We start from the raw sequence: 288,358 nt of genomic DNA on the forward strand, positions 1-288,358 counted from the left end.
CATGCTGACCTCTGCAACTGTGGACCAAGCTACCCCTCCCTCCCCATCTAAGCTTTCTATTGGGTATTCATTGTTATTATGGCGCCATTTCTTTCTATCAATGAAAAAAGAAAAACAAAAAACAAACAAACGAAAACTTTTGGTACCTTTTCCTTGGCCAGAATGTCTAGTTCATTCAGTTCATGAGGACTCCCACCACGTATAAAACACCAGCAACAAGTAGTAGAACGGATCTTTTCTGGGGGTGCATGAGAAAAGAAAAGCTATAAATGAAACCGTGGGTGTAATACAGCAAGTGAAAAAGAAAAGCTAAGGTGCTGCGTAAATCTGGGGCCACTTCCTTGCCTAGGACTTTAGTACCCACTTAGGTGTTATTTATTACTACTACTGTGCTTTCCTTTGCACTGCTAGTGTGGCCACCAGTGCTCAGGGGAGCACGGTGGTGAGGGCAAGCATTCTCACATCAATCCTATAACGTGGTTCCCCTATGCTCACAGACCTGTGAGGCTGTCTCGGCAAGGCAGAGAACAGGTCTCTCACTGTGCAGTTTCCCCAAGCCCATGTTTCAAGGCATGGGTATGGAAGAGAGGGTTAGGAAGTTGAGCGGGATTAAGAGATGCCACTGTCCTTGTGTATGGCATGGTCACTCTTATTGAAGCTTCTGTGCACCGTGGCCAGACTACTTCCCAAACATTAGCAAGCGCAGTTTCCAATAATGAGAAAATACAAGTCAAGGCAGAGGCAGAAAGGAGAATAATGGAATAGCAAAGCTGTGGGTTTTGAAATATGTGCCATTTATTACACAGAACATTTGGCTATAGCTGTCTGTCTTGTTCTGTGGTGTTAGAGCTTAGACCTAACATTGTAGGATGCACTGTGCTACTGGGCGAGCCGCATCTGAGCACTGGAGGGGCATACAGTGAAAGCTTGCCCAGGCTGCTCCATCTCAAACTTCCCGGCTCAGGAAGTGCCTCCTCGGTAGCTGGAGTGTAGCACCACTCCTGCCTTTGAACCAGTGCCTGTGATTAAGAAACTAACTCACCAGCCTTAGAAACTGGCTTGTACTCAGAAAACCACTTATGATCAGTCAGTTTATTTATAAGATTGGTTCCCACTATTTTTACTTACAATTTTTGTAGTTTGTATGTGTGTGTATGAGTAAATATTTGTGTGCTCACATATGTGTGTGCATGAGGGAAGTCCTGCTAATTAAGACTGCAGTCTACCATAATCTGGTAGTTCCTCTGAGCTCTGCACAAAACGGTGGACTCCCTTTACCAGTTAGGGCTTCCCCTTCTCTGACCTTGTCTGGGGAGCCAGAAACCCCACACATTCTACCTGGTCCTGGAACATCTGCAAATTCGACTTTCTCCTTCGAGATAAGAACCCACCCAGCAAGTACCTGGGATTCCTGAAATGCTTCACCATAAAAATGAGACATTCCCAGTACTTTATAAACTCCAACCAATGAAACTTCACCCTAAGAAGAACCTTTCCCACTCTCCAAGGTTCATATATATAGCCCTGGCTCACCCCAATAAAGTCTGAGCTGTACTAAAGATTGGAGTTTTTCCTGAATGTCAGGACGTTCCTCGTTAACAAAAGCCATGTTCAGAGCTAATTTGTTTTCTCTAGCTTCAGGATCAAAGTGGCTATCGGTTCTGTAAACCTCTGTGAGTCTTTCTAGAAACGCTCTAGGGCTCTCGTCCTTTCCTTGGGTAACCTGGCTTACCTTGAATAAATTTGTAGGCCACCTGGTAGCCTTTCTGAGGCCCCCATTAAAATCTGGAAGTAGGCCCAGAGTCTCTCCTTACCTCCATAAGGGTTGTAATCCCAGACAGGTCTAATAAAGGGAAAGGCCGCATTAATATCGACCTGAACCTGAGAGGGCAACCCATTTGCCGCTAGAACCATCCCACTTCAGGGAGGCAACCACAATCTTCTCCTCTTCTGTGGTGAAGAGGCTCTGCGGGTGCTTTCTTTTTCTGCTTGTGCCTGCTGAGCAGGGGCTGCACAGCAACATAAGGAGGGGGGCAAAGACCCTCCTTGGGAGCTAAAGAAGGAAGTAAGGCTGGCCGCAGGGGCTTGCGCTCCTCCAGGAGAAGGAAAGTAGAGGGTGGTACAAAAAGGGTTTCATCGAAACGGGGTTTTTCCACTAAATACTGCCATTTGGCTATATAAGGCACCTGGTCCCGGTATATCTTTTACCCAGTAAATGATGAGGAGATGGAAAGTCCCCTCCTTGGGCCAGCCAACCTTAAAGGTGGGCAACTCACTCCTGCAAAAGGTGATGAGTTTCCTGGAATGGAACAACCAGCAACAAGTCTCCACAACCTGGAGGAAATTCCTAAAATGGCCCAGAACCAGACACAGAGGGTGCTGTTTTTTAAAAAATCAAGATGATATCGCTGGTACAGATTGATCACAAACAGAACACACAGAGACAAACACAGAAGGACGTTCCGAGAAAAGCAAAGCAAAACAGTCTTTCAGAAGGTCTTGCCCCCACGCCCCACCTCTACACACACACACACACACACACACACACACACACACACACACACGTGCACAAGAGTATCAGAGACATACCAGGTGAGAATACTCAGAATCTCCAGAAACCATGCGAGAGCTCCGGGGTCTCAAGACTCCAGGTGAGCCCTCTGCGGGCAGGGAGAGGGGACTCTCCAGATGGGATTTCAGGGGAATCCTCCTTACTCCCTGGCCATTGTGTGGCAAAATATACAACCACTTTGCCCCTCAGGGCCTCCAGGTTGGCAATAGGCAAAAAACAAATGCAAATATAGACACAAAATGATGCTCAGCTATTTGAGTAGAGGGGTCTTCAGTGCTTCCTAGTCAACACACCAAATGTTAGGGACCATGAATCACTAAAGAATAATACCCCAGACTCGAATAGTATGCAAAAAAGAGTTTATTGTACAAATTCCTGCATGCAGGAGCCCAATTACATCAGGTTAGAAGGACCCCGACTGAATTCTCAGATTCAGTTTTAAAGCCAAAAGGAGAAACAGTAGGGAGGGGTAGGTGACCTATATATTGATTGGTGGGTTCTGTCTCTGAATGTCTGGGTGATGCTATGATTCAGACTATTCTTGCTTATGCCAAGGAGGGGTAGCTCTTGACCTCTTGGCTGCAAGTTTGGCTAACTATCTTTTTACAAGCTGGGGAGAGGTACTTTTTACATAAGCCTGCAGTTGTTCAAGTAATTGACTTGCCTAGTTCTGGAAAACAGAAACTCAGGTCTGATCTCCTGAGCTGCTAATTTGCAGCCTGTCCTGGAGTCAGCTTGTCTCAGGCCAATTCACTCCTTTCAAGTCTTCTCCTTGCTACTTTTAGATCAAGATGTAGAACTCTTGGCTTTCTAGCACCAAGTCTGCCTGCACACTACCATTCTTCCCACCATGGTGATAATGGGCAGAACCTCTGATCCTGTAAGCCAGTCCCAATTAAATGTTGTCTTTTAGACAAGTTGCCTTGGTCAAGGTGTCTCTTCACAGCAATGGAAACCCTAAGACAGAAGTTGGTACCAGGGACTAGAGTATTGCTATGATAGGCATGACCATATTTTTGTTTGGAGGAATGTAGATTTTGGGACTTTGGATTTGGAAATAAATGGGATGCTTTGAATGTGGATTAATGGACCATCCTAGTAGGAATATGGAAGGCATTGATGCTAAGGGTGATTTGAATTGTTGAGACCTGGCTCAAGAGGTTTCAGAGAAGAAATAATTTTGGTATGTTGCCTGGTGATCCTTCTTGCCATACTTTGGTGAAGAATGTGATTGCTTTTTGCCCTTGTCTGAAGATTCTACCCGAGGCTAAGGTGAAGACATTCAGACTAATTGTATGACAAAGGAACTCTCAAAAAAGCATATACTTTTCCCTCTGATTTACTCTCATGAAGAATGTTTTGATCTAGCATAGCAAGCTTAGAAAGGAAAAATACAAAATGTATGGTTCTAGTATTAAAGAGGCACCAGGAAGTGCAATGGAGCTAAATCCTGTGTTCAAGGACATTAAATGGAATTAAGGGAGTAGTGACCTTGGGACAAGATTCCACCCAGCTAAGCTTATGTGTCTGTAGTTGGACAAGGAATAGTTATGTCATGTTGCATGTTATTACCTGGCTATTGTTTTCATTTGGATTTTTAATCTGGAATGAACTACAATAAAGAAATGGAGAATGTGCCAGGCGTGGTGGCACATGCCTTTAATTCCAGCACTCGGGAGGCAGAGGCAGGCAGATTTCTGAGTTCGAGGCCAGCCTGGTCTATAAAGTGAGTTCCAGGACAGCCAGGGCTATACAGAGAAACCCTGTCTTTTTTTTAATATTTATTTATTTTATTATATGTAAGTACACTGTAGCTGTCTTCAGACACTCCAGAAGAGGGCATCAGATTTTGTTATGGATGGTTGTGAGCCACCATGTGGTTGCTGGGATTTGAACTCAGGACCTTTGGAAGAGCACTCTTAACCGCTGATTCATCTCACCAGCCCCGAGAAACCCTGTCTTGAAAAACCAAAAAAGAAAAAGAAAGAAAGAAAGAAAGAAAGGAAGGAAGAAAGAAAGAAAGGAAGAAAGAAAGAAAGGGAGACACAGGCTTTTGATCTGGATGTTGAGGCATAGTGACAATGAAAAGCTTAGTTTCAGGCATGGTGGTACATAGCCAGGAGACAGACACAAGCAGATCTCTGAGTTCAAGTCCAACCTGTTACAGAACAAGTTCCAAGTGGAGAAAAGCTTAGGCCCAGGAGTGGTGCTACATGCCTTTAATCCCAGAACTCATGGTGTTGTAACCCCCAAATTTCTGATACTAGAGAGACTTCAGTGTTGTGTACAGACAGTTTGCCTCTGCATTCCCCGACCCCTGCCAGAAGCTCCCATCCTCCCTCCATCCCATGGCAAGCATGATACTCCAGCAGCCAGGGGCTCCCTCCCCCTCCTCTAGAGAATGGCACTACCCATAAGACTCCCCCTTAATGAGGACATTCTGAGGAGACATCCTTCCTACTTTTCTCTCTCCAAAACCCAACACTCCTGCTGATAAGAACTACTCCAGGTGCCTGTCCTTGAGACCTTAGAGAAATAACAAGCTCAAGGGAAATCATGGAAAAAAAGGTAAACTGAGGTCCAATTCTTGAGCTCATTTGGGTTTCCCGTGGACTCAGGGCACAACAAGTGGACAGAGGCCTGCAGACCTTTGAGTTCAAGGTCAGTATATAGAGCAAGTTCCAGGACAGACAAGCTTAGGCAGTGAAGGATATAATAGAACAAGAGATCATGTTCTAGCACTACTAGAAAGCAGCAGAACTCGGCAATTTCAGCCATGTGGCCCTGGCTTTACAGTCAAGAATAGAAGTGGTTACCAAAACAATTGATACTGGTTATCTAGAGCTGAGAAAATAGCAGTGATTGAGAAGAGACTAGCGTCACTGAGATGAAATCTGAGAAGTGTTTTCTGACAATACAAAGAAACTGTGTTCCAGAGATAGCCAAGATTGTACCTCGTGCTGCAGCTGTACTTTGTAATGTGTAACAATCAACCAGGTGGTACTGGTTTGAAGGCATGAAGGGGTCATGGACAGCAGCTGAGGCTTGGCACTGTGAGAGACAATTGGTGAAGGTGCAGCCTCAGTTGCAGTTGACAGCCCAGGACTGAAGGAGTCATGTGAGGGAGTTGAGGCTTGGAACCCTGAAGGGAGTCAATGAGAGGCTATTGGTAAAGCCTAGTTGCATCAGAAGACCCCAGTACCATAGGATGACCACCAAGAATAGCAACAACAGTTGAGTGGATCAATCAGAGCCTAGAGTGCTATAGAAAGCAGAGCTGGAGAAGTGACCCAAGCCCTTCAGAGAACCCAGAAGGTCATGTGTGGATCTATGATGGATTTTCTTTTTCTCAACTTGACTACATCTGGAACAAACTACAATCCAGAAATGGAAAGTACACCTGTGATCCAGATCTTGAGGCTGGAGGACACAGGCTTCTAACCCAGATCTTGACATAGAGATCTTGATGCATAGTGGCCATGAAAAGCTTAGACCCAGGCAAGTTAGAATACACCTTTAATTCCAAGAGACTGAGGCAGACAGATCTCTGTGTTCAAGGCCAGCCTGTTACCAAGCAAGTTCCAAATCCAGGTTTGGTGGTACACACCTTTAATCTGGACCATACCTTCTCCTGGAGGCCTACAAGGACATTGGAAGAAGACTCACCTTCTTTACCTGCTTGCACTTACTTGCCAGTACATCTGTTGGAACCTACTTTTTCAGGATTCCAACCTATACAGAAAACCAGCTGAAACAACTAGCCTTGTAGGACTGAGCAACTACTAGAGTATTGGACTTCCCATTCACAGCTGCCCATTGTTGTGTTAGTTGTACTACATACTGTAAGTCATTACAATAAATTTCCTTAATATATAGAGACATTCCCTAAGTTCTGTGTCTCTAGAGAACCCTGACTAATACAGAAGTTGGTACCTGAAATGGTTCTAGACCAGTAGTAGTACTAGCACCTTCTAATTCACCAGCACCATCAACTACTGAAATCTCTCTAGATACTCTCTCTCCTGGGAGCTTGGAAAATATGGAAGGCCCATGGTGGAAACTATATTTCAAACTTAAAGAAGCAAATGCCTTTGACTATTTTGATCTGTCAGTTGTGACTGGCAATGGATTAGGTAACCTGGTATATGAAATTTTCTACAGTTTTGGGGGAAATAAGGAAAATTATTTTGCTGCCTCATTGCTCTTCGAATCTCTGGATAAGTTGATAAACGAAAGGAATGAGCTCTATGATAAAATTGACTGGCTATAGCTGTGAATAAACAATCTAAAGGTTTGTAATTGTGTCCTCAAAGAGAATCTTCTCTCCAGCAGCCCGGCCATAGAGCTTGAGTTGCAGAAAATCAAACGGAAGTTTGGCCGTGAATTACAGTGAAAATTCAAGTCTCAGCCTCAGAGGTGTCAGCAGTTAAAGCAAGGGTATTAATTGACAAAGAATGGGATCCTATAGCTTGGGATGGGGATGTGTGGGAAGACCTGTTAACGCTGAGAACTTTGAATCCTCAGATTCTCAATGGTTTACTTCATCCAAGGAAGTAGTACCCTGAGCCCCAGCCTTTGAAATACCTTTTTCAGATGAGGAAAATAATCCTTCATTGTCTGATAAACAAGTAGTGACTTTCTCTGAAGAGAATGCTGGGCAAGACGATACTGATGTTCCTCAAGGCCCACCAATAGTTTCTTCTAGACTTATAACAAGACTCAAGGCAAATCAGGCCCCTAGAGGGGATATACAGGATCTCAGGCATTGGAACAAGAAGCTGTGAAATAGAAGTTGCCTTGGAGACCCAAAAATGTTAGAGATGTCGGAGCTGTGGGATACCTGCTGAGGAAAAGCTGCTAATGGAGAGAGTGGAGCCAGTCCAAGAGAAATAACTGTATTACAGTCAACAACACTGAAAGTAGTTGGGTATTAGACATGGAGATGCACAGTTTAGTTTGCCCAGCTGGTTTTTGGTCTTGCTTTGATCCAGCATTTCTTCACTATGATGTTTTAGAAAGGTAATGTACATCCTCTGGTGTTGGAAGGGTGTGATCTGCTTTTTGATTTTGATTTTATAGGGAATTACAGTAAAGAGATTGCAAGAATCTCAGAAGAGACTTTGAACTTTGGACTTTTAAACATTGCTGAAACTGATAGACTATAGGAGTTTTTGAAGATGGGTATTGTGCTGTGGCTAGGTATGGCTCCCATAGACTCATGTGCTTTAACAAACCAGGGAGTAGAATGTGGTTATTTGAGTATGCTTGACCAATGGGAAGTGGCACTATTAGGAGGTGTGGCCTTTGGATTAGGTGTGGCCTTGTTGGAGGAAGTGGGTCAGTGAGGGGGGTGGGGCGGCGGGGGCTGCTTTGAGGGCCTATGCTCAGGCTCTGCCCAGTGTTGAAGAGAGTCTTCTCCTGGCTACTTTTAGATCAAGATGTATTACTCTTGGCTCTTTAGCAGCAAGTTTGCCTGCATGCTACCATGCTTCCTGTCAGGCTAATGCTGGGCTAAACCTCTGAAAGTGTAAGCCAGCCCCAGTTACATGTTGTCTGTTATAAGAGTTGCCTTGGTCATGGTGTCTCTTCACAGCAATGAAATCCTAACTAAGACTAGACTGTCAAAGAGCAGACTGTAGGGTATAGGTGGGCTATGGGCTGAGTTTTTTTTTTTTTTCACTTATAACAATATTATGTGGGACGAGAGAGATGGGTCAGTGGTTAAGTGCACTGACTGCTCTTCCAGAGGTCCTAAGTTCAATTCCCAGCAACCACATGGTGGCTCACGACCATCTGTAATGAGATCTCATGCCCTCTTCTGGTGTGTCTGAAGACAGCTACAGTGTATTCATATAAATAAAATAAATTTAAAAAACATTATGTATTTAGGTTTGGGTGAGAATGTCCTATTTACAATACTTCAATATGAAAATGTCAAACATTTAAAAAAATTAAAGTAAGTATACCACCATACCCATATACTGTCATTTATTTACACCACTAATGCAGAGAATACTCAGGCTGGAGAGATGGCTCAGTAGGTAAGAGCACTGGCTGCTGTTGCAAAGGACCCAGGTTTGATTCCCAGCACCCACATAGTCACTCACAGCCAACTGTAACTCTAGTTCTTGTGGATCTGGCCTCCAAGTATCCTGCATGCACATGGTGCACAGACCTGCAAGTTAAACATCCATACACTCAAAACAATAGAAGAATAAAGATATTCTAAAACAATACTCATATCTAAGACAATGTATGGCCTTTGCTATATTAAAAGTAATTTACTTTTGTTTCTATTGTTGCGTAGTTTAATTGTTGAGTAGGTTAAATATTGTCAAGTATTTCTCTAAAGTCTTTGACAGAAGCACTTATGGAATCTCAGCTAACAAAAGGCCATCTACAGGTCAGTAACCATGTAACAGGAAGGTATAACCCACAACAAAGTTCTACCAGCTTTAGCCAACTCTCAAATTCTAGGGAATTACTAACTAAAGCCACTTGTCAGGATTGAACATAACTTTCCAGAAAACACTCAAAATGAGAAGCAGGAAAAACAATTACATTATCTCCTCAAAAGGGACACCAAAGGTCAGACACACATAAGTAAATTCATGGCCACCAACTGTTGAAATCATTCTCATGGGACAGGTTATGACAACATTCTTTTCTTTATTAAAAGCACTGTATTGTGTTCTGTGCTCTGCCTGTGTGAATGAATGTACAGGAGAGTGTGAACAACTGTGTTCACATATGCAAAAAAATAAGCATCCATTGCAGGCACTACTGAAAGCAGTTTGAATAGGTAAAAATAAGGAGTTTAATTTAGCAACTTCATAGGTTTCACATCAAAAATACATGAGGTTAAGAAAAGAAACAAGTCTCTAACTGGAAAAATACATAAACATGACAAAGTTTTAGACATTAGGACAAAGAGTTACACATAGGCATGGACATCTTGTCTTATGTGGGGATGCCTGTGTGAGAGCACAACAAAGAATGAAGACCTGTATTCACAGCCACAAACAAACCCTAACCCTATCCACTGCAGAGATTACTAAACACAGTTTGAACATGTTAAGGGGGTGGAGGGGTCTTTTTAAAAGAAATGTCCTTGATTCCTTCTTTAAAACACTGTATTGTGTTCTATGGAATGCTTGTGTGAGCATACAGGAAAGTATGAACAACTGTGTTCACATATGCAAAAAATATACATCCATTGTAGGGGTTACTACAAGCAGATTGATTGGTTTTAAAAAAGAAAGAAAGAAAAAAGGATTTCTTTTTTTAGCAGGGACCAAGATTAACTTTCAAAAACACATACTGTCAAGGAAGAAAATAAATATCTAACTTGAAACAAAACCATAAACAGGACACAATTCTAGACATTAGGACAAGGACTCATAGGAAAGCACACATTGTGTTATGTTGGATTGCTTGTGTAAATGCTTAGGAAAGTATGAAGAACTGTATTCATAGCCCCAAACCACGTTTACAGCATTCCTTCAGGTGCTAATTAGTGAACTGGACAGACAGCTTTGGGGCTTGAGTCCCAACACCCACACTGGTGGCTCACAGCCATCCAGTGCCAACGGATCCTCCACAGGCACAAGCTACACAGACATGGTGTGCAGACAAAACACCCACAGACATAAAATTAAATAAGTCAATTAGGTCATTAATTAGATTTGTTTCTTCCAGAATTTAACAAATTATTGCACAATGAGACATTGGCCCATCCTTCCAACTGTAAGGCATGACACCCTACACGTGGTTATACTGTTTTAATTTTGTTTTATATCTTTGGTCCTTATTCATAACTTCAAATGATGCTTACCCTAAGGGATACCAGTCCTTGACTTTCCTACTCAGGGCTTCTAGCTCACCTGAAGTTCTTGCTCTGGAAACTACATACCCCATCCCAGCATAATCCCCAATGAGGGACACTTCTGACATACACTTGTGTTCATCTAGAAATAGCCATATTGGTAACTGCCTCAGGACCCAATAAATTGGATCTGAAAAACTTTGAATATGTTATGATAAAAACAAATGTGAGTTTAAATGTTAGAATGCTAGGATTAAATCAGGTCAAATACACTAAAAAAGGTGGGGGTTGGAGGGAGTCTTGCAGCTGACACAAGATAGCTTAGCTAACCAGAAGGGAGAAATATTGGAACGATGGCAAAGCCTTTGCAGAAAACTTATGTTTGGTTTAATTAATCCACCTGTACTTCTGCTAAACTGACTGTACTATCCTGCCTGGAATGATGTTTGAAGCAGGCATATGTGGCTAGGTTCTAGAAAACTATCTTCAAGTGACCTGACAGCCTCCCAAACTTACAGTCTGATGCATTTGAATATGATTTAAAAACCAAATTTGGGTATCTTCCTGTTGCAGTAAATCTCCAACCCCAATATGCCCAAGCAATGAAAACAGAACACAGTTAATATGAATACATTCTGTGTGCCTAGCTTGGGCAGATCTACCGATACACTACCATCTTCCACAGTTTATGAGACCCCTTAGAACGTGTGGCTTCTCCAGGCCATGTGCTTCTGTTCTGCTTTTCTACTTCTTCCTCCTCCTCTGCGTCCTCTCCCTATTCCATTTTCTCCTCCTCTCTCTCCCCCTTCCGCGCCACCTTCCCTCTATCTACCCAATCATCAGCTCTCCCTTATTTTACAAATTAAGGTGGGAAGCAGGTTTACAGGAAATCATATGAGTGCTGAATCAGTCCTTGTTCAAAACCCCTCACGGGAGAATGGAATTAACATCAAATATAATTCGCCCACAGGTCTATCCACAACACCTCCCCCTCTTTGTCCAATTAAAAAACTATTTTATCTCAGATACAATTGAACATAACTATAACTATTTTGTAATTATAAAGTACAAGAGACCTAATACCCAGTCCATCATCTTTGTTAATTAAATAGAACCTCTGCCATCTATCCTTACTTAAAAGACTATAGTTCTGCACCTGGCTACGGCTTGGCTTTAGATTGAATGCCATCTGAAAACCACCCTCTCAAATCTGTTCCTCTCAAAGTAAAAAGCCTGGGTTGGCTAGGAGAGTATGTAGTTTTTCAATCCCATCAGAAATACAAGAACGACTGGTAGCAACTGAAAATACATAGGAAGCCTAACACAGCTTCCAAAACTTAGCCAATTTATAGAGACCGCTGATCACCTGGACAGTCCCTTACTTCAACACATTGGCGCATCAGTCTTCAGCCTACTGGCCAGGATCATCTGACAGACTTAGAGAAACAGGAATATTAAGGACTAGCCTACTCTGTCTTGGCAGAATCAAGCTGTCCTAACCTGTAATTGTGTCCTTTCTTTGGATAGTCTTATGTCTGTAGATGAAATGAGGCAATTCTTGCCTAGTGGCTGTTTTGCCACAACTGGAGTAACTCAAAGATGCTCAGTTTCTTCTCTGAATCCAAGACAGGGAAAGCTGTCAGGAGCAGACTGGTCTCAACAACAGGTGAATAAATAACATTAAATGCACATTCAATGAACTTCTGACATTTTTGCAAACCATCTATCTATGTGAAGTTATCTGGACTGTTCTGTTAACTACTCTCAGCCATTTCTAATTAAAATATCTGAAAACACCCTAACAATAAACTCAGAGCCATGAATTTCCTATTTGACCCTTAACTCACAGGCTTGAACACCTCAGATCTGTTTATAATAACAGCAATAGAAGGACTGGGTCTACGCCCTGTACTTCAAAATTTTTAGCATCAAAAACAACCTATAATAACCACCCCCAGTCATAGAGCCTAGGGAACTGGGACGACGACTCTTCATAACTTCTTCAAGATGAATATGGGCATTGAGATATCTTTGAAGGGAGGTGGGGGAGGGAAAATGGGGAAGTTGGTTGGCCTAAAAAAGGTCACACCAGTGATTGTATTAGTCTCTGATGTCTGAGTCCTGACTTGATCCGGATGAAAAACCAAGACATCAGGAGTTTAGGCAGGTCAGTTCAGCATGTCTGACGATGACATTCACCATGTGCTGTAATATATAAATCTCCAAACAAAATTTTAGTATCATCAAGATAACCTTTTTGTTGATTCTCTGGAATCTAGTTCTCAAGGGGTCACCCTCTATCAAATCTGATCCATAGAACTCTGGAAGGTGTAAATACATTAATCACCTTTTCCAAAAACACAAAGACAAAACCTTCTCCCCAAATCAGCTTATCCTTCAGCCGGTAACCAGGAAAACCTGTAGCTTGCCCTCTGTCCCAGAGGAACAATAAAACAACCACAATACTCAAAATCACATTTTAGCCTATATAGGCCTTTCTAATTTGTCATGTCAGGATATTAACACAAAATTCCCATGGAGTCCATGTTAGACAATATTAGTCTCCTGCACACTTTATTATACCATCTTTAAAACAATTGATTCACACTTCTATTTTCCTTTTCTCTTTCCCTTCCTTTCCTTTTCTCTTTCCCTTCCTTTCCTTTCCTCTTTCCCTTCCTTTCCTCTTTCCTTTCCCTTCCTCTTTCCCTTCCCTTCCCTTCCTCGTTCCCTTTCCTTCCCTTCCTCTTTCCCTTCCCTTCCTCTTTCCCTTCCCTTCCCTTCCTCTTTCCCTTCCCTTCCCTTCCTCTTTCCCCTCCCTTCCCTTCCCTTCCTCTTTCCCCTCCCTTCCCTTCCCTTCCTCTTTCCCCTCCCTTCCCTTCCCTTCCTCTTTCCCCTCCCTTCCCTTCCCTTCCTCTTTCCCCTCCCTTCCCTTCCTCTTTCCCCTCCCTTCCCTTCCCTTCCTCTTTCCCCTCCCTTCCCTTCCCTTCCTCTTTCCCCTCCCTTCCCTTCCCTTCCTCTTTCCCCTCCCTTCCCTTCCCTTCCTCTTTCCCCTCCCTTCCCTTCCCTTCCTCTTTCCCCTCCCTTCCCTTCCCTTCCTCTTTCTCCTCCCTTCCCTTCCCTTCCTCTTTCCCCTCCCTTCCCTTCCCTTCCTCTTTCCCCTCCCTTCCCTTCCCTTCCTCTTTCCCCTCCCTTCCCTTCCCTTCCTCTTTCCCCTCCCTTCCCTTCCCTTCCTCTTTCCCCTCCCTTCCCTTCCCTTCCCCTTTCCCCTCCCTTCCCTTCCCTTTCTCTTTCCCCTCCTCTTTCCCCTCCTCTTTCCCTTCCTCTTTCCCTTCCTCTTTCCCTTCCTCTTTCCCTTCCTCTTTCCCTTCCTCTTTCCCTTCCTCTTTCCCTTCCTCTTTCCCTTCCTCTTTCCCTTCCTCTTTCCCTTCCCTTCCTCTTTCCCTTCCCTTCCCTTCCTCTTTCCCCTCCCTTCCTCTTTCCCCTCCCTTCCCTTCCCTTCCTCTTTCCCCTCCCTTCCCTTCCCTTCCTCTTTCCCCTCCCTTCCCTTCCCTTCCTCTTTCCCCTCCCTTCCCTTCCCTTCCTCTTTCCCCTCCCTTCCCTTCCCTTCCTCTTTCCCCTCCCTTCCCTTCCCTTCCTCTTTCCCCTCCCTTCCCTTCCCTTCCCCTTTCCCCTCCCTTCCCTTCCCCTTTCCCCTCCCCTCCCTTCCCTTCCCCTTTCCCTTCCTCTTTCCCTTCCTCTTTCCCTTCCCCTTTCCCTTCCTCTTTCCCTTCCTCTTTCCCTTCCTCTTTCCCTTCCTCTTTCCCTTCCTCTTTCCCTTCCTCTTTCCCTTCCTCTTTCCCTTCCTCTTTCCCTTCCTCTTTCCCTTCCTCTTTCCCTTCCTCTTTCCCTTCCTCTTTCCCTTCCTCTTTCCCTTCCTCTTTCCCTTCCTCTTTCCCTTCCTCTTTCCCTTCCTCTTTCCCTTCCTCTTTCCCTTCCTCTTTCCCTTCCTCTTTCCCTTCCTCTTTCCCTTCCTCTTTCCCTTCCTCTTTCCCTTCCCTTCCTCTTTCCCTTCCCTTCCCTTCCCTTCCCTTCCCTTCCCTTCCCTTCCCTTCCCTTCCCTTCCCTTCCTCTTTCCCTTCCTCTTTCCCTTCCTCTTTCCCTTCCTCTTTCCCTTCCTCTTTCCCTTCCTCTTTCCCTTCCTCTTTCCCTTCCTCTTTCCCTTCCTCTTTCCCCTCCCTTCCCTTCCTCTTTCCTTTCTCTTCCTTTCTATACCTGCCTATAAGAGGCAGCTTGTCAAACCAGGGTTAAACCCAAAATTCCCGTGGAGCCCGCATGTACTGGCTGGTTTTGTGTGTCAACTTGATACGGGCTGGAATTATCACAGAGAAAGGAGCTGCAGTTGAGGAAATGCCTCCATGAGATCCAGCTGTAAGGCATTTTCTCAATTAGTTATCAAGTGGGGAGGGCCCCTTGTGGGTGGTACCATCTCTGGGCTGGTAGTCTTGGGTTCTATAAGAAAACAAGCTGAGCAAGCCAGGGGAGGCAAGCCAGTAAAGAACATCCCTCCATGGCCTCTGCATCAGCTCCTGCTTCCTGACCTGCTTGAGTTCCAGTCCTGACTTCCCTTAGTGATGAACAGCAACGAGGAAGTGTAAGCTAAATAAACCCTTTCCTCCCCAACTTGCTTCTTGGTCATGATGTTTTGTCCAGGAATAGAAACCCTCACTAAGACACCATGTTAGACAGAATATGAGTATCCTGTAAGATTTCTTAGAGCAGTATATCTTTATACCATCTTTAAAGCAACTAATTCAAACCTCCACTAATATCTGCCTGTAGGAAGCAGATAGTTTTTGTTAAGCTCTCTGCCTAGACCAGCCATCCTGTTATACCATCTATCTGTTGTTCTCTCTACCTGGAGCCATAGACATTTATTTAATACCTATTATAATATCTGTTATGATTTCTACCTGGAGCCACATATTTCTATTAATTAATACCTGTTCATAGCAATTATCACTGCTCTCTCTACTTGGAGTCAGTGACTAATATTCCCTATCTAGTTCCAAACCACAGGTGAAATTTCCCAACTTTAAGTATCAAAAGGTTATATTTCGCTCTTTGTATCAATGACTTATATGGTACAGAGCCCTTTGTACCTTTGTTTCCTGATTCTTTATTCACAGAGAGAAGCTGAGTGTAGAAAGACACTCGTTGTCTGTGTCCCTGTTTGGAGGTGGAGGAGGCAGTGTGGGGAGCGAAGGATACAGGGAAGCAAACACAGGAAGGCTCTCTCCAGTGTAGATGCCTCTCTGCCATTCTCTGTAAGCCCCTCAAACCCAGTCAGCTACAAATCCACCCTGCTGTAGCCCATATCTCTGCCCAAACCTCATTCAGAGGTTGGGGTCAGTGAATTTTTATCTCAGGTTATTTGAGTTCAAATGTACATTGGGCACCATTTTGTTGTGGTAAATCTCCAACCCAAATATGCTCAGGCAATGAAAACACAATTCAGTTAATATGATTACAATGCTGTGTGCCTAGATTGGGCAGATCTACTGCTATACTACCATCTTCCACATCTATGAGAGCCTTTAGAACTTGTGGTTTCTCCAGGCCATGTGCTTCTGCTCCACTTTTCTTCCTCCTCCTCCTCTGCATCCTCTCCCTATTCCATTTTCTCCTTCTTCCCTTCCCCACCTTCCTTTCCACCTTCCCTTTATTTGCCCAATCATCAGTTCTCCTTTATTTTACAAATTAGGGTAGGAAGAAGGCTTACAGGAAAACACCTGAGTGCTGATTCTTTCCTTGTTCACAACCCTTCTCAGGAGAATGGAATTATCATCAAATACAGTTAGCCCCAGGGCTATCCACAACCTCTTCCCAGTTCCCAGAATCATATTAACAATACATACAAACTTATGATATCCACTGTCACATTGCATTCTGTGAAAGCCCCCAGGTGTACCCTCCCCCAGCCTTGAGCAGGCTGACTCAGACCTGCTCTGCCACTACCAGCTAGCCCACCTAGGATGGAATCTTCTGACCTAAATAAGGTCTATAGTTCTGCCACATCTGTGGTTTTCTCCAAGACAACACTACCTGCTGAGAAGCTGAAACTGTCTTCCTGAGGCGATCTAGACAAAGCAACAGCCTGGCCACAGAGTGATGAGAGCCTGGCAACAAAGCAAGGAGAGCCTGGCATGGTGGGGGATGGGCTTTCCCCTTTTTAAGTTCAGACTCCAAAAGTAAACTTTAGGCCTTGATCAGTACTTGTCTTGGTCTCCTTCTTCTCTCGTCATCTCTCTTATGCAGCCCCAGCCTTCCTTTCAGGAACTCAGTTCATGTAGCTGCTGGCGGCTACACCCAGGGACAGGCTTACCCACTCTCAGGCTGTACCCTGTCTGTCTGTAGTGTTAATCTGGAAATAGGAGCAGCTCACAGAAGTCCACCCACCTCCAGCACTGCTATCTGCCTCATACTCACAGTAAGGCTTGAAAATGGCCCATTCCCCTTCATACTGAGATACAGTGTCCACACAGAGGACAGAGTATACTGGGTTTGCATATGTATCTACTTGGACAACCATTAGTAGATCCAAATAAATCATTTCTATCTTCTCAGAAGCAACCTTTATGTGTAGAAAGACAGGAACAGACTCGGGCCCACAGCCACAGGATCAGGGAGTGTGGGAAAAGCTGTGTACCTTCATCGAGGAGCCCACCAGGATTGTTACAACTCTGCTAGGTGCTAGGCACCAATGTCCTCAGTTCGACCTCCAGTCCCCCTTCCCATCCACAAAGATGGAGAGGGTGGAGCCCTTCTGGATGAGGCACTGTTGCTCTGGTCTGGCCAAAGACCTCTTCTGTGATATGAAAGTATCTCTCTAAAATTCACTTTTGAAACTGTCCCCAGAGCAGCAGGGTGGGGCCTTTGTGGATGGTCATAAACAAGGTCTGTATAGGAGAGTCTGTCCTCTGCCACAGGATGTGGAGCACACAGCATGGAGCACTCCTTCCTTAGGGAAGACGTTGCAAGGCAGTGACTGGCAGAAAGGGGCCCTTCCCTAGCCTGTAGACTCCTTGATCTCAAGCTTCTTCCTTCCAGAGGTGAGGAATAAATTTCTGCTCAGTACAAAGTATTCATCTATGGTCCTTGGAAGTAACAACACAGAGTGGCCCGAGTGCCCTGACCAGCCTCACCTTGGACTCTTTCGAGTTGGCAGAAGCTACCCTGTGTTTTGTTTTGAAGCAGGGTTTTGATAAGTGATATTTTAAGCATAATCCTCCTGCCTGAGCCTACATCACCCCAGTAGCAGGCCTGTGCCACCACGCCCGGTATTGTTACATCTTTTCTTAAACTGCTTTCATCTAGGAAAATGCAGCTCTGCCCTTTCTGCCATGGGTTTACACCCTACCTACCTGGCTAGGTCAGGCCTGCCTTTATCTTCTGACTTATCTTGTTCTACTCCTGCTTCCTTGAGCTGTGGACTTCACAGCACCTGGTTGTGACTCTAGGAAGCCAGCACGGTGACATGGAATAAAGAGCATAGGCCACTCCTCCTGGAGAGAAGTCCTTAGATACCCTGATCCAGGTGATCAAGGTGAGTTTCATAAAAAATCGGGTCAGGCCGGGCGTGGTGGCACACGCCTTTAATCCCAGCACTCGGGAGGCAGAGGCAGGCAGATTTCTGAGTTCGAGGCCAGCCTGGTCTACAAAGTGAGTTCCAGGACAGCCAGAGCTATACAGAGAAACCCTGTCTCGAAAAACCAAAAAATAAATAAATAAATAAATAAATAAATAAATTGGGTCAGTTAATCTCACCTGTGGAAAGGATGATCAGTGAGGTTTGAGTCAGGAGAAGAAAGCTACAATCTGGAAAATACTTGTCTAAAAACTGACTAAGACAGTGCCAAATGCCCTCTACCTACAAGAGAATGGCCATAGTCCACAGCCCCAGAGAAGTTGGTGGCCTTCCTGCCCTCAGGCCACAGTCTGGAGCTCAACAGTTCCATGGTTCTGTGAGGTCACTGAGAGAAGAATCAGAACCTGGGTCTGTCTCCGGCTGCTCCAAGTCCTCACTCCTTTGGGTTTTGGCAATTTTGGGATGAGGGGGGGGTCAGCCTGAGTGAGCAGTGGGTCCAAGTTCAGTCTCCCCTCCAGCCACCACAGCCTCTTACTGCCTTTATGAAGAGAAATTAGGCAGCATGAGTCACTTCCACCAAAGCAAGCTGAGACTCCTCTCTGAAGCTCCTCGGTGGGAGGACAACACTGAAAACAGCCTTTTGTTCTTCTGTTTCTAGAAAACATAAAGAACAAGAAATCTGCATTCAAACTAGGCTGAACAAAAATGTTTGCGCAAAGTGAGACTGGGAAAATAGAGGAGATTTTCACAACCAACACCATGGCCTTCGAGACCACAGCGATCACGTTCTTCTTCATCCTGCTCATCTGCTTCATTTGTATCCTCCTCTTACTGGCAATTTTTCTATATAAATGGTATAAGCCCATGTTAATTCTCAAAGTAGATCTCAAGGCACGTAGCAAGTATATATAGAAGTAATATATAATAATTTTAGATAGCTAGTGGCACAGATATAAACAGGTGGCACACACCTGTAATCCTAGAATTATGGAGGAAGAGGCAGGAGGATTAGTAATTCAAGGTTATTATTACACAGAGATTTCGAGGTCAATCTAGGCTATGGGAGACGCTGTCTCAAAACCGAAATTGAAATAGAATAAGTATTATAGTAAGTGTTCCACTTCGGAGTTTTTAAAAGTGCCAGGTTCCTGTTTAAAAGTGAAAGTCCCATACCATGGCTTAGAGTCTTCTTTTTTGAAGTTTTTCTTGTTATTTCAGTTACAGAGGTCACAACCATGAAGAGCCACTGAAGGCCCTCTGTACAGGCGAAGGCTGTGTAGGGGCTAATGCAGAGATGGACAAACCCGAAGATCAAGACAAGTAAGTCTAGGGACTGGGGAGAGGGCTTGCAGCTAAGGTATGACACCCCAAGTTTGGCTCCCAGCGCCTACATAAAATGGTAAGTATGATAGCAACATCTGTAACCCCAACTGGGGGCAAAGACAGACAGTCCCTAGCCCAGGGGAGCCGTGTACTTCAGGTTCACTAACTGATCCCATCCACCCCCCAAAAACAACAAAGTAAAGAAATGACATCCAGTTGGCAACAGTCTCTGAATTTTATACACAACCAGTCAGATAAGAGACTGTATAGTTATATACCACATACACACACACACACACACACACACAAGAGAGTTATATATACACACAGTCACACACATATACACACACACATTCATACACAGATACACAAAGTTACACACATAGTCACACATACAATACACACTTGGACATATACACATATACACACACAGACACACAGAGTTACACAGTCATACACACATATACAACACACACAGCATTATACACACAGTCAAACACACAGTCATACACACAGTCACACACACACACACACAAACACACATACCAACATAAAGTGATGAGGATGTCCTAGTCATTATTATTTGTGGTAATATCGACTAAGATGTATGGATTTAAAAAAAAAAACAAAAAACTCTTGATGATTTTCCAGGGTCCTACTGCACTTTTTAAACATGGGCTTGCCAATGAAGCCTAGCATTCTTGTGCAAAAGCAGAGTAAGGAAGAGATGGCCACATCCTTAGGAGACAACATCAAGACAGAAGACTACCAAAAGAAACAGACATATGAGCCTGTGAATGCTAGAGAAACCAACCATGAGGTGACATGTTCTCTCTCAGGGGTTGCTCAGGGTTTAGGTTTGATCGGAGAGGAGAGTCACCATGTGGGCGTAATTAGATCATAATGGTTCAATGAGGCACTGTCAGTCTGCAGGCTTCCACTGTTAGCTTTCATTCTTACATCCCTGTTCACCTTACTACTTCCCCTTTGTTGTTTTTCTTATACTCCTGGGATCTTAGAGCTATAAAAGTCCTTGCCACTTATCTAGGACCTAAACTTTTGTCCCATGGGAAACTGAAGTGGATTGTGACCTCCCTATGGATGCCAAGCAAGCACTGTGTCCTTACTGTAGGCCTGCGAGCCTTCCACATCCGCACACAAACACTTCTAGAACTTTCGTGAGCTCCTACCATTCCTCTGTAGCCTAAGATGGGATACTAGGCCATATTGCTCTCAGCTTTGATTACATGCCTCAAATAATGTCAGTCTGTGTCAATGTAGGGAGTCAAGTATGGTTGATTATCACTGCTGAAAACTCTTTTCTATTTCTTGTTCTCAATGTATATATTAATAATGCTTTAAAACACGGGACTCCTTGCTGTTCATAGGTTGGTCATTTGTTTGTCCCATTCTCTCTGCAGGGTGAGCTTGCTGAGAAAATACCCATACATGTCCACAGATCTTCAGATACAGGAAGCCAAAAAAGACCTTTAAAAGGAGTGACGTTTTCTAAGGAGGTGATCGTTGTGGACCTTGGAAACGAATACCCTACACCTCGAAGCTATGCTCGAGAACATAAGGAGAGGAAATGAAGTCTAGAAAAAACTGTGTGGAAAGTGTAACCTTTGACCAGCTTGGATCAACTGAGGGTCGTGTCAAGGCAGCAGGAGGATGGGAAGTGAGCAAATATAGACGGGATTCTACCTTCGTGGAAGAAGAGAACTGTGCAAAATTCTGTACGTAAAATACTGAGCTCGAATATAGTTTTTAACAAACAAATCTGAGTTTGGTAAGTTGACTATAATAAATATCCTTAAATGTCTGTCTAGCACAGCCGTAAGTATAATGTTTGTTCAGGTGTTTTAGAAAGGCCACACTTTGGATTCTTTGATCAGAGGCATTCATGATCATGCTGCAGCTACCATCATGGGAACCCTGAAGTCTATGTCTGGGGTCCTCTTTGCATTGCATATAATTCACAACCTTCCTTGTACTGATTATTACTGTATAAGGTTGGCTCAAAAAACAAACCACTACCAACAAAACATACTGCTAAATTTGGCAAGCTTTCTTGATTTCTGTCATTTAAAATTACTGTCAAAGGCGGAAACAGGGATACACACCTGTAGTATCAGCTACTCGGGAGGCCAACTTCAGGAGATTACTTGAATCTATGTGAGACCAGTCTGGGCAATTCACAAGACCTCATCAGTAATCAATGGTAAGAATATGATCGAATGTGGAATATTCATCATAGAGCATAATGGCCACCTTCAGAGGACTGCAGGAAACACGAGCAAATGTGGTGGGGTGGTGAGTCCTGTCTGTGTGGAAAGCTTGCTGATTACAGCTGTGGATTCCTGTCAGAGTCTTGACAGGTAACGGGTAACTCGGATATACTGAGCAGCCAGACAGCTCTCAGTGTCCCAAGTGAGATAGAAGCATGGTAGGAGAATATGTTAAATTGGTCTGAGCTGAGAGAGATGTGCAAAATACTCAGAGACTCTGTGTTCTCAAGGAGCATTTTAATATTTTACGTAAAACCTACTGTAGCCGCCTGCGGCCACACAAACTGGGTTCCTGAGTGGGAGGCCGGAGCTGTAAAGGAGGGAATGGCGAGAGAAGTAAAGAGATCAAGACCAATTTTCTGATCATGGCCCGATGTTTACTAGCAGTCTGTGCTTATATAGGGGGAGGCCCATCTCCTGCCATGCCAGGCTTCTTGATGCTTTGTTGCCAAACTGTTAGCTCTAGTCTGTCAGAGCTGTTAGCATTAGGTCATCAATTCCACAGGTTGTCAGCTCTCTGAGGAATATCTCAGGAAGACGGGCTCAGCCTCTCAGCAGGTATCGGGAGTCTGGGAGAAGAGCAGAGGCAGGTGACAGAACAATAAAGCCATCTAGATCAGAAGGCTCCACCCCAGGTGGTCTCATTCTCAGGGGTAGCAAGGCACTCAGGGCTGGGGGAGGCTACAACCTACATTACAACTTTGACTTACTATGGTAAAACACACATATACCTGATTGCTCAGTGATGGGAAATTCATTCACCTTGGTCTATAGTCATTATTTCCAGCCATTCACAGAAACCATCTGATAGAACTGGAACACTGAGCCCCAGTGTTAGCTCCCAGTCCCTCCTCCTGTCCTTGCTGCCAGTCCCTGTGAATCTGACTACTTCACGTGTGACTTCACGCGTGTTTCCTTTCGAGGTTGGCTTGTGTCATTTAGCAGTGTCCTCACAAGTGATGTGGGTGTCACCACCTTCATGCCTGGACAGCAGAGTGACATTGCATTTGTGTGTGCCCTGCTAAGCTTACCCTTCATCTGTTGATGGACAGTTCTTCTGTCTTTGGACAATTGTAGTGATTATGTTATAAATATTTACCATTTAAGGAAAAATCAGACTTACCCACATATCTCTATTGCTGTGTGTTCCAGTTTAAGTTTGTAATTTCAATGTCTGCTTCCACCTCTGCATTTATGGAACCAAGTTACTTCATCCTAAACTGATAAGAGTACATGTGAGATTGACATTTACATGCATGTCAGAGTCAGTATTTCTTGTACTAGTCAAGGCTTGGAGAAAGTTCCATCAGGAGCTGTCACGGTCCAGGCACTTGGGCTCCCAGAATCCACAAGCCTCAGCACCGTAACACACAGCAGTGCACTCAGGAGGAACACATGGCACTTTATTGTTGATTTGAATTTTATTGGTTCTGTGATGCTGTTTGCATATTGTTAATTTGAATTTTATTGGTTCTATGGAGCTGTTTGCATTTTATTTGGTTTTGTTTTAATTTTGGAGTCAAATGAAGACTCTTCCTAGTCTTTACCCAGGTTTACATTTCTTTTTTGTTTGTTTGTTTTCTGTTTTTTGTTTGTTTGTTTTTTCGAGACACAGTTTCTCTGTATAGCCCTGGCTGTCCTGGAACTCACTTTGTAGACCAGGCTGGCCTCGAACTCAGAAATCTGCCTGCCTCTGCCTCCCAAGTGCTGGGATTAAAGGTGTGTGCCACCACGGCATGACTGGTTTACATTTCTTTATGTTGAAGTAGAGCAGTAACAGTTAGTTGATGGCAGTGATGGTTGGGGGCAGAGACCCAGGAATGGTTAGGATATGGAGATTGCTCGGGTGCCATTTCAGGTGAGAAGGGTACAGATGTGGCATTGAGAGGTGATTGTGTAAGGAACCCCGGCTGTGGTGGCTCCTGAGTTTGGATATGTGAGAAACTCCCGAATGGGAATCCTAGAGAAAAGATCAGTGATTTTTTTTAAAGTGAATTTTAGCTCTGTTGAACTTATAATGTTGGCCAGAGGGTCAACTAGAGATGCCAAATGAGGGCATATGGTGGTATATGCCTGCCGTCAATGCTGGGGCAGAAGGAATGTGAATTTGAGGCCAGCCTGAACTACATAATGCGATACTATCTCAAACAAAATAAAAATGCAGATGGATATTGTCTTAGTCAGAGTTTTACTGCTGTGAACAGACACCATGACCAAGGCCAGTCTTAGATAAAACAACATTTAAGGGCTGGCAAGATGGCTCAGTGGGTAAGAGCACCCGACTGCTCTTCCGAAGGTCCAGAGTTCAGATCCCAGCAACCACATGGTAGCTTACAACCATCTGCAACAAGATCTGGCACCCTCTTCTGGAATGTCTGAAGACAGCTGCAGTGTACTTACATATAATAAATAAATAAATAAATCTTAAAAAAAAAAAAAAAGAAAAAAAAACCAACATTTAATTGGGGCTGACTTACAGGTTCAGAGGTTCAGTCCATTATCATCAAGGTGGGAGCATGGCAGCATCCAGGCAGGCATGGAGCAGGCAGAGCTGAGAGTTCTATGTCTTCAACCAAAGGCTGCTAGTGGAAGACTGACTTCCAGGCAACTAGGGTGAGGATCTTATGCCCACGCCCACAGTGACACACCCATTCCAGCCAGGTCACCCCTATTCCAACAAGCCACACCTCCAAATGGTGCTACTCCCTGGTCCAAGAATATACAAACCATCACAGATATCAAACAAACAAAACAGCAGCCCACTGGCTGCGGAACAGCATCAGGAGGAATGAGCAACACAGGTTTCCGAGTTTGAGGGCAGCCTGGTCTACATAGTGAGGCTGTGTTTCAGTCTAGTTGGAGTTATATAATGAAACCCTGTTGTCCTTGTTACTTTTCTGTTGCTGAGATAAAACACCATGACTGCAAGGTTGTTGGCCTGAATCCACTCCACCAACAAGGCATGGTGTGACACAGGCAGTATGACTGCTCTTACCCCCATGCCCAATGCTGGGGTAGTGCTAGGCTGTACAGAAACTGGAAACCGGAAACTGGAGACACTGTTCCACGGGTGGGAAGGCCAGAGCTGGTCCCTACCTACAGCCTGTGACAAAGCCAGGGGCGTGAGGTTCTCAGGCTCTTGGACATCCTGGCACCGCTAAGAGTTACAGAGCAGAGAACAAGTCTGGGGCCCTAGGGCAGGGGACAGCAGCTAGTCCAGGGCTGGGGGGAAAAGGGGAGCTCTGGCTTGTCTCAGCAGAGATTGTTCTTAGCTTGTTGGATGCAGGCTTGGTGTCAGTTGTGGTCAGGAGCACGGAGAGGCTGCGGCTCTGTAGGCAAAGACCTTCTTGGCTCCCCACAGTGGATCTTGATGAAAAGAGGCAGCCCGTGGTTCTGATCAGTTTATTGTCTGGCAGAAAATGGATACATAAAACCATACCCCCCCTTCTCAGGGTGGGCATGAGATTAAATACCTTTTGCAGGGAGGAGTGTCTGGGAAGGAAAGCTTATTGGCAATGCCCTCAGGCCTCTAGGTACCTCATTAGCATGGAGAACACTGTTTTGAGCCTACTTGACAGTGGTCATGTCTCTTTTTCCTATTGTCTTGATCTGAGATGTTAGGGGGGCCTCATCTATATGTGGAAGGGTTTGGGGTATTGCCCTTATGTGACTGAAGGCCACAAATCTATTAGGGGCCTGGGGGAGGGCACTACATGCATGGCAGGGGCCTGGTGCCAGGAGCAGGCAAAGCTCCTACCATCCCTTCAGGGCCTCTGGGGCTTCTAGCCTTTAGCTTGACTTCCTCTCATGGTCCACTGCCCCACACATGACCAAGGCAACTTATGGAAGAAACATTTATGTGTGGCTTAAGGTTCCATGACCATCACAGCAGGGAGCATGCCAGCAGGTGGCATGGGGCTGGAACAGTAGCTAAGAGCTTACCTCTTGAGCCATAACCAAGAGGTAGAGAGAATGGCATGGGCTTTTGGTATCTCAAACCTACCCACGGTGACACACGTTCTCCAGCAAGGACAACATATGTCCTAATCCTTCCCAAGCAGTTCTGCCAATTGAGATCTAGAATTCAAGTATTTGTACCTATGGGGGACATTCTCAAACCAAAATCTGTCTCAAAACAAACAAACAGAAAAAGCCAGGTACCCACTGAGGACAGAGAATCAGCAAATGCTGCATCCGCTGTGTGATGCTTGATGTCATCTTCAGTATATTCTCTTGAATGGCAGCAAGTCACCAAGACACATTTGTTTCAGTAGCTGTCTTTATGAGAGTCTGTGCTCTTGTCTATACTTCCAGCTCCAATGCAATAGCCCCCATAGTGTGACTGCCCTCTCCAAAAAGGAAACACATTTCCACTGGGTTCTACTCACCGGCTGTTTCCTGTATGTGAAGAAACCCCTTTTCAGAAACATTATGACAAAAGAGTTATTTTAGTTCCCAAGTGATTGAGAACTTTCAGGTAAGCTGGGCAGTAGTGGCACACACCTTTAATCCTAGCACTGCAGAGGCAGAGGCGCAGAGGCGAAGAGGCGAAGGGGCGCAGGGGCGCAGGGGCGCAGGGGCGCAGGGGCGCAGAGGGGCAGAGGGGCAGAGGCAGAGAGACAGAGGCAGAGGCGATCTCTGAGTTCAAGGCCAGCCAGAGCTACACAGTGAGACTCTATCTCAAAAAACAAAAAACAAACAAACAAAAAACAGTAATGATAACAACAAAAGCCCTACTTCAACCATAGGAGCAAGAAAAGGGTGAGTTGGTTATTTTAGAAGGTACAAAGGTATAGGAGGAGCAGAAAATGGCCAAGACCATCTGGGAACTGTGTGGCTCGAGAATAGACTGCTTGCCTACCATGCATACAGTCTTGGGGTTTATGCTCAGTGTCTTAGTTTAGGATTTAAGCTTTAGTTTTAGGGTTCCTATTGCTGTGAAGAAACACCATGACCAAAGAAACATGGGCAAAGGTTTATTCAGCATACACTGCCACTCTTCTTGGTGGTCATCCCATGACACTGGCATCACCAATACTGCTGGAGTCCTGTGCTGCAACTGGGTTGCACTTTCATTAACAGCCTCTCCTGGGCTCTATTCAGGGACTTTCCATGCCACACAATACCAAGCTTCAGCCTCCCTCCATGACTCGTTCATACCTTCAAAACCACCTGGGTGACTCTTACACTATCAAGTTTGGCTGCCAGCACAGGGTACATCCCTTAGCCATGTCTGGATCCCAGCTTTCATGTGCTGACCCCAAGGAAACACTTCCCAGGAGATGTCGTCTCAGTGATGCTCATCTTTATCACTGCTAATGTCTTAGTTCTGACTAACCAGCGTCAAATGTCCCCGCCGTGCAAAGGTTTCATTTCAGTAATGCTGAGTTCTTGTTAATCAAGCCTAACTCTTCAGCTTCAGCTCACCAGAACGATATCATCCCAATTCAAAATAGCAAATGGCCCTGATAGAGTCTTTAAACTTCCCTCTGAAATGCCACAAGCGAGGCCTCCATCCTCAGCACTGCTCTCAACAATCCTACCTCCCAAGCTCCCACAGAACAGCCTACTGAGCTCTCAACACTCAATGGCTTTTCTAGTCCAACGTTCCAAAGTCCTTCCACAGTCCACCCAAAAACTTAGGGTTACCATTTCCATGGGGGCCTTGATGGGCAGCCTATTTTGGTTGGATGAGGCTTGCTCTGGCGACCCAGTAGAAAACTCTACCAGGGATGGAAAAAGCAAGCCACGTTTCTAGAGTCAGGTGCCTGACACCGCAGAGCCCCAACTCCATAATTCTGTGACTGTAAGTTACACAGACAATGTCCCAAGCTCTTGGCATTCTGGCTAGACTCCACCCCCCAGGTACAGCCAGGTAGGCTCCTCCCCATAGTTACCTGGCAACCGCAAAACAGCCCAGCCCACTATAAAAGGAGATCCTTGGGCTCCTCCTCGCTCTCTTTAGGCTCTCACCTTTCATACTCTCCTCTCTAGCCCTCCTTCTCTCTCTCCCTTACCCCCTCTCTCCATGTGGTCATGGCCGGCCTCTCTCCCTCTTTCTACCTTCTCTCTTTTCCCCCTGCCTTTCTACAAGAAAGCTCTAAAACCATAGACTGTCTCTGCTCATCAAGGCCCGCAGTGCTTGAACGATGGGATAGTCTTTCCCCTAACAAGCCGCATCTAACCTCCCTCCAGAAGGCCTTCCTGTGCTCCAGCCACAGACTGGACCAAGGACTCTCACCTGCTCTCTCCTCCCTTTGGCCCTGGGGCTGACTGAACCCCACCCCCTGGAGCCCCCATTCTGTTCTCAGCTCTTCATCAGTGTCCAGAGGTGTCTGGGATGCCCAAGGCTGAGAACCTGGTACCTAGGACTGCCCCTTGTCCATCACCCACTGAGCTGGGGCCAGTGGCTTCATACAGCCAGACACCCACCCGGGGCCACGTGGAAAGTGTGTGGCAGTCCTTCCGCGTCCACCTGCCCAGAGCACCAGAACTCTGGTGGGACGCTGGTTTTCTCCCTCTCCCTCTTTCCCCCATGCCTTCTGCCCTGCACATTTCTATGTTGAAGCAGCATCAACAAAAATCAAGTTGGTGGGGAGAGGGTTTATTCAGTTTACACTTCCATGTGACAGTTCATTATCTATAGAAGTCAGGACAGGAACTCAATGTAGGGCAGGAACCTGGAGGCAGGAGCTGATGCAGAGACCATGAAGGAGAGTGCTGCTTACCGGCTTGCTCCCCACCGCTTGCTCAGCTTGCTCTTCTTACAGAACCCAGGATCACCAGCCCAAGGCTGGCTCTATCCACAATGGAATGGGCCCTCCCCTATAGATAGATCACTAATTGATTTAAGAAAGTGCCTTACATCTTATAGAGGCACTTTCTCATATGAAGTTCCTTCTTCTCAGATGACTCTAGCCTGTGTCAAGTTGACACATACAAGCCAGCACACCCACCATCACAAAGTAAACCCAAATGTGTTAGTTGATGTTCTACTGCTGTGAAGAGACTCCATGACCACAGCAACTCATAAAGGAAAGCATTTAACTGGGCTGCTTACAGCTTCAGAAGTTTTGTCCATTAGCAAGGCTGGAAGCATGGCAGCATGCATGGCTATGGAGCAGTAGCTGAGAGCTACAACCTTGATCCACGGGTGGGGGGCTGGGGGGGAGAGAGAGAGAGAGAGAGAGAGAGAGAGAGAGAGAGAGAGAGAGAGAGAGAGAGAGAGAGAAGAGAGAGAGAGAGAGAGAGAGAGAGAGAGAGAGAGAGAGAGAGAGAGAGAGAGAGACTGGGACTGGCTTGAGTTGGCTTGGGCTTTTGAAAACATCAGAGCCCACCTCCAGACTCACTTCCTCCAACAAGGCCACACCTAATCCTTCTATCAAAAAGTTCCACTCCCTGAAGCTAAGCATTCAGATATATGAGCCTATGGGCTATTCTCATTCTCACTACCCCACCAAACAACTCTATAAAGACACTATGGAGGCAGAATTCAATACTGCCTTGGCTGGTGAGACCCTGTTTCATATGAGCAAAGGAAGGGAGGGAGGTTTAAATGCTCATTGTGACATCCCTAAACCAATCTAAACCAAGATATGATTTTTTATCTGTGAAATTCTGGAAAATGGGTGATATTGATAACAGAATAAATGGGTAAGTTAAAGGCTCCTTCATGATATAGCAGGATTGATTGTCAACGTTTCTGGAGGATAATTAGGCAGTTTGTTTTTTTCTTTAGACAGTGTAGCCCTAGCTGTCCTGTAATTCACTATGTAGCCCAGGCTGGCCTTGGACTCAGAAAGATCCATGAGCCTTTGCTTCCTAACTGTTGTACCATGTCTGGCTCAGTTTTTAAAAAAGTGCATGTATCTTTTGAGTCAGTAATCCCTCTGCCTGGAATTTATCCTGCAAATATTAAGTGTTTTGTTTTTGTTTTTGTTTTTCGAGACAGGGTTTCTCTGTGTAGCCCTGGCTGTCCTGGAACTCACTTTGTAGACCAGGCTGGCCTCGAACTCAGAAATCCACCTGTCTCTGCCTCCCAAGTGCTGGGATTAAAGGTGTGCACCACCACGCCCGGCTTATAAAGCATTATTAATATGTAAACTGTTTGCTTCTTCCATAGCTGGGGTTAGAGGAGGGAGGAGAGTGGGCAGGAAGATGGGCAGTCTTCAGATGCTGCTCCTGGAAGTCAGCCCATTGCCGTTGACCTGTTCTGCTCATTGCAAGCAAGTCATGGATCACCCCACACCCAGGGGAGTGTTTATAGAGGGCACCAGTACCAAGAAGCAGAGAGAGGTAAGGCTGCCCACTATAGACCCAGTGACTGAGAGAAACACAAGTCTCTGGGGACATTTGGTTTGGAGCAGGCCAGCAGAGAGTATAAGACACTGTCCTTTTACTATTCCCTCTGATTCCAGAGGGTTTGGGTAGTGGTGGAGGTAGAGGCCAGGGGCCATTTCTCAGAGCTATTTCATCTGGTCTTTTGAAACAGGGACCTGGGGCTCACTGATTAGGACAAGCTAGCTGTTTCTAGAGCCCCCAAGAGCTCTGACTCTGTCCCATAGCACAGAGATTACAGGCATGGCTTTTTACATAGGTGCTAGGATCAGACTGAAGTCCTCGTTTTGGCAGAGCAAGCCATTTTCCCAGTCTCAGTTCCATAGTGTTGAAAGTACTTGTGCTATTGCCTGCTGCTGCTGGGGGTGGGTGGGGAGGCTTTGAGAGGCAAAAGGGAAATAGAGCAAGTTTTCCAGAAGAGAAGAAAATGTTTTAAATTGTATTTATTGTATGAGTGTGAGTGTTTTGCTTGAATATATGTCTATAACATATATGTTCCTGTTGTCTGTTGAGACAGAAGACAACTGGAGTTACAGATGGTTGTGAGTTGGTTGCCATGTGAATCCTGGGAATCAAAACTCAGTCCTCTGGAAGAGCAGCCAGTGCTCTTAACTCTCCAGCCCCAAGGAGGAAGAAGTGTTGGAGTAGAGCCTTGCTGGTGAAGCAGAGGCTTCTGTAAGTAGAAGAAATGGACACATTTGAGAGCACCAGAGCTGTGGACAAAATAATTGTGATACCAGTAATTCCCTTAGCCCCCGTACTCACTCTGATCCTTTAACTCTTCTTTGCCATTAAGAAAAGTAATGGGGGTGGGGCTGGAGAGATAGTGAAAGACCCACAACGAGAGGACTCCCCCATGTTCTGACTCAGGAGAGGTGACACCCCCAATCACTCACGAGAAATGGTCTTGATGCAAACTGCAAGAGGACTTTTATTTCAAGAGCGCTCTGGGGCCCACAGTCATACACCACGCAGAGGTAGAGGACCATGGCGTGCCAAGTAGCTGGGTAAGGGGGTATTTAAAGGAAGAAACCACAACTCAAGGGGGTGGGGAGGGCGTTGTTGGAAAATACCAAAAATACCAGTTAAGAGTCAAGAGGAAGTGCAAAGTCACAAGAGTCACAAGGAATACCTGGTAATCGTGGGAGTGATTTCTCAAGACAGTTTCTATGAACTCCTAATAATAGCACATTTGCATAGCAGGTTCCATGAATGGTCAGGGTGGTCCATTTTGAACAAACACTCCCTGAACCCAGGAAGCGGGTGGGTGGAGGAATGTTGCTATCTGTTTTATGATTAGCATGCCTTGGACCATTGAGTCACAAAGGTCACATTCTCAAGCCTGGGCCTAAAGGCCTAGTTTTTATGTTTTTATGTTTCACTTTTTCAATAGCTCTGTGGTTAAGAGCACTGACTACTCTTCCAGAGGTCCTGAGTTCAAATCTCAGCAACCATATGATGGTTCACAACAGTCTGCAATGGGATCCGATGCCCTCTTCTGGTGTGTCTGAAGACAGCTACAATGTATTCATATACATAAAATAAAGAATTCTTTAAAAAAAAAAAGTTATGGGGCTAGAGAGATGGCACAGTGGTTAAGAACACTGAATGTTCTTCCAGAGGTTCAATACCTATTGTGGATAGCCCTGGTGCTAATTATATTTGATGTTAATTCCCTTTTCCCGTGAGTAGATGTGATCAAGGAATGAGTCAGCAAACAGGTGATTTCCTGTAAACCTGCTTCCCACCTTAATTTGTAAAATAAAGGAGAGCTGATGATTGGGCAGATAAAATTGAAGGTGGAACAGAAGGTGGGGGAGGGAAGAAGGAGAAAATGGAAGAGGGAGAGGACCCAGAGGAGGAGGAGGAAGAAGAAAAGCAGAGCAGAAGTGTAAGATTCCAGGGAGCCTTAGCTTACTGGGGACCCTCTGAGTGAACCACATGGAGCCAGGATCAGTGCAAAAAGCAAGAGGAAATTATTGTTCTAGTGCACTGGTGTCATCCCAGACCCGAAGGAGAGGCGGCACCCCCCAGCACCTGTTCAGCGAGTTTTTATATGGTTTCCGGGGGCAGAATAGAGCATCAGCAACTAGGCACAATATGATTGGAGGAACAGTACACCCTTTAATTGGTCTTTAGGGAATGAGGTGACAAGGACTTCCCTTGTCTAAAGGTGGGCAACAGTCGGTCCTGCGGAATGTGCGGAATATGTCCCCACCCACAGGTTGGTTCCCTCCCTGTGGTCTGAGAAATGTTAATTAGCCTCTCCCTTCAGGAAGGGCAAGTGTTTCATGACCTTCCCAAAGTTCCTAAGCTGATCTTTTTAGAAGCACATGGCCTGGAGAAACCACAAGTTCTAAGGGGTCTCATAGATGTAGAAGATGGTAGTGTAGCAGTAGATCTGCCCAATCTAGGAACACAGTATGTATTAATTGTGTTGTGTTTTCATTGCCGGGGCATATTTGGGATGGAGAGTTTTACCTCAACAAATACCCAGAACCTGCATGGAAGCTCACAACCATCTGTAACTCCAGTTGCAGGCAGATCTGATGTCCCCTGAGGGCACTGTGCTTGCATGTACTGCCCCGACATGTAGAAAAGCAGAGAGACTTTACAGTTTATTAAAAAGTTAGGATGCATATTGAAGAATATTCATCTGATCACACTAACAGTTTTCCTGTTACTCATTGTGCAGTGGAACACTGCAAGCATGGAGAGAAGAAAGAACACATCCTCAAGTAAGCAAGCTCTGTGCAAATGCGTATCATCAGTCTGGGGTGAATGTGAATCATGTTGGATGCAGGCATGGGCATCAAAATTATAAAAAGCAATGCAGACAGTGACTTCCCAGGCTTACCCAATAGGTCTACTGTGACATAGAATTGTAGCCAGTTCCAAATTTCCAGTGAGAGTGTCTACTGGTCACCTGGAGCAATACATTCTTTTGTCTTTAAAAATATCTTTTTTTTTTTTTTTTAAAAAAAGATCTATTTATTGTTATATGTCAGCACACTGTAGCTGTCTTCAGACACACCAGAAGAGGGCATCAGATCTCATTACGGATAGTTGCGAGCCACGATGTGGTTGCTGGGATTTGAACTCGGGACCTTCAAAAGAGGAATCAGTGCCCTTAACGGCTGGGCCGTCTCTCTAGCCCCTAAAAATATCTTGTTTTGTTGTATGTGTGTGTTTTGCTTGTCTGTCTGTGCATCCCATGTGTGCCTGCTGCCTGCTGAGGCCAGAAGGGGGTGTTGGAGCCCCTGGGAAGAACAGTCAATGCTCTTTCTTATCACTGAGCCAGCTCTTCAGCCCAGAGAACCTTCCCTTTTACTTTGTGCAGAGGAGGTGAGACAGGGTTTCTCTGTGTAACAGCCCTGGCTATCCTGAACCCGGTCTATAGCTGTCAATAGACCAGGCTGGCCTTGAACTCACAGAGATCTGCCTGCCTCTTTCTCTGGAGTGCTGGGTTAAAGGCATGTATCACCACTGCCTGGTCTCCCTTTTAGTTTTAAAATTTAATTATTTTGAAGCAACCTGTCGTCCAGGCTGACCAAGACCTCATAGTTACCGTGCCTGAGCCTCCCTAGTGCTGGGATTACAGGCATGCACCTGTAATTTTTTAAAAGTATTTACATTCTAAGGAACAAAAAAGTATTTGTTAATCACCATTATTTACAGAAAAGGGGAATCAATATATAGTTGATGCCACAAGCAATTTTTCTGTCTGCTTCTTTAGCCCAAATACTTCAAAGACTGAACAAGCAATAAAGCAGGATGGCATGCAGGCTGATAACTTCTATTATTACATTTTGTAAGCTCAACTATGTCAGCAGGTACTAACCTGTCAACATCTCAAGCCACCTCAGATGTTCCAGGGATGGAAGTCTGCTAGTGTAGGAAGTGCAGGCTTCTGTATAGGAGTGTTTCACTAGAGGAGCCTTGGGCTGTAGGAATGGCTCAGTGGTTAAGAGCACTGGCTGCTTTTCCAGAGTTCACCTCCCAGCAACCACACGGAAGCTCACAACTGTCTGTAACTCCAATTCCAGGGGACCTAACGCCCTTGCACAAATATACATGCAGGCAGAACATCAATGCACAATACAAATAAATTAAAACAAAACAAAATCCGACTTGTCTGGTTTTCCAGGTTGTGGGGGTTGTAGAGACTGTAGTGAAGTGGCTCCATGGATGAAGGTGCTTGCCAGCTGGTACCCTGAGCCTGACCTCTGGAACCCACATGTTGGAAAGAAAGAATGGAGTCTAAGTCTGGTTTCTCACTCTACACTCATGACCCATAAATAATACATGGCTTTTAAAAAATTTTATGTATGTGGGTGTTTTGTCTGCATATATATCTATACAACCCATGCATGCCTGGTACTCAAGGAGGTTAGAAGTGAGTTTTGGATCCTCTTGAGACTGGAATTAGAGACATTGTGAATTGCTATGTGGATTCAGGAATCTAGGTCCTCCAGTTAACCACTGAACCATCTTTCCAGCCCCAATAGATACTATTTATAAAGGAAGAATAGAAGAGAGAGATGCCTGACATTCTACTCTGCTCTCTGCATTTATATGCACGGGCATTTCTTGGACCTGCACACTTAGTTGTACACACATATAACACACACTTACAAGCTACTTTCAAAACATATCTGTAGGCTTAAATTTTTCAAAACCTACTTTAATAGGGGTTCTCAAATGCTTCTACCCCTCTTCTAGCCCCCTGTCCAAAGGTAGAGGAGAAAAGATGAATAGGTTAAGGGGATGTGGACCTGTTTAGAAGTAGTTCTTTGAGGGCAATTCCAATCTTCACTGTCAGGATACCAGTAGTCCAGTTCAGTAGTGTCAGGATATCAAACACAAACCAGCAGAAACTACCAGGCCTCCACCAAAAATCAACCCAAAATCAACAGAAGCAACCAGGATCAGCCTGGAGAAGTTCTCTACCCTGCCTCTCTCAAGGAAGTGAAGATCAGCAAAGACCTGCAGGTGACAACATACCATGACAGGGACTGCCTGCAGTAGGCCAGGAGGGAGACACCTCAGCAGCCCAAGGCAGCTCCTTGTAGAAAAGGCTGTTCCCATTTCTCCTAACCTTAGCCCTGGACAATAGCTGCATAGATTTCATTTGTGGATGACTGCTTTTCAGTTGGCCTTGGTGTACATAATTATTCTATTATATCTGACTTTCTTACTTCTTTCTCCTTCTGCGCTGGTGAATTCTGTGAAACTAGATGTTCCCTGATGTAATGATTCTTAATTAAAAATTGAGGCATAGCCGGGCGTGGTGGTGCACGCCTTTAATCTCAGCACTCGGGAGGCAGAGGCAGCTGGATTTCTGAGTTCGAGGTCAGCCTGGTCTACAAAGTGAGTTCCAGGACAGCCAGAGCTATACAGAGAAACCCTGTCTCAAAAAAAAAAAAAAAAAAATTGAGGCATAGGGGCACAGCACAGCAGAATCCTAATGACCCAAGTGCACACTGTGAGCTCTCATCTTGGAAGCAATGTAATAACTGCACAATGGTAGTTCCAGATTAATGCTTGACTTGCAAAGAAAGTTTGAAGAAATTATTAGAAAATGAAATAGAGCCAACATGGGACTCCAAGAAAGAAAAAAATTATTAAAGTTATGAAATAAGTTTTGCACAACATTTGAGAGTGGTTCCTGGATAAGCAAGTATAGAATATGTAAAATCTTCTATTAGTAAAACTAAGTCCAAACACTGGGACTCTTAGGAGAGTCACTGTGTGCAATGTGTAGAAGCAGAAAGCTAGCGGAACTGTTAAGGGTTAATTTGATTATTTCTGGCCACTGCCTGACAGCTTTGTCCATGTCATTTATCATCAGAGCTTCACAAGAAAATACAAGTAGCTGGGCTCGGAGCTCTGAGGTATAATAAGTTAAAGTTTAAATAATAAGTTTGTAATTATTATTATTTTGTCTGTAGGCCTGGGAATAGGGAAGCTTGAAATTTTGGGGAACAATTGTAGTTTTTGATTCTTTGTGGGACATGGTTATTCTTTTGAATTTTATTTGGCAATGATTATACAATGTCTTTTTTTTTTTTTAACCTGCTTTTGGAGTATCAATAAAAGATGGGGCAAGAAAAAGGCAAGAGAGCGAGTGAGAGAGCAAGTGCAGTGAATGTGGAGAGAGAGTGAAGAGTGAGTGAGAGAATGTGAGGTGTGTATGGAGGGTGTGTGTGAGAGTGAAAGGGGAACACACCACAGAGGTGTGTGTGAGTGTGAGAGTTCAAGAAAAGAAAAGCACACAGAAGAAAAGCAGAGTGCACAAGAGAATGCAGAGTGTGTGCAGCCTCAAGCTGCGAGCAAGTGGGGGAGGGAGGGAGGGAGGGAGGGAGGGAGGGAGGGAGGGAGGGAGGGAGGGAGGGAGGTAGAGAGAGAGAGAGAGAGAGAGAGAGAGAGAGAGAGAGAGAGAAGGGAATCAGAGAGAAGAAAACCTTTAAGCCTTGAAAAGTTGCCTGCCAGCTTGTGCCCAGAGTGAATAGAGTAGTCTGTGTCTTCCAGTTATCCCTGCTTCCAGTAGAGAACTCCGATCCTGTGTTGAGGCTGGACCCTGACAAAGACGCAAGACCAATGAAGCACCCTGTCCATTGAGTCCTATTTATACTCTCTCCAAACATCACGTGTCCTCTCAGGTGTCTTGCCTCAGTCTGCATCATGTGACTGACTTCTTCACATATCATACTTGCTTTTTCACTAGAATGTAGTGATTTTTCACACATGATAAAGATTATATACATGATGCACGTAGAAGCCGTCTTATTCCTAGGGTCCACATGATGGAAGCAGAGAACTGACTCTGGGAAGCTGTCCTCTGACCTCCACACCTCAACTGTGGACTGTGGATGAGTGTGAACAAACTCACAATAATAGACGAAACATAAAAATCTAAAAGTGCCTGGCGTGGTGGCGCATGCCTTTAATCCCAGCACTCAGGAGGCAGAAGCCGACGGATTTCTGAGTTTGAGGATGGTCTACAGAGTGAGTTCTAGGACAGCCAGGGCTACATAGAGAAACCCTGTCTTGAAAAACAAAAACAAAAAGAATCTAAAAGCACAATTATCAAGCCCATGTTTTGGAGAAGGGCACAAATTCAGTCTGTTTACACAAAACAATTACAGTTTAAGGGTACACCCCTCTGCCTCCCACCAGTACCCTGTGAGCCTTGTGTGACTCCACTTTTCATGTCCTGAAAACATGGCTTCCTTCCCACTGCAGCCCACTGTCCAGGTCATCTCTCTCCCATCCTTGGCTGTACCTCTTCCCCTTTGACCAGCTGTCTTCAGGCTCACTGCCAGGCAAGGATTTTCTTTTTGCATTGCTTTATCATTTCTTGAAAATTAAAGCTTCAATTAACTTTGAACATCTGAAATTGCTTAAATGTCTCAATTATTATCATGGTCTATAAATGTCCCCCCAGGAGGTGTGGGAACTCCATGGTTTTGTTCACTAGTTATTGACCCAGTACTTTTTCTAGGACAGTTTCCTTCGGGGCCACCTCCCCACTCTTTTACTTTTTCCATTGTTTCTTTCCCATTTTTGCAATGTCTTATTGGAGGTCATTTTTTGTTGGTTTTTTTTGTTTGTTTGTTTTGTTTTTTTTGTTTTGTTTTTTGAGACAGGGTTTCTCTGTATAGCCCTGGCTGTCCTGGAGCTCACTTTGTAGACCAGGCTGGCCTCGAACTCAGAAATCCGCCTGCCTCTGCCTCCTGAGTGCTGGGATTAAAGGCGTGAGCCACCATGCCCGGCGGAGGTCATTTTTAAGTCGCAGATCTGAAGAGTGCTTCAGGGTCCATTGGTCTCCTAGACTCACAATAGAGTTACATTCCAGTAAATTTATTTCTACTGGGAGCAGTTCTTGTATAGCTTTGGTATTTATACATTTTAGTGATTGTAGCAGCTTCTACCCTCAGAAGTCTTATTTTCTGTCAGGTTCAAATGAAGATATCTAAATCTTATCATGAAATGTTTTATCAGGAGCAAACAGAAGAACTGGATGAAAAGTAGGCGCACAAAGTGCGCGCCAATCATCGCTAGAGTCTTGCCTTCTGTCAGCTGTGCTTTTGGTATGATCAGTTGAACTAACAATGCCGTTTGATTTGGGGGGGGGGGCACATCATTGCTTCAGCAGTTTGAATGATGTAACTTCTCGAAGAACACATCGAAATGCAATAGCTCCAATAAACACCATAGCCCTTTCAGCTTGTTTTGCTGATAAGCAGACCATTGAATGGCAAGTGCACAGAGCAGCCAGGTCCTTCCCCATCTCCCATTTAACTACCTATTTTATTTGTTAAATAAATCTAAGAAACACTTTCCAGATGGTGGTTTCAGTTTTTGCTAGAAGGTGAAAAACGATGGAAAGAATTAATAAACCCTTATTGTAACTGTATCCACAATCCCGGGAACTTGCAAGCACGATCTTTTGTCTCTAGAGGAGCACTGTATGGGGAAAAAAAGCATTCTTTCAGTAAACCCTCGCGGGGCTCTGCTTAGGGACCTGCGCAGCTCCCATCCCAAGGGCCTCAGAAAAGAGACAACCGGCTCTGGTACGAGCCCTGGGCGGAGTCTCGGTCGTTCGTAGAAAGCACTGGCCAGAAGCCCCGCTGGGCAGCAGGAGCCAGCGGCAAGAACAAGGCAGACCAGGGGTTACAAAGCGGAGGACTAAGGGCCAGGGCGGAGCCTTAGGACCGGGGGGCGGGGCGAAGTCGGGGAGGAGCCTAGCAGAAGACAGCGCCAGGAGGCATAGGGCGGGGTCTTAGGGCAGAGAGGCGGGGCGAAGTCGGGGGGTGGGGGAGAAGCCTGCAGAGGGCGGTGCCCAGAGGTGTGGCATATTGGGGGCGTAACCGGGCTTGGGGCAGAGTTGATGTGGGGTGGAGCTGGCTGCGGGGAGCGGGCAGCGGGGGCGGGGCAGGCTGTGGCCAGGGCGTCCCGGGGCGGGGACTTCTGGCACTTTCTGGGAGCTGCGGGCGATCGGCTCACAGACCTTCTGGCCGGAAACCCGCGCGCTCCCGCTACCAGGGCCGTCGTCGTCAGCGCCGCCATGGCCAAGTGGGGCCAGGGGGACCCGCGCTGGATCGTGGAGGAGCGGGAGGATGGGACCAACGTGAACAACTGGCACTGGTGCGGTGGGCCCCGGGCGCGAGCAGGCGGGCGGGCTCCTGGGAGGGCCGCGCGGCGCCGCAGCATGGCTGCCCGTGGTGGAAGACGGTTCCTAACTGCGCTGATCCTACGGCTTCTGGCTCCTCCCGAAAGTTGGGCGAGCCCCGGAAGGGACTTCTTCTGTCTTACCCCACCGGACAGCTGTGCCTCGGTCGCCCCACACCCAGCCCTCCTCGGTCTTGAGATGCGTAGTGCGCGTGCGTGCGCCGACGGTGCTGTGTCCATGTGCCGTAGGAAGGCAGGGACTTGGATCTCACTTTCTTTGCTTTGTCTCAGTTTGCACTAGTTATCTGTCCCCCTTTGTGTCTCAGGAATACCGGGAGATGTCTGCCTCTTTGGCGGGCGTTGGGGAAAGCTGAGGGAAGCAGAGCCCAGTCTGCACCATAAGATGACTTAGCTGTCCTGAAAGAATTATGTTCTAGGCTGGATTCTATGATTAGGACACTGACGTCTCAGGCTGCTCTTTGTCCCCTTAGATGAGAACATTAGAGAGAGTGCATAAGATAAATATGGAAATGCCAGATAACTGATATTGTGGTTAAGGCTATTTAAATGACTACCACCGTTACAGGTGGCCTCAGCTTAGCTAATCTATTTCCTGTGGTGGAGATTGCTGGACCCTTTTCCCCGGGGCCATTGTTTTTAAGATTACCCATTATTATATGGTGAATAATAGTGTCTTAAGAAACTGAGCAGCAGGCTTAGAAGATACATAGTTGAAACCTCATCAGAGAAGCACATTTGCGAGTTGGAAGCTGCTTGAATACCAGGACTCACCTGGTCTGGTTTTGGATGGCATCCTGGCTGCTCAGATGGAGACCAGCTGGGCCATTCACCTGTGCCTTTCTATTCTCTGGCAGGACAGAGCGGGATGCCACCATTTGGTCCAAGGGGAAGCTCCGAGAGCTCCTGGTTGGCATTGCAATGGAGAATGAGGCTGGCCGATGTGAGATCAGTGAGTTGAAACAGGTGGAAGGTGAGGCTTCATGTAACAGCCGCAAAGGGAAGCTTATTTTCTTCTATGAGTGGAACATCAAGCTGGCCTGGAAAGGTAATGGGGGTCCTGGCAAGAGGCAGGTTGGGGACACCCTGTGTACAGTCTTAACGTTTAGTAGCAGTAGCTGATGTCCGGATGTGCTTGGTGTTGCCATGTTCTGAAAGCTGCACTTCACTACTCTAGATGCCTGAGGGGCAGTTCTTTCTCAGCTAAGCCCTTTTACCAGCATCTGTGACCTAGGGCCTTATGCAGGTGCCACCTGCCACCCTTCCTCCACAGATGCCTGCTTCCCTTAAACATGTTTAATTATTTCAAAACTTAAAAAATTATTTGTGTGTGTGCGCACATACTTGGGTGTCGTAGCACGTGTAGAAGGCAGAGTTGGTTGATAGCAAGTGTTTTTGCATCTTGCTAGCTCATCTTTGTTGTCTTAATTCTATGTATGTGTGTGGGCATGTGTGCCATGGTGGGTATGTGAGGTGCAAGGACACAGGAATTTAATTCAAGTCACTAGGCTCCAGCAGTAAGTTCCTTATCCATTGAGCCATCTTGTCAGCCCTCCCTTGGGGACTTTATCCTAAGATTGGGTTCTGTGGACAATCCATATAGATAGAATCCTGTCATACATAAAACTCTCTGACTGCTTTCATTCCACCTTGTACCATGTTTTAGTACTTCATGCTTTTTTTTACATGCACTCTGTGAACAGAGCACATTTTATCTGTTTACCTGTTGATGGACCTTTTTGTTCATAGTTGTTTTGACTTTACCAAGACACGTGGTACTTAGCTTATGGTTCAATACTTGTTGACATGACCAAAGATCAATCATAGGGAAAGGGAGAGAACAAGGAGAGATGTGGGTATGGAAGACCGACCGTATTGTGTTAAGAACTCGGGTGTCTGCCTAGAGTTGGCTACTTTCTGTGTAGTTTGTTAAGATGAAGCCCACTGAGCCTTCCTTGGCCTCTGAGTCAGGGAGGTGTCAAACATCAAAGCAGTCCCACTAAGTTCCCTGCAAGTTAAGACTAGCTTGGGCCGCAATAAAAAGAACCCACTTCACAAGAAAGCTAAGAGCTTGGGATGTAGCTCAGCATCTGAATGCTTGCCTAGTGTGCTCTAGGTTAATGCACGTGCACTTAAGCAGCCTCACCCCTGACTCTTGCATTGCCCTCACTTTCTCTGTGGTTGCTGCTGGCTAGATTGTAGCAGGACTCTGGATAACTTTGAAGCCTGTATCTCTTCCCTTGACCTAAACAACCACTCTTTTTGCATGGCAAGAAGCATGCCCTTCCAGAAAATAGATCCTCAGACCCAGGAGGGGAAAGAAACATCTGTTGCTGCCATGGAAACAGCCTTTGGAGCAGCATCAAGCATATGGAAGGTCCCTCCGAAGTACCCATCATAGAGCTGAATCTGCGTACCTGTGGCACAAGACCTTGAAGCCCATTGTCCCTAGGCAGTTCCATAGGGCATGGGGTTGGGGAGGGGGTTGAAGAGACCAAAGTGGGCATAAAGCCATGGAACTGTGGCTGCTAAGGACAAGAAGTAGAGGCAAGTAGGCAAGACACTGTCCTAATGACCCCATCAGCTTGTTTCACTCCTTGACATCTCAAGTTGCAGAGGTGAATGAGGATCCAGAGCTGACCTTTGCATTTTAGCACACCTGTCTCCTACAACCATTCCCTTCATTGAATTTAGCCGGAGTCGCACTTCTGGAGCCTGGGCTCTCTGTCCAAGCCACTGGAGGGCTCCTCTGATATTAGGTTTTGCCAGTGTTTGTTTGCTAACACAATTTGAAGAGGATTGCCCAGAGTCTGTCTGTGCTCTGAGCTGGTCTACACTCTTCTGCAGTCGGATCCATGCCTCAGGGCTTTGTGCTATCAGCGGCTGTTAAGTGTGGTCTTTTGTGCTCTGAAAAATAAACAGGTTTTCCAGACCCTGGAAGGTACGGATTCTGGATTAAGTTATGTTTACCAACCAACAAAAAAAGAACAAAAACGAGGCATTTGAAGGTGTTCCATGTATGGTTTGGCCCTCAGAAAAGTCATTCCCAATGCCTGTGCACCATAAACTAGACTCATGAGGGGCTGGAGGTCAGACTGCTGTGGGTGGCAGAACCCTTCCTCACCTTGTTTTGTAGCAGTAAGCTGCTTTAGATGATGCCAGAGTATCTCAGTCTGGATGTGTCTGAATATTGTTCCAGTTGCATAGTCCTGCTGGTGTGCCCAGTACGCATTTTAATCAAAACTATTTTAAATACTCTCCCTGGCCCTAGATGAGTATACTGAAAGGGGATAGGTGTGTTGTGTACCATGTTGGCTGGTCCCTGTCCTGGTTGGTCTCTGATGTGGTCACAACCCTGAAAGGGGAGTGAGGCCACATATGGGCTATTCATTCAAGCAGTGGTCTTTTGCATAAACCAGTTATTAATTGGATCCATTTTGTTTATTTTAGGTACAGTTAAAGAATCTGGTGCAAAACACAAGGGACTGATTGAAATACCCAGCCTTTCTGAAGAAAACGAAGTCAGTGACACTGAGGTATCTGCTGGTGCTCTGCTGTTCTCTGGTTAAGCTTCAGCTATAGGTGTTGGACATTTGCAAACTGCTCATTAGATTGTTTGGTTCTGTGGTAGTTGTGAATTGTGGGGGTTGTCTGCCACTGTGTTATACACTGTGGGTGTCTGAGAGATGGAGCAGAGGTGTGGAAAAGGAGGAAGTCCTAGGAAGCTTCAGACTCCCAGGACCAAGTATGGTACCTGGGCAGGGGAGTGACAGCAGGCAGCCTAGCTCTCTTACCTGTGCAGTTAGTTCAGCGATGCTTTCAGGTTAAATGTGACAAGGCATGTGCTAGGAAGTGCTTGAGCCATGTGCATGGCTTACTGAATTAGACTGTTTCCCCTTAGTGGGGACAGTTCTCAGCCTTGAGGTGTCCTTTTTGGATTCATCTCATCACTTCTTTATGCCTGTCTTGCCTCTTCGAATTGCCTCTGGGATTCAGGACCATTGTACAACATCTGTAATTCCAAATCTATACAGCCTAGCCAAAGTCTTAACACAGAGCAAGCAGCATTTCTGAGGTCTTGCCTTTACTGAAGGTCACTGAGGTCATGTCTCATACCTTCAGACTTAGCTTGTTGTACTCTGGTGCTGCTGTTCCCCACAGTGCTCATGAGAAGTGCAGCTTTCTGGTGGCATATTAAACAGATCTAAAGTATGCTGCAGTAGAAGCTAGCAGAGCAGATGCCAGACTTAGGCGCACGCAGCTCAGCCCAGCATTACTGGGACCTGCAATAGTTTTGAGACTAGCACCAGCCGAGCGTGGTGGCGCACGCCTTTAATCCCAGCACTTGGGAGGCAGAGGCAGGCGGATTTCTGAGTTTGAGGCCAGCCTGGTCTACAGAGTGAGTTCCAGGACAGCCAGGGCTACACAGAGAAACCCTGTCTTGAAAAACCGGAAATAAAAAAAGAGACTAGCACCTTTTTCAGGATAGCAAACCACTTGACACATCCCTGTCTCTTCATTTCTGTTGCTCTCATCCATTTTTCCTCTCCCAAATAATTTACCTCTCTACCGAGAGTATATAATTCAAGTCCAGGTTATGTGGGAACTTCTTGGTTAGTAGCTTCAGGTTTGTAGACCAGCATTATTCAGTATAAATGCCACATACTGCAATTTAAATTTCTCTAGTGTCCACATTAAAAACCAGGTAAATAATTTTAAAAATTTTAATCCAGGGGAGAGTAAATATGAGTTTAGCATTCAGATAACAAATTATTGATGAGGTACTTTACTTTTTCTTGGTATTTAGTCTTTGGAGTCTTCTGTGTGTACAGTGTAGTTCAGATCATACACCTCATACATGCTTAGCCACAGGTAGATACCGACTGCCATACCAGACCATCTCTAGATAAAGCCATTTAACTCCTGTGCTTATACACACAAATTCAAAGGTAAATGAAATGGTTCATTTTATATTCCTCTGCAAATGTGAAGAAGCCTATGTCTCTGAACCACTCCCTCCCTCTGCCATCCACAGTTACCAATAGGATCCAGTGTTTTAAGAATACATTTAACCAGTTTTTTCTTAGGTTTTTATTTTTCTGATTTGTAGGTGAACGTGAGTAAAAAGAAAGGAGATGGGGAAATACTGAAGGATCTCATGAGAACGACAGGCACCGCCAAGGTCAGGGAGGCCCTTGGAGAGTACCTGAAGGCACTCAAGACGGGTAAAGGCGGCAGCCCTTGTGAACCACAGGGTCCCTTGCTATTTACCCAAGTTATGCTCTACACAAGGGCTGGATTTCCCAAGTCAGCCTCCTGAAACATCTTTAACTGCAGAATAAGTTGTAGTCCGGGTGTTAAAAGCTAGTTGTGGGTAAGACAATAATAAGTGATCAGATGGACCAGCTTGCCAACCGTCAGTAGTTTTGTAAGCTGGGCATGGAGGCACTCTTATAGTCCCAGCACTTGAGAAGCTGGAGTAGGAAGACCGTTGTTACTCTGGGTTACATAGTAAGACTTTGTTCAAAACAACAAACCCTATACAGCCCAATCCTTGGGATGGAACAGTTTTGTGTAATTACTTGTTTAATGTCTGTCTTCCCTGCTAGACTATAAGCTCCATGAGGGCATGGAAGGTGTCTGTCTTGTTCACTGCTGTATCTCCAGCATCTAGCACAATGCCTGACACATAGTAGGTGCTTAATAAATCTTTGCCGAGTGAATGAATGTATGGATGAAAGGTATTGATAACACCTAGACAGTCCCTATACTGTATGGAAGTGATTATGAAAAGCTATTGTCATTTTCCCAAATTAAGAGGTGACAGCTGGGTAGAGTGGCCAACAGCACTTTTCTGCAACTCATCCTTAAAGCTTGCTCAGTTGAGTGTCCAGGTATTGGCATACACAGGCTTTAGGGCAGCACTCTTTCTGTGAAGACTGAGAGTAAGCTTTGTGAGAGGGAAGCAGAGTTCTGACAAGAGGTAAGGACCATAAGCTATTAGTAGTAATCAAGTACAACCTAGCGATTTAGAAAGAACTGGTGGAAATTTTGCATTTTAGATGACTGTGGTAAAGAAAGGCCCTTGTTAATAAGTATCAGCAATATATGTAAAAACAGTTATTTTCAAGGCCTCAAAATGTTTTTATAAATGCCAGTTTAGATAAAAGAAAGTATTAATAAAGTTTTTGTTTCCTTATAGAATTTACAACAGGAATGATTTTACCAACAAAAGCTGTAGCAACCCAGGAACTGACTCTTCAGAGGAAACTGAATGAAAACATGTTGCAGGTATGAGCCTGTGTGGTTGCACTGAGGGAGGACATCCTTAATGAGCTTCCTCACAGCCTTTTGATGAACTTGGGTTGTAGGTGAAGAAAGGGTGTTGATGTGTTTTTGTAGAAATGACACAATGCACCTCTTTTGGCTTTGTGCCGAACATGCAGGCTAGTACATGCTAAGCATGATTCCAATTACCTCTAGCCTAAGGCTCCAGTTCTTGATGGGTGAGAAATACCAACACTTCATCAAAACTATTAAGTCATGGCTTAATAGACTAGCCTTAGATTCATGGTGATCTTCCTGCTTCAGATGTGTGAAGCCATCATAACCAGGAAAAGCGGTGACTTTGAAGGTCATATATTGTGATGAAAGAATGTTCTACTTTGACCTTGGCATTAGTAGAGTATCTTTTTAGAATTGGGGAATGGGAATGTGTGCATGCAGTTCTTAATCTTTCATCCTGAGGTCATGCTCTGGGTCCCTATGAATAGATTAGAGGTATTTAGCCATAGCCTAGGAATGAAATAGAGGTAGAGTGCTCATAGGAACAAGCATTGGTGAGGAGAGACCTTCCATGCTGTTCTCCTGTCATTCTTTTTGGGTTTGCTCACCGTCTTGAATGTCTTTCCAATCTGAGATGCAGGCTTCTCCAGTGGCACTGGGTGTGAGGATTCCCACAGTAGCTTTGCACTTGACAGAGCTGTTTGACACGACAGTAGAACAGCTGTACAGTATCTTCACTGTAAAAGAAGTAAGTAACACCTTAAACTACTCTACCAAACGTGGTTTGAGGAGACACCACAAAGAACAGAGGCAGTTTCTGATAGAAGCAAGGATACTGGTGATGAAAATCCAGGGATACCTTCTGAGTAACTTCAGGGGACAATGATGGTTGGCTTGTATTAGCAGTTGGATAGCTTTTGCTCCATAAAGAAGAAAGCTTAGCGTTTTACTTCTTGTTAGCAAAAGCTATTATGTCCAACAAAATTTAAACAGAGTTCAACTACATCATTGTTGGTGAAATCCTCATCTGCCACATAAGACCCTGATGTGGTCCTCACCACATGCAGAGAGTGACATATGTTGCAATAATGTGTCTGTTTTGTTTGGCTAGTTGGTGCAAAAATTCTCCAAATCTCCTGCTGTATTAGAAGCTGAAAGGGGAGGGAAATTCCAGATGTTTGACGGGAACATCAGTGGAGAATATGTGGAACTGGTAAGCAGCTACATGGTGAGCTGAGGTAATGTTCTTTTCACTCATGTTATTCTTAACATGAGCATGAACAATCTCAAATGCTTTAAAGTTCCTTGTAGAACAAAAGAAAAATGTTCGATACTGTGTGCTTTGTCTATGATATTAATGCTCCCAAGGATACTGGCATGTAAGCTGGAAGACAGGATTACAATGCTGTTTGTTGGTTCCAGTACTTAAGAATTTAGCTTGAAAACGGTTTTCTTCTTACATTGTACTGTGCACTTTCAACGTTTTCAGTGTAATGTCTCCTTTGTTCTCCAGGTAACAAATAGGAAAATCATCATGAAATGGAGATGTAGGAACTGGCCAGAAGGTATGTTCTATTCAGTTATATATGGAAGCCAACACACTGAAGCTGTGCCACAGTTTCTTCTTCCTGATGTCATAATAAAGCTCTTGTTTTTTTTCCCCAGAACACTATGCAACAGTTGAACTGAATTTTGTGCCTGCTCCAGGGCAAGTGGAATTACAATTGGACTGCAAGGGAGTTCCTGTCTGTAAAGAGGAAAATATGAAATTCTGTTGGCAGAAGCAGCACTTCGAAGAAATAAAAGGTTTACTTGAGCTTACCGCCCAGAATGCTTGAATTAGTTAGGTTTTTATAAGGACATCCTTTTTAAAATAGAAACCTGTCCTGTTTACTTACCTTTTTTCTTCCTTAAAAAGTCCTTTCCCTCAAGGCCCTTAATTTATTTTGTATTGGATGAAATTCATGAAACAACACAATCTAAAAGCATTGTTTGAAATATTCTAGATGCTGCATCAAGTGAAATCAGGTGTCATATCTCACCTTCCATGGGTGTTCCTCTGAGATAAGTAGGTTAGGCTGAGCTAAGGCTGGTCATAGGATGCTACTTGATTGCTACAATTGATTTAAGCTTAAGACAAATAAATGGCATGCTACACTATTCCTTTATTCTAAGCCAGTTTCCAAGGTGTGTAGTTCATCAGAGTGTTGCTGTGAGGGCTAGGTGGCTGCATTCTGTTACACTTCTCTGGCTCTCCTTGATGTCTTCCAAATAGCCAGACACTTCGGGATTAGAGGGATGAGACATCTGCATGGTAAATTAACTGTTTTGGATGCAAGAGGACTTCTCAAATAGCAGGATGGCCACATGGTTCCCTTTCAGTCTCCTTATTGCTGTCATTTGAAGAAACAAACAACTTATGTAACAAAGGAAAAGTTATCACAGTCAGTTTATAAGTACACAGAACAGCAGTCATGTCAATAAAAATAAAACCATTATTTTTACATCAAGTGTGCTTTATTTCCTCCACAGGTATTCTGTTAAATAAAGCACCATTTATATACTGCCAGGCCACAGCTAAAGAGGATTCTTTACAGAATCAAATTTCTTGTGGTTGTTCCGTATACAAGTAAACTTAATTTTGATAATAAGAACCACAGCGATCAGAGGCAATCTGCCTCTCTTATTTTAAGGTACAAAACTGGCACAGAGGACACCATATTATACACAGTAAAAATGCTGTAAGTTTAAATTACATCGTACAGGGTCAGAGCCCTGCTTCTTCTCCCAGAAAGCCATATTAAATGAAAGCCACTACAGTGAACTCTTAATTACATAAAACATATCCATTATCTGATTGCCCTTTAGAAAGTATACAGAAGATGCACATTTTTTTTCATCTGGAATTCTGCCTGACCAAGAATTGAAGCCTATAAATCTATCTTGCCATTCAAGCAGGGCGCACTGGACAAACTGAAGCACAAAACAAAGGAGCAAACTTGACAAACAGCATAGGGGAGGGCACGTGAGAATAGACATGCCACGTCTAATGTCAAGAAGCAGCTTGGTTTCCTTTGCCAGATATCCTTGTGACCACATGGATTGTTGATTCAATGGTCCTACACAGGGTATCTAAAATGTCGTGTTGCTGCATATGACTAATGAGGCCTCTGGAATGGCCACAACTGAGGGACACAGCAGCTTCGGGGTCCTGGGAGGACAAAGCTTGACCATCACAGCTTCTCAGATCAGCTAAGTCAGACAGAACTGCAGAGATGGACGTTGAAGGGAATTCGGATTCATCTTCAGCTAGTGTAGTATCCTTGGAACAGTGGTCTTTAAATTCTTTACAGTCGTCAAACCTGCCATTGTTAGACTGTTCCTCTGCATGCTGTGACCGGATATGTGACCCATCTTCTGAAAATGAAGATGGGCCTTCCATTCGATACTCTTTGACAGAGCTGTTTTCAGGGGACGGAAGATCTTGCTCTGTCCCTGGGTCAATAATCGATGAGTCTCTTGTCTCATTGTCTGAGGTGCTAGTGGGAGTCAGGACCTCCCTGGTCTCTGTTTTTATGTCACCAATGCAACTGTCTACAGTGTGCTCCTCATCACTGCTCACTCGCCTTCTTTTAACAGGAGTTGCCCCTTCGTCATCTGTGGGGGGAAAATACATTAGAATAACCTGAAACAGAGGGCACTGAAGTCCTATTGGGGGTGATTATGAGGGAAGACAATTTTGTTGTTAGAGGTCAACATTAAGGACTTGCACTACTAGGCAAGAGCAACACGCCACACCTCCAAGCTTGTCTTCATCCTCCCAGCCACCCCTCAGCCCAAATCCCAGGCAAGACTTAGTTGATACAGCTAACCTTTAGTTTTTCTTTCTTTGGCTTCTTGCTCTTGGAGTGAGTTTCTCTGCTGCAGACAAGTCCTACACTTGTTTAAAAGCTCTTGCAGAGTTGGGATCAGAGCTGGGTTTAACTGTTTGGGAGTGTGTACTGACAGGAGCAAAGCAAGTGCCCTCAGGTCCTACAAAAACCCAGACAGGAAGAGTTCAAATCCTGAAGGCAACATTTGGATAAAACTTCATTTATTTCCCAGGAATCTATTTTGGTTTCTCTGGTAATGTGGAGGAATGCTACAGCCAGCATTAAGACGTGGTATTCCATTAGCTGAGTGATTCAACTGGCTCATAAACATCTTGTTAGTTAGGGGGTGCTGCTGGACAACAGTAGATGTATTTCCAGCATTGTTGTGTGCCTATGTCGAGTAGGTCAGAGTAAAGACGTAAATCAGAAACCAAATAGTGCAGCTTAGACTTAAATAGTAATTTCAAAATTAAACCTCCCTTGGTGCATCAGAAATGTGGGTTTTATTTCATAGAAGTCAGTTATGGTCTCAGTAAGGAACTCCCTGCTTAGCTTGGTTTGGCTGCTGTTAGCCAATTTTGGCTTGTGTACCTTGTTAGTAAGGAAGCTGTGCTGAATGACAATCGGTATTTCCAGGGATGTTTCAGTCTATAGCCCAATGTATGGAAATCAACACTCTCTAGTTTTAACTGCCTTTATAATCATAGTGTGACTGCTTTGCTTGCTTATCAATAGAAAACAATACAACGATAATAAGTTTAAAATATATATTCTGTTTTTTATAGACTCAGACCTCTAGCCCTGGCAGGCTTAGAACTCGTGTACCAAGCCATTCTCAAATTGCCACTGATCTTCCTGCCTCTGCCTCTCAAGTGCTAGGATTACAAGTATATGCCACTGTCTCAGGTCTTAATGGTCTCAATACCCTTAACATAATGTATCTCACTCAGTCTTACGTTCTCAGTACCGGAAAATATGTGCTTTAAGTGTGACAACGCTTAATTAAAACAGTGCTTCTCATCATACATGATCCTTAAAATAGTAATTAAACTCATGACAACAAAGTTATACAAAGGCCAACTAAGAGTTGAATTAAGGTGAGTTTTGAGCTTTTTGGCACAGTTCTTACCCCATTTAAAGAAGCACTTGCTTTTGAAATTTCAACTCGGTTGGTGAAATCAGATTGTAGGTTTTGATACTGATTTATCAGGTTTGTGATAAGGGTACTGATCAAACTGGCACAGTTTGCTTCTGAGAACACTTGACTTTGAACCTGGAAAAGAACTCACATCCATGAGTGTGTACACGCACAAAACAAATCCTAAAACTCAAGACCAGCATCATAAGCACACACAATTAAGCAGAATTGACATTCCAGAAGAGCTATACATACCTTTAGAAGGAAATGTGTCATGAATGTGTAGACAATATTGTTATTTAGAAAAGTTCTTTCGTCCATTAGGATACATTTAATGTACTCTGCAAAAACAGGGTCTTCACACAGAAGCTTGATGCAGTTTTTCGACATAGCTGACTAAAGCAGGGGAGAAGAAGCACTGTAGTTAGCAGCTGGGGGTCTTTGGGTGATGTTCAGTTACAGGTGGATCTATAGCAGTTTGCTAGAGGAAGGCAATGGCAAAACCCAGTACATGTGTTGTGTGGGTAGGTGGGTGTTTGCCTGCATCTGTGTATACATATGTGTCTATCCCATGTCCACAGAGGTCAGAAGAGGGTGTTAGATACCCCATTAATTAGAGTTGCAGATAGTTGTTAGCAGCCACATGGGTTCTGGGAATCAAACTTGGGTCCTCTGGAAGAGCAGCCAGTGCCCTAAACATTGGCCATCCCTACAGCCCTTTCAACACACACTTTAAAAGAAATGTACCTTTATTACCCAGCATAGAGTTAACAAGGATAAAAACAAGCCTTACAGCATAGGATACGAATGTTTTAAGGGGACAATCAATGGATAAACTAATAGATGACCAAACTATATACATACCAAGAAAAGAAAAATTCTGAGAATTAAAATACATTTGCTAGAAAGTTAAGTAAGGTTTACCATTTGATCTCATTTTTCTATTTGTTTCACATAGAATTTGGGGATCCCAATGTTTGGAAGTTTTACTAAAACCTGGCTTTTCTGTTTTCATGTGGGTAACTCAAATACAAGTAGTATGTCTTTTAACAGACACTCCATCTACATTATTTATATGGGTACATATTATATAAGTAAACATGAATTTAGATATATGCATTTATCAACATATTTTAATGAGTAAGTCAGTTGTTCAAGGCCCCTCAAGAATTTAAGAATAGAATAGGGTAGGCTCTTTTTAGATCCTTAGTGCTGGAGGCTGTGGAGATGGCTTCACAGTTAAAAGTCTTCACTGGCTGCTTTGCCAGAGGACCTGGGTTCAATTCCAGGCATCCAGAGGACAGCCCACAATCATCTGTAACTCTCCAGTTTCAGAGACTTCTAGTCTCCAAGAGTACTGTATGCACACAGTAGGTAGGCAAAATGCCCAATTATATAAAATTTTAAATTTTAGACCACTACTGATAGATATCTATGAAAATATCAACAGTAGCAGCAGAAAGGGGAAAGCAGAAATCTGCTCCAATTTACTGAAGAGACAATTCAGTTCAAGTCAACTAGTGCATTGTGGCACACTCTTAATCCCAGAATTCCTGAGGCAAAGGCTAGAAGATCTGAGTTTGAGGCCAGCCGGGTCAATACAGTGAGTTCCAGGAGTGAGAGGTACAAATAGAGACTCTGACTCAAAAAATAAAGTAAACCAGTAAGTTATTTTCTGTGTGCCAATTACTTTAGCTAATTAGGCTCAATACCTTCTAAAGATTCGTCCCTGTAACTAACACAGTAGTAATAGTTCCAACGTTTGCTTAGTAGTTATAATAAACACTACTATAGAAAACAACACTCTCCCAGGCGGTGGTGGTGCACACCTTTAATCCCAGCACTTGGGAGGCAGAGGCAGGTAGATTTCTGAGTTCCGGGATAGCCAGGGCTACACAGAGAAACCCTGTCTCAAAAAACCAAAAAAAAGAAAAGAAAAGAAAAGAACATTCTCCAGGAACAGGTGATGCGATATACAATCTTGTAGTCTGAACATGTAAGAAATGTCTCCACCACTGCCCCATAGGAGAAAGGGGCAGTACTTCATCAAGTACAGGGCACTAGAGAGTTTTATATAGAAAAGGTTCACAGCCTTTCCTCTGGAAAGATGCAACTAGTAGAAATTGAAGTTTGTTTGTGGAGATCCCTTAGGCCAGATCCAAAGAATGAGACAAACTTTACTTTAGATTAATCTGCCTTCCAGATTCTTCACCTTTACAAACCTTACTTATTTATTTATTTATGGGCCAGCTTTAAGAACTTTACTTTTTTTCCCCCTGAGGTGGGGTCCTGTTATGTAGCCCAGGCTAACCTTGAATCTATGACTATCCTGCCCCAGCATGCCCTGGGCTGCAGTTACAGGGATGCATACCATACCTGGCTAGGAGTTGACTCTTTGAAGCTTAAAGTGGGTAAGGTAGCCTTTTCTGTTCTATTTGGTTTTAGCTAAAACGTTCCTGTTCTCAATAAGAAAATAAGGGTATGAGATCCCTGAAAACCTTGTTCCAGGCAGGCACACTGCTTCTGCTAGAGGTTTCAGTGGTGAGAGAGAGAGACACTTGGGGGTGTGGGCCATGAGCTTGCATTTTCCCATATCTCTGCATCTTATACTTGTTGCTTCCGAGCTATGGATGAGAAATCAGTCATTTAAAAAATCATTTGCTTTTACCTGAGTCTGGCATAGCTCAGTCCAAAGTTTGGGGAACAGTGCAAGATGAAGTGGCAAGCCTTCATAGGCAACCAGGACACCTAATATTTGAGAAATACAAAAAGATCATAATAGGTTATAAGTTATACTGCTGAGTTACTAAACTGCAGATATAATACTGTTAACCGTCTCTGTCTCTGGTTTGAATTGCATCTTGCTTGCATTCTTAGAATATACGTAACAATACAGGATAACTCATTTCAGTGTTTTAAGCAGTGCAATAATTTAAAATGTGGAATTTTTATTTTATTCATATACCCTTGAACCTCATTCCCAGAGGCATCTAAGACAACTTCAACCAGCTGCTTGTTTCTGAGTACTGGTATTTATCAGGGAAGATAACAGAGTGGTTTTCAAAGCCTCTTGGAAAGGAAACACTCTGTGCGTTAGAAAGTTTGCTTGTTGTTACATTCAGAAGGGCCAGAGAGAAGGCAAGGAGAACTACATTCCAGAGCATTCCATTTCCTCCTCTCTTGTTTCCTATGTGTACTGAAGTAAACCTTGCTCTGAATCTACTACTGTCTTCTTGCTTTGTCCTCAGGATGTTCTGGGTAGATCAGATTTAGGACTGTCAACGACTGCTCTTAGGACCCTCCTCCTTGTGTGTGCGTGCATGTGAGTGTGTGTGTATTTTCCTGGGGTTTGAAACCAGGAGCTCAGGCACACTCAAGTCAGCCCAAGTCCTGGAGCCTCCAATTCTTTAACTTCTGGATATTAAATAGATATTCAGCATGTTCCTTCTTTCCTCCATCCTCTTGCCTCTCTTACAAAAGCTGCAATGTCAGCTCCCTCCAGAAAAGTTTCTTCACCCTCAAGAAAACTATAACCACAAAGAAGAAGTAGAATATAAACTATCTTCTAGTTAAAAAGAATGGGCTGGATTGAGTAGGTTTTTGGTGGAGAGCAAACAGTAAGTCTAGGCTTTGTGGCCATAGGATGCCTACTGCAGATACTCAAGTCTATGAAGACAGTACCAATGGCAAAGAAGACAGCAAATTGACCAAAGATGGCCAGCTCCAATTAGAACTTAACCGAAACTAAAATTTGAATCACAATTTTCATGTGTTACAAAACATCCTACTCTGATTTTCCTAATATATAGATATGAATCCTACTCTTAGCAGATGGCTACTAGCTTTTTAAGAACTCCAAGTAGGTGGGACCAAGACTTTGAGATCTTTAAACAGCAGATCACAAACTTAGAGAGCTCTTTCAGAATTAAGTCTATTTATTAGTCCCCTGTAAAGGCATTTCTCATCTTTTATTCTAATTTGGATGAGGCTGGAAGCATTTATCCACAATAGCATGTGTAAATGAGTGTCTATTTACAACTATCACACTAGTGGCTACAGGGATTGGTTTTGATAGTCACATATTCTTTAGCTGTTACTGACCATGAAATAAGGGTTGGCAAAATATGACCCTAAGCCTCATGCTACCTGTTTTATGACTGGGTGAATTAAGAATAGCCTTTACTTTGTATTTAACTGTGACACCATGGTCTCTTGATACAAAGCCCAAGCTGGTCTTTGTATCACAGTCCTCTTGTCTCTGCCTCAAAGGTATGGGATTATAGGTGTTGAACTCCTAGACCTGGGAGCTTTTATATTTTAAAGGATCAGTAAAAATAAAAACATTAAAAAAAACAATAATGACGACAACAACAAGCCAAAGAACATGTGACCTTGACCATGTGGTTTACAGAGCCTGTTACTAGTATCTGGGTTTTCAGTCTGTCAGTCAGTGCTCAGACTGCTGCTCAGATATAAACTCTCGTGGAAAATCTGCACTATCACTGATGTTTTTATTAATTTTTTCTTTCCTCAATAATTCTTCCTCAAAGTAAAACAATCCTTATATTTTTCAACAGCTACAAAAAGTCAGCATTAATTACCATATCAAACAAACTCTGCAGATGTCTTTTATGATCTAAAACCACCTTTTTAAAACAAGGAGGTAAAGGAACATTTATTGGTACCTACTTTATTAAAACCTCACAGCTTTGGGGAGTACTATTGTAATCCTTATTTACTCCACTTATTTATATATTATATATATGTGTTTGTGGTAGGGTGAGAGAAGGGGATGATTTCTGCTCTTTCTCCTGAAACAAGTTCTAGTACAACCAAAGTTGGCCCTGACTGCCTGATGCTCTTGCCTCCAACTTCTAGGTGTTAGATTTACAGATACACAACACCCTGCTCAGCTTGTTTCCTTTTCTTGAATGAAGGAAGATCTTTTAGGCTCAGAGTGGGATTGTAATAGTCTCAAGATTCACCTCCACACCTACTAGTTACAGGTATCCCACAGTCATCTAATTCTAATACCCACACCTTTCCAATAATCTACATTTATACACTCACTCCCATCCTCTGGTACCACTGCATGATCTTCACATTTGTCTGCATCACTGTTTACTTAATACCTTCCCCACCATGCTATATACAGGGATCAACCCAGGGCTGAGGCATGCTCAGTGGATGCTCTCCCACTGAGCTTCACAGCACTGTGCCAGCCAGTGTTGGGACATAAAGTCACCTTCTAGTTTTTAATTCCCTCTCAAGCTGCTTCCTCTGAAAAGAAGGTTGCTCCTTCAAAGCAACACGATTTTTACAACTTCTCAAAATTTCACAAAGCCCTAGGGATGAGTGAGAAACCAATGTTCTCTTAACTCTACAACATACTCCTCCTGTCTCCTGTGTGCTGTACCCAGTCAATGAGTCAACTGGCTCACTGACTGGGTACAGCACACAGTCACCAAACCCTCAGGTACAGGTCTTTATCTTTTACCCTGTTTGTCTGTGTGCGTGTGCAGAGTTCTAAGTGGGCATCAGATCTCTTGGAGAAGGAGCTGCACAGGTGGTTGTGAGCTGCCTAACATGGTGGTTGGTGGGTATTAGGAATCAACACCAACCAGCCTTCTGCAACAACAGTATGTACTTCTAACTGCTGAGCCACTTCTTTAGCCTCAAGTGCACGTCTAGGCTTTCCCCCAGTAAATAGAACGGTAGGTATAAAATAAACTGTATTCTGTATAACGTATCTTTCTTTATTCTGTAGGCATTCTCAAGCAAGTTGCATACTGTGCCCCATTCCTCACCCCAAAACGACCATAAATACAGCCTTTCTTTGTCAGAACACCGCTGTGTGGTTTGTCAGTAAAACCTTTTCAAGTTGCTTTTGTAGGGAAAGTGGTATGACTGTTGCATAAAATATTTCACAGTTACAATTTCTTCTATAGCAGTGTCATTCCCACCCATTGTTATCTTAGGGAAGTAGTGGCATCAGCTAGTGGATAAAATCAAGACACCTTAGGCAAAAAATACTCATTATCTGATAGAATTCCTCTTCTAACTTCATACCCACTAAGTAACCTACTGCAGCTCTCCTTGTAGGCTACTGGCTGTGGAATAATCAGGCACCCACATCAGTTTCTCTGGAGTTGAACCAACTGGCAAGCAGTTAACTTTGTCTAACTATGTGTGGCATGTGTGGGTTTACTCCTGCTGGACTGGTAAAGCTAGCTTTATGTCCACATTAAATGTCAGGGGTCTGAAGCCTTTAGGAAAAGCAACCCCTTCCCAGTCAATAACTATCACCTAAAGAGAAGCATGGACCAAAGTGCGCTTTCTGTATCGTGGTTCTCTACATGCATACCACGAAATCTTGTACGTTCATTAAAGAGAGATGGCTTAGCAGTTCAAAACACTTGCTGCTCTTACAAAGGGCTTGGGTTTAATTCTCAGTACAAACATGGAGGCTTAGGAGCACCTGTAGCTCTAGTCCCAGGGTTGTCTTCTGGCTCCTCCAGACAGCAGAAAAACATGGTGTACAGAAATATATGCAGGCAAATTACTCATACACATCAGTGAAATAAATAAATCTTTAAAAAGTGTATAGCACTGCACCTAGCTTTTAAACAGACAAGTCTTAGCTGGGTGTGATGGCACACTCCTATAACTGCAGCAGCATTAAGTGCATCTCTGGGAAGCCAGCCAGGTCTACACTGTAAATTCCCGGATAGCCAGAGATATATAGAGAGACTCTGTCTTAAAAATATTTTTGTTTTATAAGTATATGTTACTTGCCAAAAACCTTTTCTTTTTTTCTTTTCTTTCTTTCTTTTTTTAAAGATCACTGTAGCTGTCTTCAGACACTCCAGAAGAGGGCACCAGATTTTGTTACGGATGGTTGTGAGCCACCATGTGGTTGCTGGGATTTGAACTCAGAACCTTTGGAAGAGCAGTCGGTGCTCTTAACCGCTGAGCCATTTCTCCAGCCCCCAAAAACCTTTTCTTTAACACATCCAGAACATTTTCACAAATGTTAAATGCTAAAGGCACAAGACTCTGGTTTTGTCACTGAAAATTAAAATGTAAATGATCTAAAAGAAATGCAGGACAAAGATGGAGCAGAGAGTGCTCACTTAGGCAGCACATATACTAAAATTGGAACGATACAGAGAAGATTAGCATGGCCCCTGCGCAAGGATGACACGCAAATTTGTAAAGTATTCCATATTTTTATCAGAAGATGGCCTAGTCGGCCATCATTGGGAAGAGAGGCCCACTGGTCTTGCAAACTTTATATGGCTCAGTACAGGGGAACGGCAGGGCCAAGAAGTGGGAGTGGGTGGGTAGGGGTGTCGGGGGGAGGGTATGGGGGACTTTTGGGATAGCATTGGAAATGTAAATGAAGAAAATACCCAAATAAATAAATAAATAAATAAATAAATAAATAAATAAATAAATAAATAAATAAATAAATGGAGCAGAGACTAAAAGAATGTCTGACCAGTAATGGGTCCAACTTGGGATCTGTTCCATGGGCAGGCCCCAAACCCTGACACTATTACTGACCTTATGCTGTCTTTGCAGACAGGAGCCTAGCATGGCTGTCCTCTGAGAGGCTCTACCAGAAGCTGACTGAGAGAGATGCAGATACCCACAGCCAAATATTGAGGCAACTTTTCATGGTTAATGAATACTTTTGTGTGGGGATGACATTAACTATCCATGTAGTAATTTTGCTTAGTTTTCATTTAATCAAAGCCTAAAAACTTTTTGTGTATTGGTAGCTATTTATTTGTTTAGTCTGACAACACTATCCCATAGCTACTTTTTGATTTTTGTTTTTGTTTTTCTTGTTTTTTGACAGGGTTTTACTATGTAGTTCTGGATTGCCTTCAACAGAGATCACAATAGACCTCACTAGTTTATACTTTATGATGTTTTCACAATTTAATAATTTCAATTTTTATGTAACCAAAATTTTCTTAAGTTTATTGCGTCTGTTTTTTTTTTTTTTAATTTATTTCATATATGTGAGTATACTGTTGATCTCTTCAGAAACATCAGAAGAGGGCATCAGATCCCATTACAGATGGTTGTGAGCCACCATGTGGATGCTGGGGACTGAACTCAGGACCTCTGGAAGAGCAGTCAGTGCTCTTAACCACTGAGCCATCTCTCCAGCCCTTGCTTCTGGTTTTTATAACCTGATAAATATGGTCTCATGTGTGGTACAAGTGCATGTGCTTGTGAGGAGGTTGCTAGGTGTCCTTTTCTATCGATTGCTATCTCTTGCCATCCCTAGAACAGGGGCAAGGTCTCAAGCAGCCCAGGCTGGCCTCAAACTCATTATGTAATCAACAACTATCTTGAATGAGTTCTTGATCTTTTTGCATAACCCCCAAGTATATGGTAGTAATACCACCTCTACTCTACCAACTGGATATTATCTTCAATATCTACTAAATATGTGTGTTTGGCCTTTTTTCCATGGTTTGAACCATCCTAGGTTACTTTTGTGAAAGGAAATATATTTAAAAACTGAAAGTAAAAAGATAAAGAGATGAAATTATGATGGTATTCAAGAATATGAGGGATAACTGGTTTTTGTTGGTGGGTTCCTTTGTAGCCCAAGAAGGCAGGGAATGCCCAATTCTCTTGCCTTAGCAGGAGTTCTAGCATGAGCACAGGCATGAGCATGCTTTGCCCAGTTGCCCATATAAAAACAAGAAAGACTTTTCTTCCTATTTGGCAACCCAATACAGTTTTTGAGACAATCTTTCCTATGGTAATCTATGCACTATCTAAATTCAAGGCTGAAATGAGTAAGATTATCAGTTTAAACTTACCCTCTCCACTTTTTCCTGAAAGTCATAGAAATCAACACTTGGTATTACCAATGCTCCTCAGCACTGCTGTCATTAGCCTAAGTTTTGTTTTCTTAAGCCCTTTCTCAGGTGCCTTTCTTTGGAAATAGTTGTGTCAGCTAGAAGAAGAATTAACGTCAAACTCTGGGGTATAATATTTTCACATAGGTAGGATACCGTTATTCTAAAGTCTGTATCTAAATTCCCAAGAGGATCTCCAGCTTTGCACATTAGCCAGGAATGGACAGAGAAACTTTCAGGCCTTTGCTCTATGGATTGGGTTTGGATCTAGTGCTTTCCTAACAGCCAGATTCTGGCTATTTAAATTTAGTTTCAAAGGAATTTGGTCACACTTCAAATTTTTAAGTGGGCATGGCTAGTAGCTAGCATCCTGTGGTAATATAGAACAACTGACAGGATGTGGGTGACTGTAGAACCCTGCAGAATACAGTGTAGCTACAAGGAACTAAACACTGCAGAATCAACACTGCTTCACAGTTACTTATCAGGAAGACTGACGGCGCGCAGCTGTCAAGCGGGGCCCTCTCTCTCCCTGAACTTAGCTCTGCTTGTCCTTATGGACAGTTTCTCTACGGAGCCCAGATAGGTCTTAACTCATGGCCATCTTCCTACCACAGGCCCCTGAGAGTTGAGATTGCAGGTGTGGGAATTCAGACATAAGGTATCATATCAAGCTACCCATATCCATTTTTAATTTCCATGAAAGTATATATTTGTGTTGATGAAAGAGACAGTGGAAAATGGTAGTACACCCATCACTGGGTCAACATCGTCAGCTCTTCACATACTCTGTTATAACTTAAGTAAACACAGTTACCTGGAAGTTGTCCAAAGGTCAGCATCTTTGGAAAAACCTCCTATCTGAGCACAAGGCTCCCGAGGATTCTCTTATACTTAATCATTGCTATTGCTAAAGTTTTACCAAGTGCCACAACCCAGATGCATAATTCTGAAACAGCTAACCTGCATATGTCTTTACCCGCCCCATATCTTGGCATCAGCCATAGATACGTAGGTATAATCAGCTAATGGAATAGGTAGAAGGATCAGCCTTCAAAATTGAAGAAGCTCTAATCACTTACCAATAAGATGACTTTTCTGAAGAGGGGTTATCCCTGACAGCTGTAACCATTTCCTTCTTCCTGGATAATGAAATCTATGACTGGATCACATCTTTTGCCCTACCTGGAATGCTCAAAATCTTTTCCATGGGAAAGGGAGCTGTGCTGAGATGGAGCACAAGAAGGACTTCTGGGGCATAGTAATAGCCTATTTCTTGATCTAAGTGGTTTCCTAGGTATCATTCCCCACACTCTGAAATGAAATTAGAGACCAGAGAATCCTGGCCCATCCTTGATAAAATTAGAAGGCAGGACATACAGAGGCTCAGAACTTCTAGGTGCTGACCTTGAAGAGAGATATTAGACATTCTCTGAGGATTTTTATCTCCCCTACATAATTCACTGAAGGATTTGTTTTCTAGTACTTATATGGTTCCTTTCAAATTTGTCTTCTCATTTTATAAAACTTACCTCCTAGTTACTCATAGGTGCACCAATGCTTCACGTTGCCAAGCCCACTCAGCTTTTTTGGCACCCCCAGCTCCAAAGGATAGCTGGCACTAAAGAGCTCAACTCACCCTGAGATAAGGGCCAGGGAAGTCTGTCCCTAGGCTTTCCCTCAAGCAAGGCAGGTTTTTTTTTTTTTTTTTTTTTTTAAATTCTGCTGTGAAGATGGTGGACATAGGCCATTGACTACAAAGTGCTGACCAGCCCTGCTCCACACTCCTTCATAAACCAGCAGAAACTTGGAGCAGAACTATTCAATGGAAACCAGTAAGTTGGTATTTTCTTAATAAAAGTTAAAATATTCCCAAGAATGCTAATTAATATTTTTAAAACATTCACTTAAAAAAAAAACCAAAACAAAAAAAGAAAACAAAAAAGGGCTTGTTATGTATTTTTTTTCCCCTTCCTGAATGGCTAGGGGCTTAAAATAATTCAGTGGCGTTTACTGCTCATCTTTTATACTTACTCAGCTTAACTAATGTCTCAGTAAATTTTTCACAGTTGATTGCAACTCGGCATAATAGATGGATGAACTGATGATAAGAAAAGAAGTAGTCTAGCAGCATACGATCATAAACGTCATCTTTGCCCTGAAGGTTAAAGATGATAAAATGGTTGCACTTAAATTGTATAATAAAGAGCATATTTTGTGCAAATGTAATAAGATTAAGTAAAAAGCTAATTAAATCTTTAACTTCTATAAGAATCTAGTTTTAAAGTCCAAATTCCTAGTGTTATTAAGATCATAACTGTCCTAGGTTTGTTTCAGTGTGCAGATGCTACCGGCTGTAATTACCCATCATTTCTATAGCCTCTACAGAGTGACAGCACTGAGACTTTAGCATGGCTATAAACATATCAAGAAGAATGAGTTATATTTGACTTTTTGAAAGCTTTGAAGGTAATTCTATAAGGGTAACTATGTTAATTATTTTTTTATATTTTATCATAGGAAAATTGCTCAAATATACTTAAGATCCAAAAATAGTAGGCAAGAGAGAGTGTGAATGAAGGTGTGGGTAAAGAAAGCTAAAGGGGAAAAAATATTTTAAAAAAAAATGTTAAAACTTAAGGTAAATTATCCTGTGTTAACATAACTTGTCTCTATGATTTAGGATTGGCACTATTTTAGAATAAGCAGTAGAAAACAGAAGCCAGATGGTAAATCTATCCCTCCGTGAGATTATGTGTAGGTTAATAAGAATGTGACTGTAGGGACAGTACGCAGGTCTTGATTATATGGCCAAACTGAAAACACTTCAAGCACCTAACTCAACCTTGTAGATGTAAATACAGGACATGGTTACAGTTCAGCTATTCACAAACTGAGGTTTACTGTTAAGCTACTTTTTTAGAAGAAGAAAAAAATCTTAACGACTAGTGCTTACTGTTGATTTTGCAAATATCAATCAACATTTGAGAGCACTTAAAGGAAAAAGTCCAAATGGATCTAATATTAGCCTTCATAAAACGTTCACATAAATCTAATGGACTCAACCGCCAGGGGGAAATCTCTGATTACCTTGTACTACAGAAATGCGATTTTCCTGGCATCCCAACATACCTTACTGGTTTCCACCATTGTGGGCAAGAGGCACATATTGAGTTCAGGGCGCGGAGGCCGAATATTGCTTTTCCCTCCTATTAGCTTGATATTTTCTCGACAAGGGAAATAAGGTCCAAGAGACACTAAGACATTAAAAGTGTACAATAAGAATAAACGGAAAAAATAAATCTCCAAGCTTCAGAGTGCAGAATGATACATGCCAACCATATTCAAGTATTATGCCAAATAAATACGTACTTGGTATATTACTGTGATGGTAAGTACAATGGTTGTGCTGTAGGAAGGGAACCAGAGTATGCAGAAAGTCATGGGGACTCAAAAGAACGAGTTCCTTGAGGACATCTGAAAATCAAAACAATTTGAGTATTAAAACACTGGGGTTAGATTGACCTACGGCTTTGAACTCAAATTCTAATGAGGTTCTAATGTTGTGAGTATTACACACTGGCAGAGCTCCTAACACCGGAAGAGAAGCTCTGATGCTCAACCCTGGATCACCAGCTGTAATAACCACAGTGGAGAGACAAACATTTACAACACTATCCCTGTTCCCCCATTCTCCTTGCTTCCATGTAGACATAGTCTAGTCAAACAGCAATGTTCCATGATTATTTATCATTATAAAGTCCATCACAACAGCTTGAGTCCGAGAGATAGCTGATAATCTGCAGTCTACTATTCAGAGCTTTGGATATTGGCTGGAATGATTCTCATCCAAGAACCACACAAGAGTAAATCTCATGATGGGCAGTAACTTGTTTTTGCTATTTTGAGAAATTACTATCACTTAACAGCCCAATGCTCACTACTTCAAGTGGTTCCTCAGGTAGTAAAAACTCTGTATTTAAACAGAAGATTCTTTAAACAGCTATACATTATATCACTCTATAAATAAGTGCTCACAAAGGCGTTATGAATTTAAGAGTCTATGGTTACTGAGAAAAAAATTTGTACAGGTGAAGTATTTAAAATTGTTAATTAAAAAATTCAGTAAGCAAGGCAGTGGTGGCGCACGCTTTTGATCCCAGCACTTGGGAAGCAAGAGGCAGGCGGATTTCTGAGTTTGAGGCCAGCCTAGTCTACAGAGTGAGTTCCAGGACAGCCAGGGATACATAGAAAAACCCTGTCTCGAAAAAAACAAAAACAAAACAAAACAAAAATCAGTAAGACAAACAAGCAACCCCTGCCTCCACCTTCCACCCCACTCTAGTTCCTGGTCCACAGAGTAAGTTACTGTCTGACCTTTATTTCTGCTTTCCTGGCCTCCTCCTGTAAGCAGCATACTCTCACTGCTATTTTTCATGTGCTGAGAAATATTTTTAAGGCCAACACCCCCACAGTGAAAGAACTAACCTTATCCTTTACAGGTGAGCTCCACTTTGTAAATATTGGCATGCTTCTACCTTTTTCATATGGGATCAGAAGATTAGAGTTACAAGAAGCCTACAGACAACTGAAAGAGACCCTAGATACTCAGCACACAAGCATGTCAACACTAGCATATGAAAAATTGACTTGTTTTTCTTGGGTCCTGCTAGACAGTGTGAGTTACACAGACAAGTATCACTGTCTTCCTAACATTATAAATCTAATAACACAACATATATAAAACAAAACAAAAAGCCAAACAAACAAACAAAAATCAGAAATATTGGTCTACAGTTTTTATTTTTCAAGTAACTTACCTATGCAAGCATTTCTTAATTCTGGAGGGCTATAAGAATTAAGAAGGGTTAGAAGTTTATGGGCAAATTCAATTCTCTCCTGCCACTGGATTAATGCCTGTTTCACATCTGCAAATATAAAGGCATATATAAATAGGCTTTCAAATAATCACAGTTCCTCCTAGTTTTTCTTCTATTGTTGTGATACTAACATCAAGAGTTTCAAATTAATTATATCAAACACCTGTTTTGGTGAAAGCTCATTAATTTCATGAGTTTATTAGATTACCACATTAAATTTGCTCTTCTTGGTAGGAGCAGGGTGAGAGTGGGGCAAGAAGAAGAGACTGGGTCTTGCTATAAACAGCCCAGGTTGGCCTGGAAATTTCAGTTTTCCTGGGGTGAGGATTGCAGGTGTGTGCTAAACTTGTTACATCTTTTCTATTGTACAAAATTACTATTATTTGTGTATGTGCATGGTGAGGGTGTAAGAGAATTGGACAGCACATGGCACGGTGCATGTGTAAAAGTCACAGAATAATCCGTGGAACTGGGTCTCTCCTCCCACCTTTCTGTGGGTTTCAGAAATCAGACTTAATTCACCAGGACTGGGTGGAAAGCACCTTTACCCACATTAATCCATGTCAATGACATGAAGCATATGACTTCCTAAAGAACATGGTTTTGTGAGCTTCTCCAGGTTTGTCTTAAACTCTGAAGCTCAAGGGATTTTCTGCCTCAGCTTTTCACATTACCAAGCCTGCAGGTGGTATATAGGGCAGTAATACACTGCATTTTCTAGAACCATGAAGTTCAGTGTTTATAGACTGGGATACTAACAAATATTTTTAAACTTACTTCTACTGACACTAAAAATGATGTATTTTGAGCCATGAAGATTAAAACAACAATAACAACAAAAATCCAACTTATTATTGTGTGTGGAAGTTTTCCAACCTCCTAAATCTTGATTCTTATCTATGCTTGCCTACTGTTTTTAAGTAGGTATAAGTAAAATATGTACAAACATTTCATTCCCTCTCCACATTATGAGATCATGATAAACATTGTACAGTACTAACTAGCTCAGGAACCACTGGCTCACAAACTAGAAAGTCAATTTTTCTGAGGCCTCTCATTTGAAAAACAAGGTCTTAAATGGTAGCAAAATGGTAAAAAAATAAAAAGTACATATGACCAAACCTTTTCTCTGAAGATATGGGCGTGTAGACTTCAAAACCGAAAGGAATATTGACAGCAGCTCTACTAAGTCTCCAGTAACATGGCAAGCTGTAGCTTCGTGATACATCATGTGCAATGTGTTGAAAGACTACAAGTGATTTAGGAAATAAAAATTTAAAAACCTTTAATTTCATTTTTACTTTAGACAAAGATAAAATTCTTATCTTCTAAAAGGCATTTTCAGACTCGGATATAAATTATGTGTGTATACGAAGCAAATGTTTCTTGTTTTCTGAGTTAAGTTTCTCCATTTAGCTACTCTGTATGTGTAGTATGTGTATGGAATATGTATGGTATGGGAAGTGCATGTATGTGTGTGCATGCCAAGCATTATCCTCGATCATTCTCTACCTTTATAAATAAATCTTCAAAGCGTGTGTGTGTGTGTGTGTGTGTGTGTGTGCCTGTGTGTGCAAACACACATGTGCATGCTTACCCAGTGTGCCTAGGAAGGGAACAGGACAATTTGCAGAGCAGGGTTCTTTGCCACCACTGTCCTTAGTGGCTTGTGGAAAGTACCGTTACCAACTGAGACACTCCATAGCCCTGAGCTTACCGACTTGCTTACTTTCATTCTTTCTTTCTATTTTGTTTTTGTGCTTGCTTGCTTATTTGGCTATTTTCCTCTGTTGTTTTGGATAGAGTCTCTCACAGACCCTGGAGCTTGCATGTTCAGCTAGACTGGCTAAACAGCAAACTCCAAGGCTCTTCTTTTCTCCAGCTTCCCCGTGCTGGGGTGAGGGGCATGCTGCCTGGTTTGATGTGGGTGCTGGGACCTTTATTTTAAAGGTCCTTTACCTTCAGAGCTGTACTTTATATAAACATTTTAGTGTAAAAAGATAATTTAATCATTTTTAAAAGTCCACTTATTTCATCATTTAACCTGTAACCTGGCAGAGCAGGAATCATATGTTTTATTAACTGCTACAATCTTTTGCCCTATGCAATACCAGGCAAAGAGTAGACATTTCAATCAGAGCCAAACGTTCCTTGCCTTTGGGCTCAGGAAGTAATCTATTTGAATGTTCCCCATGAACCATTGCAAATTGTAGTTTTTTTTTTTTTTTAAAATTCTGTTCCTCCTCTATAATACCATTAACTAAAAAAAAAAAAAAAAAAAAAAAAAAAAAAAAAAAAAAAAAAAAAATCAACAGTATATCTTAATTCATATAGTGCCGAGTGTTCAATTTTATCATTTCTAGCACAAGACTAAAGAATACAATGTACTCCTGGTAGCTTTAAGCCATCTCATTCTTTTTTTTTTTTTTTTTGGCTTTCGAGAGAGACAGGGTTTCTCTGTATAGCCATGGCTGTCCTGGAACTCACTTTGTAGACCAGGCTGGCCTTGAACTCAGAAATCTACCTGCCTCTGCCTCCCAAGTGCTGAGATTAAAGGTATGCACCACCACAGCCTGGCCTAAGCCATCTCATTCTTGTGAACTAAGAATCATGGGAAGAAGTAACTGCAGGCATCAATCTTGTGCAACCATCGCAATGCCTTCTGTTTTTATACCACCAAATAAACTCTTGGGAAATAACATGTATTCTTGATCACAAAACACAAGAATTTCATTTTTATTTACTATGTAAATAAAACTAGCCAAATAAACCTAAATATAAAGTAAAGACTAACTAAAATCCTGCAACCTATGAAACAGTTTAGCATAAATTCTTTATATACACGCAGTAGGAACTCTTGGAAATGAGATACATTCACAGTGAAAGGCAATTAGTATTTACCTCAGTCATCAGGATTAACCCTCGATTAAATACTACGAGAAGTCTGTCTTCATCAGATTCTAACAGTATTCTGAAGGCACTAGAAGAAGAGAGAAAGTCCAATTGAGTAGAACAGGACAGTCTGGTGTTGACAAAGACACACAAGTCTAACTGGCTTAAGCTTCTGGCTTTCCTACCCATATAAAATAAACTGGCTACATCTGTTGTTTTTTTAATTTTTGAGAGATTTTATTATGTAGCCTCTATTTTGTGGCAGTCCTCCTGCATTGACTTCCCAAAGTGGCATGTACACTATTTCTTGGTAATACAGGAGAGAATGAGCAACCCAAATCTGAAATCTAAAAGACTCTGAAATTTCAAGATTATTGACCCAGCAGTTGGCACTCAGTTATGGGACACTTTACATTTCCAGATTATGATGTGCAGCTAATAAAGTTGTGCAATTTTGCCACAGTTTAAAAAAATCCTCTGGTCGGGAGTGGTGGCGCACGCCTTTCATCCCAGCACTTGGGAGGCAGAGGCAGGTGGATTTATGAGTTCGAGGCCCGCCTGGTCTACAGAGTGAGTTCCAGGACAGCCAGGGCTACACAGAGAAACCCTGTCTTGAAAAGAACCAAAAAACAAAAAAACAAACAAACAAACAAAAATCCTCTGAAAACACAAACATTTCTACTTCTAAGTACTCTGGGTGAAGTTCTGTATAATAGTAAATTATACTATTTTCCAAAAGCATCAGTTTTGGGAAGAGAGAGTAACATGAAGGGGGTATGGGACAGAAACATGAACAAACCTGAAAACCTTAAAAATAAGTTATGACTACACTGAGTTACTGCTGTGCTCAGCTCATTCTGTTAGGTAGCAAAGTGTTACTACAGAGAGAAATGCAGACTCTTTCACTTCCACTTCCACTGGATGCTTCCTGTCTTTACTTAACAAGCAGCAAAACTCTAGAACTTCAAATAGAAAAAGCTGCAAACAATCAACTTTATTGAACTGAATGCCAAGCATTTACAAAAGTTCCTTTAAATGGATTTGGCAAAAGTGCTTATTTCATTTTGTAGACTACCGAAGATTCAAATACAAAAGCTTCCTGGAAGAGAGAATCTATTTTTCTTGGGTTCATTAGTTTAGTATCATAATGAAATCACACACTGAACTGTGCTCACTGAAGGACTCCCCTAGTCCTACATTCTTCTATATCTTCTCAGCACCACAACATGTTGGGTAAAGTTAATTTCCATAGGTAAAGAAAGGAAAAAGAAATTTGCAGCAGATACTGTCTAGGTTCTATAGCTAGGAATGATTTATTGCATAGATGGTTCTATTATTTTTGCTAATTCCTATAAAGCCAAATAGATCTGTGAAAAATGGAAGAGATGTTAATAATCAGACTCATCTTAAGATGCAAAAGCTATTTCCCAAGGTCTTTAGACCTAAATATGAGTCTGAATGAACTGCCAGACACGACTTTCAAACTTTAGCTTTGGTCCAACACTGCATAAATGTGGCACAGTGGCATGCCAGAACATAGGATGTGGAGGCACAAGGATCAAAGTTCATGGTCATCCTTAGCTACACAGTGCACAGTAAAAAGCCATAAAGGCTACATAAGACTATATTTAAAATAATAATAAAATATTTAAAAGAACAAACCTTTAGTTATAAATAATATAAATTATTTTTCCTTTAGTGTCAAAAGGGAAGGTTTCATGTTCTAACTTGGAAAACCAACCAAAAAAAGGTCAAAGAGTATCTTTTTCACCTTATTAAAGTAGTCCAACAAGAGCGGCCATCTAAGCAACGTAAGTAACAGCTTATGGTTGTTTTCTTAAACTGTTTAATATCTTCTAATTCTTCTTCTCGCATGTCTGGCCTTTGAGCTATAAACAGCTGCATCAAGTTAAACAGTTCTTCCACAGCCTAAAAGAGGAAATGTAAAATGGCGATCTTTTAACCTTTCGACATTTTAGAATGTCTGTTCCCCATCTCTAAGTGAATATTCATTAGTCAACTACTAAAATCATAAATTAATCTCACTACTACAGAAACCAATGATTAGGAAGTGAGTAATTAAATCTACTTAAATTTATTCTGAATATATACTACACCACATGTCTAACCTTTAGTAGTATTGCATGATACTGCCATTAATAAAGCTCTTCTGTCTCAGAGCCATGTAATCAAGTTAACCAAATAAAAACACTGTATTTTGAACTTGTTCATGATTTTATACTGGGCAGTACTCAAGACTATATCCTGGGGCGAATGCAAGCTGCAGGTGGCTGCATGCTGGACATGTCTGTATGATCATGAAAATTAATATTCACCAAGATTCTAAATAGATAAAAGTCTTAATGCTGCTTAAAATACTAGCATTTTAAATTCAAAGGTGCATCTAGTGACAGGCTATACTTACTCTCTGTTCCAATCCTTCAATAAATGAGAAACCATCAGTTTATTTTAAAATAGAAAATATGGAGGTCAAAGGACAGCTTTCAGAACTCGCTTGCTTGCTTCCTTCCTTCCTTCCACTATGTGGATCCTAGGTCATTCGTCAGTTTGGTAAATGGCTTTACCCTTGAAAGTATCTCACTCACTTTGTCTTAAGGATTTTGAACCCTTAAATGAAGCTTGAATTAATGCAGTTTCTGAGATACAACTTGTACCTACATTTAGAACGTTATTCTAAATTAATGGTTAGTGATAAAATATACGAAATAATAGTTAATCCTTAGTTGTTGCCGGGCGTGGTGGCGCACGCCTTTAATTCCAGCACTTGGGAGGCAGAGAGGCAGGTGGATTTCTGAGGCCAGCCTGGTCTACAAAGTGAGTTCCAGGACAGCCAGGGCTACACAGAGAATCCCTGTCTCGAAAAACCAAAAATAAATAAATAAATAAATAAATAAATAAATAAAAATAAATAAAATAAAAAAATCCTTAGTTGTGGTTTTACAAATTAATTTACATATGTAAGTATGAGGTAAGAGTTGAGCTTTTAACATAGTTATTAATGAGTTAAAATGTAAACTTTAAAATTTTAAAACACAATTTTCATGAAAATTCCTAATAGTTATGTTCTACCAGAAAGGAAAGAGGGGAGGGGAGGGGAGGGGAGGGGAGGGGAGGGGAGGGGAGGGGAGGGGAGGGGAGGGGAGGGGAGGGGAGGGGAGGGGAGGGGAGGGGAGAAAAAAAGAAGAAAAAGTTCCTCTACATCTGACTGATGTCAAGAACAAGAACCAGCTCATGGAGACAGGTAAGTCTTACCAGCTTAAGTAACTTTAGGTAACTAAGTTAAATGTCACTTGTGTGAACTGTGATGGAAACAAACTACTAAAAACAAATACTATCGTGACCCCTTCAGCCTGTGACAGACACTCTAATCCTGCTTCATTTTCCAGCCTTAGCCTGGAAATTTCTAGTACTGAAAGAATGAACATATTTTCTTTCTTCCATTACAAGCACTCTAATTTTCTCAATTGGAAATCAGGCTATTCTTTCTGGATAAGAAATTCTAAATGTAGCTGGGCGGTGGTGGTGCACGCCTTTAATCCCAGCACTCGGGAGGCAGAGGCAGGTGGATTTCTGAGTTTGAGGCCAGCCTGGTCTACACAGTGAGTTCCAGGACAGCCAGGGCTACACAGAGAAACCCTGTCTCGAAAAACCAAAAATAAGAAAAAGAAAATCTAAATGTACTATAAAGCCAACAAGAACAGTTTAAGCTAATAAAGGATAGTTTAACAGGAAGAAACAAAAGTGGGATGTAGCAAATGCAAACTAGGAATTATATTGCATACAGAGAAATGTAATGAAAAACTTACAAATATTCTGAAAAGGATCAGATTGGAACTGTATGTGTATGTAAGCTAATGCTTCAGGCATCTGACATAGGGAGGAGAAATAACACCATGGAATACTTCTATAAGACATTGTGCAGCTCACACCTTAGCAAATATGCAGACCTTGATAACAAATATCTAACATTTTTAAATTGTTTAATTATGTGTATCTTTATGCATGTGTGTGGGAGTTCCTGTGGAGGGCAATAGTATAATATTGATGACAGTATCATGCAATACTATTAAAGGTTAAACACGTGATAGTATATATTCAAATTTAAGAAGATTTTATTACTGACTTCCTGTCAGATACAACTCCCTGGAGCTGCGGTTACTGTGGAGCCATGTTTCTAGCCCCTCAATACCCAATTATAAAATAATACTCCATAAAGCTGTATTAATGTTTTCAGTAGGTATACATTAGAAATGCATTTACAGAACAGGAATCTGGGTTAGCAGTATTTGCTTAGCATGGCCAAGGCCCTGGGTCTGTTCCCCAGCATTGTGAAACAAAAGTTAAAACAAGAAAACAATATATTGTATGTACCACTGGTAACAAAATTTTAACATCAGCATAAGAAAATATAATCACTTATTTTGTAAATTACATAACGCATTATATGAGGGTATCTAAGAAAGCAAACATTTTAAACCCTTATAATAGACTGAGATGGGTCTGGGGAGATGGCAGAGGTTAAGGGCACTAGGTTTGACCCCCAGCATCCCCATGGCAGCTTGTGATCATCTACAACTCCTGTACCAGGAAATTCTGCCCCTCTTTGACCTCAGTGGATATCAGGATTACATGTGTTGCACAGACCAAACACCCACAACATATAAAATTTTAAAGAAAAATATTTAGAAATAAAAAAAGAAGAGGGGGGTGGGATGTAGCTCAGTTGCCAAGCGCATGCCTAGCATGGACATGAGCCTGGGTCCCACTCCCAGCACTGAAGACAAAATAGGTGAATGATTAAAGATAGACTATTCTACATTTTGTCATTTCTTAAGTGAAAGAAAATATATTGCTAACCAAATACAGGAAACAGATATTAAAAGTATAAACTGTACTTACTCCAGGGTACTGGCTGGCATGTGGTGTAAGATTCTTAAAGGCCCACTGGATGTTCTGATGAGAAGCTAGCTGTCGAGTAAATGCAGGTGATTGCTCACAGCAGAGCCTCAGAATGCCATAGTAGGCAGGCAGCATCCCGCGGTTAAAAAGCACCACATCCTGATCATCATGGTCAGCAAGGATGTAATTGAAGGCAATGTTCTTGGTTACCACTGGGTTCTGAACAATAAGGCGGATATTCTCTGGACAGTCAGCACACACATTGTACCAAAATGAAAGCAAAGCCTGTTTATTGTGATTTGTAGCTATTGCTGGCTCAGAAAGTTTAGGCTGGAAAAGGTTCCACAAATCCATGAAATATGTGGAAAACATCAGCTTCTCAGTTTTGGAAATTAAACAGTAAGTCATAAAGCTAAGATAGGGCACTAGCTTTGTAGTGCCATGAACAGCAGCATCAACATAGAGTTTGGCTCTTGAGAGCAAACCAAGGAGCACGTTGTAGACCTGATGTAGGACTACTGTTGTGTCTGGACTGAGTGGAAGGTCACGGGTTGGGATGTGCAAAGACCTTGTTGACCGGAACATCTGGCGGAATGAATTGCTTGGTATAAGGGACACCAGAAGATAAGCTGCAGCTATAAAATGTAAAACAAAACTGTCAGATCCTTGAACGATTTTAGTAGACTGAAGAGCAGTTATTAAACACAAAACCACTCTTCCCTTTATTAATAAAAATGAATAAAAATTAAGGGACATGACATATTTTACATATCCTTCTGATTTACCTTTCCAAAAGAAAGATTCCCAAAGGGTAATAGGGGGTAGAAGTTTCCATTCTACCATTGCTGTATTTAAGTGGCAACAATAATCACAATTACAGAAACTGCTACACTAGCTAGCCTTGAACTCTTTCTAATTCTCTCCTCCCAAGCACTGGCTATCACCACGAGTTTTCAAGCCTATGATGTTCAGTTTTCCACAATGTAGACTTTTCCCACCTCAGAATTTAATTTTTCTGAAGAAATAGTATGAGTCAATAAAGAGAAAAATAACATTCTGAATAAAAAGGCCTACCAAAAAGCACTTGATACCACTGAGTCATTTAATTGTTTAGGTCTTTTCAGTTAGGTATTATTACTTTAAAACATCATCTTAAAACAGTATATTATTTTGTAGTAATTTAAAGATAGGGCCATATAACATACACAAGTTATGAAGAAAAAAAATACAAATACGAATATGCAATTTTTGAGAGTCCCATTCCTTTTTGGAAAGAGATATGTTGTCATGTGTAGCCCAGGCTATTTATGATCTCCCCATGGGACATCAAGTTCTGGGATTAAAGGCACTACTAGCTAGAAGCCTTTTAAATGTCTAAGGCAACTCACTCAAGATTCTTATCTGCTTTGGGGAACTGCTTTGTTTGCCCTTCTTCCTTGCTCCCCACCCCCAAATCTTCTAAAGGCTATTCTAAGAGAGTCTGCCTTTGCATGCCATTAAGCTTGTTACTACTAGTCTGCTACTAGTAACTTATTAGATGAGTTCATTAGCTAAAAACTGGGCTTGATACCAGGTCTTGTTTTATACTATGAAACTTGGAAGGAATCTACTTCTACTGCTACACAATAAGCCTCTGAATTCTGGTGGGTGGGCATGAGGGGCTAGTTTTATGCTTTTTGAGAGGGTTTCTCCATGTAGCCCTGGCAGCTCTGGAATTCTTTGTGTAGACCAGACTGGCTTCAAACTCAGATTCACCTGCCTCTGCTTCTCAAGTGGTGGGATTAAAGGTGTGCACTACCATAGCTGGCTAAAATATATCTAAATTTTTAAAAATTATTTATTTATATATTTTATGTATGAGTGCCCTGTCTGCATGCCAGAAGAGGTCACCAGATACCATTTTTAGATGGTTGTGAGCAACACGTGGTGTTTTGTTTTGAGACAGGATCTCACTATGGAGTTCTGGCTGGCCTGAAATCACTATGTAACCAGGGTGTCCTTGAATTTAGACCTCTGCCTCCCCCTGATTCCCAAAGGTTGATACTGACAGTGTGTCCCTCCATGCCCTGCCCAAGTCCTTAACTATTTTAATATTTGGTAAGTCAATTTTTGTTTTATAACATTCAGCTGTTTGTTATTTTATAGTTTTCATAAGTCTTTTAGTTTTTCATTTCTGTTATATGAATTGTTACTTTAAAATATATTCAAACTTTTCAAATATTTAAACCCTAATATTAAAACACTTTAAATGATAAAACAATTTAAATGGTAACTAACTGCTTTCTAACCAAAGGATTTTTGTTTTTGTTATGAGCCATGATATTTGCTAAGCTGCTCAACTGGTATTTTAAGATTAATTCTTCTGCCCCTGTCACTGAGATTAAAGGACTACAGGTACATACATCCACCTGTGTCCGAATCCTCAATGAACAAGTTAAAGTAATGTCACTAGATGCTTTGGATAAAAGACTTACATGCAAGTACTGAAATGGCATACAAACATTAGAGGGAGGGAGCATATTTTTTAAAAAGGTCTTGGAACAAACGGCCATGCCCTTTTGTGAGAGTAACACTACAGTATTGCTATGTCATTTCCACAGTACTATCATGAACACCAGTGTAACATCTGGCTAAAAAAAACTCAAAGGGATTGTGGGGTTAATAAAATATGTATGGGGGAAGCAAGATCCTGGGCAGAGGAGTAATGCCAATGCATGAGAACCTCCATTGGAAGATCTTTCTCCCAAATGAGCCTGCAACTGCAGACAGGAAGAACAATTCCCATAAAACCCTCATCATATTTCTACCACAATTAACATCTAGTATTAGTATGATAAATTATTATGAGTAAGGAACTAGCAAAGGCAAATATAAAATAAATCTTTACTCAATACTTTTCACTAGTTTTGTTCCATGGGTGCTTTTGCTTGCTTCCAGGATCCTGCCTGGACACATGGTATTTATGACATTTCCATCAGCTCTTCTTGGGTCTGTTTCTCAGACTCCTTGTGGTCAAGACTTTGACAGTTGTGAGGAGTGCTGGTCAGGCAGTTCAAAGACTGTCTCAAACTGATTTTATTTGCTGTTTATGATGGTTTGGCTCAGAAAGGAGGAGTGTAGAAGAACAGAGACTGCCAAGGGTACACTCTTCAAGTGGACTTTTTGATGTTAATTTGAGCACTTGCCTGGTGGCCTCCTCACTGTACTCTTCCAGTGTCACTAAGCTCCTCTCAAGGAGGAGCTAGGGTCTACCTCTCGAGGAGTATGCACAAATAATATAGTAGTCTCCTTTATAAACCTGTTTATCCTTATTTGTTGAACTGTGTGCTGCTTGTATTTATGTCTGTGGACCAGTTGAGGCCTCATGCCAGCCAAGGCCACAAGAGTGCAGAAGTGGAGTCACAGGGTGTTGTGAGCACCACCTGAGTGCTCGGCATCAGTGTGAACTTGTAAATGTCTTACACTCTGGGGTAAGACACAGAGTATTATTTATATGTTACGGAAATTGCTTAGGCTTTCCCAACTGTGTACCTCTGACACGGCCACATCATTTAGTGTATTGAGTATTTCTTCACTTCAAGGCACTGCACTGATCCTTAAAGCACCAGTTTATTCTGATTATTGCCTGTCCTTAAAATCTGTCTTTTCTCACAGAACTATCAATCTGTATTTTACTGAGAAATGATGTTTAGAAAACAATATATGTACACTAGTTGTGTTTGTCACTGAGGTAAACCTCTCAGCAGAAAAACAGCATGTTGTTGACTGAAGACATTCTAAAAATTAATTTTGATTTTCATTTGTTTGAACTATGAAAAAATAAATACATTATGTTTACTAACAATTTCCTGTCTCATGTAATGTCTGTTTTTTATATGTGCAATTGTCTTCTAAGAGTGTTGGCTCATGCTGGGCAGTGGTGGTGCACACCTTTAATCCCAGCACTTGGGAGGCAGAAGCAGGCGGATTTCTGAGTTTGAGGCCAGCCTGGTCTACAGAGTGAGTTCCAGGACAGCTAGGGATACACAGAGAAACCCTGTCTCAAAAAACCAAAAACAAAAAAAAACAAACAAACAAAAAACAAAAACAAAAAACCTGTCAGTTCTTTCTCCAATGGATTAATCACAAAAGATGACTACTTAACTCTCATAATTATATCCATGATTTCTGTCTTAATTACTATTTTGATCTTAACATTCTCAAGAGTTAATTTTATTGTTTATTTTTCAAGACAAGATCTTACTCTGTAGTTCTGGCTGTCCTAGAATCAAGAGTTACTTTTAAGAAAAAAAAGTTTCTCATCTTTTACTTTCTTTAGTAACACTTAAAAACAAAACACAAAATACCATAGATACTCAGTGTCAAGATTTGCAAGTATTAAAACACACACACACACACACACACACACACACCTGGTCTTTTATGACACCACTTAGAGCTTTACATAATAACAGGCATTATCATTGGGTTACCCCCACTCTCCCAAAACCCTAAAAATCGAACCAACAAACAGTAAAACAAACCTAAAAATTTGAACAATAAATAATTAGCTAAATTTTAAACATTTGACTTACAAGTCCTGACTCTAGGATAATTGTGAGCCAAAAGAAACCGCTCCACCCAATTTTCCATATTCTGGAGGACCCAGCTGTGTGCCAGCTTATTTCGGGGTGTCTGCACTGCCAACCAGTCCAGACACTGAGAAGGATTGTATTCAATAACCTATAAATGAAATGACAAAAACAAGACATGCAGCAAACTGAATAAGAATTTAATTCTGCTTTCTTTTGGTATATGCCACTAAGTATTTATTTAGTTAACTTTTTCTTTATTGATTTTATTTGTGTATTTGCTACATTCATAAATGTGTTCCACATTTGTGCCTGTTCCAGAGGAAGTTAGAAGAGGGTGTCAGCTCCCCTGAAACTACAGTTATACGAGTGGCTGTAAGCTGCCATGTGGGTGCACAGGTGCTGGGATTTGAACCTGGGTCTTCTCCAAGAGTAACAAAATGTTCTTGGGCTATTTCTCCAGACCATATTTTTTCTTTTCCTTTAAACTAGAATCTTCACAAAAGTTTTACCCATGTTTTCCTACTATACTGAATATATTTACTTGTAAGTAGCAAGAAAAGTTCAGAAAAATCTGTTGCTAGTTTACAAAATTTAAAATAGTGCAGGATGAAAACAAGATTCCAGTGGACTTCTGAGACTATTGATTTACTTAAACATACCTTGGTTGGTGATATGGCTCTGTGAAAGAACACTTGAATAGCATAACTAAATTCTGAATTTTATTTTACAGAGAAAACCCTTTTAATTTTCTAGAGTTTCTCCATCTGTCTTTTCCTTATTCTATGTCCAAACTAATACTATTACGTGAGAATGTAAATGGATTGCTATGAAGATTCTTCTCATGGGAGGGTAGTGGTTGGTGATTTTTGGACTGTAGGCCAAACTCTGTCATTTGATCTGGACAAGCTTATTATTTATTGCCCATGAATGGTCATTAGGTTACAACAGCACAGGTGAACTGTTTCAGACAGAACGTGTGATGGCATTTGGCCCTTTGGCAAAAAGTTTCCTTAGCCCAGGCCTTGAGCTTTTCTAATCATCTAGCACAGAAATGGCTCTGGAACAAGTGGTTTTGGTGTTTCTTCTACTATCTTTGTCAACTGCTAAAAACACCTGGTTTTTATTTCTAGGGATTCTAGTTGCTTTATGGAATTTTCCTTGAGGAAAATAACTCTTTAGGACAGCTTCCTACTGTTTGAAGCCATTGATTCAAGTAAGAAGAGAAATCTAAGATGGTGGAAACAGTATAAAAAAACAAACTCCATGAGGATAGGGGTCAGTGGGAGGTATCTGAACCTTCCACTCAATGTTGCTATATTTTGTTTTGTTGTAAGTAAAATTATCCTTAATTTAAAAAAGGAAGAAAAACTGAGAGAGAGAGAGAGAGAGAGAGAGAGAGAGAGAGAGAAACAAAGGTAAATCCTGGCAAGATTGGAAACATGTACTTTAAGACTCACCTCCCATATCCTCTGGAGAATGTAAGATGCAAAGGGAGGCATTCCTGGAGGCCCACCAGCAAATTCCATTAACATGGTCAACAATTTAAAGAAAGGATTGGCTGCCTGTAAAACACAGGTATCTTTATTGAGACACACCTCTATTAGCCTCATTTAAACCTGCTCTGCTTTAAATCTGAGATGGCATAGCTTAGATAGCACTCCTACCTATAAACTTGAACTACCACAAAACTGTCAGATCAGTTAGAACATACAACCAATTACACAGAAGCAACACTGAATACTTTTTTTGGATGTCATTTTTACTTAGGAAAAAAGTAATTCAAGGCTTTTGTTTATAAATTGACAATTAAATGTTCTTTATATTTTGAATCTGTCTCTCTGCATTCTATGGCTAAATATAGCTAATTAACATGTGTTATCTCATTTATTTATCTTGTCTTGTACTAAAAATACTATCTATTCCCATAGCATTTCTCAAGTACACAGTATGTTATTCACTACAGTTGAATGCTATAAAAGCAATTATCTGGAATTCATTTTTCCTGTCTAATAGAAAAAATTCAATAAATTATGGCAATAAAACAAGTATGTTCTATTGAAAACTTTGTATTATTTCTTTTGCAATTTCTGAACCACCCAAATCACTTACTTTGATTTTTTTAAAATGTACTAAAGATGCTTCTATTTTATAACAAATGACCTTTTCTTTCTTTGGCATGGAGGATGAGATAGTGTCTCTCTACGTAGCCCCGGCTCTCCTGAAACTCACTATGAAGACCAGACTGGCCTTTGTCTGCCTCCTGAATCCTGGGATTGTGAAATGGTTTCTACGTAAATCAGACATGCATGACACTGTACTCCACCTTCCATTTGCCACTCCACATACACCAAGTTCTGGATAGTTTATGATATATGCTGTAAACACTGAAGCATGGTATATAAGTAGCACTCTGATATATAGAATTTATATGTATGTATTCATATTAAGTTGGAAAACTATATTTGCAATAAAAGGAGAATTAACTGTTAGTTAAAATTATATACCTATTAGCAAACCCTTACATACCTCAGGTGTCAACTTTGCTATTGAAGTGAAAAGCATAGATACAATCTGAAACAGAAAAAGTAGGATTTTAGAATACTATTTTTAAAATTTTTTAAAAAGTTGAAGGCTCCTTTCAGTACTTACATGTTCTGCAAGTCGATTGTTGTACCGACACAGGCTAAAAATTAGATTACAAGTTTGTCTTATATTGATGCCATCACGAATATGTTGAAATAAGAAGGGAAATCCCTGTTAAAAACACAAGTTGTTCCTTTGAGAACTACTATATCATTTTTAGAATGACTGAATTGTTTAATCTTAGTAAAGATATTACCTTTCCTCCTGTTAATGCAGCCATGTCAGTCTGTGACAATGTCAAATGCCTAAAAGAAAATATTAGTGGAAATAAATCTTTCCCATGTGGACTAGCTTTTAGCTATTAACAGCATGACATGCATGAAACCTGTCAAGTCTATTATAACCATACCAGCCTGCCACCATAGAATTTGGGGACAGGAGAAGTGTTTGATTGCTAGATTTCCTTACTAAGCATCTTAGGCAATCTTCCAAGACTGGACCATGAAACACTGAGTTTATCTTATTTCATTAAATCAATAAAATTAATATACTAAAATGCTCAAATGGGTATAATTTTATTTTGACAGCTATTTTTTCTGAAATTCTAAGAAATATTAGTTTTACTGTATAATTTAAAGGAAGTATGTTTAACCTATATAAAAATTCAGGTATATTTTTTAAAAATAGGGGAATGTCAAGTATCCTATCACTCAAGTTCAAATTCCCCTGAAGCATAGTAATCATGTTTCACTTTTACCACCAGTCATTCAATATACATTATGCTGAGGCAAATTCCAGGTGTTTGGTTGTTTTTACCATTTAATCCATAAATTTCAATACATCATCTCAGGTAAATTTCAAAAAAATGTAACCGCAGTACCGTTATTCACGCCTAAAGTAGCCATCTTTTCTACCTTGTATTATTAGTGTACACATTTCCTAAAGTGTCTAAAAAACTTTATAGTTAATTTGTTTCAGTCTGGACCTGAATCAAAGTCTGTTGTTACAACTGCTTTTAATGTCTTTAAAATGTTTAATCTACTGGGTTCCCTTGGAACTTTACTGCAATTTATCCTTTGAAGAAAGCAGCTTGTTTGTCCTGTAGCAATTCCAATATTTATGGTTTGCTAAATGAATCCTGATGGTGGTGTTTTAAGCACATTCCTCTGTTCCTGTAAAATAGTAGACAGATCTAAAGACTTGATCAGATTTAGGCTTCACTTTTTAATCAAGGATATTTTGTAGGTTGTGATGTGGACTTTCCTCAGGGAAACATATAAAGAAGGGGTTCCACCAGTGATGACCTTGGAAGCATTATCTCATTTAGGGTCACAAAATAGTGATTTTCTAATTCCAACACTCCTTGCTCATTTATTAGTTGAAACATCTGTTATCGATGTATCATTCGCCACTCAGTTGACATGAACGTTTATTTCTTGCAGTAAGATAAACATATCCTTTACACCATTTCCTTTTATCAGTTTTCAAAAGAATGATTTCATGTCTCAGTATATTTCAAACGTTGCCAACAAGTTTTTCAAGTTTTCTTTTCTGGTACCATTCTGGGATTATCAATGTAAGCATCTTGATGAGTTTTACATTCCAGCACAGTTATTCTTACTTTTGATGTGTACCTTGTCCAACACAAAAGCAACAGAAACTCCTACATTACACTGATGAGTCCTTTAAACATGAACCCCCGAATAGTCTGTTTAGTCTCCATGCTTCTCAAAAACAAAATAAATAAATAAATAAATAAAACCATTCCAAGAATCTTACTCACTTCTTTCCCAGTACCTGAACACATAATACTTCCAGAATAATTCTAATTATATTAATAACAACACGATTATTAAGACAGCTTAAAATAATTTTGCAATTACGTCTTCTCCTTTATGTACATCCTGTTGAAAACTGACAGTTAACATGTTCTTTAATTCCTCTGCAATACTATATCACCTCTACTTTGACTTTAAAATACTGCTTCTTATATAAATTATACAAAACATTTACAGGATTCAAAACTAAAGCTACAAAACAAAAACATTTGGTTTTATCAAGCCTCCATTTCTGTGCCTTTCACCTTGTTTTCTCTCAAGACCATATTAACTGATGATTTGATTTATAGCAAATTCTTGATATTTGAGTAGTCACGTTCTATAAAATGGTACAATGAATTACCAAAAACCAAATCATCATTGGTATGGAAATAAAACACAGAACTAGGTCCCTGTGGACATGACACACATTTATCAGCTGAGTTAATAATACATAACCATAGTTTACAGGTGACTCTGCTTAATGACACCTTAGTTAATATCTATGATTAATTAATTAAAATTGAATTTACAGCCAAACAGCATTGGAACTCATGCCTGAATGAAATTTATCTACTATATTAATTCCCACTCTGAGGGACATCACAGCCTTCCTTAAGCTCAGCAACACTAAATAGCACTTCAGTACTAGTCTTAGGAACCATTTAAACAGTGACATAACCAAAGGAAAAGCACAAATATTTTTTTTAAATGTGGCATACATCATAAAAAGTACATTTGTTTACAACATGAAAAGCAACACAAGACAGCAGATCACACTGCCTTGCTTGACCTCAGCTGGGAAAGCATGTGCCAGGAAACTCCAATTTTTCACCATTCTGAATACATAAGGGTCTGCAGATAGTAACTGTGGAAGCTCCTCAGGGATTGACTTTTTAGCATTACAGATAAATTGAGCAAGTGTGTGACTTTGTAAACAGGAAATGCATAATGAGGATTGGCTATATACACATACATTCTCTTTCTTAACTTCCCTTTGCCTAAAAGTTGCAAATATATGTAATCTTCTCTATCTTGTCTTTTGAAAGGAGAAGAGGAAAAGAGAGGATGTGTGTATAATAAAGATTTCTATATGGTAACACAAATGAATTCCACATTTCATAAAAAACCAACCAAACGAACAAAAATAACCCAAAAAACAAAAACCAAACTAACAAACAAAACAGGCAGACAGACAACTACTGGGGACTGAGTGGATTCCTTAATTTGTCAATGACTAGTCCCCTTCTGAAGAACATTTGGCTGTCTCCAACTTCTGGATACTAGAAATGGTATTTTAATAATTACCTCCCCATAAATATCTTTCTGTTTTGGGGGCAAATCCCTGGAAGTATAGTTGCTGGGGTAAAGAATGATTGTCCATTTAATTTTGCCAGATATTTCACTTAGATTTCTTTAATAATTGCTTCTAGCACGACTCAGACGAGTTATATAGAAAGGACTGAAATTCGTGAGCCACAAGAGTTGAAGTGAAATTATTATTTTAAAAGATTTATGTAATAAAAACCGAATAGTGATAGAACAATTATGTATAAAAAATAAAGCCAAACACGCTGTAAGCATTTTGAATGTTGAAACATTTCACCTTTCTGAGCGAGACTGTTCAACCAAAAGAGCAACTAAAGCTATCATCTTTTCAAGGGCAGCAGGTCTGTATTTTTCTTCTGCCAGAGAGAGGATGTCTTCTTCTTCCTCCTCTTCTTCCCCTTCTTCCTCTGACAATACTTCAACTTGAGGCTAATCAGAACAGAATTCAATTTTAATGTGTGATTAGTTCTAATAGCATATTGAAAAGAGCTGACTTGTTTTAGTATAACTATCAGAAAAACACAGCAGGAGTATGTACTAAGTAAAATCATTTAAAGGTTAGACATTAACCTGATACTGCCTGAATGACAATCAGGACAGTGTTAGGTAAGCAGAAGGACTATACAAAGCAATAGTTCTCAAAAGTATTTATGTTAGATAGACCCTGTGATGATTTGTATATGTTTGGCCTGGGGAGTGGCACTATAGGGAGATGTGGCCTTGTTGGAGTAGGTGTGTTACTGTGGGTGTGGGTTATAAGACCCTTGTTCTATAACTTCCTGGAAGCCAGTCTTCTCCTAGCAGCCTTCAGATGAAGAAGTAGAATTCTTAGCTACTCCAGCGCTACGACTGCCTGGATGCTGCCATGCTCCCACCTTGATGATAATGGACTGAATCTCTTAACCTGTAAGCCAGCCCCAATTAAATGTTGTTCTTGTAGAGTTGGTTTGGTCATGGTATCTATTCATAGCAGTAGAACCCTAACTAAGACAGACCCTTAAATAACTTTTGTTTTATTGGAATCAAGCTCTTTGGATAATTGAGATGAAAAAATTATGATAAAACTATTTCCTGTGAGTAAAAATGTCAGTTGCACATACAAAAGACATCTTTTTTAAGGTTTATTTATTTATTATATGTAAGTACACTGTAGCTGTCTTTAGATACTCCACAAGAGGGCGCCAGATCTCATTACAGATGGTTGTGAGCCACCATGTGGTTGGTAGGAATTGAACTCAGGACCTTCTGAAGAGCAGTCAGTGCTCTTAACCGCTGAGCCATTTCTCCAGCCCCACAAAAGACATATTAATTTGTAATCTAGATAATCTAAGTAGTAGTTATTTCCAAAGACACTCATATGGGCTTTGAACCTCAAGAGACTGTTAGGAATGGTGGTACTCAATTGGCTAAGGCAAGAGATTATTAAGTTTAAGTTTAGTCTAGGTACATAAGATTCTGTCTCAATGAAAGAAGGAAAGAACAGAGGCAGGGAGAGGAGAGAAACAGCATCAGCTATCACTGTTATTAACCCAACAGCTACATAGGATGGAATTAGATTAAAACCAACTCATATACTTTAAGAGACAGTTTTCAATCAGTAGTCCTGAATTTCAATGATCTAAAACAAGTGAACTTCTCTAAGTTTCAGCTGCTTCATATGTATTACAGACATAAAAACTATTTAGGTATATGAGCAGGGTTGAATGAGATGTTGCACACAGATCATGAAATTTAGTTGCACACTCAAAATCCATCTATATGTTAAAATATTATTAAATTTATCAGCTACAGAAACTTTCAGAGACTCTAAAAAAAGACTTTAAAATGTGACAATCCAAACCACAAATCGAAACAACACACTCCTTTGCAGACCCTGTAGTTAAGCTGTGGCTACTAGGATGAAAACAAAGTCTGCTTTGTTTCAGACTTACCAATGAAACAACTTAACACTTAATTTGATTTACTACTCCATATATACACTATAATGACAGACCAAAAAATCTAGGACCCTTAATGCTACCAAATACAAAAAGACAAACGGATTTTAAGTTTCTAGGACTTGTCAAGATTCTACATGATGTGAACCATTAGAAGAATGGTCCCTGCTACACTGATACAGAACACAACTGGACTTACATTTTCAGGTCCTTTGGTTCCCATATAGAAATGTACCATTGTAGATATGGCTTGCAATGAAAGCAGAAACTGGCTCTAAAAAACAAGCAATTTAAAATTTTAAATAGAAAACAAATTGGAAATCTTAAAAGGGTATATAATTCAAAACTAAAAACAATCAAACAAGAATTAGCCTTACCTCTTCTTCACCCATTTTGGCAAATTCATAAAGGAAAGCAAAATACTCAGTAAGATGTTTGCTGTGAGGTTTTACACCATGTTCCATAATTAACAACAGTGTTCTAACAAATCGTGTAACACATGAACGACCACCAATATCTTCTACTGAGGCATCCATATCATCTGACCTGAAAATAAAAACAAATACACCTCAGAGAACACAATAAATATGCAGACATATATTGTCTTGGATGAAAACTGCTTTTTTGGTTTTTGTTTCCTTTTTGACTTGTTTTGTTTTGTTTTTTTTTGTGATAGAGTCTGGCTGTGTAGCCCTGCATGGCTTGGGATTAAAGGTGTGTGCCAACATGCTAGAACAATTTTTAAAAATCCAATCCTTTAATTCTGTAAAGCAAATACCAATTTCAATAATGTAAGTAGTTATCCTCTCATTAACTCATGGAACTAAATCAACCCAACAAAAAGTTAGTTGGTTCAATATCTTAAAGATGCACTTAGTTAAAAATTTTAAAAGTCTTCCTTTCTTGAGACATATCTTATTAGAGACTAATTTTTATATTCTAAATATCTACTTATAGATACTTCAGAAAACTTGGCTGTAAAAGATCTTCTTACCCATCTTCCATTCCTGGTTGTAGATAGAGATGAGCATGCACAGGTCTCAGTCTCTGAATCACATGGATACATAAACGCTGAAACATCTTTAAAGGAGAAACTCACATTAAGTAACAGACATAACAGATTTAGAGGTGTATTGCACACACATACAGTACAGTACACAGGAAGCAGGAACATGCGGACCACATTTGAAGCAATTCTGGGATGTATTCAAATATAGCTAAGACCCTATTTAAAAAGCATCAGTCAGTCGCCGGGCGTAGTGGAGCACGCCTTTAATCCCAGCACTTGGGAGGCAGAGGCAGGCAGATTTCTGAGTTCCAGGCCAGCCTGGTCTACAAAGTGAGTTCAAGGACAGCCAGGGATATACAGAGAAACCCTGTCTCAGGGGAAAAAAAAAAAAAAAAAAATCAGTCAGGGACATAGCTCAACAAAGGCGTGAATATCAGCATGCACGAAGGTCCGGAGTATAATCCCCAGCCTTAGAAAATTATTTTTAAAAATTCAGCTTTATGCTAAGAGAGGAAAGTCAAACTACTGGTTTCAGTAACATAGATATCAAACTGTAAATCTTAGGAAACCTCCTCAGTTGGTACATATGTGCTGGAGAAGATATAATGAAACTGAAACCCACATATATCCATTAAGAGAAATGTGGTGCTGCAGACTCTGCTAGAATGAAAAATGTTAAATACAAAAATGACTATATAACCTGTTTTAAATATATACCAAATTCCCCTTTTAAATATATACCAAAACAAAATTAAAATAGAGATCAGAACAAAATCTTATGGGCAGCTGGCCATATCTGCATGCAAACAGTCAGAAAGTAGAAATAAAGCCAGATGGAGGGCCACACACTACAACACTGGTGTTCTGTAGTCTGAGACAGGAGGATTGCGCAAGTACCAAGCCAGCCTGGTTTATTTACCTAGTGAGTTCCAGGAAGGGTAGTTATACAGTCAGACTCTGCTTCAGTAAATGAAAACTAGAAACCTCAAATGTTCAACTAGTGAATCAATAAAATGTTTTAATCTAGTCAATGGAATATTAGCTGGGGGAGGGGGAGGGAGAAATAAAGTATGGACGGGTTATTTTATTTTTTCTGTTTGTTAAGAACAGGTCTCACTGTTTTAGCCCGAGCTGCCCTCAAACTGATGGTAATCTTTCTAAGTCTCCTGAATGTTGGGATTAGAGGCATAAGACACCATATCCAGTTCCAGACATACCTCTAACATGGACAGATCTTAAAGGATTAAGTCAAAGCAGCCATTCACAAAAGAGGTCACCATGACACAATACAAATGTTAAGAATACAACAATCCATAGAGATGAAGAGCAGAATAGCAGCTGAGAGGCTAACAGAGGGAAGACCACTGGAGACTCTGTAGGAGGTAATGGATGTTTCAAGATTACACAGTGGACATTGATTCTGTGACTACACTACAAAAAAATATGAAACTTTATGCTCAGTTTTGGGTGAATTTTAAAATATAAGACTTCTCTTAGGACTATACTTGCTAAAAGGCTCATTTAGAAAAGTTTCTCTATGTAGAATATTGATAATACCCCCAACAAGAGAACTGTCCTTCAATAACAACTTGTAAGTGGCATAACCCAGATTAAGGTGGTTGTTTTTTTAAAGATTTATTTATTTGCTTAATGCATATGAGTATGATGTCACTGTCTTTAGACACACAAAAGAGGGCATTGGGTGCCATTACAGATGGTTGTGAGCCACCATGTAGGTGCTGGGAATTGAAGTCAGGACCTCAGGAAAAGCAGTACTCCTAACCACTGAGCCATCTCTCCACCTCAGATTACGTTTTTGATATATGAAACATGACTTTTAAATAATGTTTAAACAGTCCCTGGATAACTTTTCTAATTTAAGGAAAACAAATGGATCCATTTGGCACAAGAAAGAATTTACCCTATACATGTAATGCTGTATTACAATTACAATACAATGCTGTATTCAAGGTAGACTCTATAAGGACAAGAGGCAATAACATCTGGTCTTATTTATTTTATAATGAAAAAAAGTTCCCGTCACTTCATACTGGCAGCTGTGTTAAAAGAGCTGACAAAAACAAAGGGGACAGACAGGAGACAGAGCTTTGCAAATTATTTTCAATGCCATTTATAGGCCAATTTAAAATAAAGTGAAAGTCCCTTCTCTTTGCAAAATCTTTTCTTACCTGTCTCACAATTTGATTGGGACACTTAATTAGTATCTGCATAGGCCACCAGTCATCATCAGCCATGCGGTCTAAAAACCACTGTAAGAAAATAGAACATAATTTAATATTCAAACAATACTTGTTAAGTTAAATGAGACGAGCCAGAGATAAGGATATTTACTTTTTATTTCCATTACTTTCGCTTCGTTTGACTAAAATGGCTTGTCTAATTGTTACAAAAATCTTAAATCTTCATTATAGGACATCACCCAGAGACATAACCCCACTACTGTACAAGAAGACAATCTGAGGTACTTAAAGGAACAGAAAGTGGCATGGAGACAGAAATAAACTATGACAATATAGAGAAACTTAAATGCAAAAAGCAGACCTTGTCCAAACAGACATTCAAACCAACTGAAAACAGCTTGTTGGCAACAGAGAACACTAACCACACTGCTTAATTTTATTTGTAGAAACTTAACTGTGGTTACAATTTTTTAAAGTTCTCATCTGTTAAACATATATACTGAATATTTATTATTAAAAATATGAAGCACTCATCTTTAATCCCTGCACTTGAGAGGCAAAAGCAGAAGCAGGCAGATCTCTGAGCTCAAGACCATGCTGATCTACTACTAATAATTCAAAGATAGCAAGGACTACACAGAGAGACCCTGTCTCAAAACACCAAAACCAAACCAAAGCAAACCAGATGGCATTTCTTAGTATCTTCTGAAAGCCAGAGCCAGAGAGAGAGCTTAGGAACTGAAAACTTCTCTTTGTGGAAGCTGTGTAGCAAGTAAAGCAACATTCCATTTTGGCTTTTTCCCATATGTTACTTAAAAATTTTATGCAACTTCTACTGATCAGATTTTCTTTTTACAACGCCAGAAGCTAAAATTACAGGATATAAGAGAGCAAAAACTCCTCAACTAATTTCATCTTTTAGCCACTGTGCCACCATGTTCCATGTCTTAAAAAAAATCCAAAATCTTGCATTACTAGGAAGAATTATACCTTTTTGTTTTTAATCAGTGATTATATTAAGATAGTATTTCAGTTGTCATTACCCATTAGTAAATTATCTATAGGGACAGTTTTCTTATAACAAGGAGGAAATAAAAGTGGGCATAAATCGATCTACTAGGATATATATGAGCCTTTTAAAAAGTCTGGTGTGTAAGACTGGGCAGTGGTGGCACACTCCTTTAATCCCAGCACTTGGGAGGCAGAGGCAGGCCAATTTCTGAGTTCGAGGCCAGCCTGGTCTACAGAGTGCGTTCCAGGACAGCCAGGGCTCCACAGAGAGAGACCCTGTCTCAAACACCCCCTCCCCCATTCAAAAAATAAAATTTGGTATGTGTGCTACCATTCTGTATATATGTGTGTATGGAATATATGTTCAGACATGTGGGACAGATGGGCTCAAAAGACAACTGACTTTTCCCATCATTAAATGATCTCTAGGGATTGAATTCAGGCCTTGAGGCTTGTGCACCAAGTGCCATTAGACATCTTGCTAGCTCCTAAGTGTATTTTTTTTATATGAAAATAAAAATTAGCTAAGAGCTGGGTATGGTGGTGCACACCTGTAATTCCAGCATTCACAAACTAGAGACAATCAAATCAAAATAATAAGAAAAAGGGTAAAGAAGTATCCGAGGATGGGAGTTTAGCCCTAGATTTAAAATACAAGCATTAGTTAGGCATGGTGCTGCACACCTGTAATCCCAGTACTGACTACTGAAAGGGCAGAGGAAGAGGAGGGAGGGAGGGAGGGGAGGGAAGGGAATCTATGAATGTATGTGAAGAACTATCACTGACCTCCATTGCAAGGCCAGGTCTCACTGCACAACTCAGGCTAACCTTGACCTCTACCTTACTCTCTCTAATACATTCATTCATTCATTCATTCATTCATATTCTCTCTCTCTCTCTCTCTCTGTGTGTGTGTGTGTGTGTCCGTATCCATCTCCATCCCAGAGTGGCCTTGACTCATGATTTTTCTGTTTCTCCCACCTGTGTGCATGGATTATAGTTCTACAGGATGACATTGAAACTGAAATTTGTTTTTATACTCGTGTAACACTAGAGGGCAGGTCAAAGATTGTGAAATGAATTAAGTATTAACCTAATCTTTCTAACAGGTTTGAAATATAAGTTGTAACTTTCTAAGTGACCAAATATTAGGAACAACTTACATGAGATTCATAACAGATAAAAACAAATTTTTTTTGCTTCATTTAATTTAAAAAACAAACAAACAGCTTTCCAATTAGAGAATTTTAAGCTGTGCAATGTTGGTTGTAACCTTACCTCACAGGCTGCTTGACTATTATTAAATTGTTTGGTCAGTAGTTCAATCCACTGAAGCATTGTTGGCTTAAAAAGGAAAATAAAAAATATTCAAGATACAGACTTTATGTCAATGATAACAAACACCAAAACGTAATTAAAATGATGTTGATGATGATGATGGGCATATAAATCTATAGGAAAAACACACATACCTTCTCTTTTGAATGAATGAATGTCTCTAAAACAAAGGAAGTACTTAACTGTTAAAGAAAAAAAAAGATACAATTAAGCATGAAAGAGTCAATTATTGTATAGCACTAAAGTTGACAAAGCTATCTGAGCTAATCATCACCTTCGCTGTCATTAGGGACACAGCTTTAGGGTCTGGTAATGTACTTGGAATACAACTGCACAGCTGCCACATAAACCTGGAATTTAAAAAGAGTTCATTAAATTCTTATACAAGACTTTAGAGAAAAGAAAAAAAATACTAAATTTACCCAGACTTACCCAAAATAAGTGTGTTCAAAAATGTTTTTGTCTTGTAAAAATTGCATGTTATCATGCCAAATCCACTGAAGGAAAAAAAAATGTTGGCATTTATCAGACAGCAGTTTAATATATTTTACCAATACTTTTTTTTTAATAAGAAAAGGTATAGCCTAAATACTTACAAATTCACCAAACCAAAAACTATGCATTAAAATTCACGTAGATTTTTTTCTTCCAAGTGTAATTAATATAGAAGTAGTTACTCGAGTTGAGACATGGCTCAGCCGTTAAGAGCATTTGTCATTCTTGTGAGGAACTGGTTCAGTTTTCAACTCCTACCTACTGGCTCATAAGCCACAAATAAAGTTCCAGGAAGCCAATATGGCCTTCTGACCTCCATGGCACCAGACACACATGCAGACAAAGCACACACGTGAAATTTAAAAATATATATTAATCTGAAAAGAAAGGTGGCTCCTAACTCCACCCCCTTTTTAAAAAAAAAGTTTTTATTTGATGAGTATGAGTGTACCTGTATACACATATGTGTAACAGTCATGTCCTTCCTGTCTCTGGAGGACAGAAGAGGGGTGGGAACTCTTACAAGCAGAGTTCCTGGGGGCTGTGAGCTGCCACAAGGGTGCAGGGAGCCAAACCCAGGTCTTCTGTAAGAGCAACACATGCTCCTAACCACTTAGCCATTGCTTCACCCCACAACCTGCCCTTTTAAAATTTGTTATTTATCTCAAATACCTCAGTAGTCACAGGCATTTAACATTATTCATAAAGATTTTGAAGTATAAGCTCTGAAATCATGTCTAAAGAGCATAAGAAAAGGCATGCTATATTTTGATGGAGACAGAATTTAAAATTTGGAAATAAAAATTTTGTGATGATTTCAATTAGACACTAAACAAACATTTTTTTGAACTCAAGTAAAACAATGCCGCTATTTTTCTGTCCCGTTATTCCTTAGAAAACGCAAACCATGCTTCCAGCCTTTGTCATATATTATCTTTTGGTAGTGGGTGCCTTGAGTATCATAAACATGTTCCCTAAACTCACTAAATTATAAAAAACAAACTTCTGTTTGAAATATTGCCATTGCTAATTTGATTAGCCAAACATTTTGAAATTTAAGATTTCAAAATGGAAAAATGTTTCCTTTCTTTTACTTTTAAAAGAAGAGCTGACACTGTAAGCAGCCTTAAAATCACAGCAGTCCTCTGCACACACTTAGTGTTCTAGGCAATAAGTATGTTCATTCGCAATTGATACTACCACTTCTATTCTCCATTAAAAGTATTCAACTACCTCTACTTGCCTTTCTAGTCTGCTGTATTAAGGCGTATTTCTGGGTAGCTGGGAAATTACAGGCTTAGTCCCTAAATGCCTAGTGCTTCACAATTTTTATTTCTAGACCATTGATGTCTACAATGCTAAAAAGGCATGAGAGTATTCAGCTTAGCCCTCTCCCAAACCTTACCTTCAGTCATGGTCTTATTTCTAGATTCACTTGTATTTCTGGTTATCTAGTGAGACCCAGGCTCTAGTCTTTGCTTTAGACCTAAGCATAGTATGTTTCATAGTAGAGTCAATGCTTGTAGTTCTATTTCTAGAGTAGGTCAGCTTGTTTCTCATACAGGTCTTTTGGTACTTTAAAATAAACTGGATGTATATTTAAATGTTAAACTACTATACTGTATTTTCAAATCTGCTCTGGTTGTTTAACCTCATGTTCGGCTTTTCTTCCTCTATTCACTCAACATCACAGCAATATATCTTCATTTAATTACTAAATATATCTATAAGCACTATTTTGCTTACAGAATTTGAGGGGCAGGTGTGTATGTGTTCACAGGTGCACATGCGCACGCATGTGCCTGAAAAAGTTAAGTATACATATAATAACAGATATTTTTGGGGTCCAGAAGAAAGTGTCAGAGTATGGAGCTGAAGCTCCCAGGCAAGGGTGCTGGGAACTGAACTTGGGTCCTCTGAAAAGCAGCAAGTAAGCACTCTTCCCTGCTAAAGCGCTTCCCAAGTACCTCATCTATATCTCACTCACTTACTGAGGGACAGTATTGTTACAATTTTCTTGTAAGTATGCGAAGATCTACTTGGGATTGCTTTTGTACTGAAGTATTTCTTGCACAAACAGCTAATGTAATTTAAACTACTGCTAAAATCAAAGTGATAGTTACCTCTAGTAACTCTGATGAAACGTCGAATTCGTATTCTCTGCCATTTTCTTCTTCTGGTTCCATGCGTTTGTAAAATAGCATGTATGCACTATGTGTCTTTATGAAGCAAGGAGAAACGTATTTTAATTTTTGACAAAGTATAATATAAAATTAAATAATATAGAAGATTGTTAAATTATTACATATGGAAAGAATTATCACCTTTTCAAAGGAAAAGTCCATGAATTTATCTGTAACCGAATCATAGGTTTTTGTCTGCAGGAAAAAAAAAGTACAAACATCAATTCATAAAACACCTATGTAAAACTTCAAAATACCAGTACATTCCTATATAGATGTATAGGGAATGTAGTTCAGTGGAAGAGCACTTCCCTCCTAATATGTATAAGGCCCATTTGATGCTCAGTAGTACGTGCGTGCATGTGTATACACACACACACACACACACACACACACACACACACACACACGCTCACGCACGCACGCACGCAGCAGTAACAAAACAGAGGACCCAAGTTCAGTACAGGTATATCACAGTATTAAAAAAAAAAGTGTTTACCCAGTAAGCTGGACAATGGTGGCACACGCCTTTAATCTCAGCACTTGGGAGGCAGAGGCAGGTGGATTTCTGAGTTCTGAGCCTTGTCTAGAGTGAGTTCCAGGACAGCCAGGGCTATACAGAGAAACCCTGTCTCAAAAAACAACAACAAAAAAAAAAACACAAAACAAAAAACAAAAAAAAAAGGGTGTTTACCCAGCATATACAAAAGTTATTGGGGCACAGCACCTGTTCTAACAAAGTCCTATATACTTCATAAATTTAGCTAATATACCAAAACTTTTAAGATGATGAACACTATAAAATTGTGAAGAAAAAAAAATTTTAACAAGAAAAACAAAACAAAACAAGTAAGAAAACGGCAAGAAGACAGTTGGTATGGGTCAAATTTTTCTGAATGTGGTTAAATAAAAATACAAGTATGTATATATTCAACAACAATATAGATAAGATAGCTAAAGTAATTCATAAATATATCTTTTGACTTAAAAGAAAGATACCATTTTCTCCATGGTATCTAGACTTTGGATATTAGCCAGAATGAAGAATGTTTGCCCTGTTTCCTCTAAACAGCATCTCCCTACTGCTGACCCTAATTCAAAAGGCAGGACTTTCTGTCATCTGGACCTTTCTTCTTGCAGCTAGCTGACAAGAATTATAGTTTGCCTACTGCCTAGTTTCTCAAAACTAAATAAAATGATCCAGGTCAAAAAAAAAAAAAAAAAATTCCCAGGATACTTATCCATGTACCTCAATCTTTAAAAATCCCAAATCTGAGTCTGAAAACTCTAAGTTTTTGCAGTGAAAAAAATAAATAGACATATAGACATGTCAGTATATACACGAAGAATGCAACTCACGACTGACAGAAAAAAAAGGAGGCATTAGTCAACCAAAGGGACTGGACAAGAAATACCACAGCAGAGATTGAAGAAAAAAAAAAAAAAAAAAAAAACAACAGTGAAGAACAGAAGAGAGACAGGGACAGCTTAGGAAACAGACTGTAGAAGGCCAAGATGGACTATGAGACAAAGAGAGGATAGCTAGCCCTGTAAAATAAAGACAACTGTACATGAAATATTTGCAGAGGACACTGCAGGGCTTCTGAGAGCATTAAGGCTACCTCTAAATGCATAGGGAAGGGTCTGGACAACTGGAGGTGTATGTGACACAAGAAATAAAAAAATTTTTAAAGGGAATCAGCCTTGCTAAAGTATGCATAAATTAATATAACATCTAGAGATGAGTCTGTTTTAGACATAGAATCCTATTCAAACAGTGTTCTCTTTCTAACATATTTCCAAATTGTAAGCATATTATTGCTCTCAGATTTTAGACAAGAAGTAGTAAGAAAGCCTTTGTTGGGCTGGAGAGATGGCTCAGCTGTTGAGAGCACTGAATGCTTTTCCAGAGGTTCCCAAATTCAATTCCTGGCAACCACATGGTGGCTCACAACCATCTGTAATGAGATCTGATGCCCTCTTCTGGTGTGTCTGAGGAAAGCAATAGTGTACTCAAATACATAAATCTTTTTTTTTTTTAAAAGAAAGCCTTTGTTAAAAAGATCCTATGTACAAAGTTATTTCATAATAATCATGGTTTTTGATTTTTTAAAAAAATCCTATGGCTTATTTATGAATTGAAACTGATTCCTAATATTTCCTTTGAAAAGTCAACATTTTATTGTTTACTTTATTGTACTTTTTTGTACATAGGATCTCACTGGAACTCAGTTTAAACCAGGTTGGCCCTGAACTCAAATACCTATGCCTGGGATGAAATGTGTTCGTCGTTATGTCCAGACCCAGGAGTGAACTAAGATCAAACCCCAAGTCCTCACATGTCCTAGGCAGTTGCACTACCACCAAGCTAGACTCCAGTAACACTAGTCAGTGACTTAACAAAGACATTGTTCTTTTATTATAAAACTGGTGGACCCCAGGTTGCTGGGCAGTAAAGAAACAATTGTTTCAAATAATTGGAAATCAACATCCTTGTACTAGGTTTTACAAATTATTGCAGTAAAGGGTAAATTCTTTTTGTTCTAATCTCACAGACTTTTGTTGTTGTTGTCTTGGGGGTGGGGAGACAGGGTTTCATAGCCCTGGCTGTCCTGGAACTCACTCTGTAGACCAGGCTGGCCTAGAATTCAGAAATCCACCTGCTTCTGCCTCCCAAGCTCACAGACTTTTTGAATAACCAGTATGTTTAATCATAATTATTCTTCCTCTGTAATCCGATTTTTATGTTATGATTTACTTTTTTTCATCATTTCAAAAATCTAGTCGGGCGTGGTGGCGCACGCCTTTAATCCCAGCACTCGGGAGGCAGAGGCAGGCGGATTTCTGAGTTCGAGGCCAGCCTGGTCTACAAAGTGAGTTTCAGGACAACCAGGGCCATGATCTGAAACCCTGTCTCTAAATAAATAAATAAATAAATAAGCCTATAGTTGAAGGTAGAAATAACAACTTTTAAACATTTCTTAGTGCCCAGTATATACAACAATCATATAACAAATAAATATTAGATTGAATTGATAGCAGGTATAATGAGTTGAGTATGTTGCTGAATTTATAATTCACTAGAAAGTCAAAAACCATTCACAGTTTCTAAATCAAACTCACCGTCATCTCACCACCAAAGCATTCAGAAGCAAGTTGAGCAGAATCAAAAGGCTTTACCTCAGCATCATTAAACAGATACCTACAACAGAGCAAACAGTACTGATCAAATGTGTATGTACTGGGTATCCCTGTATATACATCGTATTTATTATTTAAAATAAAGACTTAGGTGTCTTAGTCAAATTATTTGATAAGGTAAATTTCAGTAGCTTCTTGTTTTTGTAACTCTAATCTAGAATTGGGAGTATAATTTTTAACAATCAGAACCACTTCAAAAATCTAGCACATCTGATTTGGGGACTGTAGCTCAATAAGAGAACATTTGCTTCACATATGTGAGGCATTGGGATCTATCCCTAGGGCACATGCACAATCTTACAGATTCAATAATTACTGGATATTACCAAAAATAAATGTGCTTAAAATCAAACATATAAAGTAATGAAGAAAGATTAAGCAACATGATATAATATAGACATCATTTAAAAATATATGAGCAGAGCAATTCAATATTCTCATGGAGATAGAGATGAAAAAGCACATGGGAGAGGTTGGAAGGAGAAAAGTGGGGTGACGTATTTTTAAAAAGGGACACTTTTGGCAATGATGCCTGAAAGAATCAGATCAAGAGCTAAATATAACTATTCTGAAAACTGCATGCAGATCACTGAGAGCAGCTGTGTGTTTTGTCCAAAGCAGTATTTCCAACAATTAGAAGAAGGCCTAATCACACGTACAGCCCCTGTATACAGGGTACTTCCTATAGACATCTGAAGACCACAAACAGTCACTGTCCTCAAGTGACTGATCCTCACTTCATTTAAAAAAACAAAACAAAACATGTGGAAGGAGTAAAGTAGGAGAAGCAACAGAGCAGATGCAGGTAACTTCTACACAGCACACACAGCAAGCACTCTGTAGTCACTCAACACAAGGTGTTCTGTAAATAGCTCCTCAAAGAGTGAACAAGATTTGCAAGGAACAATTTTTCCTGTGAATTTCCTATGATTGTTAACAAAAAGCTCATTTTTCAAAGAAACACATATATTCTCAATATTTTAGACCCATCCATAAACTTAAGAACTGATTTCTATTCGTTTGCCTTGAGGGCTGGACAGATTGCTCAGCTGTTAAGAGCACTGATTGCTCTTCCAGAGGTCCTAAGTTCAATTCCCAGCAACCACATGGTGGCTCACAACCATCTGTGATGGGATCCGATGCCCTCTTCTGGTGTGTCTGAAAGTTGCCTTGAACGAAAAGCTTTTTGTGGAGCACCAAGATGGCTCAGCAGATAACTGCTGTCAAGTATGACAACCTGAACCAACACGACAGTCTGAGTTCTATGTATCCACTGATCTGTCTGCCTCCCTATACAGACAAGACACATAAATACAGAAAAAAGGATTTAATATTTTGCCTAACTTCATAGAAAGTTTCCATGAAACCAAGAATTCATCCGAAGAACTACCATAAATTTATATCCTTAAAACTGGGGAATGTTTTTAAAGAAAAACACTAAAAACTCACCACTTATTGTTCTTATAGGCATGTGGATTGACTATGTCTCTGATGAAACTGTAATAGTGCCCACCGTCTGCTGTTCCTGTGTGAACAGTCACTCCAATCAAGTCATACTCATAGCTCTCTGTGTCTTTGGAATGATCACCAACATCTTTGAAACCTAAAATAATTTATATGACATAACGACAGCCATTTTGAAAACATGTAACAATGTCACTTTAAGATTATGTTTTATAAGGTATTTTATCAACAGAAAAAGGAATAAAACTTGATATATAAAATATGCATATTAAAAACTATTTGCAGGCGGGCGGTGGTGGCACATGCCTTTAATCCCAGCACTTGGGAGGCAGAGGTAGGTGGATTTCTGAGTTCGAGGCCAGCCTGGTCTACAAAGTGAGTTCCAGGACAGCCAGGACTATACAGAGAAACCCTGTTCTTATAGGCTCTCTCCCACACACTTAAGGAGCCCTGTGCTGGGCTGGATATGGTGCCTTTAATAGCAGCACTAGGGAGGCAGAGGCAAGTGAATCTGTTTTAGGCCAACCTAGTCTACACAGCAAATGTAGCCAGGGCTATATACAGTAAGACCCTGTCTTAAACATAACAAACAAAAACAAACAAAACAAAAATATCAAAACAAAGAACAAACTAAAACAAAAACTCCACAAGAACAAAACAAATATAAAAAACAAACACAAAAAAGCCCCTGTGGTCCTTGAGATACACACTAGTTAACTTGAAAGAGTTTAGTGGTCATTGTTACTTATTTCACTAAAATCTGGCGTCCTCCTTCAACTTTTTTTTTTCTCAAGACAGTTCTTCTCTGTGAAGCCCTGGCTGTCCTGGAAGTCATTTTGTAGACCTGGCCTCAAACTCAGAGCTCTGCCTGTCTGTGCCTCTCCTTCCTGAATGCTGAGATTAAATATTGTACCACCACCACGTCTGGTTCCCACTTCTACTTTTAAATCAAACTGCTCTAATAAACATAACCAAAGACCTACCAATTATTTTAGACCTACTTTTCCTGGGACTGTTTGTTTGTGGAGACTGATTCAAACTCCTCTTCACCATTGCTCAAGTTAAAAATCAATTTTTCATGGCTTCTCATCCTGTCTCTAGTAAGCAGTGATGAAGTAAAATGTGTGGGGAACCAAAAGCTGTGTGGCATTGTCACTGTTTTACTGCTATTGCTTTAAGAATAATCTATACTACAAAGGGACAATTCAATAATTCATTTATTCACCCAATTAAGAATTCTAAGGTCTGGGGATGTATTGGTAGAATGCTAGCATGCACAAAGTCCTGTGTCCAAAACAGAAGAAAACTCCATCAGTTCTGCCTATTGCTGTACCGCCATCTTCAGTGTGGTTTACAGGAACAGTCACCCTTCACACTGTCCATTATTCTTCACCCCATCTGAAAATAACCTTTTCCTTCTTAAGAGTCTTTATTGTAGAACTTCCCGAATTAAAACTCTAACCTACACTTTTGATCCCAGCATTCAGAAGGCAGAAGCAGGCAGATTCTGAGTTCCAGGACAGCCAGTCTACAGAGTGAGTTCCAGGACAACCAGGGCTACAGACAGAAACACTGTCTTAAAAAAACAAAACAAACAAAACAAACCAATTTAACAGTCAAACAATAACAAATAATAAGCAAAGGACAAAATTGCTAATATGGTCCAAAGCAAAAAAACTATTATGACATTTTTGTCTCATTAATCACTCTGCTACCCTCTTACTCAAGAACATAGTATTCCTTCTTCTTAGGGTCTGACTCTACATCTCAGCTGAAATAGTACTTTCTCACAAAAGTCTTAATTCCTCAAGACCTCTGACAATCATTGTATTTGACAATATATTACAATTTCAAGTTTATTGTAAGACTTACCACCACCTCAGTTTTCCAAGGGCATAAATAATCACTGGAAAAAATACCCAGACCATGGTCCTTGAAGAGTCTAAGACCACTCAGCAGCATGAGAACTCAGGGCCTCATCAAAGCATCTCTGTGTTACAATACATTGTATTCATATGTGGAGAATGTGCAGGACATAGGAAACCCTCACTATATACAGTTCTCCAGTCAAACTGGGGTTCAGTCGTGCCTCCGAAGGCATATGGACATGTCACAGGAACATGTCTGAATCCAGGGCACACATTTCAGTTTGGAAGAAAGGCCAATGGGGCATCCGCAAGTTCTCTGCCACCAGCAAAACTTCCACTTTATGGGAGGAGGAGAACCAGCTGGGGCAGGAGGCTGTCCCTGACATTCCTGGGCCAATCTTGGGTGAAGGGCTGTCAGTGCTGAGATACACAAACAGATAGGCAGATACTGTCACCGGGACCCACCAGCCTCAACACCATATTCTCTTATTCTCTGTATTACCACCAAGAGTGTGGGTTTCCTTCAGAATGCTGCAGATGGCACTTGCCACACTGAGCAGCAATGGGGAGCACTCTGGTGAAAATAAACTTCCCTTTTTATATGTGCACTAGTCTGTCATATGATTCTTATAATAAATTTATTGTTCCTGTGTTTGTCAGGGAAAAAAAAAAGAGTCTAAATATTAGCTAAGTGAGTAAATATATTATATTGTCTCTAAAAAGGTTTTCCTTTCTAGTATGCAAAGACAGCTCAGCAGAACACTACCTGCTTTTCCACAAGACCTGGTTGAATTCCCAACAACCAAATTGTGGATCACAACCATCTGTAACTCCAGTTGAGAGGAATCTAATGCCCTCTTCTGGCCTTTGTGGGCACTGTAAGTATATGCTACATACACATACATGCAGACAGAGCATGCACACATATAAAAAAAATACTTTTACTAAGATTTTATTTGATTCCTAGCACCATGTAGTTGAAAAGTAGCATTAACTTTTCTCATTCATGCAATTTCCTTGTTAACAGAGACCTGAGAAAATGAACTTACCTTCTTTCCTGTCACTCTTCCCCATTAGAAAATCTTCTGTATAGGGCGTCATATCCAAACGTAAAGGGAAAGAAAAGTGCGTATTCACTTTCTCCTTCATCATTGTGACCATATTAAATGTATATCTCATAGTATTGAAACTCAGAATACGAGGTAATTTCTTAAAACAAGCCCTGAAAGGTGAGTAGAGAGACAAATTTAATACGTACTTTATTTCAAAAATACCTTAGTTCTATTTGTATTTGTGCTACATCTATTTTAATAATCAACTTAAAGTAGCAATACTGTTAAGTCACATAATTTTCTACTGGGGTGGGGTGGGGAGGAGAGTGTTCACCCATGTAGGTACCTATGGGAGGCCAGGGGTTGATGTTAGGAAACATCTACTGTTCTCCTATCTAATAGCTATAATATTTTATTAACTAGTTGTATTAGTGTTTCTGCACATGTGTGCACACTCTTGTTTATGTGTGTGGTGAGCATTTGTCATGGCATGGGTCGTGGCAGTCAGTCAGAGGAGGCCTCCGACTTCCACAATGTGCATCCCAACTATCAAATGTGGGCGGTAGGTCTTGGGAAGAGAGTCCCTTTACCTTTTTTGGTTTGTTAAAAGAAAGGGTCTCTCGATGAACCTAGAGCTTGCATTTTTACTGTTGGCAACTTCTTACTTCAGATTTATAGCACTTGAGAAGCAGATACATATATATACTCATGCTGGTTTTCCATGTGGGTGCTGGTGGTCCAAATTTAGGTATACTTACATACACAATAATCACTTTGTTTACTGAGCCATCTTCCCAGCTCAATTTTTAAAATTTGTTTTTTATGTGTATGTATGCATACATGTGTGAAAGTCAAAGACAACTTTTTAGGCGTCTGTTTTCTCTTCTTCCCTTGTTGATGTAAAGGCCTTATTTCTACGGCACTGCATATTACAGATTAGACAGCCTGTCAGCTTAAAAGTGATTTGTCTCCATCTCCTATCTTGCTTTAGGCGTACTGAGATGACAGATGCATACTACCACATTCAGAGTTTTGTGTGGGTTCTAGTGTTGAACCCACGTCTTTAGGTTTGTGCACAGAAAACCCTATCTCAAAGAGCCAAAAAAACCCAAACAAACAAACAAAAAAACCCACAAAACAATATCAACAACAACAGAAAACCCAAGATAGATACGTAACATTGACTTGTGGTTTGTATATAAACACACATACATGCCTATGTGTATCCCTGCACACATGTAAAATACACCATAAAAATATAAACTGATAGAAATTATAAAATTGGTTGTATAAAGTGGTAGTAATAATGTTTTGGTTTTTTTTTTTTTTTTTTGAGTCAGGTTAGCCTTGAATGTCCTGGAACTCACTGTGTATACTAGGCTAGCCTTGGATTATTATTATTTTTTAAAGGTTCATTTTTATTTATATGTATTTCTGTGTGTCTGTATATATGCAAGCCAAATGTGGGGGTATCCATGGGACCAGAAGGGCCTTGAAAACCTGTAGCTGGAGTTATGTTTTCTTTTGTTGTTTGTCTGTTTGATTTTGGACACAGGACATGTAGCCCTTGCTGTCATGAAATTCTCAGAGATCCATCTGCCTCTGCCTCCTGGGTGCTGGGTTTAAAGACCTATGCTACTATACTAGGCCCCCCAAGCTAGAGTTACTTACAGGCAGTTATAAGCCATAGGATGTAGGTGCTAAAAAGTGAAGTCAAGTCCTCTAGAAGAACAAAGTGCTCTTGAATACTGAGCTGCCTCTTCAGGCCTTACTTCTACTCTTTTTTTTTTTTTTTTTTTCAAAATAGTTTGTGTGTGTGTGTGTGTGTGTGTGTGAAAGTGTCCACAGATGGTTGTGAACTGCTTACTAAGCCATCTCCCCAGGCCCAGTTATGTTTCTTGTTTTACACTTGAAGAATACTAAACTATGATTTTCCAAGAAATTCTCTAACAACTATAACCAAAACAGAGGTATCTATAACATTATCAACATCTGCAGTGCAAGGGAAAGAACCACTTTCAAAGTTCTACACAAACTTACTACTTCAAAACTAAAAATTTAACTCCCAAATCTAACTTCCACTCAGCTCTCCTTTCAAGATCCAGTCAAGAGGCAACTGCTTACAAAACAGTTCCAGGCAGAGAGAACTCGGGGTCAGCAGACTTTACCTGCCCCACAGAATCTATTCTTCTGAACCTCCTGTCTTAGACCAACATTAGACAAGTAACTCTGATCTTTCTGTGAAACCATGTCTTCAATTGTTGAATGGAAAACAACTTTGATATTAATAATAGTGAAAATAATTTACTACAACATGTTGTATTGACTAAATTTAGTGATGTAAAAGTATTTCCAAACTAAAAAAATCTGTATTATTATCTAGAAGCCAGTCACTGAAACTAGACAGCGGAGTCAGTGCAGACAGACAAGTATGACCAGTACCTGTATCTCTCATGTCTCTCCTGAGAAACCCAGACAGCTGGCAAGTTTAGAAATCCCCACTTTCTATCCTACTGTGTGTGCTAAATTAAACTTCACTGACTAATACAAGTTACTGAGTTCCAAACAGCTAATATTACCTGAATCGCTATAGTGTACTATGTATCCATGTTAATTATATCACATTTACATACAGTTGTCATTATCAAAGATCTATATCCTATCCTGAGTTTGTCTTTTCATTCCATTGGGTAATCAAATGATAAAAGTTACAAGGAAAAAAGCATACCTCTTTTCAGCTCGGACTTTCTTTCCACAGTGAGAACAGGTGTACATGTTGTCCCCTTCCAAGGTGTCTTTGATAGTAACTTCATCCAGAGACTCCTATGTGTAAACCAACATTGGGAAGATGATTTAGATGATTTAGCAATTAGTCAGAATGCATAAAAAAAATCAATTTCTTTTTTAATAAGAAGCAATTTCAAATTAAATTATATATTTTTTTTCTCATATGAAATCTAACTTTTGTCTGAATTTGCGTGGACTATGCTTTAGTGTATTTGTAAATGGCGAATCTGGATTCTGAAATTAAACTTTTTATTTGTGATTTTCAAAAAAGAAGGAAAAAAAAAGAAATCTAACTTTTAAAAGATATTTACACTTTTACTGGGAAATAACCAATTACGTAGTCTATCTTTAGTATTAAAAGAGTAAAGCATGAAAGAAAATACATGAAAACAGCTATTTCTTCGCATGACCACAAATTTGTTGTGTGTGTTTTCGTGCATGTGTGTGTGTGTGTGTGTATGTATAAAGCATAAACAAGTCCAAGTTTTGTACAGTATCACTCACATAAATATTCTTCATATCTGCCACCTGGCACCTCACAGTATAAAACTCTTCAGCAGTTTGACTAACATGTTCACAATCCTGGATGATCAACAAGCAAAAATTAGCAATTAATTATAAGCCCCTCCCAAAACCCCTTATAAAACAACAAACAGATATACTTACCAATGAAACAACATTGTTTGTAATGACACCTCCAAACAGGCTTTTGACAGTATTTTTCTATAATATAAAACAAATCAAAGTCTGTGACTGAAATTCAAAGTTATATAAATTTCAGACAAATTTTCAGTATTCTAGTACTAACCAGTTCTGGAGACATTTCTTCAACTTTAGTAATCAGATCTGTAAAAAACTCTGTCATATCTTTCTGTTCCCCAGTATTTAGAGGCTGCTTATCCATAGTATAAGTTTTACAGAAAGGTCTAGGGTTATATGCTTTGCACTCACTCTCCTACAAGAGAAAAGGAGAGGAAGAAATATCAAGTAAGAAATGGCCAGAACAAAATTTTTAAATCAACAACAATCATATAGGTTGGAAAATGCCATGTCGCTAGTACTTAGAAGGTGGAAACAGGAAGATCAGGAATCCAAGGCTAGAGAATCGGAACCTCCTGGATTCATGAGAGACCCTAGCTCAGAACAAAAGCCAAACAATTAAAAAAAAAAAACACCAAAAACAAAAAAACATCTCTGCCCCCACAGAAAATAAGATAAAAACCAAACTCAAAACAACAAAGCAAGTTAGAAAGTTTTCTGCCCGTCAACAGACAGACAGACAGACAGACACACACACACACACACACACACACACACACACCCCACCCCCAGATTTCACTTTGTAGCCCTGCCTCTGTTTCAGACTCCTGCATACTAGGGCTGGAGAAATATTCCACTATACCCAGCTGAAGACGACAATTGTTCCAAACACCCCCTTCATTTCTTTGGTTTGAGCTGAATGGTACTTTTAGTTTAATGGTCCTGATGTTGAGATCATAAACTCACCTTATGAAATTATTATTGGAACTCAAATTTTAAGTTTCTCTACGCTGAACTATATGAAATTTTCTTAAAAGCAGTTCAGATTAGAGTTAGATGTGATGGCACAATGTTAACCCCAGAACTCAGAAGTCAGAGGCAGGAATCTACAGCCTGTTCCGGAACAGCCAGGTCTACACAGAGGAACCTTATTTGGCAGGGAGGGGTAGTTTAAGCAGCAGTTCTGATTTTGTCACTTCAAATGTGCTCCATCTCTCTTAAAAGGAAAATTTAAAAACCAGGGCATAGTAGTGATGTACCTATATTCCCAATATGCAGACAGCTGTGACAAGATGTTAAGTAAAAGACCCACATATACATGAACACCCTGTCCCCAGAATGAGGTGACATTAAAAGTCAGCATCAAACAAACTAGTGTACTTTCTATTTGTGTAGGAAAAGAAAAGTTTTTCAGTCTGAGAATACAAGATACTTGTGGCATTACCTGTCCTGAAAATTCCAACATGTATAACTTTAGAATCAGAAATAGAAAAGAAACATGGAAACTGACAAATGTTTTGCTGACTCCTAAGACTTCTAGTTGATTACACAACAGGAAGACAAGAGAAAGGAGCTCTGAAGAACCTTATATATGCAATCATACAAGTAAAAAGCAACTAGGTAATGGGCTTCAAAGGGCTTCCTGTTATCAGGGGTGAAGCAGGCTAAGTAGCATGAATAAGACCATAAATACAATACTCCCCTTAAAAAACATTCAATGTTTTAAATAAAATAAATTCCCTATCATGAATAAGACTATCTGCTTGTACAGTGCTAAACTGTCATCTCTGAAAACATAGATACAAGAAACATTGTATGTCTTGAACAGGTTACATTTAGGAATATATATGTATAGATACACATACTCACAATAACAAACGGGGGGGGTGGGGGGCGCAGAGAACCATGTGTTTGGAAGAGAATGGAGAGGGATATACAAAAAGGTTTAGAGGTAGGAAAGGGACAGGAGAAATGTGATTAAATTATAATCTCAAGGAAATAACTGAAAAGACATACCATAAAATTGGTTTTCTATTTCAAACTTTGTGTGTGCACGCGCATATGCATACATGTACCATCTGCATAACTAGGGAAGAAAGAGCTGTATTTACAAGCAACTGTGACTGACTGAGGTGAGTGGCAGGAGCAAAACTTGAAAAACTCTACAAACACAGTAGCAACCACAGTTTTAACTGAGGTACCAATATTAAAAAAATAGTAATTTTTTTTTTTTTACTTTTGTAAGTTTAATTACTTTTATTTTCTTTGTATGGAGTTTTGTCTGCAAGTATGTCTGTGCACCAGGCATGTGCAGTGCCTGTCGAGGCCAGAAGAGGACATTAGAGCTGGTTATAGAGGGTTGTAAGCTGCCATGTGGATGCTGGAAACAGAACCCAGATCCTCTGGAAGACCAGCTAGTTTTCTTTTTTCTTTTTCTTTCTTTAAAGATTTATTATCTTGTGTATATGGGTACACTATAGCTCATCTTCAGACTGTAGCTGTCTTCAGATGCACCAGAAGAGGGCACTGGATCTCATTACAGATGGTTGTGAGCCACTATGTGGTTGTGGGGAATTGGGCTCAGGACCTCTAGGACAGCAGTCATGCTCTTAACCACTGAGTCATCTCTCCAGCCCGATCTAGCGTTTGTAAAAAGATCCATTACTTTTTCCAATGTGGAGATAAGACTTAAAGGGGACAAAGAGACAACAGTTAGAAAGTTTGCATAAAAGAGTTAAACCAGTGTGCTTGCTGGTTTTATGTCAACTCAACACAAGCTAGAATCAGCTGAGAGAAAACTTTAATTGAGAAAAGGTCTCCATAAGATCTGGCTGTATGCATGTCTATAGGGCATCTCTTAATTAGTGATTTATGAGGGAAGGCCCAGCCCACTGTGGGTAGGGCCATCCCTAGACTGGCAGTCCTGGGTTCTAAAGGAAAGCAGGCTGAGCAAACCTGAGGAGCAAACCATAAGGAGCAAGCCAGTGAGCAGCACCCTTCGTGGCCTCTGCATCAGATCCTGCCTCCAGGACCTTGCTCTGTTTGGAGTTCTTGTCCTGATTTCCTTTGGTGAAGAACATTTTACATGGAAGTGTAAGCCAAATAAACCCTTTCCTCCTCAAGTTGATTTTGGTCATGGTGGTTTCCTTGTAGCAATAGAAGACATAACTAAGACAACAAGTGACAGGAAAAATACTAGAAATGAAGGGCAAATTAACAGAACATAAGTAACTCAGTTGTGATTGCTACTAGTCTATAACAAAGAAGAGGGATAGCAGTAAGTCTAATTAACAGAGCCAGTAAAATATTTATGGTCACTATAATAAAGAATAATCTAATTAGTTATTCTGCACATTTTCCCAACATACCATTAAATATGTAAACATTTTCTGAAGTTCCAGAAGAGTCGTCTTATGCTTCATATCTTCTGAGTACTGAGAGACAAGAGGAAACAGTGAAAACTAACGGAGGTATGTGGACATCCCGTATTACTATACTTCATCCTTCTAGCTGTCTGGAAGGAAACACCTCACATTTAACCCTTTTATTACATCTTAGAAAAATCAGGGTATTTTTCTATTACAATAAATACAGTGATAGCCATTATGATAAAAAATTGACTATAGAGAGATCTTTCTTAAAACTGCTTTTTAGCCAGGCAGTGGTGGTGCACGCCTTTAATCCCAGCACTTGGGAGGCAGAGGCAGGCGGATTTCGGAGTTCGAGGCCAGCCTGGTCTACCAAGTGCATTCCAGAACAGCAAGAGCTATACAGAGAAACCCTGTCTCAGAAAAAATCAAAAAATCAAAAAACAAAAAAAACTTGCTTTCTAGATCACATACGTTATTGATAAACAAATATAAAAAGCACTTTAAGTATGTAAATTCCCTTGTAGAGTAAACTCAAATATTATAAATTACATTTTAGTATCAATTAGTTCACATTCTATTTTTTCCTGGAATAATATACATCAATCCTAAGGAAGAAAATTGTTCGTGACTTCTTTAAACAATCTAAACATCAAAGTACTACAATCCATGATTAGAGAATCCAGCTATACTTAAACCTAATTGCTTTTATCTATTTTTTAAGTTTATTAATTTGGGTGCAGGCATATGCAAGAACTCCAGAAGTCACCCTCCAGTGTGGACCTCGGAAGTGACTTATTTTTAGACACATTGTCTTGTACTGGGACCTCCTGTTCCTTGGCTAGACTGGTTGGTCAGCAAACTTCGGGACTGCCTTGTATCTGCTGTCCCCGACACTGGGATCACGTACTTGCCTTTTACATGGGTACTAGGGGTCAAATTCAGAATCTTTTAGCTTCCACAACAAAGTGCTTTACCCAATCAGTCATCCTTACCTTACAAAAAAGACAAGTTCTCAAGTTGTTTTACCTGGCCTGTGCAGTGCCTTAAATAAGAATGGCCCCCATAAGTTCGTATGTTTGAATGCTTAGGGAGTGCCACTATTTGAGAAAGGATTAGGATGATTGGACTTGTTGGAGAAGTGTCTTTAGGAGCTGTCCTGGAACTCACTTTGTAGACCTGGCTGGCCTCAAACTCAGAAATCCGCCTGCCTCTGTCTCCCAAGTGCTGGGATTAAAGGTGTGCGCCAACACTGCCCAGCTTAAAGTATTCTTTAACATGAACAAAAAAAGCACCAAAATGTATGACCAAGTCATTATTCGGGGGGAAAGGGGGCACTGAAAACATGATTCTTTGTTTCTTTCATGTTTATAAAACACTACAAACCTGGTGGTAGTGGTGGTGCAAGGAGGTGGTGGAGGAGGTGGTTCTATTCCAGTTCAAAGACGGCCTGGTCTACAGTGAGCTCCAGGACCTGAGAAACCCTGTCTTAAAAATAAATAGAAAAGCTCTCTTGTCTCTCCTCTCTCTCTTAAGCTCTTGCTTTTACTCTCACTTTCGCCGTCCTTCTTTCCCCCTCTTCTTCCCTCTCTCCACAAGGCCATGGCCGGCCTCTACTTCTCTACCTTTCGTGTCTCTCTCTTTCTGTTTACTACAATAAAACTCTAAAACCATAGAAAAAAAATAAATAAAAAATAAAATTAAAAAAACGTGAGAGCCAACCCCTGACATTATTAATGATAATCTTCTATTCTTGCAGAAAGGAGCCTAAAATAAATCTCTCTCCTGAGAGGCTTCATCCAGCAGGGGATGAAAACAGATGCAGACCCACAGCCAACATCAGGTGGAACTTGGGGAATCTTGTGGAAGAGTGGGGCAAGAACTGAGGGAGCCTGTGGTATCAGGGATACCACAAGAAGACCTAGAGAACCAACTAACGTGGGCCCATGGGGGGCTCACAGAGACTGAACCCCAAACCAAAGAGCATGCAGAGGTTAGACCTAGGCCCCTGCACCTTTGTAGATGTTCAGCTTGGTCTTCAATGGAAACCGAGACTTTCTCTGACTCTGTTGCCTGCTATTGGACACACTTCCCCTAACTGAACTGCCTGGCTAGGCCTTAGTGGGAGGGGATGCTTAGTCCTGCTGGGACTAGATGTGGGGTGGTCCACAAAGGCGCCCTGCAGTCAAGAGTAATGGGTGAGGATTTATAAGGGTACAACTGGGAAAGCAGGGAAGGGGGGGTTGCAACTGGGATGTAAAGTGAGTAAACAAACAAATAAATGAAGCTAAAAAAGAAATCTGTATTCCTTTTTACTGAAATACAATATTAACTATGCATACTAAACATATAAAACCCAAAAACTACATAAAACTACATAATGAAACTACGAATAAGTGTAAATAAAATTAAATACATGAAAATAGCCAGGACAACAAAAATTTCTTTTCCCGTATATTCTTGATATTAAACAATGTATTATTATTATATCAAATTAGTTATGATTTATAAAACTATTTAAGCTTTGGTTTTCAGTTTGGAAACTCTACCTTAGCAGTGAAGACAGCCTGTCTTGCCTCTGGTATCATGTACAGCTGCTGAATAGTAGAGGCCAAGTAACAAGTAGCTCCAAGGTTAGTAAGGCCAACAAACCGGCATTCTGCACGGACATCCTCATGAGGCCAGTAGTCCCACTTGTAAGGTGCGTGGGCTGCTGATAAAAAGAGGGAGAAGATACCCCAAACAAACTTAAACATATCTTGCTTTGATTGGCACCTACTACCTCTATTGATTTGCCAGCTAGTATGTGTAGAATTATAATTTAAAATATTAAAAATTAAAAAAAAAAAACATTTTAAATCTAATTATAAAATTCAGATAACAGTCAAAGCATTACTTTACTTGGTATTATGCTACTTTGTACAAAAAAAACCAAAATACTGAAAATACATAAAGGTTTTTTACATTTTTCTAGTAAAATCAAATGCTGACTCTTCTATCAACAATGTGTGTATAACAAAGTGTGCAAAAAGGTGATTGTCCTTTAAGTTTTCATTTCTGCGTTCAATTTATAAAGATTCAAGAAAAGGATGAGTGCTTACACTGCATGTGCTGTGCCATAACCCAGTTGTGTATTAGCCTGTAGTTCTCAACAGACCCTTTCACCATCTCTACCAATAAATCATAAGCAGCAGCTCTGCAAGAGTGCGATTTGCACTTTGGCTGTCGTCGGTCCTTTAGACTGGGCAACAAAAACAGAAGATTGAAGATATCTCTTAAAAATTCCTAGAAGGTAAGAAGAAAGCAGGTATGTTATCTAAACATGATACCAATTATATTCCAAACATAATGACACAAAAAACAAATTGGCTAATGGGCTAACTATAATTTGCTAAGATCCCCATCATAAGTACATAGCAGTATCATAAATCATCACCAAAGCTCTTTCTCTTGAAGAAAACGGAACAGAATGGACCCATCTTTTAGTTTCTCCCCACTTCAAATTTCATATCTATCCGTTCAGATTATCCTTGCACAGTGTTATTATTTTCATTTGTAAATTACTGATATTCTATTAAGGCCTTGTCATTCCCTATTTGCCAAATCCTACAGATGTTTCTCCATGTGGTGAACAACAAGAACAGATGTACCTCACCCACCCTGAGTGCCAGCCATGCAAGAGCAGAGACAGTAAGAACCTTCCTAGTAGTCAAAACTGTGACAAATGCCAGTTAGGATGAAAGACATAAACCTCTTTCCCATTATCTTCTTAATTTTGTAAACTAAAGAAACAAGGTTTACTCTCAGATGGACCTAAATTGTTTTAATGCAATCAGTTTTCAAATCCTAATTTATAACAGACTTTTGTCCTAAATTCAATCTGTGTATTATGCTACATTTTGGCTATAAAGCAGAGTTGAAGATATTCATCTAGCACATTTTAATTTAGGCTTAAATACAAATAGAAGGTGATGTGCTTGAAGGGAAGCCAAGGCATGCACAAGAGCAGGGATGGGGACCACTCAAAGATGAGTTTACCCAGGTTATCTTTTTACTCAATTCGTCTACAAAAAAGCTGTTGATTCATTCTCTGAAAACTACATAAAACTATACAATGTACTATGTCTGTATCCACCTTACTTCCCTCTCTACCATACCTATCTAATGTCCATTTATCTTGCAACATGTGCTCTTTCCAAGCTCATGATCTTTCTCCCCTCCTCCCCCTCCCCTCCCCTCCCCTCCCCTCCCCTCCTATCCCCTCCCCCACTCCCTCTCCTCCTAGCCAATCTCTCTTGCTTTTTCTGAGGCAGGGTTTCTCTGTGTAGCCCTGGCTGTCCCTGTACTCATTCTATAGATTAGGCTAGCCTCAAACTCAGAGATTCACCTGTCTCTGTCTCCCAAATTCTGGTGTTAAAATCGTGTCACCATTGCTTTCTCTTTTCTTTATTCTGAATAAGCCACTGAATCCAATGAATCTCCTCCTACAGACATGGGCAAAGCCTATCCATGCCCTCCCCAGTTACTGTGAACTGCTGACAGCTCCTCAGCTAAGGAGACCTCAGGTCGCTTGTTCTTTTCTAATTATTCTCCCTTACATTGTACCTAGTTATCTCTTACACATCCCAAACATTACTACTGTATCTACCCTGTAGACTGAGAAGAAAACCTCTACATACTAAGATTCAAACAGCATCACTCTTTAGTAAGACTGGCATGTTGTTGCAGTCTGAAAAACCTGACTTGTAATCAGTTCCCTACATGAATATCAAACTTTCCCTAAATGACAGAAGTGGTTCACTGTACCAAACTGCATGTAGTTTATGCTAAACATGTTTTAGGAATCTTGAATGTCAGCAACTGGAAATGCAGGACACATGCTCAGTCACAGTAACCACAATGGCAGAGTTAAACACGTTCAATTCCACCATAATGAAAACTATCAGTGAGTCCTCTGAGTCCTGACAAATCACTCAAGAGGGGTGCTACTGGGAAAGCAACACATAGGACTCAAAAAACTAAAACCAAAACATCTTAAAATGTTTGCCACTAGGATGTTTTCGCCAGATCTATTTTACTACTTCTAAATATTGTAAATCATACTTTCTAGATTTGCAAAAGAAGACAAGATTGGCTACTAAATACACAAAATGATTTGAGTCTTATTTCATACAGATGACTCAGAGATGATATAATTTTATTTTTATCTATTTAAGGATTCAGAACTGAGATTACTGTCATGGAGACCCAAAACAACATGTAACCAACTGTTTGGTTACCAACTGGTAGCCAAACATTTCAACAGCAAGTACGAATTGGCCATAAAAAACTAACAATGAGGGGCTGGAGAGATGGCTCAGCTGGTTAAGAACACTGACTGCTCTTCTGAAGGTCCTGAGTTCAAGTCCCAGCAACCACATAGTGGCTCACAACCACCTGTAATGAGATCTGATGCCCTTTTCTAGTGTGTCTAACAACAGCTACAGTGTACTTATTTATAGTAATAAATAAATCTTAAAAAAAAAAACCTAACAATGAACTATCTTTGCCAAACATCTCATATCTCAAAGGAAAATAAGCTCTATTTGTATAGTGATTTTCAAAAAGTATACTTAAAACCCATGATTAAAGCATTTTACCATAAACACTGAGACAATGAACATTTCTGGTTTCTATTCTGAATCTACCTTTATTCTTCAAAAAAGAACTTACACAAGGATGACAGAATTTTTTTGTTTTGTTTTTGTTTTCCTGAGACAGGTCTCTCTATATAGCTCTGGCTGTCTTAGGACTCACTATCTAGAGCAGATTGACCTTGAACTCACATAGATCCACGTGCCTCTAACTCATGAATGCTAGGACTAAAGGTATTCACTACTGTGGCTCAATATTAAAAATAGTTTTTGGTAATGAATCACATTGTAATACAAAATAAATTGAAAAATGTACGGTATAACATGCTTGTAATGTCAGCACTCAGGAGGTAGAGGCAGGAGGACCAGGAGTTCAAAATCATCCTGTGCACATAGAATAAACTATGCAGTATTCAAAGCCAACCTTGGTTATTTCAAGACAATTTCAAAGCAACAAAGAAGTACCAAAACATAGCACTTCTGAACATTATGTAAACAACGTGTTTTATATTCTCCATCTAGATTCCTTAACAGAGTACTTAAGAGAATAAAGGTACTTGCTGCCAAGCCTAATATTTTCATTGCTGGAAACAACATGATACAAGTTATTGTCCATAAGTTGTCCTGAAACCATCTCACATATGCCATGGCATAAATATGACCACAAATATTCACAGGAATACTCACATAAAATGCACACGACTACCTATATTCCCAACACTCTGGAGATAAAGGCAAGAGGATCAGGAAATCAAGGCCAGCCTTGGTTCCAAATCAAGTTCAGGGCAAGCTTGGGCTTCACAAAACCTTGTTTCAAAAACAAACAAAATACCTTGGCAGGCATGGGGTGGATAGTCAAGATACACAGAACCTTCTTTGTTTTCCAGTACTAGGCAGCTTTGTATTCTTTTGTAATTTTTGTGTACAATGTTATATAAAAAAAATCAGTTTAGTATGTACCTAATTTTGGATAAAATTTTATGTAACAATTTAAACACAAATCTATACATCTAATTATACCACTGAATATACTACTGGTGGCAAAAAGGAGAGTGCATTGACAAAAATACAGCATAATAACTGTTATTTTAAGAGAGCTAACTTTTTTAAAAAGTAGATGTAGTAGTTTCTAGGAAAAAAAAAAACCAGAAACAAGAACAACAACAGCAGCAGCAAACTAAAATTAAGTGTGATGTACTGGCACATGCTTCAAGTCCCTGAAAGTCTACTACTCACAAATTGAAAAATAAATAGACTGAGAGAGCAGTAACAAAACTGATCAGTATTATTTCTTAAATACTGTATCAATCAATAAAAAGTAGTAAAAGTAATGAATAACAAGTAAAATTAAGGGGTTGTGGGCTTTGTTATAGAGAAGATGAAATATAAGAATCAGAACAAATGAACTTTAGTGTATAATGTGTATGTATGTGTACATGCTTTACACACACATACATATATTACATATACATTATATGTATATACTACACAAATACATACACAACACACACATAATATAAACAAGTCATAGCCAGGCGGTGGTGGCGCACGCCTTTAATCCCAGCACTCGGGAGGCAGAGGTGGGCAGATTTCTGAGTTCGAGGCCAGCCTGGTCTACAAAGTGAATTCCAGGACAGCCAGGGCTACACAGAGAAACCCTGTCTCAAAAAAAAAAAATTAAAACAACAAAAAAACAACAACAACAAAACAAGTCATGGTACTCTTTTGCTTACTATTTAAAAGACAATAAATAGCCTCAAGATAACAGTTCTCAAAATGAGAAGTAATTACCTTACTGCAGGAGATAAGTGCCAATGACATAGTCATTAAGAGCTATAAATATTCAAGACACACTTCAAGGAGGCCTTAAAAATATGAAAGCATGAGCTACAGAGCTGGCTCAGCAGTTAAGAGCACTAGCTGCTCTTCCAGAAGTCCTGACTTCAATTCTACAGCAACCAAATGGTGGCTCATGACCATCTTTAATAAGATCCGATACCCTCTTCAAGGGTGTCTGAGGATAGCTACAGTGTACTCACATACATAAAATAAATAAATAAATCTTAAAAAAAAATGAGAAGCAGGGTAAAGCCATTATAGTTGGAATGATCATCACCAACTGACTCCACTACGTGAAGACATTAGTGCACAAGAGAAAATATATATAAAAACGTTTTCACATAGGAAATGTCAGAGAAGACATTCCCCTGAGTAACAGAAATTAAAATTTGTTTTTACGTTCTAAACATATATTCTAAGTTTCCTATTTTCACTATTAATTTATTCAGAATTCATCATCAAGCTCTAGCAAACATGGCTTGGATATAATGTAAAACAAAACAGAACACACATACAATGTAAAAAGAAGCTTCAACTATGATTCATGAATATATTTTAAAGCATACCTGTCCCTCTCTTGAGAATTTGAAGGGTGGCTTGTGTTTAATAACACTTGTTGCGAGTCTCAGGAGCCCTGAAAGCCCATCATCTTCTATACTGCCATCTAGGTGGTCCAGGATTTCTCTACTGTTAGAAAAGAATGCAAGCAAAAGATAAATACAGATATTTTTTTCTCTTTGTTTACTAATATAATTGGTAATTCTGCATTAGATTTTTACCTGCGAATACAGTCAGCCAAATGTCTTGCCAAAGCATCTAAATCAAGGAGTGTTGTCTTAAGGCAAAAAGAAAATACAAAATTCAAATACAGATTTTTATGGTTGATGTATCACAAATTAGAAAAATATAAATTATTTCATTATATATATAAAAAGTTATTTTACAAATTAAGCTATAAACTTGATTTACCTTTTCATCTACATAGTATCAAAAACAAACAAATGAACAACCCCCAAAGCCTATACTTTAAAGTACATCAAGTCCATTCCATTAAAAAAGGCAGTGGTGGCTCATGCCCTAAACTTCAGCACACAGGAGACAAATTCATCACTGCCACAGTAGTAACTATAGTGGAACAATAAATGCCTGACCAGATACTAGTTTTATTTTTCCCCCTTGACTTCATCTATCAAGATACAATTTACACATGGAGCAGTGACGTGTACCACAGTATACTATCCACACTCCTTTTTTTCTATTGTCATTATCTTTGACCCACGCTTTAATAATAAACTAAACATTACATTTTGGAAAATGGTTCCCAAATATCAAAATTGATCCTCCTTATGTTAGTCTCACCTCTAGAATTAACATACATATATTTCCAGCTTAACTAATTTATATAAAGAGGAAAATCTAAAGTCTATGTGACAAGTGTATCTTCAAAAGGTATTTGTTTTAAAGATTTATTTGTACCTGGATGTTGTGGAGCAAATCTTTAATCCAAGCACTTATTTGTTCAAAAGAAAATGTTTTAGCTTAGCTTAAAATAATTTCAATTGAAAGATTTAAAGTCAAAGTAAAAATAAGAAAGAAACTAGGACAGAACATAATGGAATGATGTAACAGGAACGTTAGGACAGAACCTGCTCCTTAGAGATCAATAAAGGCACTCTCAGCTGAAAGGACAAATAAAGCCCTGAGTGGCTGTGCAAGGCTTGAGTGTCTGCTACACAGCAACAACTGAAGACATATGCTTTCAACATACCTGACTAGCGTCCTTTATGTGTATGTTGTCCACTAACTTGCATAATAACCAAAAATATTCTTTACATCCAGGTTTTAACAGTGGTTCTTCTTCATAATCATCTATCTATTAAAAGAAATTTTAACTTGTAAAATCACTTTTAAAAATATTAACATGTTTAAGCAAGCACAAACTTTATGAAAGTAAATCCCTAAACAAATAATATACAAAAACTAAAAAAGAGTGAATTCCTGGTGAATTCTGTAAAATCATAAAATCAGGAGATAAAGAAGAACTAAATATCACCTTTAGTCCAAATTTACTCTGGAGATAGAATAAAGCAAGGTCTCAGAGAAAGAAACAAAACAAAAACAAGAAAAGAAAAACAATCTCCAATTATTTGGAAAAGATATAATCATAGGAAAAGATGGAAATTCTACAGTGTGTATTTTTATAAATTATTTTAAAATACTAATGAATCTTTTTTGTTTGTTTGTTTGTTTGTTTGTTTTGAGACAGGGTTTCTCTGTATAGCCCCAGCTGTCCTGGAACTCACTGTGTAGACCAGGCTGGCCTCGAACTCAGAAATCCGCCTGCCTCTGCCTCCCGAGTGCTGGGATTAAAGGCGTGCGCCACCACACCCGGCATAAATCTTTTATTAGATATTAAAAATTATTGTATTTATTATGTAATAAAAGCTTTTTACAAAGTGTCACACTAGGTAAAACAAAAAGAATTAAAAAAAAAAAAAGAACAAATAAAATGAGTGAAGAAGGGTGCTCCATAATTTTTCAACTTTGTAGGGACAAACAGTATCTGAAAAAACAGAGACAGCTTAGAGTATTAAAAGGCTATTCATATCCTCATGACAGACAATTCAAAGCTGAAATCTCATCACATGGATGCTGTTAGTGGCTGTAATGCTGACCCTGAGAATGGTATGAGGCATCATGGTGTGCACTGACATTCCCAGCACTCCTGGGCCTGGAGGGGAGAATCAGGAGTTTATGAGGTAACAAGGATACAGTTCACAATAACAAATTTGCAACAAGGTAAAAATCCTACCCTTGGAGGTTTGAGTGCTTGAGCATCAGGAAGGAATTTCAATAATGTTGAGGCAGCCAAAAGAAGGAAGGATCGATGGATTGAGTCTCCTCCATCTAGGCCTGACAGAGATAGCTTATAGAGACCGTTGCAAGATTCATGGCGAACTGCAGTCTAAAGGAAAAAACAGAGACAGCTTAGAGTATTAAAAGGCTATTCATATGCTCGTTAAATAGCTCAGCTGATAGGTTGCTTTGAGTTTGCTCCCCAATTTTAATTCCCAGCATTTTATCAATCAGATTCTAGCACTGAAGTATTATGCTCAGCTACTCAGTAAGTTGGAGGCCAGACTGTCTCAAAAAATTAAGCTTATCCTAAATTGCATTATCAATCTTGGTATCAAACTGGGCTACATAAGACCTTGGCGGGGGGTGGGGGGGTGGGGGAATCCTGGGAATACAACCCATATAATGGAGCATTAGAGCAGGTTCCCCGCATGTATAAATAAGGCCTTGGGTTTGGGCCCCAGCACAGAGGAGGGTGGAAGAGATGTAAGCAGAAAGGAGAGGAGCACTTGTGTGTGCACAGAAAGGGAAAAAAATGAAGAGGATAAAACCAATGAAGAAAGGAGAGGGAAGGGGAGTACTATTAGTACAAACAGCTTTAGGAAGTCTTGTCTGTCTGAAATGAAACCTTTCTGTTGGCTAAGGTGGCCCCAAATGCCAGCCTGGCAGTCCTTATCCTCTTGCCTATACCTCCACATGCTGAGAACACAGTGAGTGTGCCTGAGGTGAGGGTGGCTGACTTCTTTCACAAAGCATTTTGTTTTGCTGAGGACTAAACATAGAGCCTGGCACATGTAAGGCAAGCAAGTGCTGACCTACATCACCAGCCCTAGCAATGTACTGTAAACAACATATAACCATTAAAAGTATTCAGTACTGCACGGCAGTATATGCCTACTTTATTTGAAAAGAAATGCTTAAGGCGATAAAGCAGAAACAAATATAAAAATATACAGGTAGAAAAATAAATAGGATTAAAGGTTTTTCATAATTATGGCATTTACAACATAAAAACATTTTAGAACCACAGGCAACTTAAAAAGTATTTAAGTCACTTCACAGATTCCAAGTGAATAATCCAGATGTGGCCACCTGGAATATCCAGAACACAACACAACTTAAAAAGAGGCAAATATGACTGTATAGTATTTACACCTTTTAGTTTATCAAATTCTATATCTAAATGGTAAAGAATGAAAATGATTAATAGAATCATGAACATTCCTTTACCATTATCTGATCGTATTTAGTGCTAGTAATGCAGAGCTTGTAGAAGCAGCAGCAGTAACCGACCTTTCTCTTTTCTCTTACCTCGGGAATAAGCAGAGTCAGCTGTTTTAGCCAATCTTGTAAACGATCACTGTCGGCAAGACTAGACTTGACTAAAGAGCAGCAATGAGCCCAGCTCACCAAGAGCCACATTGAATAATGGGACACTGAAAGAAAATAAAGGCATGATATGCTTTGTGTTATAAAGACATAATGCCCAGTATTAAATACAGAGTGTTTAACAATGGCTTTTTACACTTTCCTTAAAAATTATATTTAAAAAACCTAAACTAAACTTTGTTGAGCTCTTACCTTCATGTCTAGACCTGTGATCAGACTGAGCTTTCAAAACTCTGTAAAACAAGAAAACGGCATCACTTCTAATTAAGTTTGGCAAGGTAGTAAAATAATTACTATATATTCTTTAATAACTTCACTCCAAATAGACTTCAGAGACTTACATAGTCAGACTCTGATTGCCACGTATTTTTAAAACTACTAGTAAGTGAAACACTTGGAAAAGCAACAAGATGGTTTTTAGAAGATAGGATAGTATAGGGGGTTGTTGTTAAAAAAAAGTAAGAAAGCAGCCGGGCAAGGTGGCGCACGCCTTTAGTCACAACACTTGGGAGGCAGAGGCAGGCGGATTTCTGAGTTCGAGGCCAGCCTGGTGTACAGAGTGAATTCCAGGACAGCCAGGGCTACACAGAGAAAACCTGTCTCAAAAAACCAAAACAAAAAAACAAACAAAAAAAAAAAAGTAAGAACTTCAGAGAGGAGGAATACATTTTTAGGTCTATTACACAGCAAAATAAGTATGTGTTAATAAAAATATGTTGATTGGGCTGGGTAGTGGGGGTAGTGTATGCTTTTGATTCCAGTGCTTGGAATGCCTGGGCAGAAAAAGATCTCTGTGAGTTTGAGACCAGCCTGACCTACAGGGTGAGTTCTAAGACACCCAAGGACTACTTCTAAACACCTTTCCTCCCACCCCCAAAAAAACAAAATAAGAAAAAAACTAAGCGAACTGATCTGAGGTATGGCTCACTGGTAAAAGAAAACAAAACAAAAAAGATCCAAAAACAATTAACAGTAACAAACACGATTAAAGCACCACTGTACGACAATTGTTTTCCTAGCACATAGTAGCATATAAAAAGGCCTGGGTTTGGTCCTTGATACCAAAGAAAATAACAGTGTATTTCACAATAAAGTAAAAATGAAAGAAGCTGGTGCTGCAGACCAGCAATTCCAGCCAATCAAGAAGCTGACACAGGAGAATCTGGCATAGCTTGGCTGAATGGTGGGTTTCACTCCTTCCACTATCTGGATGCTGAATGGCCTAGTACCTTTATCCTCTCTTTCAACAATTTTGTTGACACTCAAAATTAATTTGTAAACTCATTTATACATGAAAAAAGGCATACATTAATATATCAACCAAGAACATGATATTGTGTGTGTGACCTTCAATTGCTGGGTGGCAAGTGCCTTTCCTACTCACTGAACCATCCTGTTGATCCTCTTTTGTTTTATAAAAACAGGATCCTCACATGCAGCTCAGGCCTATGCTGACCTCATAGTTCTTGTGGCTCAGTTTCCACAGTAGCTGGCATTATGGAAGTGCACCCACAGACCTGACCCTCAATGGTTAGTTTTTATAAACTCATCCTAGCTCAATACATTTAACTCAAGAGGAATCTATATGTGTCTGCATAAGAAGAATTTTAGTACCTGATAAAAGGTTCATTCTGGCTCCTTGGGTGATGGCTTTAGAAAACAGTACAGCACAGAACTCAGACAAAACAAGAGATTAAGAGAAGTAGTGCTGCCAAAGATTTCAATAAGCCTTTTTATGTTTTTTTTTTAAAGAATGAATTACATCAACTTTATACGTACTCTTTGTGTATAACAAAGTTTAGTCTAATAAAACATGAAATATTTAAAATTATTATACTCTAATATAACTTTTGACAACATGAGACATATAACTAGGTCCCTATATATTTGTGTCTCTTTTCTTTTTTGGGAGGTGGTGGTGGTGGTGGTTTTACTGAATGGCTGAGTAGCCAGGCTGTCCTGAACCACCTGGCTCTGCCTCCCAAGTCCTTGAATTAAAGCATGTGCTGCCACCATTACCACCAGGCCTATTTCCTTATTTGAAACTGTATTAAATTTTTGTATATTTCAAAGTTTCTAAATAAATGGTTGCTTGTTTAAACCATATACTGAGAATTTATTTATGCAAGTTCTGTGCATTAACATACTGTGTACTGCTGGTGCTTCAGTTTATTTTGTGTATTGGGGATATGGGGGTGAGGGAAGGACAAAGAGAGAGAGTGAGAGAGAGACAGAAGGAATACGTGTGCAAGTATGATACATGCTTATTCAGATGCAGGGCCCAAAAAAATCTGTAAGGTATCTACCACTTTCCACACAGGGGTTCAGATATATTGGACGAGGATATAAGCCAAGAAGCTCCATAACCCTTCCTATCTCTGTCCACTCAGTGATGTAGAGCAGGTTTGTAGAGATGCCCAGCAAAGTGGGTACAGAAATCTGAATACTGGTCCTAGTGATAAAGCAGCAAGTGCTTTGACTAATGAGTCATCTTGATAGCTTTTTTAGTTTTACATTTACACATCTAGTTCCATCCATGAAAAGCAGACAACGAAATCCCAAAAATCCAGAATTTCAACATTTCTGGCAAGCAAAACTAAAGCATCTTTCAAAAATGATGGTGGGATTTCCCCAGCTATCAAGTCCATTACACACTTGCAAGTGCTCAAACATATGTGTAAAAGTTTGAGAAACCTGTTCAGAAGGGGAGCATGACATCAGGACTGAGGCTGGGTAGACACTGTTTAAGGAGGAGCACTGACCCTCAAATGACAGGGCTATAACAAAGGGAACAAGAACACATTTCAAGTGGCTTCTGTAAGGCAGCTGGCATAATTTGAGAAAAAGGAATGACATTAAAGATTTTTAAGCTGGGCGGTGGTGGTGCACACCTTTAATCCCAGCACTTGGGAGGCACAGGCAGGCGGTTTTCTGAGTTCGAGGCCAGCCTGGTCTACAGAGTGAGTTCCAGGACAGACGGTGCTATATAGAGAAACCCTGTCTCAAAAAAAACAAAAACAACGAAAGATTTTTAAATAAATATTTCAAATCCATGAATCCAAATTAATACTAAACTAGATGAATAACATTAAAAAGTGCATCCAGCTCCTTACGCAATCGGTTATTCAATGATGTCGAAGAAATTCTAATAATTAGGAAAATCAACATTTAGCAGAGATTATATTAACATTTACTCAAGAAAAAATTACTGATAAAAGCTCCAGTCAATTGAGGATTTATGGGAAACAGTAGGATTGTAACTTCAGAATGTCTTCACACTGACAACTTATTCAAAAGGAAGTTTTGAGCAGAAGAAACAGGAAGAAGCCAGATTAACTCTTAAAATTAGTATCATCAATAGCAAATGACATCATCAGAATGTACTACAAAAAACATGTCGCTTCTGGACTACTACTACTAAAAATGTAAGAACAAAACTGAAAATTGTTCTAGAACAACCCTTTTGGTTTTCTGGCCCAAGTTGGGCCTAACGAGCACATTCTTGGATTCTCAACACTCTAGATTCTGAGGCAAGAGAACTGCTAGGCTGGAACTTGCCAGATCTGGAAGGCATTATGTTTCAAAAGAAAAAAAAAAAAAAACTCAAAAAGCCAAAATGGGTCTGTACTATTAAAACGTCAATATTATAAAAAGATTGGGAAAGTATCTCTATTTACAAAAAAAGGGAAGAATTATGACAACTAATGGCATCACAGAGACTGAACGAAGAACAAATTACCAAAAGTATTAAAGGATCACAAGTATGAAGTTGTCTCAGTGGCTAATGGTCACTGCTCTGCAGCATGAACATCTGAGTTCAAATCCCAAGCACACAAGTAAAACCTAAGGCATGGCTGCATTTCTCTCTAGTCCCACCACTGGAGAACAGGGACAGGCAGAGCTCCAGGTATTCTGTCTCAGAGAGTATGGTGGAGAGCAGTAAAGTAAGACACTCACACACACCTGGCTCTAGCATCAGCATGAACTTACCCAATTAACAGGGGCTTTAGGATCTAACTTATAAAATGCTTGTCTGGGGACTAGCACTAATTTAAAAAAAAAAAAATCAGTCTAATTGAGACAATCTAGTAGAGGTCATTAATTGAATATATAAAAATTGTTTGAGAATTTATCTTTAAGAGTGTGTGTGTGTGTGTGTGTGTGTGTGTGTGTGTGTGTGTATACGTACGTACACTTGTGCCCATGGAGGTCAGAATAGGTTACTATATAGCCTGGACCTAGAGTTATAGGCAACCATGGGCTCTCAGGAATGAATGTTGGACTCAAATTCCACTCTTCCTAGCACACACATTACAACCACTTGTAATTCAACCCTAGGAGACTCGAAAATCTCTTCAAATCTCTGCTGATAACAACAGCCATCACTAGTACACATCCATAATTTAAAAAGTCTAGTTCCTTAAAAAAAAAAAAACCCTTTAAAAAAAAATTCGTGATTTTAAGAGACAAAAATCAAAATACTCATAATGTCTATAACTTAACATTCATGAAATTCCATAGAATTTATTAACATATGCAAATACTCATGTATATGTTTGACAAATATTAATAAGATATTTTAAGACTAGGTGAAAAAGTAGGGCAATATATTATAAAAATCCAAGTAACTTTTATATTAAAACCTTTTTCAAAATGAAGTGATAGTTTACAGTCTTAATGTATCTGATATACATGCAACCATGGTCAGGGGTGAATGTCAAGTATCTTCTATTATTGTCCGCCTTACCTTTAATTTTAAGAAGGGGTCTGTCTCTCTGTTACTAAACCTGGGTCTTGCCAAGTTGATTGGCCTGGCTGAGCTCAGGGGATGATCCTGTCTGTGACACACATCAGCTCTAGAGTTACAAGTACACACCTTATCATCTGGCGTTTATACGGATGCTTGGCAGTTGAACTCAAGTTCTCACGCTTACAAAAGCATTTTAACTCAGTCATCTCTCTAGCCCCAAAGTGAAAAATCCACCTGCCTCTGCCTCCACCATACTAAGACTAAAGGTGAGTGCCAGCATGTCCAGCTCAAAATGAAGCTTAAGAAGTGAATATACATATACATATATATAAAACACAAAAATGCATACCTAGGAGCCAGATTATCATAAGTATAAGCAACAGACATAAGTCGCTGAATCAAACTGGTTCCTTGGACAAGCACAAGAAACACCTTTAAAAACAAAAACATCAAGGAAGAGAAAAAAAACTGTTGAATAGAGCAAAATACCAAATGTACTTTCACTACCCACCCCCGCCTAAAATCATGCAATAGTAAGTTTTATTTCTTATGTGCATACTAAGCCACAACTGTGTGGTAAATAAGTTAATAAATATAGAAATTTATGTTTCCTAACTGTATAACACCTAATGCAAAATCTATGAACAAAGTCTGTACAAATTATAAATGGCAGGTATGTTTGACTAGATAAAGAGTTCGTTTGTATAATCTAAATTTTTTTGTTTGTTTGTTTGTTTTTGTTTTTCGAGACAGGGTTTCTCTGTATAGCCCTGGCTGTCCTGGAACTCACTCTGTAGACCAGACTGGCCTCAAACTCAGAAATCCGCCTGCCTCTGCCTCCCAAGTGCTGGGATTAAAGGAGTGCGCCACCACGCCCGGCTAAATTATTTTTAATGGCCATGTAGTTGCTCTATTTTAAAAACAAATCACCATGAAACTCCCTAAGTGTATTTTACATCAATACTTACATATATTTAATATTCAAATATAAAAAAGTAAATCACTAATAAATATCAATAAATATCAAAATTATTTAGAGAGATGGCTCAGCATTAAGAGCACTTGATGTTTTTGAAGAGGTCCCAGGTTTGGTTCCTAGAACCACGTGGAAACTCATGACTGTGATCCAATGCCTTTTTCTGGCCTCCTTGGTCACCAAGCACTAATCAGGTGCACATGTATACATGCTGGCAAAACACTTAATACACATAAAATTAAACAATTTTTAAAAGGAAATTATTCCAATAGTTAGTGAAAAGAATCACATCGATTTGATTATTTATATATTTATATTACAATGTGGGAGGTTTCTTCTGGTAAAAACATAATAGAACATTGAAGAAACTACCAAGTACTATTTCCACTAGTTAACACTTTGGAATGCATCTCCAATTCACAGAACTTTTCATATTTAAGAGATGCAAATAATTTACAATACTTGGAGATATGAATTTTCAAATGTAATCTCTAACATTGCAAAAGTGAAACATACTTTAGGTTCCCAGTTATACCAATAGTTCCTAAATCTATGTTTACCAAATTCCTTTATCTGTACCAATTCATTTCTCATTCATGTTTTGTGGCAGGTATCCAATGAGGTGTGCCTCTCAAGGGGTGACAGAATGAGGAAGAGATTTCAATAAGAACTCATCTTAGTCTCTTTCTACTTCCTCTCACAGAGATTTGATTATCTGAACAAAGAATACAGTCAAAATGACCGATTTCTGTCTCTCTCTCTCTCTCTCAAGACAAGATTTAACTCTGGCTGGACTAAACGTTCAGAGATTTGCCTGTCTTTGCCTCTGGAGTGCTAGGATCCTAGATGTGTGTCACCACACCTGGCCCATGAGCTCTGTTTATGCTGAAAGATGTACTCATTTTTATACTGTTTTTCTGGTATCTCTAAAAGGCAAGATCCTTCCTTTGACAAGCTGCTGGGTTTCTAATAAAACCTGTTACACTAGATAGTGGTCTTTGTTTTTGAGTATTGCTCCAGGGGTTTTTGACCAGAAGAGATAAGGCTTCACCTTTTAAATTGTGTTTTGTGATGTATTCATAGGCCTCAAGAGGTCAGAGTAGAACACTAGATCTTCCTGGAGACAGAATTATGAGCTATCTGGTAGGGATACTGAACCAAATTAAAGTCATTTGGAAACAGTAAGTGCTCTCAACTTCTGAGCACCTCTGCAGTTCCAGTCTTCAGCTTTCAAAAAGACCTATTTTACTAAATCTAGTTCAACAGGTTCTCTCTAGTAAAGCTTCTAACTCCTTAAAATTCCAACAATGATCTTTATTCAGCTATAGGAGTGATGACTAGTTTTGCCTGGCTTCCATTTTATATTTTTAGCACTTCAACACATATATGAAACTCATCATCTACATTTCTTCTGTTAAAATATGTATTTCTGAATGGACTCTGATACACTCAGAACGCACATCATAAAGTTCTAATTGTACATGTAACTGTAAGGTAAGATACCATATTAAAATGGTACATTGTGCATCCTGTTAAATGAAGAACTGAAAACTATTACCGAAACGTCATTACAACATCAAATTATGACATTTCTGTGGCTGGTAGGAAGTATCCTAGGAATCAATTTATGTATTAGTGTATTCTTAACTTTATAAAAACTAAACCATATGCTTTCTCAAACCTTAAGCGGAATTCATTAGAACACTTTAATGTTAATTTCCAAACTTTACCTCTGTTAATCGTGGTATATGAAGACTCTTGGCATGATCACCAGCAGCCTTTCTTGATTTTCCAGGCCAGGTTCTTTTCCTATGGCTTTCGGCTATGCCAGACCAGGCAAAAACATCATGATAAGCTAAATCCAAATCTGACGGATCTACTGCAAACTGGCAGATTAATTTCAGCAAGCAAGCAAGACAATCCAGCTGCCACTGTGAATGAGAAGACAACGTCAGCTTTCCACTTCATGTACATGACAGGTGTGACCATTATTCAACTCTGAAATTAACAGACAAAAATAAAAATTATGGGTAGATTCTCATCAATGTGCTACATGAGTTTTTAACATTATGTGTCTTTATTTTAAGAAAACAACCGGGGGGAAGGGGAGGAGATAGGGGGCTTATGGAGGGGAAACCAGGAAAGGGGACATTTGAAATGTAAATAAAGTAAACATCTAATAAAAAAAAAAGATCTGAACAACATAGTGCAGGTAGAGACATCATAACTCGTACTGTGTCAGGAAGTCAGAGCAGAGATGCAGTTACTCTTGTGGAGTCAGATCTAAGACCCATGGAAGAGATAATCATCTGCAGATTCTAGAGCAAAGGTTCTCAACCTTCCCAGTGCTGCAACCCCTTAATACAGCTCCTCACACTGTGGAAACCTCCAAATTGTGGCCTAGTCATAAATGTAAGTCTGCTCTTGTTATGAATTATGAGTATCTTCCACAGTTCTCATATGATTATTCATACAATTACAATATAAATACAAATAAAAGTATAATATAAAATAAAAAACCAATCCATTACAAAATTAAACTCTCAGGAAAAAAATTCATAAATATGGATGGCAAAGAAAGTTTTCACGTAAAATGATGATTTTTTAAGATATTAAAAGTAATTGTTCATAGGAATTATTTCAACCACCAAGAGGTTCCTTCACTTACTCCCCTGGTAGTCACAGCATCATAGTTTAAAGTTTTGCCTCTCCATCTAGAATTTATAACTCAATGCCTATGCTTAACTGAGAGGGGCAAATTATATGTAGAGCACTAGGGAGCAAACAATTGTAATGCAAATGGCATAATATTGGCAAATTGTCACTGATCTCTGGATTCATTTGGTTTCTAAGTAAACTGAGTTTTTAGCTGAGCATACCTCATGGATACACTTTCGCTCCCATAAGAATAAAGAGTGATGCCAGGTGGTGGTAATGCATGCCTTTAATCTTAGCACTCAGAAGCCATAAGCAGGCAGATCTCTTTAAGTTTAAGATCAGTCTGGTCTACAGATAGTTCTAGAACAGCTAAGGCTACAAACACACACACACACACACACACACACACACACACACACACACACACACACCTTTCTAAAGCCTTCTCCTGCCCCACAAATAATAAAAATAAAAAAGAACATAAAATACTCCAAAAGACTTCTCTTCACAAGCAGCCAATCCTACCTACAATTCACAAGGCTGAAGTTGCTAATTAATAAAATTAAAGTATCCTTTTCATTCTGATCTGCAACCATTTTCATTGCAGGTTCTAAACTCTTGCCATGGACGCAAGAGGAAAGTTTTGCATTCAAAAACTATTATTATTACTTTAATTTTATTTTTTGTTTGTTTTGTTTTTTCAAGACAGGGTTTCTCCGTATAGCCCTGGCTGTCCTGGAACTCACTTTGTAGACCAGGCTGGCCTCGAACTCATAAATCCGCCTGCCTCTGCCTCCCAAGAGCTGGCATTAAAGGCGTGTGCCACCACCACCCGGCTTAATTGTACTTTTTAAAGGGCATGTATATAATAAATTAGAAATGACATATTTACTTCCCATGGAATTAATATAAAATGTTCTTAATAGAAGCTAACAGGAATTTGGGGAAAATATGCTGCAAAGAATGTATTTTTCAAAATTATTACAAATAATTTTGTAACAGGGCACCAGGCATGGTCATGAACACCTTTAATCCATACACCTGGAAGGCAGAGGTAGGTGGATCTCTTGAGTTCAAAGCCAGCTTGATTTACACAGTGAGTCCCAAGTTAAGGAAAAAGTCATTTCAAAACAACAACAATGTTCTTATTCTCCCACTCACCAATATGAACTGCAAAATAAATTAGTATATTTAATTGCTCTACACTATTAATTTTTTCTTTTTTTCCAGAAGACTCAGTCTCACTATGAAGATCTGAATGGCCTGAACTTGACATATAGACCAGGCTAGATATTTTCATCCTATAGAATTCCAAGTACTCCAAAGGACATTTTAACTGAAAATCTTACATTTATTACAAAAGTATTTAAGATAAATACTTATTCAGTAAAATAAATAGTGTGGAAAAACAAAGTTTACAATGAATTTTAAGTTCTAATAACAATTCGAAAAATTTCTTTACATACAAGAGAAGATTTTCAGAAATTTCACTACAATAATCCTTGGCCTCTTATTCTCCTGATTCCAGTGCTAAGTGGTACTTACATCTCTCTACCAGAAAAAAAGCACCCTTCCCTCAGAAATAGCAATACCATGTTACTAAACTTTAAATTCTCATCAATATAATTCAAATAAAAAAGAGAAATAGTTTCAACAAATGGTGTTAGTAAAATTAGATGCTATATAATTAAATAAACTAATTCAATCTTAACTTTCACATACAGAAGCTAATTCAAAATGCAATAACAACACTATCCATGTCAAAGAGAACTACAAAACAGAATAGAGTGCTAGAAAGGGGGCTGGGTGAATGAAGTGCTTCTTGTGCAGACAAGAACCACTGAGGTTGGATCCACTAACACCTACATAAAGCATCCTTCCTTCCCTCAGTAAAAGCAATACCATGTTACCAAACTTCAAATGCTCATCAATATAGTTGATGAGAATACAGAGCAACTATATACCTAATTACATGATATAGTAAACCCAGCTGGAGCCCGGTTGTAGAGGATGTTGGATCCAGATGGCTTACTTTCCAACTAACGATGAAATAGTAAGCTCAAGATGCAGGGAATCAAATCTAAGATGAACAACAACAGTCACCTGAAGTTAGTTAACCTCTGGCCTCCACATCAGATGCATTAGAGAGCCTACCAGCAGACACGCATGCATGTAACATACACATACATACATACCTCTACCACATACAAGAAAAATTATAGAAGGAAAAATCATTCTGAGCTTCAATATATATTTCTCAAACCAAATACAATTTTCAGTGAAATTAAAAACACCTCCTAAAAGACACTGTTGTGCTGCTGGGATAGACCCAGTGCATAAATAAAGGTGGTTGCTGCCAACCCTGATGACCTGAATTCAATCCCTAGGACAACAAAGGAGAAGGAGAAGAAGCAACTCTTAGTAGGGAGAATACTGTTTAGGACTCAGTACATAGCTCAGTTAGTGGAGTGCTTGTTTAGCATGCACAAATTCCAGAGGTCAATTCCCAATACAGCATAAAACACCCACAGTCACTGCACTAGAGAGGTAAATACAAGAGTTTAAGAACATCCTCAGCTATGTCCAGATTTACATCTCCTGTCTCTAAAAAGATTCTGTCAAGCCAGGCATGGAGTTTGCAAAACATAGGAAGTTGAATCAGCAAAATGGAACTTCAAGGTCATCCTGGACTACAAAACAAGACCATGTCTAAAAGGAACAAGCAATAAAACCCATCAATATACACAACAAAAACATCCATCATATGTATAGCTGAAAGAATAAAAACAAAATCTTAAAAGCTCTTGCAGATGTGGAGATGAACACATGGGACTCATACAAGATAAGCAAACACTCTATGAACCAGTGACCACTCTACAGTCAGCTAGCTCTGGAAAGTCTCAAATTTTAACTTTTGATCAAAAGCAACTATTACTAAGGATGTAGAGTAAGGAAATTCCTTTATGTTCTACAATAGGTCTACCTGAAAATCAGTTTGGCAGCTTTGAATAAATTTAAATTTTCACTTACATTATTATTTAGTGATTTAATTTCCTGGAATTTACCCAAAATATATGTACCCCAAAAACTTATGTATAAATATCCATAGCTTCTTCAGAGGTCCATAAGTAGATAAGCAAATTTTGGTATGTCATATAAAATAAATACACTATCAACAATAAAAACTCACTGACTATTAACATATATTCTTCAACATCAAAAAATTTTGAAACAAAGACAAAAATGTAGAAGTACTTAAGTACTGCTCCAAAGTTACATACATTTTTATTAACCAAAGCTTTAATTTATGGTTCAAATTTCCTAGAGCTGCTTTGCCGGAAGAAGGAGAGAAAGTGGAAGGAGGAGAGAAAGTGTTTAGAAAACAGGCAGAGGCTGGGCGTGGTGGCACAGGCCTTTGATCCCAGCACTCAGGAGGCAGAGGCAGGCGGATTTCTGAGTTTGAGGCCAGCCTGGTCTACAAAGTGAGTTCCAGGACATCCAGGGCTACACTGAGAAACCCTGTTTCGAAAAACAAAAAGAAAGAAAAAACAAAGAAAGAAAAAGAAAACAGGCAGAGCCTCAGGGTAATATTTAGCATGATTGAGCATTACACAAGCATAGACACTTCCAAAACTGCAACATTCTTAAAAATAACTGCATTATTAATTAATTGTGTGAATGAAACTTCACCTAAAATCAACGAAAGCCTGAAATGCAGTTAAAACTAGAAAACTTTGATGAAAACGATCATAAATCTTCACAACCCATAGTGGACATTAAAACTCAACGATAAAAGCATTCATTAGACATGAAATTACATGCATGCAAATGAGATACAAGATGACTATGATGACTTGTATGCTCGGCCCAGTAAGTGGCAGTATTAGAAGGTATGGCCTTATTGGAGAGGTGCATCACTGTGTGTAGGCTTTAAATGTTTTGCTCCCTGGAAGACAGTATTCTGCCAGCAACCTTCAGATGAAGATGTAGAACCCTCAGCTCCTCCTGTAACATACCTGCCTGGATGCTGCCATGTTCCTGCACTGATGATAATGGACTGAACATCTGAACCTGTAAGCCAGCCCCAATTAGATGTTGTCCTTATAACAGCTGCCTTGGTTATGGTATCTGTTCACAGCAGTAAAACCCTAACTAAGAAAATGACCAATATGCACATAGAAAGCTCTTTAATCATACTGTCTATCAGGAAAATATAAATCAAAAACATGAGAACATTCAATGTCACCAGACCTAGACTGGTTAAAATCTCAAAGGTAGTAAATGACCTTTGTGTGGAAACTAGGATACACAAAGCTGGTTGGAATATAAATGGTAGACCTGCTTGGCTGATTCTTAAAATGTTAAACACAGCTGGGCAGTGTGGGTCATGCCTTTAATCCCAGCACTTGGGAGGCAGAGGCAGGGGATCTCTGACTTCAAGGCCAGTCTGGTCACAGAGTGAGTTACAGGACAGCCAGGGATACATAGAGAAACCAAAAAACAAACACAACAAAAAACACCAAAAAAAAAAAAAAGTTAAATACAGTTATTTCTAAACCCAGCAATTAAAATTCCTAAGTATACACCCGAGTTGGCCAAATTCACAGGAACATATAACACATACAAGTGGAAACATTACACATACTCATCAACTGGTAAATTCCTTTCAGCCTAACTGAAAAGGTATTTGAAAATGTATAAAAATATGTACAATCACAAATCACACATACACACACACACACACACACACACACACACACACACCCCAATGACCAATACCACAGAAAAAGATGTTCAGCTTTTCATAGGAACATAGATAGACCCTGACTAAAAGACAAACAACATAATCCTAAAGAAAGCAAAACATTTAAAACCATATAAGTAATGAGAAGGCAACTGAGGGGGTCAGGCGAGGTGGCACAGTGGGTGAAGACACTTGCCATGAAAACCTCACAACCTAAATTTGTGAGTAGTTACAAGAACATAAAACGGTGAAAAGAAAGAATCAACTGTACAAAGTAGAACATAGCATCTGATAACTGATGCTAAACTGTTCCATGGAGGTAACTCTAAAACCCAAGTACAAACAACACTCCAGTGGACTTTCAAATAAAAATAATCTATTTTATATTTAATTCAAAAGATTGACACATTATTACATAAATCATTAAATGTTGTGAGTATTGCACCAGCAACTTTCCTTCCCTAATATGAAAGCAGTGTTACTTTAACTTCATAAAAGTAACATAGCAGATGTTTTTTCAGGTTTTTTTTTTTTGAGAGAAAAATATTTACGTGAAATATTGCAAAAAGAACTAGTGAAACTTCTAATTATTATTAAAACGAAAAGGTTTATTATCCTCAGTTTCTTGATGCCATGGCAAACAAATTAGTATGGTCTAGAAAAACTTTTTGTGTACTATGGATATAAAAGCAGGATTAGTCAAAACAAAAGATACTCATTTGGTAAGATCGAAGTCACTTGTAAAATATTACATTTAATCACTAGTGCTACATCCATCAAGTTAGCACATATATGTAAATGAATCACTTTTAATTGACTTTTTTTTTAAACTTAGATACAGGGTTCCATCATTGTAGATCTGGTTGTCCTAGAACTTTTTTGTGTAGACTAAGCTGGCTTTGAACTAAAAAATCTGCCTGGTTCTGCCTCCTGAGTATTGCGAGTAAAGGTGTGGGCTTCTACTCCCAGCCTGGACCACCTTTAAAAAGCAAGTAATGGTTGGCATGGTAGCACAAGTTTCTCAGTCAGCACTCAGGAAGCCAAGACAGGAAGACTAACACTCCGAGATCAGCACGGGGAGAGTAGACTTAGTTACAGCCTGGAGACGAAGGGAGACCCTGACTAAAAGACAGACAACACACCTCAAAAGAAAGCAAAATAATTTATAACCATATAAACACTACCAGGGAAATAATTGTTCATGACCTTGAAATATTTCTGAATAATTAACTTTGGCATTTATGTCAAGTATGTTAAAAATAATCTAGCAGGGTAGTAGTGGTGCCTTAAATCTCAGCACTCTGGAGGCAAAAGCAGGCAACCTCTGTGAGTTTAATGCAAGCCTTGTTTATAGAGTGAGTTTGTTAACAGCCAGGGCTACTAAAAGAAACTCCATCACACACAAACACACAAACACACACACACACACACACACACACACAAAAGACCGACAACAAAACCGAAACAGCTTATATTAAACTGTGTGTGTGTATACGTGTGTGTGTGTGTACATATACACAGGGAATATAGAGGTGGGCCATCATATGTAAAGATCAGAAGATAACTCTGTGGAAGTTCGTTCTTTCTTCTGTCCCGTGCATGAGTTCATCAGGTTTGTTTGGTAAGTGCTTTTAGCCTCTAAGTCATCTTCATTAACCAAAAATAACCTGCCCCACTTTGCTTCATTCAGTTATGTAATTTCAATCTATATCAATTTATCAAAACTTTTCCTTTCTACTGTATGTCTTAGTTAACTAAACCAAGTATGTAGTGAGTTATGTTGCCAATGGAACAGAGTGACTGAGATAAGGTAACTATAATTAATCAAGACAAACGAGTTCACTTACCACGGTCCATGATTCTTGCTCTTTAGGCTCTAGAATCGCAGAATTAAAAATTTCTAGTAACTGCTGAAGCCCGCCAGCAGCAACAAACTGTAAGCAATTTGGAGAGCAGAGAGAGGAGGAAATTAGTTATATGGAGTAATGATGATGTTTTGTTAATTTAGTAAGCAAGCATTTAAAAATCTTGTGTTTTATTTAAAAAAAAAATCACTGTTTATAAATAAAAAATTAATTTAGCAGGGGCAGTGAGACAGGGTTTCTCTGTGTAGATCTGGCTATCCTAGAACTCACTCTGAAGACGAGGCTGGTCTTGAACTCAAAGATCCACTTGCCTCTGCTTCCTAAGTGCTGGGATTAAAGGTAATTAAAGGTACCTAGCTAAAAGTAATTTCCATATAAAATATTTTCAGAAATTATTTTTAAAAATCTTGTTATAGTTAATGACCATGACTTCAAATTTTACCAATGGAATCTCAGATACTAAGTTGTCCCAATTTCAATGTATATTAGAGAACGAGGAGATAATGCTGACAGTAGTATGGGATGGACACTGGTACTAAAAAAATTTAGCTCAAAATAGGGAGAAACAAAGCACTAAATAATGTCACTTACTATTACTATCATATATGGTAAAAATGTAATTCTTTCACCTACTCTTTAAGAGTAAATTAGTCAGAATTAAAGACAAACATAGGTCACTCAGTAAAAGACGTACCTTGTAAGCACAGAACTAAATCCAACTCTTAAAACCTACCTAAAAACACAATGTTAAGTGCTTATGACCCAGCACTGAGGAGACTGAGACAAAAGTATACCTAGGTATACTTTTGTATACCTAGGTATATAAGCTGACCTGTCAGCTTAACTGATGAGATCAAAGCCAACGAGACCCTGTCTCAGAGGATGTGTAAGGTTGACACTAGAGGATAGCCACTGGCCTCTAAGCATATTCTCACATTCTCATTCTCTCTCTCCCTCTCCTACAAAAGGCACAGCAGTAAGGACAGGAGGTGGCTAGTCACATTAGATTTGTAGTCAGGAAGTAGAGAGAAACAAATACTCCCCTGGCTCTTCCCCCTTTTAAGTTTTTATTCAGTTCAGGACACTAGTCTATGGGATTGTGTCACACATCTGTGGTAAGTCTTTCATTCTCATTGAAGCCTCTCTCAAAACCCTCTCACATGCAGGCTAAAGACTATGTTTCCTGGGTGACCCTAAATCCAACCAAGCTGCTACCATAGGTTGTCACCTGGAGCTTCCCCAATAATGAACTTCTCATCCTGGGTCCCAGTGGCACAACTGGCATCTGCTACCAACACTTGTACACATGGACATCATCAATGGTTTCTTCAACTAGACCATAGGTACAACCTCACTCGTATATGTTTGATGGCCATTGGAGACCATTTACAACAACCCTGTCCCTTATGGCCTGGACATTGGCCCTTACTTTTGAGTTTCTCCTGCTGGATGGGACTCAGAGGTCTAAGAGCATTAGGCTCTGGTGACAGGTGCTCATCACCTCGGTACTTCCAAGCTTCACTGCTGGTGACTTTCCTTGCCATCTCATAGTTAACTGCAGTCTTAAACAGCCCCCACCCTCTTCAAGCAGAAGACCATGAAGCTGGCTCATGTGAAGCACAAAGACTGACTGTATTTGAGTGGGCAGCTGCTATCGCCTATCTCCCTTTCCCTGGAGAATCTGCTGACGATTCAGAGGCCACAGGATTGAAAGCTTCCTGTCTGCCTTATATTATGTTCAGTCATTCACACACGCTCACACACACATGCTACCATTCCCCACTGAGCAACTAACTCTCTGCCGCCCTCCGAGGCTCAGTTATTGAAGAGTACATATTGCTATTGCAAGGGACTCAGGTTCCTACAGAAAGGGTTATATTCATCTGTAACTCCAGTTCACAGGGATATGGAGAGCCTTCCAATTGGACTCCACAAGCACTACATATATGCAAGCAAACACTCAAAAACATTAAACTAAACTCAATCTTTTAAAAATCCTCAAGATAATGATTTATAGAACCTTAATAAGTACTTTCCTCAATCTTTTACAAAACAATTATCATCAAACCTTGCAAGTCCAGGAATTTTTACTGTTTTCCACTTGGTCTTCACTTGAATCATCAGAATCTGGATAAAGATCACTGTAACTTCCCTGTGGGGAAGGGAAAAATATAAATAAGGGAGGTTATGAAGAGAAAAAAATATTCTAGAATGAAATAACAGTATGATTTGGAATTCTGGCAGAGTAAAGTCTTTAATGGCAATACTGATCTGTAGTTACCGTTGACTCTCTTCTTATTCTTCTGTTAGGTTTTCCTAGTGCTTCAATAATCTCAAGAGCATATAACAACTTATGAGCACTCTTAATTTTGAGAAGTTCCTTCCAATTAAGTCCATCATTGCTCTTAAATTACAAAAAAGAAAAACAGGTTTAGCAAGACAACTTTCTAGATAATTCTCTGAAGTCCTAAAACTCATAAAAATGAATACTAGCATGAAACACAGATATTGCACACTTTAAAAACATCAAAATCTAAGACAAAAAGAAATTGTATTGGCAGAATGTTTAAAGTACAAACCATTCATTAAATATTGTTAAAATTAAAGATTTTATCAAAAAAAGCACAGAAAAATAATTAAATTAGAAATTGCAGTCTCTGCTATCAATATATGAACTCATGTTGGCATAATATGTAGCTTTGAAATGTTATTACTAAAGTGATCACCACATTCTAGAAGCACATTCTAGAGCCAATCCTTTTTCAATTCAAGTAATTGAAGAAGTCAGATGTTCTGAACTCATATGATGGTGTGGCAGATCAGATAGTGAGTGGTAACAATAAGCCATTTGGTTTTTTTTTATTCATTACATATGAGTCTTGCAATAGATCTTCCTTGAAGAAACCCCTTGTTATGTAGCTTTTAAAAGCATTCTTGGGGAGGTCTGGAGAGATAGCTCAGCGGTTAAGAGCACTGACTGCTCTTCCAAAAGGTCCTGAGTTCAAATCCCAGCAACCACCTGTAATGAGTTGTGACACCCTCTCTTGGTGTGTCTGAACACGGCTACAGTGTACTTACATGTAATTAATAAATAAATCTTTTTTCTTTTTTAAATAAAGACAGCAGAGCAGACACTGTATACTTAGTTGATGAGTGGCTCAGCTATTGCTAACAGGAGTTTGCGCATGAGGAGTGTTTGACAGTTGGACTACTCTGCCTGCTGTGGGCACATCACCACTCTTTTTTTTTTTTTTTTTTTAAGATTTATTTATTTATTTAATGTAAGTACACTGTTGCTGTCTTCAGACACTCCAGAAGAGGGAGTCAGATCTCCTTACAGATGGTTGTGAGCCAGCATGTGGTTGCTGGGATTTGAACTCCGGGACCTTCGGGAGAACAGTCGGGTGTTCTTACCCACTGAGCCATCTCTCCAGCCCCTAAATAAATCTTAAAAAAAAAAAGCATTCTCGGGCTAGGTGAATGCTATCTCAGCGCTTGGCAAAGGAAGGCAGATCTTTTTTTAGTTCAAGGACAACCTAGGACATATGATGATTTCCATGCCAACCAGGGCTACATAGTCAGTCCCTACCTCCAAAGGAGGGTAGCTAATGTTTCCTACCTCAAAGAGGGGATGGAAAGATGGCTAAGAGGTTAAGAATACATATGGCTCTTGTTATGGTTCCCAGCACCAATGTACGGTAGCTAAAAATTACTTGTAACTACCACTCCTGGGGATGCAACACCCTCTTCTGCCTCCATAGGGACCTCACTCATGTACATACATGTACTCTCAAGAACTTAGCATTGAAAGAAAATAGCATCTTTTTGTAAAGTAATCTTTCACTGTAAAGGCATTTATAATGATATCCAACACTTTCTATATGTAATCTGATACTTATAGAAGAAACATTAACTATGTATTAAATTCTGTTGCCTTGTTTTTGCAATTCTGTCATTAGATCTGTATAACAATCTAAAACAAGGTCTGATGGCTGTTACTTCATCATCACATTATATTTATCTCAATTTTCCTAGTTTTGCTGTCAAAAAGAAATATTCAAAACATACAAGTTTTTAAAACCTTATCAGTGAAAGCACTACTCTGGGGATGGAGAGATGGCTCAGTAATTAAAAGTACTTATTGCTCTTGAAGAGGACTCAGGTTCAATTCCTAGCACCCAATGGCAGTTCACAGTCATCCATAACTCTAGTTCCAGGGGACCCAACACCTTCTTCTGGTTTCTGCAGTGCCAGGCATGCACATGGGCCACAGACATATACATGTAAGCAAAACACTCATACATGTAATACATAAACTCTTTTTTAAAAAGGCAAATTCCTCTTTTTCTAAAGACAATTTAACAAAAGATCACTTGCATTTTACTTATGCTACATAACTTTAGAAACAAATGATATTTAAATTGACACTTTTTCCTATTAAATTAGCAAAAGGAGATTGCTGAGACAGCTCCATCATTGACATATTCACCTCAGAAACAGAAAGGTAGGAGTTTGGATCCCAAGTACCCTTTGAAAAAGCTGAGCATAGCTGTCACATGTTTGTATTACTGCCACTGAGAGGGCAGAGGTAGGTGTGTGTGTGTGTGTGTGTGTGTGTGTGTGTGTGTGTGTGTAGCAGGGATGATGATGGTGGTGGTGGTGGTGGTAGCCTCCATCTAGCTCTGTACACGCACACTGCTGAGGGCTCACCTGCTCGTCTGAGACGTTCTGGAACGCCGTCAGCATGTTGGGACAAGTAGGAAGAAGCATCAGCAACTCCCAGACACGCCTTGAAAGATTTTCTGCATGAAGATGAAGTTCTTCACATTTTAAACTCTACATAAAATAAGAACACTATTTTATCAAGATAGATCAGAAGAAATAAAAAATTTAACTTCAATTTTAAAAACTGTTTTGCGAAAATTTCCTACCCTTACTTTTAAAAATGTCTGAAAATTTAATACTATGTTTCTCAGGATAAATGTATTCAAGAAAATGATTAGGTGGAAGTAGCATTTTTTCAACTTCTCATCAACATTCTCTTTTTTGTTTGTTTGTTTGTTTGTATGAAAGCTCTGCTGCAAGTACACCTGCAGGCCAGAGGAGGGCATCAGATCCCTTTATAGATTGTCATGAGTCACCATGTAGGTGCTGGGAGTTCAAACTCAGGACCTCAGTAAGAGCAGCCAGCGCTCTTAACTGCTCTGCAATCATTCCAGTGTCTCAGCATTTTTTATATTGGCTGATCATTGTTCCCAAGCAACTTTTGAAATAGAAGTTTATCCATGTTTCATAATTTCCACGTCTCTTTCTTACTTCTTCGCAGATTATCATTCTATGTACAACAAAAACTCACTAAGTTAAATTCTGACCTATTTGTGAAGAGATTAAAGCACAATTTTTAGTGAACCTGAATTTTGCCATTATCATTTGATAAAACTTAAGTTGAAAAAGGTGAGCAAATAAGACAAAGACTAGAAAAAGGATGCTTTCAAAAACACATTTAAAAAGCAAGTTTTCATCCATTGCCCAAGTAAGGCAGCATGGCAGAAGGGGAAAAAAGATAAAACCTACCACTCTGGTATTTCCCAAAGAGTATTAATGAATTTATTATTATACTGCTACTATTATAACCGTAATTTCCAGTGTTAATTAAATGCACTGAATACCAAAGAAATATTCTGTAAGCAACAATAATGATCTAATGATAATCATTTTACTAAGCTAGTATAAAGTGGTCCTTCTGTATATGTGGTATTTTGGGTCTAGGATCTACAAGCACACCATCATCTATACTTACATAAATTCAATATATAAAAGGTATGGCAATGCTTTGTAAGCTGTGGTGTATGCCTATATATTCCCAGCATCCAGGGAGCTGAAGAGGAGGAGTTTTAGTTTAAGGTCAAGTTGGGTCTTCTAGTAATATTCTGTCTAGAGGTGTGTGTCAAGAAGGTGGGGTGTGGGGAAGAGAAGACTATGCAGAAGGAGAAAGAGTTCAATCAAGGTAAGCCTCAGCTACATACTGAATTTGAGAGCAGCCTGGTTCATATGAGATCCAGTGTCAAAAATCTAAATAAGAAACAGCTAGGGGGAGGGTGTTTTTCAGAGGGGAAACCAGGAACAGGGATAACATTCGAATGTAAAGAAAAAGAAAGAGAAAAAGAAAATGAAAAAGAAAGAGAGAGGGGGAGGGAGGGAAAGAAGGGAGGGAGGGAGGGAGAGAGAAGAGAAGAGAAGAGAAGAGAAGAGAAGAGAAGAGAAGAGAAGAGAAGAGAAGAGAAGAGAAGAGAAGAGAAGAGAAGAGAAATGTCTTAGCAGATAAACATGCTTGAGGACCTGAGTTCCAACTTAATGTTTGTTGGAAATTTTCATTCCGTGGCTGAAATTGTTAATGGGGAGAATATAAATATGACAACTCTATGGACTAATTTTGAAAACAAGGGAGCTTTAGAACAGGGAATCTACAGTAAACTTTCCTTTCACAGCCCTGATGAAGAACCTAAGGAAACCCCCCCAGAGTATTCTGCTCAATCTGTGAGTAGAACGTGACAGAAAGAGCTCCAAAATCTAACTGGACGCAAAACTGGTGAGGTAGTTCAGTAGGTGAAAGGTGCTTACCACCAAGGACAATGACTTGGTGTCAGCCCCAGGACCTACATGGTGGAAACAGAACCAACTCTTTGCAAACTGTTCTCTAACCTCCACATCTGTACTCTGATAGAGGAATGCAATGCACACAGACACATAAAAACATACACACAAGACACACACACACACACACACACACACACACACACACTCGAAGTTGAGTCCACTTTCTTTACCACCATTTCTTTAAAAGGTTGATGAAAGAGAAGGGGCAGAGCTAGAGGTGGTAAAATGACTCTGCTGGTAACACCTGCCGTGGCCGGTACATAGGCTCATGCCACCAAGCCTAATGATTTGAATTAGAACCCAAGGACATACACTGTAGAAGAACAGAACTGATTCCCACAGGTTGTCCTCTGATCTTAGATGAATATAGTAAGCACAGAATTAGACCCAAATAAATAAATGTATTAAATGTATTTTAAAATTATTAAAGATACACAGACTTTATTCTAAATGTAACAATGGATTGGGAAAAAAATCCAAAATTATGCAGCTAGGATTCTGTTATGAATTAAAAAGACCTACAGTATAAGACAGGATAAGTGTAGCCTAAACAGATGAAATCAAACCATTCCACTGATAGTACAAGCATGTCATGGGAGATTGTTAGTGGTAGGTGCGCTCTGTGATTGATGTTGTGGACTACTTGTTGATCAAGACTCGTATAGCCCTGATGAAGGTTCTCAAGTAAAAATATAGGACTATTCATGTCTTACGTAGCAGTGTCTGCCTGCGATCTTTGTTTTCTCTAGTACACCCTTCCATGGCATCACCTAAGCATTGCTATGAACTACCCACAGAAAGATCTCAGATTCTCGCCATGGTAGTAATGCATTTTCTAGATATAGTAAAGGCTACAACCTCCCATTCTGTCCTTATCTCAATTATGCTAAGCTCACATTCTTCAAACTTCAAAAGTGACATTCACATCTCAGAAAAATCCATTAATGGTTTCATTCATTCCAATCATCATTTTTAAAACAAACAAACAAAAATCTCTGTTAACACATAAAAATTTTTGTCCCTTCCTGTTTGCTTTCAATAAATATTGTATATAAAGAAGGCCAGGTGTGGTGACTCATGCCTTTAATCCCAGAACTTGAACTCAGGAGGCAGACAAGGCAGATCTCTGTGAATTCAAGGCCCGCATGATCTACATATTATATTCTAGGACATTAGATATGTACAGATAAATGCTATCTCTAAAAGAAAGAAAACAAACATATAAACAAAATTGTCATATATAACAAGAAAGCTATGAATTTACTATCATTTTTTCACAATCTGAAAAATGTGACTATTTGTAATAAGAAACAGCTTTGGGGATATACAACCTAAAGAGGACACCTCCTGTAGCCAGGCAGGAACCCCAGAGGAGTGATTGAGACACCACACCTTACCCACAAAACTTTCAACCCAAAATCTGTCCAGTCTAAAAGAAATACAGGGAGTGGGGATGAAGCAGAGACTGAGGGAATGACTAACCAATAACCAGTCCAACTAGAGATCCATCCCATGGGCAAGCACCAATCCCTGTGTGAGGCTCCATATAGCAGACAGTGGAAAAAGATGCACAGACCCATAGCCAAACAGGGGAAGGAGGCAGGGGACTCTTATGGAAGAGTTGGGGGAAAAACTGAAGGTCCCAAAGGGGATATGAACTACACAGAGGGAACAACTAACCTGGATGCTTGGGGCTCTCAAGAGACTGAACCACCAACCAAAGAGCATACACAGACTGGACCTAGGCTTCCATACACATAGATAGCAGATATGCAGCTTATTGTTTACGTGGGTCCTGAACAACTGGAGTGGAGGCTATCCTATAAGCTGTCTATGGGATATGCTGTTCTAGCTGGGATGCCTTGTTTGGCCTCAGTACACCTAGCTCCATAGAAACTTGTTGTACCAAAGGGAGATCTCCACCTTCTCAGTAGAGAAGGAGAGGAGGAGGTAGGGGGTAAGGATTCTTTGAGAAGTTGATGGGGAAGGGGGCAGTGATTGGGAGGTAACATGAATAAAATTTAATTAATTTTTAAAAAGGAATATGAATAATAAGGACCTCTAAACAGGCACAATGGAGAGTGCTGTAGTCTCACTGTTCAGTAGAAAAGGTAGGGGGAGACTCTGCTAGGAGGCCAGCCTAAGAAGTGATAAAGCATAGAAGTATATATGATTAAGTTGTTTCCTTGACATCTTCAACTGATAACATTCAAACATGTATTCTTCATTTTAAATGGAATCAAAGTAATTGCTCAAGTTAGAACCATATAGCATTATTCTACATTCTCCACCTTAAAGACTAACTTTGTCCTCTCTTAAATCACAAGGTGACTGTGTTTCTAACTTCTTTCACATTTTGTCCTCCTATTCTATGCTATTCTAGACCACTTCCAATTCTTACCTGGACAAGTCCTTACAACATCTGGAACTTGCCAAGCAGACACACTTCATTTAAAACAAAAACAAGAGAGTCTATGCTTCTGCCTCTACTTTGGTTAACATGGGAAGTGTTCCCTTGCCCAGAAACCCTGCATTACTTCAGTCTACCTCCCTTTCCAATCCGAGCCATTTCCCTCCACTCCCCTAAGCCCATCCATTAGCTCTCATCTGGTCTTGAGTAAGTGCTTCTAAGAAATGACTTTCAGGTAAGATTACAAATCCTCAGCTAGGACTGCTACAAGGTTGAGATGTGAAGCTGTGATTTACAAACAACCAACAATGGGGGGATCTGCAACCCTGTAGGTGGAACAACAATATGAACTAACCAGTACCCCCGGAGCTCGTGTCTCTAGCTGCATATGTATCAGATCAGTGGAAAGAAAGGCCCATTGGTTGTGCAAACTTTATATACCTCAGTACAGGGGAACACCAGGGCCAAGAGGTGGGAGTGGGTAGGGGGGAGTGGGTGTGGGAGGGTATGGGGGACTTTTGGGATAGCATTGGAAATGTAAATGAAATAAATACCCAATAATTAAAAAAAGAAAAAAATAATGAAACATTTAAAAAACAAACAACCAACAAGCAAGTAAGCAGATAAGGGAGAAGGAGACTGAGACACACCTGTAACAGCAAGCACTCACAAGGCCCAGACAGGAAAGCTCCAAGTTCACTTTCAGATTGCACAACACAAGTAAGACTTTTAGCAAAACAAACAATCCAAAGCAATAATAAAACAGACAGACTGTGACAGTGTTTTCAACAAACGGTGCTGGTTCAACTGGCCAGTGGCATGTATAAGAATGCAAATCAACCCATTCTTATCTCCTTGTACAAAGTTCAATTCTAGGTGGATCAAGGACCTCCACATAAAACCAGATACACTGAAACTAACAGAAAAGAAAGTGGGGAAGAGCCTTGAGTACATGGGCACATGTACTGAACTGAACACCAATAGCTTATGTTCTTAGATCAAGAATTGACAAATGGGACCTCATAAATTGCAAAACTTCTGTAAGACAAAGGACACTGTCAATAAGACGAAACGATAACCAACAGAGTGGGAAAAGAGCTTTACCAACTGTACATCTGATAGAGGGATAATATCCAATATATACAAAGAACTCAAGAAGTTAGACACCAGAGAGCTCCTATGGGGAACAGAGCTAAACAAAAGAATTCTCAACTGAGGAATACCAAATGGCTGAGAAGCACCTAGAGAAATGTTCAACATCCTTCGTCATTAGGGAAATGTGAATCAAAACAACCTTGAGATTCTACCTCACATCAGTTACAATGGCTAACATAAAAAACTCTGGTGACAATAGATGCTGGCGAGGATGTGGAGAAAAAGGAACACTCCTCCATTGCTGGTGGAACTGCAAGCTGGTACAACCACTCTAGAAATCAGTCCGGTGGTTCCTCAGAAAATTGGACAGTACTACCTGAGGACCCAGGTATACCACTCCTGGGTATATACCCAAAAGATGCTCCAAGTTGTAATAAAAACATATGCTCCACTATGTTCCTAGCAGCCTTATTTATAATAGTAAGAAGCTGGAAAGAACCCAAATGTCTCTCAACAGAGGAATGGATACAGAAAATGTGGTACATTTACACAATGGAGTACTACTCAGCTATTAAAAACAATAAATTCATAAAATTCACAGGCAAATGGGTAGATCTGGAGGATATCATCCTAAGTGAGGTAACCCAGTCTCAAAAAAACACCCATGATATACACTCACTGATAAGTGGATATTAACCCAGAAGCTTGGAATACCCAAGATACAATTCATAGTCTATATGAAACTCAAAATGAAGGAAGACCAAAGTGTGGATGCTTTGATCCTTCTTAGAAGGGGGATCAAAATACACATGGGAGGAGATACGAAGTATGGAGCGGAATCTGAAGGAAAGGCCATCCAGTGACTGTCCCACCCGGGATCCATTCCATATACAGTTACCAAACCCAGAAACTATTGTGGATGCCAACAAGTATTTGCTGACAGAAGCCTGATATAGCTGTCTCCTGAGAGGCTCTGCCAGTGCCTGACAAACACAGAAGTAGAGGCTCACAGCCATTCACGGAACTGAGCACAGGATGCCCAATGGAGGAGCTAGAGAAAGGACCCAAGGAGCTGAAAGTGTTTGCAGTCCCATAAGAGGAACAGCAATATGAACCAGTAATCCCAGTAATCCGAGAGCTCCCTGGGACTAAACCACAAACAAAAGAATACCCACATAGGGACTCATGGCTCCAGACGCATATGTAGCAGAAGATGGCCTTGTTGGACATCAAAGAGAAGAGACGCCCTTGGTCCTGTGAAGGATGGATGTGAATGCCAGGACAGGGAAGCGGGAGTGGGTGGGTTAGTGAACAGGGGGAGTGGGGATGGGATAGGGGGTTTCTGGAGGGGAAACCGGGAAAGGGGATAACATTTGAAATGTAAATAAAGAAATTATCTAATAAATAAAATTATAAAAATAAAAATAAATAAATAAAACAGAGAGACTGCTACATGCAGACCATTTCTCATCCTCTTATCTAGCTCATTCTCATTTCTCTACTTCAGATTTTGGGTGGTGTGATGATTTATATATTCTTGGACCAGGGAGTGGCACCATTTGGAGGTGTGGCCTTGTTGGAATAGGTGTGACCTGGTTGGAGTAGGTGTGCCACTGTGGGTTTGGGCATAAGATCCTCACCCTAGTTGCCTGTAACTCAGTCTTTCACTAGCAGCCTTTGGATGAAGACGTAGAATTCTTAGCTCCTCCTGCACCATGCCTGTCTGGATGCTGCCATGCTCCCACCTTGATGGTAATGGACTGAACCTCTGAACCTGTAAGCCAGCCCCAATTAAATGTTGTTTTTTATAAGACTGGCCTTGGTCATGGTGTCTGTTCACAGCAGTAAAACCCTAACTAATATAGGTGGTCTCACAAAAACCATCCCAAGCTGGGCGTGGTGGCACATACCTTTAATCCCAGCACTTGGGAGGCAGAGGCAGGCAGATTTTTGAGTTCGAGGCCAGTGTGGTCTACAAAGTGAGTTCCAGGACAGCCAGGGCTATACAGAGAAACCCTGTGTTGAAGAAAAACCAAAACCAACCAACCAAACAAAAGCCATCCCAAACCAAGTAACATACACGTGGTTTTCTTTCACTTGGGTTCCCCTAATTAATTGAATGGCAGTTTTTAGACTTATAACGTATTTTATCTGAAAAATATCTATGTTAGCTTACTTATAAGGCAAGTCACTATCTGTCTCCCAGAACTGATTCAATGAAGTCTAAAACTGATTATTTTGTAAACGATACTTTTATTATTGCCTAGGTCATATTCAGCTTAAATATATTAACTTCTTGGGTAATTAATCAACAAACAAGTGAATCCTAAGCAAACAAAACAACAAGTTTCCATGCCCCCCCCCCAAAAACATATTTATTTAGGCTGGGCAGTAGTGGCATGTGGCCTTAATCCCAGCTCTTGGGAGGCAGAGGCAGGAGGATCTCTCTGTGTATTCCAGGACTGCCAGAGCTACACAGAGAAACCTTGTCCTGAAAAACAAAAAAACAAAAAAACAACAACAACAAAAAAAACTAATCAAATAAAAAAGGCTCCTAGGCTTCACCATTGCAAGATTAGAAAGATGTTTCTCAATAGAAAGATACAATGTATGGGAAAGCAATCTGAGCATTACCTCACTGTTATCGACTGCAACTTTTCCTGAGGGTGGTTTAAATGAAGCAAGCATTTCTAATAAATCAAAGAGAGTAGTTAAATGAGGTTCTTGTAACAGCAAAAGCATCGGAATGTTGTCCTTCTGAGGTGGTGGGAGGCAAGATGCAGGCAGTTGAACACCTTCTCCTTTTCTTTCTCTTCTTGGTGCACCCAAAGATACAAACACCATCTAGAGAGAGAGAGGAGAGAAGAGAGAAGAGAGGGGAAGAGAGGGAGGGAGGGAGAGAGAGAGAGAGAAAGAAAGACAGAAAGGAAGGAAGGAAGGAAGGAAGGAAGGAAGGAAGGAAGGAAGGAAGGAAGGAAGAAAGGAAGAAAGGAAGAAAGGAAGAAAGAGAAGTAAGTCCACCTGGGGATCCATCCATATACAGTCACCAAACCCAGACAATATTGCGGATGCCAACAAATGCCTGCTGACAGGAGCCTGATATAGCTGTCTCCTGAGAGCCAGAGCCTGACAAATACAGAGGCAGATGCTAACCATTGGATGGATCATGGGGTCCCCAACAGAGGAGTTAAGCAAAGGGACTGAAGAAGCTGAAGGGGTTAGCAACCCCATAGGAAGAACAACAATATCAACCAACCAGACCCCCCAGAGCTCCCAGGGACTAAATCACCAACCAAAGAGTACAATGGAAGGACCCATGTTGCCAGCCAATAAGTAGCAGAGGATGGCCTTGTTAGGCATCTATGGGAGTAAAGGCCCTTGGTCCTGTGAAGGCTCGCTGCCCCAGTGAAGGGAATGCCATGGCAGGGAGGCAAAAATGGATGGGTGTGTGGGGGCACCCACTCACAGAAGCAAGAGGGGGGATAGGGGATGGGATAGAGGTTTGGGTGTGGGGGACCAGGAAAGAGGATAACATTTGAAAAGTAAATAAAGAAAATATCCAATTTAAAAAAGAAAGAAAATAATAAAATTGAGGTATAACTCCATTTATAATTTTAATGCACACTATTAAGAACTATTTAAACAGACTTCAATTATTAAATTTCAGGGAAACATAAATAAAACTCAAACTATTATTTATGTACCTGCATATCTTTAAAACCAAGTTCATGAAGTGCTTTTTCATCATAGTCTGTTGTTAATTCATGACCAGAGGAGATCATCCTGACAGGCCCCATGAGGCCACCTTGAAAACAACAGAATGACATTTGCTAACAATGATACAACAGGGCAAAACATTCACTGCTCATTAAACTTAAATATGTAACTCCTGAGAAGCAGAGATAAGAGCGAGCATGCTTCCTAAGTGTTTTCTATCGTCTTTAACTACCTAGGTAGTTCAAGATAAAATTTATCTTTATACCACTCTTATAATTAGAGCAATCCCTGTATTTTCCTAACAATATAACATTGTTATATTGTTATAACAAGACAGCAAGAACCTTCTCAGAACTTACTGCATTTCTCTCAGTATGTGTAGACTCCTTAATGCATTTGCTGCACAAAAACAAAACAAAACAAAAACAAAAAAATTCCAATATTTCTCAACTGTGTACCCATCTATTTTCTAACAAGAACAAAACACAGCAAAAATTATAAAATAAAAACCAATATGTTGTATAGAGGAAAAAAAAATACACCCTTCAAGATCTATCAGATTATTCAATAACTTAATATTAAAAGACCAATGAGTTTGTTCAATAAATTTAGCACAGGTAATTTAAGAATTCTTAAAGAGTCTGTTGCAGCTTATCTAGCCCCTGACTTCAGTTCCTACCACCTCCCCTTACTTCACAATTTGTTTTCCAGCTACCAGGCTCCATGCTTTTCTTGTTTTGAGATAGCAGTTCACAAATGTAGGTGAGGTGAGACTGCAGCTCTCTGTGTGGATCAGGATGAACTTGACATCAGAGATAAGACTACCTCTGCCTCCTGAGTGATTGGATAAAGGAGGATCCTGACCTGCTCAGCTATTGTTCTTCCTGTCAAATGTGTCACCCCACCTAAAGAAATAAAATGTCTGCCCTAGGAGTTCACAGAGCATGTAACTCGATTTTCCTCAAGGCACTCAAAAGAAGAGCTTCTGTCTAAGCATGAGTATCAGAGCACCCCGCTCATTATTATCCCTTCACTCTATGGTATTTTTCCTTAAAACATGTCTTTCCTCAACAAAATACAAAAACAAAAATTCAGTTTCAACTGGGGCACGTTTATTTTTCTTATACTTACTGGTGGATGCCAGCCACTAAAACATAGTACTAGAAACTGAAAATAATTACTATATAGTCAATGACAGTATAATAATAATAATAATGCTTAATTGGGAAATAAAACAGAATTACTAAATATAACATAATAATATAACATAATTTCCTCAAGCATTAGTGTTGGGTTTTGCTGTTTTTAAGTTAAATAAGTTAAAGTTAAATAGGATCTCACTATGAAGCCAAGTTCCCCGGCACAGCTTCTTACACTTGGGATTATAACCATGTGCCACCACACACAGTTGGCAGAGTCAGATTTTATCTGGTGTGAGTGAGTGACTGCTCGATCACAGTTCCAGAGATGAAACCACAAGCCTTTGTCATTTGAAACGGAATTCTACCCTTAGGTGAACACAAATCTTTAATTTTATTAAGATAGAAACTCTATTTCAAGAGTATAAAGCAACTATTTTCAAGAGTAATGAGTAAAACAGGACAATTTCTTCACTTGATTGTGGTAGCAAGGCTGGGGATTAAACTTGGGACTTTGCACAATCTAGGCAAGTGTTATACCAAATCAGCTACAGCTACAACCCCAATAATAATAAAAGTTGTCAACTTCTTTTCCACTTCATACCAAGAAGATTTAATATAGGAAAACATTCATTTTTAACACTAGGATTGAACTTGGCAATTTTCTTTGCTAGAATATAAATGCCATATAGTTAAACTAACATGTAGCCTTTGCTAGGCTTCACAGAAGGTTTCTTTGGAAGGAGGTGGGCATTGAACTAGGATCTCAGGTGTGCAAAAAAAAAAAAAAACTGCTAGATCCCTCATCTCTAAAGGACATTTTTTAAGCCTAAGAATTGCTTAACAATTCTGGCAAGATTTCTTGCCTTAAGAAAAACCAAAAAAAAAAAAATAAAATAAAGAAGAAAAGAAAAAAATTATCATGCTAAACATGGTGGCACTTATGAGACCGAGACAAAAACTGCTCCAAGTTTTGAGTTTGACAGTAATACACAGACTATCAAGCAGGAAAAAAAATTAAGTCCTCTTTAAAATAGTATTTTGATGCAAAAAGATATAAATCCTTAATGAAACTGTTAGGTTATGGGGTCAGGTCAGCATATGAAAGGTGCTGGCTAAGAAGAAGAGTGACAGCCTGAGTGCAAAACCTCAAACAAACATGGCTGAAAGGGAGGACAGACCTTTACTAGTTTTCCTCTGGCCTCCATGATACAGATACAGATATAGATATGGATAGATGATAAACAGACAGACAAAACGTACTTCTAGAAAGCCTGAAAATAATACTATAAAAGACAAATGATATCTGCAAACAATACTTAAAGACACTGTTACACTAACATCAATAAAACCAAGGATCAGGGGTCATTAAAGATCTAAAATTGCTATAATGGTCTAAATGTTTATGTTCTCAAAAAAAAAAAAGTTACTGAAATTTACTTCTTTATGCAATGGTGTATGGAGGTATAATTATGTGGGGTTCAGGTCAGGACATTAAGGCAAGACCATTACAAATGCATTAGCATCTATACAAAGGTCTAAAAGAAACAGTAGGTTTCTTTCCTTTTGACCTTCTACTTTCTGCAATGTTAAGAGTAACACTCAATGCATTGTACTGAAAACAGAAAACGGCCCTCACCAGATTCTGATCTTATACATTACATTACACATTACATTACATTATACATTACACCCTGATCTTACCATTGAGAAACAGATTTAGATTGCATATACACTAGTCTGGCTAGGTGTGGTGTCTCAAGCACTGGTAGGAGAATTCCTGAGAAACTGAGTCCAGTTTGGGGATATACAGTGTTGTCCTGGTCAGCTTAGACACCACAGTAAAGATCCTATTTTCAAACTTAAAATAAAATAAACAAACAAAAAAACACCATCAACAACAACAAAACACCCTACCATTTAGGCAAATGTTAGAGCAACACAAGAAGAACTAAGACAGTTGTTACACAATGAAGCCTAAAAACTGTATTGAACAAGTTAAGTGTTAGACTCACCAGGAAACTCTCCCTTTCTGCTGCTTTGACCAAACTCCTGAAGCTGAGCTTGTTGATTTATTTGTTCTTTCTGTAAGTTTTCATACCAATGAGTTACTTCAGCCCGAAGATCTGCTACCTGGTCACTTGGATACATTTCAATAGTCATCTGAAATAGGAGATGTACCCAATTATGACAACAACACCCAAACAAAACACCAAAGATTTGAAAGAAGAAATGTTACAAATTTAAAAAGTAAACCTTATAAATACCTTGTCGGGAAGTCCAGCAGGCTGACATACAACCCTTAGAGGCAAAGACTGTTTGTCACTCAGTGCTTTCAAGTGACTGCTAATACCAGTGCCCTCAATCTGCCACTGTCTCAGATGATATGCAAACCTATAACACACAGAGACACCATTTTCAACATTTTAACGTTACAAAACGTCTTTAATATTTTACAAAATGAAAAAGTCTATGTTATACAAATTTTTAGATTCATCATGGTGACTTGAACTTAAATAAAAACAGCTAAGCATTCATAATTAAAACAAACTCCCAAAAAATTACTGAAGGAGAAAATCCCATTATGTAAACAATTCTTTAAAGGTGGGGAGAGAGCTGGGCTGTTGTGGCACATGCCTTTAATCCCAGCACTTGGGAGGCAGAGGCAGGTGGATTTCTGGGTTGGAGGCCAGCCTGGTCTACAGAGATAGACCAGAGTTCCAGGATAGCCAGGGCTATACAGAGAAACCCTGTCTGGAAAAAAACAAAAACAAACAAACAAAAAGGTGGGAAGAAAAGCAAGAAGAAAGAAAAACAGAACTCAAGACTAATCAAATAATGATGGTATACCAAGTTATAATTTTTACATTCAAAAAATTTTAAGAAATATTTTCAGGTAAAGACATACATACATACATTCTATAAAAATATTTTTCAAATATGGGAATATAATATTATGTAAGTCAGTTTCACAGAATATGAGATTGCATTCACTCAAGAATGAACTGGAATAAAAGAGTAATTTTAGTAGGCTAAAATGATCTTGCTCTTCCAGACAAACTGGGGCTCAGTTCCTAATACCAACAGGGAGGCTGGTAACCCTCTATTACTCCAGTTTCAGTGGATCTGACACCCTCTTATGATGTTCTTGGACCTTAGCATGTACCTTGTACACATATATGCATGTAAGGAAAGTGCTCATCCATATAAAATGAAATACATTCTTTTTCAAATGATTTTTCATTTTATGTTATGTGCACTGGTGTTTCACCTGCTGAAGTGTCTGTGTGAAGGCGTCAGATCCCCTGGAACTGGAGTTGGGAGTTGCCATGTGGGTGCTAGGAATTGAACCTGGGTCCTCCAGCCAGTGTTCTTTAACCACTGAGTCATTCGTTCAGCCCCTAATGCGTTTTTAAAAGACTCTCCAGCAGCCCCAAAAGGCAGTTGGCATGACACATATTAAATACTTTTCTCTGATTGTTTTTCAGTTATAAAAGAAAAGAGATGGGTTCCTAAATTTTAAATAAAGAAAGAAAGAAGAAAACTAACCAGTCATTCTGAAATAAAAGAATAAAAATTATATCCCACAATTGAAATATCAAGGTCTATGACTGAGCAAGAGTTAATAAAATAATTCCTTCTGCTGCATATTTTCAATATTTAGTCTTCCACCTTGGTTCCACTGGCATTTTGAGTTCAATTACATACTCTGAAGTGTTTACCAGCATCCCTGATCTCTATCCATTCAGAGCCAATACAACCTTCTCCCCCTAGGTATGATAATAAAATCACAAACAGCAAAAAAGATGAAGATGAAGATGATGAAGAAGGAAAAGGAGGAGGGGGAGAGGAAGAGGAGGAAGAAGAGGAAGAGGAGGAGAAAGAAGAGGAAGAAGAGTAGGAAGAAGAGGAGGAAGAAGAGGAGGAAGAAGAGGAGAAGGAGGAGGAGGAAGAAGGAGGAGGAGGAGGAGGAGAAGGAGGAGGAGGAGGAGAAGGAGAAGGAGAAGGAGAAGGAGAAGGAGAAGGAGGAGAAGGAGAAGGAGAAGGAGAAGAAGAAGAAGAAGAAGAAGAAGAAGAAGAAGAAGAAGAAGAAGAAGAAGAAGAAGAAGAAAGGAAGGAGGAAGGAGAAGAAGAAAAAAAGCTTCCAGATATTGCCTACTGCTCCTTGAGAAATAAAGCCATTTTGAATAAAAATCACTGCGGAGGTTAAACAAAATTGTTTAAGGTATCACTGTTACTCACTATTATACAAACATTATTTCAAACGTTTTTAATCTACATATGTTGCATAATTTCAAATCTGCAACACTAAGCACATTTAACACTTGATATACAAGGATACAATATAAGATCTGCTAGGCAATATACAACATTTAGGCTATTTCTATAGATTTTTGTGTTCAATTTTATGCAATTCATAGTTTACTAGTTCTCACAGATGGTTACATAACTTAGTAGCAATATTAACCTTAGCATGAAATAAACCAAGATACATATGTAAGACATAGATCTCCACATATCTCCACAATAGGGCAAAACTAGTATCCATAACATGGGACGCTGAGACTTAAATACCAGAAACTCGGGAGGAGTACTACCAAAACTTTGTAAACAAAAACTAAGTACTGGTAAAATTACACTGCACAAGACCTAAGGATGTGTGTTAACAGGCCAGTTTGCTGTTCTTCACAGCACAAAATAATTTTACAAATAACTTAGTCTGTCCTTAACAGCAAGCATGTCAGATAGGAAAAAGATTACAAAAGACTTTTGTTTCCCATGAAATCTTAGTGTTCTGTTTGAGTTATACAAGTTTGTTTGACTTTTTAATTAATTTGAATGGAAACCACCACATGTGCTTATTTTTATTTTCTAGGGCAATAAAGGTTCTGTGTCGATGCAAAAATTCAAGAGTTCTCTTATACATTCTTTAAAAACACAAGGAATTAAGTCAATTTCTAAAGTCATAAAAGAATCTTGCACTACATGAATGTTTCAAACCCTGTAAACATGTTATAAGGATATGTAGGGTTATCTTGCTTACTCAGTGTTTCCTTACAATTCAATAAAATGTCAAAAATATAAACTGTACATGATTTTATAGATATCAAACTAAGATCTGAAGTTGAAAGAAGTTATAATTTTAACAAATTTTCAACACAGTTCTTAGTACTTTTACAATTATACTATTTGTTAAAAGACTTAACACACAGAATTTTGTAATTAAAACTATCTACTCACCTTTCATTTCTGTTGATATATTCATAAATGTTAATTTTGCTTTATTCTGTATTACACAGGGTATGACTACATTAATTATACAGATATTCATTAACACAGAAACTTTTGGTCATGTTTCCATGGTAAATGGAAATTCAAAATTAAAATACTCTCTCCTAGTCCAGGAAGAAAAAAAAAAAAAAAACAGCAAATGAAACAAATGATTCAACTTGATAAAATATGAAAGATTCTATGAGGCTGCAGGGAAGCTGTAGTGTGACTTGTTTCAATGCCTGTGTTCCTGCCTTTTCAGTCATGACTAACAACAGCTCGGGAGAAACGAAATTTTGTCCAGTTTCTTATTCATGCATAAGTGCTGAGACCCTAAAGATTTTAAAATCTGTTTATTTATGAGGAAATTATATTGCCTGTTCAATGGAAAAATGACACTTAAATTTCTATATCAACTATTTCTATTACTATCCATTTAAGTTTGGGTAAAATATGTTTCCAACGTGCCCATAATAAAACCTTTTAGAATACATTCAGACAAGTTAACAATATGAATACTGAAATTCATTCTATCGTACAATGTAACAAAATTACCTTCTCCTAAATGCTTCCAGATGTGTCTTCAGCATAAGCAATCCTCGTTCTATAACTGTGAGACTTGAGTGTGATTCTTGTTCAAGACTGCTAGAAGCTATCATGAGACTTTCCATGCACTTACTAATAAATTCTTGCTCCTTTTCCAAACCCGTTTTACCTAAAACCCAGATATATACTTATTACACTTTTACATCTTTATTTATCTGTATTAAATAAAATGAACCAAACTGAAGCTTAATCAAATCTCTTCACATGAAAAGGTACTTATTAGAACTGCAATGCCTGTTAGTCCAGCACTCAGGAAACTTAAGCAGGATTGAGAATTCTAGGCCAATTTAGGATACATAGCAAGACTGAGTCTCAGAAAAAGAAACACAGGCTGGAGATGGCTAAGCAATTAAGATTACTGACTGCTCGTCCAGAGGACCCAAGTTCAATTCCCAGCACCCACATGAACCATCTTTAACAGCAGTTCCAGGAAATCTGAGGCCCTCTTCTGGCCTCTATGGCACTGTACAATATGGCACACATACATACATGAAAACAAATAATTATAAATGTATCAAAAAAGTTTTAAAGAAACATGTACAAAGAGAAATCTTGAAATTTTATCAAAATTAAATTGTAATTAAAAAAAAATATTTCCAATTACTTACCATTAATATAGTAGGAGTTAATATACTGAATGGCAGCTCGACTGACATCACCTGATTGTGCTCTTAATGCAATACCCCAAAATTGGTCCATACCACACAGCTAAGAAATAAAAATAAAACATTTTTAAAATTTTGTTTGTTAAATGATGACAGATTATCATTAAAATACCAAACATGAAAGTGCACACAAAATTTGATATTTTATAAAGTATTAAGAGGGTAATTTATAGTATATGGAATTAATGAAATAATAATTAATAAAAGCTTACAAATTTCCTCAATTAATGAAGGACTTTTAAAGTCAATTGTATTTATTTATAAAGCAGGAAAAGAATATGATGCTTAATAAATTATACAGTATAAATATATAAAACAAGTCACAAAAGGATAATAATTTAGCATAATGCTTCAATGCTTTTCATCAGAGGTAAATTGATAAAGCTACCAATTTCATAGTCACAAATAATATAGTGGACACAATAAATTAATTATTGTTCAAATTAGTGATGTTAACTATGAGATAATAAAAGAAATGTTTCAGCTAAAGGCTACGCAGAAATAATTTAAGTGAAAGGTCTCAAAATATGGGCAGAGATATAGTCTTCCAATGGATAATCTAATAGCCTGAGTGAAGATCAGCTACCAGAACACAGCTATTAATTAGGCAAATAAAAACTACCATATTGAAATTAGTAAATTTAAACTCACTAATACTGGTGTTAAGAAAAAAACCGTAACAAAACAAGCCTCACCATCACAATACAAACAAAAGCAATACTAGAAAGATAGAAAAGCACATATTACACCCAAGCAAAATTATTGCTCTGTGAGATAACATCTCATGTTGTCTCACTATGTATCCAAGGATTAACCAAAATCCCTGACCCTCCAGGATCCACCTTCCAAATCCTGAAATTAGAGTTGTTTACCACTTTACCTGCTTGGTTTATGTAGTTCTGGTATTGAAACAAAGGGTTTTGTGCTTGCTGAGAGACCATTCTAACAACTATATCACCAGCTCTAAAATTATTCTTTATACCATAGAAATTATTAGCTACTTTCTCGTGATATAAAACTATAAAAATAAAGTTACTAATAAATTAACTAACAAGAAGAATGTGCAACAAAAAATTCCTTTGAATAATAGTTTATAATTAGAAGAATATAATGACAATCAAATACACCGCAGCCATCCAATAATGGAGAAGAAGCACATGAGACTACAAATTTATAGGAGTGTGCACTCAGTTAATCATAATGAATGATCTATATGGATTGTAAGAGAAAAAAAATCACCATATATTATTGATTAGTATATACTGCTATAGAGAGAAGCTATAGCAAATAGCATGTGGATTTCAGAGCCAGTGAAGTGGCTCAGTGCAAAAAAGAGCCTGAAGCTAAATCTGGTAGACAGATTTAGATTCCCCAGGAGATACTAGAAAAAGCAGGTTGACTCCTGTAAAGTCATTCTCTGACTTCCACATGAACAAAAGTGTACACACGTGCAAATTAAGTAAATAATTTCACACAATTCCAAGATCTGCAAGGAGAACAACAGAACAGGCATCTCTCCTAAACAAACCACAGCACATATAAGGCTTTCTAGTGCAAAACCACAGTTCTCTTTAGAAATTAAAATAAAAAGGGGAAAAAGGGAATCACACCAGAATTGCTTTCAAAGTTAAAAATACAACATTTTAAAAGTTGAAATAAAATTCAACTTCATAATAATGCCAAAGTTTATAGAAAGAAAACTTAGTAATATAATTTCAAGACAAAAAAAAATTGATCTGTTAAGTCTAAAGTATAAAAATAAGTCTAAGCATTACCTCAGAGTTTGAGCCACCATCATAGGCACTGGTAGCCAATCGAGCCAAGTTACAAAGATGCTGAAACAGGTTTAAGCCCGTCATGCTAATTGTTTCAGGTTTAAGCTGGGGCATCTTAAGGAAAAAAAAATGTTAAATTCTATTATTACATATAAAATTACTAATTTTACTAAAGAGAATGCAGAATTAAAATTACCAGATTAGATTTGGCTAAACTATAAACATTTGAATAATTTAACACACAAAGCCTGAACAGATGTATACTTCAAATAAAAGTACCTGCCTGATGTGTGCTTCAATTTTCAATATATATACATGAATGTTTTATATACATATATGAATTTTCAATATACACATACATATGAATACTGAAAATTGAATTTATAGACACATACAACCAAACTAGGGGAACTAAATACACACAATCTGCTTTTTTTGGTTTTTTGATTTGTTTTTTGTTTTTGTTTTTATTTTATGTGAGTACACTCTTGTTGTATTCAGACACACCAAAAGAGGGCATCTGATTCCATTATAAATGGTTGTGAGCCACCATGTGGTTGCTGAGAATTGAACTCAGGTCCTCTGGAAGAACAGTCAGTACTCTTAAATGCTGAGCCATCTCTCCAGCCCCAAACAATTTGTTACCTATTAAATACCTTGACTTTATATACTTAAAAGATAATCAAACTAAATGTATTTGCACTGAAGAGAATAATACATGATAAATGGCATTTTATCTGTACCTTACCCTAAAACTCATTTGTATATACTCTGACACAGAGACACTGAGTTTAAGAGAACCTTACTAATCAACAACAACAAAAACAACAACAAAAACATTAAGAAAATTTAAAGAGCCAGGAGGTGGTGGCACATGCCTTTAATCCCAGTACTTGGGGAGCCGAGACGGGAAGATCTCTGAGAGTTCGAGACTGGCCTGGTCTACAGAATGAGTTCCAAGCCAGCCAAAGCTGTTACAAAGAAACCCTGTCTTGAAATAAACAACAAAACAAACAAACAAAACATTTAAGAATGAGAGAGGAGAGCCGGGCAGTGGTGGTGCAGGCCTTTAATGTCAGCACTTGGGAGGCAGAGGCAGGTGGATTTCTGAGTTCGGGGCCAGCCTTGTCTACAAAGTGAGTTCCAAGACAGCCAGGGCTACACAGAGAAACCCTGTCTCAAAACAAAACAAGGGGGGGCGGTCCTTATTTTTAAGACACAGTCCTCTGCAGCCCAGACTGACTTCCAACTTGCTATGCTGGACACTTGAATGCCTTATCCTCTTTCCTCCATAATGTACGGTCACACCCAACACACCTTATCATCACTAATGTTTGTTATACTTTATAAAATAAATGAATACCTACAGCATATGACTTTGGTGAAGAGAAACACAGACTCATACTGTCACCACTATACTTCCTAAAAGGTCTTTCAAATAACATATGGGTGTGCTAGCTTATAATTGGCCAGAAAACACCAGAAGATAAGCTGAAATTACATTAATTTAGTTCAAGAAAATTCATAGATGTGGGTTATGGGCACACATTTCACAACTGGACAATCATTTTTTAATTAACATTTATGATTACTACCATACATAAATATTATTCTAATTACTCCAAATTCTCAAATAAGTAATAAACAACATTTACAAATAAAACTAAATTTACATTTAGTTAAAATATAACATGACAGGAAAATCTGAATTAGAAAAGTTATATAAGGATCATCAAAAACTGATGCATTTGTCCTATTTAAAAATTATGTAAGTGAGAGGAAGACAAGAAGTCATATTTGAAGAGATTTGAATGCATCTAGAAGAATATGCAAATCAAACTTCTAAGATGTAATTACCTTCTCCAGGAAAAGATGTTTATAGGTCTCCATTCCCATTGCATGTTGATCTTTACTTCGAACTTGATTTAAAAACCAATGAAGTGCATCATCATAGCACTCAGAGTCTTCTACCAAACAATGCCATAAAATGTCCACTTGCTCTAAGCTTAACCCTAAACAGAAATAACATATTTTGTACATTATGAATTTAGGAGGTTAGGAGTGTCAAACAGGACCTTTGCTACATAGCTCACTCTAGTCTTGTACCTGACCTGCCTGCACCTGCCAAGTAACACAATACTGGTGAGTTGGACATCTGCATTTTATATATTATGCAAAAAAAAGGTATACTCTCTCTTTGGACACATATGTATATGTAGTTTGTTTTTATAAATACATATATTATAATTACTAGATCAGTAGTAATTCCTTATGGTTTTTTGTCTAGAAATTTTAAGTCAGGAATATACAAAACACTTTGGTCCTAATTCACTGTATTAAAAGCAGCTAGACGGGGCCTAGCAAACACAGGAGTGGATGCTCACAGTCAGCTATTGGATGTATCACAGGGCTCCCAATGGAGGAGCTAGAGAAAGTACCCAAGGAGCTAAAGGGATCTGCAACCCTATTGTTGGAACAACATGATGTACTAACCAGTACCCCGGAGCTCTTGTCTCTAGCTGCATATGTATCGAAAGATGGCCTAGTCGGCCATCACTGGAAAGAGAGGCCCATTGGACTTGCAAACTTTATATGCCCCAATATAGGAGAATGCCAGGGCCAAAAGAATGGGAATGGGTGGGTAGGGAAGTGGGGGGCGCTATGGGGGACTTTTGGGATAGCATTGGAAATGTAATTGAGGAAAATATGTAATAAAAATATTAAAAATTAAAAAAAAAAAGCAGCTAGAGCCAGATATGTAAAGGAGCTGACTGAGCACATTTTATATAAAGTATTTTAAAACAAATTCCACAACTTATGCTCTACAAGTAGAAACACCAGAGCTAGAGACATGACTCAGCAGTTTAAGAGCCTGTACTACTGTTTCAGAGGACCTATCACCTATATTCAGCAGCTTATAACCACCTATAACTCCAGCTCCAGAAGATCTAACATCTCTGGCCTCCATGAGAACCAACATACCTACACAAAAACACATACAACACATACCTAATTAAAAAGGAAGTATTGCATAGACATAATCACTCATAATTAAAAACAAACAACTTAAAAACCGTTACATGGCTGGGGTAGAGCTCATTAGCACAGTGTTTTGCCTGGCATAATGAGGCCCATGAGTCAATCTTCAGCAACACCAAAAAAAGCAAAGCATTCTAGAAGAATCATAAAATAATAGGTCTAAAATTTATGTAGGGTTCATAAAGGGCAAACAAATCACTGTATTATGATAACAATAACTGGAGAAAGGTAATCAAAAATATTTTTGATGATTCAATTCTAATGCTGATAATTACAAGAGTAGAAGGCATGCCCAAAAGCTGTCTACGGAAATAAAGGCCAGCAATCACTACTTTTATACACTATGGAAGAGATCCTTATGAAGAACAAAGCAAAAGTGCAAGAAATGAGGTAATGCAAAGGATTAAGCTAGTTCTCATGCCAGATTCAAATGAGATATATAGAGTACTCTGACCTAAGAGTCAAAGTATTCTCAAGTATAACAAGGAAAAACAGATACAGAACTCTGTAAAATGAAACACAAAACATCACATGCAATTACAAGTCTGAATAAGAATTTAAGAAAAAATAAACAACTCAAAGGATTTTTAACCTCAGGAGTTCATTCCAAAGTCTACTCTAGTTTTTTTACAGTCTGGGAAGACAAAGTATGGAAATAACCAAAATCCCCGTAATTACTAAGAATCAAATGGCATTCCACAGTATCAAAAAACATTCACTTAAGTATCAATATACTCTGAAAGGCTTATCATTCAATAACAGTAATCTCAGCACTGGGGTCATATGGCAAAAGAAGTTTAAGTTCAAAGCCAATTAATGATATATAAGCAGTTTAGGACAACCAGGGCCATACAGGGAGACCCTGTATCCAAAGAAACACACAGAGTTATAGTTTGTTTTCTAGAAAGGAAGTGTATGGCTAAAAGTCAACATGAAGGGTTGAAAAGGTGTGCTAGCAGTTACAAGTGCTTGTTATTCCTCTGGTCAAGAAGGAGGTGGAAAGAAAAAGAAGGAGGAGGACAAGAAACACAAGAAGCACAAAGACACAAGAAGGAGAAGGCTGAGGCCCTGGCCACCCCAGCTCCTGCAGTCCCTGCAGCTGTTTCTGTTGCCATCACCACATCAGCACAGGAAGAGCCTGCAGCAGCAGCAGAGCCCAGGAAGGAGTCTGAGAGTGAAGCTGAAGACGACAACCTTGATGACTTAGAGAGGCACTTATGGGAGAAGGCCCTGGGATCCATGCGAAAGGTTCAAGTGTCCCCAGTCCTAGGCGGACATGTTTGTTATGTTGTAAATTTTATTTGGTTTGTACTCAGTTCAATTTCAAAAGTTGCTCAAATGTGTTTGAGCTTTAGACTATAACATTTGTTGTAACAATTGCTAGGCTGAAGTTCACCATGTTTAAAAATTGAAGTGGGGTGGGGGGTGGCATGGATTTATATTACAAAGGTTTCCATGGTGTATTAGTGGCATTCTTTCATTGACATTTAGAGTAAAATACTTTAAGCCAAAAAAAAAAAAGTCTCCTTATTAAAAAAGTGGTTTTGAATATTGCTGGCATTCTTGTGGTTCCTTTAAATGGTCTTGCCTTTCCCCAGAGGTTGGTTTTATTTCTTTTCTCTTCTTCTTTTTTCTTCTTTTTTTCTTTCTTCCCTTTTCTCTTGAATCTTAGCACCCACATAAATTATGCTTCCAACCTTGTATAGGTTTGTAAGCTTGCCCAGAAGTGAGACCACTGTTGAAGCAGCACAGAGGTTTGCCTGAGTGAGTGTTCACTCTGTTGCCTGTGGAGTCTGCTGTGTGGCAGGCTCCCAGCCCTAGAGCTGCAGGGCCGCCCTGTGGGACAGTTCCTAAGCTGATTTGGAACCCTGGGTTTTCTCTGTCAGTTGGTTTTGTTTTGTTGACTTCTTCTCTTTTCTTCCTCTTTTGTAAAGGCGACTTCCTAGACCCTGGGCAGACCCTACAGTTATATACATTTGTTTTATGGTGGCTCCCATTCATGTTTCTCCTCACTCTTCCAATTGGTAGCCACAACTGAAGGGCTCATGTATTTGGTGGGCTGGAAGGGCCTGGGCAGTGTCTTGGTTTCACTTGTTTTATTTTATTTTTTAACTAAAGCTATATAAAGCTTGTGGATTAAACAGAATAAATTAGTAAATTTAAAAAAAGAAAGAAAAATGAGGCTGGTCTGATATGGAGACACAGGAAAGAAGTGAGAATCAGTGTAATGAGAGAGAGAGAGAGAGAGAGAGAGAGAGAGAGAGAGAGAGAGAGAGAGAGAGAGCGCACATCAGTCAAAAGAACCACAGTTCCTCCTCCATGTAAGAAAGCCACTATGAAGATTTGGCCCCTATTCTTAAATCTACAAAATTGATCTGTACTTGGAATAAAAAAGATAAAATATCAATGAAACAGCTTAAATTACTTGAAATATGACTGGAGCATCCAAATACCCAAGCAATTTTTTAAAAAATTAACCTTAAGTATAATGTTTGTGACTGTATTTAAATAAAATTTCAGGATTCCACAAAATAGTGATAAAAGATGTAGTTACCCTAAGGCGGTATTTTCTCCTATTCCCAATGTTTTTGTTTTGTTTTGTTTTTTTTCAATGTTTTATTTTTAAGAAACATACTTTACACCTTGAAAAACTAACATTTGAAAGCAGTAAAGCCAAAGAGAATTTATCATGGTCATTCTTATAGTTTTAATAATATCCTAAAAAAATGTAATAGTTCATGCTCAAAGATAGATGTAAAAGTACTTAAAATTATTATAAAAATCCATGGGGATTTTATTTAAAATGTCTATCAAAAATGTTTTAATTAAATGTCTGATGCCACCATATAGATAGGTTAATGTACTTGTCACCAAGGCTAACAACAGGACTGCTCTCATGTATTCTTAACACAAATGCACATACAAACATAGAAACAAATATAAAAGAAACTGCAATCTTACTGAAGTGATCAGGGGATCCCAGGGTTGAAAACACACAGGTCAAGAACTGCAGTCGGACTTGAACTTCGGCACTATGGCTGTACCTACAAAACCATAGAAGAATTAGCACAGGACCCCATTCGTTCTTCTTCTGTGTACTTTTAAACCAGGGTCTCCACGCTGCAGATGAAGGATAGCCTTGAACTCATGGCAATCATCCTGTCTCACACCTGGCCAAACACTAAGATTACAGGGCTAGGTTAACACACCCAACAAGATGCGATATTTTAGAAGATATTTGATATTCCTAGTCATAACATGCACTAAAAATGTACAAATTCCATACGGTTCATAATACCTCATTGTCTTAATTATACAAATGGATGCATTAAGAAATTCATGGAAATTCCAAGAAGAAAATAAAGCATACTTTCAAATTAGTATTTTTAAGCCTTTTAAAAATTTTTTTTAGATTTTTTATATACATGAATGTTTTGCCTGTGGCAAAATTAGAAGAGTCCACCAGATCCCCCCAACCTGGACATATAGGCTTAAATTGCTAGGCCAACATACAGCAGCTACCAGCCTAACTGCTAACGAACATCCAAGTTAACAGATAATTATGACAAACCCACACTAGACTATTACACATCCTGGAAGAACAGAGAAAGCACTCTAAGGCAATCCACACCTTTTATCACTATTTTGTGGAATCCTGTAATTTTATTTAATTACAGTCACAAACATTATACTTAAGGTGAATTTTTAAAAAAATTGCTTGGGTATTTGGATGCACTTGGGAGGCAGAGGCAGGCAGATCTCTAAGTTCGAGGACAAGCCTGGTCTACAGAGTGAGTTCCAGGACAGTCAAGGCTACACAGAGAAAACCTGTCTCGAAAAAACCAAAAAACAAAAAACAAAAAACAAAAAAAAAAAAAAAAAACTCCAAAGAGAGTGGAATATATGCCTGAAATCACACCACCCAAGGACTAACTAAAGAACTAAAGTTAAGGTCAACTTAGGCTTTACAGTCAGTTCTAGACCAACAAAATCCTGCTCAAAAAGTAAATAAAAACTGAGTGGTAGAAATACATTGTTGGACATAAATCCTAGGTCCATTCTTCACTACATCTGTGTCCTTGGGTAAGTTATTTGCTATTTCCTATCTTTAGAGATCTCATTTGTAAAATGGGACTGTCTTCCTCAAAAGGGCTGCTGTATATCATTAAAAATAGCACTTGATGTCCTACTGATTCACACAGAAACTCACATCTGTCAGTAACTCCAGGTTCCCATGCCCACTCTCTGTCCTTCTGCAGCCAATAGACATTAAAGTGATAAAGCAAGTAACATTTGTGGGCATGAAAGCAAAACACTCATACACATAAAATAAATAACTTAAAGATATATTCACAATTTTAAAATCAAAGTCCTACTACATTAGAAAAATATTAAAGATTTCTGGATTTTATGGGGGTGGGGGGATTTTAGCTAAGATTTCCCTGTGTAGCCCTGGCAGTCAATTCATCCTATAGACTAGGTGGTCCCCAACTCAGGGATCCACCTATCTCTGCCTCAAGAGTGCTGGGATTAAAGTCCTGGGCTACCACCATCACTTGGTGAAAATGTTTACTTTTAACTCTTAACAACGATTTCCAACAATTTCAATAGTGAAAATTAACCAACCCAAGTTAAACTAACTTTACTAAGAATTATGAAAATAACTTCCTAAAAATCTTGCAATATCTGATTTCTCCTATAATTTTTATAAAAATATTCTATTTTTTATATATTAATGGAAGAAAAGCAGAAAATTATCTGTCAGAGGACAAGAAGTCATATAACTCTCTCAAAACATTACTTACAGTGCATGCTTTTGTCTGCCTTCCCTTATACCTTGAATGTAATACACCAGATTGTCAAAGAAAAGCTTCATCATGTTCAGTTCTTTCTCTGCCCACCTGCCCAATTAAAAGGAAATAATCTTAAAAGGGAAAGAGACAGAGAACAAAAGGAAGAAAGTTTACAAAATCTTCAAATGTAGAACTTTTTGTTTTGGTTTGGCTGTTTTTTGAGATAAGGTTTCTCTGTGTACTCCTGGAACTTTCTCTATAGATCACATTGGCCTCAAACTGCTGGAATTATAGACACGCATCACCATGTCTGGCTGACAGTACACATCTATAGTCTCAGCACATGGGATGCAGGTAGATCTCTCTGAATTCAAGGCCAGCCTGGCCTACTTATTAGCAAGTTTCAGGCTTGCCAAAGCTATAAGACTATATCTCAAATTTTTTTAATTTATTGAGCTGGAGAGATGGCTTAGTGGTTAACAGCACTGGCTGTTCTCCCAGAGGCCCTAGGCTCAAATTTTAGCACCCACATAGCAGCTTACCACTACTACTTCAATCCCTGGGGATAAGACACTCTTTCTAACCTCCATAGGCATTGGACCCATAGATGCTCAAACACACATACAGGCAAACACATCCATACACATAAAACTTAATGAAGTATGTAAAATAATTTTAAGGTAAAGCAAATATTATCATTTTGTTTTTCAAGTGTATGGGTATTTTGCTTAAGTGTTCACCTGAACACCATTTGCATTCAGTGCCAAAGGAAAAGAGAAGAGGCTGTCAGACCCCCTGAGACTGGCGGCTTTAAGTTGCCATGAGGATGCTGAAAATCAAATCCTAGTGACGGAATGCTCTTAACAGTTGTCACCTCTCCAGCGCCTGTAATTATAAAAAGTCAACGCCTTGAAGGGACAAAAGCGCTGATTTGTCTTTTCTTTGTTTTGGAGACTATTGCATGAACTCACTACAGTCTAAACAGAAAGCACCATGGGAAACATACCAACAAAGTGAGATTGTCAACATGAAAAAAAAATATACAAACCAAAGAAAAAAGCTTAAGAGAGTGATATATGATATGCCAAAATGCTGAGTAACTGGAAATAGCACAAGAGCTCAGAGCTTTTTCCTACCAAAGCACTATCCTTCAAAGAAGTATTTGAGCATTAATTAATTATAACTTCTCCATAAATATAAAGAGTAATATGGCAATATTAAGGTTATCACTATTATAAGGTGGTTTTATACCACAGGAGTTCTCTGCAGTTCTCTCTAGAGTTGGAGCACTGAGTGCTACAGTATTATTCTCAAACTACAAAGAAAACAAAGATCTACTAATAGTTAATCATGGTACATGGTTAAAAGACCAAAAAAGAGGAAAAACATTTTTAAATTATGGAACCCAATTTTTTTTTTTAGTCACAGTAAAAGCCTGGCAATATAAATTTTCAAAGACCTCTTAACAAGTATTTTGTATCATGTAACCACTTACATTGTAATCCAATGAGTATCATAACTGCTTCCAAACTGCTGAAAAGTACCAAACAGTTTTGGAAGAAGACGAAGTGAAATCACCACTGATCTGAAAAAAGAAAAAGCACAGATTCATAGATAAAACAAGTAAGTGACTCTAGGTTTTTAACAGAAATCTGGCCCTTAAGAATCTCAAGTATAGGGGGCTGGTGAGATGGCTCAGTGGGTAAGAGCACCCGACTGCTCTTCCGAAGGTCCAGAGTTCAAATCCCAGCAACCACATGGTGGCTCACAACCATCCGCAACGAGATCTGGTGCCCTCTTCTGGAATGTCTGAAGACAGCTACAGTGTACTTACATATAATAAATAAATAAATAAATCTTTAAAAAAAAAAAAAGAATCTCAAGTATAAATGTTCTTAATGTATCATACATATATCCTTATAAAATTGATTTTGTTTCTAATGTCTAACTTATGTGTGTAGACAGAAAATTCCAGGTTCAAAACCTTCGAACCAAGACTTAAGACACAGAGGGCAGTAATGTTGGGTGAACTCCCACATTTTGGAGACTGTGAATTCAAGGCTAGACAAGGCTACACAGTGAGAATCTGTCTGGAAACAAACAAACAAAAAAAAAAACCCAACAAAATAAAATAAAAAATAAAATGAAATAAAATAAAGTAAAAATATCTGGGTTTAAAACCAAGATAAAAAGGCCTTTTAAAGTATTTTTTTCTTCTTGAAAATGTTTATCATAGTTATTCTCTTTCCCAAATTACTATTTATATTGAAACTGATCACTGCCATACATATACTGTATTTCTAGTAAAATTGCACTTCATATTCCATAGAAGAACATTAAAAGAAACGGAATCACTCTAAAATCTAAGAAAAGGTGTTGAGGTGCCAGCTGAGTTGGTAAAGTACTTACCTGTAGGTTGGGAAACAACACAACAGTGCCCTATTTACCTAAGATCTGTAAGGTCCTGGGTACAACTGTGTGTGTAGTAAAAGTAGGTAGGAGGTTGCTGTGCAACAACCTTTGTTTTATGAATTAAAATCTATACATAAAAGTACATACTAAATACATAGTTGCTCTTAAAAAGAGCTAAAGAACTTAAAGGCAAGATTTTCAAGGAATATGAAAATATATGGTTCATAAAAGTTTGAAGGATAAAGAAAGAAAAAGTATTATAAAAACTAGAAAACAGTATTTAATAAAAGAGGGTAGAAACACACTATACTGGTATAAACTAAAGAGTAATAGAACAGTAATAAAGATAATGATATCTAAGAACTAAGTAAATACTTTGAATAAATATTTAAAATTTCTAAGTGTTCTGAAATACTCAAACATGTTTGTCAATAAAAATGGCTCAGTAAGAGAAAAATCACTTTTCAAGCAAGCCGGGTGACCTGACTGATGACCTATGAGCCACTAGGCCTGGTCTATGTGCTGGGGATTAGCTCTAGGTTTTTACAGACTAAGCAAGCACTCTATCACCTAACCTGTATCTACAGTCTAAAACCTAGAATCATTATTAAATAGACCTCTTTCAAGCTTCCTAAAGAATAGGTGGTGTTTGTGTTTAAAATTGAAAACAATAGACAGCTACTTCCATGTGTGCACGCAAGCCATGTATGTGAAGATCAATGCATAAGTTGTAAGCAGTGGAAGCAGGATTTGGGTCCAGAAGATCAAACCCAGGCTTCAAGCCAAGCAGCACGTGCTTTTATCACACTGGATTATCTCACTGGCACAGAATAACTGGTTGTGTTTCTAGGTATATACTGTATATGTGAATGTGTTGATGTGAATAGAAGAGACCTTACACATGCTGATTTTATTTTTCATTAAAAAAAAAAGGTGGCACAATACTAGTAATACTAAAAAACACGCCAATTTCACTTGTCTTTACAAAAATAAAATCAATGAGAAACAAAAAAAATATTTTTTTGAGAACATCATTATAAATCACAAAAGCAAATTTCAGAATTGTGTATTGAATGCAAATAGTTTTTTAAAAAGAAAAAGACTGGGGCTTGAGAGACAGCTCAGTGGTTAAAAGCTCTGGATGCTCTTCCAGAGAGCCCAGGTTTCATTCCCAACACTCAAACAGTAGCTCAGAAGCACGTGTGACGTGACTCCAGCTGCAGAGGACCCTACACCCACTTCTAGCCTGTACAGACAGTAGGCAAAAGCATGGTGTACACAGAAAAACAGGCAAACCACTAACATACATAACAGTAATAATAAATTTTCTCCAAAAAACACGCCTTTAATCCCAGCACTTGGGAGGCAGAGGCAGGCGGATTTCTGAGTTCGGGGCCAGCCTGGTCTACTAAGTGCATTCCAGGACAGCCAGGGCTATACAGAGAAACCAAACCAAGCCTGGGGGGGGGGGGGGGGACCCACAAAAAACAAAAGTACATTTAGTTTGTGTTTGTGGGTATGGGCTTCATTTGCCACAACAAACCTGCACAGGTACAGAGGTTAGAGGGTGACTTTTCTAAAGTCTGTTCCCTTTTCCACTGTATAGATCTAAAAGAACACATTAACTTTCAGTCTTAGCAGCAGCATCTCTACCCTCTGGCCATTTCTTTATTCCCAAATAACCTCTGTGTGGAGAACTGGCATTCAAGCACTGGCACAAGGCAGCTGCTGTGCTACGTGTGAAACCACTCTCCAATGGAACTCAGCTATGCGCAGCTTAATGCCAGATGTCATAGAAACAGGCAACTCATGTCAGAGACATCTCTTTCTGATCTCAGTCTTCACACCCACGGAGACATAGTTTCAGTATGTAGTCCAGACTGGCCTCAAATTCACAATCCTCCTATCCTAGCCTCTCAAGAGCCGGGATAACAGGTGTGAATGACAACAATACATAGTATGTTGTACTTTGTAAAAATCTGTTTATTAGAATATGAATGACATATAAAAACTTTATACACTATGTACTCACCTCCATGAGTCCCTAACCTCAATCTTTTATATACTTTAGAAGGTGAGGCCAAAGAGGAAAAAATAAACAAAAGCAAAAAAAAAAAAAAAAATCAACTTCATTTCCTTAGAATAACAAATGTTTCTAAAATGTTTACATGTTATATGTTAATTTCACTTATTTAACTTCTTTATATACAACATAAGAAAGCTCAAGAACATTTAATGCAATTTGAAAACAAAGTGCAGCTGTGTTGCCAGGATCAAAAAAAATATAAGCTATGTGTCAAAGTATCACAATGAGTCTCATTTTCTTGAAGATAAATACATGCTAATCACTTTTTAAAAATTAAAGAAACTGTTACTATTCTTTTCCTTATGTGAGAAATAAGCTAACCTGGATGCTGAATAAAAAGGGGTATTGACCTTGTAACAGAACTTGAATAGTACACCTATTCTACACAAAGGCACAGAAAACACTGTTACTCAACAAGAAAAAATTGTAATTCGTCTTTACCTGTTGTTCCCTAAATTTTCAAGGCAGCCTTCAATGAATCTCATTCGAATCTGTCTATCCGTAAACCAACAAACCAAAGAACAGAGAAGTTTCTCTGCTTCATTTATTAATCCTTCAGAAAGATTAATCTACAAAAATAAAATACATGTAGTTATCACTTATCCTGATTCCATTTTGCTGTGATTTTTATGTTCTTTGGATTTACTATACAACTTACTGCATCATCATCTTGCACTATATCCCATAATAAAGTATTTCCTTTCTTGCAAACATTATCCAAATTAATATCTGTCACAGCATTACTACTGAATTGATGTTTATGAACTGCAGGTCCTAAAAGAGAGCAAGACAGTTGAATGTAATCAGCAATTACAGAATTTGCAAATTAACCAATCCTAACTCTAACAGTAAGTTTTGAGATTATAAAATATATCAACACAGTTCTTTCACTAATGAATGAACATCAATAGGTATGTTTATAGTGAATGCTAAAGTAAAACAGTAGTTTTCATTTCTATTTTCTCTACTCTTTTTAATAAATATAAGATATACTTATATATAAATAAATATGAATCATATCAAAAGAATTATACGAATATCTAGAAGTCATGAGGCATATATGTATAAATATATGTATTGTATATATATACATATATATATATATATATAAATCTGAAATAAGACTAATAACTGGATATTCCAGTAGATGTTCTTTGGTATAATCACTTAAAATCCTTATCCTTAGTTTGTGCATGCCTTCTTCAGTCCCAGCACTCAGGAGGCAGAGGCAGGGTTCCAGGAGAGCCAGAGCTACACACAGACACACGGTCTCAAAAAACAAAACAAACAAACATAAACAACAAAAACAAAACCTGTTTTGCTTAAAGGAAGGGAAGGAGGGAGGGCAGAAGTAGAGGGGAGAAAGAGGGAAAGAGGTGAAGAGCAGTGAGAAGAGCAGAGAGCAGAGTAGAGCACAGCAGCATATCACATGCCTTTCCTTCCAGCACTCAGATGAAGAGACAGATAGTTCCAGGCCAGCAAAGTTATATGATGAGATCCTGCTACTGCCAACCCCCAGTACACCTCAGGTAAAAAAAGGGAGAGTGGGAAAAGCACTAATTGTTCTTCTAGGGAACCCAGGTTTGAATGCCAGCACCCACATGGTGGTTCACAACCATTTTGTTAACTCCATTCCCTAGGGATCTGAGACTCTTATGACCTCCACTGACAATGAATAGACATACATACAGGCAAAACACCAACACTCAAAAAAAATTAAAATAAATCTTTTTAAAAATAGAAATTGGATGATTTACTTCAAATAGCCAATTTAATTTAAAAAAAAAAAACCTAATTTACAAATAAGATGTTCTAATAAAATGTTTCTCGAAAGTGGCTGTTATTTTATATTCCAAATATTATACATTCTTTTATAAAAGATTTATTTTTATTTTATGTATACTGGTATTTCACCTGCATGTTTATGTGTGAGAGGATGCCAGATCCCCTGGAACTGGAATTTCATACATTTGAAAACATCATATGAGTACTGGGAATTGAACCAGAGTCTCCTAGAAGAATAGTCAATGAATGCTCTTAACAACTGAGCCTTGTTGTACATTCTTAATGCAAACCCTGATTTTTATGCATTCTGATATGTATATAGTACTAACTAATATAGACTATACTATAATCTTTTCTACATATCTTCTTTTATGAAATCTTTGGTCCAGGTTTTTTTTTATTTGTTTGTTTTAGAGAAAGTGGTTTACTATGCGATCCAAGTTGACCTCAGACTACTCAGCTACAGAAAACCTTCTCCATCTACCTAAGAACCTGAGAATATAAGCATCTATCATTCCTGGATTGCAGACACAAATTTAACTGCTCATCTCAATGGAGGGGTTCACTAGAGGACTAAAACGCTTGTAAAATGAGTTTGGAACAGTAATACATAACCATATGGATTAACATGTGACAAACGAATGGTAACAATGTGATAAACATGGAATTGAATCCAGTCTGGAAGCTCTAAAGTAGAAAGAAACAGCACAATCACAATACAATAAATTACTTAGAAAGAACACATGAAATTACTGCATTGTTACAAAAGAACATATTCCTTCTACAGTCCTTTTACCAAAAACCCAATCTACCAAGTTTCCTTACATTGTAATGCTCTATCATTCCAAAACCTAAGCTGGTATCTGCTGATGGTATATAATCAAGAAAAGAATTAAAGATCTTTAAATTGCCAATTCTAAACATTTTCCCCTTTTTGTTTTCCTTTCTTCGTTATTGGTCTTCTTCATCGTCTTGCTCTATTATTGTTTTGTTGAGGTTTGGGGACAGAGGACTGCATTCTGTAACTATAGACTGGCTTCAAGTTTTGAGGTTCCCTCTCCCTCCATGAGTGTGGGGACTGTCTTAAATTCACTTTAGGGTGATCTGACTAACCATTTCATCACCAGATAAACCCTGTCCTTTAGCAGTGCTCTGCTCTTATCTTCCCTGCCCTCCATAATTCCAAGTAATCCGCACGTGTCTCTACCGATCTGAAAACTCTAAGACATTTCACTTAAATAGAACCATACACTTTTGTGAAGATCTTTTATATTGTATTTATCTGTGGGTTCTAAATTCCTAAAAGTAAACTCTATTGTAATCATATTTTGTTTATTTTACTTCTATATTTACTTATGTATTGTCTTTCTCATTCAAACATCACTTGATAAAAATGCCACCCCAATAGCAGAATAACTGCTAACAATGTAAAATACCCTTGTTTATTCAACTCCAGTACCTCAAACAAAAAGGCTTCTTTTATACTCAGAATGGAGTAATTAGGATTTTATTCTCTTGGGGAAAAGTTAGTTTTTAATTATTTTAGCAAAACCATTTAAATATAACAGTAACAGTTTATTCTTTTTAACCATGCAATTAAATTAATGCTGCTTTGAACAAGGTAATATTTACTTACCTTGACTAAGATGTTCATGATAAATAGATGCTAAATTGGGAAGATGTTGTTGGAGATGAGATGTTAGTTCTGCATGTGAATTTATCTGAACTAGCTCCTCTTCACATCCAGATTCTTCACCATCAAAATCAGCCATATTTTTCTCTGATTTTGCACTGACCTGGGAACTGCTGCAACTGACATCATCTGCACTTAGCATATCATCAACCATATGTCTACAAAAAACAGAAAAACATAAACTTAATAATCACAAACTTTGTTTTGAGGAAGGGTGCTAGGCATTAAATTCAAGTCCTACTGAAGGCTATGCAAGCTCTCCTGTATAACAACCCTTGAAACTATAATTTCATCACACATCATAAGCATTTTTTTTTTTTTAGTTTTTTAAAACAGTCTCCCTATGTATCTCTGGGCTTTCTGGAACTCATTATGTAGACCAGATTGGCCTCAAACTCAGAGATACACCTGGCTAAGTATTCCAACTACTGAGGTTGAGATATATAGTACTGTGTCTTGCTATAAACTTTTCTAACTCTCTTCTGTTACATTTAGCACAAATTATTATATCATTAGAAAGGAAGCTGTGTGGTGTAGTAGTAGAGACAGGTTGAAACTTTTTTTTTTTTTTTTGGTTTTTTGAGACAGGGTTTTCTCTGTATAGCCCTGGCTGTCCTGGAACTCACTTTGTAGACCAGGCTGGAGTCGAACTCAGAAATCCTCCTGGCTCTGCTTCCCGAGTGCTGGGATTAAAGGCGTGCGCCACCACGCCCGGCATCAGGTTGAAACATTTTAACCTTATAAAATATTGAGACACTTAAAAACTACACCAATATACGAACTAGAAATCTATGTAGACTTGACATTTCCTGAGGAGGACTCAAAAGTATGGATCAAACTTAATACGGAAAATGCCCTGCACTTAACCCTCAGCACCACCAAAAAATTTCCAGTCTCCAAATTAATTTCCTTCAACTCAACAAAGAGCTACTGGCGTGCACTGTTTCTAAATAATACCACGCTGGGTACTTGTCATGATATCAAAGACAAAACGAAAAACAATGAAAGGTTCAGGTCAGGATTGATTCAGAGACTGACAAGCAATAGATTATGAAAAAGGCCGAATGAGAAGTGCAATTATTTAAACTTGAGAGGTAGACACTGAAGAGCTAATTATTATGGAAGTGGATGAGCCCTATGAACAACATGCAGCCTTTGAAACTCAGTGTCCTCCCTGCACCTTGGTTTTACCACACACCATCAGCACTGCTAGGGACAGCTGGTAATGTGTACATCTAGATGAGACAATAACCAAATGTACTCATCAGTGCTGAGTTAGCCCACAGATATTTAACAATGTCTAAATACATTTTTTATCTTGTTATTGCTACAAATGAGGGATACTGACATCTATAGACAAGAACTGAGGATTCTGCAAAACCACAAACAATATCCAAGAAGCATCCAAACAGTTATGAATTCAAAACAAAAGAATCATCTAGTTCTAAAAGGTCCACAGTGGCAAGAGTAAGGAACTCTCACTGCCTTGATCTGAAAGCTCAGAAGTTAAGAGCACTATTTATTCTTCCAAAGGAAGGTTCAATTCCCAATACCCATTGGGACTGGAGTTACAGAGTTACAGCTAAAAACTGTCCGTAACTGCGGTTCCAGGGGACATACATGCAGGGAAAGCCATAGTGCACATAAACTAAAAAAAATTAACTAAATTAGTAAAAAATTAAAAGAACAGTGCCTGAAAAACTTGAATACCTTCATGATGAAAATAAAAATAAAATAACATACTTATATAGAGTTCACTTAACTGAATTTTACAAAATTTGGCTAAACAGCAAGCCTCTCTTATAGATAATTATGATAAACTAAACTTTCCTCTCTCAACATCAACCCAAGATATCTGCTTATACCGACAATAAATTGCAGGTTAAAAGTTAATTACACATTTGTGGCAAACAGAGCGGCCTATGAAATTTTCCCAATAATCCTATAACACTTCTATTGTTGTTTGTTTTGTTTTTTTAAACAAAGAAGGTTCCAGGCATGGTGGCACAAGCCTATCATCCCAAGCAGAAGCAGGTGGATTTCTTGTGAGTTTGAGGACAACCTGGTCTACCCAGTTAGATACTATCTCAAATAATAATAATAATAATAATAATAATAATAATAATAATAATAAATAAAACAAGAGGAGGAGGAGGGAGAGGAAGAGGAAGAAGGGGAGGTAGAGGAAGAGGAAAAGAAAAAATTTAAAAAATTAAGGACTTAGTCCTACTTAATTCCACAAATAACAGAATCACTTACTGTTGAATACAATAAATAATACTTCACAAACACAAAAACCTTTCAGTGCAATCATCCTTAATAATAACCTAAAATTAGAATATCAATGTTTTTCATCAATATTTAATCCAAATTTCCACAAGTGTTCTTACATGTGCTTTCAGAGAATTGCTACAAAGAGTTGAAGCAATTTATGCTTCCAAATTTATGCTGCCTAATAAAACAGTACAATATCTGTTGTGCACCTGTGGCCATTACACAGAGAAGAAAAACTGTTTTGAATAGAGATGTACTGTGATTCTACCGAAAACACTGAGGTGAGTCAAGAAGAAAGCTAGGCACATGCATACATAGCACAAGCAAATCACTGGATCTACTGCCCAGCTTTGCAAAAGCAAACATACACATACTATCCAATGTTTAAATAGAAAATGCAAAGTACTTTAGTTATGTAATGGTTAAGGTATTTACGGTCTTTTAAGCAGTAAAGTATGAAGTGTTGTGGAGTAAACCAAGGCCTTTGAGGTACACTTAGCAACAATCATAGTCTTAGCCTTTATTTTGCATTTCTTTTAAGATGACAACAATAAAATTTAAAATTACTTATTTGAAAATTGCATTTATATTTTGCATTACACTACTCCTAAATAGTATTTAACTAAAATAAATATCAACTGAAGAAATACTAGCAATATTTTACTACAAGAAATGTAAACTAAGCATTTGTTCTATTTTTTAAAAAGATTTATTTATTATTATATGTAAGTACACTGTAGCTGTCTTCAGATGCACCAGAAGAGGACATCAGATCTCATTGCGGGTGGTTATGAGCCACCATGTGGTTGCTGGGATTTGAACTCAGGACCTTCAGAAGAGCAGTCGGTGCTCTTAACCACTGAGCCATCTCGCCAGCCCCTAAGCATTTATTCTTAAGCATGCTTACCCATCGTGGTGGTGGTGGTGGTGGTGGTGGTGGTGATGGTGGTGGTGGTGGTGGTGGTGGTGGTGGTGATGCTGTGGACCAATAAACTGCCGACAATTAAATAACTCATTCCCAATAGTCTCCCCAAGGAAGTCCCCACTTCGTGTGATACAAGCCTCCTGAGAACCTTGTGCTAAATGAGCAGAACTCACTTCCCCTGAAATACCATGTTCTGGGTCTTCAGAGTGAGCACAGGCATCTAGCATTCGTATTCGGTTATCTACAGATGGCAATGGCTCAGTATTAAAAACCAGGTCCTTTCCTGTTCCACTATTTGTCCCATTCCTTTCAGATGTGCCTTGGGATTCCCCCAAGCAAATGCCTGCTGGATTTTCTAATTTTCTGTTTCGAAGTTCTGTACCACAAGTATTTTTGGCAGGATTGTGACCATGATCATCGTCGTCCTCATCATCATCGTCTTCTTCATCTTCTTCTTCTTCATCATCTTCTTCCTCTTCTTCTTCTTCCTCTTCCTCCTCCTCCTCCTCTTCTTCTTTAAGGGCCTCGATGTCTGCAATGTCTTCTGATTGCACCTCACTTCCAGGGCTTCCAGCAGACTGGCTTGCATGGCTTGAATTGACTTCGTTGCTAGATCCATCACTACGCCCACTACTGCTACCAGGGCCACTGCTTCCATCTTCACCACTGTTGGCAGTTTCATCAGAACTTCCTTGCATGGATTCCTGTATTTATAAACAAATATATTTAAAAATTCAGACCAGCTAAAAAGAAACAAACTGGCTAACTAGATTTTATTTATTACAAGTGTCTATATGCACATGTGCTAGGGCATACATGTGAAGCTCACAGGACAACTTACAGGAGCTGGTTCTCTTCTACTGTGGATCACGGGGATCCCTGGCCTGTCAGTCTTGGTGGCAAGTGCCTTTACCTTTGCTCTATCTTTTGAGCCCACAACATACCTTTTTTGTTTGTTTGTTTGTTTTTTCAAGACAGGGTTTCTCTGTGTAGCCCTGGCTGTCCTGGAACTCACTCTGTAGACCAGGCTGGCCCCAAATTCAGAAATCCACCTGCCTTTGCCTCCCAAGTGCTGGGATTAAAGGTGTGCACCACCACTACCTGGCCACAACATACTTTTTTAAAATGCTAACAACAGTCCTGCCATATTTCTTTGAATACTGCGAAATGAATATAACCCTCAAGAAAACATCAAAAGAGATGTAAAGAAATGCCAGAGTAGTATTTACATTCTCAGTTAAAATAACAAACACGGCACAAATTCTGTTTAAGAGATTCTGAGTACTTCCTTACCTCAGTGTCAGACAGTCGCTGCTGCACATGTTTGTTTCTATTAATAAGCTGCTCATCCATTTCAATGTCACTGGCTCCACTCTGATGTGTGTCACTGTTATCACTACTTTGAGGACTCGCTGCTGGGGACCCTAAAAATAAATTTTTACATTTTTGTTTCTGATTTTAATTAACATACATCTGATAGGATAACACACTTTGATTCCTTTATTTATCAAACCTTATGCTAACCAGCCAAAAATAAAACCTCTAAATTTGTTATTTCTAAAAAAGATAAAACATTCAAATCTAAATACTAATGATTTTAAAAAACTGGTAAGAGGAAGCATGGGGTTATAGCTCACTGGTATAGTTAGTTGTTTGCTGTCTAGCAGGCTTAGGACTTCCACAAGAGAGATTTAAAAAGAAAAAGTGAGATGAATAGTTTACAGTTTAAAAATCTGTCTTCTTCTCAAAATGTAATTGTGACTGTAGCATAAACTGGAAAAACATATATACACTACATAAAATGAATAATCTCAAAGACCACCAGAACTCCAAAGTCACACTGTCATGCATTCTAAGGCTTGACTTACAAGGTGAAGGAGCTGCTCTTCTAAGCTCTTCTTCCTCTGAAGGAAAAGGAGAAACAGGAGGGAAACATTCTAAGTGACTGAGCTTCTCTGGGAGAGCACAGAGGGTTATGTAAGACACGGACAAGGAAGCCTGCTGCCTACTGTGGGTGCCTGCACACAAAGTTCTACAACAGTAGCATATGCCCAAAGAAACTGCTAGGTTTAAGTATATAGTTTTAGAAACTCTTTAGAAATTACTCATACATTCAACCAACAAGTTAGAAAAACTCTGACGTAAAAAATCCAAACACAGAATTGTGTTCTAATCTGAAAATTACTTAACAAAACATTTTGTTCCTTTCCCAAAAAAAAAAAAGAAAAATTAAACATGAAAAAATTTACTAACTTCTGAAAATATATATACATTGTTTAAAGATTCAGCAAAAACCAGTACCCAGAAACACTTTATTAACCATCTGATACAGAGCATCCTTCCCATTCCAAACAGGATTCCTATCCCACACTTCACTGTGAGGGAAGGTGGCTGCTGAGTACATGCTAAGTATCTTTTATCTGAAACACATGTGATTTTTTTTTAGATTTATTTATTTATTATATATAAGTACACTGTAGCTGTCTTCAGACACTCCAGAAGAGGGAGTCATATCTCATTACGGATGGTTGTGAGCCACCATGTGGTTGCTGGGATTTGAACTCTGGACCTTCGAAAGAGCAGTCGGGTGCTCTTACCCACTGAGCCATCTCACCAGCCCCTACATGTGATTTTAATGTGCCTCATATTGTGTTTATTCTAGAACTTTAGAAGTCTAAACACAAAATTCATTTTTGATTCATACACTTCTTTCACAAACGTCCATTTCCAGGCTTGCAAATACCCGCTAAAGTCACTTTACACATCATTTGTAGTAGACAGTGGCGAGATACATGAGCAAAGGTGTAGGGCTTTCTATGTGTGAGAACAAGGCTTTATTCAATGGAGTTGTGGGGTTTACAGCATTTTCAATATTCTGATACGAGTGGACAAAATGTACTAGTAGAAAATACTTAACACCTTAGTAATAAATTCAAAATGTGGTACAACTTATTGTGGTACAATATGCTTGACTAACCTTTCTTATTTCCAATGGGCATATTAGTGTTTAATAAAGATGCAAAAGAACTCTGTTTAGATAGTTGAGCCTTAGCTGCAAGTGCATTATTCCACAAAGCTTTAATTAACATGGATGCCAAGTACAGTGTCTAAAAGAGAGAAATTAAGGTTAGAAGCTCTGGGGCAGACATATAAAAAAATTTTAACATCTTTTTAAAAATCTAAATGTACATTAATTAAAAGTGAAGTTATCTTAACAACTACACAAAATCCTCATTGTGCAGAAAACAAAACGTACAGGTATATTCTCAACGTCTTACCTGTTCAGTGTGAACACCTGGTTCGAGAGCTGAGACCAGATTAAGTAAATGTCTAAGTGGCACAGGGTCCAGATTCTTGATGAGTGAAGGGAATAAGTCATGAATATATCGACTACAGTGCTTCAGCTAAAGTAAAAAGACAAACATTTAACAAACTGCCCAAAGTAAACTAATTACATGACATAAAAAAGCCAGGTTGCAAAGTCAACAAGCATCTCATACATTAGAAAAAAGAATAATTACTGGATAGCATAAATGGTACTATTTTTTTTAATTAAAAGTAAAATTTAACTGACTTATCTAAACCAAACAAACTACAACTAACTTTTAGTCAAGAAAAAAACAACAACAACAACAAAAAAAAACAAATAATATCTAAGTTTTTAGAATTCCTAATATCAATAGCATTAACATTAAAAAACAAAACAAACAAAAAACAAAACAACAACAACAAAAACTAGAAGAGATTGGGGAAATATATACCTGGGGAAATATATAAAACCTGGGTTTGGTACCCAATACTAAAAATAATGGCTATAATATAGACAATTAAAACCAAGAACAGGGCTGGTGAGATGGCTTAGTGAGTAAGAGCACCCGACTGCTCTTCCGAAGGTCCGAGTTCAAATCCCAGCAACCACATGGTGGCTCACAACCATCCGTAATGAGATCTGACTCCCTCCTCTGGAGTGTCTGAAGACAGCTACAGTGTACTTACATATAATAAATTAAAAAGTTTAAAAAAAAAAAAAAAAAAAAAAAACAAGAACAGAGACTAAAGAGATGACTCAGCAGCTAAGAGCACCTGGCTGCACCTCCAGAGTCCAGAACTTAATTCTCAGCACCCATATGGCAGTGTATCTCCAGTCCCATGGGAATCCAAAGCCCTCTTTTGGTCTCTGATAGGCATTGCACACATGTAGTGCACAGATATACATTTAGGCAAAACATGCATACACATAAAATTTTACATAAAATGTTTAAAAAACTGATTTGAGAAAACAACAACTACAAAAAAGTAACAAGCAAAATGCTTCCAGGTAGATTATATTCTGATTATCAGTGTATTACAAATAGTCAACAATTTCTAAAGAACATACTAGAAATTCTTATCAAAATAATTCAAGACTAAACCAAATGATAGAAAAAAAATCTGTTTAATAAAAAGTAGAAATGTAAAATATACAACAAAAATATAATAGTAACCATGTAATAAATGTAATGGGGAGGGGAGAGGAGAGGAGAGGAGAATTCGAGTTTCAAAAGGTTTACCACCATTAGAGCATCTGGACAAAGACTTTTCAACATCTCTATTATAAAACCTTTCAAAAGCACATGGGTGGCACACACCCTTAATCCTAACACTTGAGAGGCAAAGGGAGATGCATCTCTTGTGATTTCCAGGCCAGCCAGGACCTGTTCCTCCACCTCACACACATGGAGGCCTTTAAGAGCTATACCTATCTGTTGAGAGCTTTCGGTGACATGGGACTCTGGCATTTGTCACTGGGATCAGACAAGGAAGAAGGCTCAGATAAGAATGTCAGAAACAGAGACCATGGGGCTTTGTTTCCTGCTTTGCTGAACTGCTACCTTGTGTGATCTCTCTGCTTGCTACTTTACTTATTACCTCGTGGGATCCTTTGGCTTACTACTACCCTTGATTACTTTCTTGTGTGATCTCCTTGTTCACTACTTTCCTTAATTACTTTCTGATCTAAGAACTGACCATGTTTTTGGATGTACCTGGAATGATATAAGCAGGCTGGAGAGACATAAACCTGCTTCAGCCTCAGTGTGGGCAGAGTCATGAGATCATTGTGTCTGTCTTTCTTTTTCAATCCTTACTCCCTTTCTTGAGACCCTGTTGACTGACTGAGCTGGTTTAGTCACCTTTTAGTAAACACACACACACACATATCCCGACCAGAGACCAAGCCTGAGAACCTGAGCTCAATCCTCAATACCTACACGGTGTAAGGAGAGAACTGATTTCTGCAATTTGTTCTCTGACCTCCATACATATGCCCTCCCCAACAGTCAAACAAAAGGGATTAAAAAAAAAATCCTTCAATACAGTGTTTGGACAAAGATCACCAGTAGGAAAATTTCATAACAAAAAGTTAAAGAGATCAAAATTACAATAGCTGAAATGGAAAAATTCACTTTCATTGGGGTACTTCTCAAAACACACTATGGAAGTTTAGAGATAGGTATGAGTTACAAGAAAGAATTCCAGGGCTGGAGAGATGGCTCAGTGGGTTAAGAACACTGCTGACTCTTGCAAAGGACCCAGTCACTAGAGCACACATATATATCCCAAGCATGAGGACCTGAGTTCAGATCCCAAGCTTGCATATAAAAACAGACAGAGTAGTGCACCAGTAATCCAAAAATCAGCGAAAAGATATGAGAATCCCCAGGGACTGCTGGCCAGGTTAGTATACCTGATTAAGTGAGCTCTAGATTAAATTAAAAAAACATGCATCAAAAAAGGAAGAAGGGGGGGGGGGGGGATGATGGATGGACAGGCCACAGGTAGAGTGTGAGAAAAAAATACACCTCATACAGCCCTCAGGCCTTCATGTGAATATACTTCTGCATAACTACAGGTAAATGAACACATACATACATGAATACACCAGATTCAGAATTAAAAGAAAACCAAAAAATCCGAAATAACTTCTCCACAAAGCAAATACATGAAAAACCAGGGCAAAGTGAGTCCCTTCTCCTGAAATTAATAAGGATACATTAATAACCACCAAATGGGGATCAATTGGTTGAAAGCTTATACAAAAGAAGTCAAAATAATTTAAATTATGAGCTGGAGGAATGACTAGTGGTTAAGACCACTAGCTGCTCTTCCAGAGAGTTTGACTCCCGCCAACCGCATGATAGCTCACAACCTTCTGTAATTCTAGTTCCAGGGGATCCTACAGTCCTTTCTGGCCTCTATGAGAAGCAGGCATGCAAATGGTACATAGAGGCATCTACACACATAAAACAAAACAAAATAAATAAAATTCAAAGGCTGAGAGGCAGCCCACCTTGAGCAGGCCACAACCTATTCTCAGGTCCATCTACCTTTCTGCCTGAGCACGGCTATCTCTTAGCCTAGCCTTAAAGTTTGCATCAACTGGAATAATTAACTCCAAATCTACTTCATAGAAACAAAAACAGTGTGTTCAAAGAAGACAAGGATCACAACATTTCTCGAAAATCTACCAGTACTATCCCCAATAGCCTAAAATAATGGTTGCTTAGACAAAATTCCAAAGAATTAAAAGAATAAGTGATAAATGAAAGAAATGAAAAAACATAAATTTCTGTATGGCTTTCAAAATAGCACACACTGAAATGGAATAAAGAAGCCAATACAGAATATAAAAATGAAGTTCAATAAAAGAGATACAAATATTGAGAAAGAAACTAAATGATGCTAAAACCAAAATTCACTAATGCAAACAGAAGTCACTAGAAAGCCTCACAGTCAAAATGGACAAAGAGAGGACAGGCTATCAGGCTTAAGAGAGAAGCTGGAGTAAGAGCTGCATTTGAGTAAAAAAAAAAAAAAAAAAAGGCTTTTAAAACTATGAACAGTAAATACAAAAAAACAAATATAGAACATAGAAGGAAAGGGAAAGGAACGGTACTGTAATGTCTGGGATTAAACTAAAAAAGGAAGTTTAACTAAAAAAAGCACATAGAAAATATTTTCAATATAAACAAATGAAACATTCCCAAACATTAGATATTAGAAAAGGTCCATTCATGTACAAGAGACATACAAAACAGCAGTAAATACACAGAACCAGAAACAAACAAGACAAAATGAAAATTCCACATCATATAATCAAAACACTAAATATAAAGAATTACAAAAAAAAATGGAGAATTGCAAGACACATACAAATGCAGCCCTATCACAGTAACAGAAATTTTAAAACTCAGACAGGCACAGATATACAAATTCAGGTTCCGAATGACCACAATCACCAACTCAGGCTACTATACCTAGCAAAATTGCCATAATTGATGTGGAAAGAAAAATATTCCAGGATAAAAGCAATCAAAATCAAAAGATATTTATGACCTAAGACAGCTCTAAAGGGAGAACCCCAAAGAAACAGATACAGGAGACACTGGGTTTGGATATGACTCTCTCTCTCTCTCTCACACACACACACAATCTAAGGGTGGGCCACTAAGATGGATTCAGGGGGTAAAGACATCCTCCACTAAGTGCAATCTCAGTAGGTGGTAAGAACCAACTCGCACAAGCTGTCCTTTGACTTCATGTGTGTGCCATGCCGTATGAGCCCTCTCTCTCAAATAAATGTTTAAAAAGAATAATCAAACAAGGCAACTAATAAACGTCAAAGAATATAAACAGATAGTCACAGAAAATAAAAACTATCAACCTCATTCATAATACAATAAATGTAAAATAAAATACTAATGTCTTCTCATCCATCAAATTTGCAAAAAAAATTAAAATGAAGCTTTATGACAATACACAAAGTAAGGAAAAAGTGGCACTGACCTAGTACTCACAAGAAAAGCAAAGGTCTGCTTTAGGTATTAATTCTACACTTCAGTAGACATTGGTCCTATACAGAAGTTTTGTACAAGTCAGGAATAACTATCAGATACTATCTTATTCTAATTTATCACAGAATGACCAGGAGAAAATATGTCCGTAAATGGGAATTCATTAATTATTTTCCACCTAAATAATGACACATCATAGTCTTAAAAAAAAAGAGTATTAACTGGCTAGAGAGATGGCTCCCTGATTAATAGCACATACTCTTCTTGCGGAGTCCCTAGGTTCAGCGCCCAGCACCAACACAGAAGCTCACAACTGCCTATAACTCTGCTTCCATGAGATCTGACAATATTACATATAAATTAAAAATAAATCTCTTGAAAAATATACAATGACAGAATAGACAGACAGAGACAGACAAGAGAGACAGGCTGACTAAACAGATCCCTGGTTTTAAGCTGTTAGCTTATGCCTATAATCCCAGCATACACACACACACACACACACAGAGAGAGAGAGAGAGAGAGAGAGAGAGAGCGAGCGAGCGCGCACTGTGTACATATAAGACATGTAAGTGCGACAGCACTAAGGATAAGAAAAGTTGCCTCAGACACTAAGGTGCATGGGAAGTGCCAAGTCCATTTGGTATTCATGGGGATTTAGAGTCAATACCATGTAGAAACTAAGGGAATGACTATTGGGTCTTTGGTTTTTGTTCTGCTTGTGTGTGTGTGTGTGTGTGTGTGTGTGTGTGTGTGTGTGTGTGTGTATGTGTGTGTGTTTCTGTTTAGGAGATGCCACCTATGTGTGAGTGTTTTCAGAAGCCAGAATAGGTGTTAGAATCTCTGAAACACAGGTTACAAACATTTGTGAGTTAGCTGATGTGTAGGTTTGGGAACCAACACATCAGTCCCCCAGTAGCAGGTGTTCCTAACCTCTGAGCCATCTCTCCAGCCATACTTAACATACATTTTTTTTTTTTCCCCGAGACAGGGTTCCTGGCTGGTTTGGAACTCATTCTGTAGACCAGGCGGGCCTGGAACTCAGAAATCCACCTGCCTCTGCCTCCCAAGTGCTGGGATTACAGACATGCGCCACCACTGCACGGCTCGAGCCTTCAGTTCTAATGATTCTAATATCCTATATTCTATCAATAACATAAGAAAACACAGACTCAACTGAAACCTCAAGAGTTCCTGCCATATCTTCCCCATATCTTGGTCTCCTTTTATACAATAGGAGCATTTGAAGCATTATAAAAAAAAATTAAGTAGGTAAGAAATGTTAGTGTTACCTGTGCTGCAGCCCAAATGCAGTCAATATGCTGAGTACTCAGTCGTCCCTCTGCTGCCAAGAAATTCAAAATCACTTGGCACTGTTTAATAATCTACAAGAGGAAAATTTGGTATAGTTACTTTTTAAAGTCTCTCTATATAATTAAGAAAAAGAAACAATTGTCTACAAACCTCAATATGTAAATTTGGTCCAAATATATGTTCTACTACATTGTTGCTAATAAGCCAGTCTGCAAGTTCTTTTGCAATGGACCTAGAACCAAATGATTGAAAAAATATTATTTAAAGCATTTTCCCATAAAGACACCAGAAAAACTTCCATATAGTTCGAATTGTTTTAAAAAAAGTACAATACTACAAATCATAACTACACTGAAATGTAACATCATATTCCTTGAATTTATAACAATTAACATTTGAAAAGTTAATGTAACACCAACTCCTGAAATGAGAACTTTGTGTTCATGAATTAATTTCCACAGTAGCACTGTAGCATTTAGAGATTTCCCAATACCAATTCTATAATGAATTAATAAACAAAATAGGAAGTATGTGTTACCTAAGAGATGAACACATAAAAGAATTGTTCCCAATAACAACCTGCATGTCTCCTTCCTAACACTAATGAAGAACTCATCTTGAAGAGGTTAAGTCATTCGCATATAGTTGTAAAGTGGAAAGAAAAAAACAAAATCAATACAGTGCCAATGTATTTTAACTACTTCTGAGTAGATCTACTACAGATACGATCCATAAGGTTAATTTTTAATAATTAATATATGAAATATGAACTCTAGCACTTAGGAGAAGCAGGAGGTCACCTTACATCTGAGGCCCTCATGTCCTAGAGCAATCATTTCTGGGTTACCCAGAGCTACACAGCGACTCTTGTCTCAATAAAAGCAAAACCAAACCAATTTGTTTTGGGCCAAAGTGAATCATTTTTAGAATGAACATTTATCTTTACTTTTGAAGATAAAGACAGTCCTTACTAGTAAGAAATAGTATAAACCGTGTGAGAAAATTAGAGCAAATAAAAATACAGTGTGTGACTACTGTTAAAGACTAAATTGAGTATCCTTTAAAACCTTAAGATATGCATATTATACTATCACATTCGCCTGTTTTCTTTTTAATTAGATATTTACTTTATTTACATTTCAAATGCTGTCCCCTTTCCTGGTTCCCCCTCCAAAAACCACCTATCCCCTACCCCCACCCCTCCAAAGTCGCCTGTTTTCAATGAAATGTTTTTAATGGATTTAAAAACTTTTCCATCACTTCAGAAAAATCCTACTTGTTGGCCCATTTGTAATAAGTCAATCCTTACTTTCACTTCAAGCCTTATTATTACTCTACGTTTCTTTTCATAATTTATCAGTTTATAGACATTTCAGATTAACAGGATTAAATGATATTATTACTTTCACTGCGCTTTGAGGAATACAAGCAGACTCAAGCTCTGAAACTATGGCCTCTGTGCATGCTACATCCAAAGCTTTCACTGAGCATCTTTTATACCTGCACTGTACTGTGCTGTATGTAGGTGTTATGTGGATATATATATGCATATATATATATATATATGGGTGAACACATGTGTGGAGACTAGAGGTTTATGCTGAGTGTCATATCTAATATATTGAGCCAAGAGCTCACCAATTCAGTTATTCTAGCCATCCAGTTTGTTCCAAGGATGCCCTCCCTATCTTTGCCTTCTAAGCACTGGGCCCAGTCCTGAACACACAGAGCCATCTTCCCAGCCCTACAGTTTTTTCCTTGCTTGTTTTTAGTTTTATTTATGTCATACCATAGTCTGCCTATTTCCCAGGCTCTTCTATATTATCATTTATATTCATAATCCTTTCCTTTTTGCTTTTTTTTGTGGTGTGAATTAAACATAGTACCTCGTTCATGTGGGCAAAACCTCTATCACTGAGTTTCATTTTCTTTTATTGCTGAATAGTATTAAATTAACCAAACCTTTTTTTAATCATGGATCTGTGGGTCTGTCTATGTAGATAGATGATGCATGCCTGCCTCGTTCGTGCCTGTGGAGACTAGACAGGGCAACCGATTCTTTCAAGTTGCAGTTACAAGTGGCTGTGAACCACCCAATGTGGATTAGTAAACTAAACTTAGGTCCTCTAGAAAAACATAAGCGCTCTTAACTGTTGAATAATCACTCTAGAAACAATAAATCAAATTTTCATTAAGTGGTAGTATGTATTTCTTATTCCCTAATAGTATTACATCATGTCAATATACTACACTGTTTATCCATTTAAGTTTATCTTATAGTATGTATTAATACTGCATTCTTTTTCCATTACATTGTTTATCTATTATTTCTCTACATAACTTTGATTAGTATCTAGATATTTTCTACTTTTTTTTTAAAAAGATTTATTTATTTATTATATGTAAGTACACTGTAGCTGTCTTCAGACACACCAGAAGAGGGCGTCAGATCTCGTTACAGATGGTTGTGAGCCACCATGTGGTTGCTGGGATTTGAACTCAGGACCTTTGGAAGAGCAGTCAGGTACTCTTACCCACTGAGCCATCTCACCAGCCCGATATTTTCTACTTTTAAGTAGTTTTGTTCATGTGCCAGTCTCTAAAACATATGATCACATATTTCATGGTAGATAATGAGTAGTAAGACTGAAGGCCATTATACTCAATTTATGTTTCGCTTTAGGGAAGTGTTACTACATTTCTTTATTATAGCTATGTAGTGGCCAAGTAATATTTCATTATGGCTTTAATATATCTTGCACCCTACTCCTTTTTTCTCACATTTGTTGGGAAATCAAGGATCCTCCTTTGTCTACCTACCGAATGTTAGAATTAGAGGCATGTACTACCACACCCATCTATGCTTCATGTATTTGAGCTTCTTGTCAGGTTAATATATGTGTGTGTGTGCATGTCTGTGGAAGTCCAAAGAGTGTTGACTCCCTGGAGACAACTGATTACAGGTAGCTGGAAGCACCAAAAAGGGTACTGAGACTTGAACCCAGAACTCTGGAAGCAAGTGTTCTTAACCACTGAGCCATCTCTCCAGCTCCAGTGTATGTTTGTTTTCCCTTAAAGAATCTTAAACATATATTCATCTGGGTGATATGTATGTGTGTGCATGCACACATGTGCACTGCTGCTCATAGAGATCAGAGAAGCGCATGAGATCCCTCGAGTTGCTGTTACAAGTGGCTCCAGACAACTGACATGGGACCTCTGAAAAAGAAGCAACTGCTCCTAACCACTAAACCATCTCTCTAGCAACTTAAGTATTTATGTTTAAAAAAACAACAACAACAACATGTTTGAACGTATTGTTCCATACAAATTGAAGCCACAGGTAAAGATTTCCAATAAACACCTGAAATCAAATAAAGTCACAACTATATTTGTATAAAAACAATGACAAATTGGCATACTTCAGCCAAGGCATGGTGGCACAAACCTTTAATCTCAGTATTTAGAAGGCAGAAGTAGAGAGAACTGAGGCCAACCTGGTCTGCACAGTAAGTTCCAGGCCAGCCAAGGGTACAGTCTTCTCTTTTTTTAATGTGTAACTCTGTATTAACTAATGCTCCTACTTACGTTTCTGTGTCTGATACCAATGATTCGTTATTGCACACATCATTGAAAGTATGGAGCTGATTCTAAGATTAAAGAAAAGAAATTAAGGATTGTCCTTTGAACAACAAAACTGTTAGCAAGTGGCATAAAATAAATTAAACTGGTTATATATATAAAAACACAGCTGAAAAGATGGCAATTATAAAACAGAAGACATAAAACAATGAGTATACTACTTTATTATGTTAAATACTAAAATTATTTGTAATAGAAACATTTATGCTTTATTTCATTAAACACATTCAAGAAAGTAAAGCCGAGTAAAGAAAAAGAGGTTGATGCGATCTAGTCAGAGCACCTTCTGTCATCGGGGACAGGCTCAGAGAAGGCTTCCTAGGCCACACTGGCTTGAGTTTTACTGAGAGAAATGCCAGAAGCACTTTCTGTATTTACAAACCCCACACCTAAGTAAGCTAGCTTTTCTGGGTTCTGACATTACAAAAGCTACATGAGCAATGGAAAGAAGTCAAGCCAGCCAGGAGCGAGGAAACTGAGAGCACACCCACTCTAAAGGAGTCAGCTGCTTGTCTTCACCTATCCCCACCCTACACATTCAAACACACAGGTTTTTATGATTCACCCACTTTAAGTAGTACTTGGTAGTTTAGTTAAAATGTACCTGCTACTCAATGAACTGTGGCTTCTGCGTGAAAATTAACCATTAAACAGGTGCACACATGTGATTCAAGTACTCAAGAGGCAGAAGCAGGAAATCCTACATTTAAAGTCATCCTGGGCTATAGAGCCAAAACGTGGATCAAACTCATGATTTTTTTTTTACAAACAATAATAATAATAACTTTAAAATAGCCAGATGTGGTAGTACACTCCTGCAATCCCAGCAGCCAAGATGTTCAAGCAGTAGGATCAGGCGTTCAAAGCCAGCCTTGGCTACATGGTGAGATCAGACTGACCTGGCTACCATATAACACAGTCTTATAAAAAAAATTTAAAGAAAAATTTATCCAGGGAGATGGCACAGTAGTTCTTGCCTTAAAACAGTGCAAGCATAAGGACCTTAATTTGGATCTCCAGCATTTAAAAAGCTGTATAAAACAGCACATGTTTATCACAGAGCGACCAAGGAGAATGCCCAGGATGTACTGGCCAAGCATGCTGGTTAAAGCCCATTCACTTCAGATTCATTATGAGAATCTGTTTCAAAGAAAGAGAGAAAGCAACTGAAGTCACAGGTATCAACCTCTGCCCTTCACACGCACGCACGTGCACACACACACACACTCACACGCACGCACACACACTCACACACAGTTATTCAGGTAACTAGCACCTGAGTGTAGGAATTCACGACTAGCTTTGACAATATACTAAGACACTGGCTAAATGAACAATATAAGCAAAATAAACTGGGCAACAATGATGAGACTCTGATCTCGTTTTTTAGATCAATTAGTTTTAAAGATTTATTTTTATTTTATGAGTGTTTGCCTGAATATATGTAAATGCACCACCATAAAAGAGGCATCAGATGCCATGGGACTGGAGTTGTCAGCCTACATATGGGTGATGAGAATCAAACCAGGTCCTCTCAAGGACAATAAATGCTCTCAACCACTGTGCCATTACTTTAGTTCTCACTAGTCTCATTTTTAAAATAAGGAAAATACAGAAATTATTTGTGAAGGCAATACAAAATAATCCATGCATTAAACCTAGAATAATAAAGTCCTTCTCTAGTATCATTATTACATTTGTCTAGCAAGCAAACAAACGAGTTACCAAAAACAAAGGAAGCATTGCTTACTGTTATCTGACTCAATCCAGCCAACCTCATGGTCAGAGTTGGTGACATAAAGTATTTAAATGCAAGGTCTAGACTTTCCTTATCAAAGCACAGTGTTGTATCCAATGGCTCTTTCACTGTACTCCACATTAGGTCAGCCATATTACGAGCCGCACTCTGTCGTAACTCCTGATCAGAGAGCTTGCATAAATACCTAATGATTCAAAAACAGAAAGCACACAAACTCACCAGACACTTCTGAAAATGCCAACAGAAATTCACCAACATTCCTTTGCTCCAAACCTCTGTTTTATGTATGAGACCCCTGGAATCTTTACATGTACTTACTGTGTGTGCAGGCATGTGGGGTGTGCCACACCATGGGTGTGGGGGTCACAAGACAACGTAGGAAGTTGGCTCTTACTGCCACTTACATGACTCACAGTGGACAGAACTCAGGGCATCAGGCTTCAAGTACGTCCACCCACTAAGACATTTAGTGAGCTGCAATTTAAACTATTTTACTTAATAGTTTTTTAAAAACCTCTTAATTGTGAAAACGTGTCATTGCTTAGATTCCAGCTTGACCTCACAATTGCAAAGAACCAAGTCATTTATCATTGGGTGCTCCATAATGCTTTGTCACTCTCTAAATCTGTCATATTTATAGTTCTGGATTTAGTGATTAGCAGCTGACTTCATAAGACCCGGCACATTTCCTTCCTAAACACTAGCAAACACTGTTAAGGTATGCATTCAAAGCACTGGGGATTTTGGTTTTCTTCTAAAAACCAATAAACATATGATTTTTTTTTAATTGTCAGGACCTCGCTCATGTCTGTAGATGTTAACTCTCTGTTATCCAACCTTTCAACACCATAGGATCTGAAAAATGTCACATATGCCTCTCATTGCTACATGTACAAGTGTTTACAATGTGACTCAAAATACTACTCCCATCAAAAGGTATCTCTTTTACCCTACTGAATCTGGACTTTGCCAGAGAATGTGCTTTTGTCAAGGCAGTATCAACAAACATGACTAAGAAAGTTTATAGCTATTGAACTTGCCCTCTACTGTTACAAACTCTTCCACCATTAAAAGAAAAGACACAAATTAGACTACTTCATGAAAAAACAATCTCTGACTAACCAAGAGACATCAAGCAACTATCAGACATGAATATGTATGTATCCTATTTCCCAACACTAACTAGGCTGCTAACCACAGAACAAGGTTATCCTCAACAATCCAGTTTCTTCAAAGCCAGTCCAAATCAGTTGAATTATCTTACCAAGTATGAGAATTAGTAAACACCCTTTACTTTAAAACACTAAGTATGAGGCAGAGGCTGTTTGCTTACATAGCAAAAGCAACTGGTACAGGGCTTAACCCTAGACTCGCCTATATTTTCTTTCTTTTCCCTTTAAGTGACCTCATTTGTTCTACTAGTTCCTGAACATTGCTCTTATGCTGACAATGGGATTGGGAGAGGTTTACATGTGTGCATGAGTATGTATGTATTATATGCCCATGTGTATATAACCACACATATGTATGGAGGGCAGAGGTCAATGTGGAATATCTTCTTCAACTGCTCTATCACTTTTAGTTATTTATCTGTCTACTTATTTATTTAAATATACCTTTATCTTATGTATCTGGTTTGCCTGTTTGTATGTCTGAGTACCATTTGCATGTCTGGTGCCTGCAAAGGCCAGAAGAGGATGTCATCAGTTCCCCTGGGATTGGAGTTGCACACAGCTATGGAAATTAAATCCAGCTTCCTGAATGGCTGTTTGATCAATGAGAACTAGTAATTTGTTTCTACTTCTTATATCTGAACTCAAGCCTGCATACCTATGTCAAATCCCCAGTGCTCCTGCTGACAGCTAAATGACTTTCTTCTGAACTAGAAGCTCATGCTTTCAGTTTGCCAACATCACATTAAAGACTCAAAAGTAATACCAAGCTTTCTCTGTCTTTTGTGTCACTGTTAATGATATCCAGAGCAAGAGAAAAATCTGAGAAGGGGTGAGTATTTGTGTCATCTATAATGTTACTTTTTCTTTCTTCTTTGTTTTCATTTTTTTTTAATTAGACTTACTCGTTTTATGTGTGTTTTGCCTACATGTATGCATATGTAACATGCCCATGCTTGGTGCCAATAAATGTCAGAAGAATGCACTGGAACCCTTGAAACTGGAATTACACCATGTGGGTGCTAGAAATTGAACCCAAGTCCTTTGCAAGAGCAGCCAGTGTTCTTAATTACTGAGCTCTCTCTCTCCAGCCCCAGCACTGGTACCATTTTCTGTATAGTCCCATCCATGCTAGTCTTAGTGATTTTATTTTCATTTAATATATCTATTTTCAATATAGCTGTCAATAATCTGGGTATAATTAATATAATTTCTATCTACAACATGGCACTGAACTTTTAAGCCAGTCCCTTAATTTCTAATAAATTCTCTATAGAATTTAAAATGAGGATTTTATTAAAGGCCAAATTAGTCTTTTAAAAACCATTATGATGGACTGGAGAGATGGGTCAGTGGTTAAGAGCACAGACTGCTCTTCCAGAGGTCCTGAGTTCAAATCCCAGCAACCACATGGTGGCTCACAACCATCTGGGGATCCAATGCCCTCTTCTGATGTGTCTGAAAAAAAAAGCAACAGTGTACTCATACACATAAAATAATAAATAAATCTTTAAAAAAAAATTATGACTCATCTGCCCCATTTGTAAACCCAAATACAGACAGTAACCTACAAGGAGCTGAATAACCTGCCCTTGCTAAGCACTACAACTTTATATCATAAACACCCTCCCTTCCTTACACAGCAGGCACACAGCATCCTCCTCCAGACCTCCTTTGTCAGACTATTTCTAAGTCTTTGTCCCTACAACTTTATATCATAAACACCCTCCCTTCCTTACACAGCAGGCACACAGCATCCTCTTCCAGACCTCCTTTGTCAGACTATTTCTAAGTCTTTGTCCCTACAGTTTTTTGTCCTAGAACATCTCCCTGATACCACATGATTAACTGGTTCACATCCTTTATGTTTTCATATTTCCTCTCTATCATATTACTTTACTTACATGGCACTCATCACATCCAAGATATCCTGTTACTCTGATATTCTGAAACACCTCAAACAGTATCAAGAAAAATAGTAAACACTCAAAACTTTACAAGTAAATGAGGAAAAAATTGCAAAGAACTCCTGATTTTTAATTTTAAAAAATTAATTCTTAGAACTCTCACAGTTCATTTCTAAGCTATACAACACATCTTAGGTTACCTTCTTAGGTGGAACTCAAATTCACTTCCACCTCAAAAAGACCTTTCTCATTCCCAGAATTTAACTTATGTGTGTTCTTATGTACAAAAGTGTGTTTATAGAGGTTGGCAATATCATTCTTACAGAACCCAACACTTTTTCACTTTTTGTTTGAAACGAGGTCTCTCACTGCCTGTAACTTCATCCAATAAGCTGAGTAAGGGGGTGGGGGGGTGAGCTCCTGCTTGCCAGTCTCCGATTGCCACCTGCAAGCATTTGCTGTCATACCTGGGTCTTTATATGGCCTCAGGTACCTCACACTTATACAAAGGCTTTTCAAACTGACTCACTTTTGCAAGCCTTACTTCACCTCACCCAGTACTTAAACTTACAATACACTATTCTTATTTTTTTTAAAGATTTTATTATTTTATATATATGAGTACACTGTAGCTGTATTCAAACGCACCAGTAGAGGGCATCACTGGAAATAGAACTCAGGACCTCTGGAAGAACAGTCAGTGCTCTTATCTGCTGAGCTATCTCTCCAGTCCCACAATCCATTCTTACTGTTCCTATTTCTTTCCTGATATTTATCCTATTCCTTGTGATTTCTTATATACTGTAATGAGTTACTTTCTAAATGAACTGTACTATAACATATTAAAACTACTTACTGAATGAACTCAGTAAAACCATAAAAATTGTTTAGCTCTTCCTAAACTCACATGTAAAAAACAAGATTAAGTAATTTTCCAAAATATAAATATCAAGTATAAACTCATACACATGCATAAAAATTACTATATACTTATTTATAAACTGAAATCTTCCCTAGGATATATCTGCAAGAGTCTTTCAAAAGCAACAAAATTGTTATAAATTGTTTAATTGTATTATTATAAATTTACTTAATTAAAGAAATTTAGAACACTTACCTGATAACATACGTTCTAAAAGGAATAATGTGCTGCATGACAGCAGGGATATGTAGCCATATCCTAATCTATAAGTAAATATAAAGAAAACAATGTATAATAAAAATGTTAAGACATTTCACAGTCTTCCAATTAATTTAAAACAAAAGCAATTTAACATTTGGCTGCCTCTAAAATGCCACATATTTTATTTATAAATTGTGAATAAAAATTATAAAAATTTATGAATAAAATTTTTAATAAATTTGATATAAAAAATTAATTACATTAATTAATCTAATTTACACACAATAGTATAAAATCAACTTTAATACTCAAACCATGCTTTCCCATATCTCTTTGTATGATAGCAGCTACAAATCCGAGTAATGAACTGGCTTTACAATAAAACTATCACATCCTTCATTTCAAAACAGATTAAGTTATATGATTTGCAGTCATTTCAATATCCACGTGAGACAAATATATTTTTCTCATTTGCATGTTCATTACAGTAACCTCTGCAACGTGCACCACTCCCCTAACTTCCAGGGCTCATCTGCCAGATCTGCTTGTTAGGGGAATATGCCCTTCATTCCTCACCATCCATATCTATCTTTCACAAAGCTTCAGCACTCCACTATCAAGTGCATGTCCTTTCAATACGAGTAGAAGAGTTCTTCCATGAAAAACACATGGAGGGTGGGGCATTATAGTGTATAGCCCTAACCCCAGTAGTTGGAGACAGAGGCAAGGATCTCTGTGTTTGAGGGAAGCACAGTAAGTTCCAGATCAGTCAGAACTACGAGGAGAAACCCTGTCTCAACAAAATATACATACATACATATATACATATAACATACATGTGTGTGTGACCAAATATATGTGTATATATACATATATGAAGTAGGCACTGAAGAAACAGCTCATTCTCTCTCCTACACATACATACACACAAAATGTAATTTTAAAAAACTTTTATTTATGTGTATGAGTCTTTTGCTTGCCTATATATACCATGTGCCTCCTAAATCTGAAGTTGTATAGAGTTGTGAACCACCATGTGGGTGATGGGAATTGAACCCAGGTCCTCTACAAAAACAACAAGTGCTCTTAACCTCTGAATCATCTCTCCAGACCATAAAAAAATTTTTAAAGAAATATTTGCCCCACTTATAAAAGACTGAACATGGTAAAGATTAAGCCAAATTAAAGTGAAGTTTAAATGCAACCAATTGAGATTTATGTGTAAAGTATAAAAAGTGACTCAAAGTACAAAGATAAAAAATGAGCTGAAAGGCACTTTAAAAAAAAAAAAAATGGTATGGATACTGTGTTTGCCTTTCCAGAAAACAAAGCTACAGAAATTAGGACAGAAAACAAACGAAAGGACGATATTAGGTATGAATACACTTTTCAGGTACCTTTGCTAACTGTGGTAATAAAATTCTAGCAAACCTCTAACTACATGTTAAATATCTCCCTAATACAGGGAAAGTGTTCTCTGTTACCCAAAGCTCAATGACAGACCTATTTTTAATAAAATAGCAAAATAAAATTCTTACAAAAACAAAGCAAAAAGCTGTCAACCTACTGTCTGATCTGGCATGTAATCCTAATTTTTTATATTTAAAAGCTTCTGGCTGGGAGAGACGACTCAGTGGTTAAGAGCGTGACTGCTCTTCCAAAGGTCCCAAGTTCAAATCCTAGCAACCACATGGTGGCTCACAACCATCCGTAACGAAATCTGATGCCCTCTTCTGGAGTGTCTGAGGACAGCTACAGTGTACTTACATATAATAAATAAATAAATCTTAAAAAAAAAAAAAGCTTCTGTTCCTCCACTTGTAAGGGAGGCAGGAGAGGCAGGATCTCAGTGTGCAGTATCTCAAGCTGTCCTGGAACTCACTATGTAGACAGGCTGCTCTCCAACTCAGAAACTCATCTCCCTCTCTCTCTCCCTCCCAGTGCTGGAATTAAAGGAGGAACTGCCACACCTGGCCAGAGCAGCACTAACAGAATTCAGTCTGTTCTGGCCACCATGGCAAGCTTAGGTCTGATATTTTACTCAATAATATAACATACACTGTTTTTAGAAGCATATAATTGGTAAAAAAAAAAAAAATTGCCTTCCTAGTTTGAGGAAATTTTCAGAAAAGAGTTAAGAACTAAGAAAAAATGTGCAAAGATTTAAGAACAAAATTTAGCCTCACAGAGAGACCTACCATATGGATGTCAAAAGGCACACATCCTCTTTTAATTTATATTCTACTACTCCAATCTGTAATAAATAGTGGGTGCTTCTTTTCCTAAAGACTTAAAAAGTCAGCAGAAAATAATAACAATTTTTTTAAGGTTTCTTTTCTTTCTGTAGCTAGATCTATTACTTCTAAGAAAGGATCTGTACAAGTGGACTACTTGTACAAGGCACTAACCATCAGACTAAGAACTGCTGAAGGCAGTCAAGTGTGGTGGTATAAACCTTTAATCCCAGAACTTGAGAAAGACAGGTGGATCTCTGAGATGGAGGGTAGGTGGATAGCGAGTTCCAGGACAGCCAGGACTACATAGAGAGACTCTAGTTTCCAAATAAAATAATAATAATAATTATTATTACTATTATTATTTGGCCAGTATTATGTTGCATTGTTTCCATCAACATAGAAAGAAAACAAAGAAACATAATAATTATGATTATATTATTATTATTATTATTTATTATATTAAATCTTTTACTTATTGTTTGACTTCTACATGTGCATAGAAGCCAAAGGATAAATGAGTAACTCTCAGGAGGTTTCCTCCTACAACCTTCTGAAGCCTGAAGTCAGTAACTAAGGCCATCATGCCTGCCACAAGTAGCTCACATCTTACCGGACCAAGATTGCTTTTATTGTTGAACTCCATTTAATTTAATGTTACAGAATCCTCTAAGGAAAACACCATCATCATTTTCATTTTAAGATTAAAAGTTAACATTTTAAACTAAAATTTAAAAGGAAACATTTAAATTCAGAACTAAAATCTAACTATAAATCCAAAGAAGGCTAAGTTTGATGGCATACACCCTAAATTCTAGCAATCTCCAAGCAAAGGAAAGGTAATAAGGAGCCAGGCATGGCCTTTAATCCCAGCACTTGGGAGGCAGAGGCAGGTGGATTTCTGAGTTCGAGGCCAGCCTGGTCTACAAAGTAAGTTCCAGGACAGCCAGGGCTAAACAAATAAACAAAAAAAAAGAAAGGCAATAGGATCTCATCCAAGACTGTAACAGCAGACCTTGTCTAAGATGCATAAGAGGTCGAAATAGAACATACAATAAACATGCTACATTCACTTTTTCTATATTAAAACTTTTTCAAAATATAAAAAAACATGGAATTATTGATATAAAAATGATCTTGGTAAAAGTCGTTTATTTAAATTACAGACACATATGCAATAAACCTGAGCAACACCAGTGTCCCCCCTTTCCAGTGCACAACAGCACTATATGGCTACCACTGGACACAATGCAACACAACACTGGCCAAGGACCTTACATATACTGTTTTATTTTATATACATTTTATTTAAATAATACAAAAGCTTAGGGTTTTTTTTTTTAGTTAAGTTACATTTAACTTCACCTATAGTCTTCCTAAAATAAGCACAGTAAGATATTAAAGGCTGAATATACAGATATAAAATTACTTCCCTAATAAAATTTTCACTGTGCTTCACAATTTTTATAGTATAAAGAGAAAAAGCAACATTACATCATCCTATATAATGCAGAGGGAAGTCAGACATATTATAATAGTGAAGTAGATTAACATTTAATTTAAATAACGCAAAACCTAGGAAGCAGAAAGTTTTCCCAGGACAAAATCCTAGACAAAGGTTAATTTCAACACAAGCTACCTACCTTTGCCTTTTATATAAAAGAGGTAAGGGCAACCTTTACCTGTTTTAAATTTAAAAGTTGACTAATTTTATTCACATTATAATTTTATTACCTTTCAAAAATAGACTTTACATATTTAGTTTTTAAATTATGCAGAAATTAAACATGCAAATTAATCAAAACCTGCAATTTCTGGACAAAAATATTCATGACATTGAAATGCAGACATTATACTAAAAAGTTGAAGAATAATTCCAAACTATACTTACATTAGAAACAACTGTAATAAATGCATGTGCTATAAGAAATGGTAACGTCTCAGGAGTCCCATATTCAAAGCAATCCTTCATGAGAGAAAGGCCATTTTTCCCACAAAACAGACAGACATAACGAAGCAAATGCAAGGGTACTTCTACATCCTATAAAAAACAAAAGTGTATCCTTTTAAATTTATAAGAAATCATTTTCAGTTTATGAGCAACACTGATTTACTATCAGATGTAAAAACTCAAAAGATAAAACAAAACATATTTCATAAACCTTAGAATATAAAAAAATACTTACATTCATATCACAGAATGCCCCTAATATGTTACTTTCTTGAGTCGATATATCCTAATTAAAAAAAAAAAAGTATTAGACCATTATTAAATGATGGTCTAAAAAAATTTTTCTAAAAGTGATCTTATAAAATCTCAAGAGTCTATCTTACAGCCATCAACAGCAACATCCCCTACTGAAGTTACAGTATCTCAGGTCTGAAGTATTCTTAAAGCCTTCTACAGAAACCTTCCAGTAGTACACACTGTACACGGTTTTCCTAATTCTGCCTAAGCTTCTTTCACAGTACCTGGCAAAGTGTCAGACAAGTATTCTACAATTGAACCACGCCCCTAACTTTTTTCTCTTTTTTTCCTTTTTTTGGAGATAGTGTCTCACTGTGGAAGCCCAGAATGGCCTTGAATTCATAAGTCTGCTGTCTCCACCTTCATTATAGCTGTGTATAACCACACCGGGCTTATTTTTCCTTCTCAAATAAAACCAATTTAAACAACATAAGCTTTCCTTTAAAATCAGGGTGAATCTGTGCTGGGTTAAAGACTCTGTTTAGTGGTAGAGCGCCTGCTTAGCATGTGTAAGGCCCTAGGTTGGGTCATTACCACTTGGGGGCACACTTCAAAAGAGTCAGAGTAATTCTTAAAAATACAAATTAGGTGATTTTCAAACTACACTCTAGAGCGCTCATGAGATGCACTCCAGAGAATGTATTTCCCAAGATTTGCTGCCCAAAGCACACTCGTTGGGGACCATATAAGCAAATGTTTATGGAAGGGTAAACAGTACTTATCAATACTTAAAATGTGGACTGCTTTAGACCTGCAGATCATCTTTTGAATATTTTAGTCTGAAGAAGTACCAAGAGAAATGCTGGAAATTTTATGTATAATCACATTCACCGAAACTCGTAACAAAACTAAATTCAACTAATACTAATAGATCAGATAAGTAAATGGAAGCATAAACACCCAATTTCAGAGAACCTATGAGAAAGAAAACACTCTAAAAACTGAGATGTGGTAAAAAGTTTCACTAAACTGCATACGACATATAGGTTAGACCTAGAAACTGTTCAAAGCTGAGAGGGGGTAGCACACGCCTTCAATCCCAGAACTCTGGAGGCAGAGGCAGGTGGCTCTCTGAGTGAGGCCAGCCTGGTCTACATACAGAGGGAGTTCCAAAACAGTCAGAGCTACACAAAGAAACCCTGTCTCAGAATAACAAAAAAGACCTGTTGAAAATTTTTAGAAAGAAAAAAATGAAATACATCTGTATGTTCTAGAAAAGAAAGCAGCCAGGTGGTGGTGGTTCACACCTTTAATACCAGCAATCTGGTGCCAGAGGCAGACAGATCTTTGAGTTGGAGGCCAGCCTGGTCTACAGAGTGACTTCTAGGATAGGCAAGGGTACACAGAGAAACCCTGTCTAGAGGGGAAAAAGGTAATACTCTCTATTATATCTAAGAACAAAAATTATGATCAGGACCTGATCATCAAAATTACTTAAAAACAGGACCTTGTGGCACGAGAGAGAAGGCTCACTGGTTAAGGGCACTGACTGTGTTTCCAGTAGACCCAGGTTCAAATTCTAACTCCCACATGGCAGCTCACAACTGTCTGTAACTCAAAGATCTGACACTCACAAAGACATACGTGCAAGCAAAACCCCAGTGCACATAAAATAAAAAGGCAAATAAATTTAACAACAACAACAAAAAAAAACCAAACAAACAAAAAAAAAGGATCATGCTATTGGATAGCACAGGCTGGCTAGAATTTCAATCCTCCTGGCTTTGGTTTCGTAAGGATAGGATTTCAAATGTACAGTACAACGTCTGGTCGATCGCAATTTAAGGGAGATTAAGAGGGGGATTTGAGACAGGGTCTCACATAGCCTAGGCTGGCTTTGAATTCCCAAAGCAGCCAAGGATGACCTTGAACTTCTAATCCTACTCTCATCTGCCAAGAGCTCAGATCTGAGATAATAGATGTGGAGATATATATATATATGTGTGTGTGTGTGTGTATGTATATATGTGTGTGTATGTATGTGTATGTGTGTGTGTATATATATATATTTCTTTTTGAAAAGACTGTAACAATATAAACTGATTAGGTAAAAGGCCGTGTTTTGTTACTGTGGAAGCATGGAAAAATATATAAGGTTCAAGTCTTTTAAGGTTTTTATTTTATATATTCTGTTTTTAATTTGTCACACTATACATACACTCATCTGAAAGCAATACCAAGAGAACTCATTTATTCATTCTTTGCCATTACTTGTTTCATATAAAGATGAATTGTTAAATGACTCTGAAAATGACTGGCAAATCAGCGCTCTCAGAACACTGCAATTGAATTAAACTTACCTAACAAGTAAAAACATTTTGCAAAACAGGTATGCTAAATCAAACAGTTTTTAACTTTCTAATACCAGAGCCTCAAATTACTCTCAACAAAATGTCTATAGTTAAGGATGTAGTTCAGTGACAGAGCACTTGCTGAGCACATTTAAAGCTGTGGGTTCCAGGAAAACTTCCAGAGTTTCAGAACTCCTGTGGTACCATTTAAGTACCAAGTCACTGACTAAGAACCATGCTGGAATACGAGTGCAGAACACAAATACAGAAACTCTGAAACGATTTCTACCATCATGTACAACAGGATCCTTATGACCTAGTTCCACACGGAGACCAGAGCAACTGTCTTCCTAGTCCTGTTTATGATTCTGCCTGCTCCTTCCCAGTGAGTAGGTACATAGAGTCAAGCCCAGATTAGGATTATACTGTAAGCTCTATGTTTAGCAAATAAAATTATACCACATTTTAGAACCAAACAAAACTAGAGTGAAGTAATTCTCTAATAGCAAATACTGCTCTATAACTGAGCCATAGGGAACATGAAGTTACCCAGAATTAAAGGTGTGCTTAAAGTCAGGAGTCCTTAAATTCACAGTAGTTATATAATTCTGGGACAACACGAAAAACAAGTTAAAGATCTTAAAAGATTTCTCAGAAGGTGCTGAGACTGACAGCTTGAGTTCAATCTTCAGACACCTCATGGTAGAAAGTAGGAACTGAGTCCTAAAAGTCTCCTCTAACCTCAGGGGATTCTTGAAAACACATACACAGGCACATACATACATACACACACTAGACAAAATAACAGCATGTAACACAGGCACATATATACATACATACATACACTAGACAAAATAATAGCAATGCAATTTTTAAAAACTTACTTTATGACAAGATCCCACTCTGCAGCTTTAGACAGCCTCAGAATGTGCCATCATATCCAGTTTTGAGGAGGTAATTTGTTTTTTTGAGAAACAGTCTCCATGAAGGCCTCAAGCTCACTATACAATCAAGTGTAACCTTAAATTCCTGATCATCCATCTCCCCAAAACTAGGACTATGTGCATGAACCTTCCCAAAACTAGGACCATGAAACACCACACCCAGGTTATAAAGTAGAAGGAATCAATCAGGACTTTGTGCATGCTATGTATGTGTATATATTTTTTCTCTAAATTTAAAAAGGCTCATGGCCTAATATATCAGTGATCTTCAAGGGTAGGAGAGTTGCCATAAACTGAAGGTTGCTGAACTACTTTAAGTTCTAAACTACCAAAGGCATACAATAATAGCCTCTCTTCACAAAAAAGCAACTTTATAAAAAAAAAAAAAAAGGGCACCTCCCCCAAAAAATAGCAGTTAGTAAAAAGATACCAGAAACTTGAGTTCAAGGTTATCTTTGTCACATAGTGAATTCAAACACAGCCTGAGCTACACAAAATTCTCCTTAAAAAAGGTAGATGAACCAAGACTTCAAACTGTCAAGATACATGCACACTGTCTCACAATACCATGTATACATACACTAAACAAAAAGTACTGCCCCCCTCTCTCCTCTCTACAAATTTTCTTTTGCTTGAGTTAAGAGTCCTAGATGTCCTGGAACTCATTATGTAGCCCAGGCAATCCCCTGCTTCCCAAGTACTGAGATTAAAGGTATGGAGCACAACACCCAGCCCCCAAGGCTTGGGGGACTAAAGAGAGAGCTCAGCTTAAGAGTACTTGCTGTTGGAACTGGAGAGACACTTCAACAGTTAAGAGCACTAACTGTTCTTCCAGAGGATTAGGGTTTAATTCCCAGCAACCACATGGCAGCTCACTACTGATGTAACTCAAAGATCTAACATCTTCACACAGACATGCATGCAGGCAAAATACCAATGCACTTAAAATAAAAGTAATTGCTTATTGCCAAGTGATGGTGTATACCAGCACTGAGGCAGAAGCAGGAGGATCTTTGAGTTCAAGACCAGTATGAACTACAGACCAAGTTCCAGGTCAACAAGGACTACAGAGAAACCTTGTCTTGAAAAAAACATTATAAAAAGAAGAGCCTGCTGTGATGGCCAAGATTTGGTTCCCAGCACCCATGTGCTACCTAACACTAGCTGTAACTCCAGTTCCGGGGAATCCAGTGCCCTCTCCTGGCCTCCAGACACTAAGCATGCATACAGTGCATATATATATATATACACTGTATGTGTATATATATATATGTGTATATATATATATATAACCAAAATATATCATGTACTATATATATATATTATATGTGCATGCAAATGAAATATCATACACAACACATCCTTTTTGGGGGAGAAATCAGGTCATATTATGTTGTCCCTCCCAGTTGAGTATAATCAGGTAGCTATAATAATAGACACAGCCAGGCAGTGGTGGCGCGTGCCTTTAATCCCAGCACTTGGGAGGCAGAGGCAGGCAAATTTCTGAGTTCGAGGCCAACCTGGTCTACAAAGTGAGTTCCAGGACAGCCACGGCTATACAGAGAAACCCTGTCTCTGAAAATAAAAAAAAAAAAAAAAAAAGAAAGAAAGAAAAAGAAAAAACAACAACAATAGACACATGTCACTGCATTTTGCTTCTACAATTTTTATAACCATTTAAATTAAAAAAAAATAGAACACTAGGGCAGAAACTATTTCCAAGAATTACTATTAACAATAATCTGCCCACAACAATATTACCTATTTCCAGTCACTAAGTATTTTTAAAGATTTTTAACTTTTATCAAAGCATGATGACATACAAGGCAAGCCACTTGAGCCTCACTAGTTCAAGGCCAGCTGTGAGTAACATACTAAGACACAAAAAAATTAGTTAACAACTGAGGACTGAGAGGTAATCGCAGTGAGAGCACTGGTCTATCACACATGAAGCCTTAGGTTCAAACCCTATTACTGCCCCTCCCACCATTCATATGTACATGTGCAAATGTGTATATACATAGATAAGCATGCATATACTACTCAACTTTAAGAGGGATGCTAAGAAGGAAGGAGAGGTACAAAGACTCTACTAAGTTTCCATCCTATTAAACATTTGCTGTGAATAATTAGTTCAAAGTATCAAGAAACTGTGTTGTATATTATAAGCCCTGATTCTAGAACTTCACAGCAGTATACAGCTGAAATCTGGAAAAAAATCTTTCAAAGTCTGTAAGCCCAGTAAATGCTTTCTCCATTTAATAAGGGCACTGACCAGTCTACTAGTCATGGTATCAAATATGAACAACTTGAGTTTTGAACCTTTCCTTATAAAAGATTTCAACAAGTTTGGTCTCTTAAAAATAAAAATTCAAGTAAAAGGCTTAATCAGGGAAAAAACTACACAAGAATAAAAGTTAAAGGTAGGTGGTCTACGAACTCAAACGAAAGAAGGTTGGTCCCGGCAGCACGTTTATAAATACATATAGCCTGACTCTACAATACACGTAAACTACACTAAGATTCTATACTTTCTCAAACAACTGACAATTAACAATTAATTCCATGATCACTAGGCTAGAAATCACACATTTTAGGGTATTTTTAACAATGAATAAGAACAGAACATTTAAAAGCATATTCCTATATAAAATTCAATACAAAACTCCTCTACAGTTACCTTTTTAAATTAAAATTTTAATAATTTTAATAAAATTTCAATAAAGTAATTTTACCTAAAACATCTTATGAAACCTTTACTTTCAAACAAGTAACCACATAGAATTATCTTGAAGAATAGTACTAACAAGATGCTTTACTACAAAAAAAGTATAAGTGCCTGACTATAACAGTCACAGATTATTATTTCTAAATGGAAAAAAAAAATCACTGCTTAAACTGACTTTAAGACAAACTATCAGACTTAGTATTACTTATAGTGCTCTTATAAAGAATTTCCTTTTGGTCTGTGTCTTACCCTGAGGCCTAAGCTGCTCTAGACTTTAAACTAGAGTTGACCTACACTAGCCTCAGACTTTGATTCTCCTGCCTCTATCTCCTGAGAACTGGGATAAAGGCATAAGCTACCTCATCCAGTTTCACTAAAAAAAAATTAACTCGCAGGGTATGGAGGCAAAACTAGGCGATCTCTGTGACTTCCAAGGCAACATGTCTACAGTGCAAGTTCCAAGACAGCCATGTAGCTACAAAATAAGGTCCTGTACCAAAAAACTAATTAATTAATTGAATAAAATTACTTTCTAAATGAACTTCATATATCTACATTTTTAAATGAAAGCATTTCTAGTATTTGTACATACCAATATGAGGCTGAAAACAAAATTTATACTGTATTCTAAAGATTAAATTTTAAAAATGTTAGATTGATTTTCCTTTCATGTCTGTGGGTGTTTTACCTACATGTGATTCTGTGAACATGTGCCAACAGTGCCTTCATAGGCCAGAAGACGGTATGGGGTCCCTGGAACAGTTAGGTGCTGGGAAGCCAACTTGAGTCCTCTGGAAAAGCAGCCAGTACTCTTAACTACTGAACGATCTCTCCAGTCCCCAAAGATTAAAGGTTTATGTATCTTATCATATATTCTTTACAGAGTTTCTATACAGAAACAACACACTAAATTCTAGAATAAAATACAATCTACTTCAAAATGTTCTTATCAATATTTCTAATAGGAGTAATAACCATTTAATGGGCTATGTTTTCTCAAAACAGTTCAAAAATATTCCAAATAAAGGGCTTATTTTTCAGGTAAAGTTGATACATAATGAAGGTTACAGAACGAACATGTAAGGTAGAAAACAAAAACAAAAACAGTAAAGCTGGATGGTGCTAGTGAACATCTTTAACCCCAGCATTCAAGGTTAGGAAGACAGGGGCAAGCAATATCTATTGAGTTCAAGGCCTACGTGATATACAGAGAGCAACAGCCTGCTAGGGTTACATGGAGGAACCCTGTCTCAAAACACGGGAATGGAGGGGGAAAGGTGGAAGGGGGATAGGAGGGAAGGGGGGAAGAGGGGAGGGGGAAGGGGGGGAAGAAGGGAAGAGGGAAGGGTTGAAGGGGGAAGGGTGGAAGGGGGAAGGTTGGAAGGGGGAAGGAGGAAGGGGGAAGGATGGAAGGAGGAAGGGGGAAGAGGGAAGGATGGAAGGGGGAAGGGTGGAAGGGTGAAAGAGGGAAGGGTGGAAGAGGGAAGGGTGGAAGGAGGAAAGGAGCAAAGCAAAGCAAAGCAAAGCAAAGCAAGAGGCAAGGAGACAGACAGAGAGACAACAATAAACTCCAGCACCCAGGAGGCAAAAACAGGCTTATCTATGAGTCTGATGCCAGCTTGGCCTACACAGTACACTCCAGACCAGCCAGCAATATATAGTAAAACTCTGTCAATAAATGGATGGGTGGATGGATGATGAAGAGCATGTGGCAAATTCACAGCTCAGTATTGTAAGAAGTAGATTATCCAGGATATAAACAAGAACTAAGAACATAGCTTAGTTGACAAGGTATTTGCCTAGCAAGCACAAAACCCTGTATTTGATCTCCAGCAACCCATAAGCAGATATGGTAATTTATTCTTATAATTCCATCAGCCAGAATGGAGAAGGAGCTCAAGGTCATCTTCTATTACACAAGTCTGAGGCGAGCCTGAGCCCAGTTTATGATGATAATGAAAACTACAACACTTTGCCTTTCCTCCCCAGCTAGAGATGAAATAAATGTACAATTTTCTTCACCATCCCTTTAAATGTTGAATGCCCTTATGAATTGTATCAATCACCAAATTTGTAATAAAATTCATTCTATGCCACTTCAGTGGCACACAGATGCCTTAGAAATCTACCTTCATCTATCTCAAGCACTCCTAAAACCACAATGTGAGGAAGCTTGCCCACCTGCATAGGAGCAGTAGCCATGGAAGAAAATACAAGAAACCATGCACAGAACAGCCAGACTGCTCAGAGTCTGACTTTAACCCATCCAAACCCAAAATAAATGCAGTGCATAAATGACCCACAAACTTGGTAAGCACTCCCATCATCAGAGAATGGCAGGTAATAAATCACTGCACTGAGGCAAATACATAACCACACAGTTTCACTTCCTGCTTTCTATAAATACAATTATCTTCACAAATCCTAAGTCTTTAAATTTCTGAAATGCTCATAAAAATAACACAAGTAGAATTAAGCCATTTGACTTATAAAAAATACTACTTAAAAAAAAAAAAAAATATATATATATATATATATATATATATATATATATATAATTTATTATTTTTGTTTTGTTTTGTTTTTCAAGACAGGGTTTTTTTTTTTTTTTTAAAGCTCTACTTATTAATTAAAAGTTCTAGTCTGACACGTTCCTAAGAATGAAATTAAAGCCGGGCATGGTGGCGCACACCTTTAATCCCAGCACTCGGGAGACAGAGGCAGGCGAATTTCTGAGTTCGAGGCCAGCCTGGTCTACAAAGTGAGTTCCAGGACAGCCAGGGCTATACAGAGAAACACTGTCTGGAAAACAAAGCAACAAAAAAAAAGAATAAAATTAAAAACTCTGGTTCTTTTTTGACACAACTATTTTTAATTTTATAAATACATGAGTATGTTTTCCCACCACATGCATGTAGGAACCTGTCTTAGTCAGGGTTTCTATTTCTGCACAAACATCATGACCAAGAAGCAAGATGGGGAGGAAAGGGTTTATTCAGCTTACAATTCCATACTGCTGTTCATCACCAAGGAAGTCAGGACTGGAACTCAAGCAGGTCAGGAAGCAGGAGCTGATGCAGAGACCATGTAGGGATGTTCTTTACTGGCTTGCCTCCCCTGGCTTGCTCAGCCTGCTCTCTTATAGAACCCAAGACTACCAGCCCAGACATGGCACCACCCACAAGGGACCTTTCCCCCTTGATCACTAATTGAGAAAATGCCTTACAGTTGGATCTCATGGAGGCATTTCCTCAACTGAAGCTCCTTTCTCTGTGATAACTCCAGCCGTGTCAAATTGACACAAAACTAGCCAGTACAGAGCCCAAAGACATCAGAAGCAGGGTCAGATGCCCTTGAACTCAAGCTACAGCTGTGCATTACTGCATGGGTGCTGGAACATAACCTGGATCCTCTGAAACTGTTGGGACCTGAATGTAGAACGTCACACAAATGCTAGGCAAGCATGCCATCACTGAACTATACATGCCCAGCCCAGCCACTGGTTTTTGTTTTTTGTTTTTTATTAAGTCATAACGAATAGAGCAAAGAAAAAAATGGCTAAATCACTTAAATTTAAGTTCTTCTGAGTTCAATTATAAATATATTTTGGCAACACTAGTAATGTTTTTCCATCAAGTTGGAACATGATTGCACAGCTTTATGCAAGCACTCAGGCTGAGACAAGTGAATTAAACTTCAAGGCCAGCCCTAGGATACACAGAAAATTCAAGGCCACACTACAGGACTATACAGTGAGACCCTGTCTCAAAGAGAAAGAAGAAAGAAGGGAATGGCAGACAGACAGGGTAGGAAGAAAGAAAATTTTACATCAAAGACTTGCCAGTTTGAGTCATCCACAGATAAGGAGGGAACTAGCAAGCTTAATAGGACTTGATAACACAAGAACATTGTACCTATTTTTACCTACCTCTATAGTAGGATGAGTATTATGCTTGTAAGCAGTATATAAGGGAAATTGAATTTGAAAAATTTTTGCTACACATAGTAATAGTTTTTCCTTCTCATCTGTATTCCATAAACTAAAAGGATCAGAACTCTTTGACGATTCCTCCTCAGTCAGATTACAAGTTCTTGTAGAGTTTGATTTTTTTTCTATTGATTTTTGTCTTTCTGTATTTCCTTCATTACATTCTCTATCTATACTCAGTGGTTCTTCCGCTTGATTACTCTCATCTTGCCACGTGGAATCTATGTTAATGGTAGTACAATGTTTACAAAGCTGGTCCCGGAGCACTTGAACTTGTGCAATGACTAAATTAATAAGTGCACATACTACTTGGTTAAAAATCTCCAAATGCTTATATTCCTTGAAGCAGCATAGACATTGCCTATAAGAGAAAATAAAATGTAGTAAATAAATGCTTCCTAGAGAGGGAACAATATACATTTCAATAAGTAACAAAAGAAGCAAACACTAAAATACTTTTCTTAAACATCAATTTTCCCCTTCCTGCTAGGACAGCTCTGTATTCATTTTTAAGAATAGAATCACAGACTGGGTATGGTGATACATGCCTTTAATCCCAGAATTTAGAAACAAAAAGCAGATGGATCACTGTAGAGTTCAAGGACAGGCACATGGTTATGCAGAAATCCTGTCTCAAAAAACCAAACAACAGTAGTAGTAGTAATAATAGTATTAGTATTAATGACTTCATTAATAAAACTGCTGGTTACTTAATACAAGGTGTTTTCTTATCTAACAAAATTTATTATCTACCTACATTTTTAAATGAAATCTTGAAGCCTACTTAGGATGGATATTCTGACCCTATCTGAAAAACCAAACATACTCAGAAACACAAAACACTCTCTCTTCAATGTCACTAAAAAAAAACAAAAACAAACAAACAAACAAAAAAGGGAAATGTCAGGTAGGCATTACATACAAATCTAGTTCTCTTAGACAAGTTCAATTAATAGCACAATGCCTGGCATATTTCAGGCAATTAAAAATCTTGTGTGAATCAATAACTAAACAACACACACACAAGTACCTTGTTCAAATTATATTAGAATCCAAACACTGATGACAGATAATCAGCCATTACTTATAACTTATTCCTTGAAGTATTAGCAAAATGTCTCTACATTGTCCAAATAGATCACCAACACACTGTACAACCAAAAAGGGAAATAATCTCATTTCTATAGGCGTGATAAACTTACAAGTATGACCACGAAACGCTTGGCACACATTCATTTAAAAAGCAAATCCTAACTTCTTCCCCTTGAGACCAGAAGGGACTCATTTCCATTGTGTGAACTGTGATAGTAGTTAAAAGATGAAATATCTAAGATTAGGTCATTAAAAAGACTGCGACCATGGTATAATTAGTAACATTCAAGCTGCCTACAACTAAGGTTTCCCCAAACAACAGATCCTCTACCCCCTGTAGGCCTCCACATAATTATATCATGACTAATGCCTTGATTAAAACCTTATGATAAAGGCTGAAGAAATGGCTCAGCAGTTAAGAGCACCGACTGCTCTTCCAGAGGTCCTGAGTTCAATTCCCAGCAACCACATGGTGGCTAACAACCATTTGTAATAGGATCTTACTCCCTCTTCTGGTGTGTCTAAAAATAGCTACAGTGTACTCATATAATAAATAAATCTAAAAAAAAAAAAACCTTATGTTAAGCCGAACACAGAATTCCAAAATCCCTATTCTACCGTAATACTGATTCTAATTAATTAAATACCATTTTTAGAAAAATTTGTCACATTGACTAAACAAAGGGGCTTTTACTTCAAAAGTTCTTTTTAGCTATAAAATACCATATTACCATTTTTTTTTTTCAAAATAGAGTCTATGTGGCTCTGGATGGCCTAGAACTCACTATGTAGACCAGGATAACCTCAAGCTTAGATACCCACCTGCCTCTGACATAAAAATATTAAGATTAAAGGTGTGTGTCATAGCACCCAGACATCTATTTGTGTGTGTTTGTAAGTGTACCTTTCTATGAAGGCCACAAGAGTGCATCAAGTCCCCTAGATCTGCAGCTGCAGGCAGTTGTGAGCCACCAGAGATATTAGGAACTGAAGATGAGTCCTTTAGAAGAACCTTCTCTCTAACCCCAACCCACAACCCATATTACAATCTGTATGAGGAAAACAAATATAATGTCTTTAATCTAGCATTAAAAGACAGGCCGATATCTCTGAGTTGAGGCTAGTGATTCCAGTTGAGCCAGATCTAAAGTGAGACACCAAGCCCCAGTCTTAAAACAAACAAAAATTACTCGTAGTGCTTTCTGATGAGCAGCCTGCCTACCTCTTATCTCCTACCTCTTTTTTTCTCTTTTCCAATACTTGGGACAAATCCAGGATTTCATATATACTGGGAAAGCCCTCTTAACTGCTGAGCCACATTCCTGCCCATTTTTACACTGACAGGATCTCCCTTTTAAGTTGAGGCTGGCCAGGATCCTCTTGCCTTTGATTCCAAAATGTAAGGATGTACCATCACTCCAACTCAGATTCTTCCTATAATGCTAATGCAGAATTATCTTTAAAGTGAGAAGTTGTAGACTCAGGCAGTTTTCTTAGTAAAGCTAGAGTCTGAGTTCTTAAAAGATCTTGGCTGCCGGGCAGTGGTGGCGCATGCCTTTAATCCCAGCACTTGGGAGGCAGAGGCAGGTGGATTTCTGAGTTCGAGGCCAACCTGGTCTACAGAGTGAGTCCCAGGACAGCCAGGGCTACACAGAGAAACCCTGTCTCGAAAAATAAAAAAAAAAAAGAAAGAAAACTTGTGTCACCAAAGACAACAGAAACAGTAAGAAAGACTCAGTATAGCTTGGTGGTGCACACCTTTAATCTCTAAATTTGAGGCAAGCCTGATATATAGAGCAAGACTCTAAAAAAAGAAGGGGGTAAACTCCTCATAAATAAATAAAACACAGAAATGTTTGAGTTTCCTTTCTATTGGATACTATTGATAAACAGTGCCCAAAACCAACTCAAGAACTTTTAACTCCCAGGGCTAAAAATTCCTCACCGAGGAAAGACAAGGCAGGAACTCAAAGCAGAAACCTGAAGCAGGAACTGAAGCAGAAGCCATGAAAAAAAAATGCAGCTTATTAATCAGCATACTCCCATGGCTTGCTCTGTTTGCTTTATGATAAAACTCAAGGCTACCTGGCACAGTAGTCTGGGTCCTCCCAAATCAATCATTAATCAATAAAATGTCCATATTCCTGGCATTCCCCATATACTGGGGTCTCCACTGCAGCTGAAGCTGCACCTTCACCAATGGCCTCTATTGAGCTCTCTTCAGGGACTCCAAGCCTATTTATACCACAATGCCAAGTCTCAGCTTCTCTTCATGACCCCTTCAATCCTGGGGTTGCCACTGCAACTGAGGCTACACTTCACCAACAGCCTTTTCACAATGTCAAGCCTCCACTGCTTACCACAATCCCTTGTAAAGGTAGCTTTAATGAGCCAGCACTCAAGAGGCAGAATCAAGAAGAGCTCTCTCTCTCTGTGAACTGCAGGCCAGCCTGGTCTACATATGGAATTCACAAACAGGCAGGGCTACAGTGAGAGACCCTGTCTCAGAAAAATAAAACAAAACAAAACAATGTAACTTTCATACAGCCAAAGCCAGCACCATGTGCAAGATTCTTTGTAGGCATAATGTTTTGTGTACTGTATAAAGTTTACCCTTAAGTTATTCAAATGGGGATTTCTCTGCCTTCATCTTGTTTCACAAGGACACAGCACTATGATGCTTACACTAAGACTCTCCTGTCTCAAGTTTGGGTAAACAATTATCATTTATTCTCTGCCTTGACAATAAATACTGATCACCCAATGGCTAAGCAGAATAGAGAGAATAGGGTGTAACATTCGCCAAGGGGGGGGGGGTGCATTTCAGATGAGCTGGCAGGATGGAGGAACTGGAGCTATGAAGGAGACTGAAGATCAATAATAATATACAAGTATCATGATGGGCTGGAAAGTAGCCAGATTAGCATAGAAGTTTAAGGTACACTTTTACTGCTCAGCTATTGAGGTACAGTTTTAAATAACACTTGGTTTCTCTGTGTAGTTATTGGGGACTAGCATAAAGTAAAGAAAAAGCCACTGGATTCACTACACACATTTATATTAAAAATAATTCATTTACAACTTAGACATTATCAAGTTCAACTCCCAAAATGAGATACAGCCTTGGCTGCTCTAAGCCACAGTTTGTGTGCTGACCATGAGGAAGTAATACTGTGCACAAGGTTTCACCTCAATGATACCAGTATCTTCTTAATTATAGCTGCTTTTTCAGCCCCAGCAAACAATAGCCATAGTCTCAGCAAAATAAAGGTTTCATTTCAATGGTACTGTACTATCCCTCCATTCAGAGCAAATTCTTTAGTTGCAGCTGACCAGAACCACAGATTATTAATTCAAATAAATCACCACAATTGCTTCACTATGAAATTCCACAAGGCAGGTCTTCATCATCTGCCCTGTTCTCAACACTATCTTCCAAGTTCCCCCAGAAAAGGCCATTAAGTTTTGAGCACTAATAACTTTTCAAGCCCAAAGTTCCTAACACTTCCACAATCCTCCCAAACAACATGATCATGTCTGTCACTACAACAATTTTCTGGTACCAACTTTTTGTCTTAGTTTGTTGTATATTGCTATAATTTAAAAAAAAAAAAAGGAAAAAAGAGAATTTTATTTAGCTTTCACTTCCTGATCTATACTCTATCACTGAGATAAGTCAAGGCATAAAACTCAACCATGACAGGAATCCAGAGGCAGGAGCTAAACAGATACCATGGAGGAATGCATCTTACTAATAATTTACCCCTTTAGGCTTGTTCCTCCCACTTCAGGGCCCCTGCACAGGGCAGCGCCACCTACCATGGGTTGTACCCTCCCATATAATCATTAAATGCTTCATGATCTGATGGAAGCAATTTCTAAGTTAGTTGAGGTTCTTTCCCAAGATGACCACAGATTGTTTCAGTGGGGATATATATATATATATATGTGTGTGTGTGTGTGTGTGTATATATATGTGTGTATGTGTGTGTGTGTGTGTGTGTATATATATATATATATATATATATATACACACACACACAAATATATATATTAAAAAATAAAAACTAACCAGCACAATTACGAGAAAGAAAAAAATTATCTATACTTTATAATACTTAAAGAACCTAACAGATATTAGGTTACTGAAAGAATAAATGTTATAAAAACTTAAGTGGGGATTATAAAACTGAGCCCTTTGAAGTTGGGCACAGAGCTCAAGGTTAGGTCAGGAGTCTTTGTGTGAGGCCATGGGTTCCACCCTAAGCACCATTTAAAAATAAAAAGCTCTTAAATTGTACATAGACTGTTGGTATGTCTTTAAAATAAATATATAGTTTATCATTTTAAATCCAATTAAAATTTTAGCAACCTATAATAAATAACAAAAGTTTCAAACAGGGAAACTAAAGCAATCTCTCAAAAAGGAGGATAAAGACTTATGATACTGGGGAGAAAAAGAAAAACATATGACCAATAAGACTAGCAGGTCTAAAAGACAGATGGACATGAGAAAATAATGAAATAAAAATTCACAAGGAGTTTTAGCATTTTTATTTCAACTTATTGGAAGATTTAAATTTAACTTTAAAAAACTAATGTACAATAAAAGGTGGCAAGATAAAAAATAAAGGAAAACTTAATGAAAATACTTCAATATGTAAATGTACAAAAATAAAGTTACTAATCAAAAGAGGAAATATATCAGAAGCATACTAACACTAGTTCTAATAGAGCATAATCAGAAATTAAGAATTTTCATGAGTGGTATGCTCATTCAATCAACCACATCTTTTAGGGGTTCCTAAACATAGCTTAGATATCACTTAGTGAGACTTATAGAGTAATTTTCTGCTGGAAGTAATATTTTCCCTTCTCATAAGCCACTTTCTAGTTTCCTGGCATTTGCCCTCCCTTCCACCTAGATATGTATATACAAAAAGTTGTAAGATTTACATAAGAGAAGATATGTTGTGTGTCTTTGAGTCTGGGTCATCTTACTTAAAATATTTCCAAGTTCAATATACTTCCTAAAAATAGCACAATTCTATTTTTCCATACATATGAATGAAATTCCACTGTATATGTACCACATTTCCATTATCCAGTCTTCTATGGTGGACATCTACGTTTATTATATTCCTATGCTATTATGAAAACAGCAGCAATAAACACAGAAAAGTATCTGTAATAGGATGCAGTCTTTCAGGTAGAGGTCCAGGAGTGATATAAATGGGTCATATAAAAGTTCTAGCTTGGGCTGGTGAGATGGCTCAGTGGGTAAGGGCACCTGACTGCTCTTCCGAAGGTCCAGAGTTCAAATCCCAGCAACCACATGGTGGCTCACAACCATCCGCAACGAGATCTGGCGCCCTCTTCTGGAATGTCTGAAGACAGCTACAGTGTACTTACATATAATAAATAAATAAATCTTTAAAAAAAAAAAAAAAAGTTCTAGCTTGTGAGGCCTAGTGGTGGACACCTCTAATCCCAGCACTTAGGAGACAGAGGCAGGTGGATCTCTGAGTACAAGGCCAGCCTGATCTACAGAGCCTGTTCCAGGACAGCCAGGGCTGCACAGAGAAATGGAAACCACCGCACTGGTTTTTATAACGGCTGTTCAGTGTGCATTCCCATTAGACATTAGTCTCTAGCTTTTGTTGTCAGTTGTTTTATGATATTCATTTTCAGAATGGAAAGGCTTAGCCAAATGTATGACACTTGCAATTCTTGAAATAAAGGGAAAAAAATCCTAAAGCTTTCAAGGAGGGTATTAGAGAAACATAAAGAATAAAACTGCTAAAAGTGCTGGGTATCATAACACACTTTCTGAGCTCTACACTCAGAAAGCTGAGGTAGGAGAATCCCAAGTTTTAGGACAACTCTCGGATAAATGGACCTACACAGACAGTATTTCTAAAAGGAAAAAAAAAGCTAAACTTCAGAAAAGCAACACTGGATCCCTGAAATACAATGGAGTGTAACTGACAATTCTGAAAGGAATGACTTTCCACCCAGAATCCTGAGTTCAAAAAAGCATATGATTAAAGTGCACATAAAGGATAAACACTTTAGATATGCCAACTCTAAAAATCATGTTTTCCATATAGCTTTTCTAAGAAAATACAGTAATAAAGCAATAACCACCCAAAATCATAATTCTAAATAGTATGGGTAAAAAAAATAAAGGCACTGAAGGGAAGCTAGCTTACCAGCAAGCAATACAAACTGAAATTCAAGGGTAAATTCAGATGATACTGGGCAGATAGTAAAAAAATAACAGATCATTACTAAAAAGGTTTTAAGAGTTTAGGAAGAATTTGTGATTCATATATAGAAAATTACTCAAATGAAAAACAAGTCAGTAGAGACCCCAGGAAACAAATAATGCAACCACCTAACATTTTGGCAAATCTTTGAACAGCATTTTTATTTTCACAAGTATGCTAAGAATTGATAGCAACCACATTGAAAAGATGTGACAAAGTAAAATCCTATATATCATAAAAGGAAGATCAAGGTTAAAACTGACAAATGAAGCAACAGATGCATATTACAATTTCAGAAAACAGAATATTAAAGCCATTAAGTTGAAAATAGAAATAGGATTGAGGACTTAAAAATACCATATGCTTTTTCTTTCAATCACATTGTGAGATAGAGAAAGACAGTTTCACTGTGTAGGTCTGGTTGGCCCAGAACTCAACCCCACTGACCACGTTGGCTTCAAACTCAAGAGATCTAGCTGGTTCTGCTAATGTAAACGCGGGCCCCACGCCTGCATCTGTCACTTTTAACATTTGTTTGGACTCCTCCTACTTATTGTTCTGTATCACTCATATCTTTCCTACCATCTGCCAATCCTGCCTTTTTCTCCATTCTACATTTTTTATTTCTAGCCTGATTATGAACTTATTACCCAACTAAAATGATATGCTTCACATTGAATTCAAATTTATGTTAAAACCCATGTAATGAGGGCTAGTAAGATGGCTTAGTCGGTTAAAAAAAGCACTTGTGGCCCTTGGTATTGATTGTGAAGATCATATGCAATACCAAGGGGAATGCCAGGGCCAGGAAGTGGAAGTGGGTGGGTTGGGGAGCAGGGCAGGGGGAGGGTATAGGGGGCTTCGGAATAGCATTTGAAATGTAAATGAAGAAAATATCTAATTAAAAAAAAAAAGCGCCAGGCGGTGGTGGCACAAGCCTTTAATCCCAGAACTTGGGAGGCAGAGACAGGCAGATTTCTGAGTTTGAGGCCAGCCTGGTCTACAAAGTGAGTTCCAGGACAGCCAGAGCTATACAGAGAAACCCTGTCTCAAAACAAACAAACAAACAAAAAAAAAAGCACTTGCTATGCAAGACTAACAACCTGAGTTCTCTCGGTAAAGTAGAAGGGAAAATATACAAAACTTGTGCACTCATATATGCACATCTTATATATGCACATGCTGATAAGATAAGCTTTTTAAATGCAATGATAGCTCAAAACATGTGGCTTTAGTAAGTTTCAGTAGTAAATAAATACTCATGAAAAACCGTTAAGACAAGTCCATTTCTTAGGACAAATTCTAGAATTTCATTTGACAACACGCATCTATCATTTTCCCTATCCTGCTATTGTTGAAAGCATTAAAGATCTACTTCACAAGGCTGGGGATAGATGGTCCAGCAGTTAAAACCACTTGCTTCCAGAGGACCCAGGCCCAGCTCCCAGAACCCACACAGGGGCTCAAAACCATCAGTAACTTCAGTTCCAGGGGATCCAAAGCTCTCGTCTCACTTCGTAGGGCACCAGGCATACGTGTGTTACATATACATACATACATACATACATACATACAAAACATAATTACACATAAAATTAGAAGAAAAAAAACATAAAGAACTATTATAACACAGTATTCAACATCGGGAAAAAATGTTTCCAGAGTATCTGAAGCTAGTAACCCTTTCCTATAGGCTGCCTACTCTCAACAGAAGAAACCTGTTGAATGTGGTGACTGAAACAACAGACACCAAGGTTCAGCTGCATCAGCCCATAGCAGATGCTCAGACGTTAGACTCTCAGTAGTACTGAAAAGAACTAGGCTACTTAGTTAAACCTTGGTTGAGGCCTTCCAGTTCTCAGCACTTTTTTGCAATTATGTTCATTTTATATGTGATCATTAACAGCTTCCACAGATAGTCTGCTGAGAAATTAATTCCAAATGTTATGGAGTTCTTATATGGAAGGCTTTCAAAAACAATAATACTGGCTGGGTGTGGTGGCAAAAGATTTTAATCCCAAAATTCAGGAAGCAGTAGCAGGCAGATCTCTGTGAGCTAAAGGCTGGCCTGCTCTGGACTCTAATTAGAGTCCCAGGACAGCCAGGCTATCTACACAACAGACCTATCTTTAAATGATAATAATACTACTAATAATAACAATAATAATAAAAAATCAACAGAAGAGAAGGGAGACAGAAGGAAAACAAAAACAAAACAAAACAAAACAAAAAACAGTAGGACCTTGCTGCTGAATCTGTACATTAGCCTTATCAACTTTCTGTTTCAAGTTTTCATTGCACACATTTTGTTTGTAGAGATAAGGTCTAACTATGTAGCCAAGAATGGCCAGGAGCTTGGGAACCTCCTGCACCTGCCTTCTGGGATCACAAGCATGAGCCAAATTGACTCCAACTAAGGCTTTTATCTTGACTCTCAAAAATTGTTTTATATGAGCTAAATTCTGGAGAAAAATACTTTAAATATAATAGTATGATATCTTTTTTCTTTTGGTTTTTTTTTTTTGTTTGTTTTTGTTTTTTTTTTTTTTGAGACAGGGTTTCTCTGTGCCACATTGGCTGGCCCAGAACCCACTCTGTAGACCAGGCTGGCCTAGAAATCACAGACATCTCTCTGCCTCTACTTTCAAATACTGGGTGGAATTAAAGGCTTTCACCACCAACAACCTTTTTCTTTTCTTTCTTTGTTCTTTTGTTTTGTTTTGTTTTGTTTTTTTAATTAGGTATTTTCCTCAATTACATTTCCAATGCTATCCAAAAAGTCCCCAACACTCCCCCCCCCCAGTCCCCCACCCACCCACCCCCACCCCTTGGCCCTGAAATTCCCCTGTACTGGGGCATATAAAGTTGGCAAGTCCAATGGGCCTCTCTTTCCAGTGATGGCCGACTAGGCCATCTTTTGATACATATGCTGCTAGAGACAAGAGCTCCGGGGTACTGGTTAGTACATCATGTTGTTCCAACAATAGGGTTGCAGATCCCTTTAGCTCCTTGGGTACTTTCTCTAGCTCCTCCATTGGGGGCCCTGTGATCCATCCAATAGCTGACTGTGAACATCCACTCCTGTGTTTGCTAGGCCCCGGCATTGTCTCACAAGAGACAGCTGTATCTGGGTCCTTTCAGCGAAATCTTGCTAGTGTATGCAATGGTGTCAGCGTTTGGAAGCTGATTATGGGATGGATCCCTGGATATGACAGTCTTGAGATGGTCCATCCTTTCTTCACAGCTCCAAACTTTATCTCTGTAACTCTTTCCATGGGTGTTTTGTTCCCAATTCCAAGAAGGGGCACAGTGTCCACACTTTGGTCTTCGTTCTTCTTGAGTTTCATGCGTTTAACAAATTGTATCTTATATCTTGGGTATCCTAAGTTTTTGGGCTAATATCCACTTATCAGTGAGTACATATTGTGTGAGTTCCTTTGTGAATATGTTACCTCACTCAGGATAATGCCCTCCAGATCCATCCATTTGCCTAGGAATTTCATAAATTCATTCCTTTTAATAGCTGAGTAGTACTCCATTGTGTAAATGTACCACATTTTCTGTATCCATTCCTCTGTTGAGGGTCATCTGGGTTCTTTCCAGCTTCTGGCTATTTCTTTGTTCTTTTTAAAAGTAGGGTCTCACCATGTAGCTCTGGCTAGACTGGAACCAGGTCAGTCTCACATAGACCTGCCTATCTATGTCTCCTATAACTAGGATTAAATGAATGTTCTTCCATGTCCAAGTCAACAAATTATTTTTTTTATTTTGTGTGCGTGTGTGAGTGCATGTATATACACCACATGTGTACCAAAACCTTCACAGATCAAGAGGCATTGAATCTTCAGGAAGTAGAGTTACAGAGAACTGTGAGCTACCATGTGGATGCAGAGAAACAAACTGGAGTCCTCTGCAAAAGTATTAAGTACTTTTAACCACTGAACCATCTCATCTACTAAACATATAATTTCTATTTTTTCTTTTTTATGTGAGTATACTGTTGCTGTCTTCACACATACTAGAAGTGATGTTATCAGTTGTAAGGATCTGCCATTATAACGTATTAACCAGGATAACTGAAAGACAATCTCTACTTAAGAAATAATGTGTCAGAGGCTTGTTGTGGTGGCACACCCCTTTAATCCCAGCACTCAGAGGATCAGAGGCAGTGGGGTCTTTTTGAGTTTGAGGCCAACCGGGTCTTAGGGTTATATAGTGAGTTCCAAGGGTTATATAGAAAGACTTTATCTAAAAAAGAAAGGAAGGAAAGGAGAAAGGGAGGGAGGGAGGGAGGGAGGGAGGGAGGGAGGGAGGGAGGGAGGGAGGGAGGGAAGACAGGGGGTTCGGGGGGCTGGAGAGATGGCTCAGTGGTTAAGAACACTGACTGCTCTTCCAGAGGTCCTGAGTCCAATTCCCAGCAACCATAGTGGCTAACAACCATCTGTAATGGAATCCAATGCCCTCTTCTGGTGTCTGAAGAAAATGATAGTATATTCACATACATAAAATTAATTAATAAATCTTTTTTAAAAAACAAAATCAAATCACTGTAGCAGGGCAGCAGTGGAGCACGCCTTTAATCCCAGCACAAGGACAGTCTAATCTACAGAGTGAGTTCCAGGACAGGCAGGGCTACATAAGACCTTCTCTCAGAAAAACAGATATACTGTGTATGCCCTCACACGTGTGTGTGCGTGCATGAACTGGTGTCAAGACACATGTGGAAGCCAGCTCTCTCCTTCCACCGTACATGTCCTGGGTTGAACTTAGGTTATCAGGCTTGGTAGCAGGAATCTTTACCCACTGAACCATCTCTCTGCCCCACTTTAAACATTTTATGACGGGTAGTTCAAATTGGGCAAGCACACAAGTGAAAAAGTATTTAGTGGGAGCTGAAGATACACATAAGTGTATGAACATTTATGCAGCATACCTTGAGTTCAAATTTCACCTATAGCTCAGTGGTACAGCCCAGAAGCTGCTGGGCTTGTACATCAACACTGTAAAAAACATCGTGTGGCACTACCAAACAAAAACCACATAGAGATATAAGTTTACAGTCTTTTTCATAGTGGCTATATTAACAACTATGATCCTTGAGTTTTAATCTGTATATTCTCAACTTATATTATATAAAAGTTGTTCTAATGTGCATAATAGATGAGAAACTATCAAATGATTTCAAAATAACTATTACCACAATTAAGGATTTTTTTTTAAAAAACATTAAGTTTGCTATAAGCTTTTAGTAGCTATTCCGTGAAAGTTCTCTTATCCGCTGAGTAGTGGTGCTTCTCATTGTTAATCCCAGCTTGATCTACACAGTGAGTTCCATGACAGCCAGGGCAACAAAGAGAAACTCTGTCTCTCAAAATAATTCCTTCTCAAAATTTTAGTGACTCATCATTAAGAATGAGGGAAAAGAAAGAAATCAGCTTTTATGTTGTTTTAAAAACAATGTCTAAATCAAGTCCATGATTTTAAAAAAGTAAGATAATTGAATATTGATAAACTTATCACTTAATACAAAAAAAGTAATGAAACATCCTGAAAGAAAATCTAATAGCAATAAGTAATGACAATTTATAGGATCCATCAAGTTAGTCTTTAAAATCCCTACAACTGCATACCTCTGAGTCCAGGAGTTGATATAAGCAAATATTTTGAGAGTATGTTCCTTTCTGAGCTGTAGTCCATCAGCACCTTCTATATCTGATACTGAAAGAGAAGGGTAAAAGCATGAAAACAATGTTAAACAAATATTAAAGCCAACACTACTTAAAAATAAAGCTTAGATACACAAATGCAAACATCAATTCATTCTATCGCTTTCACTAGTGAAATAAAATCTTTGATTACTGACTGTATTAGTTATTTCTGTGATATAGACCATGACCAAAAGTAACTTAGAGAGGAAAGGATTTATTCTGCTTAAAGGATAATAGTCTATCATCCGAGGAAAATGGCAAAAAATGAAGCAGGCCATAGATAAATTCAGCGTAGTGGCTTGCTCCTCAACCTGATTTCTTGGTTTTTGTTTGGTTTAGGTTACTTGTTTTGGTTTGCTGTCATTTTTTAGGTTTTGGTTTTCTTCTTTGAGAGGGGTGGAAGGGTGTGGGGGCGTTGAAGATAGGGTCTCTTCTCTATTCTAGGCCAGCCACGGCTACATAGTCAGATCCGATCAAAAAAGTAAAGAAAGGCTTAGCTTCAACAAAAGCATTTTTATAATTTACTGGGTTTTCTAATTATGTTTTTGTGTGTAACCCTGTATGAGTATATGCTTATCACATGTGAGCAGGATCCCTAGAACTGGAGTCACAGGTGGCTGTGAACCATCCTGTGGGTGCTGGGAACCGAACCCAGTTCCTCTGCAAGAATACTGGGTTCTCTACTCCACTGGTCCATCCATCTCTCCAACCCAAGTGAAATACTTTAAAAACTGAACTCTAGTCCCACTCCTACTGCCTATGAATGGCCTATCTAGGCCAAAGCATTCCTCATCACTCCTGTGAGCCATATGCCATTACAGTGTTTAAAAAGCTATACAAATACAGATAGCCTGACATCACTTTATCACTTTATCATTCCATACTTCTGATTTTAATCTTTTGTAATGCTGGGCAGGAGACCACAACTAGCAAGCCATGTCTCATGTGGGTCAGTGACACTGTGTGTAGCTGAGACACTTTTTGTCAGGTTATAGTTATTCAATGCATTCTTCATTTACATTTCCAATTTGCTATATATTTGGTTGTTGGATTTTGTTTGTTTTCCAGACCAGGTTTCTCTGTGTAACGGTCCTGGCTATCCTGGAACCTGATCTATAGACCAGGCTGGCCATGAACTGACAGCAATAAGATCCTCCTAGCACTGGGATTAAAGGCATGTCATGCACTACCATGCCCAGCTGAGTTTTTATGGGAGGGGGGTTGGGGGGTGTTTGTTTATTGGGTGGTAGGTTCTTTTCTATGTGAGGGTAGGTGTATGTATTTTGTGTAGGGGTGTGTGTTTTAAGTTGTCAGAAAACAACTTGAGGAAATTTCTTCTCTCCATCTACCATGTGGGTTCAAAAAAATCAAAACCATATTATCAGATTTAACATCAAGTACATTATCCAGCTAAGCAGTCTTCAGGTCCTTGCGCAATACAAAATTCTCTTAAAGTTCCCAAAATGGGAGAGCAGAAGAGCAATCTAAAACTATATTTGCCAATTCCAGAAACATCATCAAATAAACCTTCAAAATCAAAGGAGCTAAAGCAATGGTTCTCAACCTTCCTAATGCTGCAGCACTTTAACTCAGATCCTCATGCTGTGGTGATCCCCAACCACACAATTATTTCACTGCTACTTTATAACTGCAAATTTACTACTGTTGTGAACTGTAATATAAATATCTGCTATGCAGGATATATGAAATGTGACCCCCCAACAACACAGGTTGAAAACCAATGAGCTACACAGAGATGGCTCAGAGGTTAAGAGCCCTGGCTGCTTCTCCCAAAAACCAGGGTTCAATTCTCAGTACCCACATGACAGCTCACAAGTGTCTCTAATTCCAGTGAATAGTGATCCAATGTACTATTTCAACCCCTACAGACACTGTATGTAAGTTGTGCTCATATATGCAGGCAAAAATACCCATTCACTTAAAATAATAAAAATTTTCAAAAGTTTCACAATCACTTAAGTACCAACTCAGTATTCTTCACTATTCCCAAGACTCAAAGATTTAAATTGATAGCCAGGTGTGATGGCACATGCCTTTAATCCCAGCACTCGGGAGGCAGAGGCAGGCGGATTTCTGAGTTTGAGGCCAGCCTGGTCTACAGAGTGAGTTCCAGGACAGCCAGAGCTATACAGAGAAACCCTGTCTCGAAAGACCAAAAAAAAAAAAAAAAAAAGAAAGAAAGAAAGAAAGAAAAAGAAAAAAGAAAGAAAGAGATTTAAATTTGAATATCATTAACATTCTCTCAGATCAGTAACAAGACTCAGTATTCTGTATCTGAAATGAGAATTTCAGATTTTAAAATAATAGTGGAGATTTTTACCAGCTGAACATGCCATTTTTTTTTAAAAAAAGTTAAAAGCTGGACGTGGGAGATGAGTGCTGGAGAGATGGCTCTGTGGTTAAGGACACTTGCTGCTCTTCCAGAGGAATAAAATTTGGTTTTCAACATACAGGTCAGGCAGTTCATAACCACCTTTACTTCTAACTTTATCAGGAGATTAGATACCCTCTTGTGCCTTCCAGAGCATCAGAACACAAATTTATACACACACATGCACATAAACAAATAAACAATAAGAATTTTTTAATGGAGCAGGCAAGATGCTCATCGAGCAGTAACTATTGCCACCAATCCCTGAACTCTGACATCAATCTTTAGAACTCACACGGTAGGAGAGAACTAAGGTAAGCAAGCTAGTTGCCTGTCCTCCACACATCCTCCATGGCATGCATAAGTACACACACATAATAAATTTAATTTTTAAAAAGGTTTAATTTTTTTAAACTTTTTTAAAACTCAAAATATAAATTCTAACTAATTAGAAAACTTCAGATTTGGGGTTTAGTGATAATCTCTACTTTTCACCAAACTAGAAGTTAGTATTTCACTAAATATATGATTTATCTTGCTATTAAGAAAACTCACCATGGCATGGAAAATAGAAACAAAATACCGTTAGAATAAAATAGCACTCTGTTAGCCACATTATATACTACTTTACCAAGCAGTGATGAAGTGTCCCATTGTCTTCTTACTTTGACTACAACTCCAAAGGTCCTATTGCCATCACAACAGAGTAGTATAGGCCAATAATCCCATCACTGAATTGGCTGAGGCAAGAGGATCTTGAGTTCAAGACCTCTGAAAGGGGTTGGGGGTTGGAGGGTAAACGGCAACATAGAGATGGCCCAGTGATTAAAAGCTGCTTTTATGGGTTGCTCTTCCAGAAGATCCAGGTTTAATTCTAAGCGCACATATGGTGGCTCACAACCATTTGTAACTCCATTTACAGGGGATCTAATATCCTCCTCTGGTCTTTGTGGACAACAATCTAAGCTTGTACATGGTGCAGACATGCAAGCAGGTAAAATGTCCATAAATGTAAAATAAAATAATAAAATATATGTAAAGGACAGGACAGGCTGGAGAGTTAGCTCTTGCAGAAGACCTAGGTTTTGATTCCCAGCACTCTCATAGTGGCCCACAATTGTCAGTAACTCAAATTTCAGGGGACCAGACAAGTCTCCTGAGCTCTGCAGACACCATGCATGCATGCATGCAGTGCATAGACACTATTCAAGAAAACATTCATACACATTAATTTTTTAAAAAAGAAAAGAAAGATCATGGGACTATTTAGGTTATAGTATGACCAAATAATAGAAAAATTATATTGAGATTATAAAAGGTATAATCTAATTGGTAACTGATGTAGAAAAGGTGCTGGTATTTTTTCCTGTTTATTTTGTCAGCAGTCCTATTATGTAGTCCAGGCTAGCCTTGAACTCACAATCTCTCATATTCCCTAGTTTTGTATTGCTGGGATGACAAGCATATGGCACAACATCCAGCCTTAATCTATATCTTATAAACATAAAAGTCATGTAGCGCCTTTAATCAATATATATCACACATATCTGCACACCCTAAGAGGCAACTGGATGCCATTATAGATGATTTTAAATCACCATGTATGTGTGCTAGTATTTGAACTCAGTACCCTGAAGGAAACCAATGCTCACAACTTTTGAGCTATCTTTCCAGCTCTGAAAATAAAATTTTTCAACACAGTAATCATAAATTTAGGTAACCACAATCTTGAATTGCTTAATAAATTAAGGATACAAGCAGGAGGTAGTGTTACACACCTTTTATTCCAGTACTTGGGAGGTAGAAGCAGGCAGATCTCTGAGTTTGAGGCTACAGAGTTAAGTTCCAAGACAGCCAGGCTATACAGAGAAACCCTGTCTCATACACCTACACCAGCTACACCACCTACACAAACTCACCTACACCATCACCACTCCTAGCTTTCTCTTTCTGAACAAATGCTAATAAAACCAGACCTAGCAATTCATGCCTGTAAATTCCAGCACACCGAATCAGGGAAACTGCCATTGAAATTTGAAGCTGCCTAAGATAGCTAATAGCAGTCTCTAAACAAAAATAATATAAAACACAGAGTAACTTATAAACATACACATATACATCATCTTTGAAAAATGAATAAACTTTTATTTACTTCCAAAGAGAAAAACTCAGTATTTACCTAGGACTGCTGGAACCATCCTTTCCACAGTGAAGGTGTTTAATTTACTATAAACCTTTAACTAGCTTCAAGGAAGTTCAAGGTCCTCCTCAGGTACATATCAAGTTTGAAGCTAGCCTGGGTTACAGGAGACCTTGATTCAAATAAATAAAGGCTTCAAAAATTAAAATAAAAATTTAAAACTCTTCAAATAGCACATAGAAATACATGAAACTTTATGACTAGCGTTCATAGCACTACAACTATAGGTTAAAAATCAGCAACCTAACCACACACGCTAACATACTTGGGAGGCAAAGAATTAAGTTTGGGGCCAGCCTGGTCTGCAAATACAGTTCCAACTAGCCAAGGCAACATATTGAGCAATCTTTAAGCCAGCAAGATGGTTTAACAAGTAAAATGATTACCACCAAGCCTATCAACTGGAATTCAATGCCTGGTACCCAGAGGAGAACAGACTCAAAACTGGTTGTACCCTGACCTCCACATGCAGACTGTGTCATGTACACACAAAAACAGCAATCTTCTAGGAGCCCTAACTATATTTACTTGCACACAAAAATAACCAGCTTACTTTATATATCAAGTTTTCATAGAAAATTCCAAAAACTATTGTCTGTATAACTGTGAAAATATTATCTGGGGACTAGATTACTGCAGGTAAGAGCACTTGCTGCTCCTGAAGAGGATCCATGTCACTTCCAAACATCCCATGGCAACTCACAACAGCCTGCAATTCCATTTGCAGTAGATCTGAAACCCTACCCTGACTTCTGCTGACTGCTGTACACATTTAGTATATATATATATATATATATATATATATATATACACACACACACACATATACATATACATACATATATACATGTATTCAGGCACTACATATATACATAAAAAATAAGTTTTTAAAAGAAAATATCATCTGTAGCTATTTTAAACCATATAAAGTTTTATTAGCAGAGCATGCTATCATTGTAGCACTAGAAAACTGAAGCAGGAGCATTTATCTGTAAATGAGATCAGCCAGGGATAATGAATTCTGGTCAAGACTAGATAAAAGTTAATCTCTGTTTCTCTCCAACAAATGCAAATAAACACACACACACACATACACAAAGAGCTGGAGAGATGGTTCAGCAGTTAAAAGCACTGACTGCTTTTCCAGAGGTCCTGAGTTCAATTCCCAGCAACCACATAGTAGCTCACAACCACCTGAAATGGGATCCGATGCCCTCTTCTGGTGTGTCTGAACAGAGTGACAGTGCACTCACATAAAATTAATTTAAAAACAAACAAACAAGATCACCCTCTCCCTAGTCCTGTCCTCCACCTCTTGTTCTCCCAGAACCAAGCTCTATGAACAATGTACTATGGCACCGTCCTTTACCAGCTTGAAAAATCAGCACAATAAGCTTCTCTGTGTCCCATATCCAATGACTATTCCTTTTTCTTATTTGGCAGAGACAAGGCTTTATGTAGCCATGGCTCACCTCAAACTCCCTTCGTAGCTGAGGATGACCTTGCACTTACGATCCTACTGCATCCACCCTCCAGGTGCTAGGAATACAGGTGAGGACCACTAAGATTGGCTTTATGGGATACTGGGATACAAAAGAGTTTTGCAAGCTACCATGACAACCTCCTTTCTTACACTTTGTTGTTGTTTTTTTTTTTTTTTTTTTTTTTGGTTTTTCGAGACAGGGTTTCTCTGTGTAGCCCTGGCTGTCCTGGCACTCACTTTGTAGACCAGGCTGGCCTCGAACTCAGAAATCCGCCTGCCTCTGCCTCCCGAGTGCTGGGATTAAAGGCGTGCGCCACCACGCCCGGCTGTTGTTGTTTTTTGAGACAGGGTTTCTCTGTGTAACCTTGACTGGCTGTCCCAGAACTTGCTCTATAGGCCAGGTTGGCCTCAAACTCAAGAGATCTTCCTGCTTCTGCCTCCTGAGTGCTTGGGTTAAGAGTGTGTGGCGCACGCCTTTAGTCCCAGCACTCGGGAGGCAGAGGCAGGTGGATTTCTGAGTTCAAGGCCAGCCTGGTCTACAAAGTGAGTTCCAGGACAGCCAGGGCTACAGAGAAACCATTGAGGGGATGCTGCCACAAGTCCCACTGCTCAACAGATAAGCCACCCTGCTGCAGAAGGTTTGTTTGATAACACTTTAGGGTCATGTACTTGGCATCCACAAATATATCCACAGAATGCTGAATATACTACCTTCACATAACTTCCTTGAAGGCCATGAGCTTTTATAAATCAAGAAAATGGGCTGAAGAGATGGCTCTGTGGTTAAGTGTTCTTCCAGAGGTCCTGAGTTCAATTCCCAGCAGCCACATGGTAGCCCACAACCTCTTCTGGTGTGCATGAAAAAAGCATACTCATATACATTACATAAATAAATAAATCTTAAAAATATAAATCAAGCCGGGCAGTGGTGGCACACGCCTTTAATCCGAGCACTTGGGAATCAGAGGCAGGCAGATTTCTGAGTTCAAGGCCAGCCTGATCTACAGAGTGAGTTCCAGGACAGCCAGAGCTATACAGAGATACCCTGTCTAGAAAAACCAAATAAATAAGTGTGTGTGTGTGTGTGTGTGTTTATGTGTGTGTGTGTGTGTATATCAAGAAAGTAAACAAAGGGTTGGTGGTGAGATGGCTCAGTGGTTAAGAGCACTGACTGCTATTCCAGAGGCCATGAGTTCAAATCCCAGCAACCACATGGTGGCTCACAACCATCCATAATGAGAAACAAATAAAATTTTTAAAAATAAGTGAATAAAATAAACAAAAGAAAGTAAGTAGCCGGGCGTGGTAGCACACGCCTTTAATCCCAGCACTCGGGAAGCAGAGGCATGCAGATTTCTGAGTTCGAGGCCAGCATGGTCTAAGAATGAGTTCCAGGACAGCCAGGGCTATACAGAGAAACCCTGTCTGGAAAAAAAAAAAAAAAAGAAACTAGCCTGGTCTATATAGCAAGTTCCAAGCCAGCCAGGGCTGTTAATAAAGACTCTGTCAAAAAAAAAAAAAAAGGAAGTAATTAAACAAAGACTGGACCTCTTAAAGCAAATACAGCAAATGACCTGTATACAGAAACAGCTTGTGACCTAGTGACAGACCATGGACCAGAGAGATATCATTGCTGCATAGTGAAAAGGTAAAGACAAAGGAGCTCTGACATAGGATCCTCTAAGACTCCAAACAAGATCGAGCTTCCCAGTGAACCACTGACAGCCAGTTTCAACCAGACACAAAGTATGACAATTTTTATTAGAAATAGTCCCATACTAAAATATAAGAATTGTAGTCCTGGCCTACCAACAGTCTATTGTTTCATCAAATGCAGATATTCTTTTTTTTTGTTTGTTTTTGTTTTTTTGAGACAGGGTTTCTCTGTGTAGCCCTGGATGTCCTGGAACTCACTCTGTAGACCAGGCTGGCCTCGAACTCAGAAATCCACCTGCCTCTGCCTCCCAAGTGCTGGGATCAAAGGCGTGAGCCACCAACGCCCTGCAGATGCAGGCATTCTTGCTGAAATTCACATAAAATGATTAAAACTTGTTCCTACATTTCTAACACAGCATTCTCAATGACACAGAATAGTTCTTCCATTTCTCCTTTGATAACTGTGGTATCACTATGTAAAAAAAACACCATATCCCTCAAAGTGTTCCCATTTCCCCACTACTTACTTCCTAGGAGGGGATTTTCTACTCTCTGTTTCTTTGCTGAATAAAAATGCAACACAAAAGTTCTGATTTTTTTTTTTAAAGTAAAGAAATAGGGATTCTAAGAGAGTACATACTGCTCGTGGTTCCTGAGTAGCAAGCCCCTGCCTACAGCACTTTTGTGGCTGTAACTTTGCAGCTGCCAGGGGGCCCAAAGCTAGTTCAATATTCAAATACAAAGTTCAGAGACAAGTTACCGGGATAAGTGAGAAAAGCTTTCACCAAACCTTTGTGTGAGATCTGCTGATGTGCCAGGTAGCTTCCAATCAGTTCTCCATGTGCCTTTCTAAACTGGGGATATCAGATCTTATCTCTGCAAAGCTGGGTTAGCTGCTATTGTTATTATTACTACAGGAGCTCATGGAGCCAAGGCTGGTCTCAACTCACTATGTAGCCATGAATTTCCTGCTTCCACTACCAAGTGCTGGGATTACAGAAGTTCATTATAAAGCCCAAATTATGTGGTACTAGGGACCAAACTCAGGGCTTCACATGTGTCAGGCTTGCATTCTACCAACTGAGCTACAGTCAGTCTCAATACTACCTCTTTTAAAACTATGTACACTGGCATTCATGTGTATGTGTGTGCACTGAATCCCCTAGAACTGCAATTATGTTTGTGAGCTGCACAAAGAAGATGCTGGGAATTAAACTCCAGTTCCCTGAGAGCAGCAATCAATCATTCTTAACCACCGAGCCGTCCCTTCCGACCATTCTGTTGTTGGTTTTTCTTTGGTTGTTTTGTTGTTGTTGTTGTTGTTGTTGTGTTCTTACATGGATTTTACCTGTGTGGCAACTGTGTCAAAGTCAGCAGACAATCTTCAGGGGCTTGCTGTCTCTATCACCAAGTAGGTTCCACAAATCAGACTCAGATGACAGGCATGCAGCAAATACTTTTCTGGCTGAGCCATCTTACTGGGCCCCAATAATATTGCTTTAAAAACCTTTTTTTTTTTTTTTTTAAACTAAGGTGAGGGCAAACACCTTTAACCCCAGCACTCGGGAGATGGAGACAGCCAGATCTAAGGCTAGCTTGATCTACAGAACCAGTTCTAGAATAGCCAAGGCTACACTGACAACCAGGTCTCAAAATAAATAGGTAAGTAAGTTAGGTAGGTAGACAGACACACAGGTCATCTTTGGGAGCTTGAGAGATGGCTCAGCTATGAAGAGCTGTTCTTCTGGAGACCCTGAGTTCAACCCCCAGCACCCACATAACATAGACAGCTCACACCTGTCTCTAACTGATGCCCTCTTCTGGTGTTCAGGAACACAAACAAAACACATGCATGCACGTGTGTGTCTTATGCATGTATGATGTGGGATTCTTTTTTTTTTTTTTTTTTTTTCTCGAGACAGGGTTTCTCTGTATAGCCCTGGGCTGTCCTGGAACTCACTTTGTAGACCAGGCTGGCCTCGAACTCAGAAATCTGCCTGCCTCTGCCTCCCGAGTGCTGGGATTAAAGGCATGCGCCACCACGCCCAGCTGGGATTCTTTTTTAAGGTTTCCTTTTTAATATATGAGTGTTTTAATGTATGAAGTCTGCATGTAAGTATATATTCCATATGTGTTCCTGGTACCTCCAGAAGTCCAAAGAGGACATCAGATCCCCTGTAACTAGAGCTAAAGATGTTTGTGAGCCTCCATGTAGGTGCTGGAAATCAAATCCAGGTCCTCTGCAATAGCAACACACATCCCTAACAACTAAGCCATCCCTCTAGTCTCTCCATTACCATCATTCTTAAAACATATACACAAAAATATGTTAATATGTGCTGTGATGGCACACATCTTTAATCCCAGCACCAGGTAGGCATGGGCAAGTGGATCTCTGTGAGTGTGCCCAGTCTCATCTACAAAGCGAGTTCCAGGACAGCCAGAGCTATATAATGAGACTCTGTTTCCAAAACACCAATAAAAAGGCAGTAATCAGTGTTCATTATACAGACAATGTTGATACTTTCCTATATTAGTATACACTATATTTTATAGTGCTTTATCATTTGCTATTGGGATTACAGCTGATCATGGTAGCTCATGACTGTAACCTATCCCTTGGGAGGCTGAAGCAGAACTGTTTGACAATAGCCTGGGATGGCTACAGAATGAGACCTAAGGTCAAAACACCAAAACACAGTATCTGGCTGGAAACTGAATAATTTTATCTGTTTGCCAGTGTTTCAAATATTAGTCGGTTAAGGAAGGTTTTTTTTGTTCGTTTGTTTTGTTTTTAAAGATTTATTTTATGGGGAGCTGGAGAGATGGCTCAGTGGTTAAGAGCACTGACTGCTCTTCCAAAGGTCCTGAGTTCAATTCCCAGCAACCACATGGTCGATCACAACCATCTGTAATGGGATCTGACGCCCTCTTCTGGTGTGTCTGAAGACTGCAACAGTGTACTCACATACATAAAATAAATAAATCTTTAATAAAAAAATTTATTTTATGTAGGAGTACAATGTAGTTGTCTTCAGACACACTAGAGGAGGGCATTAGATCTCATTACAGATGGCTGTGAGCTACCATGTGGTTGCTGGGAATTTAACTCAGGACCTCTGGATGAGCAGTCAGTGCTCTTAACCACCTCTCTGACCCCAAGGAAGTTTTGTGGGGTTTTTTTGGGTTTTTTTGTTTGTTTGTTTGTTTTTTTGGTTGTTGTTGTTGTTTTGTTTTCTCACTCTGCAGACCAGGCTGGCCTCGAACTTAGAAATCTGCCTGCCTCTGCCTTCCAAGTGCTGGGATTAAAAGCGTTCACCACCACTGCCCAGCCCCCAGGAAGTTTTAACTTAAGATTTGACAAGTTTAAAAAGTCCATAATCGGGGCTGGAGAAATGGCTTAGTGGTTAAAACCACTGACTGCTCTTCCAGCAGACCTCAGTTCAATTCCCAGGAAACGCATGGTGGCTTACAACCATGTGTAATGGGATCTGATGCCCTCTTCTGTTAGGTCTGAAGACAGCTACAGTGTACTCACATACATAAAATAAATAAAATCCTTTTTAAAAAATCCATAATAGCCGGGCAGTATCCCAGCAGATTTCTGAGTTCAAGGTCAACCTGGTCTACAGAGTGAGTTCCAGGACAGCCAGAGCTACACTGACAAACCCTGTCTCGAAAAGCCAAAAAATAATAAATAAATAAATAAATAAATAAATAAATAAATGAAAATTTAAAAATCCATAATAATCAAGACTGAGAGCCATGTATAATATAAGCGTGTGGTAGTATGGAATATTACAAGTTACAGGAATATTACAAGTTCCAGGTCAGCCTAGACTAAAAAGCAAGATACTGTCATCCCCACAAACTAGCCTCCTCCACCTATAAAAGCCACAGTAGTTCATGAATGTAGGGCCAACTCTTGAGAGCCTGAGGCAAGAAAACCAGGAAGGAGTTCCCTTAAGCTGTCAAAAAACAGATGGTGGTAGATACCCAATAGTTTAGTCCTTATTTTAAGATCCTTAGCCTGGTTCTAGACTTTAATATGCCTTTCACCTGTAGCTCAATTCAGTGCATAGCTATATAATGTATGTGTCCATTGTGAGAATTTACAGCGTGCGAACCTCTACAGAACTACAGGTACAACTGATAACATTAATACTGTAGCTAAACACTGATGACAATGTAAACTGCTTAGAGACTATTACTCCTCTTTTTTTTTCTTGTTAGAGATATTGCATTCTGACAGATTTGTTTGCCTGGTTTTAAGACAAGGTTTCACTGTGACCTATATGACCTCAAACTCAGGATCTCACCTCAGCCTTCCCAACAGAGACATGTATGCCCACAATGTTCTGCTGTCTGCCAAGTGTGCTGTTTATACCACTAGTCGTGTACGTCTGTGTTGTAGCTCACACACCCTTAAGGTCAGAAGAGTCTAAACCTCTGACCCCTCAAGCTGTGAGCTAACCTACCTCTTCCAGTCTCAACTTCTTTTCCTTAATAAATTTGCACTTGAGCCCCTTAATAATAAATAAATTGCCACTACACACCTTTAAGAGCAGCACTCAAGAGACAGAGGCAGGTGTATCTCTATGAAGTGAGCCAGGCTGGTCTACACAGTGAGTCCCAGGAGCCAGGGGCAGAGAGAGAGAGACCCTGTCTCAAAAAACAAACAGAAAATAATAATAATAATAAAAACCACACATGGTTTGAGGAATTGATTTCTGAACTTTGAAATCAAGGTTGAATAGTCTTTGCACAAGCAAACGGGGAAGAAAAAGATAGCCAATACATAATTAGCAAGTGAAATTACAAGAAGACATATAACACACTTCAATTTAAAAAGCTGATTTTCTAGAACTCTAAGGGATCTGATGCTCCTTCTGACCTCTGAGGGCATAAGGGCATGCATCTGGTACACTTATACATATAAAATTAAATTTAAAAATCTAAAATTAAGCCGGGCGTGGTGGCCCACGCCTTTAATCCCAGCACTTGGGAGGCAGAGGCAGGCGGATTTTTGAGTTCGAGGCCAGCCTGGTCTACAGAGTGAGTTCCAGGACAGCCAGGGCTATACAGAGAAACGCTGTCTCGAAAAACAAAAAAACAAAAAAACAAACAAACAAACAAAAAAATCTAAAATAAAAAAAAAGGCCCTGATTTTCTTTGATGTTTTTGTTGGGGGGGGGGGGGGGCTGAAGTGCTGGCTTCACCCACACTAGGCAAACACTACCACTGAGCTGTGTGCCAAGCACTCTTACTTCTTATTTTGAGACAAACTCATCTTGTAGCCCAGAAAGATCCTTGACCTTGTCGTCGCCCTGCCTCAGCTTCCTGAGTAGCTGGGATTACAAACAAGCCTGTACCAGCAGGCCAGGCTAATTCATCCAGTTTTAGGCCCAGTTCAACCACCATGCTTATCCTGAAGCTCCATCCATCTTGCACACTGGCAAACATAAATTACCACAGTGAAGTAGAATCTGTCCTGTTCTCAGAACTCAGTATCATACTTGGGGGGGAGGGGGGGGGGGAAGAAACGCAGTGAAAATACTGTTTTGAAACAACATCTCACTACATATGAAAATATTTAAGACAACTACAGTGGTTTTTAAAAAAAAAAAGTATCCCCTGAGAAGATTGAAGACTGATTTTCCAATGAACCTTAAAGAAAACACTAAGCGTATAAGTACCTTTGGGAAACACTGACTTACACAGTTTCAAGATAATCTTAGCACCTTTTTATTACTAACTTACATGCATGTGTGTGAGAATGTGGGGACCCTGGAATAAACCCACTCTGGGTCACAGGCTTAACGAGTAAAGCACCCCCCCGCCCCAGAGATGTCACCAGCCCTTAAAAAAGAGTATCTATCTTTACCATGCAAAGGTCATCTCTTCTCAAGTAAATTTTCTTTAGATACTATGTTTACAACATTCCTAGTTAGGCTTAAAATGTTTTAAATCACACCCTAAGGGGGCTGGAGAAATGGCTCAGTGTAGTTAAGAGCACTTGCGGCTCTTCCAGAGGACCTGGGTTCAGTTCTCAGCACATACATGGCGCAGCTCACATCTGCTGCAACTCCAGCTCCAGGGGACCTGATGCTTACTTGGGCAGCTGCACTCACAGGAATATATCTGTAAACAGACACACACATACCTACAGGATCTTTAAATCACTTCTCCCAAACTATTTTTCCTAAAGTATACTAAACAATTAAGTACTTTCAAGTTGGAGAACTGAGAGTCACAATCATCAATGTATTTCTAAGATACAAAATGTTTTACTGAAATAAGTACTAAGGAACTATGTTTCCCATATCACTTCTACCAAGAATGAAATGTGTGTCAAAATTGGAATAATCTTATAAAATACTAGGAAAATGTAGGATGACACAAATATGGGAAAATGTAGTTTGAATATATACAAAACACCTAATTTAATCTGTCAGGAACTAAATACATAGCTGAAAATAAATTACAAACCTTTTGGCCATTAAAGTGAAACTCAAGCACATAATAAAGTAAAAATTAAGCAACCAAAAGGGAATTACAGTCTACAAATAGACTATTTAAATGAATGAATTAAAAGGAATAAGTAGTTTGGAAATCTGTCAAAATATCACACTGAATATAAATTCCAATACCTCAAATGAATAATTGTCACAAATCCAGTTTGTGTAAATTATCTTTTCATCTAAACCACCTCTGGGCCCACAAGTGGCTGACGTGCAATATCCCTGTTTCTTAAGCAGAACTGCAATCTTGCAAGGCCAAAAATAAAATATGTAATACAATAATAAAGAATAAGGAGTAAGGCCTCTCAGAGACAGACCATGACTACTCGGGGTGGCTGTCGTTGGTAGAGATCTCCTTATAATAGACTTTACTACTTAAACGACGAATGGTACTAAAAGAAATACTATCGCCTTTATTTTTAATTAAGGTAAGACGGTTCCAATCATCACTATTGCAGTTCAATTTCTGCTATTTAAGGGCTGGCAGATGGATTGAATACACCCACACACCCTCAAGGGAAGGAAAAATCACCACCCTTCTCCCACGGACTTTAATGAAAATTAGCAGGTAAGCGAGGCCTCCCCAGCACGCTGGAAATCAAAGAGGGCGGCCCTGAGGCTCGGACTGCAGAGCAAAGCCCAGTCCTCTGACCCCACCTCCCCACACCTTCCTCGCAGGGGGAAAGGGGCGGAAGGGCTCATTAGTGCCTTCATTAATTGACACCTGTAATGAGGAAACTTTCCGAGACCGCCCAAGCCTGACCCGGCCGGGGCTGCGCCGCGGCCTCTCGGGCGCCCAGGTAACCCGGCGGCCTGGGCCCGAGGCGCCGCGACGGCCGCGCCACCACGCACCTTCCCGGGCACACAGGCCCGTACGCCGGGCCGGCCGGGTCGCCGCAGCCCGCAGGCCGCGGAAGGCAGGCAAGGCGGGAGAGCACAGCCCGGGGACCCCCAAACCGTGCACCCCGACGGGTCCCCTACCCGGCGACTTACTTTCATTTAACACCTCCACCAGGTCTGCGCAGTTCTCGCACATCGTTCGGCCGCCGCCCCCCCCTCCCCCGCTTAGGATCGCGCCGACTGATCCCGACCGGCGGGGGGGAGGGGACGGAGGCAGGGGAGGGGGCCGGCCTGCCGGCGGGGCGGGGAAGCGACGAGGGCGGGCGGCGGCGGCGAGGACGGGGCGGGGAGCCGCGGTGGGGGAGGGGGCCGGCGGGCCCGGGAGCGGGAGCGGGCGGGGGCGAGGAGGGGGGCGAGGGGAGCGCAGGCCTCAGGGGCGCCGAGGCGCCGGCGGCGGGGGAAGGGGGAAGGACGGGGGAGGGGAGAGGGAGGGGTGGGTGGGGAGAGAAGCAGCAGAGTCACTTCACCACCGACCAGACGCCGCGGCCACCGCCGCCGCCGCCGCCATTTTAATGGAGCGCTCGGGCTGCGCTCGGCTCTTTCCGCCCAGGCGAAGGAGCCGAAGAGAGGCGCCTCGCGCACTCATTCCTCCGCCCTCCCCGCTGCCCCCGCCCTCCGCCTCTCTCCGCACACACGCCGCACGCCCTGCCGGAGCCGCTGGCCGCCCTCCCTTTCCTCTTCCGTCCGGCCTCCCCGCCCTCGGTCCACCCCCTGTGCGCGCTCGCCCTCCCCGCCCAGCCGGATCTCTGTCAGCGGCCGGAAGGGGAGCGCGCCGCCCGCCGCCGCGGGGGGAGGCGGGTGAGTGGAAGATGGCGGAGGCTGCGGGCGGGTCGCGGGTACGCGGCCTCTCCCGCCCCCACGGGCTCCGCGCTCCGGGAGGCTGGGCCGGAGCCGCGACGGGTGGCCCGCCCTGTCCCCTGGCGCGGCGCCTCCTGATCTCCCGCACCCCCGAGGGGAAGCGGTGAAGTTTGCCCGTCCTTCGGGTACTTTGAGGGTGGAGACGGCCGCGCGGGTCAGCAGATGCAGGCAACGCCGCGGCTCGCTCCCCACCTGGCTTCGGGAGAATGGAACAGCCCAGGGCGCGTCTTAACCTGAATCCCTGTTTATCTCAGCCGTGCGGTTCTGAGAGGCTAATGGATCCTCAGCAGTGAAACACCTTGACAGGACTAGAAATGGCGCGGTTGAGAAACCGTGACGCCTCGTTTTTACGCACGAGGTCTTACAACGTGTGTCTACCCATTCATTCTTCATCGGAAATGCTCTATTAGGGTTTTTCATCAGAGCGAGACAGCCAGAGCTAGTACCTTGAGGAACGAAGCCTGGCGTGATGGTTTACGACAGTACTTCCTAAACGCAGGCAGGAGGGTGGCTCCGAGTTCGAAAGCAGCCTGAGCGACTTTTATAACCCCATTTGCCCAGTGCCAAAGAAATGGGAGCCAGGAGTGGAAAACAAGTGAAAGGGACACCCAACTTAAGTTTGGTTTTGCATTAAGAACTAGAAGCTCAGAAAGATGGCTCAGCAATTAAGAGCACTTGAAACTCTTGGGGAGGATCCAGATTCAATTCCCAGCACCCACATGGTCGAGTCCCTTTTCAGACTTACTGCGGTCACCATGCACACTCCTGGCACACATACATACATACATGCAGGCAAAACAAAATGAGTAATTTTAAAAAAATTTTTTTACAGAACAAATCAGTGTTGGGAAGTTTTTACCTTCACTAATTTCTGTTTCGAAGATACTTCCACAGGGATATGACAACAAAGTCTGGAAGGTCATGTGCATGACCCCAAACCAAAACTTGAGCACATGTTAATGAGGGCCCACGTATTAATCTTCTACGATGTCTTGTCAAGGTGTGTCACACTTTTTCTGTGCACTAGAACTGCTTCTAACTTCATGCTGTTTTTGCACAGCACTATAAAGTTTCACTCCAACCTATTTCTGTTATTTCCTATGAGCTTTGTGAGTTGTTCAGCTGTTTTCCCTTCATCCTCCTCCCATCCTCTCCCCACTTAGAGTGTTCCTATCAATGATTATTGACTCAGCAGACATCACCTTCAGGCTAACCTTTGTCAGCCCTCTTAACAATCTTTTTTTTTTTCTCCCAGTACATCCCAGGTTTTTTGAAATGCCATCAGTGAACCTTGATTTGAAAAAGGCCCACTATCTAAGGAATATTTTAAGTTGTTTTAAATTAACAGTCTTGGTAACCTGGTATTTCTAGGGTTGTTCATACCTTTTAAGTTTTTGCCTATGACATTGACAAATCTGTATAGCATTGAATCTTTAGGAAAGAATTACTGTTCTCTAAAAAATTAACTCAACCAACATGCATTTTAACCCTTCTCTATGCCTGAAACATAATCTAAATATGGAAATTAATTGAAAAAATAAAGGCATTTTTTTTTAATATTGGTGTAGTACTTTTTTGAGATGAACTTTTGCTTTGTTAGCCCATGCTGACATAGAATTCAAATTCCTCATGCTTCTGCCTTCTAGGGACTGGAATTACAGGCAGGTTTCACTATATACAGCTATACTTTCCCCACAAACCCCTGAACATTGACGTTACAAATAGGATAAAAGCTAACCTTAAAATTGATATACAGGGTAATAAAATCTGGGCCACTAACTAGGCAGAGGTAGTGCACAATTTAATCCTAGCACTCAGGAGTCAGAGGTAGACAGATTTCTAGGCTCAAGGACAGCCTAGAGAATGAGTTCCAGAACAACCCGGCTACATGAGGAAATCCTGTCTTGGAAATAAATAAATAAATAAATAAATAAATCTGTGTCTCTCCTGCTTTGTTTGACCAAGTGTCTATCCTTAGACTGCTTATGTGAATCTACAGCTGGGCGTGGTGGGTCACGCCTTTAATCCCAGCACCTGGGAGGCAGAGGCAGGCGGATTTCTGAGTTCCAGGCCAGTCTGGTCTACAAAGTGAGTTCCAGGACAGCCAGGCCTACCTATACAGAGAAACCAAGCCTAGAAAAAAACCAAAATAAAAAAAAGAAAGAAAGAAAGGAAGGAAGGAAGAAAGAAAGAGGGAGATAGAACAGAGTGGTATAAAGGTAATAGGAAAGAAGGGTTAAGTTGAAGTGAGGGCAGAAGAGAGGAGTATGAGGTGGGATAGCTTTTGAAAAGGCCACATTGCGGGACGGTGATGGTGCACGCCTTTAATCCCAGCACTCAGGAGGCAGAGGCAGGTGGATTTCTGAGTTCGAGGCCAGAGGTATACAGAGTGAGTTCCAGACCAGCAAGGGCTATATAGAGAAACCCTGTCTCAAAACCCCTCAAAACACCCCCAAATAAAGGAAAGTAAAAAGAAACGGAAAGGAAAGGGAAATAAAAAGGGCCACATTGGGGAGGGGGCGGGGCTGGAGAGATGGCTTAGTGGTTAAGAGCAGACTGTTCATCCAAGAGTCCTGAGTTTGATTCCAGGCAACAAGGTGGCTCACAACCACCTGTAATGGGTTCAGATGCCTCTTCTGGTGTGTCTGAAGACAGCTACAGTGTACTCACATATATAAAATAAATAAACGGAAAGAAAAAGAGAGAGAGAGGAAGGGAGGGAGGGAGGGAGAGAGAGAGAGAGAGAGAAAGAGAGAAAGAAATAAGAAAGAAAGAAAGAAAGAAAGAAAGAAAGAAAGAAAGAAAGAAAGAAAGAAAGAAAGGAAGGAAGGAAGGAAGGAAGAAAAGAGCCGGCGCATGTCTTTAATCCCAGCACTCGGGAGGCAGAGGCAGGTGGATTTCTGAGTTTGAGACCAGCCTGGTCTACAGAGTGAGTTCCAGGACAGCCAGGGCTATACAGAGAAACCCTGTCTTGGAAAAAAAAAAAAAAAAGAGAGAGAGAGAGAGAAAGAGACTGGGCTGCTCGTCCCTAACTGGGATGTACATATCACACTCCTTGTCCCGGTCTTTATGGAAGAGGGGACAGAAAGATTCTAAGAGCCAGAAGGATAACATCAAGACTGTTTTCCAGATATACCGGGCAGTTGTACATGTGAGGTCCCGAGGATTGTGACAGTTCCAGCCAGACAAAGTCAGCACAGAACAACAAGTGAACACACTATAGCTGAGGAGCTATAGGCATTTGAGAGCTATTAGCAGAGGTAGAGTAGTTTTTCTTTCATGTGAACCCTGGTAGGAGACAACATGCCAGGGCAGGCCCCACTCCCAGATATAGATAAGGGACTGCTAAAGGACAGCCCATAGTCCAAGTCTGGTGTACTACATTTTGTAAACTATTTTTAATTTTTTTTTTTTTTTAGTATAGAGTTTATTCAGGGCATGGGGAGGGAAGTTAAGAGGGTAATAGAGGCAGAGAAAGGCAGAGAGGAGAGAGTAGAGAAATGGGGGCTGGCTATGGCCATGTGGAGAGAGGGGGAAAGGGAATTGTTTGTTTGTTTGTTTGTTTTTGTTTTGTTTTTTGTTTTTCGAGACAGGGTTTCTCTGTATAGCCCTGGCTGTCCTGGAACTCACTTTGTAGAGCAGGCTGGCCTCGAACTCAGAAATCCGCCTGCCTCTGCCTCCCGAGTGCTGGGATTAAAGGCGTGCGCCACCACGCCCGGCTACATCATAGTTTTAGTTTTCAGATGGGGAAAGGGAATTGGGAGTAAGAGGACAAGAGGCAAGAGAAAGGCAAGAATGTAATAGGGTAAGAGCCTATTTTTAATTTTTAAAAAGGACCAGTTTGTTATCCATACACTTGCTTGCTTGAGCATGGCCAAACTGGTTTTTGTTTTTTGTTTTTCTGTTTGTTTTTGTTTTTGAGACAGGGTTTCTCTGTGTAGCCCTGGCTGTCCTAGAACGCACTCTGTAGACCAGGCTGGCCTCGAACTTAGAAATCCACCTGCCTCAGCCTCCCAAGTGCTGGGATTAAAGGCGTGCACCATCACTGCCAAGCGCATAGTCAAACTCTTAATGGGCAGACCCGGATCTCCACCTGCACCCCCGCCAGAAACCATCAACTGTGGAGAGCTACACCTCATAATGCTGTCACAATTTTCTTTTTAAGTTCTTGATGGCTTCCTATCAAATCTTTGAGGGAGTAGCCTAGGGTGGATGAAAGAGTTGTTGCAGAAACCTTTTGTTCTTTCTCAACTGTGGGTCTGCAGTTATTAATAACACTGTAAGTGTAGCTTCTGTGCCATTCACAGCCGGAGCACTGATCCTAGGCTCACAGTTTTTGTCAACATCATGACCCCAAAGATCCACTTGGTCTCCAGCAGCAGCATATGCCAAGGTCCTCCACCTGGTCTCTGGTAGCAATCAATACAGCTGTCGGACTAACATGGTCCTCTGCCAAAAATCTAGCCACGAACACAGAGCATGGCCTTGGTGGTCTTTCAAGGAGGCCCAATCCAATCAAGCTGCCCAGAGTCTGGGTGATCACGTGGATGTGCATCATATGGGAGGTTTGTGATTGAGTGAGCTCCAAACTGTGGCACCATGTCCTGCAGACCCTAATGGAGACCTGCTCCTCTATTAACTGCAGCCTTTTCTCAACCCCCTTATGGCTGTCCTGGGTCCAGTTCCACTCTTCTGTCTTTCCTGCCTGTCCATCACATAGTCATTCCTTGAACTGATACTGGAAGTTTCACTGTGTCACACAGTATAGCCTTTGGCCCAACCAGGTTTTCTTGCAAATGTTCATTGCAATGAATCATTGGTCTGGTTTGGGGCCTCTGATTTCCACTACACTATCAATACTGGACCCTCCAGAGACTTCTCTCAAATATCCTGTTTGGGGCCAGTCATGGAGATCCTGCAGCTATGGTTCCAGAGTAGCAGCCCCCTCCCACACTCTAACAGGGCAAAGATGGAGTAGAGAGCTCTGTGCAGACTAGGCAAATCTTTTTTTTTTTTTTTTTTTTAAGATTTATAGGCACAAGAGATGGCTTGGCGATTAAGAGCATCGACTGCTCTTCCAAAGGTCCTGAGTTCAATTCTCAGCAACCACATGGTAGTTAACAACCATCTTTAATGGTATCTGATGTCCTCTTCTAGTGTGTCTGAAGAGAGCAATGGTGTACTCCATCTCTAAAAATATTTATCCTATACATATGAGTACACCACCTTAAAGGCTGACTCTAAGGACCCTCGGACAGGTCACCCTGTGCTGGTATAGGTATATGCCACCATGCCCATGATTTCTTAGTTCACCCTCTGTCCAATTTCTGAACCTGTTACCTGTGATTTATATGTGCTTCTCTCTCACCTCACATATCCTGCATACTATCATATCTACTAGGCACGTATGGTGGGACTCTAGGTATCTGGTTACAATTACAACAACCAACAGTCCCTAAGTGTTAAATTCAGTTAACACCATTTTCCTGAATTTTCAATACCAAGAACTCAGTGCTGTCCTGGTTAGAAAATCAAACTACAGCTACAAGATCACTAAACCTACTTTTAGAAAACAGCCAAATTCCAACCCATTAAAGTCCCAGCATAAGTACATAGGTTCAACTTTCTATGTATTACAATGGGGTTTTGTTACTATAATTTCTGGAACATTTAGTGTTTGTGCATGTATATGGTGACTTACAGGGCACATTTCTGGCTAGCCACCAAAATTTACCTAACCATCTAACTACTAGTATTATCACAGCAAAACTTAAATATTGGTAGCAAACATCTTTTGAAAGGGGAATCACAAAATCTATCAAGCCCCCAACCCTTTTCTTGTTTAAGACAGGTTTTGTAGGCGGGAATGGTGGTGCACGTCTTTGATCCTGGGAAGATCATAGCACTTGGGAGGCAGAGGCCAGCCGGGTTCTGAGTTCACGACCAGCCTGGTCTTGTGAGTTCCAGGACAGTCGGGGCCAAAGAAACCTTGTCTCAAAAAACCGAAAGACAGACAGGGTTTGTGTAACTCTGGAATTCACTCTGTAGACAAGAAGGGCCACAATCTCTTACACCTAACTGGCGGTGGCTCTCAAATGCTGAGATTAGAGGTGTGCCAGCTCTATTTTACTATTTGGTCCCCCCCCCCCCCCCAGACAGGGTTTCTCTGTATATCCCTAGCTGTCTTGGAACTGGCTTTGTAGACCAGGCTGGCCTTGAACTCAGAAATCCACCTGCCTCTGCCTCCCGGGTGCTGGGATTAAAGGCGTGAGTCACCACTGCCCGGCTTATTTTACTATTTTTAAATTTTTTGTTTTGACTCATATACTTAGGTATCTATAAAAAGTTAGACATAAGTGGATGCTGGGAACTGAACCCAGGGCCTCTCCAACTGCAAGTGCTCTTAACCAGAGCCACCTTCCCAGCTCCAGGAAACACTCCAAGCACTGAACCACCTTTGTAAGCCAAACCCTACTCTTGCATTATTTTGTGTACTCAAAAATTCAAGCCGGGCGTGGTGGCGCACGCCTTTAGTCCCAGCACTCGGGAGGCAGAGGCAGGCGGATTTCTGAGTTCAAGGCCAGCCTGGTCTACAAAGTGAGTGCCAGGACAGCCAGAGCTACACAGAGAAACCCTGTCTCGAAAAACCTAAAAAAAAAAAAAAAAATCAAGTCAAGACGCAAAGGGTCAACAAGATGGTTTAGCAGGTAAAGGTGCTTGCAACCAAGCTGGACAACCAGAATTCAATGCCCAGAACTTCTTTGTCAAATTCTACATACACACATACCAACTTCAGAGGAATTTGCACTGGTTGATGTATACTGTAATTTAAGCACTTTATTACGTGTGCTTAGACATTTTATTTTATTCTAAAATTTACTCAAATGATATCCATCATTAAGTAGTTCCAGCTCTCTTTTCCAAGACTGTCAAAAGAATTGCGTTCCCTGGCCTACTTGATCTTTGAATCCTTGAATACCTGATATGCTGAGTAAGTGGACTACCCCCCACAAACCCCAAGGAGATAACCTCTACCAAATTAGCTAGGCTGTCTCCTTGATGCAGGCTTACAACCATAATCCCAACCCCCTATTTTTTTTTAAAGATTTATTTATTTATTATATATAAGTACACTGTAGCTGTCTTCAGACACTCCAGAAGAGAGCGCCAGATATCGTTGTGGATGGTTGTGAGCCACCATGTGGTTGCTGGGATTTGAACTCAGTCGGGTGCTCTTACCCACTGAGCCATCTCACCAGCCCCCCAACCCCCTATTATTCTGCAAGCACTAACTCCACCTCTCAAGTCAAATGTAACTGAGCCTTTTTTTTTCTTCTTGCCATCCTGGTCATCTTAGCCTAAGAGTTAGCCTAACATCTTTCTTCCTAGGGCCACTCATTTCCATTGGGACTCAAGTGACCAAGGTGCCCTTGCAAACTCTAAGCCTACAGCCTCAGATGCCAGTTGCAAGGATGAAGAGTATGCCCGGAACTCCTTTCAAAGCCAATCTACTTACACAGCCACTAACTAGAGCTGCACAGAACGATGTTCCCTAAACCCCAAACAGTGACTCAAACTGTTATCAGGATCAAGGTTATCTTTTTTTTGTTGTTAGTTTTTTGAGACAAGGCCTCCCTACATATCCCTTGGCTGTCCTAAAATTTACCATGTGTACCAATCTTTTAGAAAACTTGAGATCCTGCTGGGCAGAGGTGGTGCCTGCCTTTAATCCAGAGATAGGCCAGTTTCTGAGTTCGAGGCCAGCCTGATCTACATAGCAACTTCCAGGACAGCCAGGGCTACACAGAGAAACTCTCTCAAAAAAACAAAAGGAAAACAAACAACACTAGAGATCTACCAGACTCTGATGGGATTATAAGACTTTGGCACAAAGCTCTGACTGTTAAAACCTACCCACTATCTTAGAACCCTTGTTTTGGAGACAGAGTAGCCCTAACTGTACTGGAAGTCACTAGGTAGACTAAGGTAACCTCCAACTCAAGAGATCCAGTCTCTGACTGTAGCGCTGGGCTAAAAGCATGAGGCACCACTCCCAGGTAGGAGTCCTTTTTCTAAGACAAGTACGAAACTTCATATAAAGTATTACATTCCTTAAAATCACCTTCATTAAGTAGGAATAATTTTAACTCAGTGAAGGGAAAATAAATGTAAACCAAGTTTATTTTGCCTTTTAAGTAGTGTTCTTAAAGCACTACAGCTTGGTAAACAATGTAAATTAGTATAAGTCATCTCAAAAGCCAGAGTTTTGTATTCGTTGTTGTTGTTTTTTTTAATGAGTTGTTAAAAAGATGCAGCCTATTCTAACAGGATAAATATTTTTAACCATTTCACTTTGAGTTAATGAAGGCTCACAAATGAGCAACACTCCTCATTGAGGAAAACAAAAAGCTGTTGTCGACAAGCGACAGCACACACACACACACAAACAAAAAGAACTGTGTAAAAATAACTAACTGTTCCCATATTTTTGAAGTTGCTTTACAATGGGATGATATGCACATGATCTTGCTGCAAACTTGACACACAGACTTTAATACACGTAGTCTAGAGACAGACAATTCAGCTCAGGAGGTGCCAACTCCGGACAATGCAGCTCAAGAACCCCCTTGACGCAATTGCTTTACTCGTTACGTTTCTTCTAGGCCAAGATACAGGCTAGAAAAAAATGCTCCCTAATTAAAATTTGTATTGTTTACAAGAAAAAAATTTATAATTTTGTATTAGAATTTACAAGTCTATTTTTAAATCAAATTTACTGCCTCCCACAGCATTGCCTCAAAATGGGCATGAAGTAAAAGTTATTTTAAAAATGCCTTAATTTTCAACTTCATGCAAACTGAATAAAGATGACCAAAACAAAAGCTTAAACAATGAAAGAATATTTCACAGAAAATTTCTTATACAAAAAACACATAAGAAAAAGGGCCACTAGGTGACATTTTAATTTACAAATTGGCATCATTTTGGTCGACAAATAATCCATCTGCTCTTTTCTTCCAGGAACAAATGTTGCAGAGAGAAAAAAGCCTAGCATGACTTCAGATTTTAATCACACATTTCTTCTGGAATTTCATGTGGATTAAGAATCCCAGGTACAGACATTTGAAGTTTATGTTTCTCCTCCTGAGCCTGTCGAAGGGCTGTTTCTCTTTCTTCCAAAAATAGATCCGATGTATCTTCACCTGCAAACTCCTGTGAACACAGACAATTGAAATGTCAAATATAATAAAACAGTTGCCTCTAGGACTCAAGGGAAGACATTTGGTATTTTGCCACTAGCAATATAAATAGAATTTGTCACTTTCACTTTAATTGAAATGGATTAGTAGAATTATAAGCTAAACTAAAAACAAAACTTTGTAGTGGGAGTCTTAGAGAGGGCCTTACTACTGTTTACTCCAGGCTAACTTTGGATTCATGGGTTCGTACCTTTTTTTCCCTGAGATAGGGTTTCTCTGTATTGCCCTAGCTGTCCTCAGAAATCTGCCTGTCTCTGCCATCACACCCGGCCTAGTGGGAGTCTTAATAAATAATGCAATGTTACCCCATATTAAACAATGTTAACATGGGACATGATCATGGAAATTGTAGCTCAATTACATTGTGCCATGGTCTTCAAAGCATTCTCAGAGTTCTTGCATTCAGAACTCAAATGACTTGTAATACATGATCTTCTGACATCATTTCTCAGCAAATGGTCTTGAATGTTTGTGTACAAACCAAAAAGCCCTGGGCTTGTTCACCAGGAACACAGCATTTCTTTTCAAGAATTATTTGAGTTAGATAATAATCGAGGGTGTACATCACAGCACTCAGGAGACTGCTTTTGGTGGATTGTATAAACTCACAGGTTTGCAATAAGCAAACCAAAGAACCAGGCAACACACTAAGAAGCTGTCTTAGAAACAAGACAAGACTGGAGAAATGGCTAACAACAAATCGCACAAAACGCACCAGAATTTGAATGGACACTGCTTTACAATAGAATTAAAATGTTATTATAAGAATCTTCAGGGCTGGTGAGATGGCTCAGTGGGTAAGAGCACCCGACTGCTCTTCCGAAGGTCCAGAGTTCAAATCCCAGCAACCACATGGTGGCTCACAACCATCCATAACGAGATCTGATTCCCTCTTCTGGAGTATCTGAAGACAGCTACAGTGTACTTACATATATTAAAAATAAAAATATTTAAAAAAAAAAAAAAAAAAAAAAAAAGAATCTTCAAAGGGGCATCAATGTGCTAATTAGACCTATCAGAATGTCTGAGATCTGGGTCAGGTGTAGTGGCATGTCTGTGATCCCAGCACTTGATAGGCAGATTACTGAGAGTCCAAGGCTAGTCTAGTCAAAAGACTGAGTTTCAGCACAGCCAGGGCTATACAGAGAAGCTGTCTAGAAACAAGAAAAAGGAGGAGTGAAAGGGAGTAAGGGTAAAGGTTGGGATGGAGGCCAAGAGAATGCTTGCCTGTTTTAAAAAGAAAAATACTTGACAGACAAGAGCAGCCCAGGACCTTGCTGGGTATTTAGTCTTAAGTGGGTGAGCTCGAGTCCTGCTCTCGGAACAACACAGGCAGCATTCTTGATGAGCTTCACTAAACACAGGTGTGCAGATGCATAAATGCAGGCAAAGTCTAAGCAGCCAGGAACCCTGTCTCAAAAAGTCAAAAGAAAGAAATACGTACCTTTATTTGAACTAAGAAATCCCTTAGGTGTTCTTTGAAAGCAGGAATATCCTGATTTAAGCTGAAAAGTCCTGTTACAAAGAGCTTTACTTGAGCACTGCAAATCAAAACAAAAATTAATCTTTAAAAACTAAACATCTAAAGTACTGTTTTAAAACAATTTGTTTATCCCCAGAACATCTCTCAAAATAAAAAAGTAGAAGCAGATGGTTCAGCCTATAAAGGCACTTGCAATAAATAAAGCCTGGTGATCTAGTATTCATTATGGGAAACCAGAGCAGAGAACTGTCATCTTGCCCTCTGACCTGTCCGCATGGACAGACGTGCATACACCCAGTAGTATCTACATCTAAACTAAATATAAAAAATGTGTTGGAGAGATGCCTCAGTATGTAAAAGCTCATACTCTCTTCCTAAGAATCCAAATCAGTAGGCTCCTGACTGCCTGAAACAGGACGAAGGCCTCTGGCCCTAGACTCACATGTACATAAACACCCACATATTAATAGCAATACAATAACTTACTCTTGTAGATGAGGGAATGCAGATTTAAGGAGATTAGCCACGTAGTCTTGAATAAACACTTGGTTGTTAACTGGATTTCCAGGATTTAGTGGTGTACTTATTTTCCCTTCTTCAACCAAGTTGAACATATACGCAAGAATTGATGCATGCATTGTTAGACCTGTTGAATAGAAGACACTGAGTAAAAAATAAAACGGAAACAAACAGAACACTTAAGTGAGTTAGTGATTTTTAGCTCTTACCTGCAGTATGTGAGGTGTCTGTCACAACAGAGAAAATATGCTGAAGAATATCACAAAAATAAGTTTGATAAAAACTCTGTGCTGCAGCTTCCTCTTGTGCAACATTTTGTAAAAGTGTAAAAAGTATCTGTAAGCCTAAAGTTAACAAAAAATAAATTCATTACAAACTATTGGTTTACATAAAAAGATATATACATCTAGCACTTGGGAGGCAGAGGCAGGCAGATTTCTGAGTTCAAGGCCAGCCTGGTCTACAAAGTGAGTTCCAGGACAGCCAGGGCTACACAGAGAAACCCTGTCTCGAAAAAAACAAATCTTGTTTTCTTTTCTCTTCTTACTTCCCCCCACCCCTTTTTTGAGTAGGTGTGTTTTTTGGTTTGGTTTGGTTTTGGTGTGTATGTGTCTGAACTTGAGTTTGTAAGACCAGGATGGCCTCAATCTCAAACTCTGTCCCTTCAGTGCTGATACCATGCCTAGTGAGCCCACCCCACTCCCATTTTTCTTGAATCTGTGTATTAACTTTAAATTAACAATGGAGCTCACAGACTCCAAAATATGCCACAAGCATCATAACACATAGATAAGAGAACTAAGCAAAGAAATGCATGTTTTATTTATGCAGACAGGGTGTAGCCCTGTACATTAGGTTAGCCTTAAGTGGGAAACATTATTCACTTGAACTTCTCCAGGACTAGGATTAAGAGCATAAATAACCAAATCTGGTGTTTGTTTTGGCTATTTTAAACATTTTAAACCATTTATTACCTAGAAATAAAGGTAAAAGTAACAGTCCAGGTGAGAGACTTGTATGCCCCAGCAAGAAGCCAGACTATCACTAGATAGTCAGTGGTGAAGGGAAGGTGGCTCACACACATCTTCTGTGGGCACCAGGAATGAGTGGTGCATTGACAGATATGCAGACAAAATACTTAAACACATAATAACAAAGGTCTAAGATATAAACTCAGTTGTGCAAAGCCAACATGTCCAGAATTTAGAAAGTAGACAGAACGATCATTAAGTTGGAAGACCAGCCTGGAATACATGGAGACCCTGTGTCAAAAAATAAATGGGAGCTGGAGAGGTGGCTCAGCAATGCTTTTTGCTCCTGCAAAGGATTGATTCCTAGCACCAATGTACTTCATGGCTCACAACTATATCCACAGCCTTGGTTCAATGGCATCCACCACCCACTTCTGGCTTCCACATGCTCCAGGCAGGAATATGGAGTAAAGACATTCACAAAAGCTAAGCAATCATAAACACTGGTTCTCAACCTTTCAGTCCTGATCCCAAAGGTGTTGAATAACCCTTTCATAGGGGCAGCCTACAAGCCATGCAATTACCCATGGAATTCCTATAGGGTCCCAGAGAAAGCAAGCCAAAATACTTAAGACTTGCACATGCAAGCCATGACACACACCTCCACTCAACAGGCAGAGATGAGAGGAGGGCTAGAGAATTAATGAAAAACAAATCGCCAAATCAACACTGGGTGTAGTGACACACACATTTAATCCCACCATTTGGGAGACAAATCTGAGTTCTAGGACAGCCCGGGCTATACAGGAAAACAAACAAAAAAATTTCTAACACCACACTGGTTTTTAAGATAAGATACTAAAAGCTAATGGACAAAGAGCATATACAAAACTCATGAGCTTTATGAAGGATGATGAAACATGTCCCTACCAGATTTTCATAATGCTGCTAGAATGGCTCCATTTAAAAGTAATCAATTTTCACTACTGAATTGACTCAGTATTGTAGAAATCCCTGAAAACTGAATGCTCATGCCCCTTCCCCCCAAAATTAAACAGTTACTGAGACTTAAATGTTAATTTCTGTTTTATCAAATAACTTAAATGTATTTACCTGTATCTGCAACATTCCTCATAGTATGTTTAAAAGCCCAAATAATAGAATCCAAAACAAGCTTGAACTGTGCAGGTGGAATAGCTAGGAATGCTGGGAAACAGTGAGAATTGACAGCTTGAAGTAATAAGAAAAAGTTTGTTCTGTGTTCTGGATACTCTTCAAAATCCTAAAATAAGAAAGAAACCGGAACACTTCAATGCCTTATTAAAGAGGAAGATAATCAAGTTTCTACTTGCATCTACCTTCAGAGTTCCCCCCAAAGGAAAGCCCAAATTTTAGGATTTGTTTATTTCTTGTTATCATTGGTTTTCAAAGGCAGGATTTCTCTGGGTAGCCATAGCTGTCCTCTCACTGTGCTTTGTAGACCCAACTGGCTTAGAACTCTGAGAGATCTACCACCTCCAGGCTAGAATTTATATTTTAAAGATTTAAGTACCATGCTCTGGAAATAATCACAAACTAGCAAACACAGCCATGCTTTTCATGAACCACCTACTCTCAGGAAGCCTGCTGAAGTCTCTGAGGCCAGTTTATGGTTGGCAAGAAAATGCTGTTGTCTCAAATCTACTCACCAAAGGTCTGGGTGTGTGTTTGCATCACAACCCATCTGGAAAACTTTTTTAAAAAAAGATTTATGTATCCAGCAGTGTTGGTGCACGCCTTTAATTCCAGTGCTTGGGAGGCAGAGGCAGGCGGATTTCTGAGTGCAAGGGCAGCCTGGTCTACAGAGTGAGTTCCAGGACAGCCTGAGCTATACAGAGAAACCCTGTCTCCAAAAACAAAAGCAGAGGATTTAAATATTTCTTTTATGTGAGTACACTGAGCATCAGATCCCAATACAGATGGTTGTGAGCCACCATGCTCAGAACTGAACTGAGATCTCTGGAAGAGCAGACAGTGCTCTTAACCCCTAAGCCACCTCTCCAGCCCAGGAGGAACTTTTAAATACTACTACCCAATTTTATCCTGCTATATCTTGAAACCAAAAACCAGTAGACTATCTGGTATCCCCTAAATTTTAAAAGTTATCCCATACTGAGGTTCAGTCCAAATTTAACCCCTACCCCTTTCTTTTGTTGACCAAGTTGGCCAAATGTGTAACAAGCTGTTATATGTGTATGTCATATATAGACCAGAAACCTAGCTGTGTTTGCTAATTTGTGATTATTTCTTTTCTTTTTTTTCTTTTTTTGGAGACAGGGTTTGTCTGTGTAGCCCTGGCTGTTCTGGAACTCAGTTTGGAGACCAGGCTGGCCTTGAACTCAGAAATCCACCTGCCTCTGCCTAGTGAGTGCTGGGATTAAAGGCGCGTGCCACCATGCCCGTCTGATTACTTCAATTTTTAAAATACAAATTCGAGCCTGGAATTTGTAGAGCACACCCTTAATCCTAGAGGCAGGCAGATCTGAGTTCTAATCCAGGTGGATCTAAAGAGTGAGTTCCAGGTCAGACATGGCTACCCAGAAATTAGAGATCATAGTTCTATGCATGCACCTCTGCCCTTTGAGCACTCTTAGGTCTAAGTGTGTCCATGACCAGTCCTTTTGTCCCTTTTTTTTTCTTTTTTGGGAGGAGTGGAGGGTTGGTGTCAAAATTCTGTTAAGACAATTACTCCTTGTACTATAAATATAATACTGAAATTCTAGGACTTTGAAACTCTAAAAAAATGTCACTTATATTTAGGAGTGAAGAACATACTACAAAATCTTCCATTATATAATAAAAACACAGATCACCTACCTTATTTATCATATTCAATGTGCACTCAAAAACTGCATCGAATATTTGAGGTATTTCAGCTGTTATATGTCCACCTAATTTGTTGACAATAATGGCCATAGTACTAAGCACTTCTGGTTCTCTAGCAGCTGGTACATTTCTCTGGTAATCAATAAGAACTGCATCCAACAAAGGAGGAACAAAGTTTTCAGCTACCTGTTAGGGGGGAAAAGTAATATAGGTCACTCCAGTCTCTAAGATAATTCCGATTATCTGATGAGATATGATGCTAAACTATTTTAGCAACAGGAACCAGTAAGGTCAACATTAACAATGGCCATAGATACTAGTTAATTTAAATGTATCTGTGAGTCTCATTACATAGCAAGGTTGGACTCAAACTCATGGCATTCATCCTGCTACAATTCCCAGGGCTATGATGACAGGTGTGTACCAAAATACCACATTCATACATATTCAGTAGTTAAAGAGTCCTAAATTCAGCCGGGCGTGGTGGTGCACGCCTTTATTCCCAGCACTCGGGAGGCAGAGGCAGGTGGATTTCTGAGTTCGAGGCCAGCCTGGTCTACAAAGTGATTGCCAGGACAGCCAGGGCGACACAGAGAAACCCTGTCTCGAAAAATCGAGTCCTAAATTGAGATCTTTCCATCTTCTGAGAAGCTAGAGAAAGCACCCAAGGAGCTGAGGGGTCTGTAATCCTATAGGTGGAACAACAATATGAACTAACGAGTACCCCCAGAGCTCGTGTTTCTAGCTGCATATGTATCAGAAGATGGCCTAGTCGGCCATCATTGGGAAGAGAGGCCCCTTGGTATTGCAAACTTTATATGCCCCAGTACAGAGGAACACCAGGGCCAAGAAGTGGGTGTGGGTGAATAGGGGACTGGGGGGGCGGGCCCTGGGGGACTGTTGGGATAGCATTTGAAATGTATATAAAGAAAATATCTAAATAAATATATAAAGAAATAAGTAAGTCCTGAATTGGCTAGATCCAAAATACTGTAAGACCAGACTTCCATGTATGCTCTAACAGTGGGATAAATAAACCCAAGAAGACTGTGGCCACTGCTGTGAAGAAGCTGATGCAGGAGGAAAGAAAGGTGAGTGATTCTCTGTACCTACAGAATCTAAACATACATGAATACGTTTAAAAAAAGAAGGAGAAGGAGGAGGAGGAGGAGAAGAAGAAGAAGAAGAATCTTATCAGAGTTAGAGCTGAAGATAAAAAGTAATAGCTCAGCAAGTGTTTATGGTAACTTCCCTAAGCACAAGCAGGCTCAAGAACTTCCTGCATTTTAAAGGCGCTCAAACTGTGAGCAACAGCAGTAGCTTTCCTGTGGTTGCCTATACATACTATTAGTGCAGTAACACACACTCGAGAACTGCAACCAGTCACTACCATTCACCTGCCTAATACTACATTTTCCTGCACTGATGTTTCACTTTGCCTTTCTCAGCATAAAAACTTCAATGGATTTTTTTGTTTTGTTTTGCTTTATTTTGTTTTTTTCAAGACAGGGTTCCTCGGTATAGCCCAGGCTGGCCTGGAACTCACTTTGTAGACCAGGCTGGCTTTGAACTCAGAAACCCAAGTGCTGGGATTAAAGGTGCGGGCCAGCACGCCCAGCTTTCAATGGATTTTAAAACAACAAAATCTAAAAGACAAACAGCAAAAAACCCCACAGCCTCTCTTTTGTGTAGCCCAGGCTATCCTAGATCTACCTGATCCTGCCTCCCAAGTAAAAGTGTGTTCCATCACCACTAACTGTGTAACTCAGGCTGGCCTATAAAGGGGATTCTTCTGCTCTGCCTACACCATTAAGCAGATGCTGTTTTAAGACAATGAATAAATACTTTAGTGCTAGGTATCAGGCTTTTCTCATGTACGTACACATGCACATGTAAGTCAGAGAGGTTCATCTGTGGAGTTGATCTCCTTCCACCATATGGGTCCCAGTGTTGGAATCCATTGAGATTTGGGAGAAAACTTTGTCATCCACTGAGCTGGCTACTGACTGCTCCAGATTCCATTTTACTCACAAACATTATAGCTGCATCACACAGTAATAGTGAGTATAGGGCAGGATCCTATTTTTATTGCTGATTTGAGGATCAGGCATAACAATCTGCTATAGTGCTCTTTATGTAGTTTTAAATCTGAAGTGGTGACATTTTTTTTAAACTTAGATCATCATCAAAGCTCAAGATCACTGATGAAGGCTGTTGAGATGATTCAAATCCTTAATTTGTAATCTCTTTTCCTCCTACCTCACAGCCACTGTAGTAGCCTCAGCTTATGAACTATATATATGGCCTGGATTTCCTAGTGACCTAGATATAAAATATGAATTCTATTGACATTTTGTTTTTATCTTAACAACCCTTCAACCTACCTTTGGACATATCTCTATAGCCCCAAATAACCCATTCTTATTTATTATCACCATCTGTAGCAAACAAATGTCTTCAAAAAGCTAAATCACTATCTCCAACAAATACTAGTGCTAAATAACCCTAAACAGACAGTTAACTATCTTTTTAAAGCAAATACATGTAGACAGGATATATTAGAGAATGTGAAGTAAAAGAAAACAAAAACAACAAAAATCTTACCATCTGAGGATCATTGGAACGGCTCACCCAACCAGATATTAACTTTAAAGTTTCCCTTTTTACCGTCCGCATACTTCTAATCAATGGTTGCTTTGTAACCATTTCACCTGAAGAACAATCAAATATAAGCCAACTGATAGTATGCAAAGTTAGGTCTACTTCAAATAATATAACTCCATTGACCATTTAAAAAGCTATACCTTCGAAAGAATTTATTGGGGGAAAGGTTGAAAAATTAATGGATGGAAGAGAGAATTCCAAAGTGCAAACCACCAAATAGCCAAGATCCAACACACAGCTTTGGGCATTTTGCAAAATAGTTACTCTGTCAATAAAACTGTACTTGTAGGCAAGACGAATCAAGCAACTGCTGAGAAAGGGTGTTGGACCTTGTGACACCCCAGACAGCAGGTTTACTTAAATGTGAGAAGAGCAGAAAGGGTATGTAAGACAGTGAAAGCAGAAGCCCTTATCCAGCATATCCAGCATTCTACCTCCCCAAGAAGCAAGAATCACTTACCATTAGCTTGAATAGCTGCAGAAATATTTTCACTGAGGCACTTATATACATTAAGCATGTCTAAATAAATTCTGCCAAGCTGAATTACAAAGGGATGACCAACAGCTTTGCAGGCTCTCACATTTGTTTTTAATATGCTACCCAGCTGCTTGACTGTTTCAGGATCTTTCAGGATATCCACATTCTGAAATTATCACAATAAAGCACAACCTCATTTACTGAAAACTTCATCTTATTTGAAATCTCAAAAGACAACACAAGGCCTGGGTTATAGCTCAGTCCTAAGATGTTTTACAAACAGGAGTCCGAAGTTTAATCCCTATCAACTTAATCATACCTAAAGCTCGAGTACTTAAAAACCTAAAGAGTAGAGTGAAAACAGTCTCACCTAAGATCAAACAGAATGTGCCATGGTGGCACATCTCTCCAGGTCCCCTAGGAACCCACAGTAAACTGTCTCAACTATCATGACCCACACAAAACAAAATCCTGTCACTTGTCTGTCTTTCTCTTATTTTGATCAGAGTGTTCTGGTTCTCAGCTCATTTGCAACTTGTTTGTTATGTTGCCAAGGATGGCTTTTAACTTTTACTCCTGGCCTCTATTTCTAAGTGTTAGGATTATGCTTACGCACTACCACATCTGACTTCTATAATGTTTCAATTGTTCAAACTCACATGAAAGCACCTATACAGTAAGGAATATAGCTGAGTGGGTTAAAGGCCTTCACATAAACCTGAGGTCTGAAGCTCAGATCCTGAGGAGTGACTGTAAAGATAGGCTTAGCATAATGTGTCTGTTCACAGGCTAAACACTCAAGAGGTAGGTAGTAGTCGTGTTCAAGGTAACACAAACATTACAATTGAAAAGGGATTCCTGTTTGAAGTATACATTTCAAAAGTGCTAAGACTGAACCTTAAACCTCAATAGAATTCAAAATGAAAATAAAATCCACAAAAACACCCAAAACCTACATAAAAAATAAAAACTTACTTTGGTAGCCTGCTGAATTATACTGTCCCACACTTGATTAGGGAGTAGCATGTATTTTTCTATCAAATGCTCTTGAACTGTCTGGTCTGTCTGTGCACCAATCATGTATCCCACAGCTTCATAAAATGTATGAACCTGTTTTTAAATGCAAACATTTTTATTTTCATAGTCTCATGCACCCAAATATAAAATATATGTAACCAAATTACAAATACACTTAGACTATACTGATTAATACTTATTTTTCCAGTTATTAACCTGTTTCTTTAGTTTTCTTTTAGTTTTGACTGTATATGTTTGTGGGAATGGGGGGCTATGGACACAGTGTAGAAGCCTGAAGAGCCCTTAAGATGATAATGGAGAACACTGCACGTGGAGTTACAGAGTACTTAGCATTAAGTGTGGGTGCTGGGCACCCAACTATAGTGCTATACAAGAGCAGGACCCACTCGGAACTTCACACTGAGCTGCTCTCCATCCTCCAAAGCATAGCACTTCCATGAACAAGAACCACCGAGGGGACTCAATAGTTATGCAGACTGGCTACACTTCCAGGAACTCAGGTTCAAGCCTAATCACCCAAACAGTGGCCAATGTCCAAGTAACTCTAGCTCCATGGTTCTTGATGCCCTCTTTCCTGCTTCTTCATACACAGGAGGTGTATACACACAAACATATGCAAGCAAAAACTCATGTGCATTTAATAATAAGCATAGTGACTTATATACCTGCTGAGGCTGAAGATCACAAATTATAGTATTTATGTTGTTTAAAATCTCATCAATGAACGGCATTACTTCTCCAACTTGAACCTGAACAAAATGCCTACGGCATTTTTGAGCTATTTTAATAAATGTGTCACAAGCCATATCCTGGACTCCATCATGGGTCTCTAACAAGATAAAAACATTTATTGATTTTTTTGTTCCATATAACAAATGAAAAGTAAAATTATACACAAGGAATTTATTAAGTGAGATTTACCATGCATGAATTCGAATAGCTTGTTTACTACTGTCTTCAAAAATTTCCAATGTGCTCTCAAAAATCTTGGGTATTGACCTACTATATACATGATATTCGATGCAATAATAGCTTTATTATCTTTGCCTCTTTTCTGCTCACATAATCCTAAAAGATCCTATAAAATAAGACAAGCTTTGGTCATATTAAGTTGCAAAATAGATCTTTAATTGTTCTACTTCATCCTACTGGCAGCGTACCTTTATAACAGTGACAAGAAACCGCTTCTCATCTTCCTCGTGCATTGCGCCACTGATGGAGCCTATTGCCCAACACAATGTATTCAAATTCTTCCATGACCATTCTGTACCATTCACTTGATTTTGAAGTTTCTTAGTCATTATTATTTCCGTATCTACATAATCCAGATGAGTAAGATAAACTACAAAAACAAAAAATAAAAATCCAGATGTTTCACAGTGAAAAATATTTTTCTGCTAAGATGTAACAGCATATTACAAATATGGTTACTAATTCAGGTAACTGTAGAACTTCAATTATTTTCACAAATAGGGGAGGGGATAAAATTGTAAAAATTATTGTCTTTACTTACCTAATGTTTCTCTCATATTCTTATACAAATTTATGGAATCAGTATCCTTCATGAACTCTCTTACAACTTCTCCCTGATCATTTTCTACAACCAGTACCTCCTCTGGTTTAGCCATGCGACTAACCATCAATAAACGGACCTATTGATCAATAAACCAGTAAAGAAACCGTTAAGACACTTTGTAGCCATGTCAAATGTAGGGTGAGAGGCATGTACTTAAAAAGCATATACTAATTAAGATGTCACACAAATCAAACTAATTCTAACAAAAGAATTTAGAGAAAATATTCAGGCACACACAGTTGCACATTCCTACAGCCTCAGCATTTCTAAAACTGAGTGGATTCCTATTTAGAGGCTAGGATTGGCTACCAAGCTGAAAGTAAAACTTACATAGGAGGTGGATCCATGAAGACCAAGAGGTCAAGGTCAGCCTAGACTACTTAACACCTACCCACACTTTCAATTTTAAAATGCTTGGTACTGTGATGATACAAGTCACTCTCCATCCCTTATTTGGTACCAAATTTGGACTTTTGGATTCTCTGTGTATCCCTGGCTGTCCTCAAACTCAGAGATCTGCCTCCTCTGCCTCCTGGGTGTTAGGATTAAAGGCTAGCATCACTTGACTTGCTCTATGTTTTAAATAGTTAACCTCTTGTTTACAGATTTCATAGGTCTTATTGATTGGAGACAGAAAATGGACATAAATCCAGATCATACAAGGCTGTTAGTTTAAGAACCATACTTCTAAAAACTGCAACTGGGGCTTCAGAGATGGCTCATCAGTTGAAAACACTGACTGCTCTTCCAGAGGTCCTGACTTCAAATCCAAGCAACCATAAGTTGGCTCACAACCATCTGTAATGAGATCTGATGCCCTCTTCCGGTGTATCTAAAGACAGCTACTGTATGTATGTATGTATGTATGTATGTATGTGTGTGTGTGTGTGTGTATACGGGCAGTGGTGGTGCATGCCTTTAATCCCAGCACTCGGGAAGCAGAGGCAGGTGAATTTCTGAGTTTGAGGCCAGTCTGATCTACAAAGTGAGTTCAAGAACAGCCAGGACTGCACAGAGAAACCCTGTCTTGAAAAACAAAAAATAAACAAACTGCAACAGGAAAACCTCTTAAGTTCTACTTCTAACACCTTAGCCATCAAAACTATAGTAAGAAACAAAAGTGCTGACCAACCACATCATTACCTTTGATAACACGGTCAAGTACAGCTGTCTCCTAGGAGGAATATCAAAGTGCTGACTTCCAGATAACAAGGGAGAAGCAGATGTAGAAAATGGACTCTCTCTGTAGAGCTCAGCTGCCAAATGATTCCAGTACTCAAGGCAGATTTTAAAAATTTCAGTTTCTTCCACTTCAGACACCAACAACATATAATGAAGAGCCTGCATATTAAGATCAAGAAAATTGTTTAAGTATTATCCCCAAATTTTCAAGTTGCTTCCCCCCACTTAAAAAGGATGAAAACCTAATATTCTGAATCTGGGCAATATGAGCACATATGTGTCTTTAATCCCAGCACTTGGGAGGCCAAGAGCCAGGTGGATCTCTTAGTTCAAGGTCAGTCTGGTCTATAAAGTAAGCTCTAGGATAGCCATCCAGGCCATGTCTCATAAAGCAAAACCAAAGGCACTATTTGAAATATATATGACATCTCATTCCTCAAACAGACTGAAAACGGGCAGCAGATATTTTTTCTGGCATGTCCTTTAATGTTTCCAGGATACTTTAAACTGGTAAAATCCAATGTCTTCTAAGCTGGGCAACTCTGGTCCCAGCACATGGGAGGGCAGAAACTGCATGCCATCCTCAGGAAACCACAAGTTTCTCGTCGGTCATAAAGGGCCCCTTCGGTAGGTGATAGTAAAGCAGAGACGTGAGCTTCACAACTTTGAGGATGGCCTGATATAATAAATGCACACCAGAACTAGAGGACTCAATCTGAACAAAGTAAATGCTACAATGGGCTAAAACACAAAATGTGTACATTCTCACAATGAAATATTACATAACCATGAAGAACACAGTAAAGGTAGTTCTTTACAACATGCAAAAGTACATATTAAAAAGTTCATGTATAGCTGGGCGTGGTGGCACATGCCTTTAATCCCAGCAGTCAAGAGGCAAAGGCAGGCTGATTTCTTGTCTACAAAGTGAGTTCCAGGGCTATACAGAGAAACCCTGTCTCGAAAAACCAAACCAAACCAATCTAAAACCAAAACCAATCTGAGCCCAGTACCTGCATACAATCCCAGCATTTGGCAGACAGAGGCAGGAAGATCTCTTTGAGTTTGAGGTTACCACATTCTACACAGTTCAAGGACAGCCAGGTAGGAGTACATACAGGACCCCATCTCCAAAACCCACATACACCTAAAAGGCTCATGTCCAAGAGCATCTTTTTATAGAAATAAATGACAAGAGTAGACATACCTCCATGAGTGCTTCCCTGAGATTCAGTCGCTTTTCTAGAAGTTGACCATGCTCTTTTAGAAAGGTACAGAGAAACAGACTGAGATTTTGAATAAAGTTCTGTTCATCATCTTTCCCATTCGAGTATGCAAGTCGGATATTAGTGTTTAAAGGAAGCATCTGCAAGTTGAAAACCATCATCAATATACATATTATGAAACCATCAAAAAAACCTCTAAAATGACAACAGCCATTTGCTAATAATAACATACAAAGGACTCTCTTGGATTTGTTTCTGGCCAATCCAGACTGATGTTATAGTTTTTGAATTTTTCTATCAGACTTTTCCTCAAGAAGACAACACCACTAGCAGTGCATTCAGATGAAACAAATTCGGGCTAAAAACAACTCTTTTACACCAGCAATGTTCCCTCAGTCTGAGGGAACATTGGTCAGTTTTCCACTGCGATCAGTCTTCACAATATTCAACCTCAAACTTCTAGAACTATTATCATGGTATTCCTAAAGCCTTAATATTTCAAAGAGAAAAAGAAAAATTTCTAACATTACAGGTAACATACAGTTACACCATGGCTGATCTATTCTATAGTTTAAATTTTTTTATAACATGTCCATCATTTTTATTTTTATTTATTTATTTTTTAGATTTATTTTTTATATAAGTACACTGTAGCTATCTTCAGACACGAGAAGAGGGCATCAGATCTCATTACAGATGGTTGTGAGTCACCATTTGGTTGCTGGGATTTAAACTCAGGACCTCTGGAAGAGCAGTCAGCACTCTTAACCGCTGAGCCATTTCTCCAGCCCCCCTATAGTTTAATTTAAACCTAACGTTCTTTTAATTGTTTATTTGGCAGTGTTTCTGGTTATGAATCTAACGATTTCTAATGCATTAAAATGATTCAAACGATGACAGTGGCATATACCTGTTTTAGCTGCATCATTGTAAGTGTAAACAGAGTTTCAAATTGTTCCTCATATTGGCTTACACTCACACCAGCAATCTCAGTGAGGCACTTTAGAGACACATTTCGGAACATTGGAACATTCAGGAACTATTAAAAGAAAATTTTTATTAAAAAAAAAAAAAAAATCAAAGTTAAAACAGAGAAATGTTTACTTGAAAATGACAAAGGTGGGTGTGGTTAAAAGCATTTAATGATTTTGCAGAGGACCCAGATTTTACTCCCAACACCTGCATCAGCAAGTCCCAAGAGATTCAACACCCTCTTTTTGACCTCTATGCATTCTGACATCAAGAGCAACAGGTATTCATGTGGCATGCAGTCAAATCCCATTCCCACAAAATAAAACAAAATGTCTAAAGGAACACAAATGCTTTTCTTTTATATCAAAGATCCAGCAGGAGCTCAAAACTGCTCTATAGCTAAGGATGACCCTAAACTTCTGGCCTTTGTGCTCTGCATCACAGATGTCAGTGGACATCTGTGGGATGCTGGAGAACAATCCTACTGCTCTGTGTGTGCTAAGAAAACTCTAAGCTCCACTGTTGGGCAGGGTGGTAGGTACCAGTCTGGTAACTTTACCAAGATTATGTATGTCTGATTGACTTGAGACCCTGTCTTTAAAAATGTTAATAACCAAAAAATTTACATTGGACTGACTACAAAATAAAATAACCTAAGTGTAAATGTTCAAAAGTAGTACTGAAAAAAAAAAACATTGAAAACAGACATTAGCTAAAGACCATTAGCTAAATAAAAGGTATCAGGTCCCATTACAGATGGTTGTGAGCCACCATGTAGTTGCTGGGAATTGAATTCAGGACCTCTGCCAAGAGCAGTCAGAGTTCTTAACCTGCTGAGCCATCTCTCCAGCACCTGCTATATAGTCCTTAAAGTCCTAACCTAAACCAGAATCACACAGATTAAATGCTGGGATTAAAGCTTTCAACTTGGATTTGGCTCACATAGGTCTCTCACTTAACTTTGAACAAGTGAGATAACAGACATGAACCACTATACTCTGGTATTTATTTCAGGCCACCCTCAAACTCCCAATTCTTTTTTTTTTTTTTTTTTTTTTTTTCTGAGACAGGGTTTTCTCTGTGTAGCCCTAGCTGTCCTGGAACTCACTTTGTAGACCAGGCTGGCCTAGATTTCAGAAATTCTGACTGCCTCTGACTCCTGAGTGCTGGGATTAAAGGTGTGTGACACCACCCCTGGCTCACACCTGGCTCAAACTCCCAATTCTTAGAACTGGAGCCTGAGATGGCTCAGCAGGTAAAAAAAAATGTTCTTTCCCCACAACACCCATGGTGTAGCAAACCAAATCTAGTTATCCTATGACAATCTCCACATAACCACACCCAGGTATACACACAATATTAAACAAATGTACTATTAAAAACCTTCTGCTTCTGACTCTATAGTATTAGAATTAACATCTACCACTAATCCTGAGCTAAATAGAAAACAAATCCCACATACACTGAAGAGATTCATATTAAACAATTACTAGCAAAGACCTTGAAAGCAGCCCCTTCATTGCAGAAACTGACAGTGAGTGGAGTAGCAATGAACGAAAACTATTTGTGACGACCCAGAGACAACTGAAGTGTACTGGCTTTACCTTGTAAATTAATGTGCTGATTAACTTGGTCTCAAAGATGTATCCCAGTGGAATCCAGTTCAGAAATCTCAGCAGTGTTTCTAATGTAGCATGAACAAGGGGAGCATTTTGGGAATTTTCCTGGAAACACAAACATCATACCATAAATATGCTTTCCCCTAACTCTTATTTTAAAAAAGAAGAGAATTAAAACCACTTACCATCACAAACTGACAAAGCTGAAATATTTGTGAAAACTCATTGCACATGCTATGAAAAAAACAAAACAAAGCATGATTTAGAAAGGAGGGACGACATAAATTCTAACTTCAGGGAAGCCCTACCCCTTCTCCAGCAATGTAAAGACTGATCAGATTTCATCAAAAACGTTTACACTTGCCAGGCATGGTGGTGCACGCCTTTAATCCCAGCACTGGGGAGGCAGGGGCAGGTGGATTTCTGAGTTCCAGGGCAGCCTGGTCTACAGAGTGAGTTCCAGGACAGCCAGGCCTATACAGAGAAACCAAGCCTCGAAACCCCCCCACCACCACCACCACCAAAAGTTTATACTTAGAGCTCCACATAGCATGTAATAATCTAAAACATAAATACTTGCCTGTCTTTTAAATGCTTTGCTTTAACTTGGGTTATCTGTCCACTAGAGAAATCAAACACTTCTTCACTCAAGAGTTTAAGAATCACCATATTATTTTGACATAGACTTTCACTGGTCCTACTTGCTCCAACAATGTCACTGATAAAAGTTGGCCAATGCTTAGGCCACTCTTGCTTAAGTATCTAAAATTAAAAATGAAATTTTCATTTCACGTCATTTGACAAAGACAAAACACCATCAAAGCCAGAGTCTTACTCACTTCCCCCCTATTAATATACCATACATAATATAAAAAAGCGCTTTCAATGCTTAAAGACTCCATTCAATTACCCTGACACATTTATATATGGTCTAATGTACATGAATGTTAAAATAAGCTTGATAGATATGTATACCCCAAACTGTGAGACCTAATTAAATAATGAAGAGTGAAGGGTTTAGGGGCCAAGCTAAATGTTCAGGCCCTCAGATCAATCCCTACTATCCCCAAACAGGCATTTTTTGTTGGATATAATCTAGTTGTAACACTATTTAGTGCAGTGCTGAAGCTGAATTCGGGCTCTTACATGACCACCAGGCCCTGTCTGAACATTTTATAAGCTTTTAAATGTTGAGCTCAAGCATTGACAGAGTCATCTATTAATTTGGGCAGTGTCATAGCCAAATACATTCCAAACATTCTACCAAATGATGTTCTGTTGGGGGCAAATAGAGAAATTAGACCAATATAAATATTCTAAACTTAAATATATGGATAGTTAAGAAAAAACATATGGAGTTTAACTAGGAGGCCACATTCCATGCAAAGATATATAAACTGAGATTAGAAAAGCCACATGTAAGTGAAGAAATAAATGCACAGTTGCAGGCAAAGTTTAAGAATCCAGCCCCGGGGGCTGGTGAGATGGCTCAGTGGGTAAGAGCACCCGACTGCTCTTCCGAAGGTCCAGAGTTCAAATCCCAGCAACCACATGGTGGCTCACAACCATCCGTAACAAGATCTGGCGCCCTCTTCTGGAGTGTCTGAAGACAGCTACAGTGTACTTACATATAATAAATAAATAAATCTTTAAAAAAAAAAAAAAAAATCCAGCCCCACTGAAAATTTCAAACTCCATACTCTAATCCAAATCATAATTATATCCATCTAATTGAGTCTTAAAATAATTGTTGATCCTTATCACCACAGATATATCAAATGTTAACTAAAACCTGACTTTAATCCCCAGGACCCATGTCAGTAATAACCATCTTTAATTCAGGCCCAGGTTTCATATGCCTTCACGCCTTTGTGGAAACCTTCACTTGCATGCATATACTCACTGGCAGACAAACACATCTACACATAATAAAAATAAAAGTAAGATCCAAATATTAATCATTTGATTTTTCTGAGGAAGATGGCTAATATAAAGCTTACCTGAACAAGAATCATATTCAACTTCCCAATATACACCTTTTCTTTCTAGGGAGGGTGAAAAGGGGTCAGATTAGAATTCAATACAAACATAAGCACAGAAAATAATTAATGTCTATTCATGCTCCTGGGACTATTAAAAACAGACTAACATTTAAATAATTTTCCTTTCTTTAATACATTCTCTCTGGGAAGCAGGGAGGTACCTCAGCATGCAAACTGCCAACAAGTCTGACGACCTGAGCTCACTCAAGTCTCTACATCTGTAATGGTAGAACCAACTCCCCAAAATTGCCCTGTATCCTCACATAGCACTCAAGTGTTTACAAACACACACACAGAATATTATTAAAATAAATAAATTTAATTTTATAAAACCTTTACATCTCTGGGGCATTTGAGATGGTTTACAGGGTAAACATGAATTCAATCTTCAGACCCACGTACTTAGTAGGAGAGGAGGGGAGAAATGACTCTCAAGTTGTCTTCTGACCTCCACACCCATGATACTCACACTCACCTGCACTTGTACACACGACAAACACTGAAATGAAAACTTAAAAACTAACATTTTCCTTACCTCTACACAAGTTGGGTCAGAGGATGTCTTGATAATGAGACCAACAACATATTTTTTTATTCCTATAAAAATATATAATGCATAAAAAAATTAACAAAAAAATCAAAATAAATTAGGCAAGAAAATTTATGAATCTAATTCCAGCACTAAAGAGTTAAGAACACCCCGGAATTAGAATGTGACTCTTAATTTAAGAAAGACACACTTTGCAGGGTGTGGTGGTACATACCTTTAATCCCAGCACTTGGGAGGCAGAGACAGGCAGATTTCTGAGTTTGAGGCCAGCCTGGTCTACAAAGTGAGTTCCAGGACAACCAGGGCTACACAGAGAAACCCTGTCTGGAAAAAACCAAAAACCAAAAACCAAAACCAAGAAAGAGAAATAACTCCAATTCCTTCACCAGTGCTGGCAACTGCAAAGAATGCCAATTAGGACTTTGGATATAGGTTCAATATCCAATAGTAAAGCAGTTGCCTAACACAGTAAACTCCCTAGGTTTGAGTAAACACTTCAAAAAATGTTAAGGATGTTCTCTTCCATGCTTTTGACTTTAAGCTCAGAGCAATCAAGAACTATGTAGCCATGAACTAGGCATCCATCTTCCTCTGTCACATCAATTTTATAGTCAAAGTCTAACAAGTGCCATGCATTCTTTGATGAGATAGATACATCTGCCTGGTCCTAAGCTAAAGCAGGACAGCTGCCTAGAGCTATGGCCAGCCTGGCTAAATAGTGAAGCCACCAGGCACACTTCAACTCCTGGCTCCAAAGTTCTAGGATTATAGGACCATGAAAGCATGCCTAAATTACCTATTTTTAATCTTCTTAATTTTATCTTTTTTCTTAAAAAAAAAAAAAAAAAAAAAAGAGGCTGTCCTTGAACTGCCTGTCTCCGTCTCCTGAGTGCTGAGATTAAAGATGTGCCCACCACTGTACAGCTACATCTTTTAAACTTTGCCACTTATTTGTCTGTGATTGTATGTCACCTGTGTGTGAAAGCCCACAGAGCAAAAGATGAACAGCTAATGGTGTCAAAAGCTATATAACTTGGGTGCTTCAAACTGAACCTAGGACTCCTGTAGCAAGGGCTCTCGTAATTGTGAAGACATCTCCAATCCAGAATTTTTTCTTTGCAACTGTCCTCTATTTTTTTTTTTACAAAGAAAACCCATACATCCATAGGTACATTTTCTTCAAAGGATCACTTACTGCTTTAGCTTTTACTGAGTTTCTGTTTCTTTTTTAATTAAGTAATCATTTGCCTTCTGCCTAATAATAGAACAACAGTATTTCTTATTTCCTGTAGCTGGACTGGCCTAAATAAAACTCCTGTGTAACTAAGGATGATCCTGCCACCCTCCAAAGCTATTTTTAAGAAAGGAACTAGCCTGAAACACTGTGTATACTACACAGGTCTTGAATTTGAGTTGATCTTCCCATATCTGTTTCCCAATAGTCAGGCTTACTTCTTTTCACCGTCTTTGAAACAGGGGTCTTAATTTAGACTGATCATTAGCCCTGTGTTATTATTGTCTTGAATTTTTATTTTTACTTTTTAAATGTAAAGCTGGATCTCAATGTATAGTCCTGGCTGGCAGCTGGAATGAGAGCTCAGGAGGCAGAGGCAAGCTTATGTCTGAGTTTGAGGCCAGCCATAACTATGCAGTGAAACTCTCTTGAAAAAAACAAAACCAGGACCGGAGATAGCTCAGTGGTTAAGCGCACCAATTTTTATACCAGAGGTCCTGAGTAAAATTACCAGCCACCACATGGTGGCTCACAACCATCTATAATGGGATCCAATCTTCTGGTGAGTCTGAAGAGAGCAATTGTGTACTCATATACATAAAATAAATAAATCTTAAAAAAAGAAAAATAAATAATAGAAAGCATTGGAAATACAACACGGGTGTAGTTTCTGTCCGTTTTGCGGATAGTTGTTATTGCCTTGGTCTTCACTTGTATGCACACATCTAACATCTATGTGGTGCACACACCCCAGCACCTCCACTGTTAAGAGTTGGGTGCTCAGGCTGTTGAGATGGCTCAGCAGTTAAGAGCACCTGACTACTCTTCTGAAGGTCCTGAGTTCAAATCCCAGCAACCACATGGTGGCTCACAACCATCCTTAATGAGATCTGACTCCCTCTTCTGGTGCGTCTGAAGACAGCTACAGTGTACTTACATATAATAAATAAATAAATCTGAAAGAAAAAACCAGTTGTGTGCTCAGGTTAGGCACAGGTTTTGGAAACAGGATCTTACTGAATAACCAACTCTGACGTGGAAATGGCCTCATACTCCAGAGATTGACCTGTTCTGAGGTCAGATGGTTTTTGGGAACTGCCACGACCGCCCAGCTAAAATATTTCTTTTTAAAACTTAAAACTTCACAGTTTTAAGAGACAGTTGCAGCAGTGGGGAGGCAGAGGGCAGATTGATCCCTGAGATTGAGGCCAGACTGGTCTACAGCACAAGTTCCAGGAAAAAAAAATGTACATGGGACACAAGACAAACTTAAATTTCAGCCAAGTGTGATGGCTTACACCTGCCAACTGGGGTTACACAAAGTGAGTTCTTGGTCTCTTTGGGCTATAGTTTCTCAAACAACAAATAAAACCCTACACTAAAAACTACAAAACATATAGATGTTATTTTCTGGCTTACGGCTAAATGGCCATTACAGCAATTCAGAACAAAATGGTAACATTGCAACAAAGTTCTTTTTACCCCTATTACATGTAACGTCTTTCTCATTAAGATGGCTTTTTACAGTTAGGATGGGAGCAGCAAGTTTGGTTCCTAGCACAGATCCACAAGGTCTAACTTAAGAGCCGGGGGAATCCTGTGCCCTTTTCAAGGACACACACATGTAACATATAAAAATAAGCAAATCTTTACAATAAAAATGCCATTTCAGAACCAATCTCACTTATACAACCCTCAAAGTGCTGGGACTACCTATGTGTACACTGAACTAATGAGTAGTCCCAGCACTTTGAGGGTTCATTAATGTGGTTATAATGATTTGAGGCTTTCTGGCAGAAATCAAGTAAGGTGTACATAGAAGTGCAAAGATGACTTCTTGCAGGTCAGTGAAAGGTGTAGCACACAGAAATAACTAGTACAAGAGTCTGTCCCTTGAATATGTCTTAGTCTGGTCTAGTGGTACACACCTTTATCTAGCCTCAGCACTTGAGATGCAGAGACAGGTGGGTATGTGAATTTTAGGCCACCTGGTCTACAAAGTAAGGTCTAGGACAGCTAGGATGGCACCAGAAAACGCTGTCTATAAAAGAAAAAGATAGCAAACAAACAAAAACTGATGCACCTGTACAGGCAGGGTGGAGATACTAGTCCTGGGGTAACACTGGAGCCCAGACCATATCAGAAGTCTACAGAGAGAAGCTGCTCAGGACTTCAATACAGATCTGAGCTTCCAGAGTGTTAGGGCTATGAGACCTGGTACTTGCTATGTAACCAAGATGGCAATTTTCTTCCTTGGCCTCCACACTGCCAAGGATTCCAGGTATGCATAATTACAATAAAATAGGTTACCTTCTTTGAAGTTACTAACTTTATTATGAATGCCAGGTTAAAACCAGTAGAATATCTGGTATCCCGTGAGTTTTAAAGGTTATTCCACACCAAGGTTCAGACCAGGTCTAATCCCCACCCTTTTCTTTTGTTGACCAAGTTGGCCAAATGTATAACGAATATAACAAATGTATGTGTATGTTTTATGTAGATCAGGCTAAGTTGGTCAAATGTATAATGAATATAACAAATGTATGTGTATGTTTTATGTAGATCAGGCTATGTTGGTAGAATGCCTGTCTACTCTGTTTGAAGTCTTGGGTTTGATCAGTACTCTCAAAGCTGTGGAGGCTCAGATCTGTCCTCCTAGTCCTCAGGTGGAGGTGCTGAAGTCACCCTCACCTATAAAACAACCTGACCATCGCAATAAAAAATAACAAAACTTTCATTAAACAGGAACAGGGCTGGAAAGATGATGCAAGGGCACTCACTCCCTGTTCTTCCAGAGAACCTGTGCCCAGTTCCCATCACAAACATTGTCATTACTTATTTGTTCCCTTTGTTTAAAAAAAAAAAAAAAAAAGATTTATTATGTATAAAATGTTATGCCTGCAAACCAGAAGAGGGCACCAGATCTCTTTGTAGATGGTTATGAGCCACCAGGTATTTGCGGGGAATTCAATGCGCTCATCTCTCCAGCCACCTTGTTTAGTTTTTTTGGTTTTTGTTTGTTTTTTGTTTTGTTTTGAGGCACAGTTTCTCCTTGTGGCCCTGGGTGTGCTGAAACTCACTCTGTAGAACAGGCTAGTTTCTAACATTGCCTGCCTGTCTCTGAAGTGCTGGGATTAAAAGCCAGTGCTACCACCCCAGCTAAATGTCATTACCTGTAACTCCAGCACCAAAAGATCTGTCACCTCCTTCTTTCCCTCACAGATGAAGGGACACAGATGGAGAAGGATGGACAAACTCAAACTACCCTCCCTCAAAAGGAATAAAAGAGAGAGAAAGTGCGTGAGAGAGCGGGACCCTGGCGGTGGTGGCTCATGCCTTTAATCCCAGCACTTGGGAGGCAGAGGCAGGCAGATTTCTGAGTTCGAGGCCAGCCTGGTCTACAAAGTGAGTTCCAGGACAGCCAGGGCTACACAGAGAAACCCTGTCTCGGGAAAAAAAAAAAAAACCAGAAAAAAAAAAAAAGAAAAAGAAGAAAAAAAGCAATGAGCGCTCCTTCAGAGAATCAAGGTTTGGTTGGTTTCTAGTACCCAGTCAGTTCAAAGCTATCTGGGGTTATAACTAATTCTAGGGGATCCAACAACCTCTGTCCTCCAAAGGCACCTGCACACACATGGTACACATAAAATGTGAAGGCAGACACATCACTAACAAGTCTAAGTCAGGGGCTTTTTGTTAAAACTATTAACTTATTTTTTCTGTGTGTACACAGGTGTGGGGATAGATCTGCCAACAGCACAGCTTCAGTTGCTTGCAGGAGTTGGCTCCTGTATATAGGTCCTGGGGATTGAAGTTGCATGGTCATCCTTGATAAAAGTATACCTCTTTTAATCCCAGCACTTGGGAGGCTGAGGCAGGCTGATTTCTGAGTTCGAGGCCAGCCTGGTCTACACAGTGAGTTCCAGGACAGCCAGGGATACATAGAAAAACCCTGTCTCAAGGGGGGGGGGGGGGGGGAAGAGGAGAAGTATACCTCTATTAACTAAGCCACTTTAACAGCTTTGCTCTTTATTGTGTGCATGTATTTAAGGAGCAGGGTGTGTGTGTGTGGTGTTTGTGCTGTGTCCTTAAAGGTAACAATGTAGGGGTCTGAGAAAAACAGGTGTCTTACCAGCTAAGCCATTATACTGACCCTCTTTTTAAAAATTGAGTTGGATCTTGTGTAGCCCAGGACTTGCTTTCTCAATCATCCTGCCTCCATTCAGAGGTAATTATTTTCTTTTGTAAAGATCTAACTAAAGTGGAGGTTGCCTCTTTCCTCTAAAAGATACCTTGCAGGACAATACAAATAGATCCTGCCATACAACATTAATCAACTCAACTGTAATAAAAGCATCAGGAGCCAAAGTCTTCGTTGTTTGCCCTTAAGGTGTTTCCTACCTTCACACTGGTTCCTTGGGAGGATCTTCCACCTTGTTTTGATCACATTTTCCAAAATCTGTAGTCCATAGTACTGAAAATTGGAGAACAGAACTATGTGAATTTCTTGGCAATGGACTAGGACCTTTCAGGATTCACAAATGGACAGACACTCACACATTTATAGCTAACATTTCAAAAACATTATGCTATCAAATTTAATTACATGTATTAAACAAGGATCTATTCACCCCTAAGCTGAGAGTTCATGCATTTTCCTCATTTACTGTTTACTGCTCTATGTAACGTCCTGCTGTTTATACATGCTCACACCAGGAGGAAGAACCAAATAAAAAAAGCCCTTTAGCAGCCAAATGGGCTTATTTGTCTGTAGAGGGAAATAGGAATTCATAGTGTAAGTGACTGCTCATGGGCTCACACATTAACACAACCAGGCTACTAACAAATTAGAAGCTTGGATGCTATCAAGCTTCCTACCACCCTCTAGGAGTTACAAGCTTTCAGCCAAATATCAAGTACTGTCTGTCACAGATATATTCTATATAGAGGGTTTAAACATAACTGGTGTGTTACTTAAAGGAGCAGCAAGACAAACCCATGGGTTTATTTTCAATTTTAGCCCCACCCTTATGCAGTTTCTATTTCTACTAATTTAAAGATAAACTTTTGTGCACAGTCAAAATACAAATGCATGTTGCAATCTGTATCTACCTTTCAGGTATTCCTTACAGACATGGAAGCTGTAATTACATTTGTGAAAACGTTAAATAACAGATACCACTTTCAATCCATTTTATCCCTCCCACTGCTTATGCACTCTAAACAGTCAGCAACATGGAAGAATTTATAATGCTCCAGGATTTACTACCTAAAATTATTACTATGACCAATTAGTGTGGATAGGCAGGAGAAAGAAAAGGAACCAAAATTTGGTTTTGGTATTCCAAAAACCAGCTGTAATACCTGAAAGGTAAACTCTCGCACACAGACATAGCCTCAGATTGCAAGGGTTGGCTGAGAATAAGAGTTCATCTTTAAAGTTGTTAGTCATTTACACAATAACACAGGAGCATTAGTATTTCAACCAAAGGGATCATATAAATGCTCACAGCATTAGCCACAGCACAATATAGACTGTCCCAAACTACATTGTGCTTAAATGTTTTTGCTGTTTTCTTTCATTTTAATATTCCATACTTTACAAAAATAATTTTCTTTTGCAATCTCTACTGAAACTGTATTTGCGGAACATTCCTTAAAGTCGTCTAAAATAAGAATGAGGCCAAAACAAAATCTGAAATTAAGAAATAATGTCACTGCAGTATTTCATAATCAGCAGGAGTAGTGAAGCTCACTATCCTGGGCAGGAGCTCTGCAGAACTGGTGCTCAGAAGCACATAAAAGACAAAAGTTCCTCTAAGCATAAAACTTACTATTCTATAAATTTTTTTCAAGCACAAGATTCAAAAGGAAAAAACAAAAAAAAAGCAGAAACCTAACTGTTACAGAATACGTCCTCTTGCTAATAACCAACTAAAAAGACCCATGGAGCACCAAGAAACAAACACCATAAATACAACAGACTTTTAAAAAAAAAAAAAAAAGCCAACAAAAAGCCTCTTAAGGTATTTATTTTACTTAATCTTATTATTGCTTCTCAATAATTACTATATTTATTCTTTCACTTATTAATAACGATTAATGTATTGTTATATAATATTAATTTACTACCTACAACGCTTTCAAAAGTAGAATCCGCTTACTGAACACATGATTTTAATTTGAGGATTGGAGCCCAATAAAGGATCCTACACATGGTCAAAGGTGTTCCCATCACCATAATCTAAGTCCTAACATCCTAATGACTCTGGGTAAGACATTTGGAAAGAAAATCCTTGTTCCTTTGGGAAAATAATTTTCTTTTTCATAAATGATAGAACATAACCCAATCAATCAATCAATCTCTCTTTCTCTCTGTCTCTCACACAGACCGACACACACACACACACACGCACACACACGCAACCAAACAAAACAAAAAACAAAAAAACCCTACTTCCTTAAATCTCAAAACTGGAATAATCCACTGCTGAGCTATGAAGATGAGGGACAGATAACAGCAAAGACTACATGAAAAACAAATGCATGAAATGATCCCTATGGCAGAAATCTGAGCCCTTAGAAATACGTATTTATGCATTGAGTTCCCCCTTCCCCACCCACCACCCATGAAACAAAAACAATTGATGAACAGAATTCAGTTAAAGGGAATCAAAAGGGTAGACCTTGTGGAGGCCTGCCGTCAAAGCCTAGCTGTGTCAGTTGCACAGGAAGACACCCCTTTTCTTCCTATTACAAGCAATCAACATAATGGAACATTATGATTAATATCAGGTAGTGTTAACATCTTTAAAGAAAAAAAAAATGATTGCATAAAAGCCAAATGTCATAGTGCATAAATTTAGCACCAAATCATTTGTAATTTATGTAAATTGAAGAATTCTTTACCTGTTGCTTTCTTTCTGTTCCTCTAATCATCTCATTTTTCACAAGACAAATTTGAGTTTTTAAAAATACTGTTGATAAATCAACTTAAACATTAGTAATGTCTGTCAGTATAAAAAGCAAAATTTACCAGGCAAGCAAACAGGCAAACACTGTTATGTTACTTAATGTTAGCACTTTGAGGAAGTTCTGGGCTGTATTTTTGCCTTAAAATTTACAAGATGTCAAAACTAATTAATATTTAAAAACTGTTAACTAACACACTCTGGTCTCATAAACAGATGTGCACATGGCGATTTTTCTGTTTTAACACAATGTATATCAAGTAGAAACCCTTTGTGTATTAAACAGAGTGCCATGGCATCTTATTACTTTAAGGCGTTTAAAGAGAAGCGTGAATCACCAAGCAATAAACAGTCAAAACACATTTTGATCAACCCTTCTGTTCAAACTCAAGCCAAAAATATAAAAAAATAAAAACAAAGAGCCCTGAGTTATAACATTTTCAAGTGCAAATAAGAACTGAGTGCTGTCTCATTGAAAATACTGGTAGCACGGAGTAGGATTTTAAGCTGTCCAGACTACTGGGTATTGGTGGTGCCTAACCTATATTAATTGCCCAAAATAATGTTATATCTCATCTCTGAATAACTTTTACAACTTACTCTATACATGTTCTAAGATGGAAAAATACCCAGCCACCCCCAAAAAGAAAAAAAAAAAAAAAAAAAAACACCTTGCACTCTAGTCCCAATTATAAAAACTTCATAATTCTTAGGACTATTTGCAAGAATTCTAAGCTTTAGAGAAATTCTGAAATAAGTTAGCAATATAAAATGATTTGGTAACAACTGCTAATACTAAAAATGAGATACCTTCCTCAAAGTTTACGACTGGAAGAAAAGAATAATGATTTTTAAACCACCACTTGCTTACTTTCGTGTTCATGTTCTGCGAAAACTCCAATATTGTGTCGACCCGTGTCCAAGCATCAGGATGCTCCTTTAAATGTGTCAGTACTTCTTGAGCCATTCTTTGCTAGAATGTTACACCAAAACAATTAAAGTTAGTGCCTTCTTTAGAATTCATTATAAGGTAAAGTACAGAGAATGCACATCCTAACAACGCAGTGAAGTGATACTTCACGTTCTAGAAACGTGTGAGAAATTAACTCTTCCAAGAGTTACCAGTTACCAGTATTCACAACTGCCTCTAACTGCAGCACCCTCTTCTGGCCTAAGGGTGTCTGCATACACACCACCCTATTAGAAATATTCAACATATATCATGCTTGTAAAAGCCACCGTGGAATTTGAAAAAACTCAGTTGCTTGGAAACTACAGGCCTCTGGCTTTTGAGTTCTAGGATTACAAATGATCACCACGACATCCAAAGCTATGAAGTGTCTTATCTTAATGTCCTCCCTGAGAAATGACTGCTGTGTGAACTTGTAATAAAACAGTATAAAGTAATGAATCTTTTCCTAGTCTTACTTGGTCCAACTGCTACTCTCATTCATTCTTTGCCTGCAGGCCTGATGCACAGAGGGTCAGATGGATCAGAGCATTTCAAGTGCAGGGCACCATACTTCAAAAACACAACATGTAACTTTTGTTTCAATCTCCAAATAGCATGGTGTCCTTTGCTATTGGTCCAGTATCTACCCTGGTTCCTGCTTTACTCTGTTTGTTCTATATCCCACTCTTCTCACCTTACAGTCTCAAAGGGGCTACAAAATAGGAACAAAAAATAAAGTAGAGCCGGGCGTGGAAACTCACACCTTTAATCCCAGCACTTGGGAGGCAGAGGCAGGCAGATTTCTGAGGCCAGCCTGGTCTACAGAGTGAGTTCCAGGTCAGCCAGGGCTACACAGAGAAACCCTGTTTTGAAAATAAATAAATAAGTAAATAAATAGGAATTACACATGTAATAAACTGGGAATAAGGAGTATAATCCCACTATTATAGATGGAGGCAAAAGGATCACGCATTCAAGAGGAACAAAGCAATTTGCAGCTACCTACCAAGTTTGCCCTCTAAAAACAGACAACAAATTGCTGGAGACATTGCTAAGCTGGGAGAATGCCTACCTAGCACTGCATGAACCTGATGGTTTGCTACAGAACTGTAATCCAACAGGGAGGCAGAAGGACCAAAAGTTCAAGGTCATCCTGAGGTCAGGTATATGAGATCCATCTTGAAAGACAGCAGCCAAAAGTCATGTGATAGACTACAATTTCTACACCTTATCAGAAATAAGGTCCCATATTTTGGAAAAGCTAACAAACTGCTCTCAGAAATAAAATGTATTTATAAACAGTTCTGTTGAGACAAGTTCTCATGTAATTCAGGCTGGCCTTGAATGCTAATTACCCTGCTTCTACCTTTTCTACAAAAAAAATAACCAACCAAACAACAACAACAATAAAAACCCCAAAACTAAGTAGTCTGGGCTATACAGAGGTCCAGGTCATATCCATAGCAAAATCTTGTGTGTGTGTGTGTGTCTAGAAAGATGGCTCAGCAGTTAAAAGCATTAGTTGCTACTACAACTAACATTGGTGGCTAGCTACCATTTATAACCTTAGTTTTAGGGGATCCAACAGACATGAATATGGTGCATATATATGCATACAGGCAAAAGCTTCATATACATAAAATAAAAAAGAAATCTTTATGGGGGGAAAAAGCCCATGGAAAATTTTCTTTTCTGCTCATTTGATTTTATTTAACCCTTAATTTTATAGTTGGGTTCTATATGTATTAGTGTTTTGCCTGCATGTATATGGGCACCATACCCGCACTTTTTGCCCTCAGTGGTCAGGAGGCCTCAGATCCCTTCAAGGTTATTATGAGCCTTTATGTGGGTGCCAGGAACCAAATCTGGGTCCTCTGCAAAAGCAACAATTAACTGTGGAGCCATCTCTCCAGCCCTCCCTTAAGCTCTCTGTAGTCAAAGCAACATCTCCCGACTTTCTAAGTGAATGAAAGCACCTGTGCACAGTTTACCTCCCATTCACTTTATATAAATAATACCCAGCTTTTAAGGTTTCTAAAATGTATGATTACACCCAAAGTTAAACAAGAATGCTGAACAGTCTTAGGAGGCAGGGCACATAGATCTAAGTTCAAGGCCAGCCTGGTCTACATAGTGAGTTCCGGAACAGACAGGGTTACAAAGTGAGACCCTGTCTCAACCTACCCCACCCCACAGAAAACCACACATAACAAAATTAAATTCCAGCAGTTAATTGTCCAAGGAATCTAATGTTCTGGCAATAATAGTTGCACTGATAGATGCTGTCATGTTGTAAGACTTTAGGGTCAAAAAAAAAAGTACTCAAGACTGGATTTGAACCTGGACCATAGAAGTTAGTCTTAATTCCTAATCCTCCTATATCCCGAGTATCCCTAGAAGAGAATGCTCCACCACGGCAAAGTTCTACTGAAGAATTTTTGCCCCAATTTCAGAGCACTGCATTCCTCTATTTCTCAACATGTATGTATGTGTGAGAGAGAGAGAACGTGTATATCCTAGTCAGAAGACAACTAAGTTTCTGAAGTGGGTTCTCTCCTCCCACCAAGTGGGCCCCACACTAAATTCAGGTTGTTTACATATCACCAGGCCCACCGCACAGAATTTTACTCAAAACTACTACAATGTTTCAGAATTTTGCATTTATTACATGGTTGTAATAATCTACCTACAATTCTGTCTCATACATTTTCTTTCCATAGATTCCTTTTAGAGCTAAGGCTGACCTGAAACTTGCCTGTCACAAGTGCTTGGACCATAGGCAAACAACCTGTTTTATAATTAAGTGTTAAAATCAAAATATAGCTTATTTTTAAAAGTAATTATCCACACTAACAGAACATCTTTTCAAGAACACAAAATTCAAATAAAAAACAAAAACTCATATATATGTTTTAAGTTCTTACCTAGCCTGGAGCTCACTATGTAGACTGAGCTCATCTCTTTACCTCTTCCTGCCTCTGCCTTAGAGTGCATCACACCCGGCTCATATTGATTTTTAGATAAAAACACCTGAAAGACCTCTGCAATTTCAATGTTTAAAAATTTGGAGTAGAGGTCAGTAAGATGGCTTAGTAGCCATAACCAATTTGAGTCTCATCGCCAGAATCCACCGGATAAAACCAAGTAATCCTGACTCCACATAAGCAACTGGGTGGCACAATGGTACCCACCCCCCCCCACCCCACACACACACTCACACACACTCACGCACACACATTAAAGTCCATTAAAAAAAAAAAAAAAAGATGCCGGGCGTGGTGGCGCACGCCTTTAATCTCAGCACTTGGGAGGCAGAGGCAGGCGGATTTCTGAGTTCGAGGCCAGCCTGGTCTACATAGTGAGTTCCAGGACAGCCAGGACTATACAGAGAAACCCTGTCTCGAAAAACCAAAAAAAAAAAAAAAAAAAGATATTAAAATTCAGGCAGTGGGGGCTAGTAAGATGGCTCAGTGAGCACTGGCTGCTGTTCCAGAGAATCCAGGTTCAATTCCCAGCACCCACATGGTCCCTCACAACTGTCTGTAACTGCATTTCCAGGCAATCTGATACCTTCTCACACAAGCATACATGTAGGAAATATACAAATGAACATAAAAAAATGAATACAATATTTTTTAAAAATCAAGTCAGGCAATGGTGGCAACACACCTTTAGTCCCAGCACCTAGGAGGCAGAGCAGGAGGATCTGAGTTCAAGGCCAGCCTGGTCTACAGAATGAGTTCCAGGACAGGCAGGGCTGTTACAGGGAGATCCATCTCAGAAAACAAGACAAGAACAGGAGAGATTAACTCAGCTGTTAAGAGTAGTGGCTATTCCTCCAGAGGTTCTAGGTTTGATCCCCATTGTAGCTCAATGCCTGTAACTCTAGTCCAAGGGATCTGACACCACCTTCTGGCCTCCATGAGCCCAGGGCACAAAATGATACAAAGACATACAGGCAAACGCCCATATTCATTAAAAAATAAATAAAAGACTATTCGCTCCAAACACACACACACACATACTCCAAATATATAAAAGAACTTCTTTTGTTTTGGGTTACAAGTATCCATCATTAAACCCAGAACAAGTACACTTTAATAAGTTGCAAAGAATTGACATGTGAAGGCTGGAGGCATGTTTCTGCAATTCCAGTGTTCGGTTTCTAGCATCCAAAATTGGGTGGCTCACAACTCTAGCATAAAAGAGCCCAGATGGTGGTGCATGCTGCCAGCCTGGTTAACAATTGAGACTGTCTCAAAAGGAGCCAGACTAGCATATTCCTAATTTTTCCTCTTGACCACGTTCAACATTAATACTTTCCCCAGACTAACTATCATTAGCAATTAATTCCAAATTTATATAAACTATAATCTATATTCTATAAAAAGAAACATTCAACTACTTTGTTACATTTTAATAATTTTATAAGGTTTTGGTCATTTACTTTACCTGGGCTCCTTCTCCATGGTATAAGCAATTCACCACGTTGTCTAAAAGGTTGATATCCAGTTTTTGGCTGAAATCAAGCAGCTGACGAGCTGCATGGTCTGCTAACATTGTCATAATTGCTGGCATAGATTACTGAAAGGAAAAAAAAAATGAAGTTACTTAAAAAGTTTAGACAGTAGTTAACACTCAAGCTTTCTAGTCAAGTAAACTCACTTCAACATTCTTCATACAAAAGTACACTGTGCTGTCTTCAGACACTCCAGAAGAGGGAGTCAGATCTCAATGAGCATGGTTGTGAGCCACCATGTGGTTGCTGGGATTTGACCTCAGGACTTGAAGAGCAGTCAGTGCTCTTAACCGCTGAGCCATCTCTCCAGCCCCAGACAGTTTTTTTTTTTTTCAATGTACACAGTGGCTGTAAGAACCAAGCTAGTCACTAGAGAGGCAGAGGCAGGCAGATTTCTGAGTCTGAGGCCAGCCTGGTCTACAGAATGAGTTCCAGGACAGCCAGGACTAACTACACAGAGAAACCCTGTCTCGAATAAACAAAACAAAGCAAAAAAACAAACAAGCAAGCAAACAGAAAGAACCAAGCTAGTGTGTAGAAAATACAGAATTTATTTTCTACATCCAAGCTGCTCAGCTACATTACTTTCCATTCTCAACTGTGTTTAAACATTAAAATACTATCCATACCAAGAACATGGTATTACATGCATGTAACCCAGAACTTGAAAAGTTGAGACAAGGAGTCTTTAATGTGAAGCCACCCTGGCCTATATATAACTACTGACAAGAGCCATGGCGGACTGAGATATACAGAGAAACCCTGTCTCAAAAAACAAACAAAATGAACCAAGCCATGAATCCAAAGTTAGCCTGGACTAAACAGTAAGACCCTATCTTAAAAGACAATGAGGAGGGGAGGAACGTAACTAAGGAGCTCTCATAATTCAACTAGTCAATCCTGAGCAGTATTAGCTTTGAGAAACTAACCAGAGAACAACATGTGGCACTCATGCCTCCAATTCCAGCACTATGGAGGTAAGAGGAACACATCCCTGCATTGGAGACCAGTCTGAGTTACACAGTAAGAACTTGTCTTAAACAAACAAACAAACAAACCAACAAACCTAAGGCAGGCTTAGCTGCAACACTGAGGAGGTAGAGGTGGGCTCAAAAGCATGTAAAGCTCTGTGATACCAGTCTGAGCTACACTGCCAATTCCACGACAGCTAGGTCTACATAATAAAGCTGCACCCAAAACTAAGTATATCAAAAAATAAGGCAACTGAAAAAAAGTATTATATTTTGGACAACAGGGCCTGGCAAAATAGTCCAATGACTAATGTACTAATGCAGCCAAATAGCCAGAGTTCAATCCAAGGGACCTACACGGATGCAAGCACACACACACACACACACACACACACACACACACACACACACAATGGAGAGACCTGGTCCCCACAAGTTGACCTCTTACCTCCAAAGTGTACACAAGCATATAAATATTCTGCCAACTTTTCTTATTTTTGTGGTACAGAGGGGCTGAACTTTGTAAATGCTAGGCACAGCACACTATCACTGGGCTGTATTTCTCCACCCCTTGGTTTTATTTTCAGATAAGACAGAGTTGCTAGCTGGCAATGAAGTCACTCTAGCCAGGCAACCCTTGAACTTGCCACCCTTCTGTCTCAGACTCAATATACAGCTTGGAGATTACAGGCTGGATCCTCTCCTAACTATAGAGCTGCATATGAATACTCTGCCTCAACCTTCCAGGCACTGCAACTACAGGTGTAGTGTGAGCCACTACATTGGGTTTGTAGTTCAAATTTAAACAATTTTGCATACCATTTAAAGAGGATACTTTAAGCATATCCATAATACCTTTTACAGCAGTGTTTACAAAACCTCCAGAATTTGGAAAATGAATAGCATGCTTGATCACGCAGTTTCTGAATAATTAGGTTAGTATGAAAAAAGTTGTGTTTTAAAGAATTTATATTTTACTGTGTTTGTGTGTGGGTCTGTGTGTCGGAGTGCAGGTGCCTGTATAGGCCTGAGCAGGGTGGAATCCCACTGAGCTGGAGTCCCAGAGATTATGAGCCACCCAGAATGGAGACTAGAGACTAGGTCCTCACCAAGAGCAGCAGGAATTCTTAACTGCTGAGCCATTCTGTACCATCCTTTTCTTAAAATAACAGTTTGAAACCTGTACAAAGTGGGCCTTGGTGGTCTAGTCCTATGTCCCACCACCTAGGAGGTGAAGGCAGAAGTGTGAATTCCAGGATATCTTGGACTGCAGAGATCCTGAATAAAAAACAAGGAATGGTCACCTCAGCCTTTCCCTCAGCCAAGGCTTTGTAGTGAAACCTGTCTCAAAACACAGCTAGGACAAGTAGTTTTTCCACTGTATTTCTGTAGTAGTGCTGCTGATACTTCAACACAAAGGTTTTATTAATCATGTCCAAGATAAAACTTAGTTATAATAAATCAAAGATTAGGTTTGGCTCAGTCAGTGAAGTGCTCTACTATGCATAAACTTCTGGGTTTCAAACCAGAAGTGTGCATCTGGAACCCCAGCACTCTTGACACTCAAATCAGAAAATCAAGACCAAGCCTCACCTACATACAGAGTTTAAGACCAGCCTGAGCTATGAAGCCCTATCTCAAGTAACTAATAATCAGGCTAAGGCTAAACCAAAGCCCAGGAAATGAACCCAGCATATTGCTGGGTTTGTTTTTTGTTTTTGTTTTTTTTTTTTCCTTTTTTTGGTTTTTCGAGACAGGGTTTCTCTGTATAGCCCTGGCTGTCCTGGAACTCTCTGTAGACCAGGCTGTCCTGGAACTCAGGTTAAAGGCATGCGCCACCACCGCCAGGCATACGACTGTTAACAGACAAAGGCAACAGAGTAGGACCTATCTGTGCTCCATACTCAAACTCCTCAAGAGTCCAAAAATTATTTCACAGGTAGAGATATGCTCACATTTACACTCATGTAAAGATAAAGAAACTGGGCTGGAGCCCGGCAGTGGTGGCGCAGGCCTTTAATTCCAGCACTTGGAAGGCAGAGGCAGGTGCATTTCTGAGTCTACAGATTTGAGTTCCAGGCCAGCCAGGGCTATACAGAGAAACTCTGTCTCGGAAAAAGACAGACAGACAGACAGACAGAAAAGAAACAAACAAACAAACTAACTGCGCTGGAGAGATAGCTCAGTGGCTGTGCTTCCAAAGGACCCTGGTTCAATTCCCAGCATCCACATTGATCTGTATGTAACTCCATTTCCTGGTTTTCTAACACCTCCACAAAGACATACATGCAGGCAAAACACCAACAAAACAAAGTAAAAGTAGGTTATATATTAAAAATTAAAGAAAGCACCTGGGAGGTGAAAGGACAATTAACACCAAGGCTATTAGCCTCATTTATAAGGCTCAAAACCCAAAACACTCCCCTCCCTAAGAGATGAATGGGATAAGACATATGCAATTCCAGAAGAGATGAAGCACAGACTGGAATATACAGTGAGACCCTGTCTGTCTTAAGAAGGGAAAAACAGAACACTAATATACAAGAAAAATAAATCCCACGAACAAATAGCTATTCTTTCCAATAACTTCAAGTGTCATAACTTTTACAGATTAAAATAGATTTTTCGACTTTATGGTTAAAAATTGCAACCAACTTGTCTTAGACACTATCACAATTTATAGTTCTTTTTTAAAAAAAGTAATGATTAAATGTTTAGTCAAGTGACCCTACACTTAAGTCCTAAGTTTCATTTTCAAGTTGGTCTTCTCTAAGAATTCAGATACTAGACTCATGTGGGGGAAGAGGTGCAATCTAAGAATACTTAAATACAGTTGTTGGCCTTTCTCAGAACTAGCGGTTATCTTCCAACTTCAACTATAGGTAATCCAGAAATGGCGGCTCTGTGGTCAATGCCAAGCACATTTAAGCAGTCCCAAACAAACAGCTTCCAAGCTATGGAGGGATTGTTCACTTTCTCATTGGTTCACCTGTCTCGTTGGTGTCCCCCAATCCCAAATTCCACTCACTGGATTGTGAACAGTAGGGACCCATCAAGCAATGCTGTGACTCTCTCTACAAGTGATTGCCCATATACCTTCAATGGCATTGCAAGCAGCAAAACACTACCTACCAGTAGCCATCTAAAAGGTAAGTTCACAATGAGTCAAAAAACAAGATGCTACAAAAGACTGCTACTCGGTGTGTGGGCAATCGCCTGCTTCATTCAGTAAGAAACACACGCCTCACTAGGAAGGGACCGCCCTCCCCTGGCTTCCCACCCGAACGACTCTCAGCACTTCTAACTATAGCTCACAGGAGCACGCACTCACCCCGCCCATACTCGGAGGAGGCATTTAGACCCGGCGCCTTAAGTTCACCGCCCTATTCTCTATGCAGCATGTCCTCTGAGTGATCCGAGGTCCCGCCTCGGCGAGTATTCAGTGCATCCTCTACCACCACTTCCTCTCCTCCACCGCAAACTCAAGAAACCAGAAGGAGGAGCAGGGAGGGCATCATTCACTGTCCACGGCCAGCAGTACACGGTTTCACCAAGACATATATGCCCCGGGCGAAAACAACCTACAACACGGAACCCCAACTGCAGGCCCCCGAAAAAAAATAAATTAACTCGTCTTTCCTACTTCTTGTTATACACACACTCACAAAACCAACAACAACAAAAATCACCCACAAGGCTTTCGAGTTTCTTCACAGAAGAAGGGACTCGGTAGCCCCTCCCTCCCCCATCCCAAGCTCTCCACCGAGGGGGCCACGTGATGCAGGCGGACGTTTCAATGCTGCTGCACTAAATATTTCTGGAAACTTCCACTCCTAATAATTTACAGAGACGTTCCCGAAATCACCCCCGACTCTCCCCAGCCCTTTGGACTGGGGAAGCCCTTCCACCCACGCGCAGGGGCTCAGCCTCACTACCACGCTCCTCGCCTTCCTCCACCGCCACCCGCACACGAAGATGACCCAGCAAGCGCTCCCCTCCCGCGGCCGCCTCCCCACCTCCATCACCGTGCGACAGAAGCGCTTCCATTCAATCTCAGGCTCCTCCGAGGGCCCCGCGCCCGCCGCCCGCCTCGCCTCATGCCCGCCGCGCCGCCGCCGCCCGACCCTCGGCCCCGAGCACACGACCGACTTACCCAGAAATTCAACCAACTGCTTCTTCCTTCCTTGTCCGGGCTTGGGGCGAGGGAAGGTGGGGAGGAGGGAGAGGGGAGGAAATCAAGGTGGGTTTCACAGTTTTCCCACCTTAAACAAAAAAGAAATTAAAAAGCAGAGAAGGGCAAAAAAAAAAAAAAAAAAAAGCTCAGTATTTACTATTCCAGGGACAACTCCACCCAACACACACTCACGCACACACACGCGCGCACGCACACACACGCGCCCCACCAAAAAGGGGAATTAATCCGAGGAATAAATGCTCCCGCCCGGCTGGGGAGGGAAGGAAGGGGGAGGGGAGCGGGCCAGTCCGTGAGACAGAGCCCAGGACCCTCCAGCCACAGGCGGCGGCGGGAGCAGCAGCGCGAGTCCGTACGGCCGGGGCCGCTCTGCCGCCAGTTGCAGTCCGGCTCCCCCTACCACACAGGGCTCCCTCGCTCTCACGCCGCTCCGGCGCCGGGCCCCCCCACCCGAGCTAACCTAAACTTTCCCCCCTTCGCGTGCTCCTCAGCGACTGGTGCCTCCCCCCTCCCCCTCGGGATGGTTGCACGACTGCTGCAGCAAAGGCTGGAACAGGCACGGCCGCCGGGGCTGTAGCTACTGTTGCTCTTGCTGATGCTGAAGCTCCCGCTGCTCCTGCCGCGGCCGCTGCAGCCGCTTCTCCCCCTCCTCCTAGTGCCTCAAACTCGGAACCGGTTGAAACCGGTTCAGACTGGGAGATTCCATCTCGGTTGAGTTTTCAGCCCATGGCGCCGCGGAGCGTTTGGAACCTGGGCCTCCGCCCCCAGGCCGCGCGCCCATTGGTCGGCCTCGGCCACAGCCGCGCCATCAGCCTACCTCTTATTGGTCCGAGCTCCCGTCAATCCCACCTCAAGGCTCCACACGAGCCTGCCGCTTAGGCCCCCGCCTCTTTCCAGCAGTGATTTGCCCGCAGAGTGGGGGAGGGGAGGCGGGGCGGGACGCAAAGGAGTGAGGGGGGGGGTGGAGGAAGAGAAGGTGGGACGTCGAACAGAGCCCAGCAAAGAGGAGAGCGGAGAAGCCTCACAGAGGATTGGCTTGAGTGAGCTGTCAGTCAAGTGCAGCCCGCCTTCTACATCCCTTTCCCCTCGAGTGGCTCCCCCTCTCGGTCCCTCGCTTGTAAGCCCGGCCTTTCCGGCTCGCCCATTGGCTGGGCGCCTTTGGTGACGGAGAGGGTGGGGTTCGCCCGTGAGCTGAAGGCAGCGCGGGTTTGAGCGCCGCGCGCGCTGCTCGTCTCTCTGCTTTCCCCCCTCCCCGTTCCCTGGCGGCCCGCCCCCTCGAGCTCCCGCCAACCTCAGGGGCCTCGTCCTGGGGCCCCAGCATCCGCCCTTAGGATGGGGTCTGTGCTCGGAAAAGGGAGGGCACACCCTGTTTCTACGTGGAAATAGACGGCGGCGAAGGACCGAAAAGAACACATAGGTGCCGGATGGTAGGCCCTGGGCCTTGGATCCGTTGTAGAGGCCTGGGTTTGGGCACCGCAGTTGGGAACGGGAGTAACACGGGCAGAGGTTGGCATAAACTGGGGCGTGCAGTTTGGGCGCCTGGAAACGGTTGTCTAGTTAGTTATTGGGCGAGCCTCCTTAAAAATTTAACTCTACAGGGCAGAGGTGGCGCATGCCCTTAATCCCAGCACTTGGAAGGCAGAGACCCGGACTTCTGAGTTCCAGGCCAGCCTGGTCTACAGAGTGAGCTCCAGGACAGCCAGGGCTACACAGAGAAACCCTGTCTCAAAGAAAACAAAAAACAACAAAAAATTAACTCTCCCCAGACTGCTTCAACAAGAAGTTATTTCTAAAAATTAGTCCTAACACACTGAAAGTCCTGTTGCTAACTTAACAATGAGTATAGACAGATTTTGTGCCAACTTCTTTTAACTTGGTGCGTGCCCTTATTCTGCCACGCCCCTAGGTTAACAGATGGCTCCCAAGTGCCAGGTCAGTTTTGCTGATTAGGGTTGCTTAAAACAACCAGCAGTTGGGTGGTGGTGACAGAGGCAGAGGCAGGCAGATCTCTTGAATTCAAACAAGCCTGGACTACAGAGCAAGCTCCAGGACAGGCAGAACTACAAAGAGAACCCTATCTGGGGGGAAAACAGCCAGCAGTCCACCAAAATCGACTGGTCTGTTGTGCCACAACATTTATTAAGTCAACACAGTTGACCTGGCATATTGCACAGGCCTGAACTCCCAGCACTTGGGAAGAAGTGACAGGAAGAATAGGAATGCAAGGCCATCCTCAGCTACAGAATAAATTCAATGTCAGCTGGAGGCAAGAAGATGCTATCCCTATACACAAAAACAAATATTCGGAACACAGATCTGACACTGTTTATACATTTTCATTACCTTCAATAGTTAAAAACAATCCTACCCCCAAGGATAGAGATACGGAAATGTAAATAAACTAAGTCGAATACCTGAATTCATTGGGTATGGAAGACCTTATGTTGCAATGTTCTATTTAATTCTTTATAACCTCGTGAGGAAGTGATTTTGTTTGTTTGGGTCAGGAGCTGCTTGCCACAGCTCAAGTGAGGAATGAGAGCACCTTGTTGAGTTAATTCATCGGCTCCTTTTTCTTTTTTTGAGACAGTGACTTGGTGTATAGCCCTTGTTGGCTTAGAACTGGCAGTGATCATCCTGCCTCTGCCTCCCTCGTGCCACTCTGTATCACAGGATACACTGTGACTAAATAAATTGCAAGCTGACCTTAAATTCAAATTTTTCCTGTGTTTGTCTCTAGTACTGACTGGAATTATAGGTATATGGATGCCCTTCTGAAAAATAGCCTTTGTGGCTGGGCATAGTGGGACACACCCTTAGTAGAAGGACTGGGGAGGCAGAGGCAGGCAGATCTCTGTGAGTGGAAGGCCAGCCTGGTCTACATAGAGTTCCAGGCCAAACAGACCCTGTCTTAAAAACAAACAAATAGTAGTTTTCCAAGTGTGGTGGTTTGAATAGGTATGGCGCCAAC

General features: G+C 39.6%; 4 protein-coding genes, 1 non-coding gene and 1 pseudogene across 14 annotated transcripts; 4 read left to right on the forward strand and 2 right to left on the reverse strand.

Annotated features, from left to right (window-relative positions):
• LOC147001577 (uncharacterized) overlaps window positions 1-3,369 on the forward strand; it is a 57,661-nt pseudogene extending 54,292 nt beyond the window's left edge.
• Window positions 3,370-17,315: 13,946 nt separating this feature from the next.
• Window positions 17,316-21,167, forward strand: Dema1 (DPM1 ER membrane anchor 1). Of its 2 annotated transcripts, none has more exons than XM_021177604.2 (5): window positions 17,316-17,488; window positions 18,683-18,878; window positions 19,243-19,344; window positions 19,999-20,167; window positions 20,769-21,167. In XM_021177604.2, exons 2-5 carry the CDS (start codon window positions 18,730-18,732, stop codon window positions 20,937-20,939), a joined length of 591 nt encoding a protein of 196 aa, XP_021033263.1. In that variant the 5' UTR covers window positions 17,316-17,488; window positions 18,683-18,729; the 3' UTR covers window positions 20,940-21,167. The 2 variants fall into 2 exon arrangements, with proteins under 2 accessions (XP_021033263.1, XP_021033262.1); XM_021177603.2 differs by lacking the exon at window positions 17,316-17,488 and adding an exon at window positions 17,791-17,982.
• Window positions 21,168-38,940: 17,773 nt separating this feature from the next.
• On the forward strand, window positions 38,941-47,953 carry Ahsa2p (activator of HSP90 ATPase homolog 2). 4 transcript variants are annotated; one of them, XM_085829076.1, is made up of 10 exons: window positions 38,941-39,122; window positions 39,225-39,358; window positions 40,027-40,212; window positions 42,615-42,700; window positions 44,275-44,389; window positions 45,367-45,455; window positions 46,090-46,197; window positions 46,561-46,662; window positions 46,963-47,014; window positions 47,115-47,953. In XM_085829076.1, exons 1-10 carry the CDS (start codon window positions 39,043-39,045, stop codon window positions 47,285-47,287), a joined length of 1,125 nt encoding a protein of 374 aa, XP_085685202.1. In that variant the 5' UTR covers window positions 38,941-39,042; the 3' UTR covers window positions 47,288-47,953. The 4 variants fall into 4 exon arrangements, with proteins under 4 accessions (XP_085685202.1, XP_085685200.1, XP_021031430.2 ...); XM_085829074.1 differs by lacking the exon at window positions 39,225-39,358 and having other exon boundaries at window positions 40,022-40,212; window positions 46,084-46,197; XM_021175771.2 differs by lacking the exon at window positions 39,225-39,358 and having other exon boundaries at window positions 40,022-40,212.
• Window positions 47,945-237,466, reverse strand: Usp34 (ubiquitin specific peptidase 34). Of its 3 annotated transcripts, XM_029483282.2 has the most exons (80): window positions 237,342-237,466; window positions 222,019-222,106; window positions 208,968-209,388; window positions 199,015-199,065; window positions 198,720-198,869; window positions 194,589-194,656; window positions 190,384-190,576; window positions 188,580-188,641; window positions 185,142-185,223; window positions 184,970-185,062; window positions 179,124-179,249; window positions 178,823-178,952; window positions 177,714-177,749; window positions 177,139-177,269; window positions 175,828-176,549; window positions 172,590-172,804; window positions 169,827-169,942; window positions 169,610-169,737; window positions 166,166-166,255; window positions 164,683-164,778; window positions 162,839-162,921; window positions 158,696-158,850; window positions 156,839-156,952; window positions 155,007-155,106; window positions 154,348-154,507; window positions 150,789-150,915; window positions 150,537-150,684; window positions 147,370-147,470; window positions 146,300-146,509; window positions 138,214-138,339; window positions 135,785-135,907; window positions 135,572-135,655; window positions 133,486-133,572; window positions 125,967-126,167; window positions 123,610-123,692; window positions 118,703-118,743; window positions 118,433-118,557; window positions 117,078-117,230; window positions 116,034-116,138; window positions 115,045-115,100; window positions 114,832-114,952; window positions 109,895-110,078; window positions 109,343-109,503; window positions 106,794-106,859; window positions 103,694-103,840; window positions 103,552-103,608; window positions 103,390-103,467; window positions 102,827-102,921; window positions 100,096-100,268; window positions 97,164-97,317; window positions 95,637-95,715; window positions 92,655-92,708; window positions 92,454-92,549; window positions 90,268-90,332; window positions 90,110-90,185; window positions 89,970-90,017; window positions 89,776-89,841; window positions 87,475-87,555; window positions 85,271-85,356; window positions 84,654-84,822; window positions 84,476-84,550; window positions 82,617-82,768; window positions 79,450-79,498; window positions 79,260-79,364; window positions 79,137-79,181; window positions 78,068-78,172; window positions 76,611-76,758; window positions 72,037-72,671; window positions 68,888-69,045; window positions 67,126-67,204; window positions 65,347-65,473; window positions 64,165-64,272; window positions 62,717-62,821; window positions 62,477-62,601; window positions 61,379-61,502; window positions 53,128-53,207; window positions 50,715-50,855; window positions 50,451-50,594; window positions 49,322-49,481; window positions 47,945-49,106 (listed from the first exon to the last, which is right to left on the reverse strand). In XM_029483282.2, exons 1-80 carry the CDS (start codon window positions 237,382-237,384, stop codon window positions 48,502-48,504), a joined length of 10,749 nt encoding a protein of 3,582 aa, XP_029339142.1. In that variant the 5' UTR covers window positions 237,385-237,466; the 3' UTR covers window positions 47,945-48,501. The 3 variants fall into 3 exon arrangements, with proteins under 3 accessions (XP_029339142.1, XP_085685198.1, XP_085685199.1); XM_085829072.1 differs by lacking the exon at window positions 177,714-177,749; XM_085829073.1 differs by lacking the exons at window positions 61,379-61,502; window positions 62,477-62,601.
• On the forward strand, window positions 57,585-57,691 carry LOC115032581 (U6 spliceosomal RNA). Its single transcript, XR_003838226.1, has one exon. It is a non-coding gene; the product is annotated as a U6 spliceosomal RNA (small nuclear RNA).
• Window positions 237,467-246,563: 9,097 nt separating the features above from the next.
• Xpo1 (exportin 1) lies at window positions 246,564-286,129 on the reverse strand. Of its 4 annotated transcripts, XM_029483522.2 has the most exons (26): window positions 285,848-286,129; window positions 285,349-285,457; window positions 280,158-280,289; window positions 275,625-275,726; window positions 272,184-272,256; window positions 266,537-266,598; window positions 265,960-266,004; window positions 264,540-264,721; window positions 264,145-264,193; window positions 263,945-264,064; window positions 262,279-262,407; window positions 261,350-261,508; window positions 260,104-260,301; window positions 258,898-259,036; window positions 258,545-258,726; window positions 258,306-258,462; window positions 258,050-258,213; window positions 257,322-257,456; window positions 256,329-256,512; window positions 255,809-255,915; window positions 253,196-253,390; window positions 251,453-251,621; window positions 249,578-249,712; window positions 249,336-249,495; window positions 248,811-248,907; window positions 246,564-247,319 (listed from the first exon to the last, which is right to left on the reverse strand). In XM_029483522.2, the coding sequence occupies exons 3-26, from the start codon at window positions 280,281-280,283 to the stop codon at window positions 247,173-247,175; spliced, it is 3,216 nt and encodes a 1,071-aa protein (XP_029339382.1). In that variant the 5' UTR covers window positions 280,284-280,289; window positions 285,349-285,457; window positions 285,848-286,129; the 3' UTR covers window positions 246,564-247,172. The 4 variants fall into 4 exon arrangements, with proteins under 4 accessions (XP_029339382.1, XP_021031666.1, XP_085685203.1 ...); XM_021176007.3 differs by lacking the exon at window positions 285,848-286,129 and having other exon boundaries at window positions 285,349-285,832; XM_085829077.1 differs by lacking the exons at window positions 280,158-280,289; window positions 285,349-285,457; window positions 285,848-286,129 and adding an exon at window positions 274,469-274,532 and having other exon boundaries at window positions 275,625-275,713.
• Between the last annotated feature and the right edge of the window lie 2,229 nt (window positions 286,130-288,358).

This window comes from Mus caroli, unplaced genomic scaffold (genome assembly GCF_978045245.1).
Source record: "Mus caroli unplaced genomic scaffold, Mus_caroli_1 scaffold_13, whole genome shotgun sequence".
NCBI classification, from domain to species: domain Eukaryota; kingdom Metazoa; phylum Chordata; class Mammalia; order Rodentia; family Muridae; genus Mus; species Mus caroli.

Excerpts from the sequence above, each read along its gene's own strand:
- Dema1 (XM_021177604.2), top strand. The coding sequence starts at position 18,730 with ATGTTTGCGCAAAGTGAGACTGGGAAAATAGAGGAGATTTTCACAACC. Across the intron at positions 18,879-19,242 it reads GCAATTTTTCTATATAAATG|TTACAGAGGTCACAACCATG; the intron begins GTATAAGCCCAT and ends TTGTTATTTCAG. Across the intron at positions 20,168-20,768 it reads CTAGAGAAACCAACCATGAG|GGTGAGCTTGCTGAGAAAAT; the intron begins GTGACATGTTCT and ends TTCTCTCTGCAG.
- Ahsa2p (XM_085829076.1), top strand. The coding sequence starts at position 39,043 with ATGGCCAAGTGGGGCCAGGGGGACCCGCGCTGGATCGTGGAGGAGCGG. Across the intron at positions 39,359-40,026 it reads TCTTGAGATGCGTAGTGCGC|AGCGGGATGCCACCATTTGG; the intron begins GTGCGTGCGCCG and ends CTGGCAGGACAG. Across the intron at positions 47,015-47,114 it reads ATGTAGGAACTGGCCAGAAG|AACACTATGCAACAGTTGAA; the intron begins GTATGTTCTATT and ends TTTTTTCCCCAG.
- Usp34 (XM_029483282.2), bottom strand. The coding sequence starts at position 237,384 with ATGTGCGAGAACTGCGCAGACCTGGTGGAGGTGTTAAATGAAA. Across the intron at positions 109,504-109,894 it reads TATGGCACAGCACATGCAGT|CCCACGCACCTTACAAGTGG; the intron begins GTAAGCACTCAT and ends TTTTATCAGCAG. Across the intron at positions 72,672-76,610 it reads TTATCCTAGAGTCAGGACTT|CTGCAGCTTATCTTCTGGTG; the intron begins GTAAGTCAAATG and ends TACATTTTATAG.
- Xpo1 (XM_029483522.2), bottom strand. The coding sequence starts at position 280,283 with ATGCCAGCAATTATGACAATGTTAGCAGACCATGCAGCTCGTCAGCTG. Across the intron at positions 262,408-263,944 it reads TCAGCACATTAATTTACAAG|TTCCTGAATGTTCCAATGTT; the intron begins GTAAAGCCAGTA and ends TTCTTTTAATAG. Across the intron at positions 259,037-260,103 it reads ACTTGACCGTGTTATCAAAG|GTCCGTTTATTGATGGTTAG; the intron begins GTAATGATGTGG and ends ATTGATCAATAG.